Source organism: Xiphophorus maculatus, chromosome 21 (assembly GCF_002775205.1).
Source record: "Xiphophorus maculatus strain JP 163 A chromosome 21, X_maculatus-5.0-male, whole genome shotgun sequence".
Lineage (NCBI taxonomy): Eukaryota > Metazoa > Chordata > Actinopteri > Cyprinodontiformes > Poeciliidae > Xiphophorus > Xiphophorus maculatus.
In genome coordinates this window covers 10,390,056-10,633,144 of record NC_036463.1, presented here as the reverse complement: position 1 = coordinate 10,633,144, position 243,089 = coordinate 10,390,056, and the positions used below count along the sequence as shown (strand labels likewise).

The following is a 243,089-nucleotide window of genomic DNA, read 5'->3' as shown; positions in this document are numbered from 1 at the left end:
TTTTTTGAACATATTATATTGTTACTTAATAGCGCAAAGAGGATTTCAAACTAAATGCTTCTGCAGCAGCGCATTTTATTTTGTTCCTCTTGTAAATTTGCACACAGCTCAGCAGTTTGTGCACACTCCTTATCAGAACCAGAACTGTCTGTAGCGAGTCAATATTACTGCAGGCTATCCAGCCTCTAACAGTCTATCATGTAGGTCAGATGTCTGAGGTTTCCTTGACATTTTGTCAAGAATACCAATTGCTTATCCTGTCGCACAAAGGTTGTAAAAGTGAAATTAATGCCGGGAAAAAAACAATACTTGTTTCCACTAAAACCACAGTTTATAGTATAATTATAAGCTTTTGAATTATTTCACATGAATACCCAGAGGAGGCATTGAGCTAAAACAAAAAAAAACGTTTTCTTTTTTTTTTTGAAAATGTAAGGAGCACAAGAATTGTTTCATTTTAGAATCTAAATGAAAGTTATTTAAAACTAAACATCAATCTTCAGGTTAAATAAAAGGGATTTTTTGAAAAGAGAGATTGTAAGCGTGTACACTCATTCTCATTTTTCAGAGCCGTTTTTAAAATAAAAACCAAACAAAGCCAATGCCTTTTGTCTTTACTTTACCATTTTGCTACATGTGTTTTGGTGTTTTCCACCTTCCAGCTCCCAAAAAGACAACAATCAATTTTTTTTAAAGCCTTAAACTGGTGGTTTTTATTTTATAAAGGTTGCAGTCATTTTAAGACCATATGTGTCGGTTTTATAAAAGGTTACTGAAAAAGGATTAAATGTTGTAGTCTTTCAGGACCAGTTTTATTGTGTACAACACAAGGATGGTATCTGTGGTAAATGTGGTTGCTTTAATGAGGGAACATGTTGCACAGGGAAACAGTGTATCCTCATCATGTTCTAGGTAATTTCCTCAACAAGAGCTATACAGGTATTGGATACAGGTACATCTCAAAATTTACTTCAGAGTTAAAGTAATAGATTTCAAGTCTTCTGTTTCAATCATTTTGTCTGGTAGCCGATGAAAAACCCTAATTCAGTCTTTAAGAAGAATATGCAAGATGAATTATAGATTCTTTACATAGAAATGTGATGGTAAAGCCAATAAGATCATGGGAAAGACTCAAGAGAGATGAAAAAAATGTTGCTAAGCAAAATGGCTGTTATGAGATCTGTCTATGTTAAAGGAATGTTGAGTGGATGGAAAAACTGTCTGAAAGAGGTGAAAAATTTACAGCTTTAAGAGAATTTCTCAGCAAAGAAAAGAAATTCCTTGTATTAAACCACTTCTGAACGCCGTCAGAAACATCTGAGGAGTAAACACACAGGACTGTTTGTCATTGGTCCAAAATTCTCTTTTTAGGTTAATATGAATTCAGCATTTCAGTTGGAAATCAAGATCCCAGAGTCTGCAGGAAGCGTGGAGAGACACAGAATCCTTGTAGCTAAAGTATGACGTTTCTACAGTTAATGGAGCACTGAGTTATCAGCACAGCCAACGTTTAGAGCGCTTCGTGCTTTCCTCTGTTAACCACTTTAATGACAACCTGAAAACCTGATTTTAATTTCCATCAGGAGCCAGCGTGTGCCTGCACTGATAAAAACACCAACCCGTATTAATAACCGCGGAACACCCAGTTTGTTACCGAGCATCATCAAGAGGACAATGAGAAACATCAGACCCAATGACGCACACGAGCTGAAGGCTGGACGTCCTGAACGCCCCAGCAGCCCGAAACAAGCGAGGCATCACCTCCTGCACATTTTATCAATTTATTTTACAAGTTTCACTTTTTAAATGAAATTATTGAATTCATTTTTGATGATGTTCAATTGTATTGTGGTCATATTCAGTAACTTAGAAAAACATTGGAAAGTTTGTTTACTTTTGCAACTCAAGTCCCTCAGTGAGATTAATTAATGACACACAGAAGGACGTTTTCGAGGATTTATTAATGTTACTGATCTTCTGATTACAGCTAATGAAAACACGACATTTAAGATTATTACAACCAACAAAATAGGCATTTTTCTGAACAGAAATGTTTAACGTTTAATATGTAAAAAAAACAAGGTATATGTTTAATACCTGCTTAAAGACTCATAAATATCTATATTCTAATTTATTGCACATTACATTTTTGATTCACAAATTATATCTATAGCGATTTTTTTATTGTTAAGAAAAATTTAAAACACAGAATATATTTCAACCTGATCATGAAAAACTGATTATTATCCAATAATAATTTCATCACTCAAAGATGGGTCAAGTTATAAATTAGAGGGGTTTTTTTCTTGTTCTGTACTGTTGTAATGCAGCCTAACAATGTTAAATCAGATTTGCATGATCGCAGTTTTGTGTGCTGGATCTTTAATGAACTCCATTTTGCTCTAATAAAGGCAGAGAATGTGAAAATTTTGCTCACCGTGTGCAAAAGTCCCTTTCCTCTGCTATATTTTCCTTGCTTAAGATCCTTTAAAACGGGATTCTTATGAATCAAAAATTACCTTATGATCCATGCATGATTTCATTAGAAATATATCATAACTTCTAGGACATATAAACAAAGTAGGTCAGTGAGATATCTTATGTTTTTGTTTTTAAACTGGTTTAGTGTGGGGGGAAAAATTCAGTCTACATAGAAAACTAGGCCAAAGCCATTCTACCAAGATTGTAACCTAGTTTTCTTCTTTATAAAAACCATAACTGTATAATTGTGGATGCCAAAATAGCCTTCATGGTTTCCCATCTTTATATCATTATTCTTATTCATAGTGAATAATTTAATCAAATGTATCCAGCCGTACAGAGAGAAAAAGAGAAAGGAACAAAGGAAAAACTTTTGTCCTCCTTTCAAAATTAAAGAAAAAATATATTTATCGACAGGGACAGAACCATGTGGTTCAAAATGACAGAAAATTGCCAGAGAACAAGAAATCTTTTCAAGCAACTTTGTTCTAAACTTAGCTTTCTCCGAGCATCGGTGACCTTAAAGACGTTGGCTTTCCTTCAACACGCTGATCCTCGTTCACGTAACAGACGTGTGAAGGCTGTAATGACTGAGTGGGTTTTCTCCTGTCTTTGTGAATGTTTGTCACACTGATCTGTCTTACAGCAATCTGCGGCCCGCTACGAAGGAGAAGTTATGTAAGGGCAAACAAGATCAGCAGACAACACACGGCTTTGTCTGCAATTAGTAGTTTTCTTTAGTTAAATTTAAGTTTCCACGGCAATGGGGGCATTTTTTAAGATTCATTTATTCTTGGGAAATAGAGGATTTATGTAATTCTACCAAGTGTAAGAGGGAAATCTTAACATAATGTTACAGTAGTGGTTTAGCACTTTTAAGTTACATTAGCATGAGGATGTAGCTAAAGATATAAACCCATAACGAGCTTTACACACTTAAGCAGAGATGGTCATAAAACTGTTATAGTTCACCCTGGCAGCATTATAGAAGAGAATAATGCTATAAATAGCATATTTATATTTAATAGCAATAGGGAGTAAATAGAAACACTAAATATAAAACTTAATTTTGTCAGTTGTTTCTGTTCATGCTAGCATTAGCACCGCATCACAGCTAGTGTCTCAGTATTAGTTTGTATCATATGATTAGTGGTCATCTTCAAAGACCAGCATCCATTATTGTGTAGCATTATTATAAATAAAAATAACACACTCTTTGTTTTGTATTATATTAAAGTGTGTGTTAGTGCTACAGCACAGCCAGCTTATGGAGGAAGCTAGAAAAGTCACAAATTATTACCACCACGAAACTTTATTAATTTATTAATTGTTAATGACTTGTGACTGGTTTTAGCCGCATGCACATGGCAAATAATTATTATAGTCATTGTATTCAGTAGTCTTTCACACTGACAAGTGGCTTTGATATCAGTGATTTTTAGCTGCCATTCTAAATATTTTTTATAGAAGTATTATTTTGTGTTTTAAGAGGAAGCTAAGCACTAAGAAATGTAAGAAAAACGTTCTTTTCCCTGCCATTGTGGACTCATTTACCTTTTATTAAACTAAATATTCTTTTTGATTTTTTGCAGTTAGCTTTCCGGTTTAGATGGAATCAGACATTGAAGAACGCACGTATCTCACAAAACATTGACTAGTTTGGTCAAAACATTAAAAAACGAGAACCGCCTCAGCTTTCAATGACAAAAAACAGTCAAAGTAATCTTTATAGCTGTATGAATTGACTGAAACTTTACACAGTTCTCATTCAATGTGTGTGCATGAGCAGAAGGGTTCGTTTTCTCATTTTTATGTCATGTGCACCAAACATTAAGACTTCTAAGACGATCTCGGTGGGCATTTGCCTCATCGCCTTTTAAATGAATGCCTGTCCATCGCAGTGTAACACAGGATGCAGCCCAGTGAAGATGCAGTGGCCTCTGCAATAGCTGTGATGGATTAGATGCACTCTGGTTTTTGTATTTTTACAATAGCATAATGAGGATAAAGCCACGGAGCGGCGGACTAGGTTGAAAGTCATTTTTTGAGAGCTGAAGTGCAGATAATATACTCTTTATTTTGCCGTTTATGACATTAGAGGGTAATTGGGATGGCGCCTGTCCAATGAAGAGACGCTGTACATAACTAACCTCCTCATCTGTGCATGTTTCAATCACGAGTAAAGCGAATGACTCATACTTTGCCAGTTTTTTTTTTGGTCTGTTTATCTGGTTGAGCTCAGATGATGGGTGAGAGTCTTCTACTGTAAGCTGAGAAGTATATTTCTCTTCTATAATTGCTTGCGTAGGTGTCATTCTTCCTGCTTTGGTTTGTCTCTGATCCTACATAAGGTGCTAGCAGGCACTGATCGCACAACAGCAGTGGGCCAAAATCAAAGATGAGAAGATTGCACTTGACAAGCAGCAGTCTGAGGCGGATCCCCCCGTTCTTTAACAGAAACCAAGCAAAGCACCATCAAAACTCTAAAGTACTCTAAAGGAATTATTGCCAGGAAACACGATTTACAGCGAAATCAAAATGTGCTTTAAATAATCTTGTGCAACAAATATGTTGTTTTATAAACGTACTGCGGTGCTGAGAGCATTAACTGCATCGGAGCGTCATCGTTGGAGCGCACCTTGTTCTTTGTGATTAATTCAATTGAGTGGCTGTAATTTAAAAGCTTTGAGGGCTCGGCGTCAATCTACTGAACCAGCTGAATAAAACTAATGTAATGAATCAATCATCGGAGATACACACATTAATCTAAGGGTTGTCTCTGTCAGAAACCGTTAAGGGACAGGTTAAGCCCTCCAGGGGATCCGTGGTGTGTGGATGCAGCGAGGGGCCGTGTGATTCGAGGCAGAAAAGAAGCAAAGACATCAAGCTGGTGCAGGAAGTTCATCAGGGGGAAGGGATTGGCTGACTGAGGAGTGACATCGTTTATTGGGATGAGCAGATGCAACTAGCACATATAGGTGATGTGCCAGAAGCTCCAGCATCCTTCACTTCCCCCCCTTCACCCACCTTCATCAAGCAGCGATGAAAGGTCGTCCAAGCATTTAGCAGTACAGCACATCTGATGTGTTTGTAGCACCAGTAAAGTAGACAGAAGGCACAACCTGATGTCGTCAGGAGGCAGAAACGAGCGAGACAAGACCAATTTAAAGGAAAAGGCATTTTAAGCAAATATTTATAAGCATTCTTCACAGCAGATGTTTGAAATTTTGGCATCATCAGGGTCAAATTAGTCATCTCCCTTTTAGGGAATACATTTCCACTTTTACACAATTCCCAGTACGGTACCGTTAAACATTTTCCAATGTGGAAAATAAGTTTATATGTTACAAAAGACATAAATCTGCTGAAAGTCATTTTTTTCTACAAATGAAACCATTTGCAGTTAACTAAGAACAATCTGCTCCCCTCTATTTGTGGGTGCCTTTATGCACTTCTTGTTTATTGTTCACTCCACAAGTCTGGTCTTTATAAGAGGGCTTTTAGGGGAAACATTACTGAACAAAAGCCCAGACATCCTGTTAATAGTCTTCCTCAAGCATAGCATAGCAAGATGTAGAAGAAGGCATTCTTGTTAGATGAGAGGTAAACTGAATTTTTTGACCTACATGCAAAAATATAATGTGTGGCAAAAAAAAAAAAAAAAAAAAGAAAAGCCTAACTAATCACTCGGAAAATTCCCCTCTGTTCAGTGAAACATGGTGGTGGCAGCATCATGCTGAAAGAAAAAGAAAGGTTTGCAGACACATCCCATATTGCAAAGAGACATGGGTAAAAACATCAATCTCTGGTTGTGTAAAGGGATTATTAGAGATGTACAAGTTCTTGCAGCTGTAGTTAGTTCTTATATGAGACCGACTCAGGAAATGAAATGTTTAAAACTTTGCATACTTTCCCTTCGACTACACGTATGTAGCATGAGCTTCTTTGTGCTGGTCTGTGGTTTAATTCCCAATTAAATATACTGGATTTTGCAATGTGAATTTTTCTTCTTTTTTTTGTTATTAAAAAGGTATTCATAATTTTGAAACCTCTTGTAACATGATAACAATCCTGTTGGTCATATGAGAGGACATAAGGCAAAGCTCTTTCATCACGCTACAAAATAAAATGTATCTGCATAAATAAGTGTTTGTGCAGAGCGGCTGCTTTTTAAACTGAGAAATACTGTTACTAAGCCGAAAAAAATTGTCATTTTAAAAGATGTAAAATAAAAATAATAAATTGACATGAAAGCACTGCGAGCTTAAATAACGGTCCTCAGCTTAAGGAAGCTCTTCTCCCCACATCCTGTCTCCACTTCGTCACTCATCTCTGCTTCAGCTGCGTTTGCAGATGCGGTGACGTCATGTTGCTGATGCGCCGATGTTTTTCTGCATACATTAGCTCCTCTGCAGCCCTTTGCTCCACAGGCTGCATCTTTCTGCTAAGTCGGTCTATTTTTATATCTGCTCACCCTACTTTTGGCTTTTCTTGGTCGAGTTTTGCACTTTTGAATCATATGCTGAATAAGTTAAGTAACCACGAATCTCTTCATTTAACAGTTTCACTTAGCTAGCGAACACTGACCTCTGTGTGCGACATAAGCTGCTTAGTGCATCCTGCTTCAACATCTAAATCTGCTTTTTGTTGTAAGATCCAAATTCTACAACATTCCTAAACTTTGAAAACGCCTCTCCGGTTTCTCTGCAGTAAGTTTTCTTTTAACATTTTCTAAAAATTCCTCTCATCAGTAAATCTTTAAGTGTCTTAACTTGTCCAGGGTATTTTCTATTTATATTGATGTCAATCAAATTGCAAAGTAAACTAAGTTTGGTTGCCACTTTTTCCATTTTCATGGCAATTTCTACACTCTTGACAGGCAGAGATGTTGTTTGCCTTATTAGTTCTTTTGAAAATAAAAAATGGAAATAGTATATGTCAGATGGGCTAAAGGTTGCCTTTGTTGTCTCGCCCCGTTGAGACAACAATTTACATTACCTTTCATGAGTCCCTGCAATTAAAATTACAGTGCTGCTTTCAAAAAACTCACTAAGTGCTCGACTACGGGAGATTTTATTTTCTCATGCTAGATCCTCTGATAAAAAAAAACAAAAAAAAAAACATTAAATTAACATTGGGCCATTATATTAGAGTACCTGCTAATTATTGTTCCAACTTACTAATGCTTGGTTAATTATATTTTAAAACTTCTTACATATATATATATATATATGTGTGTGTGTTTTCACAAAATTATTGTTTTAATTGCTACTTCAACTGGTCAAGATGCAACACGCAAACATTCAGTGATCAACAGTAGAAGTTTTTATTTAAAAAAAAAAACAAAAAAAACTTATAATTTGATTACTGAGCTGTTCCCTGACCAGCGTTTTGTAATTAGATTGTATTTTCCCCTCTCAGTCCCTCATGATGTGTTCGGCTCACTGGGCCGTACACATCACTCCCACACAGGCGACGGTCCACTCAGATGGGCTTCCCCAAGCTCCTTGACCCCTTTCAGCATCACAGAGCATGAATTTCATTACCTGCACTTATGTAAATGTTAATTAGTTGGGGGAATTGGAAACTGGCAACACACCGATCTTTTATTCCTCAACAAGCTGGAAGTCATCATCGCCCTCTGTGAGTTTCAAGTTTTGCAAACCGCACAAGAGTTGGGAGGTTTTTTAAGAGGTAAGAAACCTCTTTGATCGAATTCTCGCTGAAAAGTGCATCCCAACTATGCGTTACATGTTAGTCGCATTTTTTTGTTTTTTTTGTTTTGTTTTTCATTAAATATAGAATGCCTTTGGAAAAAGCATACTGCTTTATCCTTCTCACATTTTATCATTCACAACCACAAAGCTCGCTAAATTTTACTGGGATTTTATGTAGCATACCAACACAAAGTGGTTCAAAATTGCAGTGTAGAAAAGAAAATATGTATGCTTATAAACTTTTTTTAAAAACCTGAAAATTGTGGTGTGGATGTATGTTCAGACTTTTTTTCACTCTAATACCTTTTAAATGCCATCAGTTTGCCTTCATCTGACTAATCTGATTAATAAACAGTGCATCTGTATGTAATTTAATCTCAGTATAAACGTATAATTGAGTTACTTTGCAAATATAAATTGGTATAAATTTCACACTCTAGATGTGAAAAGCATGTCCTCAGAGACTTTTCCCTACTTGTAGTATATATGTATATATATATATATATATATATATATATATATATATATATATATATATATATAGAGAGAGAGAGAGACAGAGAGAGAGAGAGAGAGAGAGAGAGACTTTGGTGGGCTGAATGCAAATGCTTTTCAGATTTTCATTTAGAAAATTGTTTCAAAATCATGTATCGTTTCTCTTTTACTTTTGCTGTGCTACTTAGTGTTGGTCTATCACCCAAAAAGCAGAAAAAGAGAATGAAAGCTAACTAAAGATGTAATTCCCAACATGAATTGCACAAAAGTTAGTTTTCTAGGATTTATAGTTGTAGGAATAGATTAAACATAACAACATTCCAAACAAGCAACACAAACAATTTTATCTGTTACACAAAACATTTACATCTAAAGTAAATTCAGCACTGAACAGCAGCATGAAATCCCCTGATGTGAAATTGAAAGCTGTCTTTTCATTTTGTGAGTCAAACTGTTTCCCTCCTGTTCCTTCTGCATTGAAAATAATAACCAAATAGCTTTTTAGAGCATATTGTAAGAGCCAGCCATCTATAATGAAGTCGGTGTGAATTTTGTATGACTAAATGCACCACTGGTGCAGAACAATTTGTTCACATATGCTGCCACCCAGATCATTATTTACACATAACACGTTAGCGTTGCTAAAGAATCCCAGGGTTAAAATATCTCGTCCCATAAAACAGAAATATTCAAACCCTCCCTACACTACCCTGGATACTTTTTAGATCAATATTTCTCCTCCGTCTTGTACAAAGATCTCTTTCTCTGCGAGGGCTTTAACGGCGCCTTCCAATACACAAACAAATCAATACAGCACAAGCAGGAAGCCCTCACATGGACATGCTACGGTCGGTTAAGCAGTCTGGGTTTAAAGATTATCCCAAAACAACTGCTGCTCATGTTTCCTTTGACACCATTTACCAGGTCAGTCATTATCTTTTTCAGCCCAACTTTTTGAAGGAACCAGAGACACAGTCAGTCTTTTTGACAATGTCTTGCAGATGTATTCACAACCCCTGGAACTGGATCACATTTTGCCACGTTACAACCACCAACCTCGGAGTACTTTATTGGGAATCTAAGAGATTTAATGCATGATTGTGAAGTGGAAGGAACCGGAGACATGGTATTCAAAATGAGTACAAATCTGAAAAGTGTGGCATGCTTTTGTATTTACCTCCTGAAGGATCAACATTGCTTAGAGTAAAAGGACAAAAAGGAGTGTCTTTACTCTCTTTTGGTTTCTTTGCTACCAAAAAAAAAACCCAGACTATTTGCTTGATTTTACTGTATATATTTAATTTTAATAATACTTTTGACTTGACAATTTGGCCCAAGTGACAAAAAGTTTGGACACTAAACTGCTCCACTTCATCTCTATGCAAATGTTTGAGGCTGCTTTCCTTCTGGAAGACGAACTGAAGTCCTCTGCAGCCTCTAGCAAGTTTCCATCCACGACTGGAGAAACGCATTCCCACAGCATCATGCTGCCACCACCACGTGTCACTGAGAGGATAGTGCTTTCCCCCACAACTGGTGTCTGGATTGCTGGCCTTATAGCTGAATTGGTGGTTTTATCTGTCCAGATCTTGCAACTCTTCATCAAAAAAATTTTTTTCTGTTTCTTATATCATCCCACAATTTTGTTTTTTCTTTTTGTCGGTTTTATCTCCTAAAATCCAGATAGAATACGTCAAAGTTTGCCGTCACCCAGTAAACAAATTTTAAGTGATATGAATACTTTTTGCAAGGCGATCTGCCTGACTGAGCGTTGCAGCATGACAAACAGCCGCAGGGTGGACAGTGCTCACTTTAACCTGGTTAGGCAATGACTTCCAAACAATGCAGAGGGAGCAGGAGCCCAACCAACCACAAGCAGAGACTGTAGCCTGAGGTGTTTCACACAACTGCATCAGGAAGCTGCTTTGTTGCGCTCCTTCTCCCTGGCTGCAACAAAACGTAAAGAATCATAAAACGATCCGCTGCAAGTTTGAAATCATGTGAAAGTGACTCGTCTTGTTTTATTTTGAAGCCGCCGTGGGTTTTCGCTCCACATAACTCTCTGCAGAGAGGGCAAACGAAACAGAGGTGTAAATTACCCCCCCGCCACCAAATCTGCGCTCTGGAGAGATTCCCCCCCAAAATAACTCGGAGAATTAACACAACCGTTTTGACTTGTGCTTTATTTGTTGAAACGCTTGTTTAAAACAAACCTTGGAGGAACCACCGACTAGATTGTCGGTGCGATCAAAGTCGAGCTTTGTGACTTTTCCTCACTTCTTCCTGGTGAATCCGAAATGGGAGCAGAACAGCAGGAGAGGCACCTTCTGAAACGTCGCGTCTTACCCGGCAGACGCGCACAGGATGAGACCCAATAAAACGGAGAGCGCTTTCTAAAAAACCGATTCAAGCCTTTTTGAGATGCTGTATCAGTTTGAAATTGTGTTATCCGCTGGAAGAAATGCTGCCTTTGAAGGTGGAAGGTGTTGGAAATCTGCTTTGCACGCCGAGATCCAAAGCTCCAGAAGAAAGGGATATTGACAGCCACTGCTTGGAGGGCCGATTTTGAGCTTCTTACGCCTGTTTTCTCTCATTTGTCCACGGCTTTAGAAATGCTTCCTGAAAGGCCTCCTTCCTATACATCGGATCTTTGAGTGTAAGAAGGTCACAACCTGCATTTCTCTTGAGAATGACTGACGGAGGCGCAGGATCCGCTTAGCGATTTCACACAAGTCAGCATATTCGAGGCACACGACCACTTATCTTTAATGGTTTTTCTCCGCTAATGCAACTTATTCATGCAGGTCACTTGCCATTGTGATTTGTTAAGACACCTGGGAGTTGTCTCACACGGCGAAGCAGAGCATAAATCGCAATTTTAACAGCAGAGACGCTTAAACTTAAAGTCTCAACAGGATTTAAAGGAACACTGAGTGTTTTTCACCTGAATTCTTTTATAAGACTCTAGTGCACTCTGGGGAAAAGTGAGGAGATGAGATCTGCACATCAAAGCAGCCACTCTCAGACCCGAGGGCTGCGGCTCAGACAAATGTGACCCATATTATTTATATCGTAGGAACGTCCCCTATGAAATCAAGACGCAGTTCGGCCTCTGTCAAGCTACAAGTGAGAACAAGTGGGGGGGGGGGGGGGGGGGGGGGAACGCTGCTTGCAATTACAAGCTGTTGCGGGGAGTCAAGGCAGCGGGGCAAGCGGTGCGTGAGCAACATTTAATCAGAAACATTGTATGGAGAACAAAGCAAATAGTCTGCCAAAGATCTATTTGAGGGACACATGAAGAAGAGTTCAGATCATCCTCATCGCGGACTCCCTGATCCGTCGCGAATCGGATCGCCCGGGGACGCTTAGCATGCCGGTGACACCAGCGCGCTGCGAGAAACGTGTGACAGTGGCCCTGAGGGTGAGTGGAGCAAGGTGACTTCTGCCCTTTAGCTAATGAGCAGCTTTCGTCTGCCTCGTTCATCCCCGTTGACTGATCTGTGTGAGTTGTTCTGCTGAGTGGCAGGGGAACGAAGTTACTTCCCCCTCATGGATCTCTTCAAAATCTATTCAGGGTGCGTGAAGTGCTCTACATCAGATGGAACACGGCGCTTCAGTGAATGAAAGCCAAACAGTGCAAACGCATTTCCTGCTGGAGACGTAGAAAGACGGCAAGTGTAATAGTGTGTAAGCTATTTTCTCATTTGAGTAATGAAAAATTATATATATATATATATATATATATATATATATATATATATATATATATATATATATATATATATATATATATATATATATATATATATATATATATATATGCTCAAGAAAAAATAAAGGGAACACTTAAACAGGTGTTTAACACTTAAAGTGTTCCCTTTATTTATTTGAGCAGTATATATATATATAGTAATTTGCAGTGTTGTATAAAGTACTGAAATCTCAGAGTCAAGTAAAAGTACAAGTACCTCTCCAAAATATGACTTTGGTAAAAGTCCAAGTCACTGACTGAAATGTTACTTGAGTTAAAGTCTTAAAGTATCTGAAACTTCTTGTACTTAAGTATGGAAATTGCTGTAAAAATGGATGTACTCAAGTAATGTAATGAAAAGTACAAGTAAAAAGTAAAACAAGGCAAATGCAGTTTGAATGACATTTTTTATATTTTGGTAAACTTGTCAAATACACTTAAAATAATGTACCCAACCAAGTGCAGGCAAAATTAAACCTGCTAATAGATATACCTGCAGGCATCATTTAGTTAAGAAAATTAGGTGCTTTACCTATAGCACAAGGTTAACTTAACCTGTTTTACAACTGAACCAGCCTCCAGGACAGAAAATACAAAGTTTTTGTAAGCCTTAAGTTTTCCCTTCAAGTAAGGTCAGTGCTGAAAATGAGAAAAATAAATAGTACAGAAAATGCGGCCAACATGAAGAAAAAGAGCTGTTACGATTACTCTACTTCACAAATCAGTGAATCAGTCAATGCTACAGTCAGTGGTGGACACAACTGGTCATTATGCAAAAGAAAAAAGAATTGGGAGGGAAATGCAGCTTATTGGCATCTGTAAACCTGGTTTTGAACTTGCATGCCTTTCCTATATTCGTTAAATTTAGTCTAAATTGCTATCGCTATGGCTTCTGTCCCCCCTTGAACAGAGGAGTCTAGGTAGCCTGCTACAGTCAACATTAGGCCTCAGCTAAATACACCACGTGTGGAACTGAAACAATACCAAACAAAGTTCATTTATGGTCAACGTTTCACAATACAGTAGTGCCTAGTGACCAAGCTATAGTTACTGAAACAGGAGGATTATAACCATTTCATAAGAAGTTACCTCAATGTGTTTCTTCAAGTTGGACGGGGAGTTTTTGTAAGATAGAATTTCCACATCTTCGGGCAGGAATAACATAAACTGCATGCGGTACGACGAATCTTTAACACCCACGAAAGAGTATATTGTGTTTAAATAAGGCCATGGGCTCTCATCACCAGCTGGTGGTTCCCCTGGAGCCGTGTCCAATGTAGTTGCAGTCGTTGTGGTCTCCGTCTCCTCCTCCATGTGACTGCTGCTGATTGCGAGACTTTCTTTGTGTTTAATGGGAGAAGCGAAACAGGTGTATCCTATTGGTGGTGATGAACAAGCCCAGGCAAGTAGGCTACCGACTTTGTTCGGTAGCCTACTTGCTACTTGCTAATCAGTAGGTGGGATCAAAACACTTGCGTTTCTCTCTCTCGCTTTTTTGTAACGAGTAACTAAACCACACATTGAAAATGTATCGGAGTAAAAGTACGCAATTAAGTTCGGAAATATAGTGAAGTAAAAGTGAAAGTTATCAAAAATTTTCATACTCGAGGAAAGTATGAAGTACTCCAAAATATACTTAAGTAAAGTAGTGAAGTGTTTTTACTACACTGGTAATTTGTACCACCTTTTACTGCAATCAGCTGCAGCAAGTCTTCTGGGATCTGTCTCTTCTACCTCGGCTCATCTGCAAACTTCATTTTTCTTCTTCTTTGCAGAGTAGCTCAAGCTCAGTTTGGTTGTGGATCACCTGTGAATTTTATTTTTATTTTTTATTTTTTTGGCGCAGATTCCCAGCTAAGATTAGGTCTGGATTTTGAGTTCTCCAACAGACTTTGTTCCTCACTGTCCAAATTTTAAAGTTCAAAGTGGATTGTAAATTAAAAAAAACACACAACTAAAGTTATTGTATGTCTTTTGCTTTTACCTGTTCAACAAGTAATGGATACTTTTCAAAGTTCAATAGATAAGTAAATATATATATATTAAGATTTTTGTATTACTTTTTTCCAGATTCCCTGCAGCAATTAGTAAGTTTAATTGATGTCTACAGAGACTAAAAGCCCTCAGTGATAAAACTTGTCACAGATAGCTGATCGAAGCTGCTTTGTTTAAATTAAAATTCTTCACAAGCTCTGATTGGCTCTCAATAAGCTTCAGGTTAAAAACAAAAAAGATTTACCTAATACTAAATAAATCCTTAAGCACATTGTGTTGTTTCCCCTCTCTCAAATATTCTTTAAAGGGAATCCCACATCCTTCCTGAAGGGAAATTTCACTCATGGGATTAGTGACTCTCCACTTTCATTAAGCTGCTGCTTGGTCTCATTACTCACCAATGTGAATCTACAGACTAATTAACAGCAGATCAATAGGGGCCCTGGATGCTCCTCGCACAAGGGGCCCAGTCCTCAGACAAACCAGCCCTCATTACTGGAGGCTTCAAAGAGGATTTCTCAGGATCTACCGGAGGGACCGGATGACACATCAGCCTGCAGGCTTGGCGGAAGTTTGAGAGTTTCCCTGTTCGTCCTGTCTTACTCTCTCTGTGTGCACATGGAGGGCTGATGATTGTATAAGGAAAACAAATATTTATTTCGAGTAAAGTCCTAACAAGATCATGTGCTATTTATGCACTTGCCCTGATACATCTGTTGCAAATGTACCAGTATTTCAGAAAACCACATGACGCCGTCGGTCATCAGGTGGTTGTGCGATGGTCTGGGGCCACATTGTCTCTCCAGAACCTGGATGTCTTGGCATAATTGATTGAACCATTGAATCCTGCTCTCTATCAGGAAATCCTAAAGATGAATGTCCGGCCGTCAGCTCATGACCTCAAGCTAATGTGAACTTGGGTTTTGCAGAAGGACAAGAATCCAAAGCACACAGGAAGCCCATAAAGTGAAAACTTTGGAGTGGCGTAGTCAAAGTTTGGACCTAAATCCAATTAAGCGGTTGTGGTAAAACCCTAAAACATGCAGTCCATGCTTAAAAACCGTCCAGTGTTGCTGAATTACAGCAATAATCAGAAGTAAATGGGACAACATTCCTGCTTACGGATACAAAAGACTCACTGCAACTATCGCAAACACCCAATGGCAACCGTTGCTGCCAAGAGTTGCAGAACTAGTATGACTTTTGTTGCTCACAGAGACAGGCTGGTTTGGAAAACTGTTTCCTGCCACTAAATCAAATCATTGGAAAGCTATTTGAAAGTTTTAAGTTGTTTTTTTTAAATTATGCTGGTAATTTTCGTCAATCAAAATTCCTTTGATCTGTAACATGTAAGTGACGACAAAGGTTTTAGGTCAAACCTGGTATTATTATTGTTATTATTTTGTTTGTATTTGCGTTATTTAAATGCTGAGGCACTAAACTGATGTCTTTATTTATGTTCTGTATGTTCCTGCACTTTGATAATGCCTGCACATCTTTTTTTTTTTATTTCCAGGTTCCGGAGCTGTGATAAACTTTATAACCGGATTGCTGTAGGTGTCGTTATGAGAGATTAAATTCCCTGAATTATTAATATCCCCACCCCCTACCACACATCTTGCATTGTGCATGGGTTTCTCCCAAAGATCCGGCGCCACAATGTCTCTATTTTTAGCCTCGTCTTCTCTAATTTGGAGGAGGAAGGGCAGCGACGTGGGGCGGTGGGGGGGGAGGCTCTACAACAATTGGTCTGCATGGCGACTGGTGGCTCGGAGACGTCGATGTTATTATTTTGGGCTCCAATAATCACATTCATCGCCACTCTTGCCATGTGAATGCTAACACTCTGCCGGACACAGAGATAAGGTCACAACTGATGTTCAGCTTGGAGATGCGAGGAGGAAAAGCGTAATTAGTGGCCCAAAGCCCCGGGTGTGATTAAGTGAGGTCTATAAGGTCCTCAGTGACGCGGACAGATATCGTCTGAAATCACCCAATTTAAACATGGTCCTCTTGTTAGCCAGCCGCCCTCGTCTGGTGGTGTCATCTCTCTCTGGTTTTTTATCCAGGGTGAATTCAGCTAAGCAGGATTAGTTCTCCGTGGTTTTTCTTGTAGGAACGGATGCACGGCAACACCCCGGATGAAGTTTTGTGTGAGCCGTGACCGTAGAGTGAAGATGTTCTCCAGAGCTTTAGAGGATAAGGCTCAGAACGAGTCCCTTTTTATAATATTTTACGGCTTTCCGCAAGCACGTACATGCAGCTGTTAGATTAGTTCGATTCAGCGTGAGGCGTTCAAACCTAAGTTCTTGGTATCATTATTTACTTAAAAGTAGATCATTTGAACTGAAGTCCCATCACCATTTAGGACTGTAAGTCTCAATGTATTTTAATACTACTTTATGTTATATAACATCAAAAAGGAGCATAGCTTTTTAAAGTGGAAGGAAAATGATACATCTTTCAAAACCATTCACAAAAATCTGAGAGGTGCATGTCTATATGTAGACATGTATTGTATTATAGTCTTGAATTGTAGAACCACTTTGCGCTTCTACCGGTACTTTCAGGGTTTGTTTCTACCAAGCTTGCAGATCTCAAGATTTACGTTTTTATCCGTTCTGATTTGCAAAATTGCTCTTTGGGAGTCAGACTGGATTGAGTTTTCCATAGGTTGTCAGTTGTATTCAGACTTTTCTTATATTTCTTAAACCAAATGATTCAGTTGCAGCTCTGGCTGGGTGTTTAGGGTCATTGTCCTACAGGGAGTTGAACCTCCACCCCATTCTCTTTTGCAGTTTCTAACAGGTTTTTTTCCATAATAGTCCTATAACACCTCCTCTCATTCTTTCTAATAACTCTGACCAGCTTCCCTACATCTACCAAAGAGATGCATCCCTACATCACAATGCTGCTTTGAGAGTTTCATGTTCATGGTGATGACTGTGTTTTCCAGACCAGGGAGTTCATTTTTGGTCTTATTTCATCAGAGCTCCTTCCTTTTGTGTCCAGCGCATCGTCCATGACTTGTGGTCAAATTTGTGACACACTGCAAATTGAGCTTCTTTCTTTACCATTTGTGAACTGCATGACTAATAATTGTCCTGTATTCTCCACCTTGGCTGCTTCTCTGAATAATTCTCTCCAATTTTGGTCAGACAACCCTGTCCAGTTATGTTTGGATACTCTTTCCATTTTCAGATGATCGGTTGAAAGTGTCCAAAACATGGGAAACCCTGGTCCAAACGTCTTAACAACTTGACATGTCTGCTGTTTTCCTTGTTCTTTATGTTGTGGTTATTTACTAATGTTCTCTAATAAACCTTCACAGAACAGCATGTACTGTATGTGGACTCTATTTACTAATTAGGTGACATCTGAACGCAGTTAGTTGAATGGAAAAACAGAAATAAAGAGACCGAAAGGAGAAAGGAAACCTGAACAATAAACAGAAATGCTAATTTAATGAAGCGAATCCAAAACACAAACAATCATAATCACTGAACCAACACAAGGAGTAAACTAAAATGGGAAGAAATAAGAAAAAAAAACATTAAAGAAATGATCAAAGGAGACAATAACTCCTTTGACAACATGACTTTTTAACAAAAGATCATGACAAAAACGTGGAAAAGTTCCGTGTGGCTGGCTGCTATGGGCATAAAAGGGGAGAAACTCATGGTGTGGTCACCATCCTCCTCTGACCTCAACCTTATTGAGAACCTTTGGAGTTTTCTCAAGCAGAAGATCTGAATGCAGTTCATATCCAAACAGCAGCTCTGGGAAGGTATTCTGACATCCTGCAAAGAAATTCAAGCAGAAACTTTCCACAAACTCACAAGTTCAATGGATGCAAGAATTGTGCAGGTGATATCAAAGAAGGGCTCCTATGTTAACATGTAACTCAGTCTGTTAAGATGTTTTTGATTGATATAGCTTTTGATTTTAGTACATGTGACCACTTAACACTGCACATTCAAAGAATGACCGTTTGCAGTTCTTTATAATCCATAAAATGTTTAGAAAATCTGCTGTGCATAATAATTTGGAACAGTGCATTTTCAGTTTTTTATTTTTGAAAAAAATACTGTTCTCTTGGGGAGCTCTGTTCAGTAAAATTTGATTTATACTGTAATAGTCCATGACTTGAAAATTATACTGACCATCATTTGCATTGACCATTTAAGAAAATCTGAGAAAAGATTACATGCATAATAATTTGGAACATGGTGTATAAAAGGAAATTGGGAACATATTCTTCGACTGTGGGAGCTTTGGGAACCTTGCATAGTTGATAAGTGTGAGTGTGAGCGTGCATGTGAGGCTGCTGGAAAGCATCGTCTTCACTGACACAGGATGTTCGTTTTAGTTTTGGTATGCTTTTATTTTGAAGACCACTGAATAAAGTTTATTTTGCTGAATATTTAATGTCCCTTTAGGTATGGGTTTTCCTTCTGATTGACTGACAACCTGTCCAGGATGTACCCAGCTAGTGAGGATCTGGCATGCTGCAAGTGAAAAGCAGAATAATTACCAAAGTAATGAATGACAAACAGGACAGGTGTAACGATTAGCAAGCAAGGACCTGCGGCACGGAGGGAGGGGAGCAAAAGACAAAACTAACAGAAAGGAAATCCGGGACCAGAATAAGGAATCAAAAGAAGAACAGAAAAACGGCAGCACTCATCATGAATAATGATTACACGAAAACTTGCAAATAGTTCACAGTTCAACGTCTTTGCCCTGTTTTTGACAGCTCTCAGGCAGATAGTCGTTAGAGACTGCAGAGCTGAAAGGAGCATTAATCTTATTATGTATTTTTCCCTTCAGTTGTCTTTTTTTCTGGATTTTAAATGTCATTTTCCTGTTTTGAAAGAAGCTTAGCATCTTTTAAAAATGTTTAGCCTTAGCCAAATTCATTTATTTACCCCCTTTAGGTCTTGTCTGGGCGCTCATGTTTTGCTTTTCTTGTCTCGTCTGTCACTTCCATGTGTTCACAGCTCAAAAACAGCACCTGTGATATTTATATAAACTCTGACTACAGAATTATAAACGGAGAAGGCATTCACACATCTAAAGATATATCCCTACATGCAGCGAAAGGATAACCTGAAGCAAGGAAATCTAGGAAACAGGACTTGATCGCTATCATCCATCTCCTTTGTGAAAGACTCTCTGCTGTGTAGCAGAATGACTGAGATATAAATAAAGACGGTAAGCCGCTTTGCACATTTATGGTTTTTATGAATGAATACAACTGGTGAATGGTTCACCAAGCAAGGACAAACCCCTAACAGGATCAGTGGTTTGCTATATTCAGAGGGCTGCAGAGCCCATTCCAGCTGCACCTTGTGGCACATACACTACATCAAAAACATCCACAGATAAAACATTACATTACTACATGTAATGTCTTTGATTTAGTTTTGAAGCTACAATGCCTGTTGTTTGCAAGCAAAATGTGAGTAGTTACCGGCAGATAACAGGATTCCCGTTTTACTTGGGTGGAAAAATAAAAGAAATGCAGCCATGCAAAAACTGGCTTGAGGCTTGAAACTTTCTTCCCGTTTCCAAAAGTTGACCTGTTAGCATCAAAGAGGAGCTGAGAGCGCCGCGGGCCCACACACAGAGGAGCAAAATAATCTCATCAGCACCATCCTGGCATAAATCAGACATGATTAGCTGCTGACAGTTTGCTTGTGTATTTTTAGTTGTTCCCTTATTACATAAAATTGTTTGACCTACTTGGCTTGAGGCCAGAGAAAGTATTTTTATGCATTTTGTCAAGAGGAATACATTTCTGTCTCCTGTCTTCACAAACACTTTGTGTTATTGGAAGTTATATATTAGTTAATGTGTCGCAGATGCATAAAGATTGCATAAAATGAACGTTTTACGGACTTTTGAAAGCGTTGTGGGGAAAATGTTTGTAAAACTAGAATTAAATGCCCTGTAGATCTACATTTTAGCAACAACACCTGGCAGCAGGATGAAATTTGCTTTACTTCACCGTCTGCCCGTCTGTCTCATGATAATTTAAGTGGGCGGAGGCATGGATTGTATCAGAGCAGGTAAGTGGGAATGATGGGTGATGGGTGAGAATGCTGTCTAATCTAAAGGAATCTGTAAGATCAATAAATCATTGAAATTGACCTTGTCTGACAACCTAAAACCATGTTTGTGAAAACCACCGGACAACCTGCCCAACATATTTTGATATTGTTCAATGAAAATGATTTATAAACTGGACATTTTGACCGACCTGCTTCTCCTCTAACTTTACAGATACACTAATATTTTTTTATTGTGTCTTATAAATTCTTGCTTCCTAATGTTTTTGATATTTTTCTGAGATGAGTGGGCCAAAATTAATTTACAATGATGTTTAATACTCACTGCCAGTGTTTGCAGAAGTTGTCATTAAGGATGGTGGTTATTAGGTTTAGGGTTCAATTACTGTTTCACATCAGGTCAGGTTGTTTTGTGCAGCTTTGCCCCTTAGTAAATGAAATTAGCCTATTTTCCAGATACACAGTTTGTCTTTGTCTTTCAAGACTAAAGAAAGTGCACACTATAAATAAAATGGGTAAGAAGTCAAATTATTTTTAACAGCACTTTAGATGTATTTCCATGGTAAATATCACAACAAAAGTCAGTTTTGTTCTTCCTGCTTCTGCTTCCTGTTTCCATACCACTCAGTGTCCCATCGTGAACAGAGTTTAGTTGGCTGACAGTTGAGGTCAGAGCCTTTATTGATCTGAAGTTGGGACAGAAATATCATTTGGCAAAGAGCAGCACCTCACAGATACCTGCTGCTTCCACGGTCAGAGAATTAACTTGATCATCCGCTTCGAAGGGAATGCTTGTTAACAATGACTTCTCCTTTCATTAAAACTCAAAAAGAGGCTAAAATGTAAACCTGCATCCCTTGTTGTGAGCAAGTGTTACCCAGTCTTGTGAAGCCAGGAGACAGCAGGGATAATGTTTGCAGATGACTGAGCAAGAAACAGAGCTGTGGTCTCCTAGAAGCGCCGCCCTTCTCCGTCCAGATCAGTCCAGCAACCAAAAACCTGGCCGGCTGCCTGGACCCAGCGTGGCATGGAGAGTCCTTGAGATATCATTCCAACAACATTATGTCCAAGTGTGTGTGTGTGTGTGTGGGTGTGTAGGAGAGAGGGGGTCTGACCATGCAAGCAGAAGCAGAAGCGTTGCGTATGTGTTCGTGCGAGGGTGTGCTGAAGTGGCTCCATGCTGGATGCTGGACGCAGGCAGAGCACGGTCGAGCTTGGTGATGTGGGAAGTTGCAGAGGTCGTCCCTCAGTTTGGTAATCTGCAGCACAGTGGAGGCTTTTTTACATTGATGTCATCACTTACACCCTATGATCTTTTGAGTCACGGTCTCCACCGAGCTGCAGTAGGTCACAATTTTGTCAAAACAAAAAAAAATGATGAGTATATGATTAACAAAGCTTTTATCCTCCTGCTCAGAGTTTCCGCTTGAGGTCCTTTAAGGCCTTACTGATTATGTAAGGTGTAGAGTTAGTATAGAAAGTGGGTGATAAATGGAAGTTGGATTCACGTGACTTCTTTTTCTTTCAAATCCATCATTGCAAATTTGTACCTGTTAAAGGTTTCCACTCTCACATCCAGTAACTTCAAAGTTATTATTAGGATTTTATGAGACAGACGTACATAAATTAGAGTCTATTGTTAAATGGAAAGAAACTTAAAAATTGACCAACGAGCCCAATCAGGAATCAAGGGGGTAGAATAAAATGTTCAGAACAAAACATACAACCAAATTAATTAAAATACCCTAAATAACAAGGGAAATAAACTAGCCCAAAGTGGTTAAGTAAAGGCACTCTAAAAGCTTGGTAAATAGGTATACTGTGGAAATAGTTATGGGTAATTTCACATTGGCCCATAAGATGGTAAGGAATTCCTAAAGTGAGTTATTTGCTTTCCCAGAGTTGTTAGGATAAAATTATCACACAAAAAACAGATATTTCTAAAAGAAAACATTTCTTGAAAAGGTGATAATTGGTGAATAGCAGTCTCGTATCAGAAAGAACTGTGCAAGACAACCTGTTCCAAAAAGAATCACTCCAATAAATCCACTAAATGTGAAGCATCAGAAATGAAAAGGAGTCCATGCTTGTCCAGACATTTACTGGTTCTTATCCAGACCACTCAGGATGGTCTTAGGATCTTTGCAGCTGCTCCAGCTCCTTGGGTGTCTTGGCTTCTTCTCTGATTAATGTTCTCTAGTTTAGGTGGACAATCACGTCTTGCAGTTGATTGGATTGATACTTATTCAAACTACTCTCTCAGGATAAGTGCTGAATTTAAAGTTTATTTTCCAAATCTGGACTAGTAAAGCTATGAAAAAGCTTTTGTATATAAAGACTTTACTCCATAGGAATCTATCCATCTGTCCAGTCACTTCAAGCTTTTGACAAGGCGAAGAATGTTGTGGTGAGTGAAAATATTCATCAGTGCAGACTGAGCATTTGCATAGATTATCAAGAGATAAAGTAACCTGATCATCAGCTCAGTGCTATGATTTTTGAGTAGAATATTAACCAAATCATGTGTAGCAGTAACTTTGTCCAGCAGAGACTGATTCTCTAAGTTAGAAAGCCAGTGTCTCAGAATCTTACAATGTTTTCAAAAATCCTATAGGTTGGCCATTTGAGCTTGGTTCCTACCTTTTATGGAGATCAAATTACATGGGCAACAAAAGCATGAAAAGACTATGCTGGGATATTGCTTACTTAATGCTACACAACACAAATCATCTGTCAAGCTCAGAGATCTACAGTACAACCTTTACAATCTGAAGAGCCATTTTTTTCAGGTTCCATATTCATTGCCTGATCACTGTCGAAATATCTGCCATAAATTCATAATAGAAACATGCATTTATTGTTATGAGCTAAAGAAATGTATTTAACCTTTGGACATTCTTGTTTAGAATATGAAAGATTAAAATCCTGTATTTGGCAACCTTTATGACATTCTGTGCTCTAAGGATGAAAACCCTTTTTTCAGTTTTTCTAAAGTTCCCAACCAAAACCCAACTCTGTCCAATTCAAGTAAATAAATATGCTTGGGTAAGAAAGGTTTATGATTGACCTATAAAAGGGTTGGTCCACACCCAAGCCTTTTGGCTCTAACTATGTCATGTGGTGGCGTGGTATTGGGCTGATTAGGCTCTCAGGATTTCCACAACTCAACACGCTGCCTGAAGACATCCTGTGAAGACGATGCACTGCTGTTGCTGCGCTGCAAAAGTGCTGTACCACCTTCTGTGTTTGCCGTCATTGTGCCACCAAAGTAGATTTTCGCGCCTAATAATAGAACAGTTTTTTCTTCCTCTCTGTTTCATCTTGTTCTTGTTCTTCTTTATTTATTGTGTGGTTGAAATAAAATAATTTTGTGGGTTAATAATCTTCAGACAAAATTAATGACGAATCGCTTCCTTTTTGGATTTCTATCTTTGGAGATGTTAGAAAAATATGGATTGTATTTTTACAAAAATAACCTAGACTACGTTTAAATTCAGAAAAATGTATCTTGTGGTCTAAATAGACTGCTTTCCACTCTTACAACTAGATAAAAATGTTTTTTAAATCTTGCTATGGGCAACAACTGTAAGCTTTCTGATAACATCCCAATGTTTTGTCATTACAAGCATTGCTGCTCTATAATTTACTTCCTACTTCCCAAAGGAGCCAAAACAACCAATTATCTTTAACATAATTAAGATTTGGTCTCAGTTTGAAAACAATACAGTAGAGAGTAAGCTTCAGTCTACACATCAATCGTAGACAATGACTTTCTCCAAACGGCTTTTTTTTTCTGACGATTCTATTTTCCTTCCCTTTTCATCCCTTTCAGCTTAACAGCTTTTGGGAGTTGTCATCTCAAATCACTACTTCAGTGACATCCACAGCCTGATGTGCTGCTCCTCCATATGTTGCCAGTGCTTCAAAAAGCTCCTTGCGTCAACAGACAAAGCCGTGAGAATATAAATGAACTTACACTAGGCAGTGGAGTGGCAAGTATTTTTAAAAGGCTGGTTATGAACGTAGGAATTAGTTATTTTATGCAGCCTGTTTATCGCTCCAGAAAAATTAGCAACACGGTTTATATCAAGAGTTTGAATCACTGAGTTTAAGCCCGTTTCTGAAATAAATGCTGTCACCTTGCAGATGTATTGATACCTGTTTAATTCAGAAAAGTATGTGTTGAAGGTGATATGAAGAAGTAATTCTTTTACATTTTTTGGTTTTACATATAGTCACAAAAGTTTATCTCTAATTTATTTGACCAGAGCAACTTGTTTCATGTGTTCAGTGTGTTTTAAACAGGGCAAGGGGTGAACTTTACAGCGATTCTGATCTCCAGTCTTCAGGTGTGCCGCATCTTTTAGATGTGAATCTGCCTCAACAGGCCCAAATTTAAAAAATTTGGTTATTTCCAACCCCATATCAACTTTTCTCCTTCCATTATTTATTCCTTTATTTGCTCCAATCTTGAGCGAATAAAGACTGGACTTCCGTTGTTTGTTTGTTTCTTCCCTAATTTTTCCCTTCTTTCATCCATCTCTTCTCTCATTCTTTTTCCCTTCTTCATTCCCTCATCCTTCTCTTACTTCCATCCTACCCTCACTCCATTCTTCTCTTGTTCTTTTTCTACTTTCTTTCTTCATTCATTCAGTCATTTCCTTCCTCTCGTTCCTTCCTTCATAACCTTTATTCTTCCCTCACTGTCAGTCTCTTTCCTCCTTTTTTTCCACATTCCTCCAATCCTCTATTCCATCAATAATGAATTTGTTCCCTCTTTCTAAACTCCTTTCCTCCTCTTACTTCCATTCTTTAATATTTTTCCTCTCTCTTTCACTTCTTTCTTCCATTCCCCTTTATATTGTCTTCCTGCAATCCTTTCTTCCCTTTTACATCCTTATATCAATCTTTTTTTCTTAAAAATGTTCATTCTTTTCTTTCATCCTTCCTTCCTAGTCAGTTATTTCCATGTTACATATTCAAAACATGGAAACACTAAAGTCTTGCGTTTAAATGTGCTCAACAGGCCAGAGGACTCTAAAACATTTGATTAAACACTGCCACCTTGTGGTCATAATAGGAAACTCTCCGTTCACACATGAACCGGAAATAAATGCTCGTGTTTTTTCCTGCTCCACACGTGTTCCACTGTGAGCCGACCAACATGGCCGCGTGCAGTGTGGAGGAGCTGTTGGCAAAAGCTGAACAGGAGGAGGCCGAGAAGCTGAAGAGCGTCTCCGTCCAGAAGGAGCTGGACCTGGAGTTTGACGTCGGGAACCTCCTGGCTTGCGACAAAAACCGCATCGAGTCCCGTGACTTCAGGGAGAAGAAGAGAGACGACTTCCTCCGAGCCTTAGCTCGGGACAACACACAGCTTCTCATCAACGAGATATGGAAACTACCCACGGAGAGGGTCGAAGAGGTTATCGTGGCCAAACTACCGGAGCAGACCACCCGGCTGCCCAGAGAGAAGCCCCCGCCGAAGCCCAAAGCCCCGACCAAGTGGGAGCAGTTCGCCAAGCTGAAAGGCATCCAGAAGAAGAAGAAGACTAATTTGGTTTGGGATGAAACTGCCAAGGAGTGGAGGAGGCGCTGGGGCTACAAGCGGGCCAACGATGACACCAAGGACTGGCTGATCGAGGTCCCGGAAACCGCGGACCCCAACGAGGACCAGTTCGCCAAACGGAACAAGGCCAAGAAGGAGCGGGTGGCCAAAAACGAGTTGAACCGCCTGAGAAACATCGCCAGAGCGCAGAAAGTCAAAACCCCCGGAGCGGGACTGCTGCCTAAAGCCCAGCAGTCCAAAGACGAGCTGGTCAAAGCCATGAGCGTGGCCAAGACCTCCACAGCGTCCGTGGGGAGGTTCCAGGACCGTCTGCCCAAAGAGAAACCCCCCAAGAACTCCGGCAAGAAGAGGAAGTTCGAGCCCCTGATCGGGGACTTCTCCAGCGAGAAGCAGAAACAGCTGGAGCTGCTGAAGACCATAGGCAGCAAGACCCCCAAGCTGGACATCACCAAGGCGGTGAACACACAGATGAGGGAGGAGGACAGAGAGGAGGCTGCAGCTCGGCGGAGGAAGGGCGCTGGGGGGAAGGGGCGCAAAGGTAACACTGCAGGGAGAGGCAAGGGGAAGGGGAAGGGGCCGAAAGGAAAAGGAGGAAAAGTTGGAGGAGGGAAGAGAAGAGGAAAACCAGGGAAGCACTGAGGACTTTGATTCCCTGCTTCATCTGGAGTTATTCTGGACGTTTAAGCAGCAGAATGAACTGATTTACTGATGTTGATGAATAAAACTGCAATCTGATCCAAGCATTCTTGGATGCTTGTTGACAAAACATGTAATCTGAATATGATTCTGAATATAAACATACTAAGATACTGCATGGTTCAATTCATATGAACTATTTGTTTTCTTCAGAATGTGCTCAAACCACTGCAGAGGCTTGATGTGAAAACGTTTGTAATATAATAATATTGCAGCTAAATATTTGGATTTATTCATTTCAGGTGTTTGGTTTATTTAGAGAAAGATAATTGTCCTGTGTTGCAAAAGAGGAGGCTACTATCACAACTGATTGTTGACTAAAGGAACATTTGTAATATTGATCTGTGTCACTTTGAAAATACACTTTAAACTGCAGAAATAAAACAGATTCAATACAGCTGGATTATTCAAGTTTCTATACTGTTACACACTGGCTTGAACCACGATGCCACCACTGATTAAATATTTATAATATTAATCTTAGTTGTAGCTCAGCAAAAACAGTAGTTTTTATGATTATTGCATGTAAATTAATCAGTATATCAGATTTTGTAACGTGTGTCAATTTACATTTTCCTTTATGCATTTCATTTTTGTTAAGATCAAGAGTTGAACAAACCAAAAGCACAGATTTTCTTGCTGCTTGACCTGTTCTCTTAATAATCTGTTCATCTGAAGTAATCAGATTACTACTGCCTGTTGTCTGTCCCAGTTTGTAACAGACACTGAGAACTGATGAAATGACACGTTTTTATTAATGCTGTACATCGCTTCAAAAATAACTATTGACTATTGCAGTAAATAACTGGATTTGTGCTTTTTTTTATTCGATAAGTACAGAATTTATTAGCATAACAACAAGGAAAATAGCTGCTATCGCCTATTATGATTATTAAGTCTTATTTGCAGCTACAATGAGTCTCACTTTTGTTTTAGGCAGATGTTTGTTTTTAATTGAACCTATTAAAAATGATCCTTTTGATTCTGGTTTCGGTGAGAACACCAGGCTGTCATCAAAAAGGTAAATAATATTAGCAAATTGAAAATAAAGGTCTCAGGCATGTAAACTAACTAACAGAATACATTTAATTAAAATGGTGAATAAAACTAACATTTTGAAATAAACGAGTTAAAATAAATAAGTTTCTACTATTTAGCATTTTCAACCACTGAGCATGAAAAATCAGTCTTTGGAGTGCCATTTAGTGGTGATCGGTGGCTCCTGCAATGAGACGCAGTAAACGTATCCCGTCATAAATGGGACTGAACGATTATCTAAAACATAATGCAGTGTGAAGGATTCTGTGTTGGTTTGAGGTCTGTGTCAAACTCCTTTCAGGTCTGAAAACTGGCCAAAGCAACAAAACAATGCCCACCAAAAATGCAAGAACCAGACAGGATCCAAAAATTGCAGAGCTCTGAATTATTTTTTTATATATATATATAAATGCACATCTTCTAAAAACACTTTGCTGCAGTTTCACAGCAAGACATGATCTCAACCATCAGCAGAAGAGAGAGTCTCTCCCTGATCAGAGCCACCCAGGTTTTAAATTATTAGCTCATACCAGGTCTAATTAATGGGTGGAGACAGCATTTACTCAATAGAAAATATACATGTGGACTCAACTATATTTCTAGAAAAATCATTTGCATAATTACAATGAACCTTAATAAATTCAAAACAAAAACACAATCTGTGCCCAAACAAAATCCAAAACATCTCTGCTTCCCTCTCAAACAAAGTAGATTTGCCCAGTGAGGTTGATTGAAAACACCAGGTCCTTGTCAGCACTGCTCATGGGCGTGTTTCCATGGCAACACATGACCCGGTGACCTCAAAGAGAAGGAGAGAAAAATTGGAACAAAACAAAAACAATACATCTACCAGTTTAATTAGTTAGGATATAGAACGTACAAAATACAGCACCTGTATTTTGGAAAGAAGGTAGAAATAATCTCACAACCAGAGATTAAGATGTGTGTTGATACCAAAGGGGGGTACAGTACAGTACACAAGCATTGTATACATGTAAGAGTAGCACTACTGTCTGATAGAGACAGACTTGTAAAGATTACAATTGCATCCAAATGTAGTTTTACTTTAAATGCACATCCTGCTTTTTAAAATGTTGAAACCTTTCTCTAATTTCCCTGACATTTCACATTTACACTCCACTCTCTGTCGGTGCATCGGATAAAATCCTAACAAAACACAGGAGAGTTTGTGGTTGTAATGTGACACACGCTCAGCTTAACCACATTTAATGTCAAATTAACTGAGCTTCACAAAGTACCAAAGTTTAAATGACTAAACCGCTTTCTTTTTCCTGGAAGTGATCATCAGGGAGATTTTTCCCATAAAAGGCTTAGCTGCGGTTTTATTTAAAGGCTTGGCCTCGGGTTTAGTGTTTGGATTGGGAACATCATCCTGAATTAGGAGCAGTGAGCATTTGCGGACTACATAAACCAATAAGCAACCCTTGAATGAGAGCAGCGCTGAAGCTTTGTTTTGGTTCGAGGCGCCTTTACTTCACGTATGATCATCTGGCGGAGTGACTGCTCCTGTGTTTGATTGATGGATGGTTTTTAATCGCTGACACAAGCACAGGGGAGGAGGAGGAGGAGGAGGAGGAGGAGGGTTCCCATCACCATCTGTTGAGCAGCCCATCACCAGCCAGCCGCTGCTCTTTGTTCCTGCTCAGCCATGCCACAGGAAAGTGGGACGCCGTCGATAACTCTCAATCAGTTGAGCTGTGATTTGATGAAATGATTCGTGATCGGTCTCAGCTCTGCACCTGCAACGTGACGCTCAAAGAGAAACAAATCCCTAAAGAATAAAATATCATTAAAACCTTCTGGTTAGGATCTGCTGCCCTATATCACTGAGTCCCTTCCTTCCTCCTTCCTTCCTAACTTCCTTGCTTGCTTCCTTCCTTCTCTCTTTCTTTCTTTACTTCCTTCCTTTTTTCTTTCTTTTTTCCTTCCTTCTTTCCATCTTTATTTCTATTGTTTTCTTCTTTCTTTCCTTCCTACTTTGCTCCCATCATCCTTTCTTCCTTCCTTCCATCCTTCCTTCCTTCCATCCTTCCTACTTTCCACCCTTCATTCCTTCCTGTCTTCTCGTCCATCCTTCAATCCTTGTTCGCTTTCATCTTTCCTTTCTCTTTCTCTCTTCCTTCTCTGTGTCCTACCTCCCTTTTGTTACCCCCAAGTTGTTTGTGTCCTTCCTGGTGCCTTTATTTTTTATTTTTATTTTCTTGTATTTGACTTTTCTTTCTTCTGGTGTAGTTTCTGATGAACATTCAAAGCCTGTTCACTGTAGAACTCTATCTAATACCTTCATGTAAAACTTGTTTGTTACATTTAAAAATGGACCTGAAGGAATTAGAACGCTAGAAAAATGAAAAATGCATTTTCACATGAAAAACCCGGTAAGGTCTTAATTGTGCTCTGCATGTTTCAGTGAAACTCACTGCTGGGAAGAAGGAAGAAAAGAAGGAAGGAAGCTCAAGGCGGTGCTGCAGTGGATTAGTCAGCTGCATTTATTTAGAGAGCAGGAGCTTCAGTCGGGGTCAGATCTGCAAGATGCAGCACATCTACATGCAGAGCAATGAACACTTTGAGGTGTTCACCACCGTCCTTGCTCCACAAGGTGAGTGGAAGCATATCTGCACTGAAGTTTGCTTTAGCGTGACATTATTTAGTGTTATTATTATTAGATCAGAGTCGGCTCTCTCATGTCTCTTCTGGCTGACTTGATCAACTGAAGGATGCAGCTGCATGGATGCCTCCACACCTGCATTGATGTGATTTTTGTTATGCATTCTTGATTAAACTACAGTTCTTCTTTCCTTTTTTTTTTGCTGACTCATCTCCACTCTCACTGGAATGCAGGGAGATATAGATGCAAAGCTGAAGCTGAAAAGGCAAGTTTATTATTTTCTTTACACAAACAGCTCTAAATGAAAATGATCACATGTTGATTCAATCAACATCGCTGCATCATATGTATATGAATGTCCCACACTGTGTCGTAACCCCAGATTGAAGGTTTCTATTTTACTGCACAGCAGTTAATCTCCGAGCTTTGACTCTTAATCCTCTCCATTCACACGGTCCTGCCTGTAAACCTGCACGTATTAACGTCACTATCACTCACCGACCACTTTCAGCAGCGAAACCTGATGTTTAATTTATTTGGCGAAAAAAAAAAAAATCCCAAATTTTCTCTCCTATTTAAAAGCGTAGTTCTCTCTGTGTCCGCTAGATGGTGGTGGTGCGCAGCAACAGACCCCACTGGCCAGACGAGCTAGCCCTGTCTCCAGGTGACGTCATCCTGGTTCAGTCCAAGCACGAGGAGGGGAGGTGGTTCGGGCGGCTGCAGCAGGGCCAGTGGGGCTACTTCCCCACCTCGTGCGTGATGGAGCTGAGCCAGGTTGGTGGATGTGTTCAGTAGCGCTGCAAAAGAGAGCTGCTCATGTTGCACACCTCTTGAACATCTTTACAGTTATAGCAACAAACTGGTACTTTCAGCTCCAGAGGGTGAAATATTTGACCAGTGTTCATGATAAAATAGATTAAGTTTAAACAGATTGAATAGACTTTGTGAACATGGATTTTTTTTTTAAGCCTTACTTCAATTGTCTTTATGTCTGGACTTTGACTGGACCATTGTAATTCTATTCTTGAATATGCTTTGATATGGACAGGGTGCCAAACTTTTTTAGATGCAGTCCTTTCTCCAACACATTTGAATCAAATCAATGACTCATTACTAGGCCTCTGTAGAGCTCAATGAGAGCTGGTGAGGGACTGCAAACATTTGATTCAGGTTTGTTGAAGCAAAGATGCAAAGAAAGTTTGCAGGATGGCAGCTCTCGAGGACTGGAGTCGGGCTAAAAGTCATGCTTTATTTCTCTTTCACCTACTTTAGGCTGCATTTTCACATATAACGCTGATCAAATTAACTAAAATATCTGGCTGTGAAATGAGAACATTTTTAAAAAGTTCAAAATGTGGATGATTTTGTGAGAGCAAAAGCATCTAAATAATGCTTTTGCCTGGACTAAATAATTCAGTCTAGGATTATTTAATCCTAGACTGAACAATGTGTGTCCATTTCCGTGTACCTGCAGAAAGAAAATCTTCAGAGCAAAACAAAACAGAGTTTGAACTAAAGCAGAGATTTCTGTGGGGTCCAGATATTAACTTAAAAAAATCAAGAAACATCAAAATATGCCTAAATTTGTCATTCTGCGTTTCTTTTCAGACTGACCTGCCAACTAAGGACTTGCAGAGAAGCTCATCTCTGAGAGTCAACACCGAACGCTGCAGGTAGGGGATGAAAGAATAAACACTTGGAGCAACTGCGTAAACAATTTCACGCATCCCCCACCTTCAGCCAGTCCGCACGCCGCACTTCACGCTCCGTATCCAGCAGATGTTCCCCACATCCCCCCATGTCCAGATCCGATCCCGCTGCTCTCCTCCCAGCGCCCCTGAACAGGTGGCCCCTCTCTCCTCTCATTAGATAACAAAGCGCAGTGATTGCCAAGCCCCCAAACACACACACAACAACAACACACACACTCATACACAGAAGCCAATCTCCTCTTCTTTGAGGAGTGAGAGGGAAATGTTTGAGTGTGGAGGTAATTTTTCTTCTTCGAACCTTTTTTTAAATCATAAATATCAATATATTAAAGGATGAGTAAAAGCTGCTCTGCGCAAACTTTTACAAATCCAGACTCAAGTCCTCTGTTCGGCTCCTTGTAACCTCTTGTCTGCTAGCAGCTTAATTTAGGTCACAGGGAATAAACAGGGCCTTTGTGTTTGTTATTTCCTCTTTGTCCCCCAGTGGACACATTCTGCAGGCGCCGAGAAGGGGGAGCAGCAGAGGAGGTCTGGATGTGAGCCAGGTTAAGCACGACGGCCCCTTCCCGGTGCGGAGGCCCCAAAGTCCTCCGCCTGAGCCCTCCCAACCTCAGCTACACAGATCTCCAAGTTTGCTCCACAGAATCTTGTCCAGTCGCCGGAAAAAGAGTGAATGCCAAGGAGCCACCAATGGGGCCTTCGAGGGTGACTAAGGAAAAACCTTTCTGTGTCCATGGCAACTGAGAGGAGTTGACTTTGTAGGCGGTGTTTTTGAGATTAGATGGGTTTCAGAAATTTTCTTTAAAAAAAAAAAAAAAAAATGTCTGAACCTCATTGTTCTGTGCCTGAAGTCGATTGTTCTTGTCTTTGCTAAATTTCAACAAGCAAGAAGCTGTAATGAATGCTGTCGTCACGCTGCACTTTGTACACGTTGGAGAACTTTGTGGCACAAAGCAGTAACCAAGACAAGAGAAGTCCACTTGGTTACACTACAATATTCATTCCCTTGTTTCTGCCAGCTTTGCACATCTAGCAAATGACTGGACCGTTATTACGCACAAATTTTCATTGATCGAAGCCAAGGCTGCTTCATAACTGAGGATAAGGTGTTGCTGAATATTGTTTATCAATTGAGAGTAATTCACAATTTTCAGAGTTTTTTTCCATTGCCTGTCCTTGGGGAATGCTGACTGAGCAGAGATGTTCTGATATATTTTTGTATAATGTAACTGTAGTTACAGTGGCAGCAATTAAGTGTTTTAGCCGTAAAAGTGTTTTGTTTGAGAACTGCATACCCATCATGCAATGTTTTGTATGTATGCACATATACTCTTTGCTTATTACATAAGCCATTATGAGGACAATAAAAACATATGACGACTCCCTGGTTGAATCTTCATGCAACATTTTTTCACCTCTCTGCTCGTTTTGCTTCAAACGCCGTGAACCTCCATTTTCTTTGCGATTAAAAATAAAACCCAGAAGCAAAGGGAAGTGTGAGCTAGTTTTGCCGAAAGCCTTGCCAGAGGAGCAGGAATGGTGCCCGTTGTCCCGGCAACACAAAAGCAGCTCTCAGAGGCTGCTGCGTGTCTTCTTCTGTGGTGCTTTTCAGAACGCCCCTGCGGCTGTTGATCACACCTCTTTTCAGTGGAAGCAAACTGCAAACTCAACCCCAACCTTGGCCTTGACATCCATGCAGGAAACTCCTCCACCCTTCCCTCTGCGTTGTTGTTTGATCTTCTCTGTTGTATAATCTTTTGTTGTAGGAGGCTGTGGGAGGCAGTCACTCTGTGGACAGAGTGGGGAGGCACGTTTTGCACAGGAAAGGGTGTAAAAGATGCGCAGAGAGACGACTCCTCCGGTCATCTGAAGTCGATCTGAGGGGCTTTCTGTGACTTTTACGTAGCAATGAGAAAATCTTGCGACGCCTTACAAAAGAAGTCATGCTTCTTGATTTCTTTCACATTTTGTCTACAAAACACAAACCTCAAGATGGTGTGAAATTACTAAGTGGAAGGAAATATCGCATTTGTTTTTGGTCAAATCTTGTTACAAGTAAAAATCTGAAAAGTGTGGCTTGCATTTATATGCATCTCAGTCAGTACGTTGACTGAGAGGCAGCTGAAGTTACAGCTGCAGATCTTTTTAGGGGAGGGAGGGGAGAGAAGGCCTCAGCCACTTTTAGACTGTTTTCCTTTGGAAATAGATCAAACTCAGTCAGATTAGATGGGCTTAGTTTGGTTTGAACACCAGTTTTCAGGTCTTCACACAGCTTCTACAAATGTTCGGCCTAAACATGCTCTGATCTGAACCAGTTTATGGTTGTTGTGCTGCAGGAAGATGAACCTTTGCCCCAGTTCCAAGTCTCTTTCTGCCTCTAACAGAGTTTTCTTCCGAGATAGTTTCATCCATATTTACATTAAAACTGAAAATAGTTCTAACGCTGCCAAAACTGCACTTCAAACCTGTTCAATAGTGCATTTTGGAGATGTATACAGCGTTTGCTTCCCACCATGAATGCCGCTTTGCATGTGGACCAAAAATTCAAAAATGGTTTCATCAGACCGGAGCACCTTCTTCCACTCTTGTTGAATCCTATGTGGTTTGTGACTACAAACAGCACATCAACCTAATCTCTGATGTAACTATTAACTGATCAGCTGACTTCTGAAGGCCACTGGATTTTATTTCTGAGAGAGCCTGGATACAAAATCACATCACACTTTTCAGATGTATATTTGTAATAAAAAAAAAACAACCAAAAATAAAAACCATAGAGATTTTAACCTTTAACTTATAAAATAAACTTCTGCCTGGATCTGTCTCACAGGGAGATCGAGCAGACGTACGCGGCAGTGGAAATGGTGACCTAATTTGGCCCGCAAACACCACAGTCCAATTTTAATACATACACTTTGGAGGGGCTGTGGAGTCTCCCGCCTAAAAGGCCGTCCTCTCCCTGCTGCGTTGTGTTGGGTGTCTGCTGGGGGAAGGGGCGGAGGAAGGGGAGCGGGTTGCCTGCCAGATGACTGCGCCGTCATCCTTATAATGGGCTCCCATCTGCTGTCTCGCACACACATAAAGCCAAAGTGTGTTCATGGGAGTTTGTGCACATGCCTACAAGTGTGTGGGGGATATTCCCCTAAGGCTCTGTCATTTCCTCAGTGCAAAAAGCATTTCTAAGTAGGATTTTAAAAAAAAAAGGTTGTGGAGTCATTCACTGATCAAGATTTCAGTCGCATTGAATGTTTCCCTAAAAATAAATCCACCTGTGATTCAGATTGATGTAAAAATGCTTCCCTTTATTTTAAAGCAAGGCTCTATTAAAAATGTACAAAACCAGTCAGGTATCTGCTGCCGGTTAGACTGCTTCTTTAAGTTTGTGTTTAATCAAACCTAAAGAACTCTGAATGATCTCTTTCTAATTCTGCATAAAACTTGAGGCTGAAGGATTGCTGGACATCTCCGGTTAGGGCCAAGGAGGTGTCTGTGTGTCGATTGTTTACATGAACGCATGCTGCTGCTCCTGCAGCACAGAACAGAAAAGGTTGGCATGTTGTCTGGCTCAAGCCATTCGTGGAAGGAAAGGGGGGGGGTGACTGAGTGAATGGGCCTGTAAAACCAACAGCCTTAAGGACAAAGGACCCTGGGGGCATTAAGTCATGGGTGAGTGGGCCCCTTTAGGGCCAGCAGCTGACCCTGTGGAGAGGCGTCTTGTTCTGGTGGAGGGGGCTCGTGTCGCTGGACCTTCAGGCCAAGATGACAACATTCCCAAACATATATTCTTTCTGAAGAGTGAGTCATCTTTAATCACTGTATTTATGCTCATACCCAGTTTCCCCTGAATTAGTCTTTCAGCTCCGATTAGGGAACAATACTTGAATAAATCATGAAAGGAGTTTCACAGTTTCAAATCTCTCCTCTCTTGCTTTTGGCAAAAGCTCCGGATGTTTTCCACCCCTGCTGTGACCATGTCAGAAACCCGAAAGGATCATAACTAATCTTTATTACAAGGGGAACCGCCAAAGAATTTGGACTTGGCAGAGAAAGAAAGACACAAAAGTGATGCAACAAGATGCATTTATTTTTCACAAACAAAGTACAAGGTTACAAAAGAGAGCTGGCAGGACATCTAAGGTAACTTGGTTATGACAGTTACTGAAATTGCTACATTAAACAGCACGTTTTACAAAAGCGATTCATCCAGCATCTTGTGTTTATTGCTCATGCAGAACTACAGTAGTAAACAGAGCTGCTAGCATCTTGTGCTTGTACTTAATTCCCTCAACACCTATAATTTGTATTTGTCAAGAATTGTTAACTTCAAAACAAATGAACTTGGATTTAATGGATGTAATGTACAACAATGAGTCAAACTGACCCGCAGGAACAGATCACACAAATATAAACAGATTAGACACATCTAAGTATAAATCACTTATATAGATGTTAGTCTACCGTCTGTACCAAACTCTCCTGATCTTTCCTCTTGATCTCTCTGACAAGATTTCCTTCTTATTCTCACTCAGAGGTCTAAATGGAGGATAATCCAGATTAGAGGCAATGCTAGATCCACTAAACGCTGACAATACAAGATTCACAGCTGTAGTGCAGATTATAGGAAGTTTCAGTAAGATTACAAATAATCAGGAGTCGGGCTACTAAAATGGAAGACAAGCCGTTCAGCACTTATTAAATGTAATTGGATTTTACTGTAGTGCTCTTACTTACAAACCAGAGTGTATAAAGTGCAGGATCTGTAGTTGTCATTTAGGGGTTTTACAACTGAAATGCTGGTTCGAAAACAATATGCATGATGATCCTTCAGCCACCTGAGCTCGGATCAGTCCCAGCAGTGCTTTTTTTTCCTCATTAAAACAACTTAATTGAAATTTTGTTTTTTAAAAAAATAAAAAAAAATGTAGATTTGAAATCGAATGTGGTATGAAAAAGATTGGGAAATTTTATTTTTAAGCCATATTGCCTAGCATTTGTTATCGTCTTCTACTGATAATAGTTTTCATCATAATTGACTTTTGAAGCAAATACAACCCAGCATGAAACGTAAATAACAATTACAGATCAGCAAAAAACAAAACAAAAAAAAACAAGAGTGTGGAAGTTAGGATTTGATCAGGGAATGTCAGCATCATACAAGGCCACACCGGCTGCTCTACTCAGAACCATCTGCCTACAAAAACAGCTTATTGCAAGGTTTTCTTTTCTTAGTGTAGTTAAAGTACACACTTCTGCAGCCAAACAGGAGAAACAAAAGGTGAAAAATCAAGCAGCAGACTCTTCATGTCAGCATTCATCACAAACTAACCCGCACACCCAAACAAAGAGCTATATCATGATAATTAACAAACAAAAGTCAAAATTTATACATATAAAAAGTGCAGTTTGTCTATGATTAGTTTTCAGAGATAGAGTCCTGCTACCTAATTGCAAAACACATTTGACTTAAAGGGGGAAAAATGTTATCTAAATGTTATAAGGTCATGCCAACATCTATGAAATTATTATTTTCTAGGATCTTACCAAATTATTTCATAGAGGCTTAAAGTCAGGGGCAGTGCATGTTGTTTTTACCTTGGTGATATTAAACTGAATGGCAGCCCAGTCCTGTTTTCTTTTTTTAAATTATTTTTTAAAGAGAAAAGATAATAAAATTCTTCAATAGTTTCTCTTAACGGATTCCTTTTCAAAGAAATAAATAAATTAGTAGACATTAAATAAATAAAAATCTACAGCCTTCACATAAAAACGTGGTCCTTTTCAGCCAAATGTTTGACGTTTGTGATGTGAAACCGTGTCAGTATCAACCTTCACAATGAAACATCTGACAAAGGGGATTTTGTTTTATTTATTTAAACAGTGACATGCTTAGAGCAAATATGATTTTAGGCTGTTATTGTCAGCAAACTAAAAAAAGTAAAGAAGAAAAAAAAAGTGAAAACTTCATGACTTCATGTTTATATTAACATCTAAGTCTCAGAAGAGTCAGAAAATAAATAAAATAATTAGAGATAAACAATAAAAGGTACCCTTCCACGTTTGAGGTTCTTTCACATGTACATTGCAATGAAATACATTCAACTGGTGTCTTCACGGACTCCATGGTCTTGGATTGGAAACTGTGTTGTCAGACAGATACCATCTCAAGTGCTATCCAGTTTGCCCTTTCAAAATAAAATAACATAAAAATAAAACTGAAGAAACACACTGCTCCTTTCTCAGCAGCAAAAATCCTCTCAGTAGTGCAATTTTGACTGACAGTTTCTCATTTTCTTCCTCAAAACCTCACACCAGCTTGGACTAGCATCTCAAATGATTGCTATTACAAAAACACACAGCTGCATTTTGTTGTTTTTGCTTAAAGTAAAGGGAATTTTATTATTGGGGGTCTTGTTAAAAACCTGTAGTGTGATTTTGAAGTTTATGTTGAGCCAGTAAAAAGCTAGACATGTGGGATGTGCGTGATTTTCATCAAATAACAGCAATCAGACTAGGTTAGCAAAATAAGTTGAGGGAGATACACCATGACATGTGTTTCCTGGCATTTAAAATTATATATTAAGAATATATCACTCAGAAGCAGCCACCGCTAGTAATACAGACTATATTTGTATAGTTTCTACTGTAGGCAAAGATGTAGGTAAGTAAAAAAGACTAGGTGACCTAGAAATGTGTTATAAACTGTACCGGCAGTCAGGGCCTCGGCAGTGTTGATCTGTGTCACTAGATTGTCTCCTTCAGGACTCAGTGGACGGATGTAGTGCTGCTTGCTTGGGAGTGGAGGACGGCTTTAAAGCACGAGAGCCCTTGAGGTAGAGCCGGACGACGGGTAGGGAGTCAGATACTGTCGAGCCTGTTCTGTCATAATGAGCTGGTCCTCTGTTTTCCCATAAACCACTGCTTCCCATTCGCTCACCTGCAGGGAGGGGGACCGGTGGTTAGTTTGGCCATCAGCAATCGGTTTCTATGCTCCGCTGATCCGGAACAAACTTCCAGAAAACGCACACTATGCAACCTGTAACACTTTTTCTCCAGAACCTTCAATGTTTGTCAGTTGACATAAATACTGCGGCAGTCCGATCTGTACTACATTGCAAAGCCATCACTTCTAGTAATGAAGTTAGAAAAATTTTTCTTTTACAGTGGTTACATTTTATAATTGTAAATTGCATAATCGCTTTAATTTAAGTAAAGCGAGAATAACCCTACATCTAAATGCACAGTCTGTTTTGTTGATTGATAAAACTAGCTAATATCATTGGTTTAAATCCATAAAAATGGCTTTATTATATTGTTTAGACCACTGAGTGCGCAGATTACTAAGGTAAGTTGATTTTATTAATGTACGTACTTTAATGCAAACAGTGCAATTTACAGCTAAACAAATAAAGAGCTGGAACGGGAATATGTCTGACACAAAATGCAGGAAATATTCAAAAGCAAACTGCATCATGCAGGCAGGTTGGTTTCACATACCTGTGCAGGAGATGATTTTGGTTCTTTGTGTGAGGAGGGTCCGTTTTTCACGTCAGGCCTGGAGAAGCAGTGGGTGTGACAACGGACTCCTAAAAAGGACTTGTCTTTCTCAGAGGCTGACTGCCTACCCTCCTCTTCCTCAGTGATCGGGGTGACCAGCGAAGAGTTTTCCGTCAGGCTTTCTTCTGAAATCTGGAAAATGACGAGAGGTAAATGCTGTTGTTGAAAACAGGGTTTCTCTCAGGGGGTTTTGAAAGAGAACTGTCTCAACCTTCCTTGCAGTCCTCCATTTTGCATGTAAGATAAACCAGGCTCAACATCAAGCCATGTTTCGGCGCAGAAACAGTTGTGGAAAACATTTTAGCTAAAGCTCTAGTTATTATAGCAGCTATTTTTGACTTGCCAGCTTCCATTTCCTAAATGCAGTGTTTCATTATATCCTGATGGTGTCATCCAGGACATGTTATTGCGGAATATCGTCTCTGCTGTTTGGAAATTGAACTGTTAGTGTCTCATGACAGTCATAAATCTTTCATACGGCAACAGTCATCAAGTCAGAATCTTTCCTGCCCACGGCATCATCATCTACGACTCTTTGAAGATTCTTGTATTATATTAAAGATGACAACATTTCATTTCACTTTGGGATAAACAAAGTATTTTTGAACTGACTTTCAAAGCCTTGGCAGAAATCCCATAAAACAGCAGCAAACCGTGGAGTTTTGGGGTGCAGCCACACCTAAGTACTACAAGATGTTTGATGTAAGAGGAATCAGAGGAATCAGGGGCGTGCTGTGGTGGCGCAGGGGGTTAGCACGCCCCACGTTTGGAGGCCTTAGTCCTCGACGCGGACGTCGCGGGTTCGACTCCCGGTCCCGACGACCTTTACCGCATGTCTTCCCCCCTCTCCTCACCCTCCTTCCTGTCTGCCTACTGTCTAAAAAATACAAGCCACTAGCGCCGCAAAAACTCTTCGGAGAAAAAATTTGAGGAAAAAAAAAAAAGAGTAGAGGAATCAAATTATAGGGTGAGATGGAGGCAGGTGATTTGCTCAGAGGGTCGCAGGTGAAAGAAGAAGTCAGACTGACTCACCTGTGCATTGTTGAGCTGCTCTTGGAAGACGTCAAGGCTGTCTTCAACCCAAGGGTCTAATAAAAGAGACTTGCGCACTTTTCTCGCTGGACCATCCATCTAAATGTATAAGTCAAACATCAATTTATCACTTTTTATTAATCAGAGAACATAAAACATTAATTATATAACATTTCCTATAACAAACCAAACAGCTAAAAAGGTCAGAGTCTGACATACGTTATGTTTCCACGCTCTGTGGTCGGACTGGAAGTCTGTTTTGTTGAAGATGTCTCTTCCTGTCTCCTGCTTCAGGACTTCTAGGATGTCCTCTTCTAGGAATGCCAGAGGCTGTGGCTACAAAACACAGCAAGAAGAAGAAAATAAATGACAGCCCTTGGAGAGTAAAATAACAATCAGCCTTATGATCAGTGCCTCACCTCCATCCTCAATGGGCCGTGCATTTTTTCCTGGGCAGCCAAAGCTTTTTTAAATGGGGTTGGGGTTCTTGGGGTTGGGACTGGAGCATTTTTAACTAATTTAGGGGTCCTGGAACTTTAAAAAAAAGATGTCACTACAATATTTTGTCCTGAAAAAATTACATTTTAAAATTTATTCGTCACACTTTATTTACCCATCGTTTTCTTTCTGGTGTTTGGGCGTATTTTCCTTGAGGAGAGGCGTATTGAGGAGGCATCTTTGACCGCACACAGGAGTTGAGGTCAAGGCGGGATCCTCCAGGTTCAGATGCTCCGTCGCTGATATGTTGCAGAACTGACATGACAGACATAGCGTTTAAAACAAAAGCCTAAAGCAACATACCCATATTAACTGTAAGAGGACAAAAAGGCAAAGAGACAAACAACTTACTGCTGACGTGGTGCATGAGTGTGACTTTGTAGGTGTCTTCTTGGGAGAGTTTGACATGTTTCCCAAGAACGAAGAGCAAGTCCTGTCGCACAGAGGCTGTCTTCTGGCTCTCCTTTTCTTCCTCCCGCTGGAATCCTTGCCGGGTTTCAGTGAGTTGATAGGTGTCTGGGAGGCGACGGCGACCAAGCCAAATGGCGGGCAGTTCCCATCGTGGCCTGGTATGGCGGTGTGATTGTTGATGGTGTAGCCTATCGGTTCATAAACTGTCCTCTCCTGCAACAGATTGGTGAAGCCTGCGTGGTTGTGCCTGGGTGGCGTCGCTGCATTCGACACATCAAAACTGGCCACATTGTTCCACGTTCCAGGCTCCTGATGGGAGGAAGAAATATGCTGTAGATAAATCCACTACATCTAATCATAATTATTCTGCTTTTGCTTTTGTAACTCACTGAATCGAGTAGCTCCATGGTTTCTGCAAAATCTGGGATGGTCTGAAGGCTGGAGAGCACAGCGCTAGCCTCTGCGGTCAGGAACTTGCTTGGAGAGACTTGAGGGGGTGGCGCTGGGATGTCTGGCCCTCTCCAGGACGCCCTCTCCGCCTGCTCCTCCAGGCTGCTGCTGGTGGTCATCGAGTCTTCAGACAGACTGTCTGACCAGGCCGGGTACGGCTCCACACTCTGAGGGTCAGGAAAAACAGGAAAGCTATGACAAAGATTTCATGTTGCAGAACAAAGGCGTTAGCAAAAGATTTAAATCGCAAAAACGTGAATCCTTATGCACACCATACTGCAAAAGTATCCATAACACTTGAATTTTTTTTTTCTTTTTCTTGAAATTTTTCATATGTTGTAAGATTACAAACTTAAATCTATATTGAGATTTTATGTGAAGGTGACGTGTAATAAAAAAATCACTTAAAGTTTTTTGAAATTGTTTTCCACACAAAAATCTGAAAAGTGTGGCATGTATTTGTATTCAGGCTGCCGGTGTCAATACTGTTCAGAACCACATTCTGCTGTATTGCACATTTTTTGGAAAGGTTTCTTCCAATTCTCTAGAAAGAGAAATTTGACCCAAGATTTGTTTTATTTTGAGATATTTTAAGAATTTGACTTGGTCACTTTAATACCTAGTGTTGCTGGTGTTGTCCAGCTGGAAGTCCGGCCCAGTCTCAAGCTTTTCCAACAAACTGCCTTTCAGGATTGACCTGCATTTAGCTCCACCCAATAATCCTCCAATAAACTCTAACTGCATCCCCATGGTGTTATGCTGCCTCCACCATGCTTCCATGAGGATGATATGTTCAGGGTCAGTGTTATTTTTCTGAAAGCAATATTTCCTCTTGGATTGCATGTGGGGGTATCATATACATATCACATTTTTACAATTGTTTTGTGTAAAAAATTTGTTGAAGAAATATTAATTCCACTTCACAAATCTATGCTACTTTGTGTTAATCTTTCACATAAAATCCCTTTTTTGTCAGGGAGTTTGAATACTTTTGTGCACATAAATGCTATAAATAGACGCAGAGGTTCAACTTTGACAGACTAAAGGGGCGTAAAAACAAGTGCTTGACAGATGAGGGGAGGATGTAACAGCTTCACAAGTGAGGTGACTACCAAGCACAGCTTCAGCCTAATCCAGAGGAAAATATGAAATGGAATATGTTTTAATATAGCAGGACTACAAGCACGCATAAATGTGCTCAAATCTTGTGCTATACACAGAAAAAAAGCTCATTCAGGAATGTCAACCACTAGAGAGGTGATTTATAAGACTACATAAAAATGATCAATTTTTATATGTCATTGTTCATCAAATTTTTAAGTATTATTTTAAAAGGAGCTTTTCTTCAGCGTATGACAGCTGCAAACCCACACAGGACGCTAGCTAAGTCTGCTAAAACACACACACGGAGTGTGTTCTTACACGTGAACCTCTGCACTGCACATGTCGCTGGACTTCGCTCTCTGCTGACATAAGCAGCAGCTCAAGCTCCTTAATTCTCTGTTCTCTGTCAGGATCATCCAGGCAGGATGGCTGCAGTGTACGAACATCAGGGAGGAGAGTTTGACAAGAAGAGAGGAAGGGGAAAGAGTTAAAAGAGTTAAGATAATCAAAGAAAGGGGACAAAACACAACAAATTCACAAACATTGATTATTTAGGGTTAGGTGAGAAAAAAAACGGGACAGTCAAGTGTTTGATTGGCTTGATTTGTCCAAAGTTAGCAAACAACAAGCAAGTGTAACAATAAAGGTAAGAAAATAAAGAGAAATTGTTTTTTTATGTACATTAACTTAAATACAAAGACTCACTAATACAAAGCTGGAGTTTTCAGGAAGGCCGTCTATAATGTGTCCGTTGGCAGGATCGTAGGAAAAACTCCCCACCTGCAACACACAGCACCAAGCTGAAAGGAGCTCAAGTTAAAGACTTTAGATGAATTGCGAAGCGGAGGCTGAAATGGACCTGGCTGCAAGCCGTCACAGGCAGAGGACTGCGAACGCAGTGCTGGGGGTCCGTCGGAGTCAGAGGACAGGATCTGCTGTTCCGTCTTTTCCCGTTTCCAGAGGAGGTGAAAGACTTGCAGCCATTCTGCAGGTAACCCTCGTGCTCCACTTTCCTCCTCATGGTGGAATTCCAGTGGTTCTTGATGGAGTTGTCTGTACTGTGAGGGAAATGACTGACGGCATTAAACATCCAGATGCTGGCTAGAAGAAGGAACATGTATTTGAGGCAACATTACCGGCCAGGAAGCAGCTTCGAAATCTCTGCCCAGCGGTTGCCGAGCCGCTTGTGGGCTTCATAGATGATCCGATCCTCTTCTTGTGTCCACGACGACTTCTTCACCTCTGGGTTCAGGTGGTTGTGCCAACGCTCACGGCACTGTTTTCCAATCCTCCCTTGCAGGTGCTTTGCGATCACTGACCAGCGCTTTGGGCCATACTTGTGCACCAGATCGATCACCTGCACAAACACCCAAAACACGAAACATCGAGACACTTTATAGAAAAATACAGAAAATGCAAGGAAACTGTATATTGCTATACAGCAGAATCATCATGCTCAAAAGAACAAGAGTTATTCAGGTGTGGGTGAATGTAGCTGCAGCCCATTCTGTCAGAACTAAGCAATGCCGTGATGTCATAGTTGGCAGGCCAAGTTTAAGCAATAGCTCTGATTAGCTGTGGCTGGTTTGTAATGTTTGGATTCAGGCAGGCATGATTCATGATCATTTTTAGCAACAGTAATTTGCAAAGTGATACAAAAAGGTGATAAAGCAAGCGAGCATTGAACTACACAAGTGTAAGAGTGAAAATTGGAGTAAAATCCCATTGATTTCAATGGGATTTTATGTGATTGACCTGCATTAACGTTTGGTTCTAAGACTGTCGCAAAAAGTAATTAATCAATTGATCACATGATAAATTAAAATGGGCTCGATAATTCCCATTCTGATAATGATTAATATTTATTTAAGGGCAATTTTGTTTCATTTACATAATCAATTTAATGTATGGCTTAGATTGCGTGCCGTTATTATTTCCTTTATGTTTATTGTTTTTGGTTACTGTGTTTTATTTTGGATATTTAAAATGTCTTCCACTTCCACTAAGTTTATTTGTCTTTGAGAGGGTGAACTTAAGTTATTATGCCATTAAGATGATATTACTTGAAAATAGTCTCAAAACAATTATATTATTGTGCAGAGGGTAGTTAGACTGAAGATAAATAATAGATTGCACATTGTGGTATTTGTGCTGTGTTCTTTCACACCCTTCCTCTTTCTCCCATATAATCTCCAACAACTCCCAGCTCTACTTACCTTTTGATCCTCTTCTTTTGTCCAGGGTCCTTTTACCAGCTCTGGGTTGAGGACCTTCTGCCAGCGGTGCTGACATTGACCATCTGTCCTCCCCTGTGGCAGCAGACACAGGAAGTTCAAACCCAGCTCATCACTCTGAACCAGCTGCTAAACTGGCCCCTGAAAACTGTAACTCACTAGAACTTTCCAGCCACACTGTGTCCTAATGCAAATTGGTAAACAACTCTGACAGGCAAAACGTGAATAAAATGTTGTTTTGTGATAATACTTACTGGAAAGAAGGTAGCTATTGATTTCCAGGATTCAGTTCCATGCTGCTCCACAAGTTTTTTAAGTTTTTCATCCTTAAAAACATTAGAAGAAAAAAAAATTAAATACCGAACATGTTTTTGCCTCTTACAGTTTTCTTTTGACTTATTTCCCTCTTTCACTTCAGTGTTTTAGATTCTTTAAAAAAAAAAAAAAAGTTAACATTAAACAAAGCATGTATTCAGACCTGCCACTTTTTGTCCACTTTAAAAGAACCAGTTTATTTTCCTGTTGGTCCAGACCATTTGTTCAGGTGCGAATAGACTCAGCCGAACCAAGAGACCCACTTCATGAGGTGGTTTCAGTCCACTTCTAAAGGAGCTCTGGTGTGAACACAGACAGGCCTCGATCTGCACCAACTACAGGAAATATACTGTATGTCTTTTTGGATCTTATGAGCCACCATTGCTGGGCGTTGTGGTAATAATTAGCCTTTCTGTGTTCCTAGTGCTACAACTGCATGGATGCTACAAAGAATAGTCATGTACACTCCAGAAGCCGCGAGGAGACAGTGTATTCGTCCTTGGTATTTGGGCAGAATGCACAAGAACGTTCAGCATGTTTTACAAGAAATGTTTGTTTTCTTTCCGGGTTTGTGCTCTGCCACACGCCACCATTTCTGTCCAATGGAAGCAAAGATCGTTACCCGCTTGGCTTTATTCAAAAATTATTGTCCGCTTGCAAAAAAGCTCAATATGAAATCAAACTGCACCAAATAAAAAAGAATAAAGCCTACTTTAGGTCCAGGCCAAACTACTTTAATAGTGTGAATACACCCAGAGATAATTTGATTAAATAAAAAAATTTAAATGCAAGTGAGTTTGTTCATTTAGGGGGGAAAAGCTATTCAAACCAATCTGCCTGTTCCCATGTGAAAAAGCAATTGCTAAACAAAACCCTTAGAACACTGTGGAGGGATTTGGTCATGTTTCTTTGCAGAACTGTTTTATTTCAACAATGGTGAATGGTTTTTAGTATTGAATGGTTGGTCCAAGCTTACATCACAGCATCTGGATGCCATTTTTTGCCCATTCTCTCTCTTTCTTATAGTTGAGTCATGAACATTGACCATAACTGTTGCAAATGAGATCTGCAAAGCTTTATATGTCGTTCTGGATTATTTTATGACATCCTGGATGAGCCACTCCTGGAAAGGTTCAGAGCTGTTCCAATATTTGTCCATCTGTGGAAAACGTCTCTCTGTGGTTTGCTGGAGACTCAAACCTATAGAGATTACTTTGGTACCCTGATAGATGTCACAGACGTCGTTTCTCATCTGTTCTTAAGCCTTCAGCTGGAGCTTTTTACAATCTTATATATTACTTTAAGTTGCCAAAGAGGCCATATATCTTGATCAGATGGGTCAGGCATTAACTGGGCCTGAAATCAGAAAATTTGTTTACTAACAGTTAATTAATGATTTAACAAAAGGGTGATTACTTTTTCCACACAGTCAGGTTGGTTTTGATTTCAAAACTCCATTTGATATTTACTCTTAATATTTCTGCCCACAATTAAAATCTGTTAGATGACCAGAAACATGCAAAAGGAAGGAACCTATAAGCGGACAAACACAAACTTCACTTTTTAAGCATGCTACAATTTACCACAGGTCACTATACTAACACTATGTAGACTGTTTCAGTTTCAGCCACACCCTACATGCGAACGTCCATCATCCTCTTACCTCATCTCGGGACCATTTCACTTTACACAGCAGCTTTTTGTCTTTGCTCTTCTCTTTACTCTCTGGGTCTGTGGAGTGGAGCTCTTCATCTTCATCAAGGCTAGAAATGCTATAATAACAAAGCAGAAAGATTGTAAAATGGAGACCCCAGAAATAAAAATGACATATAAAAATCCCACCTAACCAGCCAGATCTCTCCTGATTAGTACCACCTTTTGCTTTTCTTGTGGGCGGCTCCCAAGTTCTAATTCTGACAGAGTTTGATTTAGCGACGCATGAAACAGAGGAAAAAAAGCACTACAGTTTTGCAGAATGTGTTAATCTGATTACCAATGAGACTGGAGGTTATTACTGAACAGGTTATAAAGTGGTAGAAAATGACATTATTTCTCGCAAACAAATTTTCAATCAGAGTGGGAGAGTGAGTGGGTGTGTTGATGGAAGCACGATGAAAGGTGCAGTTGTTCAAAAAGCAACAAAAGCAAACATAACCTGGCTCTTAAACCACCGCAACCATTTGTTCAAATCATCAGATTACTCACACTGTACTCACTTGACAGTGTTTTCTTTGCTTTTAATAATCCAAAACAAATTATTATTTTTATTTATCTAGTTTAGGTTTTGGCTTTAACTATATTGAATATTTTAATTTATAAACAAATCCAGCTGTTACTTTCTACATGCCTTCATGTGGACAGCCTTTATTGTTGAAATAAACAAAAAGTTGTGTACAATTAAACACAAGTCTAGTTTGACCTTTCTCATCACATTTTCTAATTAACATCAAAGTAACAAATTGTTACGAATAATATTAGCATGTTAGCTGGAATGACAGCAGGTCAAATACTAGAGAGCTTATTTTGGCAGCGAGTCTTCAAATTGTACAATTTTCAGAGTGTCTAATAGGAAGATTTTATTATTAGTCAAGTTTTAAAATAGATTATTCCCTTTGTTTTGAGTTTAAGAATATTTTTAATTTGATTATGCATTTATTCATTTTAACATAACTCCCAGGAATTTTAGCATTTTACCTTATTGTGTGCTTAAGGGCTGGACTGACTTGTGACTAATTCGCCTGCAGATATCATACAACATATGGCAAATTGTAAGCATTTATAAATTACTATAAAAAGTGCTCTGCTTATCACAGTTATTATGACTTGGCTAGTTATTGTCTATGCTGGTACAAGAGTAACTAAAATATGTCTTTGTGACAAATAGGTTATTACGTAACTATTACTAGTGCTCTTTAACACTAGCCATTTTATGAACCTAAGCCAAAACAAGGTCATTCGTTACAGATATATTTATATATTTATGGGGGATCTGCAATTATTTTATCCACTTTCAACCAGAATCTTAGCTTTTTATCTATTTCTTCTTGTAAATGTATTTGTTTACTATAATTTATGTATGTATCACAAATTATAACTAGTGCTAGGGCTGTTTACTAGCTATTTATTACACTCTAGACCTTCTATGTGCAGGCGCACTTGATAAGTTGACGCCCTCTCCTACTGGACAATGACACGAAACCTATCCACGGCAGATGGCAGGCGAACCAGACAGTGACATGACTCTATTATGGAAACTGATGGCACCTACCTGCGTGTTTTCGCGTTGTCCATGACAGCCGGTGGGACGGTTGAACCTCTTCAAAGACAAACCTGTGTTTGGCAACGCTCTCAAACCCCGCAGTAGTAACTGTCTATCCATATAAATCACTTTCAGTCATCACTGAGAGGTTGTTGCAGCCAGTTGGTAGAGTATGGCTAGCCAGCGAGCTAACTGGAGGCGACGTTACATCAAATTTGCAGGGTAACAAAAAGCGCTGTTCACCTGCGATAACATCGTTGCTATGAAAAATGCGTCACTCTATTTTCTTCTGGTTCTTGTCGCTTAAGATGCGACGTCGCAACGTAAAGAGCTAGTCTGCAGACGGAGGACCTAACAGGGCTTTCCCCGCTTTCATTCAGAGATGTTTCTAGCAGAGTCTCTCCTCCGTCTGTACCTCAGTGTAGCGCTATAATTTTTGTCCATCCCGCCGATTCTCGCGCCCAGCCCTCTGTGCAGGCGGCCTCACCGCTGATTGGACAAAGCCGCCCAGCGCTCTAAACTAACAGGTTACCGTTGTGGAGGTGCTCGTCGCTCATTGGCTGGATCCTCCACAGGCTTTGCTTTCATTGGTTGAGGATTTGAAGAGGCGGGTGTTCAATTAGACCACTGTACTGTCATCTTCTACAGCAGAATGGACCTTTTCATTAAGAGTGTGGGGGCTCAAAGTGGGGTGGGCAGGGGCCCTGTTCAGGGAAGAGGATGTTTGTCAGGGCAGAAAGTTTTTACTACGGTTGATGCATCTCTGTAAATTATAATATTATCGAAAAATTCATTTACTTCAGCAACTGATCTCTAGAAGTGAAACTTTTGAATTGATTCATTATACTGATTGAACTATTTCAGTTGTTTATTTCTGTGAAGTCTACTCGAAATTGCCACGTCTCATTTAGAAATTCTGGGATACTAAAAAAAAGCACATATTTAAAAATATAATTAGCCCTAAATTCTAAACAAAATATGATTGTGTTGATGCATTGATTGTGCATACTTTAGGTAAAGATCTACGTTAGTCTGACTAAAATTCTGAGTTAATAAAAAAAATTTACTTCTGGATTTCAGAGATTCATTTTCTAATACTTAAAAGCCAATGAATTCATTTTGTGTAAAATAGTGCAAAATGTCAGTGTTTTGTTATGGTTGCCATTAAAACATTTTGTTAACAAGGCAGCATGTTGGATTTTCATGTCAGGGTTGGTGAGAAATATCAGTCTTTTCAACTCACAAACAGTGCCCAGGAACCTAAGTTACTTTTCCCAAATTTGAACTCGGTCATTTCAGCGTCTGTGTAAAATGGAGCACATAATTCCAACTGATCCTTCAAACAAGATGTAATTATTTATTCATTTATTGGTATAAATTGTCTGTCAGTTGGGTGGTGCTTGGAAACGTCGTCTTTACTGAGATGGCACATGTTATAAAAAAGTTATAGGACCATTAGTCCCTCAATGAATGTACTGCGCTGTCGCGCTTGCAACTTGTGTTTTGCTGCCATCGTGTGGACACATCCTTAGAGTTTGGATATTCTGAATGTTTGTTTTCTGACAATTTTCTCTCCAAAACACTTTTGGAGTTGTTTTTATATTGTTCAAATGCTAACAGTTTTATAAACAGTTTGAATAATATTAAAAATAGATAACGTATTTGACAAATAGTTAATATAATTTAACAACAACAAAAAGTCAGGTGAACAGTTTGGATGGGCTCTGATTTCGTGTTGTAATGGGCCTAGAGAAAAATTATAATATTGTAAGCGAAGTTCAAATGATATTAACTATTCTATATAAATGTATAATATATTGCATAACTATTTTAGTTCATAGTTCATTAATTAATTTTAATCATCTCTCTTTTTGAAATAAATAGTTAGACATTAAATTCATGTGTCTTAAAATCTCTATGTATGTATGTATGTATGTATGTATGTATGTATGTATGTATGTATGTATGTATGTATGTATGTATGTATGTATTATTATTAGGATTTATTTATTTGTTCACTATTTTACAAAGTTGAGACTTTTATCCTACAGCACATGTTGTGCCACCGTTCCGCCTATAGGTGACACTATTGGTTCCTACAAAACGTCTGCCAATGTTGAGCTTTTTAGAAGTAGAGAGCGGAAATAAAAGTTCCTGTGAGCTGAAAATAAAAGTTCACGTTATTTCGGTCCACAGAGCGCAATCTAAAAAAAGTGCCAAAGTAAGAAACAAGAAGAAGTAAGTCGAAGTGCAAAAGTTATTTGTCATTGAAATCTTATTTAACAAAATAATATGTGAGACAATATACAGTTTTAGCAGAAGTGGAATAACAGCTTTCTCAATTTTTCTGTCACACTGGACCCTCAAGGATCACTGGTCCGAATTCCCCCTTCAACCCACTAAAAAAAGAATATTGTGAAAAAAGAAGCTTGCCTATCACCAAAACTATTCAAGCCTAAAATATCATCTCAATACAAACTATATTGCAGCAAGCACAGACTTTCCCAATGCTAATGTCAGCGTTCACAGTGCACATTTCTATACTACTTATTTCAAAGATTCGGGGTTCCTGAAACAGAAAGCTGAATATGTACCAAAACACTTTGCACCAATCTGATGATTGAATTACCCAAATAACAGATTAAAAACAATAAATATCGTTGTTGTTGAGCTCATATGCCTATTTATTTAATAATTCAACACCAAAAAAAAGTTCTGGTGCTGAATTAGTTTATTATTTTGTCCATATTTAGTTTTTGGTTAAAATGCAATAAATCCTATTACGCCTATTCTTATACCTGTCTAAGTTTGTAAGTAAATTTCTTGAAGCAGGAATACATTTTAACGTAGATATTTAAATATGAAAAATGCACAAAAGTAACTCTGTACATAACTCCTGATTTTATTTTGAAAAACCTCACCGGATGTCCAGTCGCTGCCTGTTTGGTAGTAGCGGTGGGCTGTCGCTGCGCGCTCCCGTGACTAATTTCATTGGAACTTTCTGCTGCAGGAAAAGCCCGATGTTTCCTGCTTCTCTCGTTTGTGAGGCGTTCATGGACAGCCACCAAAACACACCTTTGATTTAAGAGTCCTTCGAGGAGCTTTAGCCTCTCGTCTCACGGACAAATGTCACCTGTTCGGACATTTTAAAGGCTTCAGTTCGAAACGTCACCGTTGAAAAAGAAGAGGAGAAACGGACGCAGTATCAAAAATACTGTAAGGTACGTAATGTTCACGTTCAACAATTACCTTGCTCTAGTTTTTAGAGCGTAGTTTCGGCTTTTGAGGCAACCGAGTTTACTGCTACTTTATGTAATCGTACAGCTTCGAAATATTACATTACATGACAAAACTGTGTATTTTAACGGACTCAAACAATGTAAAAGCGGCTGAATTAGCCGCTTTTCTGCCTAGCTTTGACAGCCCACCGAGGATCATACGAGATTTCTTTCTGAATGGGTTGTTATACACACGAAATCTTACTACAGCCTGTTGAATCTCTCATCTACTGCATGTCTTCATTTTCTCTGTCATTTTCGTTTTGTGTGTGTGTGTGTGTGTGTGTGGTCAGCTCCTCCCTTCACTGGCTCATTTTCCCTCCCCTGATCTCTGCTGGAGAGGCTTTTTCCTCTAACACACGTGATGTGTGTTTAGATTTAAAATTAAGCACCAGGAACAAGTGAAAGATACTAAGACCCTGCCAAACAAGTCTCCTACAGTAAAACTGGAGTAGCTGATCGCTTTTGAAATGTACCACATCCTCTGATTGTGCAGATTATGTTTCAGATGTATAAACCAGCAGCATGGTTCCCTACTAAGATTGTTGATGCAGCTTGGTCACAGCCCTTTTGTTCACCTGTATAACCACAAACCGCAGTACTCTAGATTGGGAAATTACCTTGCAGACCTACACAAAGGTTCATTCAAGCTCAGGTGGAGGGATGACTCCTGCGAACATCCATAATTTGCCTGATAATGATGTGCCCATCATCACATTTCGCTATGCAGAAGGTGTGTGTAGGAAGGTATGCGATGCTGTTTTAGTGAAAGTTCAATTTTTGTGTCACCAGACCACAGCACCTCCCCTTTAAATACTTACAGGTCACATGAAAATACTCTTCCTCTGACTATCTGTCCCTTTACAGCTGCAATTTCTCTGTTGTTTTGTTTTCGTTTACATGGTATTGGAAATCTGCCTCTTTATTTTTCAAGTACTTATGGATCCTCACTGCTTATTCCTTGATTTTTACAGGTGGTTGCAAAACAGGAAGAGCTGCCACAATTTCAATTAATCCAAGTTGACTGATACCTGTCTAATTAGAAGAAAAATAATTAAAAAAAATATTAATGTGACCCAATTCTATCAGTAAATAAAATCAATAACCCCACTATGATTTGCTCTGAGAAAAGTGGATATAGGTATTGATCCATCTCAGAAGTATAAATCAATATTTGAATGAACTCAATTCAATATTTCAACCCAAATGTCTAGATGTAAAAAATATTAGAAAAACAAAACAAAACAAAAACTTGATTAAGGTTTTTTTTTTTAAATCACTATTTGTGAATCTGTTGTTTATAAATCCTATTTGTAGATCTATTAACTATATTGTAAATAAATGAAGAAAAAAAAATAGACACGTGATGTAGTTCCAGATGCCCATTAACAGATACATTTGTACATCTACAACTATTTACTAATTGGCTGCACTATCTTTTATTTAAGTGCATCAGAGTAAAGGGGGCTGAATACTAATACACACCACGCTTTCCCATATTTTTTCTGTAAATTTTGATTTGTCAAATTAATAAAATTCTAGAAGAAAACATAGTAGTTTGTGGTTGAAACCTCACAAATGGGATGAAAAGTTCAAGGCATATGAATAATTTTACACACCGTTAAATAATTACAAAGTAGCTGTGCTGAGGAGAAGTTAAATTATCTCCCTGGAACCTGATTTCTGTTTTATACTTTTGATCGCTGGTGCACAAAGCAAGCCGTCATCACCGGGTGCAGCCTGTCGGTATTTACGTGTCGTCCGAGCCGTAACGTCAGGTTCAGGATCAACGATAATGGAGAGGACGGCTGCTTGCATCATGGTTGACCGAGTTCATGCCAGGCAAGCCGCCCAGCTGCACTTCCTCTAACAGAGATCTGTCTCTGCTGCATTTTAATTAGATTCCAACATGAGAACGTAGTAATAACTGTCATCTATTAAACACAAAGGCTTTTCAAACAAGCTAGTTGGATGTGGATTCTTGTCGATGACAGTTTGAGAAATAAAAACGTTAAACGGTAATTGTTTGTTTATTTTCTGAAACAGGTTTTCATCCTGCTCATGCAACAGGTTCCTCCCACAATTCTGCTCAGCTTGCACGCTCACAGCTTTGTTTATCCGAAGCCACATGCCTCGCCGAGCATTCATGTCAGGCCTCCCACCCTACTGTCTCCTCAGCTTCGGTTTTGTGACTCAAATTCCTCAACATGTGCGATACAGAAAATACCTTTAACGTTTCCGCAGGGTATTCACTGGTGCTATTTCTGATTCTCTGTTGTAGTCGAGCCTCTCTGGAGCCTGTCACCACAACTTAACTCATGTAGAGCTTGAAAAAATTTGGTACAAACAACCTGGTCTATTTCCATTTGTCGTCATTTACCCTCAAAGGATTTGTTTTTAATGGTTTGGGAGTGTTTGTACTGATGGATCAGATTTATATAAGTTACACAAGCACAAGCTCAGGTTATCTGAGACAGTAGGATTTCTGGAATGTTAAAAAGCGGGTCCTACCGATGTGTTCAGAGACATTTCACCATGAAAACAGGAGCAGATGTGAAACAGTCCGGGGAAGTGCCAACCGTTTATTTTATTTATTTATTTTTTTTACACACATTGCGTGTACCAGCCTCTGTTGCATAAACTTAGAGGGTTTCATAACAGAAATCTGCCTCGGCTTGTCCACTTTAGCTGAATCGTTGAACTGTGTAGAAGTTCAGCTTTCAAGGGAAAGATACTTTGAATATCACACATCTATTTCTATACACAAATGTGAGTCAAAGTGAAACTATAAGGCAGGGTTTACCAGCTCTGGATGAAGAGGCCGTGGACTGGGATCGTTTAAAGACATTTACCTTCAGGATGTGTTCAGGAGCGCTCTGAGAGAGAGACAGAACGTAAACACAAAGACTTTCCGTGTGTTCTGAGCAATCAACAGGGAGGGTTTTTTTCTTTGACAAAAACTATTAAACAAACTGGGGCTGACCTCACTGACATCAAACAATGGACAAGTCAGAACCGTTGACAAAAGGCTTTGTTGCGACGTAGACGTTATACAACTCCGAGGATGTTCTTCTCTGGTTAGGTTGCACAGTGCTAAGAGTCTACAGTACGGCTGAAATCTAATTAGACATGTTCTGTCATTATGTGCTGCTGTTTTTCTTCCTGTGTGTTAATTTTTTTCTGGAGGCTAATTATTCATACCACCGCAGAGTTAGCATAATTAGACGTAATATCAATGTTTCGCATCGGCTCATCCCGAGTCGAATCTGATGACGAATCCTCCTTTATGTTGTTTCAGCATTTTTTAGAAAGACGCCCGTATCGTTGAAACAAACTTCTTGGTATGAATAATGTTGGGGGCCTAACTGTATGTATTCAGGACTCAAAGTTTATTACACCTCCACAATGAGCTTTATAGTGCATGGCAAATGTACTGTACTTATACACTTCACATTTTATGTCAGGAGCAAACCTAAACATATTTAAGTTAGATTTTACATGCTACCTGCTGAGCCATGTTAAAATTAGGTATAAATTTGAAGTAGAAATAACTAAAAAACTATTCCTGTTCATCTCCACAGCATAATCCTGCCATTAACATACTAAAAGTGGGGAGAATGTGTTGGGTCTTCAGAGATCCGTGTGTTTTTGACTGCAGTTTCTGTTTAACAAATGGATGGCTACTAATCTCAGTGAGTTGCGCAGGATTTTATTTTACTGGAATCACATTGAAAGGGGTCGTAGTGAGAAACAATATGAAAAAGTTTAAGGGTTCAAAGGGTTTAACAAGGCATTGTATTTAACAGATGAGTATATCAGGGACCACATGTGCGAGAGGGGTGTGGGCGACAGAGTAGGATGAGTGAATGACAGTGGAGGGAGGTTTTCAGAAATTGACTCTAACCTCTCTGCCATATGCAAAGAGGAAAACAGAATAGACTACAATTATACATTAGCAGTGAAAACGTGGAGGGAATTATAGGCTTTAACTGAGGAAGGAGTGGGTTAAACATTTGTCTACCATAACGAGCTCAGCGACTCATTTGTTGCCACCAGTGTGGGCTCATGTTGTTCTTGCTCGAGAAGCTGAAAGGACTGCTGGCCCAGGCTGTTTCTAATACGGGCTAAACTTTAAGCAAGCAGTAGATAAATTGCATTTTCAACAACTGAAAAACTGAAAATGCTAACAATCTGACCTGAAAATATCTCAAACATCTCTCTACCATAATTTCTAAAATGTTTCACTGTATATAATGGTGTAAATGGATTGGGTTTAGTTGTGGAAAATTCAATTCAATTACGCATACATTCCAAGTTATCCAAGTCATCAAATAGTATAACAAGCTCATTTATTATTATTATTATTATTATTATTCAAATTAGCTCAAAGAGTTTCTGCCTAAGGAAAGCCAGCAGATTGCATTGAGTCATTGACTTATGTTTTAACGGCCTAGTTAAAGTCCAGACCTAAATCCTACTCGGAGTCAATGGCAAGACTAGGAAACTGCTGTTTACAAATGTTCACAGTTTTGAATGGAAAAATCTCCAAACGTGTTTTGAAAACAATCTAACCACAGTGCAAGCATGTACATGCACAGGAGGCCTTCAACAGCAGCAGCAGACGATGACTGAATGATAAATCAAACTGATTTCAGTTTTCAAAGTTTTCTTTAGACCAAGTAGGACTCGACAGACACAACATGCTGACATGTATAGAGGTCAGATGAACACCAGTTTCACTTCCTGGATTTCAGAGTGGTCTATTCTCTTTTCTTCTATGCAGCAAAGTCTCAGCATGAGGGTTGGCCACTTGCACACTTGAAGTCTTACCCAGGAGAGCTCATTACTTTACGACTCGGTGCCTCTGAACGCTGACAGACCCCAAGATGGAGGAGCAGTCCAGTTTTCCTAATGTCAGCATTCCCTGCCACAACGAGCAGAGGGACAAGAAGAAGCGCTACACAGTGCGTTGTTTCCATTCCTATATATATGTTTTTATTGGAAATGTCAAAGTGGATCCTTGAGGTTTAGGTTCTCACAGTTTTGAAGCAAACACATGATCAAACTCTACCATTTGTTCATCTGAAAACCTTTTCTGTTTTTTTTTTTTCAGGTTTACAAAGTGATGGTGTCTGTTGGAAGACATGAGTGGTTTGTCTTCAGGCGATACGCAGAGTTTGATAAACTATATAACACAGTGAGTCCAATTTTCTCCACAAATAAATGTGCTACTTAGTAAATTTGAGTCTTTGATTGAATTGTTTGCATTTTATCACAATAGCAGCGGTGCTAACTGTATCCTTTTTACTTTATGTTTTTCTTTCCAACTCAGTTAAGAAAACAGTTTCCATCTATGAACTTGAAAATACCAGCAAAAAGGATATTTGGGGACAATTTTGACCCAGGTCAGTGAGTGCTAATAAATGACAGCTCCTATAATAGTCAAATTGATGCATTTTGTGTCTATTTTGTTGTTTCTGTTCAAACATGCATCCTACTTACAGAATTCATCAAGCAAAGAAGAGCGGGGCTGCATGAATTCATCAAGCGGATTGTCTCAAATCCTCAGCTTTCCAGCCAGTAAGTGCAAATATATTGGAGGAAATAATAATTTGATGACAACATGTTTTTGTTTTTTTTATGGTGGACGTATTGTGATGTGGAGAGATTGGAGTACCAGGCAAAGCTCCAGATCAAACCTAAAATTGAGTTTTACATTTACACATTCTCCTGACCTTTAATTCATGTAAAGTACAAATAGTTTCTTTCATTCCATCTTCTCCGCCAACTTGGACAAGACAAAACACTTGCCAAACAATAGCTACACCTGTGGATGGAAATGCTCAATCTTTTTATTGGAGTCAGGTTGATCATTAGAAAGGAAGTGGATCAACTCAGCTAAGCTGGAGTGCCTTCTTCCTGTCTGTTTTACTTTATTCATTTTTTACTTTTGAAGGCGTTTTCTTTTTTTCTTCATGTTTTCTATTAACATTTGTTGGAATGTTCTTATTTTTTTAATGAAAATAAAAACAAAAATGTTTGCGATCTAGTTGACCAATTAGGAAACATCTTACTGGCTTCCTGCTATTTTTCACAAATATGTATTACACTAAATGATGTGCAAATTAGTTTCTAACATTGTATTGGACTTTTGCTTGATATGATTGCTGCTCATTTAAAATGAATCTACAGTCTACTCAAATGAAATATTTCTTTTTTCCTGTGTACACTGCTAACATTTAAAAGATTTTTTTGGTGATTTAATATATATTGAACCAACATTTAGTATTACAGTATTATTATTCAGTTCTGCGTTGTCTAGAGTTTGTTACTGATGTTTTATTAATTTCTTTGTTCCAAATTAAACATGACAGTCCAGATGTAAGGAGCTTTCTTCTAATGGACAGGAAGCACCAACTTTCAGATGCCTCTGAGGATGAGGATGATAAAGTAAGTAAAGACTCATGTGAACAGCTGCATGAAATGTTTGCTTCTAAAACATCCTGTTTAGCCTAATAGAATCTCAACATGTTTGTTGAAAGTGTGTGGCTTCTGTCGCAGCTCTCCTCGGTTAGTTATGTCCTGGTAGTTAATGTAGATAATGTTTGTCTGGTGTTTAACAGAACAGCTCTACCTCCAGAAACATTAACCTGGGACCCTCTGGAAATCCACAGTAAGTGTCCTTCTTTGGGTAATTTTTGTGTGAAACATTTGTTCCCTTTAGTCCTTCAGGAAGTAGTGACAAACATTAATGTTGTATCTTTGTCTTTCAGGGCAAAGCCTACAGACTTTGACTTTTTAAAAGTTATAGGAAAGGGGAGTTTTGGAAAGGTAGGAGAACCCTGCAATATTGGGAAATATGCAGTCCTTTCAAAAGTGTTCATACACTTTAAACTTTTTTTTTACTTTTTGTCACATTGAAACCAAAACCTTCAGAGAAACGTACCCTACTATTATATATTGAACCCCCTATAAAATCTAGGAATGTGTATTGCCTGAAAAGTTACCTAATTAGTACAGTTTAAATGTGTGTGTAGGGGTGCAGGTGTGCGTGTGTATGTGTGTTAAGGCCTCTTTTAGTCTGATACCTGTTGGTATGATCCAGTGCTAAAAATGCCTCTCATTGTTCAGAGTTATTGAACTGAAGGACCTCTGGAGGCGATGGGTTGAACTGGAGCTTATTTAGAGGTATCAGAGTCAAGGGGGCTGAATGCAAAAGCATGCCACACTTTTTAGATTTATGTTTTATAAGAATATGTCAAAAACAGTTTTCTTTCACTTCACTACTAGACAGTGCTTTGCTTGTTTAGTAGTGATCCCAATAAAATACCCTGAAATGTTAGACAACATGTTGAGTAATAAATAACAAGACATGTTTTTTTAGTAATATTTTGAGGCACCTATGTGTTAAAGTTTATTTAAATGAAAATTGTTTCAGTTTTGTGCTGAGGAACAACTAAGTTTTAGTTCTGCATCTATTGGCCTTTCTGTTCAGGAAGTGAGAATCAGTTTGGGAATTACTATGGTTACCGCTGAGTGCAACATCTAACTTGCTTTGTTTCCTTGCGACACAGGTTTTCCTTGCGAAACGGAGACACGATGGAAAATATTATGCAGTCAAAGTTTTACAGAAAAAAGTCATTCTCAATAGAAAAGAGGTAACTTTTCAAATCCGTGACGATCATGTGAGCGCATTGGTGTTGCTGTGTTGTAACCCTCCCTGTGAATTATTCTTCCAATCAGCAAAAACACATCATGGCAGAGCGCAACGTGCTTCTGAAGAATGTCAAACACCCCTTTCTGGTCGGGCTTCACTATTCCTTTCAGACCACAGACAAGTTGTACTTCGTCTTGGATTTCGTCAATGGAGGAGAAGTGAGTTGTTTCAGTTAGGAGGGAATGAGGCGCACAAGACTGACTCACATGATTCAGCTGTGGAATGAAGTAACACAGGATAGAAGCACTGAGCAGCTTTGATTGAAATAACCTTGGAGCAGTTATTTTCTGGCTCAAACATTTGCATGTTTGAAATTCTTCTCAGAAATTACAGCATTACTCAAAAAATGACTTTTGACTGTAACTTCCTCTGGAGATTGATGTCAAGTGTGATTCACAGTCTTTTTTTAAGTTGCAATTTGTGACTGTGAGAATGACTAATGGCAGCTTGCGTCTCTGTGAACCTGCCTCTTTTGTGCATGCACACAATCTTTTCAGATGTTAAATCACTACATTTTCAATCTGAATGAAAACAAAACCCTGTATGTTGCTGTGTCCCTGGCGAAAATTCACTGCAACGTTCTCGTTTCAGCTTTTTTTTCATCTTCAAAGAGAACGGACATTTCCAGAATCCAGAGCTAAGTTCTACATTGCTGAAATGGCAAGTGCGCTCGGATATCTGCATTCTCTCTACATTGTTTACAGGTATGCCGAAACAGGCTTTGCTTAGGGCTAAGGTTCTTGTGACATATTTTGTAAATGTACTAAAACAATATTGTCAGTTGACTTGTTCAGTTGTTTTGTTGTGAGTTCATGTGAAAGACCAACACGGGTTAATGCATAGCTGAAGAGCAGAAGACATGAAATGGGATTTCCTAATGAAAATATGAAAGGTCTAGCATGCAATGGCATTGAGTCCCTGTTACTTATATGCTTCTAAATAAAATCTAGTCAACCAGCTGACTGTCAGTGTAAATACAGCTATTCTGTGATGCTTTAGAGCTTTTTTTTAGAGAACAAACAGCATCTTAAAGACCAAGAAGGACAAAGATAAAGTCCTGGCTAATCCAAAATGCAAAGGCGTTGACCAACCTACCAAGAACTTGTCGATCTAAACAGTCAGGCTAGAAAAGGAAAGATTTACTTTGAGAAGCAGCCAGGAGCTCCACTTCTGAAGGAGCTGCAGAGAGCCACAGCTCAGGATGGGCAAATCTGTTTACACCAAAACAATTGGTCGTACATTCTTCAAATCTGGCTTTTATGGAAGAGTAGCAAGAATAACTCATTAACCTTAACACAAGGTCATGGTGGCATCATGCTCTGGGGATGCTATTATTCAGCAACAAGGAACCTGATTATGTTTAATTGGAAGAAGCATGAAATTTAAGATGGGGCAGTTCTGGCTAAAGACTGGGACAAAGTTCACTTTTCTGCAGGACAACGACCCTAAACATACAGCCAGGGTACAATAGAATGATTTTATATCGAAATGCATCCATGTTGTTCAGCTAAAGGCCTGATTTAATTGATAATCTGCTGCAAGGCTTAAATGTTGATGTTTGCCAATGCTCTCCATTCGCTGTAACAGACCTTGAGCTACTTTGAGAAGAACGATTCAGTTTCAGACAAACCCAGATGAGCTGAATGTAAAATCAAAAAACGACTTTGTGTTGGTACATTGTGCAAATTCCCAATAAAATGCATTAGTTTGTGTTTGTAACATGATAAAATGCGGAATAGGTCAAGAGGTATGAATACTTTTACTCTAGTTACATTAGAAACTAGTTCTGTTGAATTAATTGGTGTATAGAACTGATTATTTGAATGATAACTCAGTCAGCATAGTGGTTAGTGATAGGGATAGTGGACTCAGTAATCAACTAGTGAGCCCCTTCCTCTTCCAACATGACTGTGTATCATGACTGTGAGTTACAGTTTTCAGGGGCCACTATCCCAATATGAACAGTTTGTAAACGGTTTTCATGTTGACAGGTGACACCGTTCATCTATTAGCATATTTTGTGCATCGTCATGTTGTATGTGGCACATGAAGTTGAGACTAGTTAGTCTATATCTTCTTATTTCTCTTTTGTTCTCACAAATCAGGTATTTTTTAAAAAAAATATATCATGTGTACTCTCTTTATTGTTATCTCAACTCAAAAAGATGCAAAATCAGCTCTCAAATGTAGTTAACAGCCTGACCATTTAGTGCCCAGACAGAAGACAATTAGCGCTCAGTGTTTTTTGAGTCCATATTCCAACTTTAGACCGTGTATAGCAGATCAAGTTTGATCAAAATATATTTACATTTCAAGCAGATATTTGATTTCTAATAAGAATAATTTATTATTATTATTTTTCCTCCAGAGACTTAAAGCCAGAAAATATCCTGCTTGACCAGGAGGTGAGTGTTAATGTTTTAATTTTTCATTTATGCCCTGCATGTGGTCAATTCTGTCGTTCTGTTGGACAGGTTTTTCTTTTGTTTGTGTTTTTTTTTTTACGTGCTCAGAGTTCGTACTCCAGTTTTCTAGGAATTTGTGCACCCATCTTGTAATTTCCAGCTGGAGGTGATGCATGTGATTGGATTAGGTCTTACTGCGTCATGCGAGGAGACGGTGAATGGGACTGACGGGGTTACGTTGCTGGCAGCGTTCCTGGCAACAATAGAGACAGTGTCAGTGTCTGGGGATAATGAGGTGCTTGTTTGGCACGTTATCTAAAAATGTCCATGTCTTATCTTTGAAGGGACATATCGTGCTGACTGACTTTGGATTGTGCAAGGAGGGCATTTCCCAGACAGATACCACCTCTACATTTTGTGGAACTCCTGAGGTAGCGTGAATGTTTGCTACATATCCTGCAACCTTTACAGAAGCTTTGAGTTAAACACATAAGAATGATTTGCTTTAGTTGCATTTTACAGGGAAAATAGATAGCATCCGCACAAACATTGTCAACTAAAACAAAATATCAAATGTCAAATTTATGTTTTTGTTCTTCAGTATTTGGCTCCAGAAGTCCTGAGGAAGCAGCCGTACGATAACACTGTGGACTGGTGGTGTCTAGGATCTGTGCTGTATGAAATGCTCTTTGGTTTAGTGAGTTTCTCTTCAGTTGTTTTGATCATTCAAATGTGAAAATTTATAGTCTTCACAAACTGTTGAATCATCACAATGAGTCAGGCTTGCTAACGCTGTTAATTTTTTTTATGCTCTAGCCTCCATTTTACAGCAGGGACACACATGAGATGTATGACAACATTCTCCACAAACCGCTAGCAATGCGCCCTGGAGCTTCCAGCACAGCCTGGTCTCTCCTTCAGGGTCTGCTGGAGAAAGATCGCACACACAGACTGGGCTCCAGAGACGACTTTGTGAGTGTTAATTCACATTTTCTTTTTACTTAAACTTTTTCAGATTTTCATCCTACGACCACAAACGTCAATGTTTGTGGTCAACATAACATAAAATACCATTGTGTTGTATGGTATTTTATGTGAAAGAACCAACACAAAGTGGTGTATAAATATTAAAAAAGTTTGTTTTTCACAGCTCCCTCTGCTGGCTGATATGGGAACAGAGTTTCTGCACAGTTTAGAAAAGTATATAATTTGATTAAAGTTTTTCCCAGAGTATGGGGGAAAAAAACAAAGTATGGAAATATTTCTATTTCTTTTCCTGTTGTCTAAAAGCTGTCCTTCTATCCATTTTTCAACCTTTCATCCAAATGCTTGCCTTTCTTTTTTGTTCCTTTGTTTTCTTTTTTCAGTCCTCCATTCCTTCCTTTGTTCTCATCTTCCTTCTGTCCTTCAGTTTTTTTGTTCCTTCAATCCTTGCATCCTTCCATCCATCGTCCACCCCTTATAAACCTTCCTATTTATGCAAGAAAAAGAGGCAGGTCTGGAAATGTGAGTTTGGAAAAGTATTAAATATCAACCTCACAAATGTGTAGGAACCCTTTGACAATAGAAAGTCATGATCTTGGTTTATGTCTTTTTTTTTCAGAATGAGATCAAAACCCACAGTTTCTTCTTATCAATAAACTGGAAGGATCTTGAAGAGAAAAAGATCCCCCCTCCATTTACACCTAATGTGGTAAATATATTATTTACATTTGCCTTGACTGTCTTGTCAATTTTATGCAACTTGGCAATCCCATGTAAGGATTATATGTTTATAACAATTTATTTTGTTTTCAATATAGAAGTAATCAATATCATATACTTAGTTAAAATTAGTTGAGCAAAAAATCCAGTTACTATGCTCATGCAGTGTTGTGTATTTCATAACATTCTGTCATTACATTGTGTTTTATGGTGTAATTTAACACATCATTTACCTTATTTTTCAAATGTAATTTAACATCTCTGAGACACTTTTTCCTACTGTCTATCATTACACCTGCTGCATGTATTTTGTTGTTTTGAGCTATGTAATTTCTGAATGTTTTGACAGAGCTGTTCCAGCGATATCGCAAACTTTGATCCCGAGTTCACAGAGGAGATGGTTCCCAACTCCATCTGCTGGACTAAAGAACACTCCATTGTCAACGCCAGTGTCATGGAAGCTGACGATGCCTTTTTGGGCTTCTCCTACGCCCCGCCTTCTGATGATTCATTCCAGTGAAACATCCCCAGCTGGGTTCCTCATTTGCCTTAACAATTGTAACATTTCTTTTGACTAAAGGGAAAAAAGTTAGAACAAAGAGGTTTATTTGTCCTGTGAAGCCAAAGCAACCAACAGAGAATAACCTGCATTTAAAACTGATTTTGATTGGAAGAAAGTCTTTATATTTTACCTGTTTTGTATTTATATAAATATATATATAACAGATGCTATATTTTAGAATTCAGCTAATGTCCTCACTTGGTAATGTGATTTCAGGTCTTTTCTAAAAAATGAGCCTTAAAATGATCCCTGAAATAAAATCAACAAGCAGGCGTTTGAAAACTTGAACAGTTCACTGTACCTACAAAGAAAGATTCTATCGAGTTTGTCCATATTCTTATCATAAAATAATAAACAAATGCTTGTTGTATGTAGGTTCTACTTGGGGAACAAGTGGATTATAAGCATGTTTGGTAAATTTGTCATGCTAGTTCAGTTGCCTAACAGTTTCTTTTTTTTATACTGAAACGTCTGTTTTTGATTTTATTTTCTTCAACACATCTGCTCATATAATTAGAAATTCACAATACTTGTCTTCAGCTGACATGTACTTCTGCAGTAATGATTAAAAAAACCAAAGGCAAAAGTTTACATTGTGTGTTTATTAGTATTTTTAGCAGCTGATGTAATATTATTTAGTGTATATTCATACAAATGTGACTGAAAATAAGACACGGTCGGTTAAAAAGGGGATCCTGAAAAAAATTTGTGAAAAGGAAACAAAAATATTGATACTGAATCAACTCAGATTTTAGAAGTATTTACAGCAGAGTTCAGAAAAATCAGATTTGGGATTCATCAGGGTGCCAACCAGGAGTCCCTCCTAATATCTACATACTTCCACCAGCTCGGGTTGCAACAAATGCTAAGATAAGTAGCAATGCAGGGGACACACAACTCTAGTGCCACCAAGAAACTATCAACCTATTCAAGCAATGAGTACAGGTATGAGTACAAGCATTTCAAACAAGTCAGTTAAAATGGGTACAAAGATATAATTAACATAACTATCCAGCAAGCCATAGTGGCCAAAATGTTGGTTTTATTTATTTTCATTTTTGTTTTTCTTTTTACATCCCTAAACTCAGTATGCTTTCTCATAATTATTATTGCTATTAGGTTAATTTCTGAAGAGACCTTTATGACCCCAAACTTTCATATTTGTGACCCCAGGTGGGTTCCCGAGCCCAACTTTGAACTCAGTGGAAGCCGCGAATCGGAGGCTAACTTCGTCGTCGCGTTGAACAAAAATTTTATCCAGATTATCTTTTTATATTTTAAACAAATGGCTGACATTTTATCATTGAAAGAATCGGTTCTGGTTTATTTGGACAGAAGTGGTGGTCTTCAGAAACTTGCGGACGACTGCAGACCTCTAAACGGTAATAATTTAGCTGTAGGCTACATGAAGCTATTTACCTTCGCTAACTAACTTTTGCTCCCCGTCATCAGACCCCCAGCAGACCGAGGCAGTCTACAGGTTCAGGGTTCTTGTAAATCCTTCAGATTTAATAGAAATGGATCCTAGACTAGGGGACTGTGTTCTGCATGATCCCCTCAGAGCGACCGGTCTGTTTCAGTCAGTAAGTGAAAACTTCAAGATGACCCAGCTAAAATGAGATTAAACCCGTGCAGTAAGGCTAACTTTATACCTTTATTCCTTCATTCAGGTGTGTTTTTTGGCCATAAAAACACTTTCACTTACTGACAAAATACATACAGCGAGTCAGGTATGAAAACAATGTCCTTATGTCTCATTGATAACCAAATTATAATCACCACTACAGCTTATTGGAAATGTATTATTACTATTTTGACTTGTTTTACTTTTTGTCTGATTATAACCACAAATCGTATTGGATTTTTTTTTTTTTTTTTACGATAGGCCAAATGAGACACTGTTTTTACAAATCTGACAATAAGACTGGATATTTAGTCAACCCCTAGTACTCTAATACCGGTAAATGAAATTAAATAATTCAATTAACCTTAGAAGTCTCTCTCTCTGTATCCAATTAATTTAATCTCAGTTCCAAGATAAATTTATTTGAAGGCCTCAGAGGTTTGTTTGAGAGCGTTTGTGGAGAAAAAATATAATGAAGTCCAAGGGATGTTAGTGTATGAAACAATATCCTGCATCAATGTTCTTCTAAGTGAGGACCGCGGCCCCTGGGGGACCACAACGTGACCCTAAGGAGGCCTCAAAAAGTTTAGGGGAAGATGAGAAAAAAATGCTAAATTAAAAATTAAATGTAATACATTTTTTAAATAATAAGTAAAGTTTGTAATTTTTTTATACAATATAATCTGTTTTTCCAGTCATTATTATAAAATATAAGTTACAATTTTAATTGACATGCTTATCTTTCTGATTGGTTAATCGTCAAATTTATCAAGCTGCTTTGAACTTGATAAAGTAATTGACAACTTTCTGTCTAGAAAAAGACAGAAGGAACTATTCAGCATTTAAGCTAAATAATGTAATAATTAATTAAATTCACTGAAACTCTAGAATTTAAGCCAACTAAATATGTCAATGTTCAAGGGATATAAATATTTTAACAAAGTGCTGTGAATAAAGTAAAAGTGCTTAAGTCAGACTTTTATTTCTCTTATTTTCATTCGAGGTGAATGTTTCTCTGAATTTTACACATCTTCCTCCATTTCCTGAGTACACGTTGGACCTTAGTGGTTTTCACCAAGTGTACGGTCCTATGAGGCCCGTCTCCATGGAGGGGGCAGTCATTGCCATAACGAGGGTCATGAAATACACCCAGGGGGCAAGATTCCTTTGTACTGATGATGATTGCCCTGGATCTACAGGTAAACTTCAGAAAGAAATTATGAACACATGCATCTGTGGGTTTCCTTTGTCCTATTTAGTACTTTTAAAAGTTTTAGCCCACTCTTCAGTTTATTTATATTTGGATCCAAATTTGCCAGACTTCTTCTTCTTTATTTTTATTCAAGTTCCTATCATGTTTCCTCTGATGTTTTATGGTTTTCTAATGAACATAAAAAACACAAAATGCCAGAACTAAACCTAAATTCTGTTTACACACAATACCCAAAGAACCAGTTTAACGTCAGTATGAGCAGATTAGATCAGGAGAAAGTTTTAATCAGTTGCCTTTGGCATCTAATAGAGTTCAGGACGTGTGAAAGAAATAATGTGATCATATCACAGCAACTATTGACTCTCAAGCTTCTCTGAGCTGTACAAACTCGCCATAAATTTTGTGTTTTATGGTAAAGCTCACCTCTGAAAAAGGATGTTAATATACTTTTAGTTTGGATACATTGTCTGTGTGCTTTCTTTTAAAGGATTCCACCACATCCGAGTTCACACACCTGGAGCCACTGAGTCAGCCACGGTGAGAAACGACTTCAGCTGCATGATCTGCAGCTCCCAGCTGAGGGAGGATGTGAAGTTTAGAGTGTTAGGAGGTGAGACACTTTCTTACCAGGTCAGACGATTTACAGAATATGTGTTGTGTGTACATGTTTAATCCAATCAGTTTTCTGGAAACAGACAAACAGCTGGTGGAGCTGATCCATGTTGGAGCGTTGGATGTTCTGAGAGGCCGACAGGAGAGCTCTTTCAGATACCAATCTGTCACTCTGTTTCTCAGAGGTAAGTCTTTAGTGACCTTGCTGTTGTCTGAACAATGCATACATCTCTTTACAGAAGTATTCACACTGCTAAATCTGTCCACATTTCATAGTGTTGTTGCCACAGAGAATGTTTTTTCTTTTATTTTGTGAGATAGACCAATAACAAAAAAGTACATAATGTCCTGGAGATAAATATGAAGACTGTGATTCTCATTTGTCAAAGCAATGCAAAGTTCGCATTATATCAAGTCAAGCAGATTTTAGCCAATCAAATTATGTTTCTTTGATCGCTTGTCAAAGAATTTGCTGGTTAGCGCAGCTAGCTGTTAAGAGATACAGCTCTGACCCAGCCCATTGGACTAGTGTCAAATTATCAAGGGACCATAATTTGAATGCCAAAAGGCTGCTCAACACCATCTCCATATACAAGATATTAGCTAAAAACCTAGACGAAATCATTCTGCAGCACAATAGTAGAAAGAGTGAGTTCATGTAAATAGGTTTTTGCGCGGCTAATCGTCCCATGCTGTGATACTAAGTGTTTCTGCCCCTTCTAATAACATCGTCCTGCCAGAACCCATGAGAGCTCAGCAGATCTCAGCAGTAGGATTAACATATTCTGTTGACCCAGTCATGTAGAGGAACCCAATACAGGCGGTTCCGATTACTAAACATATATGTTAATAAGTGCAAGGAACACTCATTAGCCAGCCATGCTGGTTGCTCACAGAGAAATCTTTGTCCTGAACGCCTCACTTTGTTTCTCTTGTTTCTCTGTTATTAGTGTGCGTGTCTTTTTAATGAAAACCCTGTTGAGTGTTACTGCTTTGTTTTCCCTCTCCTCACACAGATGAACTGTGCCACTCGATGACAATCGGTCGACTCTACAGGGTGGTAGGCATCCCTGTGCTTGTGCATCAGTGGCCGAGCATTACCTGGAGCATGGAGGCAAACAGTGTTCAGCCATGGGAGCCACATTGTAAGACAGAAAGAATCTCAAAATTAACCCAGAGTTAAAGCTTAGACCTGTAGATAATAGAGACATAATAAGAGAAATCTTCACACACGTTGAGCAGGATTAACATAAACCTGTTGAACTTTTTGTCATGATTCAAACAGAGGTGGGCAGCAACTATGCTTAACATGAGTTTCTTCTGCCTTATTTAGTGTTTTATTCGCATTAGTTTATATTTTAGTCTTTGAATTTCAAAATTGGCAAACATTTTCTTTTCAGTCTATTTATGTTCATTTTTTGAATGGAAGCTTTTTACTTATACTTTACTTATACTTGTGTAAAACTACAGGTGTGCTATTCTGCCCACCTCTGTGTACAACCCCAACCTCCCACAGAATGTTAAGTTTTTCAAGCCGTTCTTTGTTCCTTACTGTTTGTATTTGAGATTACCTGTGGTTTTCTTCCTGCTGCTCTTCCATGTTTCACAGCTCTCCCTCCAGGCTGCCTTAAAGTGTCCCCCAGATTCCTGGAGCTGTCGGAGTGCGTGGCTTCTTCTCCTTGGAGGTTCCCCGCCATCGTCGCTCACTGCTTTGGACTGGACCTGACTCCTCCTGGCTTGTACAACACACTTAAACTGTGTCTGCTGCTCAGCTTGGTGCAGACCAGAACCGATGCAAACGATCCCAGTTTGGATCTCCTGGTGGTCACAGTTGACACACTCGTATTAGACAGGTAAAACAATGTCGATGAGCAACCGTAATGTCATCAAATATAAACAAAGCTTGACTCCAATGATTCTCCCCTCCTTTTTGTGATAGACTAATGGCATACAGTTTGAGTCTGGCGTGTCGCGGGGTCAGACATCAGGCCTCCGCTGAGATGTTTGCCTCTCTGTCCCGAGATGAACATGGAGCAGGAACCGCCAACATCCACGCTGGCTCTGCACTACTCGCCTCTGGGGGCATTTGCATGCTGGGAGATCTTGGCTTTTACAGAAAGGACAAACTGGACAACATACAGTCAGGTTTGCCCCCTCCTCCTGGTTTGGTAAGAGCAGCATTTTTTGATGAAGGTTTAGGAGTGCATGTCTTTATTTTGTCAGTTCTGGAGAGCCGCTTTGTGTCTGTGTTCATCCCTGGGAAGAAGTACGGAGAGGAAGCTGACCAGCAGCTTTCCTTTCCTGTCCAGTGCAACTTCTGGGCTCTCACTGACTCCTCTCAGCGGTCTGGGAGGGCAGACTCAGCTGTACTGGGAACTGCAGTGAGTGCTGTGACAACATAATGTCATGCAACAAGATGTCTGGACAACATAATTTCTTTAGAGTTTTACTGAATTCAGAGGTTATTTCTATGACATGATGGCATAAAAGGAAACTTGAGCAGCTTAGTTATCTTAAAGAGTGAAGACTGGAAAAATATGGAAACTGCATTTATCATTTTCTAGGTCTGGAAAAAGCTTGAGTTTCATGACTTTATTTCGTTTTCTGTTTAATGAAAGGCAAAACTCAATTTCTAAAACATCACTAGATTTTTTTCCACTGGTTCTTACCGTATATTTAAACTAAATATTTCGCATTTGACACTGTAGTTTAACATTTTATTCATAATCATTTTGTTGTACACTTAATTACTGGGAACTCATACATAAAATGGTCGCTTCACATCTGAATAACTATATTAGAGTTTTAATCCATATATTTGATTCTTACCTTGGGTTTTGCATAAATTCTCACCAAAGATCTGTAAAAAATCTTTTTTTTTTCTTACAAACAGAATAAAAATATTATGATCATCAACATGCTTAAGATACTGATTAGTCTATGTTAATGTATACATCTAAGTGATTAAAAATATAGATTTTTCAATTGAGCTATTCTTATTTGGTACAGATGTACAAAAAGCTATAATATCGCTTTTACTAAACTCATAAATAAGAAGCTGACTTGTTTCATGATTTGTAGAACATGAAAATAATAGAAAATGATGCTTTTTGTTATAAACTTTAAAAAAATAAAAAATTTGAGTCAGAGGAAATGTAATCTTAAAAAGTCTGAAAATTAAGATGTGGAGAAATAAACAAAGTGTGCAAATTTTAGCGTTAAGTTTAAGATATAATGTGTTCGCATATGGATAAATTGTTGGTGATAGTTACGTTTTGACAACAGCACTGTTGAGATCTGATTCCGTTTTATTTTTATTGCGAGCAGGACATGGGTCCTGTGCAAGCCCAGCTAGCAGAAACGTTTGGCCTCGTCATTCAGGGTGGAGACAGGGTGGGAGAGCGGGGCGTAGTCGCCCAGGCTGTCCACACCCTCCAGCAGACTGTGCAACCTGGAAGTCACCCTCATCCATCTTGCTGGGATTTTTCCACTGAAGACTACCAGGAGGTTTCCAAACGAGTTCTGTTGCAATGCTCTTTTCATTGATTTATTGTTTATTTCATTTTCATTTTCTAAGCGTTTGGTTTTTCAGCTCGTGGCTCATTCTCGTGGTTTGGAAGTGGAGCTCAGCCCCGACGCAAAGAAACTGATCCATGGTTACTACATGGCGAGCCGTCGAGCTCGCACTCAGAGTCAGGGAGTCAAGATTTCTTTGGCCTCCATCAAACTGCTGTAAGCACTCTCCTGCAAAATACCAGATGGTGGCATTGTTTTACTCTTGATGTCACATTTTTCCCAAGTAACAATGTTTTCCAGTGTAATTTTCCCACCATCCACTAGATGGCATCCAAGTTCAAACCTTTGCTCCTCCATTTTTCACTGGATTATGACAACTGTTTACAAATCTCTTCCACTGTGGTGACACTTTTATGTGGAGCTAAAACTTATGAAAACAAATCTGTTTTCAGTAAGTAGAAGGAGAAGCAAGCCACACTCTTAATCTGAACATATTTGTTGCTCACACCCTCTATCAACTTTGATTCATTCATTTAAACCCTAAGCTATACACTTTTAATTTTAAAACGTCACCAAGCATAAATGCTGTCATTTAGCAGGTTTCATTCTTTCCTGTTGTTTGGTCACAGGATCTCTTTGGCCGAGGCTCACTGCAAGCTATGCCTCAGGACTAAAGTACTGGAGGAAGACGCAGTGATCGCTGTGCTGCTGTGTGAAAACTCAGTCACTCTCAAGCATGGTAGTAGTTTTTTTATTAGCTCCTCTAAAGTTCGCACATTTGCAGTTTCATATTTACATCATCATGTAGGTCTGAGTTATACCAGTTGATGGATTAGATTCAATGCACACACACTGTTTATTTCTGGTAATTTATATGATTATGGCTTACAGCTAAAAATGAATAAAGTATGACAAAAACACTGATAAAAGTTACATAAACGGATACGTTTAGTCGGGGTTGCTTTAATAGCACCCCTCAGATCTTCAGTATCTTACTTTCGACTGACAAATTGATTTACTGTCAGGCTTAGTTTGCTGGCCAATCAAGCTTATTGATGATTTAAACAATATTAAAAGCATAACCTGCTTTAAAAATTGCTCGGCTAAGTAATCACAGAAACAACACTGAAAACTTCTGACTTGATCTTAAGGAAGATTCTGTGACTCTCCGCTGTTCCTCCATAAACAGAAACCTTGATTTTTCATCTGAAAAAATAAATAAAAGGAAGTTTAATAACATAGCCACTCCCGGTTCAGGAGTGGCATAAGGTATTTGACAGTTGTACCCAAAACGCTGGATACATCTGTGTGTGGTGGCTCATGAAGATCAGTCACCTTGGTAAGGCTCTTAAGGCTTCGGTTTTCCCTGTAGCTTGTGCACCTTTTACCTTTTCCTTAATCTATGACAATCTGCCATGTAGCAAACAAATGTCTCCTGTGGGCTTCTGAGAGCTGAGTCAGAGGGCTCAGAGACAGGAAGAAATGGAAACACAATGGCCTCTGGAATGCTGAACCAATTCCATCATTTTGTTTATTCATCAACATCTTTAATCCTTTAGAAAGACACGTTTTTTTAAATTGTTTAGAATTTGGTTTTGAAATAGAAAGAGGCAAATTACTGAGCCTTGAAAACATCCAGAGTCTTCCTGGCGAGACAATCTTGAGGTTGGGTCCAGTAAAAGTGCAGAGATTCTCAGTCAAGTGAGCCGAGTACCTGTCAGATTAACTGAGAGGTGACAAGATGTCTGATCAGGATGTTTTCAGATATCAGAACCCATTTGGCCTTACTCTGGTGAACTCGTTTTTTTTCTTAATCATCCTCAAAGTTAGGCCGGGTATTTAGAAATCACCATTATGAACAAAAATCTAATTTACATTTTCAGAGACTAGGTGCCATTAAATCTTTCATCAACTAAATAAAGCCTGAACCTTTATTCCCTGAATTGCCTTTAAATATCATGTACTGTATGTTTATCTTTGCAGTTGATAACATTTGTTTAATTACTAACAGTTTATTTTGACTAGATTCAACTTCACCATTTAATTTAAACCATTAATATATATTTTTATGTTTAAAATATACTTCAATCCTTTCAATGTAGGCTCCCTGAAAAATAATCACCCTTCAGATGGATCTTTTTAAAAGATTTGAGACAAAAGTATTTTGAGACTGATGACTTATTGCACCATGATACATTATATTGTATAAAAAGTTAATATTGAACTTGTGGTTCAATGTGTCTCATTTTCTAACTAAACCAGCGATACGTTACAAATGTTTTACTTACGTAAAATGATGCAATAGAAACAGCAAATGAAGCAGACAAAATTATGTTGCTTACGTCACCATGAATATAAAATATACGCTTATTTAACCCAATGGACACATAATGGGTCAGATCAATGTAAATACAGTTTAAGGATCCCAAAAGTATTTACTGAAACGAATTTGAATTTTTTTTACTACACTGCACAAAAAAAAGGGAAAAACATAAAAGGTTAACCGGGTACTTACATGACATCAGATTGGAGAGCAACATCTACACACATTATTAACAGGATTCATTTTATGGTACAGCTGACAGCAGTTCACAATCAATACGGTCCATTTCAGGGTTCTGAAATCCTAATGATATTCTTTCACACTTCTAATACACCCAGTGAATAGAGGTAGCATGGAATATATTAATTGTTTATATCCACCAACTTTCCTCTGGTAATTAACACCGTGATAAACGTTATTACATCATCTGGTATACTTCATATATACATTTAAATATTGTGATTGCATTTCACTGACTTATTGTACATTTAGTCTTTCTCCTGTACTGGTGTCTCCTCCAGGGGCCTCTGCCCTGGTTATCCCCCCTGATGCAGTTTTTCCTTGTGACTTGGGAGATGTGGACGGTCTACAAAGGAGAGACGCCGCTCTGGACGAGCTCCACCAGATCATCTTGCGCTTTGTCTATACGTTCGCACCAGGGGCCGATGCGTATATTACAGAGGAGTAACATCTCTCAAAACTATTCAGTAAGGTAGGAAGAAAAATCAACACAATTCAAAGTCACACATTCTGCAGCAATTTAGATTTATAAAGTTTATTATTTATAACAGAAATGTGACTTGAAAGACAAAAAAAAAACATTTTAGAAATAGAAATATACTTTATTGTCCTGCAGTAGCAAAGTGAAAAGCAAATAGAAGCATGCATTTTCACACAAAGTATAAAATAAGAAATAACATGAACAGATTTGAGTCAAGTATCAATTTAACAGCAGCCTTAAATTAAACTTACAGAATTGTAATACACTATATTGCCAAAACTATTGGCTCACCTGTCTTGACTCACATGAGTTTAAGTGACATCCCACTCTTAATCCATAGGATTCAATGACGGTCCACACTTTGCAGCTAGAACAGCCTCACCTCTTCTGGGAAGGTTTATGAGTGCGTTTATAGGAATTTTTGACCATTACTCCAGAAGCACATTTGGACGAGAAGGTCTGGCACTCAGTCTCTGCTCTAATTCATCCCAAAGGTGTTCTATCGGGTTAAGGTGAGGACTCTGTGCAGGCCAGTCAAGTTCAGACTCTGCCATCCACTGATGCACAGTGATGTTGGAAGAGGAAGGGGTCAGCTCCAAACTGTTCCCACAAAGTTGGGAGTGTGGAATTGTCCAAAATGTCTTGGTATGCTGAAGCATTCAGAGTTCCTTTCACTGGTACTAAGTTTGGAGGTCTGTAGTGATTGACTCTGCAGAAAGTTGGTGACCTCGTCGCACTATGTGTATCGGCATCTGCTGACCCCGCTCCGTCAGTTTACGTGGCCTACCTCTAAGTGGCAGAGTTGTCATTCTCAAACACTTCCATTTTCTTACAACACGGCTGGCAGTTGACTGTGTAACATTTAGGAACGAGGAAATTTCACGACTGGATTTGTTGCACCGGTGACATCCTATCACAGCTCCACGCTGGAATTCACTGAGCTCCCGATAGCGACCCATTCTTTCACAAATGTGCACTCACTCAACTGGTTGCAGACACCTGCCAAAATAATCAGAAAATGAGTTAAAAATGAAAGCAATCATTTAAGTAAAGGTAAGAGCAGTACTAGTTCAGTTTGTCACGTTTTCAGCATTCCGTTTAGGTCTGATGGGTAAACGGCAAAAAGGTGGAACTCACCATTACAACTCGAATGCCTGCTGAATAAATACAATATTGACTTACCAGCATCTTAAAAAGCTGCAACCAATCACCTGCAACAGTTAGAAAATATTTGAAAAAGTAAGCGACAACAATATTTGTCTTCTTCCAAATCAAACACTGAAGGAAGACTACAGATGAAACTGAGGCTGCAGCTGGAAATTCAGTCGTCACCATCTCACCACTCTAAAGTCTGATGGGTAAACGGCGAAAAGGTAAATTCATCACTGTTCCAGCTGAGAATTATACTACTTTTTAAACTTTTCCTACTTTACAAAGCAGACCTCAACATTTCTGACCTAAATACAATGCTTTAAAAGTTAGCCTGGTATATTTAATTAGTACTTGTGTAGTTACATAAGATTACTCACCTCAATCTGGATGGAGATAAATGGCTGCGTCTCTGATCACCAACATGACAAATCTAAATTATTGGGGAAAAATTAAACAGTAATTATCTTTCTTTGTAAATGAAAATGCACTCTCACCAGAAATGGCTTTTTATCCTGGCATTTCAGTTTGTCACATTATCACCATTTTATTGTCTGACGGGTAAACGGCAAAAAGGTGGAACTCATCATTACAGCTTGAAATACAAGCCTGCTGAATACATACAATGTTGACTTACCACCTTTTAGGGATGTTCTTTAAAATAAAAGCTGCAACCCATCACCTGCAGAATTTAGAGAATATTTGAAAAATTAAGAAACAAAATGATTTGTCTTTTTCCAAATAAAACACCGAAGGAAGACTACAGGTGAAACTGAGGCTGGAAATTCAGTCGTCACCATCTCACCACTCTAAAGTCTGATGGGTAAACGGCGAAAAGGTGAATTCATCACTGTTCCAGTTGTGAATTAAATTACTTTTTAAACTTTTCCTACTTTACAAAGCAGACCTCAACATTTCTGACCTCATTACAATGCTTTAAAAGTTAGCCTGGTATATTTAATTAGTACTTGTTACATAAGATTACTCACCTCAATCTGGATGGAGATAAATGGCTGCGTCTCTGATCACCAACATGACGAATCTAAATTATTGGGGGAAAATTAAACAGTAATTATCTTTCTTTGTAAATGAAAATGCACTCTCACCAGAAATTGCTTTTTATCCTGGCATTTCAGTTTGTCACATTATCACCATTTTATTGTCTGACGGGTAAACGGCAAAAAGGTGGAACTCATCATTACAGCTTGAAATATAAGCCTGCTGAATACATACAATGTTGACTTACCAGCATTTAGGGATGTTCTTTAAAAAAAAGCTGCAACCCATCACCTGCAGAATTTAGAGAATATTTGAAAAATTAAGAAACAAAATGATTTGTCTTTTTCCAAATAAAACACTGAAGGAAGACTACAGGTGAAACTGAGGCTGGAAATTCAGTCGTCACCATCTCACCACTCTAAAGTCTGATGGGTAAACGGCGAAAAGGTGAATTCATCACTGTTCCAGTTGTGAATTAAATTACTTTTTAGACTTTTCCTACTTTACAAAGCAGACCTCAACATTTCAGACCTCAATACAATGCTTTAAAAGTTAGCCTGGTATATTTAATGAATATTTGTGTAATTATGAAAGGAAATTGCATAAGATCACTCACCTCAATCTGGATGGAGATAAATGGCTGCGTCTCTGATCACCAACATGACAAATCTAAATTATTGGGGGGAAATTAAACAGTAATTATCTTTCTGTATAAATGAAAATGCACTCTCACCAGAAATTGCTTTTTATTATGCTGGCGTTTCAGTTAGTCACGTTATCACCATTTTATTGTCTGATGGGTAAACGGCAAAAGGTGAACTCATCACTACAGCAACAGTAGTCACTATTGTTTATAACAATAGGGAGCTGTTATAAACTCACTTTATGGCCACATGGTGAAGACTGACAGGATCTGAAAAAAAAAAAAACAGAACGGAGAAGGTTAGTGCACAAAGTTTTCCATTTTGCAAGAGTTACCCTTGTCAGGCGCATCATGTGCTTGGATGAATGAAATCTACTGAATGAGGAGGCACTATAGTGAGGATAGATGACTGATCACCTGAAGGTCAGAGGGTACAGCCAGCCACAGCTTGGGAGCACAGCTAACATGGCTAATCTGAGGACAGGTTCAACAGCAGGTCATAACCTTTAAAATGACCTTACCTCCTCTGTTATGACTTTCTGACCAGTGGATCTCTGCTCTAATTAAGATATGGACAACAGGGGACATGTTTCCTCCTTTCAGGTGTCGAAAAGGATGATTTATTGTTGTCCTTCAGGGAAAGCGCTAGTTCCCTTATCAGGGCGCATGGACACGCTGGGAGGGAGTGGTGGTTAACTTCTCAATGCTACAGGCATACTTGTCAACAAACATATTCACACTTGACTTGATTTTAATGTGCAGGATTATCTGATCCAAAATAGCATTTTTGTTAGTCCACATTCACGTCTTACACAAACCACATGGACTTTGCAATCCACACTTCTAAAAAAAAAAAAAAAAAAATGTAAATCGTACCGAATTACTGAAATAATCCAAGTTATCACCGTCTTGTTTTGGACGGAAACAAGACTTTTTACGTGCAGATGTGCGAGCAAAGAGGAAAGACAGTGCTGCGGTCCCTTAACCACGTGGACGACGTGCTATCTGTGTTAACTACTCATTCAGAGGCTAACAGCCACATGATAAACGACACCAGTTACCACATTTGAAACAAATAAAGGCAGGCACACACATAAACGCACTTCTGCTTACCTAAACGGATCAGCATTAGTACAAATAAACGGCGGTCTGCTGGCAGGAATGCTTTGGTTAAAATCTCGGCGCCGAGTGGGACTTCTTCCGCTTTGTCTGTTCCTTCCTGCGCGTCAGAGCTGCGCGCTGCGTCGAGACGCGCAGCAGAAGGGACCGCCACGGACTGCAAACGCTGCGCATTTAAAGCACCATAATAATACATCAAATGCAGCTGCAGTTCATATCTGGTCAAGCAAGTAAACCCCAAGTTGTGTATTGAAACGGTAAAACGTGTATTTCTGTCATTTTAGCTTAACTTTGTACACATCTGAAAACGTCATTGTGCAAAAAACGGAATTAAACAATGAATCGTGCATGCTTAAAAAAGATTTTGACATCATTATAGTTGATTCTTGTATCAAAAAGTGCCGCAAGAATAATAATTATAATTTAAAAAAATAAAATTCAGACATTTGTTGCAATTATCTCCAAAATTATGGTTTCCAACGTTTTTAAATTGCGACTTCAGAACAAATATATTAGACAGCTTATTCTGTTTGTTAATGTTTTAAACTCCAGCATAATTATTTATGCTCAATATCAAGTGATTATTTTATTAACAGTTTTTCTCTTCTTATCCTTGATATTTAAAGCGATTCAAATGTAGATGTACGGGATAAAATGGTTTTATTTGACATTTTCCTTTAATCTATTTCTGCTATTAATTACTGACGCGAAACATTGTTATACTTACCTAAGGATGGCAGAATATGTTATCTGATATATCACCAAAGCTATAAATTAAATAATGTAATTGCCTATGCTGTAAAAAGAGCATTTGTTTAAAAAAAAGAGAAAGAAAGAAAGATTAATCGTACAAGTCTGCTTTTCTTAAATTCTTCGAAGTCTTTTCTTCTTGCATTCTTTTGTAATTTATTCACAAAAACACACATTTACAACCATGCATGTAAAAAGAAGAAACGCGAGATAAAAAGCCTCCATTGTCGGCCCTCTGACAGACCACTTCACATGACAGATGCTAAGTTATTCACACATGCATTTAGTGCAAATGTCTCAAGTCAAAGTGCACGCTCAAGCATGACGGGCTCCGCGGAATTTCTGCAGAGATCAGACACGGGACATGCGTGGAGCTGCATGGCGCACACACAAACTAACAACAAGAACATGCATGCGTATTTTGTTCGACAGTTATATACAGTAAAATTCACGCAATATATTAATTTACATCGTCTTCGAGCTGCAGTGGGAGGACAGTTTTTCTTTTTTTTTTTCTTTATTTTTATTTTGGAGCTCATGCAAATGTCATGTCGCTTTCATGGCTACATGAAATTCATGTAGGCCTATTAAGAGGAGGAGGACGACGGGCCTTGATTCTCTGAGTCGGAAGGATTGTTCAGGAACTGCCCAGTTGCTCCGACGTACAATCTGGATCGCATTGGCCATTTCTGGAAAAGCAATTTTGATCTAATATAAGTTTCAGTTTTAACAACAAAAATTAAAAATAAATAACTGATATAAAACTGCTCACCAATTTGACAAAAACATGAGAGTTATGTTCCAGCTTTTTTTTTTTGATGATGATGATTAATAACACTGACCTTTACAGGGTGCAGGTAGCCTTCACCTTTCAGTGAGTGTAACGCTTCTGTTTGTTTTGTGCTCTCTCCTTCATCTGCGCCTTCCTCCTGCAGTGTTCGAGTCAAATGGGCAATATAGGTGGTGGCTAGTATCAACACGTCGAGTTTGGACAGCTTGGTATCCGGCGGCACCGACGGTAAAGTCCTCTGGAGCTCCAAGAACGCGTTCCTCAGCGTCTGCACCCGGCTCCTCTCCCGCGCCGCGTTGGCCGCCGCCGGGCGTCCTCTGCCGCCGAGCGCGCCGGCCTGCAGCGCCCTGGGCCGGTGCAGCTCACCGCGACGACGGCCGTCCGGACTGGGGCTGGAGCCGGGACTGGAGACCGGGCTGTCATCCACATCCACCACCGAGCTGGAGCAATTACCACCGTCCATTTGAAGCGCCTCACTTCCAACCATATGGGTATTACAAATCTGTGGATTTAATAGTGGGCAAATAATGGTATTTATTGATGTAAGACACAACTTGGTGTATTTATTCTATCTATTTATTATTTCTCGCGACTGTTAAGTTGAGATTCTGCAATAAACTTAACTTAAAATGGAGTTTACATATTTCTCCGATTTTGTTTGTGCAAATATTAAAGCAAATTAAATGGACAAACCTGAGAAATTAAATAGACACAGACATTTTTACAGACATCCAAATATTCTCTGATTACTTTTTGATCCCCCTTCAGCGTGTTTTTTGACCATATACCTGTATGTCTGTGGGTGGATTTTACCTCTGGTATTTCTCCAAAGCGCTGTTTTGATAAACGTCATGAATACAGTCCGAAATGGCCTTTTGATTGCGCAGTCCTTCCTCAAACTGTATCCTCAATATCCTCAAAATGCGCGCATCCAACTCCTCACCTGTGTGCGTAAAAGTTCCCGGAGCTCCTAATTTATTGGAAACACGCGGCACAGGTTCTCTCCAGCGTAATTAATCACTCTGCCCATCGCCTATAGCACTCCCTCACAGCGGAGAAGCCTGATCTTTGCGGAACTTTTTTCTGTCTGGGGGTCTTGTTTTCACCGCCAGAGGCAGGGTTCTCCTTTGCTTTTTAACTCGGACGGCCGTAACCCTCTGTAATTGGCTGCGAACTTGACGCTGTGGTTTATTTTCTGCTGGAACGGGTGGGGCGGGGGGAGCCTATCAAAAAAGTTACATCGGGAAGAAATTTAGACCGTCATTCCAACGACAAATAAAAAATAATAATAATAAAGAAAAGAAAAAGCTCCTCAGATTTAAATGCAAGTAAATCGCTGTTTGCAACTGTTCGGGAAAACAAACAGACAAGTGTAAGATGATATAAAATAAAGCTGCTTTTTTTTTTTTTTTTTTTGACGAACTGCCAGGCTGCCTTGAGTTGCGAGCTCATTGGAACGACTAATAAATAAAGTCCGGCGCTGCAATCAACAGGCGGGCCTTTAGGAAATTCTTGCGAGACTCATAAATTAATCACTCTGATTTCCAGGGCTCCAAACGGAGATGTCGGCGAATTAATGAAAGGAATTATTCATATTATGTATATTCTCAGACTGGCCTCAATAAACATTGTTTTTATAAGGATGGGGTAACGGCGCTGCTCCGGGCCACTAATTATGAGTTGGACTTTTAAAAGGTTAAGTAAGCTTGTTCCCCTAATTACCCCGCATCTTACAGGGGTTACCCGGCCACGTGGCTCCTAAAACGCCGTTCAGATGACAATAAATACATCCTCATTGTTTCAGATCATTCATCAGACTTGTTTGAATAGAAGCATGTGTTGTTAGCATAGGACTTGTAATAATAGGGCAGGCGAATCATTTAGATTGTGCCACATTTCATCCAATGGTTCACTCATTTAACCAAAAAGCATTTTGAAGAGAAAGGAAAAAAATATATATATACAAGCAACACAAGGAACAGCATGAGCTGCAAATGATTTATTTGTACAGAAACTAAAAATCTAGAAGAAGAAGGGCTACATGTTTTACTCATTACTCTTTCCCAGGTGGTTAATTCAGTCAGCTGGTGAAATCAAATGGATATGCCATGAATTTCATCCACTGCAGCTACAGAATATCTGGCTTAAAGATGAAAGGTGTTTAGACAAAACAGGGTTGGAATGAAGATAGTAGGGATACTCATGACTTCAGACTGATGACCTCAGAAATTGGACTTATAGGCTGACTTTGAACCGGCATAAATGACTGAAGAGGCTCCTGTGGCTCCCCGCTACGCATGTCGTTGGGCCGAAAAGGAAGTGAACTCTGACTGTGCTCTGACTCTGCGACCCCAAAGTCATCTGCAACACAAACAAACTCACATACATTGGAGAAATTCTGACGTGTCCGAACGCATGCAGGATTAAGAAAGTAATGATGACTCAGAGGGTCTGACATGCAGCTTTCATTTGGGTTTCTCTGTTTTCTGAATTGTGAAGAACGTGGACAGTGTGGATTAGGGAGATTGTTTTGGATTGTAGCCACAAAAGAAAAAAAATGACATCAAAAACTGACAAAAAAAAGTCAGACTGATTAAACCCTTAGCCCCCTGGAAATCCAATGATAAGTAAACAATAGTAACTGATTCAATAGGATAAGGAGGGACTCACTTGTGGGAGGACGAGCAACCAGGGGCCAAGTCAACATTGTATTCTTGTTTTTTCTCTTTTTGCTTTCTTTTGCCGCTTTCCAGTTAACAAGGAATTGCCTGGTTATCTCGTTAATGTCTCTACCATCAAGAGTGCCTGTGTAAACACATGTATAATTGAAAAAGAAAGCATTTACTGTTTATTGGATGTATGATTTTTTTTTAAATATATTAGAACAGCTAGAGGAAAAGAATTTAAGTGTATTTCTGTTGCTCAAGAGGAGAAATAATAACATTTACCAAGTTTTTGGCACGCAACTATAAGGCGATCTCTGTACTTTCGTTGTCTACACACAGGATTTCCACTCAAATCCAATATGAGCAGCTTAGACCAGAGCTCGAACACGTCCTCCATCTCCTTCAAAACAGAAAAATATCAAATGAAGGTGCTGTGCTTTAATCACTCCTGATTCAAATGGGAGTATCGGTGTCTTTACTGTGATGCCTGGAAACTAAAGAGGAAATCATTTCAACTTTACTTTGAACAAATGAATGCTTGTCTGCAATAGGATGGCAAATCAGAGACAAACACATGATTAAACGCCAAAGAAGTGGTAAAAGGGAAGGTTAGTGTGAGGTACAAGGGCCAACAGAAAAAGGCATAAACAACACATCAGTCTGTTTTAATAAACAGTGTCGCCGGTGTCATGTAACTCCTAGTTTTCTCCTGGGGGCGATGCAGGGCTGGCTCCTCCAGCGACTTGCCTGCAGTTGTATGTTTATCTAAAGGCACATTAATCCAAGCCTGGAAATATGAATACTCTCTGGACACGCTCTGATTGTTCATTGCCTTCCTGTCTTGGCCAAAGCGCTTCCACTTTTCCAGCCTGAGCTGCAATCAGTTCAGAGGGGACCCCTTGAGCACCGTGCGCTCCCAGGTTTTGATAAATGATCGTGTCAGGGCCGTCACTCAGAAGGTCCTCACTGAAGAGGAGCCCAGCGCCAAATTGCCCCCCAGCGCAGGGGCGTGGGGAGCAACTCAGGCTGGAGACTCGCTAAGCTTGATGGGCCAGTTATGAACCTGCGTTTGACTAGCGCTTCGATTCCTCTGTCCTCTCTGCCCTGCGCGCGGCTAACAGCCTCCGAAGAGGCTCCCCATTTGTCACCCCGGCTGACTGGCTGTCATAATCTATTTTAAAAATCCATAATGTTTCCTCAGGATTTTTCACCAAATGTTGCAGAAAAAGAAATCGATCCTTTGGAGAGCTGTCTTTGCAGGATCAATAGAGGGAGACGGGTTGCATAAATTATAGGAAATATTTGCTGGGAGTGACGTGTACACTAGAATTGCCTACGTCAATGGTCAAAAACAGAAACTTATTTGCATTAAAGACGAATAAGTCAGTTATAAAATGCTTGCAAAGTGCTGTCAGAATTATGGATTTTTTAATCAACCTCTTTGGTTTGCAAATTAATTCTGGGTTTCACCGTATTAGACAAATCTTCATTAAGTGATATTTTCTGAGTTCAGGATATCAAACACTGGATCCTCGGGTTGGGAAGAAAAACAAAATCCAGCCTTTCAAGGAAAGAGAGAAACTTGTGCTTGTTAAAAGCTGTCAGTGAGAAAAGTCTCTTGGGAGCAGCTTGCTGATTTGCTGCATAATTTTGATCCTTTGCGCGTCGAGCAGACTGGGAACCTCTGGTTGGGTTTTTTGCAGGATTTGGTTCCCTACATCCCTGCTCTCCATATCATTTCACACACCACTGCAGAAAGCTGCCGAGCAATAAGAGAGTCAACTTCATCAGCTAATGAATGTGATTTTAATGTACATCGTCTGCATACTTTCCTATCATGTCATGCAAAAGATTTACACCCCAACGTCCTATGGAGATTTTATGTGACAGGCGGTGACGGTTTGCATGAAGGTGGCCCCCTTCCCTCTGATTCCCCTATATAAAATTCAGAGCAAGCACTTGCATTCAAAAGAAAACAGAATCTCCTTGTAGTTAAGATAGTATGAATCCAGCTGCTTTGTGAATACTTGAAGGTTTGAAGCCATTTTTGCAAGAAAGTCATAAGTAGTTGTGTTGAAAGTTTGCCAAATGCTATGTAGAGGATAGAATCTTAAACACACAATCTCCAGAGTGAAACATGGTGTGGGCAGCATCATGCTATGGGGATGTTTTTCTCTAGAAGAAGCAAGGAATCTGGTCAGAGGTTATCTGAAGATGCAAGGAAAAATGAACTGAGGAGATAACTCGGCCATTTGAATCAGCTGGATTGGCAGAGACATTAAAATTAGGATCAGTTTGGGACATTTCCATGGTATGAGTGGATACAGGATATTCGCTTGTTGGAATGACTTAATCAAATCCAATTTATAATCTGTGAGTCTGTGTTCTCCATTCAATTTGGTTTACCTAGAGGTATATTTTTAAAGAAAATTGAGCAAAAATGTCTACAAAGATGTAAAAAAAATAAATCATGAATTTTTCTTACACTTCACATTCACGCCTCTCTCAGTTTTGGCCTATCAGATAATCGCCCAATAGTCAAGGTGACTTACATCAATATGAAGCAATTTGTTCTTAGCAGCAGAAAAATGTTCGAGTTCCTTCAGCACCGACAGGTCTTTGATGTCCTCAATGTTATTGTTATTAATATTCAGCACACAAAGAGATTCCTGCGCAAAGAATTCATGTCAGTGGAGAGAAAGAGTTAAAATTACTGATACATTAAAACATGTTTGAAGTCAAATCATCCTACAGTTATATATAAGACAGACAGAATGAAACAGCAAATTGAAACTGACATGCAATTAAAGCTTTTCTTAAAAGAAACACATTGGAGGGTTATTGTATGTGTTGGAAAATCACATAGATCCATGACAATATGTTTTCTGAAGCATCTAGATTTGTTGCCATTTATATATCTGAACTACTGCCGGTGCTAAATATGCATTTCTGTATTAGCTTCTAGAGTTTGCAGAGACTCACAGTTATTTATTTAAGTTATCTAAACAACCAGGAGTAACAGAAGCCTCTTTGGTATCAATGTTAAAAAAAGACGCTCATTAAAAAAGGAGCAGACTTTGTGGCTATTTCTGCACCGCGCGATGTGAAATGCAGGTCATACAGCAAGAGCGAGGACACTCGTGGGGTCAAAGAGCAACTGGTCCCCTGGCTCCAGCTGTTGATTCTCCAAATGAAGCTCTTTGAGTCCGCGGAGCTCCTCCAAACCCTCCACCACTGAAATTCTGTTCCTACTCAGATACCTGGAAAAATAATACGAGCAGGAAAATCACCCATATGCCTTCAAGCTCAAACGGAGGACACGACACAGAATATAAATCCATTAAAAGCATCTGTGCTCACAGTTTGGTGAGTTTCCTCAGGTTGGAGAGATTATCCATATGAGTGATGTTGTTGTTCTGCAGATACAGATGGGTGAGGTTGGAGGCAAAGTCCAGGCTGCAAATCTTTGTTAAGCGATTCTCAAACAGGTAAAGCACAGTGAGGTTCCCGCACATGGACAGATCTCCCTAAAGATTTCAAATGTGACTTGAAACGAATAGTTGGGGAAACAAACAGAAGCGAAGGATAAGTGATGATGTCGGCTACTCACAATCTCCTCAATGTTCCTGTTGGAAAAGTGGAGATGGGTGAGGGTCTTCAGGTAATGCAGAAGAGAGATGCCCCTTCTCTTTTTGAAGTGTTTTCCAGATTTAGCTATGAGATCTATGGTCAGACAGGCCATGTTGTCTTGGCTTCACAAAGGGTGTTTCTTCAGCCAATCGCAGAGCCCACAGCACTGACCTGGACTGTTTACAAGAAAAACACATAAATTAGCTGAAATAACAAACAAATTCCTCATAAAAAACTGTCTATTAGTTATAAATAGCTTCTATTTACATATTTTTAAAAAATCAGATATCTAAATCTCTATTTTTGATGCAAATTTATAATTAAAAGTAACTTGTGAAAGAAAAAAAAACGTCACCATACTCAAAGAGGTGAACGTTTTCTAAGAGGGCAAATGCTTTGGTGACCTCTCAGTTTGTGTTGTAACCATAGTGACCCCCCTCTATGTGCAGTCTGAGCTGCTTCCTCTGCTTCCTTGTGTTCAGACCCCAAGGGACTTTTTATGAGCTTGACCTTACACCGAGGTATTAAATTTTGCACTTTGATTTTACATTGCTTGTAGAATAGGTTTTACTATATATCACCTCTCCACCTGCTAAATAAACAGCTGTCAGCATGTGTGGCTACTGACAGATTACTACACTGGCCTTTAGGCACACGCCGGAGGGCCCAAAAAGTGCAGGGAGGTCCTGGTGATATGATAGAGACATATGATATACTCTAGAATTGGACCAAAAATCAAATAATTGTAAACAAATATAATTTGATTTAAAAAGGGATATGAAATAGTTTAAATAAATAAAAAAAATTCTTGCGATATAAGGAGAAGTTGCACATAACCCACTATTAGATAACACACAAATTAACAAATGAAAACATAATCGACAATATTAAGAACATTAACACGACACAAAATGCATACTACGGTAATAAATAAGGGACAAAATGAAACCAAATAACATTAAATTCTTGAAAATATATGCAAACATATTTCATCTCAAAAGTCCATGGAATAAGGTTTGGAAATATAAACATTTTTCTGTATACTTTCTCTTTCCATTCTTATCCAGTCCTGGACAAATTCTTAAATCAATAATATATAGCAGCCAGCTAACCAAGTCCCCGAATCGAAAAAAATGCACAGAGAGCCTTTATTTCTCTCTTTTCTCATAAATGACGTGCAAACGTCAAAGCTGCGCCTTTAAATACGTTTTGTGAAGTGAACATTTAATTTAAAGCTGCATTAAAAGCGCACCACGACACGTTTGTATGAATTGAATAACATAACCATTTAACGCAGCGCCTCCTCACAAAAAGGAGCAAAAACGAACAAATTTCTCCTTCCGGTCGAGGTCAGCAAATACCTTAAAATTGATGTAAAGGAAGCCGCTTCGGAGAAGTTAGAAAGCCCGTCGCAAACAAAGTTTGTTTGATACTAGCACGTGGTTGTTATGGAAACAACGCAACAGCAGCAACCAGAATTTACAGAATACGCCGGAAATAGTTGTCTTTGCTTTTTTTTGTTTTGCATTTTAAGTCGGTGTAACTTGAAACGAGCCATTAAACTATTAAATACAGAGCCATATCTCTTTAAACATTTTACATTTTGTTACGTTAACTTATATCATTAAGATCAAAAGACATTCTAGATGAAAAGCTGAAAATTTTGAATTCACCTCCCTGTACTTTGTAAAACGACTTAGCTTCACACAAATAAACACTTGTTTTTACTCATTCTTCTCTGCAAAAAAGCTTAGGCAGATTGATTGGGGTGTCTGTGAATAGCAACTTCTAAGTTATTGATTGCCAATTGGATTCAGGTTTGGACTTTACCTGAGCTATTGATTTCAAATTCTATCTGTATACTTGGGGTCCTACTGGAAACTCCACTCCAGTCTGAAGTGATCTTTGCATCCTCTTACAGGTATTTTTCCAATGAGCCGTTAATACTTATTCAATACTCAATCAATCAAATCTGACCAGCTTCCCTGTCCCTGCTGTGGAAAATCCTCCCACAGCACGATAGCCACACGATGTGGCACATATAATATAGACTTGGTTCACTATCATAGATTTAGATTTTTGCATTGCATTTTGGCTTTATCTAGTAGTTGTCCTATCAGTAAATTCTTCTACCTGAACTGTAAATCTCCAGAGTTAATAAGGGCCTCTCAGATGCCTCACTCCTATTAATGCTCTTCAAGCTTTGCATATTGTTTTATGGCCTAAAACTGCTTTAATATTTCTATATCATTCTCTGACCTGGTCTGTTCACCAAGAAACCTTTGAGGCCTTTTCCAGAGCAGCTAGTTTAAAATAGATTAATTTACACACAGAAAGATTCCCTCCAAGAACTATTAAACTGATTTCCAAAGGCATGTTTTTATTTTTAAAGTTTTATTATTTAGGGGTGTTAAGATAAATAAAGGTTTCACTAAAACAATTACACAACACTTTTTAGATTTTATTTAAAAGGAATAGTTTAAAAAACAAATTTTCTTTTATACTGAATTGTGTGAGGAAAAGCTAAAGTAGAATGGACAAAGTGAGATTACTGATTTTAAATGTGAGTTTAACAACCAATACTTATATTTTTATAATTTACTAACATTATACATAGGCGGAGCTACTTAAAAACGTTTTTTTTTTTTTAAGTATCTCTTTTGCAGTTTACAATTCCCTGTTATTACTACATTACAGAGATAATATTTCAGTAAAACACACCAAGTCAGGAACCCACCACATGCAGTGACCCCTGCATTGTTAATCTACATCATGCCATGACCTGAGCTTCCTGAGGGACCGCCCTCTACTTGCGCAGGAGCACATGGTGGAGAGGAAGTGTTGTACCTCCACATTTTTGGGCTGCGTTCTCCATCTTCACACACATCGCTGCTTAATTCGTCACCGGCCCAAGCTAAACATCTTACCTGGGACATTTGAACTACAGGACCTTCTTTCGGTGTCCGTAATCGATAGCTACTAATCTCATTAATCATCTGCACTCATGGCAGTGTCAAACGTTGAATACATTCACCCTTTGAAGGAATAGAGACGTACTGTGGAGTTAAAATACAAAGAAAACAGAAAGAATATATGGTTAATGGACTTTTGGCTTTTCCTAATGCAATTTTAGTCATGCATGCAAATGTCCATCTGGAGATAATCATTATGTTTACACACTGAACAAGTTCAGTATGTTTCGATGAATCTGAAATAATGAGGAATGGGGAATAAGGGAAAACAATATTAGCCGTGCATATTTTAAATACTTCATCAGCACTGTGACAGACATCCATGCAATTCATTTAAATATCTGGCAAAAGCATGAGCTAATCAGTGGATTTTTACAGAAACCTTATCTAACGAGTTTACATTCATAATTAAATTTAATATAGCAGGGTTCATTTTTCTACCTTGAACCTGAAGACAATTTAGATAATAGCTCAAGAAAATTATTACAAGCAGTTGCGCCGCAGCAAATGTGCATGAGAAACACCAGGCATCTCCTCCACTGCCCCGCCGGGATTCTCTCCTCTGCAACACATGACGTTACAAATACACATTAAACCATTACAATGCCAGAAAAAAACAAGACACGACACGAACGCAAGTCAAAACAGCTGTCAGTGGAAAAAAGAGGCAGACTAGGTGGACGTTCGCCTCGATGAAGAGCAGACACGCCGGGGTGAATGGACTCCTGTGTGCGCGGCTCGTGCCTCTGCGCTGCATCACCGCCTCCACCGCAGCCGGCGGCATCGCCGGCGCGTCTGCTGCCGAGGGCCGAGCAGCGCGCAGCGTGAGAGCCCGCAGGGACGTCCCAGGCAGGGCGGGCGATCCCCGCTGAGCCTGTGCAGGAGCTGGAGTTCGTCATTCGGTTATGTAATGCTGCGACGTGGTGGGAGCCAAATATGAGCGCAGTGGGTTATTTAAATGTTTTGCTGGAGAGGAGATTTGCCCTAAAACGCGTTTCATTTAGAGGCCTAAATATACACTGTGTATTTAGAATATTTGGGCAGTATTGTTTACCTTAACTACATTATTCAAATGATCCACTTTATCAGATGCAATGTGACAGATCACATCAAAATATATTCACGCAAGATGGTGCTTTTAATATTTTATTTTTTTTACGGCAGTTTTGCTCAACAAAAACCCTCTCAAACAGAAATGGTAGTAATCTAAGCAGGAGTACAGCCAGTCATGCACAAGAAATAATTTTGAGATAAAACTGTGTTTTCAGTGTTAATTGGCGGATGTGTTGATTTGATTGAAGAGTTTATCTTTAATGACTTGGGACATCAGGCCGTGAATTGCCTCTATGGTCGTCTTGCAGCTGAAACAAAGCAGAGTGAAAAATGAAGATTAGCAGTCGCAGCGGCAAGAAAAAAAAAAAAAAGGAGGGAGGCAGTACAGAAACGTTACATCTGCATGAGAATCGCTCCATAGACTTCCATAAAAAAATATATTGTTTAGTTTCTTACATACATACACAATTGCAGAACAAATGTATAATGACTATAATCTGTTTAAATATTTTAAAATGTATGGAGTTTAAAATTATTCCATATTATCAAACAACTTGATTTTAAGTTACAGGCCACTTAAAAATATAGTTAGTGTAAGGAAAAGATGCATTGTTTTTGACACTTTACACATAAATATCTGAAAAATGAAGAATGCATTCTCTTTTTCAATTCACTACACTATGATAAATCTAAATGAACCAGAGTGCACCCAGTTGCCTGCAGAAGTCACCTACTTACTATGACAAATTTTAAACTTTTTGACACACATGGAAAACATAAGACTAACATAATGGTGGTGGCAACATAGTACTGTGGGGTTGCATTTTATAGATTTCCAGTAATCTGAAAATAACATTGCTACAGAAGTATTAATTGAAATACTCCAATAACTTTACTATAACTTTCATATTTTTACTTGCAAATAGTTTAGAAACACAATAGAAACAACCTCCATTACTATATAGCTTATGTTACGAGTTTGACTACATTTGCAAGGCAATGTAGGTAATTAAGTCAGACATAAATGATTTAAAGCAAAAGTGTGACGGATTTTTTTAAAATGAAAAGAATTCCACCTGTCTCGCGTTGCTTTGGCCAGCTTATCCTCGGATTTCCGGTCATGCGTGTCGAGGCCGAGCATGAAGCTGCCTCTGCCCAGCTGGGCCTCCGACTGCTCCAGCTTCTCTGACAGGTCGAACACCTGGCCCGTGGTGTAGTCCGAGTTCTGAGCGTCCAGCAAACAAACAGTCACTTACACACAAAGAAACCAACCCATGCATAATTTGCCAACAAAAAGCCCAGATAACAGATTTTTCCACATAAAGAACAGCAACTAATCTGCCCAACAAGCTGCTGAAAACACTTTGCGAGCCGTGGTGAATGGCTGAACGTCGGCGAAACGTTTGCCTAAGGTGAGGTCGTGTTTATAGTAGAGAAGGTAATTAAAACACAATGGCGAGGGGGACAGTGTAGCAACTGACAAAGCCTGTCACCCGCGGAGCAGCTTGTTCTTGACATCTAGTCAATTCATCTTCCTCCATAATGTCAAAAAGGTCCCTGCTTGAATAAGCCTGATGTCTGTTTAAGGTATTTAGAGGAGCGCAGGACAGAGTTACAACAACCAAATGCAAATTGGCATGATGGGTTTTCAATATTCAGACCAAACTGTGGAGGGGGTGAGGGGAGAAGAATCTCATCCAACTTTACTTCTAAACTGTGTTAAAAAGTTCACATACAGCTTATTACTAAAGCCAACAAACACGGGGACTTAGCTAATACGCGGTAATAAATCACAACATCACAAGCTAGCGACCACATGTCCAAATGAGTTATAGTCTAATAATTAACCATAAATCAAAATGCCAAACAATTAGTGCGCATTTTGATTCTTGAAGTTGCTTACATACCGTCAGCAGGCTGGAAGAACTTAAGGTATTGACCCAGTATTTATTCCAGAGGAGTTCCAGGAGCTTTCTATCAAGGGAAGACTTGAAGTAAGTCACCTCCAGGGCGTAATACCTAAATAGGACACGTATGAGGAAAAATATGAGCAGCGAGGGCAAAATCAGAATGCAAGAGCAACATTTTAAATGCAAATGTACTCACTGTTTACAGTGCACACCGAAATCCTCTATCTTATTCAGAGGGATTGTCTGATATTCTGACGGACCCTCATCTGGAGGTTTGTAACCCTGAAAATTCAAGGTTGATTATTTACATTTAAAAAAACTATATAAATAATAAAAAATAAAAAAAATTACTAAAATAAATAAAAATTAAAACATAAAATGAACTGGTTCAGGAAATGTCTTTGCTTTACCTTTGGGTATGTCCTAAAGGCACCGAGGTTGACCTTCCCTGCGGAAATAGTCCGAGTGGGGTCGATCTACAGTAGAAAGGGGGGAAACAAAGTCAGAGGTCGTAAGATCCTCCTGGGACCGCTCAAATCTGGCCCCCAAGAGCCTCCCACTCTGGCTGTCAGTGTGCTGAAAATACACACTTCATTATACGACGCCGCCAGCATTTAAGTGCTGCTGTACCAAATGAGGTGTACAAAGGATACATGTTTGCAACAACAACAAAAAAAATTTACAGAGCAACTTACAAAGCTGCACTGACACATAAATAAATCTTCTCAGTTACACAAGTTGTGTTTTCTTTTTATTTATCAGGGATTCTGAAAGTTTCAGGGACTTAAAGGTTAATACAAAGATAATTGGAATTTAAGACCTGCATAAGTGACTTAAAATCTGTAGCTTATTTAGTAACTTTTTAGTTTATAGATGAGCCACTCCATCATTTAAGTAAGTAAAATACACTTTTCTAAATTGGAAATTTGTGTATTTTGGCAATACCAAACTATTAGAATCAATCTTTTACAGTCAAGTCTTTTTAGATATAAACTTTCTTCTGAAGAAAGAGCTTAAAGTGGAATATATGAAAATGTTGATTTTAATTGCTTAAAATACAATAAAGCAGATTGAGCTGCAGAACGCTTTTGCAGGGAAAGCTGAATGTCTGATGTGAGAGGACTTTTTGCCTTCCTGCATCTTGAGCAGCAAATCATCAAATGTACAAATTTAAGACCGAAGTCAATATATTTCAAGTCCTCTTAATGAAATATTTAAGACCTAAAGTGTAAAATTAAGACAAATAAATGTACAACTTTTCAATAACTTTATGAAAACCATATGCAAGTAAAAGTTTTTTTATGGCTTACCACAACCGCCACAAAAGGTTCCTGAAACTGCTGGTTGAGCATCTGAGTGCTGACGTCTATGCCTGACAGCCAGCATCCGTAGCCTGGGTGACTGTGGTACCAGCCAATAGCATTTTCCAACCGACCGACCTAACACAACAGATTATATGCATAATGTTGAAAAGTTCAACTTACAGCAATACTGATGGCAAGAAAACACTAAAACAATGGTCTTTGATTAAAAATTACGTCAGACAAAAAAGTCTACCTCGGCATAATCATTGTTAGTTTAAGAGTTTATTTTTGTTTTTCATGTAAAGGTAGAATATAGATATCATTGTTTTTCTAACCTACATATTTTTTTTTGATGTGAAAGGCATGTTCCCATGTCATTCCCCTTTTATAGAGTTTCAAATAAAAATTCACCAAAGTTTCGCATTAAAATCTATACGACACAGAGAGACAAGAAGTAATTGATTACCATTCAAAAGTTTTGTGAAATCTATGAGATACAAATCACTGATTTATTTGGGGGGAAAAAATAAAATTGAAAAATATATTCTTATAATTACCAACATCCTGCCGACTGACTAGAAGTACTGAAGTTTACACTTGAATTGTCTTTAATGTTTTTCTTGGAGAGCTTCTTTGAAGCTTTTTATACATCCTTAGATGCCAATAACTGTAATGTACAAGAACATTTTAAAAACACAAACCTTCTGGGACAGATAAAATAGGAATAATTAGCCTGTTAACTAGAAATGCCGCACATGGGAATAGGATAGAGAACTTTAAAATTAAGTTTATGGTATTAAAATATTAACCATTCACAAAGGTTGATGGGTGTGGTAACCCCATCATGTTAGCTTTTCTAAAACACAAGTATAAACTGCTGCACAAAACGTCTGTAAGCTGAAGGGTTTATTAAATTATTAAGGCAAGTTTTACCTTGAAGTGGCTTATTTTATAGTTTGGTTGCTGTTCCATCTAAGACAAAGCGCTCTGATCAAGAAGTTACTCACTAAACTATTCTTGAATCACAATAACAAATCCATTCATTTATAACACAGTATTCAACTGAACAGAAAAATCCACAGAAAGTGTTAGTGCACTACTTTTTTAAACCTGCATTGTTACGGATTTTTCTAACCACGAGGAAGTCAGTTTCTTACCTGTTTGGCATTTTCAATGTAGGCAGCCATGTATTCATAGGCTGCAGCCTGGGCATTGACTCTGGTTTCTGTCCCTTCCACTGGCAGCGCAAAGCTGTCCATAATGATCATGGTTTCTCCGTCCACCTTCCCCAGCATGAGACCCATCACCTCCAGGTTCCCACCGGAGCGGGCGTGCATCACCATCTTCAGCAGCGCCAGAGCTGAGATCTTGCAGTACTTGAAGTAGTGGTGACTGGAAAGACAAATAAGCAATCACAAACAAGCCCTCTATCTATTTAAACTGTTTTTTTTTTACAGTAAATCTGATTTAATGCATCACTTCTGTAAGTCGTACTCTCATTTTATAACCATAATCAAATACTCCTTTAATAGAATTACATACACATTTTGAAGATAAATACAAAAATGCTCGTTCCATGTACAATGTTTTCTGTTCGTTCCAAAAGTGAGATAAATATGATTATGACTCCAGATCTAGGTGACCTCTTGCCTCAGAATATGTTTACTGAAGCCACAACACAAATGTAGACCTTTGTAAACAAACAACCAAGTGCTGCTGCAGTGGACAATTAGCATGTTAGCTTTTAGCTAGCTAGGCTTTAAGCTAACCAGAACTAGCAGAATAAACACCACACAAAGTAGCCCAAACATCGATTTGCATACATGCTCAGCAAAAAACAGACAACACAAGCAAACGTACTCCTTCGTCCATGGCTTCGCGGCGAGGATTTCCTGCTGTTGTTTTTTGTCATATTTGTAAATTTCATCGATGCTCTGCACCTCCTGCATTCTGTTGGAGAGCTCCCATGTTTTCTGAGCCGTGCTGCTCCCGGCCATGGTGAAATTTAGCGGCCAGTCACGCCACCTGATGTGTAAAAAAGCACCAAATTCCTCCTCAAATAAGAGACGAAACCTGGTGTTTCTTCAAAGGTTGTTGGGGCCTAGCATCCACTCGCTCAGGAAGCCATGACAGTTGGACGAAACCAACATGCCAATAATAGAAAATGTTGAGTGACCTTTGGTCTTAGGGCTGCAGAAATCTACAGTTAATTAATCGATGATATAATTTTTATTTAAAAACGTAATATTTATATTCATGTGATTTACTACGAGTTATGATAACTAGTGTATGGATTACTCTTCTTAAATTACAATCATCACCAACAGATGGTATAGTCCATAGAAGACTGCAACTGACTGTTAAGGATACACTGCCATCTAGCGGCGGTTTTGCTCATACCTCGAAAAATAAAAGATGCTCCTCAAATTTGTCAACTATTATCCTTTGAATCCCTTTGAATCTGTCAGCATTTCTTTAATAAACAGCTGTGTCTTTATTGTCACTATGTACATGCATTAATTGAGAAAATATGGCAAGGAGTGTTAATATCTATACTATAGGGTCATAAGAGAAGGGTGAAAATGAACAAAACAACTTACACACACACACCCACTCCTACATATATAAATATAAGAACACATTTTCTCAGTTGTTTTTTAAATAATTTCTAACTGATTAAATAGAGTGTATGCCACTAAGATTCAGAACTAAATGTAAAGAATAAGGAATGTAAAGATAACAATGAAGAGCATCTGTGGCCAAAAGCCCAGTAAGAACCTTTGAGGTGAAGCTGGAACATGTATTAATGTGTCAGGTAGGAATCCAGTGTAGTAACATTTCAATCCAATGGGCTGATCTACAGGAGAAGGTTCTCCTGCTGTCTGTTCTCCATACAGAGTGTTTGTACACATGCAGAGCAAGTCACCTGGCCCTGAGGATTAGAATGCCAACCCATTTACATCCTGCCCACAGCTTTCGAAATGATTCAATTTTGCTAATCTTTGTTTAGCTTTAGAGTACGTAGCTTTGAGGCAGTATGGCATCCTTTTTCAAATGGGCATCCTTTGACTATTTTTGCATATCTACTTTTTTCCCCTTTTTTTCCAGATAAAACTTATGGTCACAGGCTTCGCATTGCACGCAACAGAAAAAAAAAACTAGTTTAGGAGCAATACATGTTTGATAGGTAGACTTTGCCTCCTACTATGTTATCACAGAAACACAGATCCAGGTATTGTATTTAACAGGTCAATTTACTCTTCATTATAAGCCACATAATCTTTCATGCTCAAAAACCAGCGCTACAAAACAAGTTGTAATAACCGCTTATAAGGCTTTTTTTTATTTTTATGTGTTGCTACTTTTAGTTTTTATTTTATTTCAGTCTAATTTTTGTTTTGTTTACGGTTTCTTGCTAGTAACTGCAGTGAGTCTGTCGGGACATCGTGTCATAGTTGCCCGTAGCAACGCGTAACGCTTCGTCCATTGCGCCTCGATAAAGCGGATTTCTCATTTGCGTTTATAAAACGGACCAATAACTCTTTAAAACTAAGACGCTCGTTTCAGCTGGCTATTATCAAGAAAGACTCATTTCTTTTGTATTTATAAACGACATTTCTCGAGTACAATGACGCAGGAACAGACGGACCGCCCAGACAAATAAACCGAGGTATGTCCTTCATAACAACAGCTTTGAAATAGACTCAAGCAGTGTTGAATACTTAGTTTGTGTTTGTCTTATACAGGCAGAGACTGATGTTGCGCAATAAATAAGTCTCCAGCATGCCTCCATCCGCGTCAGCAGCTCAGGAAATAACCCACAATCTTGACACAGGTACTATACAAGTCTCTGAAAGTGTTAAAGCTGTATTAATTGCAGTATTTTACGGTAGCCTAGATGCATACGATGTATTTTCCAGATTCAGGAATAGCTGCTCTGGGAAGAGATTATGAAAAGAAGAAGCAGAAGTTGCTGCTGGAGCTGCAGCTGGAGTACAAAGATTATGCTGCCAAGGTCTGATCATTTTCTCTACTAATTAAATAAGCCTGTCAATATGTTTACAACTCCTTCCCTTTCTTGCTAAGCGTATATGGATTCAAATGACTGTTTTGTTTTGTTCTTCTTTCTTCAGAAAAAGGATTGCAAAAGTCATGTGCATGAGGAGCAGCTGGGTCTCTCCTTACCTATTGAGGAGAAGGTATCAGTAAAGGTGGGTGATTGTTCTGTACATTTTTCTTGTTTTCGCTTGGAAAAAATGTAAAAAGCTTATTTGTCTTTCCTCTACATATTTATTTGCTACTTTATTTTGAAGTATGACATATAAGCACATGTCCAGTACAGAGCAATACATTTAGTAGTTGTAACAACACCAAATTTTAACAAAATTCAGTGGTATGAATACTTTTAAATAAAAGTACTGAGTATGTTTCCTTTCAATTTGTCATAGGAACGACTGAGAGAAGAGAGACAGAGAGAATACAACTTTTTCCTCCAGGAGCAAGCTCAAAACAGAAGGGCAAAGAAGGGAGCACATCCGGTTACCTCTAAGGTATGAGTAGAGAAATACATCCTTAAGTGCCAACCTTAAGAAATGTAACTTCATTTCCACATAATTTATCATTTTCAGCCAGAACATCAAGCATCAGATGCTGTAAGCATAACTAGTCCTGGCTCTGCTTCGTCCTTCATAAGTACCCAGACAAGCACTCCGCCCCATCAGAGGGAGAGTCCCGCATCCGTGAAAAACGCTGCCACTCTGACCGAGGCAGGAGACCACAGAAGAAGCCCAGACACCAGGAGTCCCAGCTCCTGGAGGCGAAGGAGATGGGAAGTACATCAGCCGAGAAGGACGTACAGCTCTGAGGAGGAGCTGAACACAGAGGAAGAGGAGGAGTATGACTTCATACGCCGGAGGAGGCGAGGCAGAAGCACAAATGAGCAGGAGTGCAAAGAGGAATGGGGAACCCCTGACCATGGACAGAGGAGGTACAGCTTTTATTTATTGTCAAAAATGACTTTGAACTTCAACAGGGTTTCATTAGGGATTGGTTCATAGTATCTTGACTCAATTCACTTTGTTTTGCATGGGCTTATGGCAGAGATTTGCGAGACATGAAGGAAATGGAGGCCCTTGCCGTTCGAGACCAAAACAGCAGCGACGGGATCTGGAAGGCAAAGTAAGCAACCTTGACTTCTGTTGACTGCTTGAGGTTAAAGATATTTTACTTTCAAGCAAAATCAGAATCAGAATTCCTTTTATTGTCATTGTTCAAGAAATAAAGCACGACAAAATACAAAAATAGCAATTTATATCATTATAATGATAAGGCAACCACTTCAAGCTGTTGCTGGGTTACGACTTTCTGCTCCTGCAATGCACAGATTAGTTTTCACGACATTGTGGCATCAAAAACACACTTCACAAACTTTCGTAGCCAACAAAGCACTTTCTTAAAAAAAATGGTAAATGCTCAACTGTTTAAGCAAGTCGTAATTCTTTATATCTTTATATCAGCATTAGTCAAACACCGCAGAACCTGAAGACAACAGCAAAATCCACACCTACTGCCAACAAAGTCGAGAAAGAGCTCGCAACTGGACTAATGATCGGTAAGATCCACTGTTATCAGTGCTTCGAGGGATAGCCATTGATGGATGTGTTGTTGATGGATTATCTGTTGTTGTCAATGCAGGGGCAGTCGAGGAACGAAGCGTTATTCAAATGAAGAAGGAGCAGTACAAGCAGGAATTACTGAGACAAATGGCAGAGCAACAGAAAAACAAGAAAAGGTTTTTAATGAGGCAGTTATAATGTAATCCTCTACACCACTCCTAGTAAAAGTGAATTCAATCAAACGCAAGAGATCATCTAAAAAAATGAATTTATATATTGCTTGTGTGCGTCTGTGAGCATTTTAGGGTTAAGTGGATGCATAATGAACTCAGGCTGAGTGTCAACATGTGACGGCTTCTAAATATCTCTTGTCATCAGGAAGAAGAAATCTGTGCTGAAGCTTGGTGCGGCTGAAGCTACAACTCCTGAGAAAGAGGTAGACGAACTGCATTTACAGAAAAAGCTAAAACATTCATTTCAGGTTGACTAATTATTTAGTCACGATGTATTATTTCTCAAACAGGAGATTGGCGCTGCATCTCATCAGCACCAGAGCTTGGAACAGGATGTTTCTGATACCCCGGGGTTTGATTCTAAATGTGACAATTTCTTTGAAAGCTCACAACCCAGAACTCTTGGACACAATCCCCTGATGAACTTTGGTCCAAACTTCAGTCAGCTGCCAGGGAACACATTGCCTGTGTGTGGGATGGGAGCGGTGCAGCAAGTGGTCTCACCGTTTAATTATTACAACACCTTCCCTGGCATGCAAGGGCAGGTGGCCATCCCATGGTAGCTAGCAGTTGCTTTTTTTTCGTTATGTTAAGAGTAAAATGAATACCGAAGTGAACTGGTTGTTCATTGTGTGTGTGTGTGTTTTGCAGGGTCCCTGTTGTTCCTCCTGGATCTCATGTAGTTTCCAACGGTGACGCAAGCCGGTATGAAGGACCCAGAAAGCAGGATCCTTATTCTAACCAATATCTGAGTAAAGTATCACAGTCACATCATTCAGTCATGTATGCGGTGTCGTGTAAGTGCGATTGGTGTGTTTGTCAGGGTATCTTAAAGCCAGTTTTTACAGTATTCAATACTCTAATGGATTGTTACAGCCCAGACCTCGAGGCCCACAGTCCTGCAGCTCTTAGTTGTGTTCATGGTGCAACATATCTGAATCACATAGATATTCACCTCAGTGTCCAGTTCTGTGAATGGCAAAATTATTTGCTTCAGGTGTGTTTGATTAGAGAAACTAACCGTAACAAGACACCGGCCCACTTTGACTGGAGGACAAGATGGCTGCCGATGTGTTCAATTTTCCTGTTTTAATTACAATAACCTGCAAAATTATGCCTCAATCTTGATTTTTTTTTTCCACATTTTGTCACCTTACAACGTATTTTGTTGAGATTTTATGAGATTGACCAACACAATAATAGGTTGTAAAGTTGAACAAAAATTATAGATACTTTCTTTTTTGTTCTGTTGCAAGGAGACTGTGCTTTCAAGGCCCAAGTCTTTTACATGCTCTAACACGTTTTCTTCAGGTATTGCCCTGTATTTAGCTCCATTCATTTTCCCCATCCCTGCGGAGGAACCTCCTCAACATAGCAACATGCTGGCACCACCATGTTTCACCATGGCGATGGTGTGTTAAAAAGCAACAGATCACTTTGAGGAAATGGAAAAACTGTACAAATAAGGCAAGGAGGTAAAACACTTACTGCATTTAAGTTTGGAGCAGTGATGATTATGAATCCTGTAAGAAAGGATAACGCTCCTTTGTGCACCTCGGATGCCACAGAAGGAGCTCTCCAGTTCAGCAACAGCTTCCACAGAACAGGAGACTTTATACTGAGATTAAATTACATGCAGGCAGACTATTTAATAACCTTGTAGCATCTGAAGGCGGGAGTTGCTCTGGGTTTTTAGTTTTATTAGAGGTATCAGGTATCGGGGAAATGCACACCGTACTTTTCAGATTTTTTTATTTTAGATTTAAGGAAAGAATGTTGGAAAACTATACATCCTTTTCTTTCTGCTTTATTATTATTACTATGCACTAGTTTGTGTTGATCTACCACCAAAATCTTTATAAAATACAAATGATTATTTGTAGCATGAAAACATGAAAAAATCAGGGAGTATAAATAGTTTTGCAAGATGCAGGGAGAAATGTTTAAAATGCTCATTTATCTACTGTTATTGACGTAAAACCAGACTGTTCTCTTTTTATAAAGCAGGTTCTGTTTAGAAATATTTTATACTTTTCACCCTTTTCATCTCATATCAAAACAAATCTTGATATTAGAGTAATATTATTAGCAATAACTTAGTAACAACTCACGAAATCGCTATGCTATTTTAGTTAGTCGTATCTTATTTTGAATTATCTTCACAGATGGGACGCCTGGAGGAGCTCAGCAGAAGGAGACATGTGAGACTTCCCAAAGGAGCGAGAGCACCGAGAGCTACAGAGAGGCACCAAGGCCACAGGTCAATAATTACTGTATCTGAAAGAAAAAAAACCCAAGTGTTTACTACACAGCACCGCACCGGTGACTGGGACAGAACATCCGGGCGTTCTCTGTTCAGGTTACAGAAAAAGAAGGATGCACAAGAAGAGAGAAAGAGAAGAAGAGGAGAGAGGCTGCTCAGCTGGAGAGTGAACTGGTGGTGTACGACCCCTGGGGAAAAGGCGGAGGAGGAGCTCCAATTAGAGACAAACACGGAAACCTTGTTAGTAAGTTGACTGGAACCTGAAGCTTTTTGTTTGTTAGATTTAGTCATTCATCATTTGTTTAAATGAATATTTTCTTTCCACAAGTTTTGCTTTATAAAATAGTAAAGAATTTAGTGCATCTGCAGATCCTTAATTTTAATCTAGATAAACTTTGATCTGTGTTGAGATCTATTTTCTTCTTCTCCTTTTCTTGTCTTTCACGTAAACCGTAGCTGAACATTTAGGTGTGGAACTCTTCATTTGTTAATTTTCCATCTCTGTTTCCAGGTGACCTGTATCAAATGCGCAGCTTTAATAATAAGAGGATGACCTCTCTGGGAGCAGAACTAGAGTCTCCAATTTCTCTGCAAGGTCTCTGCTTAATCACTTCTGCCCGCATGTTTGTGTTTTGGCAGTTTTTCCGTTTTTTTTCCACGTTCTCGTGTCTTGTCTAATGTTGTAGAGTCGAGTCATCCGTCGCCTCTGCAGCTGGACAGGTACACAGAGGAACTGAGACAACAGGTAGGTTAGAGAGGCTTACAGGGACTTACTGCATTCTTTAAGCATAGTGGCACAAGCTTTGCAATGTTCCTTTGGAAAACTTTTCATTATGAAAGTTACTGCGTCGGTTTTATTTCGCCAATAAAACCGTCAATTTATTCAAACAGATAGAGGAGAGGAAGAGAAAAAAGGCAGAGGAGCGAGAGCGCGTTCGGATTGCCGAGGAGAACGAGGAGAAGAAGCTGGCGATGGAGAGGGTCCGCATACAGCAGCAGTACGAGGAGGAGAAGAGGCGAGAAAAAGAGATGAGGGTGAGGGCTCACACAATGTCACACCAACTTCATTCTCACGCTGCATTCGTTACAGAGTCACCTTTCTTTCTCTCCGTAGAGCAAAGGCAGACAGAGCAATCAAGCTGAAACTCATGACATCGAGAAGGTTCTCAGCAAAGAGCAGAAAAATCTGAATGCACCCCAGAGTGTCCGTCAAAATGAGGTACCAGATGTTTACAGAAAAAGGAAATCTGTTGATAGATTTGGCACAAATCATCCAAGATTGACTGTTTTTATTTTATTTTTATTTTTACAGAGACGGGAATCTCCTTCCATCCCAATGTTGCACAGGAAGTGTACAAATGCTGTGACAAGTCCTTCATCTGCCGTGGGACCACTTACTCCAAGGACTGTAAGTTAGCAACCGGGAAAGTGTAGTAATTATAAATAATATATATATAATATATAAAAGACGTGAGACTGGGGTGAAGGTTTGATCCTCAGGCGGAAACAACACTAGATGTGGAAATTCTGGGGTTTTATTAAACAGATTGTCAAAGATGGACTGTGTGTTTTTTTCAGTTGTTTTTGCAGAGGGAGCCATCTCCTCCCATCCCAACTTTGCAGAGGAAGCAAACAAGTCTTTCACCAAGTCCATCATCTGATATGAGCTCACCTACTTCAAGAATTGTAAGTCAGTTAGCAATGCACACAAATATTTTCAAAGTCATCAATTTACTGTACGGAACTTGCAAATAAACAATTTTTTTTTTTTTTTTTGCCAGGAGCGTATTGTATCAGCACCAAGCATCCAACCAGTTACTGAGAGGAAGCCTTCAATACCTGGTGAGTCTGATATAAACACCTGGATACAAATATTCAATCCTGTAGAAAATTATTCCACATTTTGTCAGATGTTAATGGATCTTTTGAGGATGTGCCAACAGTTTAAGGGTGTAAAACGTTGTAAATCACACTAGAATTACACACCATCCCTTTTCACGCTCGTGTTTTTAATCCTGAGTTACTGTTCTTCTCCAGCAGGTCAACAGGAAGTGATCAGAGAGCTGTCAACCCTCCGCAAGTTTCTGAGGAGAGAACAGAGACACCTGGAGCTTCAGCTGAAGGAGGAGGCTCACAACCCTCACCTGCACAAGCATTGAAGTACAATCACGTAGGTGATACTAGATATTCAAACCTGCATAATTCTGTCTTGTTAAAACACAGTAATGCTTTTGTTGTCTGAATGGATAAAAGAACTTGACCCAGGCAGCTCATTAGAGCAGTAGATTACCAGTATTGACAAGTTGTAACTTCTAACTTCTTTTGCAACTTTCCTGAAACCATGCATAGTAAGTTTTTCTCCAAATTTATCAAATCTATTTTACTCACATGTAGAAGATGATCCAGAGCCGAGGCTTTCGAATCTGCAAACGTCAAATCTGCTGAAGTATTAACTATGGGTCCATCCCTTGCTCCTGGATTTCCTGAAAAGAAAAACTCATGGGAGTTCAACTTCCTTAGAGGTATTTATATTATATATTTGCAGTCTTAATGCCTAAATTAACATCATATAGAATTAAGGGCAGCAAATCTGAGCCTCGATTTCCTCACACTACCCACTTTCCAGAGCCTTTTCTGTTCGATATGTCCCTTTAGCCAAACACTTGCTTCTCATCTCTACGAGATCCAACAGTTTAACTCTGCAAACTGAGAATAAAATAAAAATGGCTTGGAATAGTACTTATGACCACAAGCTAAGAAATGAAGCTGTTAAAGATGCTATCCATTAGGGTAATTCATTTCAAGGGGAGGGAGTGAATTAGCATTAGATTCTGAAGCAACGTTGTGATTGGTTCAGCATTTTGTGTTTAAGAGTCAGAGCTTGATTCTGACGGCTCCCTGATGCAGACATTGATCGTCTTCAGAACTAACCTGCACTAATCTGGTCACATTCGTCTTAGAATATTTCCACCTGGCCAATTTTGATAGTAATCTTTGCCAAAACAAACAAATGCAGCATTCTGCTTTCACCACCAACAGTGGCACTGACCTGAACAACCTCCATCTTTCTAACCACTCAGCGACGGGGAAACTTTTCTGACTTCCCTCAGTCTGGTGCTCATTTCATCTGCTTGAATCTGCGATGAATAACATACAGATCTTGAAATCACCAGTGTATTTAAGGTCATAAGAGTTACTGTCTCACTAGAGGAAAGAAAGACAAAGCTTTTACCCATTTCATCAGAAAATCCATTCAGATATATTTATTTTCCAAGACACTGGTAGCAGTTCCCCATTAGACAGGGGGGATAAAGGAAGAGCTGCTTCCTGCACCCTCCAGTGCTCTCCTCCAGCAGTTGAAGGGTCAGCTTAGCACTTTGTGTCTTTGCCAGAGAAACGGCAGCCAACAGCAGCTCATGATTCCACTCAGCAGCTGGTGGCGATACAGGGAGTCTGCTGGCCTCATCAGCTGCAGGGTGGAGATAGAGCCAGGCCAGGCAGTAAAAATCTGTCTCTCATTTGTAAAAGTTTTCCTAAACAGATTAATATATATTTTTTTATTTTAAGATTAAATTAGCTGAATCTTTTAATCTGAACGTTCAACTTTCTTTTACTGTGCAGCCCCACAAAACGTGAGCCGGAGAAGTGCATGAACTGCAGCGATAACGTGGAGGATCCGTCTCCGTCTCCGAGGACAGAAACCTGGCTGAAGCCCGGCTCAGAGCCAAGAAAATAAACAAAAACGAAACAAATTAAAAACTCAGGATGCAGGCTGGATGCTTCACCCTGGCAGAAACGCCACATCATCCAGTTCCCCATGAGTGAGACTCCACAGGGAATTTCCATTTACTGTGGCTTTGCAATCTTAATGTTTCCACAGCTGCAGATAAGGAAGCTAATGGGGACATTAAAAAATATATGCAACCAAAGTCTAACTACATAGCAATAGCAAGATAACCTTAAAATGTCTGTATATTCATATTGCACTTTTTTAAAATGTATGCATTAAAATGTACTTTTAAACTAAACCTGAATTGCGACTGATTATTGACCAAGTTAAAACTCACTGATTCTTCATTCAAATCAACCAAGTTCAAAAACTTTATTGACCTAGAACCTGATTAGAATGCCAGATGATGTATCGTACAGAAAGTTGTACATAATCTTTTGCAACATAGAAAACTTTACATTGCTGTATCATATACATTTAGTTTTCTACATCCATGAGCAGGAATGCATCCAATTTACACTTAAAGCACGGCTAACATTTGTAATTTTCTCTATACATATATCCTTTCCCAAACCAAAAAACAAAGAAAAACAAAATCAAGTTTTCTGATTTTTGTACAGTAGAGCGATAACTAAACTCACATGAAAACAGAAATTAGAATAGCGACTTCATAAAGCAGCTAGCATCAGTGTGCTCCCTTGTCTTCCGGCTCCAGAAGCCCAGTTATCGTCTCATCTTTTGTTAAAAACCTAACATATAAAATGGAAATAATTTAACCCTTCACTTTCCGCAGTCTTGTTTAATTACAAATCATACCGTGTTGGACAATCAGGAGGAGGAGGTGGTGCAGTCAAATAAATTATCACAAAAGTAAGATCTCCAGTGCATTCAAAAAAAACAAAACAGAACGAAAACAAGATCAAGTGCAGCAAAAAAAATCCAGGAGAAAAATAAACAAAATCTAGTGTTATTATTATTATAAGATTATTTTACACAGCGGCAGATCTGTACAACTAGTTTCATCCAAGAGACTAACCAACGCTGATGTTAGCCGTCCACAGTGCAGAGAGATCGTCAGCCATGTGTGTGAGATAAATTTCAAAGTTGCTGAGTATTTGCATGTAGCTGAAATCATTCATTCTTCTTCCTTTTTTTTTTTAAAACATACAGTAAGAAGCACACGTGTTGAGATGTAGATCAGAGATATGGGTACATGTCAGTTGCTGATCAGTAGTTTTACCCAGTGGAGGTGCCGCTATACCCGGTGCAAGACATTATTGTTTTTACGATGAAGCGGACGACTCCGTCTGTGAGGGTTCAGAGTGTTGGGTGGGGCTTTCAATCTCCAACTAATCAGGTTAAAGTGTTTGTCATACAACAGGAGGAAGAGAAGGAGAGGAGGTGAGGTGGTGGGGGGGAGGGGCCCTGAGGAGGCGCAGCACAACCGCACATTTCTGTGGTGGGTTGGTTTGTGTAGGCGGAGGAGAGGTGGAGGAGGGTGCAGCATCACTGGGCCTCCTCCCCAGCTTCCTCCCCCACCTCCATGTCCGTTTCTGGCTCTGCACGCCTCGGCTCGGGGTCCGGCTCTGGCTCAGGCAGCTGTGCAATGTTAAAGACGAGGCCGATGCGCAGGTAGAACTTCCTGAGAACGGCCCGCAGTTCAGGGATCAGGTCAAACTGCATGATCTCACACAGGAGGGGGTAGTATCTGGATGCATGAGCCTTGAACTGTCCAGAGGGGGAGGAAGAAAGACACAGAGGTCAGCCTTTAGGACATCCAACAGTATCAATGGCTCTCAAAGTTTCTCTTATTTTGCTACAAAATCTAAACATAAAGAAGGAACATTGGTGTGCAGATTGTGTGTTGTTGTTCTTATAGGCTACTTAGATCAAAATATTCTAACATTGCATGGATCCACATACTCAGGCTTTCTTTTGTGTCAATGTTTTACAATACAATCAAGTTTGTGGCTGACAAAATGTAAAAGATGAAGAAATGTTTAAAATTGTTTTTACATTTTGTATGCGGTTGTTGATCTCGTAAATGCAACATTATCATTAAAAGTCTCACTTTATTTAAATCCAGGGTGTGTTTTGGTTTCCTACCCTTTCGTCGCTGATCTTCAGCACCTTGGTGAGGAAGAGCAGCAGCAGGTTGGTCCAGGCCTCTCTGTGGCTTTCTGAGGTCAGAGCCAGGAAGTACGCCACCGCCTCGCTGCAAACGCTGAACAAAACAGAAACATTTCACAGACTTTAACACAACAGGGAACAAGTAGGATGATGATGATGATAAAGGCTCTTTATTGAAGCTGCTCACTGAGTCGTCTATTAAACCGTTAGGAGAACCTGGACTTCTCCTTCTTCATTTTCCATCTGTATCTGGTGACTGAATCTCCACGTCCTCCTCTAGCTCTGCACCCTGAACTGATCCAGCTCACACACTCAGCCACCATTTATACTAATTTCCTACCTGATACCATCTTCATCTCTCTAAACGTTAATCAGGGAAGCAGGAGAGATAAACCAGTGTTCTGCTTTGGATCACTATCAATATGGGCATCAAAACAGGAGGATGAGTCAGAAGGGAAAAGCAAACAGGATGAGGACTGGCTGTGAGGCTCTGAGTAGCGCTGATGCAATCACAGAAGTGCTGATCACAAGGAGCATTCTGGTTCCTTTGGATCTATAAAGCTTTTCTTTATGAGAACAGTGAAGCAGAGCTCCTGCTGGCTTTGTTATGTTGTTTTTTTTACACTTTTCTACCTAATCCAGAGTAGCTGGCAACATCAAAAACACATTTTAACCAGCAGGACAGATCTCACCTCACTTAGCAGAGCACAAGTAAATAAAATGATCATGTTTCAGCCCATCTAATGGAGGAGAAGCCTCCTGACGTCCTCAAATGAACAGTATTAGGGCTGCAGCTACTGATTATTTAATTATTCTGATTAATTGAAAAATCTAATTTAAAAAATGTCTCATTCTGCATCTTTATCATTTAACCACTTGAGCTTATTTTATACAATATTAGAAATAAATGCTTGCTCATTTGTGCAAAGGATGCATCTGCATCTAGAAATAAACTTTGAGGTTTATAATGTATAAAGCTCAACCGACCAACATTATGAATGTTGGTCGGGTTACTAATTAAATAGTTAAATGTGCGTAATAGGCCGGTTTTTTTTAAACAATGTGAAGCTAAAGCAATGTTACTAGATGAGTTGTGTGGAACATATTTACAGACAAAGAAGGTTTTGTTGTTTTAAATGCAAAATGTATGTTTTTTGTACAGTTTTGGCTCATTTGTTGTCGTATGTTGCTCTTACAACATATAAACTTTTTTGAGTCCAAGCTATAGTTAATGATTCATCAATTTCTAAATTAGCTGATTATTTTAACAATCGATTCATTGCGATGAATCGCTTCGATGCTGATCTGAATGTGGTAAATGTTCAGCAGATGAAGGCGTTCCTCACTTGAGCAGCCGCCTCTGGACCTCCTCCCAGGCGCCCTGTCGGCTCTCGTCCGTGTACATGCGGAACAGGATGCGCAGCCCACACGCCAGGCTGCTGGTCTCCTGCTTCAACAGGTTGGGCTTCGACTTGCCTTTGAAACCTTCAATACGCACACAGTAAAAACTTGTTAGAGATCCACAGCGCCAACCTCGAGTCCCAGATGCAGCCTTCGTTCTCCTACCTGCTTTCCACAGCAGCGTTCTCTGCTCGTTGTTGGAGTTGAAAGCCTTGGCGAAGCGATGCGACTCCAGCAGGCAGTCCAGCAGCTTGAAGAGCTGCTCCGAGGTCAGATAGCGGAACATCCCCTGGTCCTGCGTCTCCACTTGGACGTCCGCAGCACACCCAGCATCCCGCTTCAAATTAAATAGAAGGTTATAAAGCTACTCGCTAATATTTCCACCATGCTGTGGCTCATCGTCATGCGGGTCACTAAAACTTTGTACCTGAGCAGCTGCAAAGTTTTCTGCGTCCTCCTTCTTACTGGTGGCGGGGAAAAACACGATGTTATCGATGGTCTGGATCAGCTCCAGCTGCACGACGCACTTTATGAGCAGGGCAGAGAACAAGCGCTGCTCCTGGATCTCTGCAGGACACGACAGGAAATGGTCATCAGGAAACAAATTGATGAGAAAGGAAACAGAGAGAGATGAGTATTCGTGGAAAATGGCCGACTCACTTGTTGAGGTCCTGCTTCTCGAGCCGTCCTCGAAGACGCCCGACGCCGAGCTGTGCTGACTCTGGCGGCGGCTCTCCATCGCGGCTCTGTCGCCGCTGCTGATGGAGTGCTGGTCGTCAGAGCGGGACTGAATGTCCACAGACTTCTGGGATATGGAGTCCTGAGATCAAAGCAGATTTTAGCTACTGCTATCCAACAAATATAAATAAACCCAAAATAAAAGGAGGGTAGAAAAGAACGACATCTGAATATCCTGGATAAACCGTATGAAAGATTTCCTCACCAGCTGTTTGTCAGTCAGGCTGTGTGTTGCAAAGTGCTCTCCTTCTGCTCCTGCTGGTCGCCACGTCAACAACCTTGAAATCAGAGAAAATTGATAAAAGACATCACATCAGTTTTTGGTGAAAATGTCAAAACTGTCGATAGGAAAAACAAGGTTAAAACTGCTTTAATTACAAAAATATTGATTTAGCTTTAGGTGTATTTTTGGTGCATTTGCAAGCAGAATATCTCAGCCCCTATTATGTTATGTACTGTACATCAGAATAGCCCATTTCTTCTAAGGTGATAAAAAAAAGAAAGTAAAAACAACAGAAAGAAAAAACAAACAAAAAAAGAAACAAAGAGAAAACCAAACAAAGAGAATAACAAAAAAAAGAAATTTAGATACAATATTTTGTTTTTCCATACTTATCCAGACATGGGAAATCATATATTTGAGATTTTATTTAAAAACTCTGTACAGAAGCAAAAGATGAAAGCATTGCCTGAGTTGTAGCAATACTCTGGACAGGCAGAACTAACTGTGAATCACAAATTATTTCCCCCCTTTGCAGACATGCAGACACAAAGCTGCACCAGTGCTTCCAGCCATGGCTATATGGAGCACCAATGATGCTGAAATTTGCGACCACTGTTTTCAGTGATGTTTCCAGTTTGAAACGCCCTGTAGAAGAGGGAGGAGAGTTTTGTTTTCCCTTATATCATTTCATCATTTCTCATTCCAAAAAACAAAAACTTTTCTACTACCCCCACCTCTCTGTGGTCTTCTTCATGTGAAAAAAGTGAGCTTGCCACATAAACATCCTTCAATGTCGTTATTTATCGCTTCACTATATGAAAAAGTTATTCTATTATTCTAAACACCACTACTTTGTAGCACTGCACTTTGATTTTGTTCTACAAACTAATTTTCAAGCAACAAATTCCTGCTGTATTCCTGCTGAGGAAGAAACTCCTTGACAGCGTGTCAGCTTACGAGTGGGGGATGGTGGTCTTGAAGATGTCCAGCATGCAGTTACACGTCTTGTCCCAGGTCTCGGCGGAGAACTTCTCCCCGTTGAGGATGACCACGTTTTCTAGGCAGTTGGTGCCTGAACGAGCCAGCTGCTCATTATCTGCAGATGAAAACGCAGAGACACAGGAAGTGGATTTTATTATTATTTAGTTTATAATAAACGCGATGTGGACTAATTTTGTTTGGAGTACAGGTTCGTAAAACAAACAGTCGAACATTTCCGAAAAAAAATCTTCTTTTTCTGATCTGGTGAAAATGCTAACGCCGCCTGTAAAAGCCCCCCAAACAAATGCACTCACCTTGCTGCACACACCAGTAGAGCTGAGCCAGGATGTCATCCAACAGGAGTCCATTGAGGGACTCAAAGTACTGGGTGAAAACGTCACAGATGGCATAAAGTGCATGGTTGCATGTAGTGGTCATCCACTCTGCTTTCTGAAGGTTTTCACAACAAAAGCTTTAGTGAGCATGCTTCACACGCGAGAACTAAAACGAAGAAGCTGCAGAAAGAAAAGACTTGTCTGTTACCTCGGTCTGCTGCTCCGGTAGCTTCATGTTGTCGAAGATCCTGAAGACGATTCTGAACAGGTCCTGCCACCAGTGTTTCTCGAAGGTATGCCCATAGGTCTTCATCACTTCAAACATCACCGTGAGGCCCCTGCAAGAGCAACACAAACACACTCATCCACTGCACAGGTCTAAAAACACATATGCAAGTTCTTTCTTTTGTTTTATATTAATTACAAACAGTTTTGCATTTAAAATCCCAGTAAGGTGACAAAATTTGGAAAAGTAAAAACGATGAACTTTGTGATTGGAAGGTTAATCCCACCTACCTGGTTCTGACATCCAGTTTGCACCTGTTGATGATGCAGGAGAGCTCAAACAGGATGGGGAACCACCCTCGCACCCACACCCGGTCCTCGGGGGCTACATTCATGTCGTCACTGGTGTAGTCTTTGAAGGCCTGCCGGGGATGAAGAAACAACGAGTTCAAAATTAATCCTTATATTTTCTTATAGGTAGGATTCAGACTTCATCTGGCCGACATTGACCTGGGGTCTCTCTGAGACGTATTTGGCGCAGTGGCGGATGAGGCGGATTGCTTCCATGCTGGTGTCTGGGAAAGAGGCGTTGCAGGCGAACTCCGAGAGACACTTGACGGCGTCCTGGAAGGAGTCGATGGTGGCTGCAAAGTGCTTCTCGAATACATTCGCTGAGGGAGATTTAAACAGCAACACACAAGTGGAGGAGAAGAGAAGTTAAGAAAAACAGACTTTGGTTTAAAGTTCAATCAGATCTTCTGACCAGCTGACAGATTTGTTCAGGTACTTTTTCCAAAGTCTAAGTCTTGTCTAAAATAAGACTTAGACTTAAGTCTTATTTTTATGTGATTACGTATAACTGAACTCTTTTGGAAAACATATACAATTTATTTTATGTATATATTACAAATGTGCATAAAGGATTTAAAACCTATTATTATTGTTTTTCATTAAATCAAACAGGAAATGCTTTTATTTTGAATGACCTGAAGGGTGTTTGTAGACAAAGCCACATCCACAAGACAAGCCTCTTTCATTGAGGGACTGAATATTTATAAACATAACACATTTAAAAAATACATATATATATATATGTAATTATTTAAATATGTAGTTATATATGTGATTAAAATAACATTTATTCATATACAAAAAATAAGAGGAAACATGAATTCTTTTGGACATAAATAGAAGTAGTTATTTTGTTTTCTACCTTACCCATCCAAGTTAGTGGGTGGAGCTAATGCTGCTACAGTCAAAATAATTGGTTCCTAGATGACTTCCTGTTCAATTTAACCAATCAGATGTTAGGGGCTATTAAACTAAAAATACAGCAACTACAAAATAAGTTAATCCCGAAATGGATATAAGCATCTTTAACATATGATGTTGAATTATATCAATGACATTCAAATATTATTGCTTATTTGACAAATTCCTGATGCTTATCATGTTTATTTGTTCAATACTTTCGCCCCCAGTTTCATTTAATCTAAACTGCAGCGAGTCACTCACTTTCATACCTGATTATATGAGAAATAGACTCCAGAGTCAAGTCCCAGATCTTTAGAAAACGAGTCTTAGTCGGGACTAGCGTGTTTTGTCATCTAGTTTTGAAGCTTGAGTTGCCATTTCTGCCGCATGATTGAAGGGACGACATGAAACAAGTTTGGACACAGGAGTGTTGGACTCACTGACGATGTGGCCGGTGGTCTGGAAGGCCAGCTCCACGATGCTCTCGTCCTGGTCAGACGCCGCCAGGTGAAACACTGAGAAGATGTTCTTCCAGCCTGAACGGATGTTGGCAGCCTGGGAGTTCACCATCTGAGCTATGCAGCGCACCACCATGTCTCTGATGGTGGGAGACCTGGGTGGAGGCAAGATCAGATGGAGGGGAAAAAAAGGCAGAGAAAAAGGAAAAAATGGGATGTGAATGTGTTAAATCAACTGAAATTATGTTAATTTGTCTGTTTATTGATGCAGATTAGCTGTAAAAGCGCTTGATAAAATCCCCAGGCTCAGTTTAAGGTAAAGTGGTTATTACAGCTTGACCTCAGCTGGTTTGTTGCAGCAACTGTTTCCATAGAGACAAGCAACTGTACCTGCTCAGAGAGCATGAATGAGAGGAAATCTCTGCCTCTTCTAGCCATCTCTCTCTCTCACACACGCACACACACACACACACACACACACACACACACACACAAACACAAACACACTCTAATGGACTCCACACTCTGCCTGGTTTATATTGCCGCCAGCCGTCTCCTCCCTGCTGCCGTCTGTGAGCGGATTCTTGTTTAAACTCCTGGTTCTTGTCAGAAATGTGTTGCAGTGAAACAGCCTTTAGATTTTCACATGCTGCATGCACACCCCTGCAAAATCACCAACTAAATAAATCTGTCTGGTTTGTAAATGACTGCACTTAAAAACTATCTCAAACCAAACAAGACGGGGGGGGGGGGGGGGGAGCCTTTCATGTGAATTCAGTGGAGAAGTAATGCAAGAAGACTGAAATGGGTCAGCTGAAATGTTGGCAGGAGTCAGAGTGAAAAAACAAATCCACTCATAGCTTCAGGGAGGAAAAGACAGGAAAAATGATGCGACAGAAAAAAAGGCTCGGTGCCGGTGGCTTTGGGTTTGTACCTGTTCTTCTTCATGATGTGCTCGAACGGCCTCAGAAAGTCCTTCTGGAAGCGGAAGTTAGCCAGCTCCCCTTTCTCCAGGAACTTCATGGACAGCTGCCTGAGAGAATCGACGGCAAAAATTGCTACATCTTCATTGGGATTACAGCCAACCTGCAGAGAGAAAAATAACATTTCTCAGATTTAGTGTTACACATTTTCTGTTCAACAAATCATCAGGCTTCCCAGAGCAAACTGGAGGAAAGAAGAGAAACTGTTCAACATGTGGGATGTAAAAAATATTTAGAACAGAAGATGATTATTTAAAAAAAGGGCAACTGAATCATTGGACAAAAAAAAGCAAAATGTCTAATTTGGGTGTGCAAATAAAATAAAATAAAATGTTGATAGCTATTTCAATAGGAAAAAAATCAAATTTGTGTTCTTTATTTTTAAATCAAACAACCAAAGCAGGTACATATTTTTTACCTTTACAAATTTTCTACAGAAGTGCTTTACTGCCAGAGTTAAGAAACAAATTCAGGAGCAGTATCTTGCTTAAACAAGACAACTCTCCTTTTAGTAATATGTATCTCTCATTAAAACCAAAATATACTCTCTTTCATAGAAGAAAGGTAATAATAGCCAAACAACAACACCTCTTGGGAGAGTAACACAAGAACAAAAGGAAGGAAACGAGGAAAGAGAACCTGAGGGGGTCGCTCTGTTACGCACACCCACCTTATTGAAGTGGTCTCCGATCACCTCCCAGATCCTGGACCACTGCAACCTGATGCGGCCCATGTTGTAGTAGGAGATCTCCACGATCTTTTGCAGGCTGAACATGCGTGGATGTGTGGGCGAGGCCAGCTCATCCATGGACACAGCACACAGCCAGCGCACAAAATCCACTGACAGATAAAAATCACCCCAATGAGAAAAAAAAAGTGATTTGAACAGGAAGATGAATCACAACAACACAGGAAATCCAACAGTCCTTGAAGCACAAAAGAGAAAGTCTTGACTCACCTATTGCGTTACCATCCAATCTGGTGGAGCCTGTGAAGATCCTGAAAACATTGGAGAATAAGATGTGAAGTATTGTGTCTACATAAGTGCACAGGAGGAGACCTGGGAGGGAAATGAGTGAAGAAATAACAGATCCATACCTGTCCACAGCCACCACCACGCTCTGAGAGCTCGTCTCACCAATGGACTCCTGAATGCTGGCAATCTGCTTACGGTCTACTGTTCCCCCAACTACAGAGAGAACCACATGGGAGTAGTTCTACTGTCAGATCTATAGCAGTATTCTGTTTGTGACGGACTGAAACGTTTCTACTGACCTAAACCCAGGTACTCGTCGTTGTTCTGCTCCTTGGTGCTGGTGATGAAACCCTCTTTCCCCCGCACCGTCCCTGAGATGTAGCGAGCCTTCACCCCCGTACCAATCAGCTGAGCCAGCTCCAGCTGACTGATGCACTTCATGATCTGAGAAGGAGGAAAAAAAATGGTCATGAAAGGCCCAAGGAAGGAAAACGAACTACTGCGCACTGCTAAACCAATCACACCTCTTATAGACACAAACTCCAACGTATTTTATTGGATAGAACAACACAAGGTATTGCATAACTGCAAAGTGGCTGACAAAAATAAAGACCTCATAGTGTTTTTTTTTTTAAGAGGATTAGAGCATAAACTCTCATGAAGAGGCAAAGAGAGCATCAATCAGAAAAGCAACCAAGAAGCTCGTGGTGATGTTCCATATCAGTGGCAGGTTAGCTGTCCAGACTTGATGGAAAGATAAAGAAACTGCATTAAAGGTTTAGAATGGTCACCTTCGCTGCACGTTCTTCCTTCTCTCTCTCTTTGCCCATTTCCTGTCTAAATACAGCAACTAAATGCCACTAGTGCCACAAAAATCTTTAAAAAAAACCCCACATTATAACGCAAATTTTTGCAGTTATGACTCAAGCTATGTTTGATGACTGATCAATAAAGAACAAATATGAATAGACTACGTTGTTTCTGCTGACAACCAGGATGTTAGGTTGACCTTTGACCTTCTAAACACCTAAAACTTGTCGATTACTGCATGTTGCGTTTACATGAAGCATTGAGAAAGCATTTTAAATGTGTATATGAATAGTTTTGTGTGTTTTCCAGCTGTTTCGCCTGACTGACGCACATACTCTACTGAATGGTTCTGAAAGTTCTCACAAACTGATGCAGACCTCGTGCCAGGAGTTGCCCAGGTAGTTGCCATCCGTGTGTGCCACAGTGATCAGGGTCTTGATGGTGTCGATGTTCTTCTGCTTCATTTCTGCGATGCCGGAGCTGGCCGTCAGCAGGGTGAACCTGGCCAGAGCCTGAACGTAAGCATCCCTCTCCAGCTGTTCAAAAACAAAAACAATGTTTTTATGGCAATTTTTGTAAATTCTGGTCATTTAAATACAAAACATTTACTTGAAATTCCAGAGAGTCATCTAACTAAACAATATCTTTAACATTTTATATGGAACACGTTTCATACTGAGACCAATTATTTTGATGATCATAGCTAGCAGCTAATGAACAACCAAAATCCAGTTTTTCAGCAAATAACACATTACATAACACCAATGAAAGTAATATAGAAATGTGATGCAGATAATCACTGACAGAGAAGGTCATTGCTAAATAAGAAAGCTGTCCACAGAGTGTTGGCAGAAAATTGAATGAAAAGAAAAAATACAAGACAAAGATGCAAACAAGTTACAATTACAAGTTTTATTCTGGAAATTCCCACTAAAAACATCAAAATACATAGAAATAAAAATTGAAATATATATCATTAGTGTTATAAACTAATGTATGACTGTTTTCGATTTGAATTTCTGAAATAAATAAAAACTTTTGTAATGATTCATTATGATGAATCTTAATTCTGGATTAAAGAGAGCTTTGATGCAATTATAAGATGTGAAATTATTCCAATTACATTTGTTGGTGTGTGTTTTCAACATTAAAGCAAAAAAATAAATAAATAAATAAATTTGACACAACCTTAAAATGATTACCTGACAAATGGAAGAGGAAAGCATTAATATAAATGCAACTCAAGATAAAAAAAACACTTTTATTAAAAACATAAGGAATAGAAACTAAAAGATGTTTCCAAAATCAATTTATGCAGACTTGAAAAGTGATCAAATCCAGTTCTATAAATATTCTGCGCAAGAAGCCTGTATTGCAGTGATCCAGGGTGCTGTACCTGTATGGAAAAGATGCATGCTATCCTGATGGCGCAGCGTATTCCTTCGAGACACAGCGAGGCCACTTCAGTGTCGTCACAGTCCTGCAGGCCGACGCTGAAGGCAGCCAGGAAGGGCGTCCACGCCAGCTGAGAAGAGTCACACACAGATGAGGCTTCCACGCCGGATTTAGCCAGCTATATTCCCAGCGGGGTGTGAGGAATCTCAGGTGAAATACCTTGAACATGGGCCTGACGTGCTCCAGATGCGTGGCGCTGGTGAAGGGGGCCTGGACGTGGCTGACGGCCTCCATCAGAGCTTTGGCCGTCTTGGCCATCTGCTCCATTTCCACGTTGTAGAGCAGACGCCTCTGCTTCTCGCTGGCCACACCTGCACACAATTCAGATTCAGACATCAATTCAACCCAGATCAGCAGGGATAACATGTCGTTTGTCGATATGATGTTCAGACTCACTTTGCTTGTTGGACTTCATGGTGAGCTCTTTTGTTTCCTTCATGGCAATCTTCTTCCCTGCGATCTCATCGTATATGGCTGAGAGATACTCCTCAGGCAGGTCTTTGCTGTCATTGATGCCACGGTTCATCTTGATGTACTGTTCTTTTGTCATTTTATTCTTCACCTTTGAAGAATACACCAATAAAAAAAAGTCAAGACTGGCTTATGCTCAGCACACTTCACTGATATTTAAAGGGACAGTTCTTGTCTAAACACCAAAACCCTGCAGCTTCCTTGAGGTGGACGTCTTACCTGCGGGCTGTGGAGGTCTGTTGTCAACATGATGATTGAGTAGGCGAGAACATATGCTGTGTCTGCACTGGCAAAGAGTGTTTGTCTGGAGCAATAAAAACAAAATGAGGATAACGGGTGAGCAGGATAAACGACCTGCAAAGGTAACCACATCCTTGAACTTCTCTGGTTTCCTTTCTGTTTTGTAAAAAAGAAAAAATAAATAAATAAGCGAATTAAACTCACCCCTGATTGCATTCCAGGTATCTTGCTGCAAATTTCTCCATAAGCCGGTCGATCTTCTGGGCCTCGCCGGGGAGCCGGAAGCCCTCCAGGAACATCCTTAGAGCGGAAACAAAGTCTTTGCCCTGGAAGTCCATTTGATCCACGTAGGCGTACATGACCTCTTTATTGAAACGGTCGTTATCGCCGAGGAATTCACCCACCTGAGTCTAAACAGAGCAACGACACAGAGGTCAGGCTTCACTTCGCATTACTTCGCAAATGTGCATTATACCTGCACATTTACACACAGTGCTCAGGTCCGACACTGTGACCCTGCAGAGTGAAACACAAGCTGTCTTAACGATTAGCAAAGAGTAGCAAATCAGGGCAGATTGTTTTTATTTGATGCAGTAATTAATGCAGTTATTAATGCTGCACTAATAAGCTCATCATGGTGCCAAACAAAGGTTTTGCAATAAAAAAATAGTTCAATTACAGTCATTATATTAAATTTAATATAACTTTTAATTCTGATTTACATACATACAATCACAATTTAATTACATCAATTTTAATCTAAGTTTATACATTAACTTTTTTTTTTTTTTAAAGTTTTTTACCTACTGTAGGCAGCATTTGATGTGAGCTTAATTTTGTTTTGTCTAGAATCAAGACGGGTAACTGGAATACTCGCAACATATTTTCATGTAATTTTAGGCAGAAATTAACAATATTCAGCTGAAACGACAAAGTATTTTGTGATTACATTACTGTTACAGCTTTCATTATTAATATAATTGTTGTTGAAATCTGCAGAGTACAAATTTAACTTATACAATTATTTTATTCATACATAAATATATACATTCATGTTATTTTATTTGACTAACTTGTAAGTTTTTACTGCACAAGAAATTGTTCTTGGATTGTTATGATCATTAACAAGCAAAGATGATAATATTACAATCAGAAAAAACTAATTGCCTAATTCTCTATGTCTCAGAGATTTGGTCTGGTTAATAAATTATTTCTGCAACAAATCGTATTATTTTGAAAGTATTCTAGTGTCTACTTATCTTTACTTTCTACTTTTACCTAAAACGAATTGTTTTTTTTACCGAGTCAAGCCTCTCCTCCTGGTGCAAGAACTGTGCAAGATCCTCTGGGGTTGTACCCAGCATGCCTTGCTCTTGAAGGTACTGGATTCCTCTCTTTGGTTTCTTGTTGAACCTGAGGAACACACAAACAAGTAAAGCTAAACTCAGCTACGGTTAACTCGTTCCATGTTCATCGGAATACAGAGTTATAAATTCACTGGACTCACAGGTCAATCCCCTGTTCGATGATCTCCTTCTGCTGCTTGAGAACTTCAAACTGTTCGGGGTTGTCGGTGCCGGACATTTGTGTGCTGTAGCTACCGATGCCAGACGAGGCCGTGGAGTCCAGGGAGTTGATGCTGCCGTAGCGGTTTATGCTCTCTGTGGCCTTGGTCTCTGAGCTGTCCTGCTCTGAAGGTTTCTCCTGGCCTGAAGAGCAAAAATAAAAGGAAATAAAGCCAATAATTTAGAAAACAATAACTATTGTTTTGTTGAGAAATGTCTGAATCTGACCAAGCTTTAGGTCAAAAATCCCCCTCTGACTAACAGAACTGTACAGAGGTTGAAAAAAAAAATGTCAAGGTGAAAATAATTTAAAAAGGTGAGTGGAAGGCTGTTTGAAAGAACAGACAGATTGAGGAAGAACTGAAGAATAAAGTGCTGGATGAAGGAATAGGCAAACATGAGTGAAAAAATGAACTGGTGGGTGGATGGTTGGTCAAATGGACGGACGATCGATTTATCAGATGGACCTCACTAAAATGTAATTATTTATCCATTTTCTATTTTCTTTTTCTGTAAACTACACATTTCCTGTAGGAACCCTGAACACATGACTACAGCCTAATAACTCCCAGAAACGCATACCTACCTAAACAGACACATAAAAGCTGTAATGCAAAGCAGCATTTGTGCTCTGGATGTTCTCTAAAACACTGCAGGCAGTGAAAAAGGGGAAGAAATGTGAGCTGAAGGTCAAGAGAGTTGGTTTATTAATCCATGAGAGAAGACCTCAAGGATACACTGCTGCTGCTGGAACAGGTTCACCCTGTAACCCGGGCTGGATCCAACTGAGGCATCTGATTACCCAACGGAAACTCTTTAAAACATTCAGGACAGCCTCGCAGACATGTTGGCACACCTCCATGTTTGCCATTCTTAAAACACAGACAACACAGCAAAAGAAAAAGAGTATCGGGACGCCAGCCGTCTGTAGCAACTAGATGTGTTTCTATTACATATTTGAATCCATTCAGAGAGTAAAACTATGCCGAATATAACCTGGTTTGGATGTTACTTCAGGTCTCAACAGGTTAAGTCAGACCAAACATGGTTCTGGTTACAGCGTAACCTACACCACTCAAGTTATATAACAGAACCAGACATGGGCTTGTATCTGGTTTCAGAGTTTACCATTGTTTTAAAGAAATTCTCGATTTCAAACAATTACTATTTCTTTTCCTCAAACTGTTCTGGTGTTATGAGACCATGTGAGAGAAATGCTCTCATTTTCTACCAGAGGAAAACTCTCACAGATCCCTGTAACTTACTAAAATAACCAAAAGGAGTTTTAAGGCTGCATAGGAACCCTGTCTTTGGCTCTGTGTTGTGATGTTTGATAGAGTGTATCCCAGTATAGATACACTCTGAGTTATTCTGGAGTGAGGCATGCTGCATGTCATATTGAAAGCCGCTGACAGACTGTTATGCTGAAACAGGCCTTACCGAGACAATGGAAAACTACCTAAATCACAATCACAAAGGGTTTAAATCGGAGCTATTTTAACACACATTCTACTAAACACTCACTACTGTTCCAGTTTACCTGCTCTTGCTTTGAAGTTATTCAGAATGATGAGAGTAAAGACAAGAAACCATTACAAACAAGGACCTGGCATGCTGCTGTAATAGAATTCAGTCTAAAATGTAAAACTTTCTAACCTCTACCAACACTGTCAGCAGAGCAAATTCAGCATGCAGGATTTTAATGTGAGCTGTTGTTTGTATGCTAATGAGCTGTCGTGGGTTTTTGGCAGAGTAATATCCCTGACAGTCAACAAAGCTGCCTCTGCCGCTTGGCTCTGACAGCTTAGCCCCAGGCTGGCCTGTGGATACTTCCAGAGGCTTAAGGGATATCTTTTCAGTCCTTTCTCAGAGTTTCAGCTTCATCTTAGTTCGGGTTCCTCCTTCAGCTAACGACAAATCCTCCTCTGTGCACAAGACCCAGCGGCCCGTCTCGCAGAGAGGATATGCTCCACGTGTCACAGATTGGTGCTTCATCACAGTTCAGTGAAAGGTATTGCTCTTTTTCAGGGTCTGAACTTCCTGGATTAGCCTCTATGTGCTGAAGCATTATCTCCCCGCCTCCTGTGGCTGGAACTGAGCCGATGAGTGCTTGCTTTTCCTCTTCTTTCCTTCTTTCCAGTGGTCAATCCTACAGCTGACTGCAGCTATGCTGAAGGGTACAAGCCTTATCTCAAACTCCTGTTAAGACTCTGAGAGGAACTGAGACCGATCCAGTTAGATTACGGCCAAAATCTGTTTTTAACCTTCCCTGTTTTACAGTCTACTGCAGGAAAGGAAGCAATATGGAGGGCAAAGCTCAATGTGAGAAAACTAGAACATTACAGTGAGAATTGCTTAAGGCTTTATTAAGGTTATAAACAATCAAACTGCGTCTGACAAGTCTAGATTCAGAACCGTATTATGTACCAACTACATATTGTACAGTTACAAGTATCAGCTTTTTTTCACTGTAGCCAAACCTTTAAATCCTCAGGAATTAATAGATTTGCACATCCTTCCATGCATGTATACTGCCACAAAAATACTTAATCCCTTTCCCTGTGCCAATAACTGCAGGCGCAGCACACACGCATCAAACTTCGGTCACTACAGTAGCTTCTCCTCACCTGGAGGAGTTTGGTTCCAGTGTCTGCTAAAAGTATTATGGGAGCTGAAATGCTATAAGCATTTTGGATCCATTGTTAAAACAAAGTGATGGTACATGCAGCTCAGTTTGCCACACATTTGCAATACATTGTGCATAGTGTTCTACAGCAAACTCAGTGTGTATATTTGAAAGACCGTAGATCTTTAACATAGATCACACTCCCATGTCTAGCCTGTCTAGCGTGTTAGAAACAGGATTTCTGACATTACTGAATCTGCAAGCTGATAATTAAAATGATCAAACCAAACAAAAAAAAGTCACAAATTTCCTCGTGCTTTGGGTTTCACTGCAGCCAGTATCACATAAATGACTCACCTAGGCTGGTCTGGGAATTGGGGTTGACGTACTGGTCTTTGCTCCATTCTACCATACATTTTAGGATGGACACTAGACATTCAAGGCCTTTCTTTCTTAGAGTCAGCTCCTGGACAAGAATATAAAAAACATAAACAAATAATCAGTAAAACTTTCCATGCTGTCTTAGTGAGATGGTTTGGGAATAAATTATGGTTCTGCTAAAAGGCTGGAAATAGTTAATATCTTTCCTTGATGTACCTAACTCTGTTTTGTCACTTCATTTAGTGCAAATTCTGATTAGTTGGTCCTGGCGGTTAAAGCCGAATGGCTAGTTTGAGAATGGCTAAAACCTTGAAAACCTCAGTGGGTTTTTGCACAGATTATTTTTCTGGGAAACATGTACTAAGAATCAAACATTTAATCCTTTCCAGTTACTAAATACCAGATAGAAAAAGTAGACAGTGTAAAAATCAGTAACACTGTGTTGACATGGGTATTTGTGATATTTTGGATTTCTACTTTAGTAGTTTAAACTCAGTTGCTCTGAGTTTAAATTGTTTACAAGTTCAGTTCTCAGTCTGTGTTTCAAAGGAAGTCTAAGGGTGGGGCAATGCATCTGACCTACTTTTAACGTCTAAATAACTGTCAACTTCTGTGTAAATAACTTCCAAATTACAGACATGATGAAGTTTTATAGGTTCAGATAAACCATTGTGGCATTTTTGAGATTTATAGATGTCAATTTTGGTCTTGGTCCCTCTCTAACTCATCAGCTTCCCTTTACAGCATCAACTAATCTGGGATTACGATAAACGAAGAGTGTTGTGTATTGTAGGTACAATATTAAGTGTTTATAACCTTTTAACAGTACCTTACTTAATAAATTCTGAACTATGCCTGTAAAGCAGCCACAGAATAGATGAAGTACATCAGAAAAATAAAAATTCACCTGTTGGGGTGTTGTGCCGAGCTCGTGGCCTCCGCGGCCCTGGGCTATTTTTGAGAGGTCGTTGACCAAGCGCTCAAATATATTAGCAGCATTCAAGTCACAGTCGTAGTTCACATAGATGTCCACCACACTTTGGGCATCTGAACAGGACAGAAGGGAGGAGTTTGATTACAATGTTTTTCACAAAGCCTCAGGAAATCATAGAAACTACTTATAAAGTTGCACGCTCGAAGAATTGATTTTGAAACCACAAAAAAAATTAGGATTAAAGTAGAAATTACAAGATTTCTCCTTTGAGAAAACAGCCAGTGTTTTCTCCGGCTGTGTTTTAGTAACGCACTGCTGCTCTGTTGTTCTACATCTTCCCTCAAATGCAGACTATTAAGGTGTGAAAATCTCAAGTTATCATGTACATATAATTCCATAAAAATTTATTGTTTAAAATCTGCAGTTTGCAAGCTACATGTAGCATGTCTGTTCAGCAGCAGTCTACAGGCAGGTACTAGAGGAACAATAAGTAACCACCAGGTAATATTAGTTTATTATACTCCTTATGTAATTATTGGTATAAAAAAGGTTAATATTCTGCTAAGTATGCACTAAAATTTTTTAATACAAGTAAAATAAATTTTTGTTTCTACACGTAAGTACATATCAAAAAAGACATAAAACAACAAATGCTACAAACAACAAATGTTACGCAGTTGTAAAACAGCTTATTTCAATATAGCATCAAAAATAATTGCTTCTTTTCCACTTTAAAGGAAAGAAATTCAATAACATGACTTCTGTGTGAATACAGAGGTGCTTTGGTATTTTTTGTAAGCTAAGAAAACATGATGATCTCACTCAGACTCAGGCCTACTAATGTCTTTCAAAACTACTTAATTTTCAAAAGTTAACTTAATTATATATCAGGTCAATATTATTCCACCTGTAGTGTTGCAGTAGAAAAATAAAGCAAAAAAAGAAAATAGCAGAGCAAACCTGCACATATTCTGGTGAGCGTTTGGATGACCATCCACTTGTGGTCATAAGAGCTTGTGGACGTCTCAAGTATGTACAGGAAAATCTCTTTGAAGAACACCTGCAAAGAGAGAGTTTATTGCATTTCCATTGAGAACCAGGCAAAAGGAGCCATCGCAACTCCGCAACACAAAACAAGAAGAGCCGACAGATCAGAGATCCTGGAAGCAGGAAGGCCGGTTAATTTGGCCGAGATGAAAGAAGAACAGGTAGAACTCCTCACTTCATGTCCTAAATCACTTTAGAAATACTGCTAATTTTGGTTGAGTGTTTTTTTTTTATTATTCATCTTATTAAGTGCTCACTTTTAAGTTTTCCAACAAGGCAAATGAAGAAATGCTTTTCCCCTTTGGGCACTGACTTGTTTTTCAGGCAAGAAAAAAAAAATAGCCGAGACCAAGAGACCAATCGTCTTTTTCTACTGTTTCCAATCAAAATCTTTCTTGATCCTAAGTTAAATTTCAATTAACAAAAACAATCTTAGCATACCAATAATTATGCATCACCCATTTGTAAAGGAGTTGAAAAACAGCCTTATATTTAATAATTCATATTTTGGCCATATGACTTGATTTGACTTTTTAGGTCTTTAGTTAATGCTTCCTTTTGTTGCCTTCAGTTAGGTATTTTATATTTCATGTGAAAATTTGCACATAGAACATCATACAAATGACTAATTTACAACGTTGTCTTTCAAATACTATTGAGTTTGCTTGGAACTTGGTCTCAAGTTTACTATTTGGAGCTCCATAAATTTAAGCTTTGCTTTAGGAAATTTCAACCGTCTCCTGCCAAAGAGAGTGTTTGTTTCTTTCTTTGGCAAATCAATTAACAAAGGACAGTGGAATTTAATTATATACTTTGATTTTTTGGCACTTGTTGCCTTTATTGACAATTACCAGACAAAAAAGAGGGAGAGAGAAAGTGGGGAATACATACAGCAAATGTCTCAAGAGCAAAAAACCGATCTTTTGGCTGAATTTAGGCTTACTCTGTGTACTTATCTTGACAGATTTTTTAAATTTTATTTTACACAGACAATAAGCTTGCTATTTAAGCTGTCAGTAGAGCTTGCAATAAAAAGAAAACTTTACTAAATAGACAAATGCAAACGTTTTACCTCGATTTGCATCTTGAGGTGGGTCTTAAAGTGGGAGAGCAGGGTAAGGAAGATGGAGAGAGAGAGCTCAAAGACTTCAGGCACAGAGGAGACACCGTTCTTGGACAGCGCCACGCACAAATACTGCTTGATGGCGTTTATGAACATCTCGTTGGTCTTGAAGATGGGCCCGGCATTCTGCAGGATGGACAGCAGAAGCTGCAGAGACAACACCTTTGATCGCAGCTCGTGGGACCTGAGGCAGTCACATGAAGACAATTTGTTAGTCTTTATATTAAAGGTTAAACAACTGCTTAGTTTGTAGTAATCTGAGTCAGTTTAACATGTAGGTCAGATGATTCAGCAGCGCTCCATGAGATGTTGCATCAGATGATGTTTTAGAAACATCATTTAAATCTGCTTTAAGATTCTCCACAGCTTCTTTCCCAATGTTTCTACTGTGTTCTTTGGTCTTTATAACGGAAAACAATGTCCTTGAAAGGAATTTACGACTAATTACTTGGAGAGAACTCATGAGGATGTGTGTCTGCAGCAGAGAGTTAAAAATCATCAGCAGGATTAAAAGAAAATGCTCTGGGGGTCACAGTCACAGATCGTCTGCATGCACAACCTCTATCTGTCTGCAAAGCTCTACTGTAGCAAAAGACTCTGGGAAAGAAATAACCAGATTCAGCTAATTTATATGCTGACTTTAAATGCTCCTTTGCAATGCTTTCCTTTCTTTGTCTGCTTTCCATTTCTGGAAAGCAGTAAAAATGGAGGACCTAAGTGCCAAAACAATAACATCCTTTTACTTTTTAAGCAATTTCTTAGATGAAATCCAACTTAAGTTTTATGACTGCAAGCAATTTTATTGCCCAGAAATGCTCTCTATAATTGATTTTTAGTAGAAAATGAATGAAAACATTTAAAAAAGAAGCTCTCTTGTAGAGCAGTAAGGACTGAAATCTTGGAGAGGCTTTTAACAGCATTTATGTTGGTATGTAGTAATGGAAAGCATCTGTAGTGTTTTAAAAAAATAGACGCAACCTTCAGATTCTCGCTATGAATTTAGCTGCCAAACGGCCTTGGAAATGAAAATCCATTTGGACAACAAAGCAGAAAAGCTGAAAAGAAAGAAAAAAAAACAGAATAAGAGTAATTTGGACAAACTCTTAGTGGAAGGTGGGGTGTGGCAGCATTTAGAGGTGAGAACAGAAGATCAGATGCGTCAATGGTGATCGCAGATGCAGATCCAAAGTCATTTGCTCTAGTTAAGCTGTAGACACTTCACATGTTCAGTGTGCATCAAATTGTTCAGGTGTGACGGAGTGAAATATCTGGCAAATAAACCTTTTTAGGAGAGCAAAGATTTCAGTCTGATCCAGACACAGCATGTCAGCCTTTGCGAAGCGCTCCATTATACCAGAACTGTATCCAAAGCCATTCAAAAAGCAGCTTGGATAACATTTCTTTGACACAGATTTGTTGAAATTAAGAATAAATTGGTTGGAAAACAGTAAACAAATAAGAGAGTCAGAATGGAGTTTTAGGTAGAAGCCTGAGGCAGAAAATGCTGATTCCAGAGAAGGTGGAGCTATCAGTACAATCACATTTCCTCTGAGTGAAGCGTGGCCAGGGGAAATATTAAATTGGAGCAAAAAATAAAAAATAAAAATCATTCATTTTGCATTTGTGGTGCTTTGAAAAGTAAAGAGGAAGGATGAAAAGGGCTCCAGTGTTTCATGACACAAGGAAGTGATTCAGAAAATTCTGATTGATGTCTCATTGCCTCCATAACCAATGGAAACCAATGAAAAAACACCACAATCTGAGCGATCCTCATTTTAAACCATGATTCATGATGTCTGTAGTCAGACCTGCAGCTTAGAGGAAGGATTAAAAAAACAACAAGGCATTAAAAGGCCTTTTCATGAAGCCTACGCTAGGAATAAAAATCACAAAAAGTCCAACTCTCAGGTTTTAAGCAATTTAGAGTAAAACTTGGCAATTAGATGTTAAATCCAACAGCTAAATGAACTGGGAGTTTCCATTAGATGCTGATCAATTAATTGGTTACACAAATCAAGAAAGTATAGAAGAGTAAAAGCACATCTAATAAAGAAAACTCTTCTAAGCTGTAGAAAATCCTTACAAGGATTGTTATCCTTAATTACGTAAAAAAACCAACAAAGTCTTACTTTGGATCAGGCGGTCCGTCTGATAGTGGTTTCATCGACAGCTTGCAGAGAGAGCGAAAGACAAGAAAAGCGTCCTTCTGGAGGATGTGGGAGAACTTAGCACCTGGCGGCTGGCCAGCTGTTGCTCCCGATTCCTAAAGGAGCAGAAAAACAAGCAACAAGTTAAAGAAATGTCTGGTTTTAGAGCTTTTATCTTCCAGATTATTTACCATCAACAGTATGTGAATGTTAAAGCAATAAGATTTGTTTGATCGTGATCACACCTCAGTAATTATGCTGACTTGCAGAGGTCATTCAGAGCTGGATGACACAGCAAACACGCGCTACATTTCAAATCTTTAACTTGTTTCATAATTTGCCTCATTAAAGCCACAAACTATTAACAGTGGTTATTTTTGCAACTTTTCAATAAATGCTGAAGTTTAGGTGGATACAGGTCACTGCTGGATTTATACTAGGATTAAATTACAAACAAATTCCCTTTATTAATTAGGCAACCTGGGATGGCAATTGGCTTCACCAAATTATATTTAGGGGCATCAGAGTTTTGGGAAATAGAATAGAATAGAAATGCAAGCCACACTTTTGTAATGACTCTGTAGTTGCTAAAAACTGATATAAACTAAGTTTTCCTGGATTTAACACTTATAATGTCTTAATTTAAAAATGTATTATGACCTTCTACAGGACATGATAAGAAAACCTCAGTCCATTTTAGACAGAAAAAAATCAGGTCGTAAAAGTTCAGCTGCAGTGAAAATGTTTATTTTTAAAGATATTTTGACTAGCAGCTTTTATTCCTTAGTAGCTGCATATGATGCTCCTGCTCCATCTCTTTTTTACTCTATTTTCTTTCATTCATTCAGTAAGAAGGGAGCAGGACGATTATTTATTCATTAAGCAAACGTACCAGATTCCTCTGATCAGCTGCAGGAGAAATTACCGCACACAGCTGTTTGCCAATGTGAAAAAAAAAGTCCAGAGTCCAGCTGTGTCAAACGTGACCTTTGGCTTCACAACAGCTTAAGGAGAAACGCCAGAGGAGATTTCAGACACATTCAGATGTTGCCAGACTGAGGTCAAAGTTTCAGGAAGTGAAATTTACACCCGTCATAGTGTAAATTTAACACTGGTGTGAATTACACAAAGAACTTCAGGTTAACCTAATAACTTACTTCTTTGGTTGATCATCACCTATTTATTAACTAAAGCAGGTAGAGTTTATTTTAAGCCATTTAAGTTTGTGTTTTCCAGCTCTTGCATGTCACTGCAGTATTTTCACAGGTATAGATTACACAGCTTCGACACTTCAAACAGCACACAGTAAGTTCTATTACGACCCGTTTCAAACTACTGACAATCCCTATTCTCAAGGCAGATCTTATGAAATTTACATTTTTATGACAACAAACATCATATTGGATAACTAACAAGAGTGTTTATTTCTATAAAGACAATGACTCGGTTCTGGGAGAAGAACAGTTTAGGCTGAACATCCAGATACATTTCTTCTGACAGAGCGTTCTAGCAGCAAGGGCCAAAGATGACTTAATTCAAGAAATAATTAAAAAGATAAATAATTATTTAAATGCTTCAGATACCATAAATACCACAGCTTAGTACCCTGGACTTTGCTGTTTTGTCAAAAGGGTCAGTGGAGAAGCAATGAATGAACAAATGTACAACTTAAAGAAATTTCAACACCTAGCTCAGTTCATAAGGTCCAACACTCAGTGTCTTTACTTCCTCACCTGAGTGTCGGTGGAGGAGACGGATAATCTGTCGTCAGGCAACGAGGGCGTAAAGCTAGCAGAAATAGGCGTGCCGGGAATGCCGTTTGCATGGACGTGCTCACTGTCGCTCCCAACTGTTCCCTCATCCTCCATCGAGCTCTGGGTGCCTTCAGTCGCTGCCTCGGCCGGCGGGGACTCCTCTGGCTCGCCCTCGCCGGTTGACTCCTTGGTGTCGGAGCAGAGGTTCGCTGGGTCCAGGCAGTGGCCTGTAGACACAATAAGCAGAGGAGGAAATGAATTGATAATCTCATCTTTAAGCATGCTTCAGGAGAAAATAGACTTAGCTAAGCCAGATTGATAATTTCACTTAATATTGAACCACATTGTTTGAAACTATGAATAAAGCATGTCTCACCTCCAGCCACAGTGTTGACCACTTCCTGCAGAATACTCTGGACAATTTCCTGGGCTTTCTCCTCGTAGTTAGGCGCTTCCTCATCCTCTTCTTCACCTGCTCCTTTATGTTGTTTGGATGCTGCATCTGCAGGACACAATAATTAGAATTAGAATGTGATTTAAACACTCTTTTGCAAAAATAAACAAATGCATAAATGAAAATGAAGATAAATTCGATCACTATATTTAACATGGGTACTTTCAGTGAGGAAGCTGAATATTTTTGTAGGTTCATTTTGCTCATTTTTATAAACAAAGTAAATCTCTAAACAAAAGCAAATACATCAAAAATCATGTTTGAGTTACAGAGAAACTAATTTGATAATATCCTTATTGGTCTTTATGTTGAAAAAGATTCTAGATCAATTCTAGATCGATTGAAGTTGTGTTGTTTGACCAAGCATGAGAAGCTATTGGTGTATTTAAGTGTGCTGCACTGGTGCAAAGTTATTATATAAATATAAATATCTGGTGTTAAAAACAGAAACTTTTCAAGTCAATTCAGCGCCATTTTTCTGTATCGGAATGGTTTCAGGTGATACTAAACCTCAGATATTGGATTGGTACATCCCTAGTTTAATTGTACATGTTAAATAACAGGTCAAATGATTTTGTTGTAAACTGTAATAAGAGCCTACTTAGTCCAAATATTTTATTCATTTGGGTTTTTCTTTTCAGATTAAATGTACAGTAAAATTCGGAGCATTATTCTCAGTTTAGCGGGGGACTCCATGGGCAGCAACTCACTTGCTGCGGTGGCTTGGTCTGCCTCTGTCTGCTCGTTCTCAGCCACGCAAAACTCAGAACCATTTTCAGGATCCGGGTTCTCGTCGGGGGCAGGCTGCTCCCCCTGCACCTCCCGCTCCCCAGACGCAGACCTGCTGCTGCTGGACTCCGGGGCCGGCGTGGATGGGGTGGACGGCGTGGAGGGGGTGGCGATGCTGGGGGTCGCAGGGCTGACGGGGCCATTGGCCTCCTGGGTGGGGGTCTTGCTGGGTGGGTGAACGTGAGTCTGGAGCTGGGGGGATTCTGGCTCGGTGTGCTGGGCTACTGGGGATTGCTGTCGGTGCCGCTCTCTCTCCAGCTGTTTGGCTTCCTGCAGCTGACAGAGGGATGGGAGACAGACGCAGGCCAAAAAACAAACACAAATGGAGAAGAAAAATGGTTAATAGAAAGTAGCATGGACTAGAAACATAAGTAAGAAAACACTGGTTACTATCCACCCATCTGCCTTTCCTGTGAGGAAACTGAGCTCACAGCTGGCTATAAGACAATTTGTTCCCCCCCCTAATATATACTTAGTGTGTCAGCTTACATCTGCTGTGTGTCCAAGTGGGAATGCACGTAAATATGCTGAGAGAAAAATGGCATGCTACTCAAACAGCAATGAGACAAACATTGTGAATCACTTCATGCTGGCCGGTGTGTGTCGAGTCCATTTAAGTTTGCTGCTGGCAGAAAGCATTTCTAATGGAAAAGGACTAAAATATACAGCTGTGTCACGCCTGCTTCTTTCAGAGCAGACTGCCTGCTGGACAGGGTAACATTTGGCTTTTTGGACAATTAGTTTTAAACTGGAATCCAGAAAAAGCCTCAGTAGATTTAAGTTTAAAGTAATCTTTACATTTACTAAATTGTTTCTTCTGACTGGAAGTAGTATCAACATTTACTAGGGATACTTTTGGGAAAATGATAAAAATCATGAACAAAGTATTTCAAACAATGAGCGTTTAGGCTGTACTGTGTTATTTTTAAAGCCCCAAGATGACAAATACTGCTCAATAAATAAAATTTACACATCATCAAACAGCCTTCTTCCATAAACCAGTTACATGAAGTAGTGCAATTGTATCTTTAAAAAGAATGTAATATTTTGACATTAATGACTATGTGTTGATATTTAGTGATGCTCTTAATAAACCAAGACCAGAATTAGCTTTTGTGTTTTTCTAATTTGAGCTTTACAGTGTGTTTTCTTGATTATAATAAATTATATCAGGCTTCTCCGTCCCTATTGTAGACTTAAACTGACAAAGAAAATTGTGGAGGGACATACAGATTAGGGTGATGGCAAAGAGGCCTTCCAAACTCATAAACTCAGATCTCATCACCAAAGATAAATTGTCCAAAAACATCAGTGAAAACATAAGATGTTGATCACCAAAAATAATGTTCCACTGATTATTAATAAATAGGTTGAGAACCAATTTTTCAATTGAAGCTATACAATTTAAAACCATTTTTTTCTAATGTTATGAAAATTTTACAGTGCTTTATTTGAGAGAGATGCGTCTCATCACCCATCAGAAACTAACTTCCTTTTTGAATGGCAATAATACTAATGAGAAATCTGCTGGGGGGCTGAATAATATTAGGTTTAATTGTATCTGTGCTGTTAAACATGACACCACATTAGCATAAAAAACACAACTTTCGTTATAGAGAAAAACAACACTAACAAGCAGTGCAGGTTTCCTCAGCCAACCTAAAATACTAGCTTTGAAATCCAAGAGTGTTTGTAGATTTCCAGAGACTAAAAAGTTGAAAAGAAAATCACACATGTAGAGTTGACAGAGTCTGGGGAAAAAAGTGACACTTTCACAAATTCACAGTAAAACGGCATGACTTAAAGCTTCAGTCGGACATTTACATACACTGACCATGGGTATGTCAGGCTTAAGCTCTGTAATTATTTTGGGCTTTGGACAAAATCCTAACTTTCAAAGAATTGAAGGAAAGACCAAACGGTGAGCACAAGCAACGTCAGAAATGTCTTGGGATAATAGTGCAGAGTGACTGCTGCTGTGATAGATGTCTGATTATATTTCTCTCCTACCAAGCCATGAGCACTTCCACAGCGTTTGCTTTTCTCTCTTCTTCTCCGATAACGAGGTTGCAACATTAACCTGATTCTACTCATTGATCCAATGACGTTGCCATCAGATCTTTCCAACATAATTCAGCTGTGGGAACACTTCCACCGTTCAGTGATGGGGGTCGCCATCGACATTTCATATCAAGCTTGCACAGCGTGACATGCTCAAGTCTTGTTAAATATTTGACGCCGTGTGCCGCATGTCGTCTTCATTTTCAGCCCTGAAGGATGTATTTGATCTGTTCTTTTTTAGGGTGGGATGAGATAATAAAACTTTAGAGTATTAATTGCACTTACATTATAGTGCAGCATAGCATTAGGAAACCCTGAAATGTTGTAGCTGAACGTTACCATTGGTAATCAAGACATCTCCACAGCTTCCCTTGGTTTTATTCACCTTTGTCACTAAGATCTAGATCTGATGTTGACATAGATCAATTCATCCAAGTGGCCAAATATGTTAGCAAAAAGCTAACATATTGAATGCATGGCACTAAAGTCAAATGTTCTACCAAATATTGCCATGAAATTATTTTTGCAATATAAACAAAATAAAATTGCAAATGCAATCATTTTTAAAGTTTCAATGGTCTATACATTTCTGTTTCCTGGAAACCAATTAAGTCAATATTTGTCCAATATAAATTTAAAGGCCTAAGTCATTCATGCCCATTATGAGTGTATGCAGAGATCTGACCAGAAGTTTACCTTATGAAAAATTGAAATAAGAGGAAATATCTGGTGGGAAAACAGAGACTGGGGACACATACGGATTTTTCATTTAGTGATTTACAACAAAAATCTCAAAAAAGCTCCTCACACAATCTAATTTTAATTGGGCTAATGCTTTGTAAGTTTGAACACCACACCTCTAGGTGCTCCATCCTAATTAAACAGAACTGTCGCTATTGTCACATCAAAACCTCACTAAATTAATTCAACGACGCAGCCTTTCTAAATAAGCGATTAGCATCGAACGAGAGCAGACAAACGTACCGCAGGGGACAAACGAGGCAGTGCAAACAAACTAAGCTCATTATTTAAATGCCACCTCAGTCGGATAGTGAAGGCTGTGCGAGACCAATGCTGCGTGTGTGTTTGTGTGTGTGTGGGCGTGAACACACCATGCTGAGCTGCAGCCAGTGGGATGCATCTACACACAAATACAGAAAGTTGATCTCCTGTGCTGCACTACAGGGGCAGAGACAATACTTGTAGTCTACCTCGTCTCTCCATCACCGCTTTTACTACTCTGTGTCTGACTCATTACCAGTCACATATGCTACACATAAAAAAAATAAGTTCACCACTTCCTGGTGCTATTAAAAACCAATATGTTGTGGAGAAGCAAGATGAGCGAGAGAGACCACAGCAAGCATTAATGTGGAAAGAGTGTGCAGCATTCGTGTGCAGTGTTGGAGCAAAGGAAGAGAACGAATGAGTGCACGGGTGGATAAGGGAAGGGGAAAAAAAAGGGAAGCTGAATGCGCAAACACAAATGCACAGGAAAGAGTTGAAAGAGTTCTGATCAGGCAATGTCACGGGCAGTCCTGCACGCTTTTACCTGGCGGTCACGCTTTCTGGAGGCCAGAGACCAAGATAGCTTGTGATTTGTAAGCTATGTGTCCAAAAAGGGGGGAGGGAGGCAGGTGAGGAGGGGAGAAGTGTCATTCAAAAAGAAAAAGATGAGATTAGAGTAAGCTTTTTTTTTTTTTTGCTAATATGATAATACAGGTGCATCTCAAAAAATCTGAATATGATTGAAAAGTAAGTTAATTTCAATAATTAAAAAGAAGCCTAGATTATTATATAGCTGTAAATAATTACATTTATTTATGTCAATGCTGATGATTATGGTTTAAATCCAATGAAACTCAAAATTCAGACCAATAAACATATTTCTAAAAAACGGCCATGCATTTTACAGTATATGCACTCAATACCTGGTCGGGGCTGTTTCTGCACAGATTACGGCATCAACACGGCGCGGCATGGATGTGTTTAACCTGTGGTTCCCTGATCAACATTTCCATCCTTTTTCTCCTTTGCCCAATTAAGACACTTCTAACTTTGTGTCAGGAGTGGCCTAACACAAGGAGTGTGACAGCGGTAGCCCATGTTCTGTATGGGTGTGTGTGTGGGGGGGTGGGCAGGTGTGTCTGTGTGTGTGAAGCTCTGACTCCCGCCACAGACCACAACATGAGAATCTCCCCTAAATTCTTCAAAATCCTTGCATGACTTCAGTTTTCTTTGTTGCTAGTGCAACTTTTTCTGACATACTTTTTCCTTCCACTCAACTTTCCATCAATATTCTTCCATACAGCACTCTGAGCAGCCAGCTTCTTAAAAAAAAAAAAGCCATTTTGTGGCACATCTTCAATGTGTAAGATACAAATGAAAGTCGGCTAGACAACTGTTAAGTCTCCAACATTTAATTAATTATGTGTAATTAATTTATGAGGTTTACTTTAATGCAATTACTGAAATAAATTTGCTTTGGAATGATACTCTAATTTACAGAGATGCACCTGTATTATAATCCAAACTTACTTAAATCCTTATACAGCATGGTGTCTACCTATGAATAAACTTCTTTAACTCATTTCAACTTAAAACTAGCTTCCACTAGAGCAATTTTCAGAGACTGTGATTCAAGAGAGATGCTGTGTGTTTACATAAACACAACAATAAGGTGATTTAGTGTTTCTAGAGCATTTGAACGTACTGCTTGGTTCTCCATGCGTGCGAAGATGACGTTGAGCATCTGCGTGAGCGTGGCCTTCGCCGTGGTCTGGTTGATGAGGTTCTTGCTCGCCAGGTAGATGTTGTAACAGGTGCGGACAGCTTGCAGCACGGTGCCTTCGTGGATTTCTATGTGCTGGGAGGTGACTGCTGTCAGCAGAGCCTACAGTGGAGAAGGAAAGACAGGAAGTGTGAGCTGAACTGAAATCTTTGATAGCCTCTCTGATACATTTCCATATGGTTGTGTGTTCAGTATTCTGCAGCGTGTAAAGCAACATTAAGAGTGGCATAGTGGAAACATCAAACTGCAGATGTGACACATACGCTTTCAAAAGTCAAATGATAAAAACAAAAGCAAAAAATATTGAAGCATTCAGATCTATTCTGTTTGCTTAGCCACACCAACCTAAAACCACGTCTTCATATAAGCAAATTTGAGACTTTCACAAAAGTTAAAATCAAAGCAGTTCTAAAAAAGGTCCTGGAACAGAGCAGCTACATTAACGATTGTCATTTCACATTCCTATTTTCAGAAAATCTGGTGGCATTTGGTTTTTAAGCACTGATAATTGCTGGTTTATTTTCCGAAAGTAGAAAGTCTCCTGTCCAATTTAGTCATTAAGCACATTTTAAACACCAAGTTCATAAAAAGATCTGCACATAAAAAAGAATAATAAACACCAAAAATAACAAAATAAAAGGCATATAACCAAACCACATAATAAATTCTCATAAAATACAGACATTAAATTGAGAACGTCAACTCACACTGGGCGAAAGGCCATCAGGAAAAGACATGTTTTTTTAAAAGAGAAGCTGCCTCTAATATTTAAAGGCAATATGACAGATTAAATATATTTGATATCCAAAGTAACTGTGAGATGTGCTGAGTCATCCAAACATAAATCTTAAATGCAATAGTCTAGGTACTTTTGGGTGAAAACATGCATCATGTCCTCCAGGTCGCGCATTGACAAAACTAGCTTAAGTTTTGCTGTTTACTTTGAGTGGACGAAACTCAGTTTGCACAATCTGAATAGCTCAACTCTATTCACGAGTTTGAGTGTCTGCGCAATGAACAGAAACGATGGAGAGTAAAACGATGGAACCTTAATAATCTGTAGCTGCACGCCCTCGTCAGTCTGAGGTCCCTGAAAACACGCGCAGATGGTCTCGATGATCCTGTCGATGAGCTTCTTTCCTGGCGCTGTGCTGTCCGGAGCACTGCCCGTCAGGTGGCCGTACGCTATCAGCTTCTGCAAGTCAAGGAAACACACCGACATGTAAAAACATTAGCAGCATAGTTTGATAAATCTCAAAGCAGGCCTCGACGATCCTCACTGTTTTGACATCTACTGCAAGGAATAAAAAATAAATAATACCTGCTGGCCAGAAGTTTGCATATTCTTATCATTAATTTGGGGCTTTTAACAAGGCATTCTTTGTTTCACTATAAAGTGATAAACGAGAAAACAAGAATTCGGTGCACAAGTTTTTTTTTTATATATAATATATGTCAAATATATCATAGGAGGTTTGACTGTAATATTCAGTCAAATCTTCTCAGCAGGTGTGGAATTATATGTTGTCGTTTATTACAATATGGGATTACATTTATTCTTTTATTACAATAAAATGTTAAAAATGTTAGACAGCAGGTATTGAAGCTTGTATTAATTAGCTGAGCATGATTTGCTATAATATTATCATACCACGACTCTGTGGCTTCTTAAATATCATGTGCACACATTCCTGCGCTGGTCAAATCGACTGAACCAGAGATAGTGTGGCTCCACGTTTTGCACCTGGAACTGCAGGATCATGGAAATAACAACTCCTTATTAGGAAGTGTGACTCATAAAACCGAAACTGTTAAAAGTAACCCAAATCATTAGTTATGTGAGCAGGCAACGCGGTGATATTCCGGAAGCAGTTTTGTTACTCAGCTTAAGGTGTGGCTTAAATTGATAAAACTGCGGGTAATCAGAATATTTACCACATCTGACTGAATCTTTGTATGCATTTTTCTCTGTCTGATCTCCAAAAGATACCTTTTGCATTTTATTAAAGTTTTGTTGATTTTATCTGCTGATCTGTCACATCACAAACCTGGGGGAAGACATGTGTTAATCTTTAACACAGGTCAAAGCCATATCACACAACTTTGATAGCAATCAATGAGTTATTATATCCAGTAGTCTGTTATTATATCCACTTTATGCATTAAACCATAGTGTATTCTTGTCTGTGAATGCCTGCATTGCTTAGTGGTACCTTAGTTATTCTTTAACATCCTACTGTAATTATTTTAATTGACAAAATTGGGTGTCTTACTCAAAAAATGATCAGTAAGCACATTAAAACTGGTTTTGGCAGCTTTGAAACAGGCTAATAACAAGCCTCTGGATGGGGCCAGCTATCAACCCTGCTGAAAATTTATGGATGGTCTTGAAAAGTAGAGATATTTAGCCTCAGCACTTCTTCCATATCCTTCTGCACAGTGTGCCAAAAATGGTTAATTGAAGGCCAGTCATAAATATGACAGTGAGCAGTGTTACTTGCTGAACAGTCTCCCACATTTAGCATCACGGTAAATTAATTGGCCAAATTTTCTTCCCAGGTAATTATCTATTTTTTAACATTACTTTCTCACCCAATCTTTTGATAATTTCACTGTTTATCCCACATGGCTTTAATATGCATTATTTAATTATCTTTAAAACTTTCTTTTCCCCACATACTTCTTTCAGATCAGCTTCTAACTGCAGTTTGTTTTATATTCAGGTCTAGATAAACGCCTCAGGTTCCCTATTTTGTAATTTGCTCCATTAAGGCCTCATCCAAAGGTAGCTATTAAAATCCTAGTTTAGCAAACCTTATTGGTCCTTCAGTTGGTTCTAACTCTTTATTTCTTTCCTACTCGGCAACTCCAATGGCATGTTTGAGTCCATTCCAAGACATAAACCTTCTGTCTGTTTTGCTTGTCAGAAAGACTAATCCTATGCTACCCATTGCAAGATTCTGTGTGAAACAACAAGGTTTTATTTTGCAACTAATTCAAGCAAACACAAAAGGCAAATACCCAATTGGGGATTTTTATCTTTTTCCGAGTGAAATCCTAGATAACTATAATGGTTTAGAAGACCTCCTAGCACTGACCTGTAAACAGTCGAGTGAGGTGATGACGATGCGAGGACATTTGGATTGACATGCTAGCTCGAACGGCAAGAAGTACTTGTCAGCCTCGATGAAATTTGTCTTGGATTTGATGGGCGGTAATGTGCTGGAGCCAGATTTGCCGTCTCCACTTGGTGGACTAGGAGAGGAAAGAAAAGAGTAAATACAAGGGGGAAAAAAACACAGATACTCAGTTCAGTCTGTCAAGTTGAGACAAGAAGAAGGGTTCAAAATCAGTCTGACACACTCGCACTTCTCTTGACATCCACGCATGGCTAACAGAGCATGAAAAATTAAGTGCCAGAGATGTTCTGTTTCACCATACAGAAGAACTGCTTTCTGTTTCAAAGCAGGAGCAGGATGTTAAGCATGGCCTTTTGGTAATTTGGATTTAGATTGACACCATGTGTTTAAGATGCCAAATATTTTGCTTCTGAAATTTCAAAGAGCAGCAGCACAGAGATAAAGACAAGGGCTGCTGGTTTCCCAGACACTGCTGCCACACCCACTGCACAAGCTGGAGTAAGAGGAAAAACAGACAACGGGTGAGCACCACAGAGGGAGGCTGGGATGGAGGCAGACTGATAAAAAAAAGGGAGGAGGTTGCATTGTTTATGTCTTGGCAATGAAAAGAGGTGACTTCAGCCCGATTCAGAGGGACGACCTCACCGGGTGCAGCAGGGCACAATCATGGGGGGCAGGAAAATAAGAGGGGAGAGAAAGAATCGAGCATGAGAGCAGGATGAAATTACAATAGGAAAGATTCAGAGTGGAGAATGAATTAGAAAGCTGTGGAAAGAGGAGAAGCTGGACACTTTAACAGCCAAGGAGGCAAAGGATACAAGGGAGTTTACACACGCTTTCTTTCTTTCATTTTAAGAGTGTCAATACATATTGTCAGTTTTAATAGTTACCAGTAAGAAGGGAATGGATTGATTAGAGGTAAAAAGTGGGTGATATGTCGATGGGCTGCCGCAAAAAGATCATCTATGAGTGACATTCTGTGCAATGCAGTTCTTCTAAGCACTAAAAGATGTTTATCGTTTCTGGATCCTTGGAGTGAATAGTACAACAATCAATGTGTCTGATGTTTTCCCAATCATTCCTCTTAGATGTCAGGGTGTTTCTGTACCTGGCCAACATATATAACAGCTATGGTGTTAGCAGCACACAGCTGCTAACACCACAGCTACCAAGACCTTAAAAAGTTCACAGTCTGCATCAATGATACATCCTGTTGATTAATACTTTTCCTCGCTGTGGCTTGGTGAATATTTTGCCATCTTCAGATAAAGCTGATGTTCAAGTTTCAATTCTTTGTGCCAGCCTAAGATCCCTGGCTGCTGACTGTGCATTTTCCTTTGCTTACCCAGCTTATTTTAAGTGAATAAATGCTAGAAATCCTCCAGTTTGGGACTTTAAGAGTCACTAGAGGAAAAGTGTAAAATAAACTTCAATTGTGATTCTAGCGATCTGAGAGGAAATCTCCTTGCTGAACTATTTTCACATTTCAGAACACACATCATCTGTGTGTGACATAGACACACGAGACATAGATTATTTAACATATTGTGAGGTATAACAGCAGGTAATAAGAAAGCATCTAGAAGCACAATAAGCTGTTAAGCAATATATTTTTAAGAAAGAGAAGGAATACAGTTCAGGGTAAGTCGATTTTAGCCACTGGAGGGACATTATAGAAAACAGAATAAGAATTAGTCTTCCTGTGATACCAATGCAACTTCAATGGAAATAAAGTTGGTTTTGGTTTGTGAATAAATGTTTTTAGATTTTTCAATGAAATTACTGTGTAGATCATGTAACAGTTGTTCCTCTAAATTTAACAATTTTAGTGAAGGGTTTTGCATATATTTTTTGCTTTGCAACTGGATTTGTTTACTTTTTGGACTGAAAACCATCTGGTCTGTTGCATCATCTGGTTTCACAATAGACTGGCAAAAAATACCTCAATTTGGGGGAAAAAATAAATAAATAAAAAGATAACTCATGTATTGAAAACTCAAGGGTGAGTTTCAGTGCTGTCTTATTGCCAAAATATTTTTCTTAAAACCAGGCGACTTATTTTTTTCTGTCAAAAACAAGAACAGTCATGCATTCAAAAAGGGCTATTAGCAAAAAGGGCCATGCTGGGAAACCGGAGGACTGCAGCCTAGCGAGACGAGCAGATAGCCCGACAAATTAACCAGCTAATATGACCTTGTTGTACTTGGTTCCCTCAATAAAATAAGATAAGATAAGATAAGATTTATTTGTCATTGTCATCAACAGATTACAATGAGATTGAGATTTGCTCAATGAAGAGCAGAATATAAATAATATTCTACACTAAGCATTTAAAAAATTTCACAAAATTCAGTAGCTCTTTATTCTATATTTTGTCCTAAATTATATAAGTTAGTTTACATTTTTAACTATCCTGCAAAACATTAATTTTGCAGGATTGGATATAATTATTGCTTTTGCTTTTTAAAGCAAATCCTTATTAATATTACATATTTTAGTTTTACATTTTTGTGTAAAGACAGTTATATTATGAAAACATTATATTTTTACTTTTATTTGTAACCAATAACATGTATTAATTGACACTTCTTTATTCAACTGAAATGGGAAGATTGAGGATATTAAACAAATGAAATTTAATTCGGTACCCAACACTTCCTTATTGAAGGTCTGAGATATGATGTTGATGTTTTGAACCTTTTAATGAAAAATTCAATGGAAGAAAAAAGTGTGGTAAAAACAGTGCACAAGCAAAAGCAATAACAGAAACTTTATTTTGATTTTTAGCCCAAATAATCAATAATTCATAAAAATACACATGTAATTTGTCCTCCTGTACCGAAACTATATATATACCAGAGTTTTCCTTTTTAAATTGAATTACTTTGAATTACCTTGATTTGGTATTCTAATTTATTTAGATCCAATTCTATGCATCAAGAAAAATACACTTGAACCAGCTGGACTGAGGCCAAAAGCAGCAGCTTTTCTGCAAACGGGGTGAGGCCCTCCACATGTTTATTCCATCCGACTTTAACTGTGAAAATTTGGTGAAACCTGGAGGATTAGTGAATGACACGGAGCGTATTGGGGAGAAAATCAAGGGAGAGATGGTGAAAAAAAAAACTTGGCAGGGAGAGCAGAAGATGTGGGGGCTACATTACGTTCCAGGGTCGATGTTACTTAGCAATTCCTTTCAGGAGCAAAGCACAAATAAATACAAGCCAAAAAAACCCATCAGCAATAGGCAGGGGTTCATAAAGGAAACTAATAATGACCAAACAAATGGGTTGTTGGGGAAAAAAGCCCAGAGAAAAGAACCAAATCAGTGGGGGCAGAGCAACAAATGCCTGGTCACACACACAGAGCATTATGATCCCCTTTACAAGCCTAAACAATGAAGAACAGCAACAGAGAGGCCTGCAAATGAGCCCCAAATGCAGCACCTAATCAAGCACAAATAAACAGAAAATCCATCAAATGACCAATGGCTTACCTTAATTTCTCTGATTCTTCCTTAATTTCCTCTGAAAGAGAAGAAAAGAAAAAGTAGAACTAAATACTTTTGCAACATTTAACTAAAAGGTAGCATTTTTGTAAAAACAGAAACTTCCTCTGAGGTAAAACAATAGAAAAACCACATTGTGATTCACACATTAAAGTTAGCAAACGCCATTTAGCTGTCAAGATGTCTCATTTACAACACCACGACACACAGAACCCATTCTCCCCCCAGAACCTTGATAATATATCGCCTCAGTAGCTGCACAGTGCCAAAAATACAATCATTATTTACTCTGCATCATGTCTGAGAGATGGGCCAACATTGTGTTTATTTCACAGATCTTCAGGTAGCAAAGCAATTGAATGAAGTCACTGAAAACTGTGAAAACAGATATAAAAGAGCAGAAAGCCACACAAGGGGAAGGATGAGAGAGAGGGAAAGAGACAAAAATAGAAAGCTGATTGGTACTAGACATTAAAGGGGCCTTCAGCGATAGAGTGTTTAAAAGCACAGATACAATTGGCTGCGTTCTCACAGAATTGCACCTGCCTGTGATTGCTGGGAAAACCTCGGTCACAATTATTTCACTGCTGCAAGGCTAAGAGTCTTTTCAGAGGACTCAATTTAGAGACGATATTTTAGTTTTTAACATTTTGTGGAAATAAATTAAAGCTGGTTTCAAACATTTTTTACAGCAATTAACTTTGTGTTTGTGGGTCAGCCACAAATAGAAGAGGTTGGGATCTGGAGCTGTGCCAAATTCATTACATACAGTCATAACGTGGACCAGCACATGGACTGAATCGGACAGACTCTTGGGTCTGATTTCTCCATTTTTTGTTTTGCATTGTTAAGTATGTTCCCTGCAATATCCAAAACAATATAAATTAAATCAGTATAGTGTCTAAATAATCCATCTGGATCTCAGATTGTGACCTAGGGATGAAATTTCATAAAAAATATATTCATATTCATAAATAAGCAGAATGTTTGTGCATATAAACTTCTTAAAGGAGGCCTTCACCTTTAAGAAAATCTGTCTAAATCGTTTTATACGAGTCATTCTCTTATGGAGGCGATAAATAATGAAACGGATAAATGTATATTTATGGGATTTAAAACATTTGACTGCTCAATCTGAGAATATTTTACCCTGAACATTTACTGCTGCTGAAGTAAAAGGAAGCATTGGAACCAAAATGAATGACTTCCTCTAGCTGACAGACTAATCAAGTCAGTGTTTACGAGGCTTAATGGAGACAAACAAGAACAGTGAGATGAGAGATACAAAATGTGCAGATGAAGAGATTTAAAAGCGGATGTGCTAAATCCTAACAGGAACAACAAAAACAACCATTTTTGGACTTCATAATGTTCTTTCCTGTTGAACATTTGCTCAGGCTAAATATACAGATGAAGTCAGAAGTGTCAGGTAAAAGGCTCAAGGTACCCGTAGCATTTGATTGTCCAGTGGTCTAAGAAAGCTGATGAAGCATGGAGTGAAACTAAAATACACGCCAAGTTACAATTATGAGTAGAGTAAAAAAAAAAGAAGATTGTAACCGTTTTTTGGCCCTCAAGACTTGTTTGCTTATTTTCCGTAAGCAAACAACTTTTAATTTGTTCCCTTCAGTGTTTCAAGTACTGCATGTAACATTGATTTTCGATGGACTTTTGCATTTGCGGCTTGTAAAATAAACATGTTTCCATCGCATCTTACTACTGTTGATGTGAGGAGTGGCAATATTGAAAAGCGAAGTTCATCCTACAGGTCGTAACTGGGGGTAGATGGAGTTGCTCCCAGTGGGAAAATAAGAAATCTGGCGCAATTTCCGTTCATTTTTCTGAGTGGGAAAATGGGAGTTCTCAGTTTCTAACACAGCATTTGAAGAAAACCACATTCCCATGATGTTGTATCGATGCACTTTTATGGATACAGGTACAAGTGCACACACGGTATCTGACAGATACCTGATGCCTTATGCCATCTTTCTTACTTAGGTCGAGTGCCACTTCAACAGAAAAACTTTTAGAGCTCCATGAGGAATGAGTAAAGCCATTAAACCTTGAATCTTCTCATTAGTTTGCTGCTTTCCCATTTCACCCTGACTTTGACCCAGATTAAAACATTAGATGATGGTGATACATTAAATGAGTACAAAAGTCAGCAGGGCAAACGCCTTTTTCCTAGGGAGTAATTTTAGGCTTTCCCTCGATCATCGGGGGGCGACTACATGTAGAGAGCTCCCTTTCCCGAGCTGCACTGCAACTTCAAAAGACAGGGCTTGTATTAAGCAGCTGTATCCACGCAATCCTCACTGACCACAGTTAATCCGGACACTTCAGCCCATATGCCTTTAGGTTGTCATCTAAATACAGCACTAAATCTCCCTCATGCTGTCTCCGCGGTGTTGTTCAGTGAATGCAATTTCAAGGCGAGGGAAGGGTAGTGAAGGGGGAGAAAAGAAGAGATGGTAATTGCTGGGGAAACTAGAAAATGATCACATATTTCAGTCCAGCCTAGAGTATTAACAGTCCGCCGATGGGGAAAGAAAACGCTTCCTGATTTTCAGAAATGAGTCATTTCAATCAGCAAGACTGGCATGGAAACCTTTTCCACTACTAGCCACATATATAACTGAATCTGTTTATTATATTATAACCTGAGTGGCAGATGTATTAAAGCCAACATACCAGCAAGCTTCCCTCAGAAACTAAACAAAGTCTGATATACGAGCCTGAGACTTCAGGAGGGTCGGTGAAAAATACATGAGATGATTTGCACCTCAGCCTGGAGTCGGCTTGGACTAAATATCCAATTGCCAGGATTACAGAGGACAGCTGTAATATACTGTAGCATTTAACTGGAAGAGAAGGAATGAAAAACGCAAGATAAGAAGATTATCAGTTGCATGCCTTTGTTAAGATGAGTGAAACCCTATTAGATGGCTAACAATACTGAGTAATAAAGGCACAACAACTGCCAAGCTTAAACAGACAACTGGGATGCGAGTATAGAGCCTTGGCATCTCATACAGAGAGGGACAAAACCCAGCAACATCACACTCTTCCTCTCAACCTGGTGGGTTTCTACCCTGCCCTGTCTAATATGTGTTTCAACAGGGGCTCATGAATGATCCCCCTTAACCAAGCTTACTGTGAGCTACAAACAAAAGCTGATCAGGGTCTTAGATATCAGCAGCACAAACACACAGTCAGCCTCTTGGCATGCAAATACACACCTGTAATAGATAAAGGTGATGAACTAGCAGTAAAATTGAGCCAAAGGTTAGAAGCTGGATTGTAGGAGAATCAGTGGTTAAACTCTAAAGGCAAACATCGGTTAAGACTAGTATATGAACTTCTGCTCCTGGATTCACATTTTGAACCATTCATACTTGCTTGTTTGTGCCAGTGAGTGTATGCAAACAAGATTTGTAGAAATGGTGGGCATTAATATTCATGGAGTCTTTCTCAAACAAGTAAACACACTTCTAAAACACACAGCAGAAGGCAAATATTTTGTTACATTACAACCATAAATTTCCATTCATTTCAAATTTTTTGAAGAAAGGCCAAAACAATGTTACATTTAAAAGAAACTGTTGTCCTGTCTGTCTCAAGCTAAAGGCTAATACACAGACTGCTGGGTTTTTGTATTTTATTAGTGAGCAACAGATAAGGGCTGAACGACTTCAGAAAATATGCAATTCTCGTACCGTTGTTGAACATTTTTCTGTTGATTCTGGTCAGTTTACATTTTTCAGACTCTTTATTCACCATAAGAGAGTGGTAAGAAAGCCCCTTGTTGTTAGCTTTAGCATCTCAGTCACTAGAGATCTACTGTACATCAGGTATGGGCAAATATGGCACTGATATGTAGAGCGAGAATGCATAAAACTTTTAATATTGTAAACATCCAAATATTGCATCCTAATATTTCTTTGTGTGCTTTGATATTACAGCAGAAATTATGATTTATAATATTGTGTGGCTCTAGAATAGCCCAAAACTGCAGTTTTAAATTGTGGATTGGAAGCTAAATAATGTTCTTCTATGACCCTGATGCATGCATTCATTTATATTCAACCACGTTACCCCTAAATAAAGTCTAATGCCACTATATAAAGATTATGCCTTTACATAAGAAAGCATCATCTTCTTACATAAAGATGATGATTCCCTGATGAGATGAGACTCAAATTGAACTTTTTGGAAGATGTGCAAAACATTGTGTGCTCAAAACAATGACAATGCACAACAGCCTCAACCTGGCAAACTGGTAAGAGTTAACAGGAGCTGATGCTTCAAGAAAATGTAACAGAGGCTGGAAAACTTGAGACTCAGGTTGAGTATTCAAGTTTGATGAGACAAGACATTACATACACAGCCAGAGCTACAATACTGTGGTTTAGATAAACGGATTTTCTTTTGATCTTTTACATAAAATCTCACTAAAACTGAAGTTACAGAAGTTTCTAGTTGCAAATATGACAATGTGAAAGGTTACACAGTTATTAATACTTTTGCAAAGAATTGTAAGAGTACATCATTTGTACAAATGGTTTTGGTTACACCTTTTGTTAAGCAACGCCACTTCCAATACAAGAAGAAAGGCAGACAGCTTTCATCATGTATCACATCAAAGTGCTCAGAGTGTCCTGCTGCAGCCGAGAGGAGTTTAAAGACTTACTCTGGTCTCCCTGCTCTGAAGCCCCACCCTGCCAGAGCGCTGTGACAAAGCATTCTTCAGCCCTCAGCAGCAAAGAAACCTGCAGGGAGTGTCTGCCATGGTTACAACTCCACACAACCACTGATGCTTGACCTACTGGTACTAGACACTCCTCAGGCGTGCTTGGGTTCATGGAATGTGTTGTGCAACATCAGATTATTCAAATGTAATCCCATCTGTCATTTCAGATGACTGCATGCAGCATCCAGGTTCTGTTTGTATAAAAACAGATGGAAATGGAAGTTTAAACTTAAATTGGTTTGTGAAGTTTGGAGCCAAGATGTGAGGTTTTAAAAACTGTTCCAAGACTAATAATAATCAATTGCTGGAGAATGGAGATGTCAGCAGGTGGTGCGAAATGAAAAAGTGAAGAAACACAAAATTACAAAAAATATCCTGTTTGAAGTAGAGAACTGAACCAGGAGCTGGCTCAGCTTGATGTCATGCAAATTTAAAGTTCGCCATCTTTTCTCCTGTAAACAAATCTATAGCTATGACCCTAATCTCCTGTTAACAAATCTAAAAGGTCTTAGACGTTCTTGCTGGTTTAATAGCTATGAAAAACATTTTTGAAGATGCTACGAATTATATTTTAAAGCTACACATTTTACTACAGACACAAGCAGAAGGCTGTGAATATTTCAGCCAACAAACAGCACCACACATTGGATGTGCCTGTACTAAGACTTTACAACTACACAGCATAGAATTTTGAAAGAAGTTTTTATCTTTACTTGCAAAACAAAACAACAAGAATAGCTCCCTGTGGCTAACACAGAGTAAGTTAATGTTTAACTGGACATTTTGGGTTCTCAGACTGGTCTGGTTTGTCTTTACTTGTTGCTATCTATAAGACATTTTGATCAATGGGCAATGTAGCTTAGGGTCTATTCATATGACAGGTCAACCAGAATAACAATACAAGTAGCTGAACTGAGAAAAAAAATATCTCAGTCTTAAAAATAAAAGTCTTAAAGAAAACATGATATGCTTTGAATTTCCTCACTATGGCCCTAAAAGCAAAGCAGTTTAAATGCGAGGTGTAGTGTGTGTTCAGGCTGCGGGACATTTGAAGAGGACATTTGTCAAAACACAGAAGCTGTGTGTCCATTTGCTTCTGTGTCATAATGCAAGAAAAATGAAATATGCATGGGGTGATTTGAGGTTCTGAGCCATGGGCTCCATTGCTCACCCTTTATCTGGTTGTGCAGAACACACTCAATCCCACAACATACAAACAATGGCTTTCTGTGGATAACCCAAAGCCATTCACTTAACGAGCTTTAATGTTCTTTGTGTGTGGTTTGGAAGAGGAAGCTGAAGAATCATGAAAGTATTGGATAAAAATGAGAGACTCACAGATCACAGATTTTGTAAAGCTCCACTTGTCTGCACCAATTATATAGATTGTTCTAAAATGTTAGAATACCTTTAAAGGTACACTTTAACATTTTGTTTTCTTTAATTGATAACATAGGTTTATTGAAAAAATAGATATATTTATGAAAACCATCTCAAAATTTTCATTGCCTGAAAGTCTGCAAATTCAGCAAGATGATCTAGGTTCAGAGACAGGGGTCTATTAATAAAACCTGACTGCAAATTATCTCTCACTTATTCCTTTATAAAGCCAATTATAGCTCACTGACTTTCAGCGTATAACCATCATGTATAACCAGATTATTAATTGTCTGACCATCCTTGCATAGAGCATTATAACATATTTCCCAGATGGTCAGTTGATATTTTTATGTAAAAAAAAAAACAAGACTGTGACATTATGGACCCAGTCATAAGCAAAAAAACTGAATTTCATAACAATGACTTAAGCATAACATTCAGAGGAAAGCATGTTAAAAGCAATGTATACTTTAAAGACGAAATCTAATTTATTTCTACATATTTTAGACCCCCCAAAAATGTTTTTTTTAATACAGCAGCGTATATGGCAAGATAGGAGACATTGTGACAGCAGCTTTACAATTAGAACAAGAAGCAGTTGCTAAAACCAGAGTAGAGCTAAATAAATGTTTCTCATAGGAGTAGTTTGTGGGTCTGAGCATGTACTTGCACGGATTTTCAACCATTTTAAACAGGAAATTGAGTCCTTCTTAACAATGTTGACACCTTCCTATAAAGCAATGATGAGTTGACAAATTTCTACATTTTCATCCTGGAACAAATGTCAAAAGCTCTCATGTCTGTCAGTAATTTATTTTTTTTAAAAAGGACACAGGCAATAAGTTTTGTATCAAGTCACAGTTCAAGCCTGTCCTCCTTCCACAAAACTGCTGTAAACTCAAAGACAAATCAGATTTTTTTTTTATGCCCGAATATGATTTTTGATCCACAATTTATAAAAAACTAACTGTGTGTACAGCATGTACAGCCGTGCAATGACAAGCCACATTCACCAGGACATAGAGTCTTGCTGCCTTTAGCTGTTGGATGAACACTAACTCAGTAACCAGATGTTGTGATAACATATCCATCACACTGCATCACTGCCACAACGCACATACTGCAAGAGCACAAATTCAAGAAGCTCTCCTGAGAGCTTTACCATTTCATCACTTACGATACAACTGAGGGTGCATGGGGATGTTTAGCTGGCAGGAGGCAGCCAGATAAACAGACTCCTCCCTGGAGATGCTCTTCAACACATAACAGCTCGCAGAGAGAGGACGACGAGTTCAGACAGAGTGAGGACAGTAAAAGGGAGATGGAGATAAGCCGCAGGCTGCCCTCCAAAAAAAAAAAAAAAAAACTTGGTTATGTACCTGTCCTATTACTCTGATCTTTACTCATGAGAAAAACAAGCCTGCCTTCCCATTTTTCAAAACATGCAGCCGAATGTCTTGCTTGGTCAAAGTATAGTGATTCATGTTCAGTTTTTCTAACCCTGGGAAGTCAGTTTAGTATAAAATATTGTTTATTGTTTCAAACAGAAATGCTACAAAAGAAAAAAAAAGTGTATTTCCATCTATGACACATAATGTGGTCAATACTTTGTTGAGGCCACTTGCATGAAGTAATACATCAACACAGCATGGTATGTAAGCTTCCTGTAGCTCTGCTGAGGTTTTGAGGAACAATTTGCAGCGTTAAAGTTAATGTCCAAGGTGTCTATATAGCTTTTCAATTAGGCTTTGGTAAGTGGAGTTTCCTGGCTAATGAAGTGCACCGATACCAGAGTCAAAGTAGGTATTGGTTCTTATAGCAGCGCGGGAAGGTGCCAAAGTCCTGCTGGAAAATTTATTTAACATCTCCATTAAGCTTGTCAATAGATGGTGGATGGTTGTGCCAACTTTGGACTTAATAAAACTCAAACTTCACACTGGACCTCAAGAAGAAACTTGGATTTACAATCCTCTCAAAGCTGTGCATCTTCCTTACATCAGAAAGATAGTCAAGCAAAAGACAACAATTGTAAAGGGGGCAAAATAAGTAAGTAATAAGGACTGAGTTTTTTCTCAATAATATATTGAATATAAAATGTCTACTAGATATCAGAAACAACCCAAGTAATTCACTAATAGAGAGAAATCAAACAAATTATTTAAAAAAATCAAGACATAGGTAAAAAGTCAAATGTTATTATTAAACATTTGAAGACAAGGACGTAAAAAAGTTGTAGAGAGTCAACAAGCTGAAATCTGTTAGTATTAAAAAAGCTTTCCTGCTAAGACGGTTTCCCATTTCCAAAGTATTGTTGTGGTACAATTGGTGGAAACAAAGAGAGCTTCACAAAAAAGCCTTACTGCTGAAAACATACCAACAGAAGAGATTACAGCTAAGTATGCAAGATACATTGGCACCAACATCGCCACCGATCGATATCAATCGTTTTTGACATATGGGTGTCAATTCAAAAAATAAATCAGGGCCGATATAAACCGATATTTATTTTCAACTTGTTACACATTGGCATGTTCAATACTTATTTTACAAGCTGTCGATGTGATATGAATAACTAACAAAATTATATTCTTAAGAGTCAAAAAGCAAAGATTTATGTCCTGCTACATATCATTTAAATAAACTTAAAAATGTTTTCATCGGCCAAGAGCTTTTGAAAACATTTAACCATGATGTACACAGATACGCTAATAAAGACCACACCGAGCCTCTTCATTTAGCTTTTCTGAAGAAGCGCTCCAGGGTGCATCCACCTCCACTCTAACATATAAATATACAGCAGCTGCAATTACAGAGAGCTTGATTAAAATCCGACCCGAGACTTTTCCATTGTCCGGGATGAAAGGAAAGGTTGCACAACTCTAATTAAATTTGGTGTGGAAGAAGGAAGTGGTGTCAAAAGGTTGTCTGGGCTGACTAATCGCTTGTGCACTAGTGTATGTGTGTATATCTGAATCTTTGTGCATGTGTGTGTCCCACCAATCCACCGCCCTCACTCACGCTTGTATAAGCCTCCGTCTAATCACTAGTCTCACTCCTGTGGCTGTATCAAGGCTTTCATTTTGAAGCCAAAAAGTCCCAAAGCACTTTGCCTCCACATGGCCTTGATTACTCAGCTGTTGGTTTTGTTACTGAAATCAATTCAGTTTAATGATTTCATTCTGGTCAAATAATTTAGCCCTTTCTGCTCAAATGTTACAATCTACCCTTTCAGCCCTATGAAAGAGAGCTATTACACTTGCTGCACCGGCTGGAGACAAATAGCCAATGAAATGAAAATAAAAACAGTGTTTGTTGTTAAATACGCCCTCCTTGACTTCAGCCAAAATAACCTTGTTTAATCTAACAGCTCCTAAACTCCCATAATTTGGATCATCTCTGGTAAGACAAATATACACAAAATTTACATAGACTGTATAGAAAGATGCAAATCTATTTTCTCTTGTCTGACAATAAATCCTGTTGTTATTTTTTTTATTCCAATTAGGATTAAAATATTTTCTATCTAATAAATGGCAGCGTAAAAGTCTGGCAGAATAGTTTGCTGGAATTCCGGCCCATTCCTCCTGACAGAACTGGTGTAACTGGGACAGATCTGATTTCTTGCAGTCTTTTCAGCTCTGCCCACAAAGTTTCTATCAGAAACTTCTGTTTGGAAGAACCATTTGTTACCAAGCTTCAACTTCCTGGCTGATGTATTTTCTTCAATAATTAAACTTTGTGTTTTCACAAGTAGACTAAAAGTTTTGCATATAAAACACCATGTTATACAGGATGTGTAAGCAGTGCTGAATTTTTTGATTCAAGTTGCCTAGTCTACATTTTACAGTTTTCATGCCTGACCAGTTCAATAACACTGCAAATCAGGAGTTCAAATAAGCACCTACCACTGGCCAAACACCTCAATCTACAATTTTAGTTCAATTTTAAACACTCAAGTTCCACTGTCTGCTTTCTAGTTGGCCTTCCTTCCACATCTCAATGCGGCATTGCAAGTTTGTTTCAAAACAAATATTCTGAGATGAGTACAAGTTATGAATACAAATATTTTTAAAAATCTAAATAACAATTAGAAAATGCACAAACACTAAACTGGCACAGAAAGGCAAAACAAACCAGAGAAGGGGATTTCTCTTCATCTGATGTGCTGGCTGCAGTATATTTAATTCATCACCGTTGGAAATCTGCATCAGTGCAGAGAAATAATGCATTATGTACAGAGGTATCGCATAATGTAATATAAAATATATTGTCATCGCAATATCAGTGTGTTCCATACAGCGGACTCCTTGGTACATGTGCACATGGATAAAATCTGCAAATACTTGAGACCCCCTTTAATAGTTCAAGCACCAGATATATGGTTCCGATTTTCTTAATTTTGACTGATCGTGATCCGGCGATACATGTGGAGCTGATCTTTTCTACTTTTCTTATCTCCTTTCACAGAGATCTAAATATGAGCCACTGTCCCCTTTTGCTCTGCCATCAGGGTTGAGTGACTGACCTGTCCATCAAGCCTGTCCACACTGTTGCAAGCTTAGTACAGTAGTGTATTACCCTTTTTTTTGTCTGAAAAGTTGCTTTATATAGCAATATGAAGCAACTTGTATAAGAAAAAAAAGAAAGAAAAACAATTGGAATCTCCCGAAACCAGAACCTGCAGGTCACACTTTATAAAGATCCAATGAAAACTACTGCAGAAGCTAAACTCTACCGTCTTCCTTATTTCTGCTCTTGGGTGTACAGCCAATCAGAGGCAAGAAAATGACAGGCGCTGCTAGATTTGTTGCTTTGCACATGTCAGCCAATAGCATCTCAAGTAATGCTGCACCACTGTATTTCAGCATTTTCTTTAAAATATTATATTACCAAAAAAAATAACTAAATCTGTGAATAGGTGGCATTTACCTGAATAATTTGGGGTCAAGTACCACAGAAAAATCTGTTAAAGGAGCAAATCAACAGCAAATACTGAACTGTGAATAGGTGGAGTCCACTGTATTCATATCACAAAGAAAAATGCTCAGAATGCAATAATTGTTTCCAAGTATTTACCAAAAGCGGTATTGTCATTGTAATCTCTATCAATGTTATCACCACTGTATGAATCTACTGGCCAGGGATTGAAATGTGCAAATTTTCCCTTGACCTGCTCAGATTTATACTGAAATGTACTAAAAAATATTTTCCCACTTTTATTAAATACATCAAAAATGTATTCCAACTATTCCAACTCTAAAAAAATCCATATACAGTGCATTAGGGAAAAAACAACAACAAAAACTTAATTGTAGGAATCAGCATGTCAGACTTCTAAGGAAACCACAAATCAATATTGACCAGGAAAAGTTTTATCAGTACATCTCTAATAAACAAAAAAGAAATAAAAAAACAGTTTAGAGTGAGATCTCGTCATTGTTAATTTCTTATGTTCATTAAGTGATGTGAACTGCACATAGCTTACTTAAGCTATGAAACAGCTCCTCTAATACTTGAGTCTCACAGCAGTCTAGCAATATAAAGGAACATAAAAATGTCACTAACGATTACATTTTTCTCCTTTTAACTACCAGCTTCTTGCAAACCTTTCTTCCTGTCAGGAATAAGATGCACATTTAAGTGAGGTTGTTGCTTGCATAAGTCAGTGAACAATTTTATTCTGTTTGTGCTCAAACGTCCAAGGCTTGTTCCAGACAGCAGCCTTTAATTCCTGTGTTTCCCCTTTTAGAAGGGTTGTGTTTGGTCTTTGGAAAGTCATGGTCAAAAGCTCAATTAACGACAGGATCATTTATTACCCGGTGCTTATCGTGGTTGAACAGACGCCGGCCATAGGGAGGCGAAGAGCTTGCTATCACCATTCTTAACGATCAGAGGTGCATTTGTTGTACTGGCCTCCCTGCCAACTACAAGGATGAGACAGTGGCCTTGTGTTTAGTGCAAAACCACAGCTTGCAAGCTCTTGCTGATTTTGTATTTGCTTACAGCTCTAATTCAGGGTTCTTTTGACCATGGATAGGGAAATATTTCCCAACAGAACAGAAATACAGTAGTGCAATGAAAACCTTCGCAGAAATGTGAGGTGGGCTTATTTTTCCTAACAGAGATCATGCAGCATAGCACAATATAATTTACAAAAGAAGCAACTTATTGTTCATCAAAATGACAACAATGGTAAAGAGTCAACTTCTCCACAACTACACTAGATATTTGATTATTAGTATGTCAAAAACACTGAACAGTTACTAAACACAAAATAAAAAAATGCATTATAATCTATTGGATAAAATAAAAAAAGTAAAACAAAGAAGTTAGGTTAAACAGAAACTAACAGGAACACTTGTTTCTATATTAAAAGACTAGCAGTAATGCAATTCTTGTTTCCACTACTTTATTCAAAGACTACCGATGCCTTAGAAGTGGTGTGTCAATCTTGGTTCTCAAGTCTCACTGCTCTGTATTATTTTGATGTCTTCCTGCTCCAACACATCAGCGTTAATGACCTGCTAAGCAGGCCATCAAGTCCACCAGACACCTGGTAATGACCCTTCAGTTTAAATCAGGTTTGTTGAAGCAGGTAAGCACTTAAAGTAGAGCATTGGGACTCTGAAACTGAAGCAGAAGTAAGAAATGCAGTTTTGCAGTAGTTCTCCTGACCTCTCCCAAAAAAAGGAGTTTTTATTTGCTTTGCAAATAAAAGTGAAAATGAAAAACGTACTGGAAGAAATAAGCCAGGAAGGAAATGTACATAAGATAAAAGGGGTTACCAAGATAACATCAAAATGTTACTGAGCAGCCCATTAGTCAGGGACTATGCTGGTATGATATTCCAATTTATAAGTCTGATGGTAAGAGCTTGAAAAGAGCAACTTCAATCTAAAGCATCAACAAAACCTTAGGCATTGCAAAATATGTATGGTCATTTATTGAAATATTTAGTTCCCTCCAAATTATTAGCACTCTTGTGAAAAATGCATTAAAATAAGAGAAATGAGTGCCTGCATTTTGTCATGTTTATACACAATTTTCCAATTTATAGGAAAACAAAAACTTATATATATCTAATTGAAAGTTCCCAGACACTCTGATCAGCTTTGAAAGTAAAATAGGATAGTCTGGTATATCATAGGGTGGAGCAGACAAGTGATGTGATTTGGCTCCATATCCCAGCTTAAATCTCTAAACTCAACTGTAAGCTTATAGGATTGCACTAATATTCAAATTTCTATTTCAATGAGAAACATACTTGATCCCGCAGCAACATTTTTTTTTCCAAGAGGGTTCTTTCTAGTAAAGAACAAAAAATATGATTAATAATACCACCATTTTTTTCTCCTTTGGTAAGGGCAAAAGTAATAAGTAGAAAATTCAGTCCTTTATATATAATTTCACATATCAAGTTGGGCGTTTTACATCATTGAGTGGTGGTCAATTTTTAGGGTGTTTTCACACTTGATAGTCCAGTAGACTCAACTGGAGTCCAAAACGACAACATTTGTTACATTTCCAGCTGATGTTGTTCGCATTCACACTTCAATGTGTCAAACGAACTAAACCCTTACAAAAACCTTTTTACCCCATCACTTGTGGTGGCGCTGCACCAAGAACCACTGGCACCATGACACCATTTTACTCATTTTATCATCCCATCTCAGCCCAGGCATAACCTGGAAGGAAGTACTCTACCCTTTTAGCATGTTCAGCAAATCTGATTTATAAATCCAACCCGTCCTTTAGAGTTTGAGTTTAGAAACAGTGGAATAATCCACAGCTGTAAACATGTGAAAGCATAATTGTGAAATGACAAGGAAGCAAAGTTTGAATCTGCTTAAAAAAAACAAAGAAGTGATGATCAAATACAGCCAGGGGGCCTTTGATATTTTGAGCTAACTGTCAGTCTTACTCCATTTCTGTTCTCTCCTATCAGACTGTTCCGTGCTGAGGAGCTGGCTGACTGATCCGAAGATAAAAGGACCTCCCGTTACTGCTGCAGCTCAGAGAGTGTGAGAAACAAAGATAATATACTCCTTGTGAAACGGCGGAGTGACATTTTGATAATCAAGGAGAAAGGTCAGTCTGGGTGCCTGACTGTCTAGCAAAGGTAAAACTTCTCAGATCAATCCCCTTGTTTTGGGAGTAAGAACTATCACACAAAACCCAGTTTTCGCACGGAGGCAATCTCCAACTGGAAGACTTTTAGACAGCAAAGATGAGACTGACAAAGACAGTCTCTTTGAAATGTCTCAGGGAGCAGGAGCGGATTATGTAAGTCACTCACTATACTGGGTCACCCAGTTGTTTTTGATGTGCACTATTACTATGCTACTGCTACACTCGGTGCAGAGCTTCTCATTTTCCACAATCTGAGTGCATCTAAAATGTTTTTTCTTACTTCCGATTGCTGGATATGCTTTTAATAGAAGTTTGCTGCAACAAATGTGCACATTTTGAGTAAAATAGATGCAATAAATGAATTTTTCATGCAGCACGCAAAGAAAAATTGCATAGTGATGTCAATTGTGATGTTTAATCTCAGAAAAGGACTGGCAGGTCACAAATCAGACGTGCAGCACTATGCCAATCCTACACTTTAAGCACAAGTTAAACACAAACAACTCTTGTGGACTCGGCCTTTCTTTCTGTAGCTGCATGGACGGTGAGGAGTTGTGATGAATGTATGTTTGTGTGGGTGGGTCGGTGCAGCAAAACAGAGCAAGTCTTAGCTAACATAAATGGAGCATTTAACCTTCCAGGCCATTACAAATCTTTGCGCTGCTGAGCATGAGAATAATGGCAGCACTGTCAGGACAGGTAGGATGTTTGGTAGCTCCATAACATGGGCGCTTTGTTTCTCTGACAGTGTCATGTTACTACCAAGGCTGAAACCAAAAACAAAAAGGGAAGCACAGGCTGCTTCTGCACAGCAGAGCAGATACAAAGACTCTGAGATTTAGGTGTTGGGCAAACTCTAGAATATACCGTATGTTATTCCACCTAAAGTGAAAAGGGAAGTTTAGTATGGTATCGTAGTAACTTTCACACTATTTGCATATTTTTCTCAAAGGTCTTTAAGACATTTGGAGGCAAAAGGAAGTGTCTGGTTTACAATGTTGACTTAAATTTGCAGCTTCCCCCTTTAAAATGTGAACAGAGATGTTAAAGTATGAAGATTTTGTATTTGGTCAAGTCCAAATGTAGAAACAAACAACTTGAAATAGTAGTCACACAGTTTGAAACCTTTCTACATTTCGTCATGCAGAAAGGCATTTTAAAGAAGTTGATAACTGTTAAGCCGAAGAAAAATAAAGCAAAGAGAGTGGCTGCTTTTGTATTTAACCCGTGCGATGACATAAGATAATGGTTTGATGTAATGAATTTAATTGTTGAACTTGCTGTGGGCTTATAGTTATCATCTTGCTAGAAGATGAACCTTCATTCAAACAAATTTTCTTCTGATTTTACAATGCATTTAGCTCCATCCAGTTTCCTGTTAAATTTTCCTGTATGTTTCCCCGTGCCTAATTTTTTAAAAAATGCACACCGCATAGCATTATTCTGGTTATTCTTATTTCTGGATTTTGAAAACTAATCATTATTTTCCCTCTGTTTTGATCGATCACATAACAATCCAATCAAATACAAGTCTGTTTTTGCTAGACACTGTACACCAGTTATGAGCCATATTGCTAGGACTGATCTTAAACAGGTATTTAGATTTTAATTTTGCTAATGTTTTAAAAAACAAATCTATTAATCGCACAAAATCCGTCTTTGATACTCTGCAAATAATGTGCTAAATACACAAGCTAACAAATGAAGCTAGAAAATGCAGTTGCTATCAAAACGAAAGTACAAGGAAATCCCTTCAAAATAAAAGCGGGACTTAGGAATAAACATACCATTTTTGGTATTTTCAAAAATACATACACTATATATACTTTGTGAACATTTATCTCCTGTGTGTCAAACATTATACACACAACGAGCTAGTTTGTTCTACCTCTTGTTTTTTTTTATTTAATTTGTTATTGTGGATAACACAGGAAATTCAACTATGATTTCACAGACTTGACAGGGCACTGAAATAAAAAATGGTGCTGCTGTCAACTGAATATTGCTTCACGCTTCTAACTAATTACACACCACGTAGCAACACATCAGAGACTGGGGAGAGCCCTGGGTAATCAGTGATTAAACTGGTAAATCAATAATAGGTGTAGTGAAGGACAAAGACACTTGCTCGCTGTGTTCCAGGAAGAGATGGAGATATCTCACCTTTAGGGACTTAAGTACAATTAATTTGTGTTGTTTTAATAGAAATGTGTCTCTGTAAATTACGTTAGTGTTTAGAGGGGTTACAGTTTGTATCAACTTTGTTTCAAAACGATGTTTGGCCTGTTCTCGCCTCGCATGCATCGGCTCGACCAGCGTTGCAAACACCCACCCGTCCTGCTGCAGCATTTCCGTGTTTCGTACGGAATCGTTTTCACGGAGTCCACGCCACGTCAGAAAATAACCCTTATTTTCCTCCCCCAAATGGTTCCAACATCATAACACCTCTCTCTGGGAGTAGCGGGCTATTAACGTGGAGGGGAAAACACGCCGATGCCGAGGGGGAACACTGCGACATTGTTCCAGGATAAATAATAAGTGAAAGGCTGCATGACGCGTCTAAATCAATGGGGTCCAAGTCGGGATCATAGAGATGCTACAGCAGCAGAACTTACCCAGTGCCACCTCGCAGGCTTTACGCAGCTGTGAGTGATGAGCCTTCTTCACCTCCTTGTCGGCCAGGATCTTCTCCAAAGCTCGTGTGAGGAACATGTTTTTCGTCTTTTTGCCCTCATACATGTCGCACCGGAATCTGGAGCGAGGTGTGCCTGGTCCCAAGGAGACGGGGAGGGAAGAGAGGGTGAAGGTGGAGGCCTGCAGCCGCCTCGAAAGGAGATGCGTTCCGTCGCAAATGTCAGCCACGGGAGCCCCTTAACAGACACACATGAATAAATACAGAAGGTTGGGGCAAATCCCTCAGAATGCAGTTAACGACCTGCCTCCTGCGCCATGTTGGGAGAGAGGAAACGACGTCACGTAGCGTCCGAGAGCGGCCGCGGTGAGGCAGCACGGAGCGAGTTCTGGTTTAGGGACCTGATAAAAGAAAGTTTGGCCCTGTGTTCACCTGAAACACAAACAACAAACTTGTAAATGCTAAGTTCTCCGTTTTTATTTTGATGTGAGTTGAAACATGTTTTGCTCATTTAATGTTCTCATCAGAGACAATTAATGAAAAACAACAAAAAAGCGGCTATTATACTTAGTTTTAAATGCAACATATTCTAACTTGTTGCATTTTGAATGCAACATTGTGGTCAAAAACCTTGGCATGATATCCCTGTTATATTCATAATACTATAAAAGAAAACATTAATTAGTAAAGAGAACAAAAAATGTCACTATTTTCTAATATTTTGACTCCCTGGAAACAGTTTATTTCTTAATTTGATTAGTTATTTTATTGAGAGATTTCTGGTGGGTCTCTGCAGTTCCACCGGAGTTACAGAGTTATTACTTGAGGCTCCTGCGAAGAGCACATCTCCTGATTGTGCTCTCCTTGTTTACATCCCATCTGTGGTCTATTAATAGCATATTTTGGGGAATAAATGTAAAGTAGGCTTACTCATTGCCATTCCAAATATAGCAGAACTTAATTTCATGTTATTTTAGGCCACTGCAAAATCACAGTTTGCAGAGTTCTAGTTCAACAAATATTATAATTCTTATTGCTATAATAATTATGCTTACAAGTGATTTAAACTGGGGGTAGGCAATGCAACCACTCATTGGAAATTGAATTTTTTCACATTCTATCCAATATAAATTTGAATATGAGTGATAGTGTACTGGTAATATTTTACATATACCTCTAAAACAGTGAGAACTCTGACTTAGTTCTTTGGTGTTTCATGTCTTTACCCAGACAATTGAAAATATTTTTTTAAAGAAATGTATTCTATCACAGTTATCTAGTCAAAAGTTGGATCATTTTTGATGCAATAAAATCAAGAACTGTAACTTTATTCTAGACATGACATCTGCCAACAAAACCAAAGCAATTTTTTTTTAGAAAAAAAGAGGATACATTTCTTTATCTCAATAAACGTAATTCCTTTTTCACTCTATTGAGTGGTTAAATTTTATTTGGTTAAATTAGTTTGTGTTTGTTAAAAGCACTGTCCAAGGTGTACCTTGCACAACTCCCACCACCCCAGTCACCCCATTAGACCTTTACTGTACAGATAAGCAAGTATTGTTTTAGTTATTAAATCATATTACTTACTTTGCATGCTGTGGATATGTTTAACAGCAGATCCTTCTTGCAGCCTTCTGTAACTTTTATCGGAGTCCAACAGGAGATACATGTGGAAAATCTGGAAGTTTGACAACACAGATTTGGTCATCGTAGGCGGCATATAGTTTGTTTACACTTAGGACTGTTTTATGAGTCAGCTCCATTTTTTCTGTAGCTATAAATAAGAGATGAGCTGAAGAAGCTTTAGTCTCGATAGAAGTTTTCGTTCTAGGGTTCAGACGTGAAAAACGTAGGACACCCTACTCAGTATTGAATTCTTTATTAATAAACAGGAACATATTGATGTCTACACATTTTATTTATTTCTATATAAGATGATGTAGTTGCAGGTTAAACAGAAAAATAAACTTTGTATTACCCATTGAATAATGTATATTTAAAAATATGCATATTGTGAGGAAAATGTTTGGCTGAAATCTTCAGCTAGCTGCTTTATGTACCCATCTAGTCTCTTTTATGGGTCTAAGGAAAGTTTTTCCCAGTGTCCAGTGATGATTTCTCTTTATGTTTGTTTTTTTTGTTTGTTTCTTGTGGCGCTTGTTTGAAGTAAACCTATGGCAATTCATTGGTGGTTTCCATAACCATCTATTTCTCAGTTTTGAGCCAGTCCTTGGTATATTTACTAGTAATGCAAAACATTAGCTTGCAATGTTTCACTGTTCAGTTCAGTTTCACATTTTCTTCAAGCACTCTCTAATACACTCAAATTCTTCTGAGACCTCTTTAATTCCCTCACAAAACTCATAAGTACAATCTTGTCTGCTGAGTAATGATGCTCTACTCTTATCTGTTACACCTGTGTGTAGATTTTGTAACTGGAAACAAATGTGGAGATGTAATTCATTTTTCACTACAAATAGCTTTTAAAATTAGATAGCAGATAATGTGTTAAAATATATTTTCTTCTGTTTTCATACTTTTGCTAAATTCTTATATTTTGATATACTGTTGAATTTAATGTTAAATATGATAAAATGTTAAGACTCCTTTCCTATTGTAGTTTTTGTAATTGTTTTTAAAATACAGTGAAAGTAAAATTAGAAAGATTCGGTCTATGTGATGCTTATTAAAAATGTCACTCGCCTCCAGTAATGTTTACTATCAAACACAACTTTGTGTTAAAAACATTAATGACACACAACTACGGGCTCCTCCTTCACACAAAAAACATTTAACTTTTTCCTTTAAATTTGGATAATTTAAGCAAGAAAACTGTTGAAACACACAATTTGGTATTGTAATAAGTTTCGTAATTAAAATATATATTTAATTGGGTTATAATAAAAATAACCAGCCAAGAAAGATGACTTATGATAACAATTTCTACTGATATAAAACTGTTAAACTTCATTATTACACATCTATTAAAATATCATGTTAAGCTCACATAAAAAATCTTGACAATGTTGATGAAAGTTATTCTGGACAAAATATATGTTTTCCTATAAAAATATGTATATTTAAAAATGATCAGGCTATGCAATATTATTTAATATTTTGAAAGGCATAAATAATTTGTTTTACTTATTCAAAAAGTGTTTATGTCTGGAATCAAGTCCTAGCATCACTTTTGTAAAAAAAAAAAAAAAAAAAAAAACATTTGTTGAAAGCACTCTGAACTCTCTGCAATCATTTCTTATCAGAAATGAGAAATAACAAAACAAACCTTGAGAAAATAATGCATTTCATTTCTCACTTATTCACCTGATAGCATCTAAGAGAAATATTAAATTTAACAACCGTAAGAAGCTGCTCATATATATGGAAATCATTTCCTGTTCATGTTGCACTTCTGCAGACCCAACAAGATGGTTATCACAACTCTCATGGTCCTAGAGCAGTTGTGCAAGATTAGTGGTTCAAGCAGGAAGAAACCAAAGATCTGTGAACCTAAACTCAAATTCAACATTCCTGTAAGACCACTCAACGGAGCTGTAAGAAATTACAACCTAAAATGTATAAAATAGCTTTAAAGTTCAACAAATTATCATATTTTATGAAATACAAATGAAAACCAATTTAAAACACACTGTTTGAAAGAAAATGAATGCTTGGAGGTTCAGCTCCCTATAAAGAATAGAAATAGCCTTTATTGACCCACAGAGGGGAAATTCATGTGTAACAGCAGCATCAAGATATATAGGTTCACACAAAAGATCAAACTGTGTTAATATATATATATATATATATATATATATATATAAATTTATTGTCATCTACTAAAAACTAAAATCGATTATGAAACGATTATAAACTTTGCTTTAAGTGAAGGAAAAACCCAAGTCTGATGAACTAGGACAAATTATATATCAGTCACTTCCCTTGGAATTACGTTTAGGACCATATAAGTTCGACTTGTAGAGTTCCTGGGTATTGCAGACAGTGTTCTCAGAATAATATTTGACCCACTGCATTACTGTACTACAGGTCAACCCTCATAAGTAAAACACAGACTGATTAAGTGAGACTTAATCACAGCAACTGTGCTTCCATTCACAGTTGCTGTATACCATTGTCAATACTCACTGAAATAAATATTCTGGCAAGAGTTGTAGCAACACAATGGACAGCTAATGTGTATCTAAGTAACCCATGCCAGTCTGAACTGGAGCAGAGTAGACATTTACCAGACAGCTGTCAGAATTTTAGTTTTTGAATTACAAAGTTTGCCACCTGTGGTTACAACAGAGGCCTTTTAAATTTCTGGATACTGTGCCGGCCTGTGAGGTCTCCAAGTCGCTACTTTCTGATAGCATTTTTTCCAACTTGCACCTCCTTCCTTCACAAATCAATATAGAAATGTTTACATTATAATTTTTTCTATCACAATTCTTTCACCAAACTTTGAGCAGCTCCATATGTGCAAGTGACTCCAGCAAACAAAAACTTTCAGGATGTGAAAATAAGTCATGATCTATAAGATGGTGCTAAAGTTAATGTATTGTGAGGCACAGATGAAGGAGCATTTGCACATAGACATGGTTAGAAATAGACACTTCTGTGCTTGAACACGAACTTGGCAATGACTTTGACGTCTGGCTCCGGTTCCAGGAAGGGTTATGGTAGACGTCACCAAATGTGTCAGAATAGCTCAGGAAAAATGAAACAATTCATAGATATTCCATGTATCCTAAAACCATTTCATCCACACCAGCCGAAAAAGTGCAGGTTTACAATTACAGAGAAACACTAGACAGAAACAAAAGTCAACAATGACATTACATAGCTTAATTTCCACAATGTTCCATGAGGTTCTGCCTTTTAAATAACTTCACACAGAAGAAATTTTAATTCGTAATTAAATATTTTCAGTAGTGACTGTTTGGTTGTTAGAAGAAATACAGCGTAACAACCATCCTGTGATTTTCATGTTGAATTTCTCCCAAGTCCCCCCCTCAAATTTATACATTTAACATTTCAAACAGTACACATTGTTGTGATGCAATACAAAATTAACATTATTAATCCAAAATAATTCCAGACAAGTCATATCAAGTTTTTTTTTTTAGCTTTGCAGAGTGTTACTCCATCACTGGTAAGCAGAACTAACCAAGTTGCCAAACAGGAACAGAAGTAAAAAGTGTCCATTATTGTGTTCTGTAAAAACTGAACAATGAAGTTCAGAACCTCAATAAGTTAGTAGCTAAAACACACCTTTTTTTTTAGTAATCTTTTTCTCTTTTAAAATGTTTTCATTATTAACCAGAGAAAAAATACAGAAAAGTAAGTGAGTAAGTCAGATGATGAATGCAAAAAAATGCAGTTCAGCTAAATCTATCAATAAGAAATAAAAGGAACATGGCACATTCATCCTCACAAAATGACTGTGCAAGATGGAAACTAGAGAAAGGGAAAACAGCAGGTCACCTGTGACTGTGTTGAAAGTGTTTCAAGCTTCAGCAGCTGAGATTTGTCTGCGTTCTTCACCGGTCAAAGCTTTATGACAATGAGAGACCCACTCATAACAAGATTCAGCTAGAGGGAGTGAATACTTTTTTTTTTGCCACTGTATATTCAGTTCCCATTTACACTTTGTTTATTTCAGATTCTGTGCTACATCAAACAAGAGTCATGACACCTGAATGGCAGGATTGGAAAATTTGCCAGCAAGTCAAAGGATTGCGAAAATTCGTATCTTTTAACCACTCCCTCCTAGAAAGCACAGGGTGACTATGAAGAGAAACATCCAGTAGAAGCAGGCTTAGGGTGGACAGCCTTCTGCCTCAATCAGCCAAGAGATGAGAGGATGGGGAAAGAGGCATTATCGACTCTACTTTCACCCCCACTTATAAAATATAATAAATAATCACGTTACAGCTGAAGAAATAGCCACTAAACGACATGGCAGAACATGATGGAGAAGTCAAGCTGGCTGAATTGTCATTTTATCATGGTGTAATACTTGAATTAGCTAGGGACATGAAATTATCCAGCAGAATAATTATGAGTTAATTTTAAATATGTGTTGTGTTATAAATGTAAACTAGAAGACATGTACAGCTCATTTATATACAGCCTACTTAATGAGGATTGGAATTAGGTAATTAGAAGGCTAATACTAGTTACACTTCCTTGTTAGTCAAACACAGGCCACGGTTAATATTCAAGTTTAAACAAAGGGCACACTGACCTCTACTGGTCTCACCTTCTTACTACATCATTATTACTTCTCTTTACTAAATTATGGCAATAATGACAGTGCATGTCACAAAATAATTTACTAAAATGTTCAAAATCAGAAATTTACATATATTTTCTCAATATTTAGGCACAGTTGTAATGGTGTTGCCCTATTTACTCCAAATGTAAAAATGTACTTCTTGTTGCTGCAGTTATAGCTGCAAGAAGCCCATTTTGTGGTGTATTTCTATCAACTGTGCACATCTAAAGAGTAAAGTCTTTAGATGTCTTTCTTTGCAATGTTTGGTCAGCAGAGGCAATGTTTGAAAAAGGCCATATGGGCAGTTGCTCAGACATTCATTATAAGAGGGGCTCGTTGGGAGTAAGAGAAAGAAGGGCTCTTTCAGAGTACCAGATTGGCAAGAACCATGTTGGAAATAATTTTATTAAAATGTTGTGCAGCATCGTCTGTTTGAAGAGCCACACGGGTAATTTAAGTTACTTCCTAATGGAGTGGTATGTAAAATACATACCGAATTACTTGATAACATTTGAAACATTTATTTCTAAATAGTATGATATATCATTGCAGTGTGTTCTGAAGAACAGCACCATTCTATCCATTTCTGCATGTAAATATCTAAAGAAATAAAGAATTTAATCTTTAATCTCCTATACTTATCTGGCTATTTTGTTTTTGAAAATCAAAGGCACAATTCAAACTCGCTTTCATACATCTATCTTTACCCTAATTGGTTCTAAATAAAAAACAAAATCAGAATTTTATTCACTTTCACTTGGTATGTGGAGGAAGCTGAAATCTTGAGTTCCCTGTAGGCAAACGCTTTAAATTCTTTCAAATTCCTGCTGGTCATTTCCTCTACTTTTGTCTTCACCTGTGTAAAAATGAAACAAGTTAGACTTAAACAAAGAACAGAAATGTCATAATTTGTCCATGAAAAAAAGGGAAGTTGTCTGCTGTCAGTCTGAACTGCTCAACATTTGTTGAGTTGGAAAATTTTAACATACAAGGTACTGATAAAGACTGGTAAGATGGTCAATTTCAGAACAGGAAGACAACCTGCATTTTATTTTGGTTGAAGTTCACTCTACAGCATTTCTTTCTTAATCTTAATGTAGAAAAGAACACGGAAAGATCACGCCTATATTGATGTGTGTTTTTGGTGAATTAATATGGTGTTTATTTGCTACAAAAAGTTTCTGGACCAGCGATTGGGGGATGGGGAGATGTGGGGATGGATTGGATTTGGGGGGTGGTCGGAGTAGTTACCCCTCTCTTGCCCCCCCTAGATCCACCTTTGAAATAAAAGTGGCTAACCCCGGACACTGATGTTTGTGTGGGCTGAAGAGAGACAAGAATCTCCCAGTTGGCCTCTAGGGGGCATTGTAACTGCACAAAACGCTTACTTCACACCCAGTAAACCTGGACTACATAAAAGTAATTATCATTTATTCCATCTTCAGAATAAATGACTGAGCCTTAGAGTTAGTTTCATTTTGTCGCAAAACAATTTGTTTTTCAGTTTTGCTTTTCAGGAACTAATTTAAGAATATACAACTTTACTGACTTCAGAAGTGGAAAACTTTCATTTATTTGTATAGTTGTAAAGCTTTAAAACCTAACAAATTTTTTATTCAACTTCTTTTGGTGTTAGTTTTAAATAAATTTGTGTATCCGTTTCTAATAAGTCAATATTTCTTATTGTCAAAAAAAGGGAAGTTCTCATAAATAAGCATCCTCAAGTTGCTGATAGTATTAATTTTTGTAAGTGGATATAAAGGTTAATTATTAGAATTTAAATCTGCAAACATTTTCACTTTAAAACACTTCCATTACCTGTCAAATTCTTTTGTTCTGGGCTGAATTTGTGTTATTAATTCAAACATCTTCCATCTACATAATCTTCAGATGTGAAATATTTGTAGACACATCTTCCAGTCCCCTGGAAATGGATTTTACTGGTTTCTATCAATAGATTATCTATCATGTGGTATCATGTTAGATCCTGTTCACTCAACAATAAAGCATTGATTATCCACAGTATCATTGCTGACAGGAACATTGCATTTATATTTGGAGAATATTTATACAGAAAGTTCTCTGGATAAAGACTGGGAGGAGGATTCATGTCAGAACAGGACAACCCATATTTTTGTGGTTAAAGTTCACTCTACAACATTTCTGTCATCACCTTTCTTACTATAAAATAATTTGATTATGTCTTTAACAACAGTATGTAAATCTTTCTTATAAGAGGTTAAAATAAAAAAAAATGCATATGTAAAAAAAAATATTTCTTGTTAAAATCAATTTTTTTTTTTTTAATCTTCATGAGGTTCCCATAAACAATTGAGCATAACATTACAGATTCCCTTACGTCTGAAACTACGTCTGCAGTACAGTACACTCTTTATTCCTCTGGTAATCAGCGGCGCCGGATTCATTTTTGAGGTGGGGGGTCCATGGGGTGTTTCATCACCTATGTTACGCACTTTGAATGTCAGGCGCGCACCTGTCAATCAATTCAGTGGGTTTGCAGCAATTTGTCCCGAAATAAACAGTAAACAACCCTTACCTGGAGGACAACGTTTTTGGGTCTACCATGCCCGAAAGAACGACATCGCAGATACAAGCGGCCAAAATGGGTTTTCTCCGTAGGGTGTCTGGGCTTTTCCTTAGAGATTGGGTGAGTAGCTCGGTCATCCGGGAGGGACTCAGCGTAGAGCCGCTGCTCCTTCACGTCGAGAGGAGCCAGTTGAGATGGCTCCTGGATGCCTCTCTGCTGAGGTCCCACCGGGAGGAGGCCCGGGGAAGACCCAGGACACGCTGGAGGGACAATGTCTCTCGGCTGGCCTGGGAACGCCTTGGGGTTCCCCCAGAGGAGCTGGAACAAGTGGCCGGGGAGAGGGAAGTCTGGGCCTCCCTTCTGAAGCTGCTACCCCCGCGACCCGACCCCGGATAAAGCGGAAGAAAATGGATGGATGGACAATGTGAACAAACAGATATTATGTCGCTGCTGTTACTTGATGTGATTTTGGAGGGATCGTTTCTTGTCAGTTCTTGGAGATCATCCGATTTGTTAGCCAACGATCTTTCTGTGTTAGGAAAATCTCTCATTCGCCACTACGGCAAGGCAAGGCAAGGCAACTTTATTTATATAGCACCTTTCAGCCAAAGACAATTCAAAGTGCTTGTACAAAGAAGTTAAAAACAACATACAACAGAATAAGAATAAACAAAATAAACATTACAAATTTGAATATAGTTAAAAAAATAAATAAATAAAAAAATAATAATAATAAATACAAATTTAAGAATAGGCAATGTCAAATAAGAAGGTTTTTAACCTTGTTTTAAATAAACTCAAGGTAGGGGCAGTCTTACAGTGAGCAGGAAGCTTATTCCAGAGTGTTGGAGCATAAAAACTAAAAGCTGCTTCACCGTGTTTAGTTCTGACTCTTGGAATGGACATGCTAGGGGACAGCATGTCACCATTATTTCTTCAACGTTAACCTTCAACGTGTGTATTTAATGTTACCAACTCACAGCTGAAGAGCGACACAGAGAAAAAGTGGACCAAACAGAGCTGAAATATTAAAGGCCATTGAATACAGGGCATCAATGGCCCTGTATTGAATACGGGGCCATTGTATTCAATACAAGATCCATTGAATACCATGTATTCAATTTCCAGTGGCAGTTCCTGCCACAACCAGTGGCCAAAAGTTAAATTTTAACAGGAAGCCACACCCAGCAGAAGCAGGCTCAGGGTGGATAGCCTTCTGCATCAATCAGGAAGTACCTTCTAGTCTGTTTGCACAACACCTACAGTATAAATAAGCTTAGAAACTAACTGATGTTCAGCTTTTGAGCCTGATAGCAGCAGATACGTTTCTTCTCTGTTAAAAGCAGTAATGAGTAAAGGAATATTGGTTGGAGGTTGGGAAGACCCCAGGCCCGCTGATGGGGAAATTTCTATGCTTTCTAGTTGGGTGAGTTTCTTCAATGTTTAAAAGAATGCAAGAATTCTGTTCTAACATTTCTTTTTATGTGATTTTCACACAGATGTGGAACATTTCAGAGGCAACAACCAACAGAAAGTTTAATGAATTCAAAGCAGTTGAATACCGGACACAAGTTGTGGCAGGTGTAAACTATGTCATCAAGGTAATAAGCAATGATTTCTATTATACTATATTATTTAAAACCATGCAATATGAACAAACAAATATTATGCAGCTGCCATTTCTTGATAGTGTAAAACATAATATGTTTATCTGTGGTTTATTTTATTTTTGTTGGTTATTTGTTTATACAGCAACTTTACTGTACAGTATTAAGAAGACTCAATGTATTCAAAGAGGAAACTTTTTCCAAGATGTTTTATGATAATCAAATACATTTACTGTACCTTCAGTTGACTACAAGTAGTAATTACCTTCAGTTAATTACTACTTAATTAAATGTGCCACTTTTTAATTAAGTGGCACATTAATACATTTAATGTGCCACTTAAATGAATTAAGATATTTTGGATTAAAACTAGACCAAAACAAATAACACAACATCAAAATATGTGCATCAAATAAACAGAAAGAAGGAAAATGTTGATAAGAAAAGTATCTTCACTGTAAGAAACAGACTGAAAGCTTTATTGTAAGATAAAATTTTTAAATAATGAGGATGAAAACGTGATCCAAATAAAATTTAGCTGGAAACTTGCAACAATACAGCCTCTGTCCTGTTAAGAAAATAATTTCCTCTCTGTTCTCTCTGTAGGTTCAGGTGGGAGAAAACAATTTCATCCACCTGCAGATCTTCCAAAGCCCTCTGATGGGGAACACAATTGAAATCAAATTTGAGGGAGCACAGGACGGCTACAAACGAGATGATCCTCTCGAACCGTTCACGCCCTTCGTCTAAAGTGAAAACACTACCTGATCCAGCTTCCTCCAGACGGCTGCTTCAAAGGAAAATGTCTTTGTATTGTTATAAGCGAGATTACTACAACAATACTTGGTTATAATACAGGACGAGTCAAATGTCTGTATCACTTGGGGATGTCAAATCAATCAATCAATCAATCAATCAATCAAATTTTATTTGTATAGCACATTTCAGCATCAAGGCATTTCAAAGTGCTTTACATCAAATGTCATAAAATGGCTCAATAAACAAAATGTATGCATCATATTTGTCTCTGGTGTTTGAATTCAAATTTAGTTCAAATTAAAAACAAATTTTATGATCTGAAAGGGAAATTAAATGTTGTATCTCATATTAAGTCAGGTTCTTCAAAAAAAATTTCTGTATTACAAGAAATCTTGTTAAACACATATCCCAAGAAAAACAATCTACAATACAGTTAAATTTATAACAATTAATAAATGAAACAGTGAAAAAGGAAATATTAAATGAAAATGAGAACCACTGTGTTAACATATATTATCAGATACTTGTATGTATCTGTCAACCATCCAATTCAGACATTTCCCTTCATTTTGTTGCTTCAATGTGATTGTAGTTTTGAACTTTCTAGATAAATAGTCTAAATCTTGAGCCCTTGAATTTTGTCCTAACATATGTTTTAATCTTCTGAGCTTCTTGTGAAGCAGCACAGTTTATTTAATTTTTTCATCTTTTCCGTCTGGGTTCTGGTCAGTTTGTGCCTTGGTGAAAGCCAGGATCTACAGTATAAGTGCTACGAAATCAGAAAGAATTGTTAATCCTACTGTTTTCTGTCTTCCTAATCATAATATTAAAATAATTCATGAGATGAAGTTTCTACTAATAATAACGGTTTGACCATGATGCACAGCAAATTTGACTGTGACTGTGACTGTGTTGAAAGTGTTTCAAGCTTCAGCAGCTGAGATTTGTCTGAGTTCTTCACCTGTCAAAGCTTTATGACAATGAGAGACCCACTCATAACAAGGTTCAGCTAGAGGGAGTGAATACTTTTTTTTGCCACTGTATATTCAGTTCCCATTTACACTTTGTTTATTTCAGATTCTGTGCTACATCAAACAAGAGTCATGACACCTGAATGGCAGGATTGGAAAATTTGCCAGCAAGCCAAAGGATTGCGAAAATTCTTATCTTTTAACCCTTCTGAGAAAGCACAGGGTGATGATGAAGAGAAACATCCAGCAGAAGCAGGCTTAGGGTGGACAGCCTTCTGCCTCAATCAGCCAAGAGATGAGAGGATGGGGAAAGAGGCATTATCGACTCTACTTTCACCCCCACTTATAAAATATAATAAATAATCACGTTACAGCTGAAGAAAATAGCCACTAAACGACATGGCAGAACATGATGGAGAAGTCAAGCTGGCTGAATTGTCATTTTATCATGGTGTAATACTTGAATTAGCTAGGGACATGAAATTATCCAGCAGAATAATTATGAGTTAATATTAAATATGTGTTGTGTTATAAATGTAAACTAGAAGACATGTACAGCTCATTTATATACAGCCTACTAATGAGGATTGGAATTAGGTGATTAGAAGGCTAATACTAGTTACACAGAATGTTAGTCAAACACAGGCCAAGGTTAATATTCAAGTTTAAACAAAGGGCACACTGACCTCTACTGGTCTCTTACTACATCATTATTACTTCTCTTTACTAAATTATGGCAATAATGACAGAGCATGTTACAAAATGCTTTGATCATGCTACACAGCAAATTTGACAGTGCAGATTTAAAACTATCAAAGTTAAAATCAACACAAATGCAGAGTTTATATTGTAACCACAGATGCGGTGTTAAATTAATACTTTTGAAAGAGTCAAAATACTCACTCCATTAGTGTTAAAAACTACTTGTTTGTGGTGTGTGTTTAGGAAAATGTTTTCGTTCTGGGTGAAAGAGATACACTGAATCAATCAGAGAAATGCACATTTCTCTTTAGATATTTTTATTTAGAAAATTAGAGTAAGTATCAGTGTGTGAGAAAAGAAAAGCAAGAGAGAAGAAGGAAGAAGAAGAAGAAGAAGTGAAACTTAACACATAAAATTCTCTTTTTATATCTTTTCAGTCACGTACATGGTGCCTTCCACCCATCTCTCTCTTGCAGTGAGTTTCTCTCAGTCTCTTCGTCCCTACATCAAACCTGGTTCAAAGGAGTTTCAGTAGGAAAAAGAAGAAAAAACATCTTCACTGAAACCTCCGTTATCAGTTCGATGAGTATAACATTTGCTCAGAAACCTTCATTATCAGTTAATTCTTCCCAATAAATAAGAGAAAGTTTTATTTTCCAAGACAACTCCTCCCTTTTGATTCATTGAGAATCACCTTAAAAAACTTTGCCCAGGGCGTGGTGTGGTGGCGCAGGGGGTTAGTCCTCGTTGCGGACGTCGCGGGTTCGACTCCCGGTCCCGACGACCTTTGCCGCATGTCTTCCCCCTCTCCTCACCCTCCTCCCTGTCTGCCTACTGTCGAAAAAATACGAGCCACTAGCGCCGCAAAAACTCTTCGGAGAAAAAAAAAAAACCAAAACAAAAAAAACTTTGCCCTAGACAAAACAAATACATAACTGTGAACATAAGCAAGAAAAACGTGTTACATAAAATTTCACAGTAACAGCACCTTAGGTAAACAAAAATCTTAAAATGCACACAAAAACTTGAAACAGAGTTAATGAAAAATAAAAAGGGATAAAAATTATTAATGCAATACAGGTAAAATAAATGAAACATAACAATAAAAAGAATTTGATGAAAAGATCATCTTTTAGAATTGTTCATACTAAAGTGCTACATTTCAGTTCTCTGGTTCAAAATTCAACATATGGGATCTATCTTGGTGGGAGCATCAAAAGTCAAGCGTCAGGTCAAGAACTGGGCCATAACTATGAACCCTACAAGAAAAAAAAAGTATGTCAGTTCATTCAAGTCAAGACGTAATATAAATAATAAATAATTTTCCGTGTCAGTTTTTAACATGTCAATATTTCTCATCTTCAAAGGATAAATTGGAAGTCGTCATAAACAAATATTAACAAGTTGCTGATATTATATTTTGCAAATTAATTATTATGATTTTGATTTACATTTTAACTTTAAAAACCCCCGTCACTTTCCAAATAATTTTGTTCTAGGCTGAAGTTGAGTTATTAATTCAATCACCTGTTATCTACCTAATCTACAAATGTGAAATATTTGTAGACACTCCTTTCAGTTCACTGGAAATGTGTTTTACTGGTTTCTGTCATCAGTTAATCTTTCATGTGGTTAAATACCTGTTCACTCAAGAAATAAATCATTAATGATCCACAGTATCATTGCTGGCAGGAACATTGATTTCCGTTGCAGAAATCTCCTTATTCAGTCAAGCCGCACCTCTCGGCTCAGGGTCGTTTGTTTGTTTTCGGGTATAACATTTTTAACTGACATATTACAATTGTAACGGTAATTTCAATACTAATCTCACCGGATGCATGCCCTTGAGAGTGCATTTTATTAAAGATGACCAAAATATGGTAGAGGGACAGCATTTTTCTGTCAGGAAGAAGCGCTAACTTACAATGTCCTTCACGATAACCACGTTTGACCTCATGAAATCCCTTAGAACAATAGAGACACTTGGAAAACTTCAACAGGCTGAGTTGGTTGATATGACTGTGAAGTCTCTCAAGTCTATGTTCTTTAGACCAAAGGTTTCTTCCTTTTTTCTTAGGGATAACGTTGGCTGTGGAGTTGATGAAGTTCTCTGTTCACAACCCTCACAAACATCTGATGTTAGAGGTCAAATTACTGTCACTTTAATTAAAAAAGGGTGATACAGATAAAATTGAATTGTAGCTATTTGAATTATAAAGTTTTTGTAAAGTACATGAACAAAATCTTTTGACCAAATCTAAAACAGAGAATTAACAATAACTACTTAAAACATAGATTAATTCTAAAAACTACAGGACTGGCAGAGATACTTGGTAAAGAAAAAAAAATCACATTAAACAGAAGTCAGTGATTCCCATAGAAATTCACTGATAATTCAAAGTGCTTCACACTAGAGGCCAGAAAAAGGTTAAGAAACTTCTCAGCTTTTAGAACTTACAAGCCTTATAACATTACATAACTAACCAGCTTTAATATTCACTGGCTTGTATAGAAGATTCAACATGGCTCAGATTTAAGCAGAGAACACAAAGAGGAGACAGGTCTAGCTGCAACAGGAACACAATAATGGGCTTGATTTGGTGTATATATTAATATTCATGAGCTTTTTGAAATCAAGTTTTGATCTATTTCCCCCTAGAAGATAGAGGTTTGACAAACCAAATAAAGCTTAAACACCATTCACCAGGTAAACTCCTGCAAGCTTTTCTTAACTGAAGTCACAATTTGAAAAGCATCAACCTGAGGTCTTCATTAAGTTAACATCCTAGGACAGAGAAGTACCCAGGCCTGTTGCTGGTGGTGGTCAGGAAATCCACCACCACTTGTCTGCCGGTCACAGCTTCACTTTAGTCATACTGTCCATGGCAGTCCAGTAGCTTGCCACCATCAGCCTCAAGAATTAATCAATATAATGTGAAGTGCTCTGGAGTCCTCTGGACTTGGTAAAGCATTATGCAAGTACAGTCCATTTGTCATTTGTATTCAATCTTGCTAAGTCAATAATTTGCACAACTACCTTTTCCTGAAAATACAGCTTCAACTATTTGGGGTGCTGACATCCAATGATACATCTAGAGATTGAAATCTTTCACTGTTTATTGTGAAACAGATCAAGATCAATCAGCAGCGGCAGTTGTTTATATGGGCCTTGTGGGAAGTTGCCAAGGGCAGCATCATAAAAGTGGTGTTGATTGAGGAGTGATGAACTTGTTCTCCTGTCTGGTCAAAGTGTTTTCAAACTCAGTTCTGGTGAAACAGTCTAAATTTCTCATTGAAAGATGCTGCAGTTTCAGAGAAATAGTCAGTTTAGCATTAAGTTATTCAGAATGTTGAGATTGCCTGCATATATTGGCAGGTCATCTGTCAGTCAGAGTGATTTTTTTTTCACAACCAACAAAAGGCTCAACAGCTGCCAGAGGATTCAAAAGCCATGTGTTAACATAGAGCAGAACCCCTTATATTGTACACATAGATTATATAAATATTTTTTTTTCTTCATTTCAGGTTCATGTTGGTTTAGACAAACTGGTGGGTTTGTTCTTCTTCAAACTTTTGCCTGTGAACACTCCTGACGAATCAAGGAAGGTTGTGGTTGTACTGACAGGAGTCAAAGAAAACATGAAATTTGATGATCTTCTAGAAGTCTTCAAAGGCTTCAACTAATGCAAACAGGCAACCTGATTCAGCATATTGGAGATGGCTGCCTCCACAAATAAGCCACTATAATGTGTGGGCAGCCCACACAGAGCTCCACCCATCATGCAGTAGCCCCACCTACATATCTGTGTGCAGAGTAGCTACAGCATAAATAAGTTTGAAGATCATCTGGAGTTAGGTATACAAGACAGGTGACAACATACACTTTACTTCTCTGGCAAAAACAGCAAACATCATCAACATGGCTGAGAATAATGGAGAATGGTCAGAGACAAAGCGTGTTACTACAGAAATTGCACTGATTGCTTGTATGGTAAGATTTATTCTGTCTTTATTCTCAAAATTCAAACTCTGTGTTTTGTTGAAGAATTTTAGTTTAGATAATTTATGTACAGGTGCAGAATAAAATCTGCGAAATTACCAAGAAGACCTATTCAATGTTCCTTCCAACTGAATACAGGGAAATTGCCAATTCACTGCCATGGCCCTTATATATAAAGGTAATTACAGACTTTTCTAAATTACAAAATTTATATTAATGTAAAGTTTTAAAGTAGTTTTTTTTCTCTCCTCCTTGCAGGTCCAAGTGGAACTAGACGAGTTCATCTATGTGAGGATTCGCCTTATGTACGTCAGTATACTCTATCCCCTGAACATCGTAGTTGATGGAGTGCAAGAAAACAAAAAATGCAACGACCCTCTTGAAGCATTTATTCCAAACAACTAATGTGAAGCCAAAAATTGTCTCTTCCTCTATGCAGCTGTTTTACTGGAAAATATTCTGTTTTCTAGTTTAAGGAGAATAGTATTCATTTACTGTAATTGCTGTGTTAACTGTAAACAGTTGTTAATAGAGACTTCATTAAATGCATTGGATGTTGCAAATCTATAATTTTTTTTGTTCTTGATTCAAATTATTTGTTCAAAAATACCAACTTATTTATCAGATGTCTGTGGGTGTGTGTGTGTGTGTGGGTGTGTCTGTGCGCGCGCGCGCGTGTGTTAATTTCTGATGCACTTGAACGTAATTTTTGCTTTGCGCTCCCGAGGATGTTGTTTATTGGTTGCTATGGCAACGAGTCTGCGTGTGACGTTAAGCTGACACACTGAGGAAAAAAATACAATCACCCGTTTTTTTACATTTTTCCCAGGACAAATTGCATCATTTGTTCATAGAACATGGCAATATTCAGAGTAATCATCAAATAGGATGAAATATTTCATAAAGCATAAAGAGCCAAAGTTTGTTAAATTTTAAATCATGGCTCCTACTAAGTAAAATTAAATTATGGGCCATTATAAAGAGAAATTCGCTTTGTTCTCTCTTGTTTCTAGAACAACAGAAAACAAACTATAGATTTATTAGCAGAGAGAATATATATTTTGCATATTCAAACATCAGCATCTCAGCTTTAAGCCACATTTTATAGAATCCAGTAATAACTCTATTCACCAACTACTCCAACCAGACCCCAAAAAAGGTTTTGCGTCTTTAATATTTGCTATATTAAAGAGACATTATATCTCATCTGCTATGTGTAATTCAGCAGGACAAGGGTTTTACCAACCTACTGAGGGACAGCTGTGGAGTCAGAATCACGTAATTGAAAAATACAAAGTTTGTACTGACAAGGATTCATTTGGTTACACAGAAGTTACTTATTCTGTTTTTGAAATGTTTAATAACATTTTGATTGTTATAGAATCTCAGGTTGATGTTTTTAGCACTTGATAAAATCAGACAATAAAACGCAACTATGTGATAATTCTTCACAAAAAATGTTACTAAATTGTAGGTAAGCATTCAGCAAATACAGGCTGATTCCATAAATTAGAATATGATTGAAAAGTTCCTTTGTCAGCAGTTCCATCACCAAATGAAAGATGTTATGTCGATTAATTAGATTACGTATGTTTTAACATGTTTATATTTCGTAGTATGTTTAATACTTGCTAAAAGATTATTTTCCAAATGTGCTATTAGTCTGACAAGCCTGATCGGGATGTATATCCTAATTTATTGAATAAGACTGTATGGCATTCATATGTAAGTTTTGGCATTATTCTTAGCACCAGAAAAGAAAAGACCTCCCAGTAACTGTGGGTGCATCATCACCCTCCATCCCCTGCTCATCTTCGTCCCCACCAACTTGCAACACAAAGTTACACCCTTGGTTATACTTACAATTTGTGTAAGTACAACTACACAAATTGTATTCTTATTTTCATGTCTGAAAAGTGGCAGCCCTTCTTCATGGTAACATGTCCTGGAGGACACCTTTTATTGTTAAGCACTGCTACGTCATTTCCTTTTCTTCTCAATCCGATGGAGAATCAGAGGAGGTGGGCTACGAAGTAAGGAAAGTGGAGGGCTGTGGTTAGAGCGGTGCGGGAAAAACTAAAACATATAATCATATCGCATTTGGAAAAGGCAGATTTGAGCATAAACAGGCATGTGAATGGTTCGGATAGAAATGGAGATAGGGAATGAGGAAGACATGGATTTTGAAGGGTGGATGCCAGTGGGGAGAGGAAGTGGAAGAAATAAAATAGATGAAGGAAAGGGAATTGGTGATACTCAAGGCAGTAAACGGGAACTGGAAGGAAGTTGTTCAGAAGAAGAAAGGATAGTTAGGAGGAAAGTTGTGAGGGAGGAATTTAAAATAATATTAAAACTTAAGAATGAGGAAGAACAAGATAACATCAGCCCCATTGTGGTGTCAAAAGAAATGGTAGACACCATTCCAAATGGTAGAGATGTTGAAATGGTAAAGATTTTGAGAGATGGAAACCTATTGGTAGTTTGTAAAAATGAAGAACAAAAGAATAAGGCTTTAAATGTGGATAATATCTGTAAAAAACTGTGTTGGAGAAAAAAAAATCATGGGAGAAAAGAAAAAAATTAGATAAACAATAAATGGAGAAAAAGTAGGAAGTTTGTCAATTCTCATTGAATTTGAAGAAAAAGCGTTGCCACAAAATATCAAAATAGGTTATCTCAGTGTTCAGGTCAGACCTTATATCCCTCCACCACTTTGTTGTTTCAAATGTCAAAGGTACGGATACATAGCAGCAGTTTGTAAAGGGAAGCAGAGATGTCCAAAATGTGGTGAGGATCACAAATTAGAAGAATGTAAAGAAGAAGCACAAGAAAAATGTTATAACTGTGGAGGGAAACATAGAGTTACATATGGAGGATGTAAAGTAAGGAAGAAGGCAAAAGAAATCATACAAATTTAGAACAACATTAGATTTTGTGATTAAAGGATATGATAGTGTAAGAAGAAATCGACAGGGGGGAGATGGAGGAGGATGTGGAATATTTATAAAGCAAGGGATACAATATTAGGTATTAGGGAAAGAACTTGACTACATAGTAATTGAGATATGGGAACAAGAAGGTAAATTTAAAATAATAAATTTTTATAATCCATGTAAAACATTATCAATTGAAATAATGGAGGAGTTAACTGAATATTTGGAAGGGAAAGTAATTTGGTGTGGGGATTTTAATGCAATACAACAAAACATTGTTTTGTTTTTTAAGATTATTCGGCTAAGTACATTGTTGGGTAAATGTAATGATAAAAACGGACAAGTCATAGAAGAGTTAATGGAAATGAAAGACCTTGTATGTATTAATGATGGGAGGGGAGCAAGAATCAATGTAAGAACAGGGATGGAATCAGTTATTGATTTGACAATTGTCTCAAATGTTTTAGCTGGTATTTATGAGTGGTTCATTGATAAAAATCCAACAACAGGGAGTGATCATTATCCCATAACAATAAGAGTAGGATTAAATTTAAATAATAAGAATATAAAAGTCAATAAAAAACTGAATTTTAATAAGGCAGATTGGATTAAATTTAGACATTTGAGTCAAATAAACTTATGATTTTAGGAAAAGCAGATATGAGAATGGATATAAATGATGTAAATTTACATATTTGTAAGATAATCATGGAGGCAGCAGATCATACAATTAAAAAGGAGGGTGTAAAAATGATAACAAAATGTTGCCATGGTGGACAAATGAATGTAAAGAAGCAATAAAGTTAAGAAATAAAGCATTTAACGTTCTAAAAGGTAATCCAATTTATAAGAATTTAATTATAAACGAAAGCAAGCAACGGTAAGGAGAACTATTAAGAATGCAAAAAGAGAATATTGGAGAAATTTTTGTAGCATAATAATGCTGGTCCCAGTGATTTTGGAGGGAAACCCCCTGATTCATCACTAGAGGGCAGCACGTTACCTTTATTTCTTCAACGTTAAACTTCAACGTGGTCTGGTCTTTGCGAAACTGAAAGTTTAAAATAAAATTAAAGCAAAGAAAGAGCAATGACCGTCTCTGTCAGTGACTTTGTCTCAATCTTTTCTTTATGTCACGTTTATCCTATGTTATCTAGATTTTGGTGGTTAATTCCTCATTTTAAATAGTTTCTTTCACTAAAAGGTGAGGGTTTCACTCATAGCTCCACCTGTTATGTAGGAGAACCACATTCCAATCTTTACCCACAGTAAATACGATAAACACATACTGAAAAACTTCCTTCTTAATCATTTTGAGTTGACAGCAACAGGCATTTGACTTCACCAGAAATCACCAGCATGGCAGGAAGGATCGGAAAATGGACAGAGATAAAACCTGCCACGGAAGAAACTCAGAAGATCTGTGACATGGTGAGCTCCAGTCATTCTTTATAATGTCTACATGCAGCTTCGCAGCTCAGATTTCAATCTCTATTTAATGTTACCAACTCACAGCTGAAGAGCGACACAGAGAAAAAGTGGACCAAACAGAGCTATGAAATATTTAAGGCCATTGAATACAGGGTGCAACCAGTGGCAGGAACAAACTTTCTCATCAAGGTGATAGCTGCAGATTTTCTTTGACATCATATTATATTACTGTCAAATAGTCTGTGTTCCGAGATGTAAATGTGTTTATATTAACAATTCCAATGAAACAAAAATGCCTTTCTGCTGTCTCCTCCCTTTAGGTTCATGCAGGAGGAAGTGAATACCTCCATATTTATGCCTACCAAAGCTCTCTAAAAAGGGGAGAGATTAAAACTTTACTGAAGAGGGTAGAAAAACACAATGAAGGAGATCCTCTGGAGCCCATCAGACCTTTGGACTGATGAGAAAACACAACTTCACCCCGGCAGCCTTACAGCAAAATGCACTGCTATGTTGTATAAAAGAGCATGTTGGGATGGCTTAAGTTTGACCTTTTCTATCAGTATGATATTAGTGGTTGTTTGAAATAGCTATTTTGCAGTGTGACTACCTTACTGATTGCATTAATATGTGGAAAATGTACTAATATATAATAAATATAGCTAAAACTGCCCAAAAGACTTTTTATTTTATAAAAAAGACCTCAGGTCTAAACTTAACATAAGAAAAAGGACAAAGACAAACTAAAAACAAGTAGCAGTGTCTTCACTATGTAGGTATATTTTAAGAATATCTTGATCCAATCCCAAAAAGCAGTCCAAGGTCCTGATCAAAGCTTTTTAAAAATAACTTATATCAGATTAAACTCTACTCCTGAAAATTGGTGGAATCTGATTTAGGTCAACTGTAGCAACCCTATTTTGCAGCCTCTCACAACAACAACAACAACAACAAATAACTCTCCAAGACTTGTCTTGGTGCCTCAAGACAGTTTAGGCAACATCTTGAAATTATTGGAATCAGAAATTATGCTCTCTACCAGAAAGTCTTGAAGGATCGTGTCTGACCAGCAGTTTGAAACTGAAGCAAGTTATGCAGCAAGACAATGATTCAAAACACAACAGCATGCTCATCTTTGAACTTTAAAAAAAATGAAGGTTTTGCTAAACTTGGACTAAGTCAAGGCTTAAATCTAATTGCCTTTCTGTGGCATGACCTTAAAAATACAATGTAAAAGACTAATTGCCCTTATTTGTTGAATCTTTATGGCAATTATTGCTACCAAGGGTGCCTCAACTGTTTATTAGGTTTAGTGGGAAATTACGTTTCACACAGGGCCAGGTTGATATGACTAAAAAGTGTGACAAAAAAGAAAAGACACCTATAAGGGGGCAAATACTTTTTTGCAGCACCAAATATTAGAGATAAGCTTTGTAATAAATCAGAATAAACTTTTAACCTTATTTGGGGTTGTTGTGATGTTCACTTTGAAAGAGCTGTAATGTCAGTATAAAATATCTAAATATACTAATTAATCTCATGTTGTCGAGCACCAACAATAAAGAGGTCTAATGAACAAGACAAGAAAACAGGTCCAGCTCAGCTCATTGCCTGTCAGAAGCACCGGGTCTATGCTAAAGATTTAAAACACGGACAACAGAAGTCGCTTGAAAACAGTTCATTGTGTTTTTGTTTTTTTTTTAAAAAAAGCTTTTGTACAATAACCCCTTGTGAAGAACAAAGATGATTTTTACAGCATTCATTCTGCTATACCATAATGACACTGAGAACAAGTAAAGTGGAGAGGAGCTCCGATTGGTCTGGAGGACGAGCGTCGCCTGCTGAGCCGTCGGTGCTCAGCAGAGGCACACACACGCTCAGCTCCAGTCTGGGTTTAAACGCAGAGCGAAGAGGCTCTTTTTCCTCAGAGGGATCTTCGCTACACCTTCGGAGGCAGGTAGTGGATTCTGCATCGTTCAAAGAAAACCTGAGGAAAGAAAAACACAAGTAGCGTGCATGTTTTACATTTTTTAAGGATGAATAAAGGAATGATAGGAATGTGTTTGTACCTTCAGGCTTCTGTCATTGACAACTTCTTCAACGTTCAGCTCTGACTGCATGAGCTTCAACTGGAGGCAGGATAACACAAGACAAAAAGTAACAATCAGGGTTTTTTTTCTACAAGATAATTTGCTTTGGGATTTACTGCTTATGTATTTGTGTGAGCATAGCTAAGTTTAAAAAATACATTGAAGTTGTCACATACGACCATTATAGAATATTAATATCCACAAATTCATTTAAATTTGCTCTTGCTTACGTTGGTCTGCTCCTTTCGAAGCTGTTTGACCAGTTTCAGATTGTCGCTGTCTTTTTCTCGTTCTTCCCGCAGCTGCACCACCACCTCTGATTTCTGAGCTATGCAAGCCTTGATGGCTTTGTCTCTACTCAGGTGGGCTTTCATCAACTGTGAGATGCAGACAAGAGATGTGGAGACACAAGTTACAACTGTGCAGAAACCTGCAGAGTTCACATTTAGTTTTTTTCAGACACTCACCGACTCATAAAGCTCTTTGCAGGTCTGTGTGGCGTCCACTTTTCCTGAGAAGGACACTGTGGGCACAGTAGTGTTCAGGGCGTGGACGATGCGGTCGTCTATAGTGCGCATCACCTTCAGCCCCTCCTGGAAAAAAGACACTTTTATTTATGGCTTAAAGGACCTGTTTTAGCCCAGGATACTCATGAACACAAGCCGTAGATGGAACTGCTCACCAAAATCTGAACATAGAGGAAAATAATGGTTCATGGTGCAGTGTGCATTCAAATTAAGTATATTCTTTTTTACGTGTTTTTCACAAATATACATTTATAAAAATATGTTGTGCATCTATAAACAGCCACCATGAGTCAATAGTTAGTCTTTCTGGGGTTTAGTTTCTAAGTCAGTTTTGGAAATGTAGACAAAAACGTTTGCCTGTTCTTTGCAAAAAATGCCCAGTTAAATCAGATATGATAAAGAGGATATGAACATAATCTCCAAGTTAAGTCAAATATTCCCATATTAACATCTGGACTTTGACTAGGTCATTCCAAAACATGAGCATGCTCCTCTTGCTGTATATTTAGAGTCTTGCTAAAGTGAGCCTTCATCTGATGCCAGTGATTTCTACACCCACTAATAGGTTTTCTTCCATGCTTGTTCTGTATTTAGCTCCATCTGCTCAGACCGGCTTCTCTGTCTTCTCTGATACCGCCACCACAATGTTTCACTGTGCATTTATTGTTTTTTTGAGGTGATGTGAAAGTTTCGCTTTCTGCTACACAGAGTTTTGGGTGTAGGACAAATTTTTCTGTCATACAACCGCCTCCTTACACTGCTGGTAAACTGTAAGTGGGAGTTTTTATGGCTTTCCTGTCCAGATTTACAAAGCATGAAGCTAAAAGTTGTCAGGTCAGCAGATTATCCCATCTGAGCTGTGAGTCTCTAAAGCTCCTTCCGAGTTACCATGAGCCTCTTGGCTGTTTCTAAAACTAATACTCTCCTTGTCCAGCCTGTTAAGTGGACAGTCAAGTCTTAAGAGGATTGTTGTTTGTGACCCTGATTTAAACTTCTCCACAGCATCTTCCATGAGCTGTTGTGCTATCAGATCTAAAGAGGCGTTCGCAGAAAATCTGAATATACGCTGTGATTACATTACTCACTAGCTGTTTACTAATTAGGTGGCAATTTATTGCACTGGAGTTATTTTGGGGTATTAAAAGGAGATTGATTACAAATGACACACTTTACAGTTTTTTATTTGTACAATTATTTAAAAAAGGTATTTTTCTACAACTTTACAATTATACACAACTACCCATTAAATAAAACTCCAATAAAAAAAAAAGTTCTAGGGTATAAAAATCTTAGCAAAATCCTGCTTGGGAAAAAGTCTGCCATTCAAAAACAGTTGATATATAATTTGCTTTTGCACAATTCTAATAATTCATGGTTCATTTTAGGAACTATGTAATTTCTCAAGTAATTTGACCTGAATACAAACTGTGAGCTTTATAGTCAAGGATTGAACACTCTGATAAAGCACTGATCAAGTAGACCAGGATCAGCTGATGGGGACTCTTTGTGATGCTAACTCCAAGCACACATGCTTCTAGTTTCCAGTTCTGTAATCCAGTCTGGATCCTTGAAGGATCAGGAGGGTCATAATTCAGAGAAAACAAAGAACCGATCATGCCAACTTCTGAGGACCAAGGACTCCGGCCGATCTCTCACTCTGCAGCGTTTGTGCAAAAACAATGAATCCTTTTCGTTTAAATTACCTGAAACATGGAAAAGTCCTCACAGTTTAAAGTCCCATCGGGCGCCGCCATAGTAGACTGCAGGGTCCTTCACAACACCAGCACAAGATGGCTGTTCAAGACGGTGCCTGAACGGAAACTTACTTAACTCTCTTCAGGAATGCCTGGTTTTCATCAGGCATTCAGTCTGGAACCCTGCAGCAACTCCATCATGCAAGAGGCAAAAATAAATTAGGTTTTACAAATAAGAAACAACATTTTATTAATTTCAGATACAAAAGAGAACAAGTGAAAATAAGAGTTTAAATTACCTTAATTCACCTCTGAATTATATACCCAGACAAACTGTCTTTCCTGCATGTGTTTATTTAAGGTCTTTCTTTTACTAAAAAAATGAATAAAAGAAATAACAACCATGATATTTTATTTTATTTATTTATTTATTCACTTTCCAGCTGATGTGCTGCTAATTCCTCACATTGGACCATGCATTCTGATGTTTGTGAATACACAATAACGTCATTTCAGAGAACATATCTAGAATAAAATTAGAATAAATTATTGCTATACATTTCTGAATAACAGGCAAACTGTCTTATATGGAACCTGCAGTTTTCAGAGGTTTGTGTCACTGTTCTGATTCAGTACAGTTCACAGGAGGAACTGGTGTCACGCTGAGCTGGGAGCTGTCAAATTGGCTGTCTGGAACAGCACAGGAACTGTTTGCACATGGCCCTGCCAATCACACAGAACAACCTGCATGTCACCATCATTACAGGAACTGAATCTTGGAGAATGATGTAGATCATTTTCAGTTATTACATTTTGTTAGATTTGGCTTAAACTGTTGGCGTAATATGTGAAGAACTATATTTAAAACAATGTCAAATGTTGTGTCCATAGTTATGGGAAGTCATTTGCATTTACAGTTCACAAACTGTGCAATAAGTATGTAAAACCTTATTTATGTAAAACCTTTCAGGACACAAAGTGCTTCAAGATTAACAGAAAGATTTTAATGTTAATGTAATACAAGGGTTTCAATTAACCCTTACATATAATGTAAGAAATACCTTTGAAAACAAGGAAAAGGTAAACACAGACTCTTAAAAATGTGAATGTCACATTTAAACTTAATGGCAAAAGCAAACAAAATTACAGTATGTAATTAAATATTTTTGTGTTAGTTTCTGAAGTTTCCAGACCTGTTTGAACTCATCATAAAACACATTCAAAAAAGAACAAAAAATAACACGGAGGCCACATTAAATATGTTTTTTCCCCCGGAGAATGAATACATTTCAACAACTTGAACTAGACCTTTTTAAGGCCAGTTTTCCATGCGACCTCTGTGTTTACTCCCCGCTGATTCCAAAAGTGCCTATCACAACATGGCGGCCACGTTTACGTACAATCCTAATATAATGCGGCGTCGTCTACGTCAGCGCCGTGGAGGGCCTTCTTTTTATAAAGCTAGTTGACTTTCAGTAGCTGAAAGGGAAATGTCAACCCGCTTTTTGCTGCACGGTTTTTGGACACACCGGCTGTCGGTAACCCATACAGACATGAATTTCGTCAGATCTCGCCTATCTGTGGGTTGCCTCTTCGGTTCGTATGATTTGCTTTTTTAAAAATTTTTTTAGTTAACATGGATCTCAAGAATCAAACGAGCAAACTCCACCTTCTTCATAACTTGTTGTTATTGGCTTTTCTAAAACTATGTTTGTAGTTGGCATTTTTGTCATTCTTTGTGAAGGTTATTTGATCGCTAAAATAACCCGCTAGAGTCATATTTGCTCGGTGTAGTGATGCTAAAATGAATGTTGACACTTGTCAGGACTTAATAGTCTGGTTTTCCTGGTCATGTTATTGTATGTTGCATGAGTAAAAAGTATTATAAAAAAACAAGTCTGTTCTAATATACATTTAGACATGCATTTGACCTTTGATATTTTTAGATTATAGTAAAATCTTTTATTTTATCATTTTTATATTCTTCTCTATTTGATTGCAGTCCACTTTCCACATTTTGATGTTCTTAATTCATTTTAGTTTTTTTTTAACTTTTACTTTATTTTTATTTGTAGGCTTAGCAATTTACATTTATTCATTTTCGTTTGGATTAACATGGGTCATTATTATTCATTTATTTTCTATTCAACAGGTTTTATGTTATCGATTCTTTTGAAAAAGCAGTTTGATTTACTTGAAATCTGGCTTTAAGTTTAACATTGATCTTTTGAAGTTTTTATTAAATTTACTTGGCTTGTCCAGAAAAAAAAATAGAAAAAAAACCTCACTGCCTAGCATTAAAGCAAGGTAGCTGTTTCAACAACTATGTTTTAATATGCATCCAATTTCTGAGTAATATGTTACAATTTAACATTTTCACACTTACATAGGTCAAGCGAAGAAAACATTAGAGGAGATTGCTCAAAAATTGAAGTTGGTCCAATGCATGATTAAAAACTGGAAGGATGGTGAAGGAATGTCATTTTTGTAGAAGAAATGTGGTCAGAAAAACAGTCTTGAATGGTTAGGTTTTCTTGTAATGTAATGTATTTCATCTCAGTTCTTCTGCTTCAGCCAGTATTTTGAATTATTTTCTAATAATCTTTAAGTGTGTTTTTTTTAATATAATATTTATCAACCTATTGTCATCAATTGTATGAAGTGGCCTAAAATCAATAAACAGCAGCTTAATTGAATAAGCTATTATTGTTGTTGACTTACTCTATGTAAAGTTAGTTAAAGATTCATTTTGTATTTTTTGTTGGTCTAATATTTTGCGATTTGAATCTAGACAAGAAAATCATCTCAAAACTAGAAAATGTGTGAATAGTTGAAATATACAGAGCATCTGTTTAATTTCTGTCCAGGTCAGAGGGTACGAGGGATGTGCAATAAACTTCCAGAGGTCAAGCCAGAGTCCTCCCCAGCAGCTCCAGCACAAGGTGGGGTGTTTGATTACAGGCAAACTCCCTTTTTCTTTTATTTTGCTCTTGGTCTCTACATGCCCATCCCTGCAGTGCAACTTGATCCACTTGTCATCTGTTGATCTCACCGGCGCTATAGAAAGGTGTTACACGTCAGATAGCATTTATGAGAAAGTTTAAATAAAAGCTGCCCTGTCATGAAAAGTGCTGACGACAAGTTGTCATTTTAAACGCTTTAAAGCATCCTGGACTTTTCCCCTGTAGATCTTGAGCATCACGCTCGTTAGGTTTGTTTGTTTGTCGTCCCAAGAGACCAAGAGGAGCACAGGAAATGGGGCCACAATCTCTGGGCGATGGAGCAAATCCCTGATTTGAGTCGAGTAAATGGATACTAATGGCCACTTCTTTTTGCCCCTCTTTCCTCTGAACAGAACCGCGTCCCTCATTCAGACCCCCCGGCTGCACACCCTCCAACTTGGACAAGAAGATGTTAGTGTGGGCAGGCCGCTTCAAGTCCGCAGAACAGATCCCAGAGACTGTGTCGTGAGTAGCCATTTCCTGTTTATGCCAGACCTCCCCTACCCTAGCGCACTGCCATCCGATTGCCTCCACATCACAAGAACAGAGCTGGCTAAGTGGATGAGCGGCCGTGCGGCGTGTAGCTGGTCCCTCTGAGACGTCCTTTGTTCAAACAAGGCGTCTGTTTGTGCCTGGAGGTAATTAACGTGGCTCCTGACATCAGGGTGGAGATCACATCTGATCTGCTGCTGTGATTAGAAAAAGATGTGCTTGTCATGCTTACGAGGTAAATTCAGCCCACCTGTAAGTGTCGACACGGAAGCTCTGCGTCCAAAACAAACTACAGCAGCAGAGCAGCTCAGGAGCGTGTTGAAAGATCTGATAGTCCTGATTACAAACATTTGTATATCATGTGGAGATTAGCTTGAAAATCCAGCAATTATTGTTTCCTTAACTGCTATGACATAAAGGAACACATGTCAGCCTTTGTGTGTCGAAATAGCCTAAAGAAAATCAGCACAATTACTGAGTCTTTTTTGTTGTTTCCCGCCTATTCTGAACCAACTATATTTCCACAGCTATGAGACGATTGACAATGCCAGGAACAAAATCAGAGTGAAAGCTGCCTATGCGATGATGGCGTTGACAATAGGAGCCTGTGTGGTGATGGTGATTATGGGCAAAAAGGTGAGTGAAAAAGCAGAAATTCATCGCATGCACGCGTGGCTCTGATCCGGTAGCTCTGTGTTCTAGGATTACAGTGATGCGGAAGAATAGGAATTTGTTCATGTCTGTGCTAGTCAGTTCTGCCGAGTCATCATGAATAGGCTAACAGTGAAGTCGTCACGTGTCTTTGTTTTGACTGAACGTCCCAAAACAGTGCCGTGGCGTTGTTTTATGACTGGAAAGCTACAGTCATAAAGCATGTTATAAACCTGAATGGAGTTGAATGTTGGGATTATAAATATGCAGGTAAACTGTTCAATATTTTCAGGTAGGGATGAGAATACCACATGGAACTTCAGTGATTTATTTATTTTTTAAATTTTTGTAAAACAAGAGATGCTTAAGTGTAAACATCTGGTAGATTTCACAATTCCACACCAAATGGCAAATTATACTGAGATGCTCAAGTACATACAGTGCTTTGCAAAAGTAATACAACTAAAAGACCTTTCATTTGAGTTTTCTTATAGGTCAGCATAGCAGAGTGAATAATTGGAAAGAACATGCTGCATGGTTTAACAATGTATTTTGCAAACAAAAGCCTGAAAAGTGTGGCATCTGTTTCCCCCCTGACTCAGCACTTTGTAAAACCACATTTAGCTACAATTATAGTTTCTAGATGTTTTGAGGTTTTTACAAGCTTCCTATGCACAGAGATGGAGAATTTTGCCTGTTTCTCTTCACAAAAACGTTCACGTTAGTCAAATTTGATTGAATAGGCTTATGTAGTATTTGCAGTAATTCTTACCTCTTGACAAAAATTCTTGATTGGATATAAGTCTGGACCTTCAAAAGGCCATTTGTAGGCATAAATATATATCAAGATTTATCAGAACATTTTTAATTTCAGTCCTACCTGAATTTGAAAAAAATCACATTAAAGTTTTTGCAATAAATTCGTGTATTTTGTAGCATTTCGGCCACCTCAAATTAACCATTAAACCTCAGAATAATGAAATGCATAAAAAAATGGGCGAGTAGAAACTTCTGGCTTGGACTTTAAATTGTTCATGGTTATAAAAACGGTCTTATCCAGATTCCATTCTGATTCGTTTGCAGGCTGCTGGCAGAAATGAGTCCCTGACTGCATACAACTTGGAGAAGAAAGCCAAATGGAGGGAGGAAATTGACAAAGAGAAGACCCAGTGATGGAGGACAGCTCTGCTTATTAGTCATAATACAGTTGCAACCAGATATTTACATACAAAATAAAAAAAATGCTCAACTTTTTTTCCCTCCTTATTGTATGAATCAGACTAAACCTCTCCTGTCTTCAGTGAGTTAGGTTAGTTATATATCAATGCACATAATATTGCAGTCATAAAGGACTGCCTTGACAAAATTTTCAATAGAACACTATACATCTCATTCTGCAAATCATTCTCTTAATGACCACACTTGATGTATAATTTTAGCAGCTAAAATACTAACGCTTCCAGAGAATCTTTTCTCCTTCCTTTGCAGTTTTGCTCGATTCTCATCTCCCCTTTCTGCTCCGTCTATTCTTTCTCCCATTGAAGTTGATTCCTCCAGTAGGAATTCAACCGGGCCAATCAGCGAACAGAAGAAGTTGCGAACGTCTTCTGATCTGTTTTAAGAATCGCAGTCTGCCTGTAGTTTTAGCAATGGCAGAGGAGGAAGCCAACGATGCAGTTCAGTCTGTGTTGGCCACAAATATTCAATTAACAGTCGCCTTGTTCAGCTTGACACTTCTCTCTTTGCAGTGGAGGATGGTTGTTTACAGCGCAGGCAGTTTCTGGTAAGCTAAGTGGTGCACTGCATACGTCACAGCTAAGCGTTAGCGATTGGGTGAAATTTAAATACTTCAACAGAGTCCACGCCTCCAGGAAGCAATCGTTTCTCAATAGCCGAGAGTCCAGACCATCTGTACGTAGCGAAGCGTAGAGCAAGGTTTTTACAAGGCTGCAGTCATTATGGCAAAAACTTCAAGGTCTTTGTTCCCGCGTACATGTCGGCACGAGTTCAGCTGGCATCTTCACAACGTCTTTCGCTTTTCTTCTGAGGCTGGTTCACATATTTCACACAGAATAGGTCCATCTCTGGGACACAGTCTCCTTTCTAAAAGTTCAGCTGGACGATCCCGTTCTGATAACAGCTGACACTTGTGTACCTGGTAACTGTAGGTGACACTGAACCAGACCTTTAGACATCCGCAGTAATTTCCCCGGTATCTTAGGTTTATTTTAAATTTTTTGATGTCATTACATAAGAAAGCAGCTTTCGGCATTAATTTAAAATACATCCACAATTTTGCCTCACTTTGACTTGTAAGCCATTAAATCATCATCATCATCATCTGGCCTTACCAAATAGAAATAGTCTGATGCATTGTCAGTGAGGAAAAAAAAACCTGGACAGGTTGTTGTCTTTTTAGTTTTTTCTTTTTACTCCATGGATGTAAACACCTGGTCTCGACTGTATTTTCGCCTAACTTGTGTTTGTACCAGAGCTCTCAACGTATGGAGGAGTTTTCAGAGCGAGATCTCTGAACTCAGTGGGACTTTTTGCCAACCGGCCGATAAGCCTCACATTGCAGATCTAATTGTAGAAAAAAAGCCCAAACAAATTTAAGGAGTGACCGTTTTCCAAGCGGTTGGAGTTCTCAGAGGAAAAGAGAAATCTGTAGCGGCACCAAGCCTAGAGCTGCAGTGAGAAATTGAATGAAAGGAGAATAAAGCATTTCTGACTGTATAAGTGCTAAATTTACTGTTTCCTTTGTTTATACATACCTGTGTTTAGTTTGAAAATAATAGAGACAGTGGATCCAGTGTAACTGGGTTCTTTATCTTGTTCGTATGTTGGTATGATGAAGCCTGCCAATAGCTATTGTGGCATGTCTGTTTATAGAAATAAAAGAATTAGTTTAATAAAGTAATTGTTCTTTGGTTATGTTCTGTTAATTAATGAACTTACCTGGGAGGTTTTACTCATACCGAACATGAATTTTATGATTTCGATGTCAGACTATTTGAAAGAACACGAGATTATACTCCCTCTGTTACAATTTCAAACATGCATTTATGAGAAAATTACTGAATAAAACCGAAATTAACATTTTCTACCTTGGCAAAACACGCAGTAATCACATGCAGCAATGAAACTGATCCACGTGCCACTGTTTGGAGATTCTGAAATGACTTTTATGCAAATGGCAGAACAGAACAGATGCACAAACTCAGTACAACAAACAGTAATGAACACGAAGAGCTGGTCATCTCTTAGAGAGATTTTTTTGACAAAATTAAGCAACATGAGAAGAGTACTTGGTAAACAAACATTCAGTTGTGCTAACTACAATGATCATGAGGATTTTCAAGTTTAATCTGGATGTTTTTTTTCCTTTTTTTCTGTTGATGTTTTACGGAAAGATTTCCATATATTAGGGATTATGGCACCAACAACTAAAGATGCTAACTCCCAATTAAAAAAAAAAAGACCAACCTTGATTCTTCAGTCTGATACATGTCTTGATTTGGCATAATCAAACAGCAAACATTTATCTGGATTCGTGTTAGACTGCTTATAGATTAAAACTGCCAATTCACCAAATGCAGAGCTGTTTTAGCTTTGCTGAGGGAAACAAAAATTCCCAGTTTTTGACAAGAGTTTGCTGACAATTTCAGTCCACAATCTGCTCGAATTCCCCTTAGGTAGAAGGGTAAACAGTGTAATTGTCATACCAGGAGTGAGGGCCTGGACTCTTTACATCTCACTTCCTGAGGAGGGAAGAGCTGTATCATCAACCAACTTAAATAGCAAACATAAAGACTATTGTCGATGAACAGGCAAAAGTCCAGAACTAAAGTGCTGCAAATAAAATGAAACAATGGTTTAATAAATGAAAAAAAAAATAAAATAAAAATCCCGCTGGCTTGCTGCTGGACAGAATCCAGGGTTATATAGTCTGTTTTGTTTCGTCCAAGTCCAATTGTCTCAGTGCGAGGGAAGACTCCAATTCCCATGGTTCCATGGGGTTTTTAAATCAGATGCGGCAGTTTAAACTCTTGAAGGTGGAGCCAGTGCATGTGGAAAAGTCCCAATACTGGTAAGAAGGAATGATATGAGATCAGGGTGGGAATGCGAGCAATCCACCGCGTAGCGACACAGTCAAGTTTCTAATTAAGTCTATGTGTGGATTCTGAGAAAAGTTGAGGAAATTAATCCTCCATTTTTTTTTCCAAGTTAAGTGCCTTTCTAAGTCAGTCCAAGTGATGCACTCAAACATAAGGTCAATGTCTTGGGATCAGTCCAGTGTTTAGGTTGGATCTTTCTCTGTGTAGGAGGACAAATTAAGGGGAACCGGGTCAATATTTGTCCATCTTCCAAGTCATTAATGCTTCAGACAAGCAGGGCAGTCCAAATTCTCCCATTGGCTGACAGAGTGCTTGCCAACTCTATGGCAACAAGGTGAAGGACGTTCTTCTTTCCGATGAGAAGTATGGGAATGGTCTGACAGGAGATGTTGGAGCTCTGGCCAGGAAGTCGGCACAAAACAGAAAAATAAAGTGAACCTTGATGAACTGGCTGACAAGACTTGACCCATGTTGGATGTATGCACAAATATGTGCTTCTTTACTGTTACGTAGTATTATAATGACCAAGATGATGATTGAATCCATCTCTCTGGGAAAGGGGATTAGCAGGGCTGTTTGTCACTCTGGGTCTTGGCTGTGGGCAGCGACTTAGAGACGTGAGCGTAGATGAAGATGAAGCTGGAGCTTGGGGGGGATTTTTAGCATTATAGCTGGAAGCCCTCCATCGGAGCCTCGCACTGCTGGAAGAGGAACTGCTGCTGCTGCAGGTCGACGGCCGGAGCCAGCGAAGGGTCCTCGTCTTCGGTGTTGAAGTAGCGCTCGATCAGGTCGAAGGCTTTCTGGTAGATTTCCTGGTTCTCGTGACCCTGCAGGAACTCCAGTTTGTCCAGGCCTGAGAGAAAACAGAGGAAGTCAGAGCTGGAAATAGTTGTCTTTATTTTACCAGGGAAACATAAACATCATGGCTTCTGCACATTTTTCTTCTCAAAATTCCAGAGTGAGGTTTCATCAAAATTGGAATATATAGCAGATTTAATGGCAAAAAACAGAAAATGGAAGCTGCAAAAAGAAAGGATGTATGATTGGACAAACAGATTAATAGATGAGAGAATAGATAGAAAACTGGATGGGTGGATGGACGGACTAACCATAGGCCTCTTCGATGAGAGCACAGTATGGGTTAATGCCTCCTCCTCTCTTGGCCTCCAGCTCTCCCAGTCGCAGGATGTTTTCTAGACCATTTAGAGCCACTTGGACTATTTTGGAATCCATCAGTGTGAGAAGGTCACACAGAGGTTTTATACAACCGAGTTCCACTAGATGCCTGCAGGGGGCAGTACAGACACAGTAAAAGTGAGACACTTAACCATAATAAAAGGGGTTGTCTTTGGAATAAGATTTCTGTCAAAGCTACTTAAAACTTATAAAAATTAAATTCATACATGAAGTCTTAGGATGAAGTAAAGATGGTTAGATTAAATCTTAAGATATTAAACATAATAAAGACAAAGTTTATTTACTATTGTTTGGTGTATGCTATATTTTTGTTTTAAGGCTTTCACAGATTTATAAAAAATACAAAGAAGAAAGTTCATGGTCTTAAAGGACACATAACCTTTTGCAACAAATCTACACAAAAATTAAGTCAAATTTATTATGTAATTTTTTTTCTTAAATAGCGCTCGAGTTTCACCTTATTTGCTCTGCAGAGCCGCCGGAGGTGGCGTTGGTAATAGCCCACGCTGCCTCCTTCCTTGTGCGAAACTCAGCTACTTGCAGAATACTGATGAGAGGAGGCATCAGACCCGCATCTATCACCATCTGCGAACAAGGGAAGGAACTCATCAGGTCTTCTAATTACTTTTAAAGTTAAAATAAAAGAGAAAGTGTAAACGCACCTGTATTTGTGCTCGATTCCCTGCAGTGATGTTGGAGATTGTCCAACAAGCTTCCTTCTTAATAGACTCCTTGGGGCTGCTCAGCAGGTGAAGTAAAGACTGCAGTGCTGAACAGTTCAGAATCACCTGAAATGATATAAATTTGACACAGTCAGAACATTCACAGTTCTCCAGACATTAATACTCAGTTGTAGTAGATGTTGCCTTTACTTGTGTCTGCAGATCATCTCCAGTGACTATGTTTCCAACGGCTCTCAGTGCAGGAGACACAACCTTATAATCAGAGTGCCTGAAGGAGAGCAGAATCACAGATTGCCATCGTTGTCGTTTATTTTTCAATTCAGTAAAATAGAAAAGTGCATCTTCATGAATTCTAATGTCATTAAAACATTCATTTATTTCAGTAATAGATCAGCTTGTGGCTTCAGGAAGCCCAGGCCTTGTGAATCTCCCAAAACTCTGGAAGGGGTTTTACGTTAAAATCCTCTAAATGTTTTATGCATATATTTATTTATTAAGAGGCAGCTGCATTTGTAACAGTACACTCAAAGCAGTTGAAATGATGTGCACAGGCGAGACTCTGTGAATATTTTAGCAAATTATAATAAGTGTGCAATTCTGTTTGTTTGTTTGCCCATAAACAAGTCATATTTTCCGTCAGCATATTAGTAAAATGGTATGCATAGTTTCGCTGTGCGTGTTTAATGACTTACATCAGCAGTTCGACCAGCCTTCGACAGACTCCTGAGTCGATAACTGCCTGGATCTTGTCATTGGGGCCATCAGAAAGGTAAGAGAGCGCCCAGCATGCATCAGCAAGGATGTCTGTGTCGTTAACAAACAGCAGCCAGGAAAGCACGCTGAGACACGGGGACACCTGAAAGAGAAAACATTGTGTTCAAGTCCAGTTAGGAAAAAGCTTGTGCAATTAAGATATGAGAGATAACAGGCTTGTGACCTTGAAAGGCAAGCAATGCTGTACCAAGATGTGGGCAGTTGCCATAGTGATGCTTTGTCCTGGCAAATTACCTTAGCAAAGTCTGGAGGTGGGTTCTTTCCTCTGCACAGGTTGGATAGCGCCCACACTGCGTTCCTCATCATTGTTAGACGATTTTGTTTGGCCAATAATCTGCAAAGAGAATTTTGCAGATCCAGCTTGTGAAACTGCATTTGAATTGTATGAGTAGTATCGAAAAGATAAGGAAACTGAGAAGCTACTTACTGCAGCAGGGAGGGAAGAATGTTACAGTCTATGACGAAGTCTCTGCATTCTGTGCTGTCACCTGCTATGTTTCCCAAGGCCCACACTGCCTGAGGAGAAAAGCAGCCATTTAAGCTCAACTGTAAACGCAACAAAAGTTCTAATAATTGAACTGAAAAGGAAAGTTAGCTGAGAGAAGTCAACGATGACAAGAAAGTTCAGGAAATCTTTCTTACCTGTTCCTGTACGTCCTCAAAGTCCGAGGTGAGCATCTCTATGAATATGGGCACGGCCCCTGCCTGGATTACAACGCGCGTTTGATGGGATGTACCTGAAGCAATGTTGGTCAAGACCCACGCAGCCTCAAACTAAAACAAAACACAGAACATGATAAGTGTACAGTAACATTAGGTTTAATGGTAACCCTTAAACATGAGGAAAATATATAGGATGCTAGATAGAAGGAACGCAAGGTGTTAAGAGAATTTTTTTAAGCATAAATGCAAAAGTTTGCAATTAATGTATAGCAGATATTTCTACAGACTTAAGACTTTAAATGTGGAACCTAACCAAACTGAAATCCTATATTTTTGATTTTCCACACTTGTACTATTGAGCAGAATCAGTATGTAAATGTACCTGCAGTGTGCAGTTTTCTCTCCTCTTCAGAAATTCAACAAAACGCTCCACAACCCCTGGAGTAGCAATAACTTCATCAATGGGTGGGTTTGGTTCTGTGTGACAAATACAGAAGAAGAAGGGAAAAGAACAAGTCCAAATTAAATACTGGAGAGCTGGAGAAGTTTTACCTAAATTATAATTAAAATCATGCATAGGCAGTAGAATTGCTCACAATGACAGATTTTGATAATCCTTGCATTTTGAGCAATATCACTGTTTCATAGGTTCAGATCATTTAACGACAAGCAGAACATGTTGTGTTTAAGAGAATAAAGTCCACAGCCACTCATGCACACATGAGTGAAACTTGCAGCTGTACCTTTAGAAAGGAGTTTCCTAAAGCGCTGAGTGCCTATTAGCTGCTGCTCTGGAGAACTGGAGAAGATCATCTGAATCATGTCTTCAGAGATGACCCCACCCTGCAACGCAATTTGTTTACATCTCGTTTTATTGAAGGGTTGCTTTTTTTTTTTTTTTAATTTATGGAGAACCAAGAACTTATTTAAATGTTTACTCACCATGAGTGGGTCCAGGTTGTTTGCCTGTGATTCCAGGTAGCCGCTGTCGGCCATTCCATCATCCTCCAGGGCTCCATCGTCCTCCACAGTGGCAACATTTCTCCTTTTAAAAAGCTGCAATACAATTAGAACATGTAAGTATAATTTTTGTCTCATTTATCTTGATGTTACATGAGTATGAAGAGCACAAGTAAGAAGATGCATACAGTGCCTTGCAGTGGAATGAATATCACTTCAACTTGAAGTTGGAATGTTGTTTTAAAGCCTGGCTCCATTTTTACCTACTCGTTTGCTCACCACTGTTGGCTAATAAAACTCTCAAAAAACAGCTGTTTTTATACCGAATTTGACTGAATACAGTGGTTTAATAATTTTGTAAATTCTGAAGGCAATTGACTGGATTTTATTTAAGGATATCAAAGAAAATGGAGCTGAATAGAAATACACAAAGCACATCCCTTAATTTGTAGAATATTTTGAAAATGATGCATCATTTTTCTCCATTTTGTAATGTGTGATGGTTTGTGTCGGGAGATCACAAGCATTGCATGATACCAGGAAGTATTTTATTGTAACAACTGATGAAAGCTAATATGTTTATTCTTCATTTGCCATTCCACAATATCCAACCAGTCTGTGAGTTTTAGCCTTTCAGGCACTATATATATATATATATATATATATATATATATATATATATATATATGTATGAGGTATCAGTCCCTTGTAATTACAATACAGCAAGTACTGTACATCAGCTGTGTTACTTCAGTTTGATTTTACACCATAAATTACTTACTTGTTCATCCTTCTTCTGTTTGCGGAGCTGCAGACCTTCCTCTTCCCTCCTCCTCCTCATCTCATCTGTGTTGAGAGACTTGTTCTTGTAGCTCTTGAGTCTTGCATTGTCCTTAGCCTGACTCATGGTGCACCCTGACAAAATACAAGCATCTATTATTAGCAAAGGATTCTCAAAATCATTTCCACTACTGTTCCAACGGCCCCACACACAAATCCACGGTAATCTCGCCTCGTGCAATTTTGTGTACAACTTTTAGATTATGAAATGGTGCAGCCTGCAGCTTCACTCCAGCAAAATCTAAATTGATACATTATGGTTCAAATACAGCGCTACAAAATGGTACATTTAAAGTACAAAACTGAAAGAAAAGGAACAAAATGGCAACATGTGGCTACAAAAAGCACAAAGATGCAAACTCAAAGTCATCTTGCACATGTAACAACTCATAATTCATAATTGTAAATTATGTACATTACAGGATAATGATTTAACTGGACTATTCATATTTAATTCAACTATAAGCACAGTTAAGCTCAGAATTATTCATACTCATTGGGGAATAAGATTTAAAGTTATTTTTGTTTAACCAAAACTTGTTTAAATTTTAAGACACAGATGGTTGATGATTAAAAAATTGATAAAAAAAACAAATACATATTAACAAAAGAAAGGAACACTGAAAAACTGTTCAACCATAATGAATAATGAGCAGAAAAGCCTTTATTGGTAGAAGTCAAATGCTTCTTATGATTCCTGAATTTGTTCTTCACAAATGTATTTGATCCTTCAGCTTTTGCAATGAACTTCGCGTCTTTGAAGCTGGAAGGCCCCCTTACCGTCACCCTAATCTTTCGTTCCTGTCAAATTTTGTTTATCTTAACAGCTGGATCGGAGCCCTTCATAAAAACATGCCTGCATCAGTACTTGCATGCATGCTCCGAGATGACCTAATGTGACAGCTGTCAGTATTAGCAGAAGCCTCGGCTGCTTTTAATTTTAGACAGTTAATAAGTAGATCATTCCCCTAAACAAACATTGCCTAACAACAACTCACAACATTTCAAGATACACTGCTAGCAGCAGGGTTAGCTTTCCGTGGCTTTACACAGCCGAACTACCAGCAAACCAAACTTAATTTGGTATCGTAAGCATGTCCTTTACATATTCACGCATATTGAAAAGCACCGGTATAAGGTAGAATGATGTCCCCAATCGGTCAAGTTGGTTATGTCACAGCCAGTGTTGGCCGCATTCAACACCCAAGCTAACAGCCGAAGAGCGGCTAACTGGACGTTAGCTTAGCGCGAAACCCACCTGAGCACACTGGACAACCAAATATTTCCAAACGCTTTTGACTGGAATTAAACTATTTTCTCCAAATTAATTAGTGGAAAACACTATGAATCTCAAAATGCAGATATTTGTAATAGTCTGACCTGTCAGATTGGGCTCGTAATCCCCTGTATTCGCTAGGCCACCGTCGAACTGCCGTCGCCGGTATGTCAACCAATGCGCATGCGTAATACTGAGACTTCGCTTATGCGTAATAGCTCCGCCCACAAGATGCGTTTTACTTCGTAAACAAAGCGGTTGTCTATTGCTGCAGTCAAAACACTGTCCTAAAAAATAGTAAAACATGTTTCATACAGTTTCAGAGTTTGCATCTCTAAACATTTAGCTATTTTTCTATTAATATTAATATCTATACGTTGTTTTTTTCAAGAATTTAAAGAACGTTTTTAACTTCAAAGCAAGTTCCATGCAAAGGTCCCTCCTCTGACGCTTAATTGTTCAGGTGTTACCTTCTATTGCTTTGTATTTTTTGAAGTGGACTAGACGAGACACGTCAGCGTCGATGGCCATCTTATGGCTTGAGATGAATCGTGAGTCATCCATCACCCATCACCTCCAAAACAAAACACTGCGCACAGTCTGCAAAGTTTGAAAAGAACATTTTCTATAATGTTTCATAGATTATTTTGATTGAGAGCCTCATAATATTTTTCATACAATAATTTAATCGGACTTATTGTCAATCACAGTACAGATATTAAAATTCATACATCTTATTCACGATAGAGTTTAATTAGATAGGTTGACTTATTGGACAAAGTCTGTTACATCTTCCATAGTGATAAGTGAAAACAATAAAAAATATCGCTTCTCTTCAAAAGATGAGTTTAAGATAAAAGGTGACTCCGTCAAACTGAGTAGTTAAGCACCTGCCGCACATCACAGGACCCAAACATTGTTGCAGTCTGAAGCTATGGCAACGCGTCTATAAGTATGCCATAAGTGTGCCAAAGTCAAACTCCGACAATCCTTGTTTTTCAAAAATGACCACAAAGCAAACAAGAGTGGATTTCCAGAGCTTCGATATGTGGCACGACTACATGAACCTGAACACGCTCCTGGTGCGCAACCGGCAGCCGATGGAGCTTGGAGACACACATGAGCCCAGGAAGGAGCCCGTCCAGCAGACGCGCAACATCCAGGCTTCACTCGATGGAAAGAAATGGAAAACGTCCTCAGAGACTAGGTCAGTCAGCAGCAGCAGTCTGTCGGACACGAGCAGCTGCAGCAGGACCTCGGAGGACCTTTGCCGCTTCTGCAGGCAGAACGGGGAGTCTCCTCGCGTGTATCGGTCCCACGCACTTAGATCAGACGACGGGAAGGTGACCTGCCCCATCCTGTGGAGTTACACCTGCCCCATCTGCGGGGCCAGCGGGGACCACGCTCACACACGCAGGTACTGTCCGCAGAGGGAAAAGAGGATGGAGGCGGAGGCGGAGACGGAGCTACAGGTTTTCAAGTTCTGGTAACTTGAGAGACTCGGGTGACAATAACAAAAACTGTACATAATTACAAAAAAAATAAGAAAGTTCTGGACATGTGTTCAGTTTTACCCCCAAAGCTGTGACTAAGTTACTTAGACTAAGTTACTTTGTTGTAACGATCAAAAATGATTTTCTTGAAGCTTGTTTATGATTTTTTGTCAAAATATGTTTGAGTCCAAGTCTGATGCAGGCAGTTTGAAGAGTTCAGCCTGTCACTGTAAGAAAAAAAAAAAGTTCATTAAAGAAAAGCTTCAGTTATGCACGAGGATGACTGATATAGTAATACTTCACGTGCCAAAAGTCTATTTTGTGTTTGTTTACTAACAGCAATGGACACACGCGACTTGTTCTGAAAGCTTTATCAAAACAAAAATAAAGTTTCCCGTAGAGTAACTTTTGTGAATGTGCTTTATTTGTGTATGAAAACATATGTATCACTATGTGCACAGTTTTGTAATATTCCTAGTTAATCATTAATCGCAGGATGTCCGCTTTAAAAGCTGGAGCTAGAAGGGTTACATAGTAATCTAGTTTCATAATTCCTGTCCTGCGATTTCATAAGATCAGATCGAAACTCGTTTTTGTAACTAAATGCAATAAACTAGTCCTCTGTTTTATAAACTCTTAATCAGATGACACCAGCATAGAGTTGTAGTAACTATGATGTAATGCTATTAGCAAAAATGGCTGAATTATGGCAATATAATATTAGTATTAAGTAAAGACACAGATAATGTAGTTTTCAAATAGTGTAAATTAAATAAATTTAAAAGTGGATGGCTCAATTAAATTCTTCACTGAGCAACATATTAAACAATCTGCATTTCTGTGAAAAACTAACATGTATATATATATATATATATATATATATATATATATATATATATATATATATATATATATATATATATATATATATATATATATTTGTGTGTTTCAATTGGCTGTGAGTCCTGTATTTAAGCAACTCTGTCTGTTTTCTTACTATTATAATCCAACAGAAAACAAACTTAAACCTTTGTCTTTTAAAAGTTTCCATTTCCTCATAACACAGGACTTTATTCTACATCGTACATCACAAGAATGTATGAGGTGAGGGATTTATTTTATTTTATTTTTATTATTATTATTATTCAAAAATGAGACCAGAAATCCTGGCTGGATTATAAATATAAATTTGCTTTTGACAGGAGAGAAACAAGGGAGCCACAAAGTGAGACTTAAAAAACAAACAAACAACCAAATAAATCATATTTCTAATCACAAATGACAGTTTTTACCAGTTTTTTCATAGAATAACTCCACAATTTCCACAACAGAACGATGTTAGAAGTACTATTTGTTTAGACCTATTTGTTTTGTGAGTAGGTTGGAAACGACGTGCATTTCTTTTAACGTCATTTTCCACAGATATCAATATCCCATAGAATAAAGCACATAGATTCTCCTTTAGAATCCTTTCCACTCTTGAGCCTCTCTGATCTCATATGTGTGTTACTTTCGTAGTTTTTTTGTAGATTTACATATAGTTATGGGTTTTTCAGAACACCAAGCCAAAAGTTCAAGAAATCCATTATCGAAAGGTATATTTGCCAAAACATTCCTTGCAGTAAGCACGGCAGCAGTGCACACACCACATCTGATATAAGAAGGAATGACTTATTTGTTAAATGATGTCATCTGATAGAACAAAAACTACAAGCACAGTTTCAAATATCTGTTTGCTTGGTTTGTCTGTTAATCATAAACCAAAGATTAATAATAAAAAAGCGCCATAATTTTAATAAAAGAGGAATGTGCTATATATATAAGCTCATCATCTTGAAATAAGTGGACCCTCTGTACCAAGCCGAAAGTGCCTGTAAGATAAATGCACGTTTATGACCCTCAGGTGGGTCATAAACGTTTTCCTTACCTAACTTTAAACTTCTATATAACAGGCTGATCCCCCTCGGCGCTTTGCATTTACTCATTCTCTTCACACCAGCGACTTGGTGGACATCAGAAGGAGCAAACAAGGTACGCTATAGCCTATGTATATGTTTTCTGTCTCGTTGCCAGTTTTTTATTGACTTGCATAAAATGGAGCTGACATCACAACACGTAAATGTATATGTAATGTTATACAAGTTGTTTCAAAGCCTAAATGTAAATCTCTGTTTATTATCAATTTTTTTTAAAAAGTGCTAGTGTTTTTTTTCTAACACTGTTTTCATACTTTAAAACCGTATTTTTCTCTATTTGTCAATAGTGTAATTGCAGCAGACCACAATGGGAAAGCACAACTATGGGCGACTTGCTGCCATAATAATATCTGTTGCCGTCTATGCAGTAAGTCTGGTGTTCAACGGGCTTTCTGTGGTTGGAGTTGGTGAGTTGATTCATATATTCTATCTCTTCTGTTAAGATTATTTCTCTGTAAGTCTTAAATTCTTACTACAGGATAATAAACACAAATATCAGTTGAATATGGATGTTTCTCTTGCGTTTGAATCAGCAGTTGCATCTTACCTCTCTTACGCAGGTCCCTATACTACGACTACAGCCAATGTGTCGGCTGTGTACGACACAGAGCTCACTCCTTCAGGGTGGACTTTCAACATCTGGACCGTCATCTACATCTGGCTGTCTGCAATGATCGTTTACATTGTTTCTGGTCTTTGCAGAAGGTAGGAGGAACATTCTGTGTTTATTTTTGCTTTTAAAGATGAAGTAATGAGTTTAAACAACGGCTCTGCAATGCTAACAAAAGTAAAAGGGATTTAAAGATCGTCCCCTTTGTTTTGTTCTGCAGGAATGGTTATGGATATATCTACTGCAGCCCCGCAGTGTTGCCCTATGGATTCTTCATCAGCTGGTGTCTCAATCAAGGATTCAACATTTCTTGGCTTCTTGTTTGGGACAGAGGGTAGGAGTTTTCTCTAAAAGCTTCAGCTTGTTTTTGTAACAATCTCAACTAAGTCACAAAGCAAGCAGTTTGAGAGTTTCAATTTGTGTTTTCTGTTTTAAGACTGATGATTTCTGCGCTCATTTTCCTCATCATGCTTATTTGTACAAACTACTCCATGGTTGGCTTCATCTGTCACGGGCTTCACGTTTATGGACCCTGGCTCAATAAGTACAGCAAAGTAGATCTGTGGCTCATTCGCATGTTGGTAAGTGCTAAAACAGCCAGCCCAAGAAAGAAGCAAACTAAGCAAGTGCTTAAGGTTCCAAATAGAACTACAGTATCACTAAAATAAGGTTTAACATTCAAGAAACACACAAAATGAAAGAAGCATTATGTTTGACCTTACTCAAAAACTATATATGCAGCCTCTGCTAAGTTAGCTTAAACATAAGCTGGGAAATTAAATGAAAAAAAAAAAACCCATATTGTTTATACCATATATTTATATATGCTGTGTTCTATATTTTCCCTGAGATTAAATAATTCATTACATTTAATGTTTAGGAAGATTAGCATTAGCTAAACTCCAAAATATTGAGTTAAATTTTATACTAGAGTTTCTTTTAACAAGTTTACTTACATTTCTATCTGGCTTCTTACTCGCTGAGTCAACTTTCAGCCATTATCAGAACATGATTCACATAACTGTGGGTAATGACCCTCGATTACCAGGCAGTATCGCCATAACTTTGGTTGATACAAATATTTTGCACCAAAACATGCATAGCTCTGCATCACTGAACCTTTTTTCCTTAGGCAGGTCATTCCCCTAATGTTTTTTCTATTGTTTAAGGCTTTTGAAAATCTGACCTAAGGGTGAACCAGACTTGTGCAATTTTTTTAAGTCATAGAAATCAGTGTATGAAAGCTACAAAATCTGGAAAAATGTAATGTACTATATTATTTGTGACGTTATAACGCAAAAACATTCAAGCAATGATTATAAATAATATCAGCTGAGCTGCAGTTAACAATGGCAATTAGAGGGTGCCACAAATGTCAATTTATTAATGGCCCAAACCAAGCCTGGGTAGGCATGATTGGATTTCATTTTACAGAAATGAATAACAAAAACAAGGCAAAAAAAAAACCCTTACATTTTCAAACTCATTAAATCTTTATCCGCAGGTTCTCAATGGTGTGATGATATACACAACATGGACGACCATTGCAACGCTCCTCAACCTGACTATCGTGCTGAAATATGAGGCCAACATGTCCACAGCAGACTCTGCCACCCTATCATACTCTCTGTTGTCTGCGGTGCTGCTTGTGTGGTGAGTGGTATTTCATTGAATAATGTACATCTTGGGAAGGAAAATTATAACATAAGCTTTATAATCAATGCCTTTGCAGGTTCGTTGTGGAAAACTTTGTGCTGGACAAACATATGCGGTATGTTTTCATTCCTTACATTGTTGTGATCTGGGCTCTGTCTGGAAACATGGACAAGAATTATGATGCCTCCTCACCCAGCCGCAACGGCATCTTCATTGGTAAGAAAAATGGAACTTTAGATGTTTTATATGTAAATAATATGAGAATGTCAGTAATACTAAATTGCCTAAAGCAAATGTGGTATAAGAAATATTTTTTTAGACTACCGGTTTTTGATATGGGCCAGGAACAGCTTCCAAGAATACTATACCATGGGAAAAAGGAGGAGTGGGGAAGGGAAAGAACAAAAGAAGGAAGGAGGTGCAGGGGGGATGGGTAGACATCCAGAAAGAAAAATAAACTTATCAGTTAGTTTCATCCTGATTATGTTTTCGTTTGCCTCTGCCGTCAGTATGCGGTTGGCCCCCTCCCCGCTTTTGTGTTGAGTAATCACACCCTACTTGCTGCTGAGAATGAGGACACTATGTCCTTTGAGAGGGACAGTGCAGTTTTTTTATCCCACCACAGAATCTCTCACTTCACAAAAGCTAAATATAAACCTAGAACAAAACACACTGAATGAACTAAGATCTAAGTGAAGAAGCAATCAAAACAGAAACCAAAATGATTCCCAAAGTTGAACACTGCCCAATAGATGATTGTCTTCTTGCAGCTGTCCTGCTGGCTGTATCCTGTGTGCTGTTTGTCACCCGGATTGTTTTAGTAACTTGGAGACACATCAAGCACCCACTGTATGAAGATGCAGATCCCAAAGCCTTGGAGCTGTCCGAAATAGCTGAGAAGCAGAAAAAAATATTTCGTTGAGAATTTTGTGTATAGCAAGCAAACAAAGCATGTCTTTTCTATTTAAACTACTTATTTTTGTGTATATTTTGACACATTAACTTTCACTGCAGTATAATTTTGTTACTATGCTTTTGACTGCCTGATCTATAAAACTCTTATGGTTATTGCCTCAAATTTAGATAAAACTTTGATAGAAACACTGTGATTACATTATAATTACAGCAGTTCAAATCAGAAATGGGTTGTAATTAAATTTCTTTTCAACATTTGTATATTTAAATGTATAAATTATTTTCTGTATTGCTTTTTGTTTTGTGTTTAAATAAAACCTATATTTCAAACTCAGGTGTTATCTTTGCGCATTTACATTGTTTCATACTTTAAATATTTTGTTGAAAGAATTTAAATTGAAGTGTGAAAAAAGGAATCTCTCAACAAAAATAAAATGTAATTGCTTTGTGCTTTTAGGTCAATTAACATAATTTCAGGAGTTTTATGGTATATTGCATAGTTTTCAATGCAGAACTAAACTCCTGGAATAAAAGATAGGTTTATATCTTTTATTATTATATTAATTAAGTCTTTGCTAAAATAAAAAAGGCTAAATCTTTTCTTTTGTAGGTCTTTTGCAAACTTTGGAAGATAAACATAAAATGAAACGTATTAATCCAGGTTCTGGGTCATGTATGAGTTATTAGACCTTAAAGCGAATGAAAATGACAACCGGAAGTAAACATTACATGCAAACTATTGCTTTTTATTTACATTTTTCTGCACAATTAAATTTTTTAGTCATGTATTCAATGAAACGAACACGCAAAGTGCAAGGGATTTTAGATATTCATATGTAAAATGCACACCAGGAACAATAAAACATACATCAAGAATGCAGTAAAAACTCAAGTAATAAGATAAAAGGTTTGGACCTGGACATTTCTTGAAATTGTCGTTTATTCTTAGTATGCATAGTGTTTTGTAACCCATAACAAATACGGAAATGTAGCGAAAACGATTACTCCTTCCACACAAATGACAAACTGCTGTGTACCATATCAATCAACAGGGGGCAGTAAGTCAGACAATCGATGTGTAGTAGAAGAAGAACATTTTGTCTGTGTTGTAAACCCTGAACAACGTCTTCCAGGTTACAAATCTCACAAATGTGAGACGTAGATATTTTCAAAGTATAGAAATAAGTTCTGAAAGTTTATAAGTAAGTTTAGCAGCTAAGACGTTCCTAACGTATAATCTGAGAGGATAAACTGGATGTTAAAGTGAATAGAATTTCAAACACTGTTACCTGTAAGACTAAATGCAGGACAAAGAAGTGTCGGGTTTCTGCGCGGGGTATTTACAAATATTCAACAGCGCCATTTTTTCTGGGACTGTTTATTAGAGTGAAAAACTTGATAAAATACGTCTTTCACTTACTTATATTAATCTAATAGATTGCCGTTTGAGTGGCTCATTAGAACATACTTGGTAAGTTAAATAAAAAAAATAACAGTTGGACTTGAAATGAAAGCTGCCGTTAGCTGTTAACTTGAGCATCGACTGATGTAGGAAACGTCGTCGCAGTTCAAAACACTAACAACTGGCAGACAAAAATGGAGTCCAAGTATTCGACTTTGGTGAGTTATGGCTTGTTTTCTTGCTCTTTTTGTGTCTTCATCGCCTATCTGCAGAAGGAGGGCTCCAAGCTATCGTGGGCCTGCTCTAACCCCAGCTGTGAGTAGTTAACGAGTGTAATATTAGGAATTTCCAGTACCTCTCTGTGACTATTTGGTTAAAACAGCAAAACTATAATAATTTCATTCTAAATCCACCCGATGTGGAACCAGGTTGATCCTGTCATAGTCAATGATCCAACTACTTTCATTGATATTTCAGTGATGCTGAGAGCTCTCATACTATGTATGTTTTCTTTAAATATGTTTGTGGGTGTAGTAATGATAATCAAGGCTCAACGCGGTAAAGTAATCTGCAGAAGTAGGATATTTTGAGTACAGGTTGCTGTGTTAAATAAAATAAAACACTTTTCAGGTTTTTGTTTGTTAAAAGTGCAACCGAAAAGCATGCATCATTCTTATTCCACAGAAAAATTGTACTCCACCTCCTTTAGCTATGTGTGATTTAAATGTAATGAAATACATTGAGGTTTGTGGTTGTGTTGTGATTTCTAAAGTCGGTGTAAATATTTTCTCCAGTGTTCACGGGGTTAAATGATTGGATTCATTTTTGGGATTATTTATTACTTGACTGGTATAAGTGGTATATTATTTGCTGGTCTTATAACCTTTTTTGTAAATAAACAGCTTTGCAGTAGTTATTGTTGAAAACTGATGGACTTTTTCTGTTCTCAGAGGAGACCCAGGAGGAAACTGTGTTACATTACAGAGAAGAAAAGGTATGCTTCTGGTTATTTAGTAGACTAATTGTGGAATTTGTTCTTAAAGGTCTCTTGATCATTTTAGTCTCATGTAACTAACCAACATTTACATTCAGGAAGCGTTGATCACATCTGACTTATCTGTTCAGGTTAGACTTTTTCACATTATGAATTGGATTCTGTCTCTGTGGATTTTTCAGGATAACTTTATTGAATGTAATTTCACAAGCTGTGATTAAAAATAGATATGTGACATGTTTTCCTCTGTAAAAGTTTAGCTGTGTATCACCACTTAAACTTGTTATATTAAATGTATCAAAAGATTTTATACAACGACAAATGCAACAAAGACGTAGCTACATGTATGCATGAACAGAGATATTGTTGAAAATCTTTACTTTTACTGCTTGGAGGAATGAATGAATTTCATTGGATATTTGTTTGTTGAAAGTAAAAGAAACTTCAATCAAGCACATTTATTGGCAACATTTATTGTAAATACTTGTTTGGACATATAATTTTTAACTTTTCCCTGAACTTTCTGTTTCAGTTTGTCCAATCAGTGGGTAGAATCATTCACATACGAGGACGTTGACAAGATGTTTGATGACATAGGTGACTGCTCACCTTTTTATACTTTTGTCATTGTGTTGAGATGTTTAAGCCTGTGCAATAATTAGCTTTTTCTTTTTTTTCACAGATGTGTGTGTACCTGAACCACACCCACCATCTGTTTTGTTTCAGAGTTCTGGCTCTGGGACAAACTACAGTGAAGCATCCATGTCTCCAGTCTCACGAGAAAAACATCCAGCTGAAGAACTTGCAGAATACCAAATCTCCTTGTACCAGGTTAGTACAGTGATGATTTTAGAGGGTGTAGAGCAAGGGTGGGCAATCCTGGTCCTTGCGACCTGGTGTCTTGCAACTCTTAGATGTCGCCCTGGTCCAACATACTTGAATCCAACAGCTGAATCACCTCCCAAGTGCAGTCAAGTTTTTCAGAGTCCTGCTAATGACCTCATTATTTGACTCAGGTGTGTTGAAGTAGAGATACATCTAAAAGTTGCACAAGACTGGCCCTTGAGGCCTGGAGTTGCCCACTTCTGGTGTAGAGTATAATATAATAGTTTCTGATGCTTTAGTCCAGGGGTGTCAAACTCCAGTCCTCAAGGGCCGGCGTCCTGCAACTTTTAGATGTGACTCTGCTGCACCACAGCTGAATAGAATAATTAGGTCATTAAGGCTCTGGAGAACTGATCTACACAAGGAGGAGGTCATTAAGCCATTTTATGCCACTGTTTTGTACCTGTGGCACATCTGAAAACTGCAGGACAACGACCCTCGAGGCCTGGAGTTTGAGACCCCTGGTCTATAGTCTCGGCACCTGGATGTTTGTTTAGGTTTCATGTACTTTACTTGAATTTGACACCATTTAGCTTAATTTTTTTTATTTCCATTTAGGCTCCCAATGGACATGTTGAGGTTCCTGCAAGCTCACCAATACTTAATCTGGACACTGGTAAGATGTTCATCTAGTAAAGTGTAAAGCACATATAAAACAACAATAGGTGGCAGGAGTGATTCATAATTACACCAAAAATCATAAACTAGTATTAAATGGAAGACATTAAATGTTTATAAAGTCTTTGTTTATGTTTTATCATCATGTTTTTTTTTTTTTAAAATAATGTAGAGCTCTTTTGTTTCGTTTGCAGATCCGGGTTTCCCGCTTGAAGCACACACGCCGATTAAGACGTCTAGTCCCATAGAACATAATCCAGGGAAAAAGACCACAGAGAATCTGGAGGAGGATGATGATGGTGTGACCCAGATTCCATTTAACCGTGAAGAGAAAACAGAAGAACCTGAAGCGGACCCCGTTCCCATCCAGAAGCCTCAGTGCAATGGACAAGTAGCTGAGGAGTAGGAGCTTTTTTTTAATTTTCTTCTAGAAAACCCCTTTGAGATAAATTAAGAGTTTTTATTTGTTACTTTTTTGTGTTTTTTCATTTGTTTTAATTATTTTTATGTATAGGACTGATGATTGGATACTGGAGTCACCTTCAACCAGGATTGTCCTGACCAAATTGTCCAGTCACAGAGCAGTGGTCCAAAATCCAAGGTAAGCTTTTTTTTCTTAATACTTAACTATTTCCCAAATAATTTAGTAATTACATGCTGCTAGATGTTAACTATCTATATAGCACTGACATGGCTATATTTTGGTTTATCTTTTTCCCACAGTACGAGTTAAAAAGTAATTCTACATTTCTGGAAACAGGATATTGTGTCATCATTAATCATTTTTGTGAACCGATTGAGTATTTTCTGTTTTGTGTGTTCAACAGCAAAGATGAAAACATCAAGGATTCAGTTCAGAAAGTGAGAATAGAGCCCGAAGTTGCTTCTTCTACCAAAAAGTCCAGCTTAGATTCCACTCAGCCGCCTGCAGAACCGTCTTCACGTGTGAAAAGGGACATGATTGGTTTCCTGAAGAAGATCCAGCTGGCGAGAAAATCCCTACCATCATGGTAAACTGAGATAAAAGGACATCTTAATAATCTATTTTAGTGGATTAATGTTACAAACAAATCTTTAGGGTTATTTAAATGTATTGTATTGTTTTTCATTTTACAAATAAATGACACTTGTGTGCTTTTTAAGTTCCAAGAAAACTCCAGTCAAAGCACAGCCTTGTCCTCCTGACCCTCCGGAGCCAGAGGATGATTTCCTGATCCTAGAAGATAATTCACCGCTTTGGTTTTCCATTCCAAGCAAAAGTGGCTTGAGTAAGAAAGAGAGGCTGAGGAAGAAATCCAGCGCTGATGATAAAAAGAGCTCAACAGACAAGGGGACAAATGAGGGTCCCATCGAGGTTTCACGGAAACAAAAGAAAGGCGAAATGGCCAACAGCAAACTGGACAGTCAGGCTGTCAATCAAAGAACAAAGAAGAAAAAAGGGAAAGAGAAAAACCGTGAGATGGCGGAGTCTAATGACAACAAGGGAGATTTCCTCAGTCTTCTAGATCTTCCTGCAGGCGACTTTGTTGAGCAAGAAAAACCAAACAAGAAAAAACGACAAAAGAAAGTTCCTTCAGAACAGACAAACGAGTCAGAACATCAACCCAAAGGAAAAACAAATGTGGAACCGGAAAAAGAAGCTGCCCAGAATTTAAAAGGTTCGACAAACTCATTAAATGAGCAGAAAAGCCAGACAGAAAGATCTGAAGATGTGCAGGAGACAGGGCCTGATGATGTTTTTAGAGAAGAACATCAGGAGCAAATTGTTCAGGAGACAGCAGAAACGGGTAAGGGCATCATCTCAGCTGGCGTTGAATTTTCTGAAACTTACTGTTTGGTTAGTTTTTCTGTTTGTTTATGCTTTACTCATTTTAAATATTACATTATTTTGCTAAACTTTAATATTATTACTTGATCTAGGCTATTGTGCGTTTAGAATGCGTCATTCTAAACCCTTTTGTCTTGTAACTCAAGCAGCATGTGTATGACTACATGTCTTGGTGTTGTTGACGTTTCTTTGCTACCTTGCAGACAAAGACATAAAGTCTGAAGCAAACAAAGAGGTCAAGCAAGACAAGAAGTCAGCTGCATCCTCAAGCAGTTCGTCTGTAGAGGCCCAGCTTTCTCGAAAGAGAAAAAGGAGGCCGCCTGGAGATTGGTGGGTGAGCTCCCCTGCGAACCCAGAGCAAGCAGAAGCCCCCCAACCTCTCAAAAAGTCCAAACTGAAGAGAAAAGAGCCCAGCACAGCTGTACGTTCGACTGTTAAGAACAAGAAAGACAAAGCGCCGGCAAGGAGAAACTCTAAAGAGCCCACAAAGTCAGCCAGTGTAGACACCAAAGAAGTTAAGGAGAGTAAAAGGAAAACGCCTAAAAGGAGAAACGCAAGAGATGTGAAGAATAAAGAAACAGCAGAAAAACCCCGTAGACTTGTGGCAGAGTTGGAGGAGCAGCAGATCTCCGATCAAGAGTTGGATGAGCTTTCAAGCCCCTTGGTCTTTTCAAAGAGAGACCACAGCCTCAACTCACGTAAGATCACAAGAGCTGGAAAGTCCTCAGATCCTTAACATGAACAACTGCTATAAATACTGACTGATAGGCTGATTCTAAATTTCTACTATTTCCACTGCTACACTAGAAGCCAACTTTGCATTGTGTTGTTTCATCACTTGTAAAAGCTGGGGTAATTTATGTTCTAACTTAATTCAAAAGCTGCCAGAAATATCAAAGTTCTATATTTGAAAATCCACTCAGCTTTATCCTGTTCAGTTTACGGCATGCTAGTTTGACTTTGGAAGTAGCCTAAATTGGAAACAGTAGTGGCATTCAAGTGTCCTAAAACTGGAAATAACTGTTGAATGTACTTTTGTTGTAGGAGGTGAGTTTCAAAAAGTCTATCGTCACACCTCCACCCCTGCATCTCAGACATGCCAGCAAAAGGAGCAGCTGAGGGAAACCCAACCAACAAAACGTAGGAGGAAGCCACCGGGTGACTGGTGGGCAGCTCCCAAGGCCGATGATTTGGAAGCCATCGACTCGCAGCCTCCCCGAAACGACCCCAAACCTCAACAGAAGGGGGAGAAACGGCCAAAGCAGGCACCATTCAGACTCGGCGCTCCCAAAAACTGCAATGGTGCTTCAAAAACACAAGGGGGAGCTCCAAAGGCTCCTGTGAAGCCTCTGTCTGCTCCAAAGATTGTCAGACGCTCTCTTGCAACATTTAAAGACCCTTCAGTCGTGGAGACCCGGGGTCTCGCGGTCACCAACAGACAGTTGCAACATTGTAAAATGCGTAACGTCACGTCCCAGCCTTCAGAGGAGAGCGCTGATACTGGCCCTACAACAGGCAGCAGGCCTGATGCAGACATGCACAGTGGGGCGGATGTGGATGAATGCACACAGCCGGACCAGGAGGTCTCACTGTTCAGACAGTGTCAGGCTGAGGACACGTAAGGAAGAACCTAAATTACTCAATCTGTCTTTACTGTCACCCCGGGTTTGTTGTGACTGGTTTTTTTTTTCCTTTTGCAGGTTAAGAGTCCTCAAAAGTGGACCGTCCTCCATGATTAACCTGGAAAAGTATGACGATGACGCGAGTACGTTTAAGTCTTGTAACAGTTTTCACTTCTCTATGTTTCTTTTCTCTGCTGGTTTTCAATTAGCCCAAAGAATGACATGTTTACAAGTTTCAACAGAGCTGCATTGATAAATATAAAGGAAAGACAATTTTAATGGTTTCTCAAGTCTTCATTGCTAACTTTTGAACAGAATTCCATCACAATCTGTTTTCATTGCACTGCTTATTAGGAACTGAAAGGACATGTAATCCACAGATATGTGAGAACGATAATGTTTCACAAAACTGTTTCCAAAACAGCTGGAAATGTTTTGAGACTGTATCGACAACAATTGTTTTTGCAACAAACATAACTTCTTGTTTGGTTTTTAAACAGTTTTGTGAAATATTTAGATATCATAAAAAGTCAAACTATCAAATATTGTCACCCAATGACTTTATATTTTCTTTTTACTCCTCAAAGTACACGCATCTGGTATGGTACTTCTGGTAAAAATGTTTAAAAAGTTTTTATCTCACTGTGTAATTATTAAGAAAAATATTTTGAAAAATCCAACGTTTACATTTATTCAATGAAGGAACACAAAATCCAATGTTTAGATGTTTGTTATTTCCCCTAATTATTTCTAATTTAAAAAATGCAACCAACAAATTTCTTGAACTTTTAACTTTTGATTTTAAGTTGAGCAGAGTTTCAAGAAACCTGCACTTTGTAATTCATGAGTCTTGTTTCTCTGAGGTATAAATATGATACAACACAGAGACCCATTTTTTTAGCAACTCCACAACAATAGAAAAACAATGGAGCGTTTAAAGGATGAAAATGCGTGGAAAAAACCCACCGATTTTCTCCTAAAGTACAGTGGAGAATCTAAGATGCTGCAGGACTGTTTTCTTTTCGAATGCCTTGGCAATCTTGTCAAAATATGAGGTATTATGAACTCTTTATAAAATCTGCTGATCTCTGATAAAACATATATGCCCCAATCATCTCAGAAATGATTAAACGGGCTGAAAAATAGCATTTTATGGACGTAGATATCGTAGAAAACTCATTGAGTGAGCTTCAGAGAGGAGGACACAGGACTCTGAGCAACTAAAGATGGGATTTTTCTCAATATTTTCAGAAACGCTATCCGTATTAATTATAGAGTCATTTATTTTAATTCTTTCTGCACATATCTAATTGTGGTGGGATGTTGAATGTAACACAAATGGCATGAAATGAGATCTCCAGAATTTTACAATCTTTTACGGGTCCTTAGAGTGAAAACTAGAGACAGAGGTATTTATGAAAACATAAATTATTTAATTCTTACAAAAAAAAAAAATCCTTTGTCTGATTGACCTGTGCCAGAAATATCAGGATTTCAGCAGGAATTATGGGGAAAATTATCTGGTGAAAGAATGCAAAAATACTCGACCTTTAATTCAGATTCAGCGAAACCTTTTTGGTCCACATCTCAGGTTGTACCTCTCTGCTGCAGAGATTGGGAAGATTACTTTCTCCGCTGGCTCAGTGGAAAAGCAGTGGTTTGGCGTTGAATTAATCAGACGACTTCACCACATTTCACTGTCGCTCTTGTCGGGCTAAAAATGTGGGCGTCCACACTGCAATATTTACACAGAGTCCCTGCAGCTCCTTAGGGGAATTAAAAATGCAGGACCTGGGGTTTTGACTCCGGGGTGTGTTGCTCACATCGACAAGTTTTACCACTAATGTTCTTCCATTAACCTCACTTCCATCGAATGTCACGGCTTCCGAAAAGACGTTTTTCTGACTAATTGCCATCTGTGTTTCAAATGTTTTTCTTATATCTCTCATTGTGTGTTCCAGATCTGCTGTCATCCAGGGTCCACGCCGTGCTGTCTGTGTCAGATTTTTGTGCCTACCCTCTCAAGCCCCTGATCTTACACTCAAATGACAAGGAAAACATCACTGAATGGTTCCAGAGCCTCTGGACTGTGGAGGCTGATGGTAAGAACACCTTGTGACGTAACGGTTACTGTTTAGGAATTAAATACAGGTTTCATTCATACTCTATCATGTGTTAGAACAAAATTTGAGACATCGGGTCATGTGTATTCCTGCTGCAGGTGACACTGCAATCACTCCTGACCTGTTCCAGTGGTACTCCTACCAAAGCTATGCCTTGGGTATCCAGGAGGATTTCACCAGTAGCTCCTTCTGCGCTGGAAAACTGCTGATGGGCTCCTACACGAAGAAACCCCTCTGGGTGGATCACAGTGCAACAACTGTCAGTGCACTTTCTCCTAACCCTTTGAAAATATCAGGCCCCTTATTTCTAATTTCTTTTTTCTTTTTTTATCTTTTAAAGATTTTTAACTTACTAACAAGCTCGGTGAAGGTCACCGTCGACGGCAGCGTTTCTCACTACAGCCCTGGCCAAGCTTTTGTGGTGAAGTGTGGTAAGAATAACTATATTGTCACTTTTGCAAATACAAAATAAAGTCCTTCTTTTATTAACCGTGTAATCAAATTAGGACATTGTGTTTTTGGACATTAAAAATATTCAAATTTAATTTTAGGAATACTGAGAGATGGGAAGAAAAACTGCTTCAGGTTTTCTGTAAATGTTAAAAATCTAAATGTTTTGATGACTAAATGAAGACACACCCACTTTTTTCTCTTGTTAGTATGGGTAAAACGACTAAGACAATATCAGCAAGATGCTAAATCTCCAAAAACCCTAAAATGTCACCATAGAACCTAAAACTGGCTGTTGCTATTGTTGACATGAAACTTTACAGTCTGAATAATCAGAAAGAGTGCACAAGTTTAAGGGAAACCTTTGCTCTCTCAGAAAAACATGAGGATCAGACTAAGGTTTGCCAGAAAGATCATAGACAAATACCAGAATGTCTGGAATAATGTTCATTTAACAAATTAGTCTAAAATTCAATTATTTGGACAACAAGACAGAGGAGATGTGACATAAACCAAATACAACATTCCAAGAAAATAACTTACCACTTGATTAGGATGGAGGCGGACAGCTGCAGGAAGCATCTTTCTGAAGATATTTCAACCAAACGGAAATTACACTAATTGCTAAAGATAACATTACACATTATCTTTTTATTCAATCAGTAAAACGAGACTCATTGCAGCGTTTACCTGAAGTTAAATTACTTGCATAATTAATTATAGATAAAAATCAAATTAGGTATCAATATATTAACATTTCTATGTAAAATAAATATTTAATAGTTTTCTTGTTTATTCACCTTCCTATATAGCTTTATTCAGTTTTTTAGCTAATATTTTTGCGCAACTTATTCTTGCAGGACAGGCCTACAGCATCCAAAACGTCAACGCACAGCCGTCTGTTCTGTACTTCACCAGGATGTTGGCAGAGAGTTTGGACTGAAGATGTTCCAGTGATACAGTTTAAATGAAGACTCCAAATGTCTGCCTCCAAAAAGCTTGATGATCTGATTTAATTTAATTTCAAAATGTGAGCTGTAAATACCAATTTTGTTAAAAAACATTTCCTGAACAATTGAGGCAAGACTTTTTTTTTTAAACATGTAGCAGTTTGTTAGATTCTGCTTAAGCAAAAAAAAAAAAAAATAAAGAAATTGTAAATAAAGTAGTGTTCACTTTGTATTACTTTGCCAATTATTTTTTCATTTTTTATGGTTTTACATATGCCTCCTTTAGTTAAATGTGATATAGAACTGCAAGGTTTTTACACGTTATTAATTGAAACAATTGATTCATGGGGATGTATTTTTTATTATGAGTTTTGTATTTTCACTAAGAGTAATAATGCCAACTCCATGTTATTTTCTTTAATTTTGCATTTTCTTACCATTTTTAGTGACAGAAACTAACTCTGTACAAAAAAGGGAAAATAATTAAAGAAATGGCTATGAAACTATTATGGTTGAAAAATATTTGTACATATTACAATATGTTGAAGAAACATTTGCTTCCATTTGGAATCCAATTTTTATAAATGTATCAATTTAATATTCTATTATCTGTCTTCCGTTAACCACTTATATTCCTCTTTAAATTACTTTCCCACCCTTAGCTTACTTCATATAACAAAAGGAATGTCTGGCTGGATTCATCATTAATTATTCAAAGATCTTTGAAATGTAACATTTATGCTACATAAAGAAAAAAATTGTAGTCAGTTTGCGGAAGTTGAAAAAAAAATCCTATAGTAACAAAGCAACAAAAATGTATTCCAGCTAACGTTGCCAAGATAGAATTTAATTGATCTCTTTAAATTAAATGAATTTATTTAGAAAGTGATGAAATACATTAAGTTAAATGTGAGTTAGTTGACAGCTTAGTTTACATCCTGTGCCAACATTGGAAAAAAAAAAGACCATCCAGTAAAGAAATAAAATCAACTCAATAGTTAAATATAAAAGGAATAAATACAGGCATACACAACAAACATTTGATTATTCAAGTATGAGACAAAAATATCTAATAATGATGGATCTAAGGTGATGGAGATGAAGATTAAATGGGAGATTGCGTTACAAAAAACCACTGACTCGAAGTTTTAAAAGAAAAAAAATGTCATAAATCCTCCATAAAGTTTTATTTGTCATCATTGAGAATCTTTTATGTAGTCTTAGCTTGTGGATGCTTCCAGAGTTGCTCGTCTACTGACTTTACGGTACTCTGTGCTGCTTGGGAGTCTTTTAACAGGCCCTCCTTGTCATCTCTGGGCCTAATCCCAGTAACATCTGTCCTCATTTTTGTCCAGCCCTTCTCATAAAGAATTCTAACAAGTACAGCTGGCAAACACCATGTCAGCTTATATGTGGTTGATTATTTCTTTGTTGCTACAGTTCTTCTTGGAAATACATATAGCAATGCCTGTTTGTTTATTTTTGAAAATGGCTGCATTTGTAAGGAGAATGTGCTTGGGAGTTTCACTCATCAAACATGCCATATCCTCTCTGCCAAGGCTAAACACCTTATTCTGTTATTGACTCTTGTTTATTGGATTAGATGATTACAGTTTCAAGAAACGAACCTGTTGGCAATTAAATTGTTTTTTCATTTAGCAAACGGACAGCTCCGAAATGAGCAGGTTTTTCATGGACGCAGCTTACATACTCAACTCTGCTGCTCAACCCATGTGTTTTCCTTTCAAATATGGCACCATTTAAGGACAAGTAAGCAATTTGTTTTCTCCAGGGGAATAACATTTACCGCCAGGAAATGCTAAAACAAAGATAAATGGTCAACCAAACATAGTGTTATCTTTTGCACAAATTATTTTCAGATGGATCGCAGATGCTACAAAGTCACTCAACATTGGGTTCAAAAAGCTCTTTTCTGTTGCAAGTCACTGCAGGAATGCAGCTAATGCTCAGTAAAAACAGGGGAACTTATCATCTTACAGTTTAACTTTGAGCCAGCAAATTCTTTAACCCCATTAGGAGCTGCACACATCGCTGCCCCACGTTCTATCTTCACCATCTTAAAAGATATTATTTACAAAGAGACTTTTTTCAGCTATATTTTTCCATTTCAGCTATTAGTTAATTTACTTCGGGGAGGTAAACTGCGTTTCTGATAGCGAATTTGACATTTTCTACCATTAAGCTGTTAAATATTTGAACACAGCAAAGAGCGCTTAGCTGCACACATTTAGCTTAGCTTCTGTCTGATCAAACTAGAACATAATGTTACTCATTAAAAATCTTTTTAATTTATTGTATAATTCATCTAACCATGCTTGGTTTCTCTGCAGGCACTAGAGGTCCAATTGTCAGCTAAGCAAATCAACATGCATGACTCAACTACAGAGTAAAGAAAGGAGGATTCTCTGCAGGGAAAGTCTCACAGTTTGATCGTTTTTCGTGTTGTCTGATTTCCCTGCTCAGCTCTGGGTGGAGCTCCGGCGGCTCGAGTCGCCACAGGGCAGGATTTCATTCCACGAATCAAAATCTGCTTTAACCACTGGAGAATTTTAATGATATCCCAAATCTATTGTACATCTCTACATCCAAATATCCTGTCTGTGTTACAGCATTGGTGCAGAGAAATTGAGAAATGCGAATGTAATGTAGGGTTGACTGAATCACTGGTGAAGGATTTTGTTTTCATTTTAACATAAGATGTTGGGCTCTCTCTACAGCTTGAACTTGTTTCATCTTGAGATGTGGTATTTTATTCAGGAAGCAGTGTAAAAGCATGTTGAGATAGGCAGCCTGCAGTCTGAGTTAAGAAAACACCTGGACACAAGTTAAATACCTCAGGTGAAACCAGGATCGCGGTAGAAGAAATACAGATTCCGAAAAAAGAAACAAGAAAACAGCATTATTGGCCTCTTCACAGACGACATGGTTGGGTGGACAAATCAATTTCTGTAGCATCACATATCTGGAAAAATGGTGGAAACAATCCCAACTCATCTGTTGTTGTTCACAAAGAGATTTATAATTATATTAATTAGATCATATGACAGGTTTTGCTCTTCTCATTCTGCCTCTAATCGGCACAAGCTCCAAACAGGCAACAGTTTTTCACTGGACTTTCAAACTTGTATTTGTAAAACAAACAACATATATATATACACAGTCCTCTAAAATGTAATCTTATTTGCTGATGTTTGTTTGCGGTTTGTTTTTTACACTTCTAATTAGACCACCTTGGTTACTGTTGAGGATAGGAAGACTATTGTACCTGCCTTGTCCAGGACTGCATTTTATTCCTTCCCATGATGGCAATAATTTTCTGTATTTTGATTGGTTGGTGAGGAGGATGAAGGTGAAGCTGGCATTCAAGGAACAGCCGCCATTGCTTAGAGATTTTAGAATGAATAAAGGATGAGCTTTTCTCGGCTAAGGACCTTTTTTAAAAGCTTACCAATACGAGGAGGGGAGGAAGCTCATGTCTTTTGTCTTGGCTGCTTTTACAAGCTGCACGTTTGCATTTAGAGAAAAGCGGTCACAGACTAATGAATCTCAGAAAACCACCCCAAAACAGAGTATAATTACAGCCCTCCCAGCATGCATTGCTATTTCCACTGCCGTCATATAATGAATCTGACACAAGACTATCTAAAAGCATAAGTACTTTTCTTATCCCCAGATACACTGCAGCAAGGTCAGGTTTCTCTTGGGAGTTTATCTTCATGAAAATGAAAACATAATTTTGTTTCAGAGTGCAGTGACATCACTCTTGAATTATGAATAATCCTCTTTTAGCATTTGAATGAAGATGTAATGAAAGGTGAAAAGCACATGTATTTAATGAAAATTAGATACAAAACAGACAAGCCTGTTGAAGAGAGCCACAATAACCTGTTGTAATGTTTTGACAAAGGTAGACAAACCCTTAATTTGATGATTTACCTTATAAATAACTTATTTTGCATTGTTGCGCTGCACTGAGGCAGCCAAGGAAAATGCCAGAGAGAATCCTGGCTGCCAGTGGGCGTATTTCACATTCACTGGGTAAGAAACCTGAACGTAATTGTCAGCTCTGAGCTTTCATCAATCCAAACAAAGACTAAACATGTTTCTGTGTGCACAGAGTTCCAGGATGAAGTATAATTTCCTTCCCTTATTGTGGCTTTGAGTGTTTGTTTCCACCAGGCGATTATGATAAAATTATTGTGTAGCTCTATCATACGCTTACAATCTAGGGTTTTCTTTCAGGTTCAGGCAAATCGCAGGAAAGTATATTTTAATGTGTTCATTTGAGTGTTTTGTTGCACACTCGAGGAGGCAGGACGATTAAAGGCTTTTTGGCAAAAGAAGGTATTTGTTTACAAAAATGTGCAACAATTGAAAATGCTGCCTGCCAGAGACTAACGCCTTCGATCTCTGACCTCCTCCTGCACTTACAGCAGGGCCGGCCAAAGGCATAAGCAAACTTAGCAGCCGCTTAGGGCCCCAGGGCCACTAAGGAGACCCTCAGTGGAGCTGATTTTTTTTTTTTTAGTAATAATTTCTATGTCATTATAATATCAAAAACACACAATTTCACTATAAAGTGATTTGTTTTTACAATAATATATATTTGATAATGTATGTAGAAATTATTTTATTGATAAAAAGAAAACAAATAAATTGCTATTGGGCTCCCCTGGCGGCCGCGGTAGGTACCGCGCGCTTCGCCGATAACATGAGCTGCTGTGCAGAGCATCCATATGTCCAAAGCTCCGGTCAAAAGTTGAGTAAGCAAAACAATGTCTCAAAAAAGGACTTATCCTTCAGGGAGGGAGAAAAGAGAGAGGAAGAATAGAAAAAAGCCAAGATAAAGGTTTTGTCTTAATGTGCATTGGTAATGTAATGTAAAAGATTTGTAAAGCTGCCAATAGAAAATGAGCTTGATAGCGATCTGGAATGGTCCAGTTCAAAAAGGCCAAACATTTATGCTGGGGTCTTTGTGCTTGTGTGAAACTGAGTTTAAACTTTAAATGGGTTGATTCTCATGGTTGGCTCTGTATATTTCTGAGGTATTTTTGGCTTCAAAACGCCGTGTTTGATAACGTTTGATAGCAATAATTAAAACTTCTCAATGTTTGACATTGTCTAGCAAAATGCTTTTATGTCAGGCTACATAGCTGCTACTTCAATGAGCTGCTCTATGCTGTAAGTTGGGGATATGTTGTTTGCTGCTGAGCATAATCATTTTGTGGCTAAAGCAAACATTATTTTTACATCAACTTCTAAGTTATGTGAAACTTCTGTTAAAATCTTTTGAAGGCTCAGAATCAGTCCAGTACCAATCCAAATTCTCAGGGGAGAAAGACTCACCTGGTATAACAAGAGAAATTTATTTACCGTAATCAAAGAATGTCATGAATGTGTGTGTAGAGCTGCACCGATTGCAGTTTTCCGGCCGATCCCTGGTTACCGATCTTTAAAAAGCCTGATCTGCCGATTTTGATTTTAGTTGATATGAATTTTTTTTTTTGTCTGAAATGTCGCTAAATATAGCAAGAAAGTCACTGAGTTGGCAACAGTGGGGTGAATATTGTTACCTGCAAACGTTCAGACATGACCTGGTGGGCCGGTCTGTCAGTCAAACTTCTCACTGCACAGCAGAAGAGGACAGAGGCTGATTTTTAAACCTTTGCTGATGAAGATAAGATTAGTGGATAAGATGGGATTCACATGTAAGTATCGGCCAATCACGATCCCCCAAAATTAAGGAAATTGGTGCCTAGAAATCAACTGGTCGATAAATCAGTTGGCCAATAAATGTATCCTATTATACATGTATATAATGTAAACAGCACTGCCAGAGATGCAATAAGTTTATAGCAGGTGTGTGAATTATCTAATGATCGGGCTGCTGATTGCAACCAGTCCACATTGTTAGCAGAACTAAGGGGCCCCAAAACCACATTTCTCTTAGGGCCCCATGGAGGCTTGGGCCTTACAGACTTGGGTTGTGTTTGTTCTGCATGCAGCCATGTTGAAAGGAGATGTTTATGAAACATTCACTTGCTATTTATAAATGGAAAGCACACAAGGATTTCATCTACTGTTCTGTAAACACTTATGCAAAAGCAATGTGGAAGGACGCCGCACATTACATTGCAGAATCTTTGGTTCGCAACAACTTTGGAACATTTATTTTGCAAAATTAGATCCTTATTTATTTGTTTAGTTTCAGAATCTGCTCTGCTCATGATGGCAGTTTTACAAATATATATTTTCTAAATCCTGTTGGATCTTTCTATAATCTGATTCCACTGTTATCAGACTACTTAGGAAATGTTACATTGCTTTTCCAGCAAAGACGTACGTAGTTTACTCCCAATTCTCTCAGTCAATTTCCAGCCATTCATTGTCTACACCCACTTATCCCAGCAAGGTCGGGTAGCGGTGTTGCCTTTAGCGGGTCAGAGACACTGTCCACCCTTATACAGGTTGCCAGTCAATTATAGTTATTGTAAACACTTTTTATACCCTAAAAGTTCTAGCTGAAGAAAGTGTTGGCTTACCGAAGTGCCAGGGTGGATCATCCTCTTTTGCCTCAAGCAGAAAGGCATGGACAGAGTTCCAGTGACCCGAGGGATAAGCAAACGGTAGAGCTGTCTGCCTTATTCTCCTGGGCAGCCCTGTTTTCTCCTTTTTCAAATCCCCATATTTTCAGGTGGATTTTGGCAAACTACTTTTGGCCCACATAGTATTTGCTACATCTTAAATGGTAAAAAAGAAACAACAAAAAAACAATCCATCCTCCAGCGGTTGCAGGGTTTTTATCTGGCTCTGAAAGTTCACAGTGCCAATAGAAAAACAGACACCAACATTTCAAATATGTCATCATTTATTAATTAAGGATAATGTCAATATGATGTGAAAAACTAAGTGCACACGAACCCCTGTAATGTTCAGCTGGTAACAGTAGTGGTGATTCAACATGACAACACCCAAGGTATACTCAGTGTACATTTCATCATATTAATGTTTTATTAATTAACATTTGATCAAATTAATGCTTTGTCCAATTCACATTTTAAGCTTGAATGAATTTTTATCCACTCAGACAATAGAAACCAATCCCACCTGACAAGATGTGAAATCTCAGCATGTATGCAGATGTAAATTAAGGCTGAAAGTGAATGTATGTCTTGTTTTCTATTATTAGATTTTAAAGTGCAATACTTCTGAATAAATAAGTCATGTCTTGTCATTTCTATAGCGTTTTAACATTTCAACAATGGTCCAAATCAGTCGTCTTTTTTTAGTCAAACACTTGAAACCAAAAGACATTAACTACCACTGTTTGTTGTTTGCCACCTCTAGTAGATGACTGTGGGTGTCAAAGGTTTCCAGATGTTACCTAGGTGTGTGAATCTTTCTACGTGTCACTGGCACCTTAATACTCATGGCTTTGTTACTGCAGTGGCTGTTTGTATTAGAGAAAATCTTTATAGCAATCAATAGTGAACACAGCTACAGTAATAATTGGCCAAATGGTATTTACACGGGTGCATGACAGCGCTGTTAGTAGAACTGTTGCCTTGCATCAAGAGGGTCCTGGGTTGGAACGGTGGTCTTGGGTCTTTCTGCATGCATGGGTTCATGCATGGAGTCCAAAAACCTCGATTGCTGGTTCAATGTGTGTGTGTGCTTCTTTATTCTATGTCTCAGTGTTGCTCAGTGGTAAAAGTTGAAGCCAGATTGTTAATAAAAAGTGGACAAATCTTTTTTAAACTCCCCTTCAAGCATTATCTAACAAATCTTTCTGCTGCCTGAAGAGGTTCTCAGTTTCCATAGATACTGCACTCACTCAGTTTGTCTCACCACTTTCAATTAAAAGTCTTGCTAACAGGAGCGGATCTTTTTACCTCATTCTCGCTCTTCATTCTCGGATGAAGCAGATGTCACATGGCGGATTCCTCTGCAGCATTGTAACTGGTTCCAATCACACCTGAAAACCACCTTCTGCTTTTTTATCTTTTTAGTAGATTAGAATAGGTCACATGTGTTCACCTACTCAAATATTTCTTTTCAAGGACAGGAAGAGAAATAGTAAACAGTGTTGTGGAAGGAGGAGATGTTTAGCCTGTGCACATTTTTCCGAGAAAATAGCTTGGCAGTAGAAAAAAAACATAATTATTTCTGACTGAAAAAAAGGACCTTCAGGAAGTGCCAGCGTGTTTTATTTGAGCACACAGAAAAAAAACGAGAATGGCCGGACCTGAACTATTCATTGTTGGCCGTGTTACAAAGACTGCAGTGCAATGAATGGAGAGGTTAATTCAGTGAATGACAAATTAACTTGCAGTTCAAACTATATTTGTAAACAGGCAAAAACTAAAGAAAACAGAGGAAAATTATTGCAGCAGAAGAACAATGACACAAAGTGTTTGATACATTAATTTGTTTTCTACAAGAACAAAAAACACAATAATTTTCCATTACATTTGTGCAAATTAGGCAGCAAAACAATAAGGCAATTAAACATTTCTAAGATCCCATGAAAGGGATTTAGGATTCAAACATATAATCTGAAATTACAATCGCAAGTGTATTTTGTATTCTGAAGCTTAAAGGGAGTATTTTTGTTTTTGTATAAGGAAAAAGCTTCAAAACCTTTTCTGCTGAAGGTTTAATTATGCACTGCTTTGTGCTGATCTATCAGATTAAATCCCTACATATACAGTCAAGTCTGTGACTAAATAGGAATTTGCTTATGGGAGTGAAGTTGTTTCTGTTAAAAACTCTATCTGCTCACAACTCAAAAGCCAGTGTGCACTGTAAGTATAAATATATACCTGATAAATATGCAACAGAAACAATTCTCATTAAAAAACACAACCTCTTTCCGAGTGATTTTATTTCTCTAATAATGGAGAGATCACAGGGACATAATAATTTCTGCCTCAACTCTTCAGCGTAACAATTTCCTTCTTTCTCTCTCCTCAGCACTCAAGAAAATCATACCCAGACTCCATCTTCTATAATAACTGAGTCTTGGTCCCTTTTCTCCTCTGTCACAGTTATGATTGTCTTCAAAAGTGACTCTCAAGCGGTTCGAAGCTGGAACCGGATTTCTCTTGTGAATAAAATACAATTAGAGACACAAAGTATTATTGAAAATGGTGTTCAGTTCTATAGGAGTGGAGAATAAAAAACATCTTAAATTGACAGCAATTATCTTTTGACATCAAGTTTTGTTGCTTAACTATGGTAGTTTTTAAAAAGAAATCAATACAACCAACAATTTCTTCTCTCCGTATAATGATTGAAATTCTTCCTCGCTCAGTGATGTTTCATCACTCCCTCAAGCAGAGGGGTCATCCTGGGCTTTGTAACCTTGTATCTTCTTCCACTGAACACTTAAAGAGCTGCAAATGGCTGATGAAAGCTTCATCTTCAGATTGAGCCACCCAGGGGACTTGGAGTCACTGACCTCTTAGATTTGCACTGAAAGGTTGAAAGAAGAATCAAATAAAGCTGGATCATAGGGATACTGTCCTGCAAAATGAAAATCTGTTATTTAAAACTAAACTGAACAAATGTCTTTCTTAAATAGTAAACGTAACAGGAGCAAGTGTAAAAAATGTGAAAAATGTGTGGTGTCTTTAAGAAAAAAAGGTACAGATAATAGTTTTTTAGTTGAATTGCACAAGATATATGTCACAAAAAAGTTTGAAAACAAATTATGAATGGGTCTTTTTTTTTTTTTACATCATAAAAACTTGGTGTTGGTGTAGCCTTTGTATCCGCTGTTTCCCGTTTGGTGATGACTGGAAAAAGGTTAAAGACTGACAGCGAACATGAATCAGAGTAAATCCTGACCTGCTGCCTCTGACATGCTAAACATCACCCCTTTCAGTTCCTTTATTTCATGCTGTTCTGAATTAAATTGGTGTCAAATTTGGTTTCATCTGAGTCTCAACCTTTTACTCTTTTGATCCACATTAATCCAAGATAAGGCACATGCTGCCTTGTTAAAATTAATTGGTTGATTTCCATCAGCATTTTCTGTATGTCTGCCTCTTCTGTGAAACCATTATCAGACTGGTGTTTCTCTGGTGGATTCACTGGGGCTCAAAGTCTCCCAGTGTGTCTTTAGAGAGTGACAACATTACCGCCGGATTAATTGGTATTTTCTGCCGCAGGGGTTGTCAGGTGTGTGATTCTGGTATTTGTGGTTTAAATCCGGCAATCTCAGCTCACTGAGTCTCTAATGGCCGAGAAGAAGTGCTGTCTGTATCTGAAGGATGTTTCTCTCTCTTTTTTTTTACATTCAACCAATTAAAGCGACATTTTCAGGCAGCAAGCAGCTGTCACATCTGCAGTTCAGACCATCTTCAGAGCAAGCCTTTTAATCATTTTCTCCTTGGTTTCTTGATCCACCAAATCAGAAATGGTCTAAAGTAAACATTTAAACAAGTTTCCTTCTGCTTGTTTAGACTGTCAAGCTTTACATCTCCACGATTAAATCAGCAACCACACATTTATGCTTCCAGCTAAAGAGGCAATTTGACTGTTGGATTGCATTCTGTCAATCAGTGTCCCAGTTGTGGCTGTTTCTGCTTGACTAAAAGAAGTAAAAACAATAATTTTCACCTGATATGCAGTCATTATTGTGCCATCCAATGTAATATTGATATTACATTGTACAATAAATGTACAATTTAATGTAAAACTATTAACAGAATGGCAGAGAAGAACAGATTTAATCGATGGTAATTGTGAAGATCTGTATACTCTGACTGTTGTGTTAAAGTGTGAATAATAATAACGTCTCTCCAAACCTTTTTATTTTGTTAGTACATTTTTTTTTGTTTTTGAGTTAATTGTGAAGAAACTCTGCAGCACAGGAACACTCGTTCTGCTGTCAGTCTTTATTTTTCTTTGAGATAATTTGTATTGCAATTTGCGACACCTAAAGATAATTAATAAAGATTTTTATGTCAATAACCAAGATTTCCATTGGTAAACCTTGGGATTTTGTTGCATATCTCGTAGTGTGCGCATTTCATTAAGGTCACATTCAAATAGCGACTGGGCTGGTTAGAAGCAAATATTATTTTATTTGCTCATTCAGAGAGAAAACGTCGGGCAAGTTGTTGTACACAGAGGAAGCAGTGACAGGTTGGAGAGAGGTTCACATCACACAGAAACAAACATCACAAAGTGACACTGTTGAAAAGAAACCTGATTGTAAATGTGCAGAGAGTGTGTGCTGAGAGATGGCAGAAGGATTTAAATCACCACAGAATCCAGGTGGGAAATGAAGAGAGGAAACAAAACAAATTACACCACAATTTCAGAAATCCAATAACTTGATGGACCTGCAAGAAATCCAAAGTATCACTGAGCCCAAAGACCAACAAACAAAGGAAAAACCTGTCATGCATAAATAATATCTACGGTATGTTTGGGAATTTGTGATATGATCTTAGAAATCCTACTATTCAAAAGTCACTGTCATTTTAAAGTCGGATCTGGCATCTTTACCACAGAGCAAATTCAGAGGTTTAAATCGAAAGAAACACATTTATTGTGCAAATAATGACACATCTTTTGTTTGCACAACAAATGTGTTTCTTTCCAAAATGAATAACATGTGTTTGTGTTTCTGTGTTAATATAGTGATAAATATTCAGTACCTCACATAATAACATTCATCTATTGATGCAACAGATACCTTCGCCATATTAAAATACACAACATAACATAAGGCATGGTGACTGAAGCTCATGTGCATAATGTAATATTCTGATCTTCACTGCTTGAACTCATTGCTTCTCATTTCTGTGAGGTCCCTGCTACTCATGCATGAAGAGTTTAAAACTGACAGTGTTACTCCTGGGTGATTTACTGAATAATCATAGTGATCTCTCATGCGGCCTCCTTCTGCATCTTATCCCTCATCCTACACTGCATTGGACCAGAGATGTTATTAAATTCAAGCAGGGTAGTGGAATGAAATATCAGACCAGACAGCAGGTCCAGGCAGAACGAGGCACCAAACCTGTTTGACAATAAATCCAGAAATACAATCGTTCATGTTATGTGATTCAACATTTTCAAAGATAGCCGTGAAAAATATTTCTGAGGGGAAAACAGCACTAACAAGACAGGACTTGAGGGGTAAAATATAAAGTATTTCACTGCAAAAGTTTTTCAGGCTTTAAACAGCCATTTTCTATTTTGTGAAAGTGGAAAAAAAAATAACAGCTTTAACTTCTGATCTTCTTGAAGACAACATTTAAAAGAATAAGGCCATCCTATATACAATATTTTAAATTATATAAAAATTGCAAATCTTTTTTTATGCATTTATTTCTAATTCTTTCTTTAAAATATCCATCATAGTGAACAATTTCTCTTAGGTGAACCTCAGCTTTCACTGATGATACTATTTGCTGTTATTCACAGATTTACCCAAAGGGTTTGTGGTAAATACGTCTGGTCTTTGCTTTAGTACAATGTTGTGAATAAATTGAAACTGCAAAGAGCATATGCAGTAAAAATGTAAAACAAAGCCCAAGTATTCCAGGTCTGGTACTTATTTACCTCACTTACCGTAACTGTAGGTTTAAATGGATTTGCCAAGACGTTTTGACTTTTTTGCATTGGAAAACAGAATAAAATGTCAAAATGAAAACATAAAGTCATCTTGTTCATAAACTGGTGTTAGGACATTTCATTTTGCTGACTCTGTCTTTGGTATAAATACTTATTATTGAGGAATGAACTATCCATTACAAGTGACAGACTTTTCGGGAAATCAACTAGGTTTTGCAGTTTGTACTGTTTTGAGTCAGGCGCTAACTGGTGTGTAAATATTAATGATGGTGTGAGAAACATACCAATGTGTTTGAGAAGCTTGCATGCACTCTGGCTAATTACAACTTAAGCAAAAACAAAAAACAAAACTGAGCTTCAGAAAAAAATGAAGGACAAAAATATGCTTAATTTTAAGTTCCACTGAATCAATAATACATAACTTGCTATCAGTAAGTTATTTAAAGAAAAGTGGAAAAGGCAGATAAGCTACATTTTTACCTTCCTCTTAATTGCTATAGGGCCCCATTTTTTCTGTGACATTTCTAGTCTTGCCTTTGATAAGTGCTTGCAGACAGGATGTTCGCCGCTGGAAATAAAGGACACAGTAGAAATGACCAGGGTTATTTCTAGCCCTGTGGAGGGACTTGGCATCAGTTAGCTCATCAATGGCCGTTAAAGGAGGAGGACCCGCTCGCTCCGTGTCACTCTCTTAAAACTACCAATTAGGGTAAAAGCTCTGTGGTTCTCCCCGCTTTCACCTTGAGAATGTGATGCTTGGAGACAGATATAATGGCGTTGAACAGCAGCCAACTGCCATTGAGAAGCGTCTGTCACCGAAGGAAATAAAATTAGTAAATGGGAAACATCTACATGGCCCTTCTAATGTCTTTTAAGCAAACTAATTCAAGAGGCAGCTATAACAACTGTGGATTTTGTCAAGAACTGTTTGCATAAGAGCATAACAACATGGCTCTCCTTGTTAACTGCAGACGACAGAGACACAAAGTTTGACCAATAACATTTAAATCAAACATCAGAGCTTTGCCCACGCTGTTCCCTATCAGTCTGTATTAGTACATTCAGTTCTTTTATTGTAGCGTCTTGCAATTTACTCTCACTCGACAGGTAGTAATTTATTTCATTTTAGCACAATTACTTTGGACAACCTCCAATATAGTACTCACTGCTGCTTGTCAGCGATGTAGCTCAGTAGGTGAGTAAAAGGAGATTTTACACTTTATAGTTGCTCTCTTTAAAATCTCAAGATGACTGCGACTCACTGCAGAGTTTTAGTTGTATTTTTGCCTTTTAAATTTTAAAAGTATGACATAATACTTGGGACAAACTGATAAGTTTATTAATAGAAGGTAAATTAACAACCAGGAATCAAGAGGATGTTGGAGTACCAAAAGAAAACCACCACACAGGGTATTTGCAGGTTTCAGCAAGTCAAATTTAGGACTTTTAAAAACTCTTTTAAAGCTACCTGTAGTGAAATTGTCGACAAAAAAACCTACGTACAGGAGATGGTAGGGAGCTGTATTACAATCAAGAATAGCAAAACCTGACATTTCTGTGGTCTGTTTGTGGCTCTCAACAGTGGCTTTGTTTTTCTTATGACTCTCTTTGCACAAACGTTGAGCTCTGTTAACACACTAAAAATGTGTGGAATATTCTTAAAAGTCAAATCATGTGTATTTTCTGGAAACAAGCCAGCTCAGCTTATTCTACAAAGAGTGAAATATCCAGCCAGGATTATACAAAAACCTGCAGATGGCGACAAAAAGCACGTGATTGATGTGTAACTTATAACTGAGGCCTTATGTATGAGTTTAACCGTTTGTGCATCACAGAAATCAAACACTGATTCTTATATTGAAAATGCACAGAAGTTGTTTTCTTGTGTTAATATTTAGTATAATAATTAAAAGCATGAAAGTCGACATGATCCCTATGATTAGAACATCGGAAAATCTGACTGTAACTGTATAGCTTTTATCCAGTATATTGGCTGTTCTTATGATCTGGATGCATTTTTTGATTAAGAGAGAACATTTCTTTCTGAAACTGGTATAATACTATTTGATTTATGTGAATCTTTTAAACCACAAAATGGTATTGGCGCTCCAAATTGAATTTAAAGTGAGAATTTCCTGTGGTTCATATTGGTACAGTACATTTCAGATGAAATGTGATTTTGTCTTGAAGTGGCTTCGATCCTTGTGTGTGTGTTTAGTCCATGTTATGACTGTCTCTGTTGTTGTATGTAGTTGTATGGATAGTTTCTCTCCTGGGTGCTATAAGAAAAGTAACATATAGGAACACGCCTGCAGCTCTTATTGTGGCTGTGTGCTGTGAAGCACGGCCGGAGGTAAGTGGACAAATTCGTCCTGATATTGGAAATCCTTCCTCTCATCAAAGCTGCCAGTTGATCTTTCACACCTTGAAGAACTAGCCGTGATAAAAATAAAATAAAATTAGACTCTATTACATTTTATTTTATCCTCCTACATCAATGTAGGGGGATAAACAAAAAGCTTTTTCCCACAAGATGTGATTTAGTATTTTTAAGAAATAAGAAAGACTTCTGATCCTGACGTCATGTTTTCAAGTCTTGTTTTCTTTTCCAGGAATCCACTGACATAGCATTTCCATAAAAAATCATTTTTACTGTTTCACTGAACAGTAAAAAGTAGGCCTCGCCTATTTTATTAGGCAAGGCACATAAAAGCACATAAAAAATGTTAATTTCTAAAGTAATGGAGCCAACAGTTTCCACACATCTCAGGTTTTTTTAGGGAGATGATTGAGGGACGTGGAAATGTACAAACAGGGAGTCAGAAATCTGGGACAAACTTACAGAAAACTGCAAAACAGCTGAAACACTGAGTGACTTTAAATCTAGACTAAAACCTCAGCTGTTCAGAGTTGCTTTTGAAAGCAAAAGAAATGTGAAGGTTTGAGTTTGAACCACCAGTAACATTTTTTTTTCCTATTAATACACTGAGCAGTTGTTTGGGCTCATTGCACTGTAAGTGACATTGGGAACGATCAGAACAGACACTGCCAGCTTTTGTTTTGAGTTACTGGCTGTGATTAATGGTTTATTACATCTCAAACCTTCAGAGAGAGACAAGGATTGGAGTGAAGGTTATCATTATAAAAGGTTATAAAATTGTAAAGCTTAAAGATCTTTTTATCATGTTAAGTTGTTATATTTTGAGAAATCAAGTCACAGATATTTTATTAAGAACTTCAGAAAATATTATTTTTTTTCGTTTGTTTTAAAGTAGAAATTTTCTAGTTATAAATAAAACAGGTCGACCCTCACTGTGGCACTCCATTCTTCCTTTTGCTTCTGATAGGCAGGAGTCATTATTCACACAAGTACAGGAAAGGACAGAAAAATTCAAAGCTGTCATCCTTGATCAGACAAAAATGATTAAGCGGAGAGACTTTCCACTCTGACAGCCTGAACTGGCATCAGTCCTCACAGGTTCCAACCTTCCTTACCCAGACATTCGAAACACCGAGTACCGACTGGAAGCACCATGTATACCATGTTCAGGCATTAGGTCAACATACACACTGATCCAGAAGCCGGGTGCCTCAACTTCAGAAAGTGCAAATCTGCCCGTGCGACCACAATCAAGATGACAGGTAGCTCAAGCGATATCCTGCAGGGCTGGGGGTGTGGGGGCTTTGGGGAGAACGGGTGAAAAGGCTGATGGATGATGGGTGAAGACTGGCAGGTGTGTGCGTGCTAAATTTAGCAGCTAGGCATATGAGTGGAAACAGGAAATGTCCACTTTTAATATTAGTTTCCTTTTTTTCAGCAAACACCTGTTGCAAGCAGTTTCTAGAAACATGTTTAGTTACATTTTATTCATCTAACCTCAAGGTTTAGCATGAAATTCTTCCTCCGTGTGTTTTGAATGGTATTCTCATAAATGTACTGTTACTGACGTTTGACTCATGCTGTCGTAGTGGTGCATTTTAGAAGGAATAGCACATCAAAATTAACCAATTTTAACACTTTAACGAAATAAAATGGTCGGCCAGGACAAATAAAGATGGACGTATCAAGAGACTCCTACAGTGTGACTTGAATCTTTTTTCCATCACAAAAATACATTTTGACCCTGTGATATGAAAAAAAAAACATTTAGAAAGAAACAGAAGACGGAATCATGTTATCTATTTAATAAGCTACATTTTCAAAGCTTTACATGAAATAGTTGAAATTTGAGATGGAGAACGCTTCAACTTATAAATAAGTTTAAGAATCCTAATGTAATGGAGATAGCTTTATTTGGTTAAAATGTTAATAAATCCACCATAAAACTGCAGACCTTTGTGATGTAAAACAGGAAATTATGTTGAAAAGAAATTCTAATATTTGTTCAGCGTTAATGTGGCATATATCCTTTACAACTCAGCTGAAAGTAAACCAATTTTATGCCTTTTTACCTTCAAGAAGAAACTGATGAACTGAAGAAAACTGCTAAAACTGAATCAAAAGGAACTTCACCAAAGTACTAATTTAAAGGTGTGCACCTATGAAGATTTTATTATTTTTCCTTTTTTTATTCTCTGTATGTTTTAGAATAAGGCGGGTAAATTATATATCAGATAACCGAAGCAGCCGCTTCCTGTGAGCAACACTAATTATTGCTCACCATCACAAGGTGCAAACAAAAGCAAAAGTTCATCTGTAGTTCAGAGAATACAAGCATCTCTGTGTAAATCTGTTCACTGAGCTTTTGGCTTGCAGCAGCTGCCTGTGCTTGAGGCTCAACCTACCCGCGGTTAAAGTTTTTATTTTTTATTCCACACACAGCAGGGCTATGACTCTGTCCTTCGCCCAGCAGTGATGTAATTCCATGAGACAATTTCACAAGCATATTGTTTTCTCTCCTGTAAAGCCAGGAAGAAAAAAAACAACAAAAAACCCCCAAAACATTCGCGTACAAAATTATGTAATAACTTCAGAGGACATGTACTATTCACGACGCCCTGCAGGAGCTTAGCTGGTTAGACTATGAGGATTCAGAGTCCTCTCCGTCCTGAATCATTGTAATTTGTTTCATCTGAAGACATAAATTTGAGGTAAGATTTCCATCCTAAACCTGTTGAAAGAGAAAAACATTTAAAAATATTTTGGTTCCCCAAAAATTGATGGAAAAAGATTTGCGCACCTTCAATTAGTATATGATGAATAAGATTATGTTAATAGCAGCCCAATGCATAAAACGGAAATGTCTTTTATTTGAAGAATATTAAACTGTTTGTATTTGATATAATAGGCTACGGGAAAAAAATTAAAATCCAAGTGTCAGTGTTTTAGAGCTGTGTGCGTGTCACTCTGAGTGTGGCAGAGATGATTTGTTTAAATTGAACTTTCTGTCACCCAAATCTTATTATTTATTTTCTTTTGTTACTTGTTACTTGTAGACACCTCCCAGTTGATAGAGAAGGTTGGCAAGGTGGTGCACAAAAGTAGCAATAACTGTCTTCCATGTGAATTTACTGTGATTAACCATATTTTAAATCCAGTTTTGGTTGTCACACTCGGACCTGATTAGACTTGTAGAAAAATAAATTACTTAAACAGAACCTGTATGACAACATGAAGTAGCAAAAAAAAAAAAAAAAAAAAAACAGAAAGCAAGACATTAAAACGTTAATCCAAAGGTTTTTGAGAACATAAGAGAAACAAAGTAAGTGGCATGCATCAGTCAGGAAATCAGCTGGTTACAAAGCAAGTTTTAAGTTTTTAGGACTCCAGACAACAAATTGTGAGTCATTAACTTTAGCTAGATTGAGATGCTGCACAATAACTTTAAAGAGGCTGCTGTTGCTTAGAACTCCACTAATGTTCCTGCAAAACAAATCTTTAATTAATACTGAGGTAAAAGTCTTCCGATTCCCAGTTGTTTCAACACTTTATGGTAGTTTTTGCCACCTTGAAGGATTCATTAGGTTTCAGGAACAATTACGCTTTCACTCAGACCCAGGTTGGTTTAGATTAGATTTTTTGTTGCAAATGTTTAAGCTTCAGTATGATTGTATGGACATATGAATAATACAACAAAACACATAAAACCTTACAAATTTTACAAAGAAAATATATTTTTTCTCATGCTAGAAAGCTTTGACTGAAACCTACAGATTTGATCATTTCTAATATGAAACTAATTTAAACTAAAACTAGTTACTTTCAGTACCAACAGATCTGTATATAAATATGCAAATGAGTAAACCTTACTTAAAGCTTTTGGGTTTTAGCTCTGAAACTAATCAGTTAATTACAGCTGGTGCATAAATACAAAGTAAATATTTTGAAAAGGATTACGTCTGAGTTTTAAAACAGCGGTGAAGAGCATGTTTTTTTGTGAAAAGCTCTCAGCACAGTAGAATTCACAACTGTAAGCCATTATGACCAAAATGGCTGAACCATTTTATTATCTGAAAAGCTATGGGAAGTACTGTATAATGTTAATGCTTCTGGGTAGTGGGAGACTCACTGGCGGATGTTATAGCATGACATGACATAACTGCACTTTGGCAGTGATGTTAAGTTTTTAATTGTCACTGCTGTTACTTTGATAAAAAAAAAAAAAAAATACTTCCAGGAACATGACTCAGAGTTTCTGTCGGGTATAAATGGATGGGTTTCATCTGGAGTTGTCCTTGTGAAATGAGCTGAATGCACTAGTCCCTCTCCTCACCTTGAGGCACATTAAATTGCACCTGAATAATACATTGGTAGGTTATTGAAACAGAGAGAAAACGTAAAGGTAATCTGACTTGTCTTGCTTTGACAGGTGTCGGTAGCTTGAAAAGCAAGATTTGAACTTTTTCTGAAATGCACCTGTTCCAGTTTTTGTCCTGGTCTTCATAACAATCCACTTCTGTAATTGCTGCTCCTATTGAAAGCTACAACACAGTTAGTGGATATAACAGAGCCAAAATGCTCCAATTAGTGTGATGTGGCCCAGCTTTACATCTCTTCAGCTGGTTGGTAGCCTGAGCATCTGAATGAGAAGATGAGAAGCATGATTCCAGTCACAAATCATTAAGAAGAGACTTACAGGTGGGATTATTTGTCCCCAAACACCTTTTTTTTGGAGTTGACTTCCAAATAGAGAAGGCAGCAAGAATAGTGTGCAAAGATTAATGCAAACATGTTTGGATTAACTTTTAAAACTGACAATTGTTTTATATTTGTTCATATTAGTAGACCCAGAGCTGCAGTTTAACAGGTCAGGATTGAAATGAAGCTAGTCTCATTCAAAAAAGATATGTTAACATTCTTTTTTTTACCATTAATATTTTAATCCTCAGGCATAAAAATGCTTAACTGGACGAATCTGAGCATTAGCGCTATAAATTTTAATGTTAAAAGCCCTTTTATAGAGTAGCTGCAAGAAATGTAATGGCATATTATCTGAACTCAGGTTTTAAAATTCTTCTCCATATGACTGTGTCTCAGACCATCACATCTTTCAAATAACATGTTTGATGGCTCTAACCATTTCACACTGCAGGAAACGTATTACTTTAGGATCAAAGGTGACATCTCTGAGTGAAATGGCGTTGTGCTAAGCTAATTTCTCCTCTCTACGGGGAGGAGGAGCGGCTCTCTGTCACAGATGGACACGGCTTTTTCTCTGCAGCAGCTCTGACACTCCTGCCGTACCTTCAAGGCTTTGACGAGTCTCAGTGGAGGAGGCTACCGTGACACTGACTCTGGTGCAGTCACATCGCTCCTGCTGTGTGGACATCATTTGAAAGTCTTTCAGCCAAGTGGCAGATTCTGTCATCTTATCAGAACGTTAAGCATTCAGAACTTATTGTGCTGACTGCAGCTCATCTCAGGCTCTACTATTCACTCGCTACTTTTGTAAGCTGCACCTGATGGATTAAAAGCAATTTCCTCTCAGCAGAATAACCACTTACTTTATTTTAATGCTTTTGTGATTGAAGTTTGCGAGATGATGCTACAGATTTTTTTGTTTTCTCCTTAAAGTCAGCTCTAAATAACATTTACCAATGAAAATAGCCCACCCAATTGTCTCAAGGATTTTTATGAGCATTTAAACGGCCTTCTGGAATATTAAAAAACCTGATTTAATTTTAAAGTCAAGTGTTATCCTTGTATGCTTTCAGTGCATACACGTAAATTCAATAAATTAGAATATGCATTATGATGAGCCTCTTTTGTGGGATTAAAAGCATCTTTTGAAAATGTCGACTTTTTGTGTAGGTAATAAACAGGCTTTTCACTAAGCCCACATTTCTGAATTAAAGATATACTTTGACATTTTTGGTGAAATATGTTTTCATTAGCTGGAGGCAGAAGATCACCCTAAAGGCTTGAAAACATCGTTCTGTGTGCAATTAATCTTTAAAATGTGTTTCAATTAGTGAAATGAGTTGCAAAAATAAATGAGCTTTTCAATAATATTCTAATTTATTGTACATGAATTGTAACTTTGTTGTTCAAAATGTGGGCAACACAAGAACGAAAAACAAAAATCAAACAAAAAAAGTCTCTATGAAGAACTCATTATTCACAGAAAACAAGTCCTGTACAAATATGGACAGAAAGGCCTCTTAGAGAGGAAGAAGGCATTATTTCAACAGCAACATTGAAACTCAAATAGTTTGCAAAAACACACACGCCTGCGCACCCGCCCAACACACCCCCACACGCACACAACACCCAAGCCAGACTCCATCTTTAACTGAGCTGTAAGTGCATCTTACCAGAAATGAAACCTGTTTCAACTAAGTATGGAGGTTTTCTTCCACCATAGAGGAAAACAGGAAGTACAAACAACCTCTTCAAGTAACGGTGAAGTCTTATCTAAGCTCGTTCTAAAACAAGCACAAAACTATCAATAATGTTAAGCTGTGACAGAATGCAGTAGATACTATTCTGTGTCGAATAATTGTCACCCTCCAGCAATAAATGGATTTTTTTGCCACATAAATGACTGTGTTAATCTTTCCTGAAGCTACAGGAAGGCTACAGATTACCTTCCTCTGGCCTCGTTCGGTTTTGTTTAGGAGCAGGTTTGCAGTATGTAGGGGAGAGAGATGTAATTTTTCATCAGGTTAATCTTTATCTAGAATAATTACAAAACCATAAACAGGAGCTTGAATCTATATAAAAAGTCCCAGAAGAATAGTGATTGAATTTAATGTTTGCTGGCTTGTATTTTCTTTGCATCAGCCAGGCTAACCACCCTGCACCTCCCTTGCAACTCTCTCGAAGATCGACTTGTCACAACAAGACTTCTCAAAGGATTTTGTTTATATAAGGAGTTGCTGGTAATATAGCACATGTAGACTGAGTTTATTTGCGTCTGGAAGTAGTTACATAATTAAAGAAATGGACTAAGAAAATGTCCAGCTATATTACATCTTGCATAGATTTAAGTGTAAAAGGATCAGAGGGAAGTGCATCAAGAACCGTCAGATGCGGCTGAGAGTATGTAGTTGCTGTGTTTGAAAGATGACAGCTGACTGGCTGCGCCACAGCTGGCACTCTGGTCTTCCTGACCTGAAAGACAGAAAATCAGGTTGGCTGTCAATATGATTGCTGTCAACGCGATGTACCTCCATTATGTTGCTCTATGTGTGTCATGTTCTACCTCTCGCTTCTGCCAGCCGCCTGCAGCAGCGTTTACCAACACCTTCGCTGCACACGAGAACACTGCCATACCGAAGCTAAAGTAATCTTCAGGAAATGGGAATTCCTGGAAGGAAGTGTATCCTGACCTGCTAGAGCATCTGGACTGGTGCAAATGGAAATGTGGAAACTGCTTGCATGTCTATAAAAAAGAATACAACTGGTAGATAAGAAAATAGGCCTTGTTTGTTAGTAATTTGATTTGGTATGGATTTAAAGAAATATTTTAACTTTTTTTTTTTTTTTACATCTGTTACTCGTGGATCATTTATGTGGGAAACCCGTTCATAATAGACTTTGAGCTGTGAAAATTATAACTATAGTTTCCTCTGAAGAGTTTAATCTGTAAGATTAATATGGTTGCATGAGAATCTGAGATGAATTTCTTAAATTGGCCCACAAATTGCAGAGAATAAATTTGTACAAAACATTTTTTTTTTTTTTTTTGAAAAATATGTCATTCTTTTCAAAGACTTCAGCAAATACTCTGAAATGTTCCCTTGAACAAAACTTTATGTACCCAGATGTACAGATACCCTGATATCGGTAGGTGTCAGGTCTGTTTTTCTTAATTGCCTCATAAAAACGTTTTAAATATCGGGCTTTCTTGAATATTGCTACCAAAACTAATTGCATGCTTCCTATTAAAGTTTCATTATTATTTCAGCTTTAGATTCCCACATCAACTTCAGCTGAATCAGCCAGGTCATAATTATTGTTTCTCTCATTCACGAACAACAAAGAGTTGCTTTTAGTGATAAAGTATTGCAGTTTTTTTTTATAATCCATTCCCAATTTCCTCTTGCTTTGTTAGCTCTAACCAGGCTCGGCTGGCTAAAGTCCTGAATTACACACCTGAATTACAAGCTGACAACGGCGACTCACACACTAATGCTCTCACCTTCACCTCCAGTCGCATTTTTTTTTTTAAAATGGAGAGAACGCTCGGTGCATGGATGAACGGCAGCCATGGCAGTGGGAGGACTAATGGAAAAACACATTGTGTGGTCACAAGAGAATGTTTTATAATGATAGTTTTATTATTTCTGTTTAATTGTCTTGCAGTATTGTTATAAATGAGAAAAAAGAGATGCGTGCTTGCTGTAGGGTTAAAATATTTTTCTCCACATTAATGATTTTAGTCAAAGGTCCATGCTAACTTATTGTTAACAGTTTTCTGAAGATAACAAGTTGTCCTATAGTAGAAGAAATCAACAACAAAAAAATGTTCTTGTAAAGATTAATGTATGTGCACATAAATAAAAATGAATCACATTTCATTAGAGATTCTTTCAGTGTAACTATTACATTTTATGTGGCAGAAAAGTGAAGGTATCAGCCAAAGGGAATAAAAGACCTTTCATGGTGATTATAGATGTCTTTTTTTTATTATGAAATTTATGTTTTCTGAGTGTTTTCAGAGAACATGTCAGCTTTCACACTTGAGGCAGGTGTGTGTTAAGATGTGTAACCTCACAAAGAGCAGGTAACAAATAAAAAACACGTCCGGGTTTCTGTTTGTATTTTTCTGTAGCACTGCTCTGCCTTCTCCATCCATATTCATGAATGAGCTCCTTCTGAGAGACGACAGCTAGAGTGAAGTCAGTCACAGAGACAGAGAAGGAAGCTGTGAGGTCCTGTCATCTGTGAGTGGCGGCCAATCAGGTGGGACGGACACGCAGGCGCTGGACTGGAAGCTCAACAGGATGAACATCCGACGTGGCAGTCAGGACGGATGAAGGCTGCATCCGTGTGACTGCAGGGGGTGTTTGACAGAGGACAGGTGGATTTAAAGATGCTCAAACACCTTGGAGATAAAACTGTCTTCCACAGTTTGATGCATCTCTTCTGCACCTACCTTTTCATGACTTTCCTTGAGCTGTAGTGACAAAATAGTGATGAAAGGTGCTACGATGACTCTAAATTTCTTTTTGTACGTATGGTTATTCTGGACACATCTTTTTGCATCAGCAGTAAATGCACTACTCCAGCATTATGGATGGCAGACTTTATTCATGCAATTGTTCAGCAGATGTGTCTTTATTTATTTAAGGGACCATGTGTCACAATTGGCTGCTTCTTTCTACCATTATGATAATGAGATGCTGGACGCCTCCTGTAGACATCTTTTGTTTCCTCGGTCTGGATGGTCACTGTGTCCCATTCTGCCTAAATCCACCGCTAATGGAAATTTCAAGAGATCACGCTGTTTTAGGATTTTCCCACACTTTTTTTTAGTTATAAAATTTGCAGGAGCTTTACTTCAAGGCTGTAGATATTAACACTCAAAGCACAGTGAGGTGTATGACAACATAGTGACATATACATAAGGAAATAATAGATAAGGAAGAAGAAAATGTGCTTTTTATGAACACTAAAATAGATCAGCAGCATTTAGTTCAATATGAAGCATACCACTTCAGTGTTTTTAAAATATACTGTGGATTTTCTCTAATCAACATTGGCTCAAATACAGTAACTTCCCACTAATATGTCAGGAAATATTAGTCAGCCTCATATGAAAGAAGATTGGTTAAACTGGTCAGGAAAAATTAACCAACTTAAAGAGAAACTTTGTACAAGAAGTGACAAACAGACTCTACTTTTTGAGAAAGTTTGGGTTCTTCAGTGTTTTCAGCAAGATACTATTAGGTTGTTGTGGAGAGTACAATATCTTTTCTGTTGTCAACATTGTAAGCATAAAAAATATATTGGTGCTGCATAATGTGACTTAAGGATTCACAATTAAATTAAATTAAATGGTTATTTTGGGGGTTTTGGGTTCTGGGCAGAATTTGATCATCTGTAGTAAAAATCATAAATATGTAAACGTTTGAGATAACAACTGGAATATTCGTCATTGAACAGACATTCTTAAAAACAAAATTTGCAACTCATTAAAATGTTATTTGCCTTCAAAAGAGTGTTTTCTTAGACTTGGCACCACCTTAGAAGTTAGATCACACTAGGGCTTCTCAGTGTACCAAATAAATATTATCAGATCATATCTAATTGAGTTACTTGTATTGTTTTGTTTTCTGTCTGGATCAGGTAATATCAGTCCAGTGTAGTTAATAATGACATTAAAAGTTGTTGGATTGGGTTTCATTTCTTCTTTGAAAGGCTCACCCAATGCCCTGTTCATGCTTGAATTACCACTTTTTCATTCGTTCATGTCACTCTGTTCAAAATTTGAACAGCTACTCTTGGAGCAGAGGTCAAAATCATTGTGTGGCTCAAAATGGAGGCATATGAAGTTTAACCAGTCTCTTCTGCAACCCAATAAACTGGGTCACATTTTTCACCTAATGTCTGGTTAAAACTACTCAACATTTGCCCCAACATTTTCAAACTACCAAATAGGATCATTTTTATTTTTTCATATGCTTCTCTTCCACTTATGGTTTCATTTGACTTCTACAAGTATTTTATTGAATACACTAGGCATTTTCAGTTGTATTGCTGGTAATTAAGTGATTTCTTGCCGAGTTAATACTAATAAATCAGATATATTTTCTATGCGTTTTAGGGTATACTCATAAAGACATTTAGAAAGGTTTACCAGTATGTGTACACTCTGTTTTAACTTGGCCATACCAACGCTCCTGATAAAATCATCTTTCAGCGTGCCTGTCAGACTGCGTTCCGCCTCTGTTTATTTGAAGAAGATTAAA

The 243,089-nt window shown here is 38.3% G+C and overlaps 17 protein-coding genes and 1 long non-coding RNA gene across 25 annotated transcripts; 10 read left to right on the top strand and 8 right to left on the bottom strand.

Annotated features, from left to right (window-relative positions):
• The first annotated feature begins 25,644 nt into the window (after window positions 1-25,644).
• On the top strand, window positions 25,645-27,169 carry rrs1 (ribosome biogenesis regulator homolog). Its single transcript, XM_005814691.3, has one exon. The coding sequence runs from the start codon at window positions 25,675-25,677 to the stop codon at window positions 26,713-26,715; it is 1,041 nt and encodes a 346-aa protein (XP_005814748.1). The 5' UTR covers window positions 25,645-25,674; the 3' UTR covers window positions 26,716-27,169.
• A 9,042-nt stretch (window positions 27,170-36,211) lies between these two features.
• mybl1 (MYB proto-oncogene like 1) lies at window positions 36,212-49,403 on the bottom strand. 2 transcript variants are annotated; one of them, XM_014474795.2, is made up of 16 exons: window positions 49,015-49,403; window positions 47,410-47,518; window positions 45,686-45,757; window positions 45,414-45,506; window positions 44,334-44,554; window positions 44,057-44,255; window positions 43,903-43,977; window positions 43,516-43,626; window positions 42,033-42,260; window positions 41,584-41,952; window positions 41,348-41,487; window positions 41,154-41,268; window positions 40,954-41,070; window positions 40,735-40,833; window positions 39,643-39,834; window positions 36,212-39,082 (listed from the first exon to the last, which is right to left on the bottom strand). In XM_014474795.2, the coding sequence occupies exons 1-16, from the start codon at window positions 49,035-49,037 to the stop codon at window positions 38,957-38,959; spliced, it is 2,289 nt and encodes a 762-aa protein (XP_014330281.1). In that variant the 5' UTR covers window positions 49,038-49,403; the 3' UTR covers window positions 36,212-38,956. The 2 variants fall into 2 exon arrangements, with proteins under 2 accessions (XP_014330281.1, XP_023181722.1); XM_023325954.1 differs by lacking the exon at window positions 43,516-43,626.
• Window positions 49,404-51,991: 2,588 nt separating this feature from the next.
• sgk3 (serum/glucocorticoid regulated kinase family member 3) lies at window positions 51,992-65,262 on the top strand. Of its 2 annotated transcripts, none has more exons than XM_014474793.2 (17): window positions 51,992-52,226; window positions 57,067-57,247; window positions 57,397-57,480; window positions 57,616-57,688; window positions 57,788-57,863; window positions 58,658-58,733; window positions 58,907-58,956; window positions 59,057-59,114; window positions 59,858-59,941; window positions 60,027-60,158; window positions 60,592-60,704; window positions 62,369-62,405; window positions 62,750-62,836; window positions 63,007-63,102; window positions 63,222-63,377; window positions 64,009-64,098; window positions 64,459-65,262. In XM_014474793.2, the coding sequence occupies exons 2-17, from the start codon at window positions 57,170-57,172 to the stop codon at window positions 64,627-64,629; spliced, it is 1,461 nt and encodes a 486-aa protein (XP_014330279.1). In that variant the 5' UTR covers window positions 51,992-52,226; window positions 57,067-57,169; the 3' UTR covers window positions 64,630-65,262. The 2 variants fall into 2 exon arrangements, with proteins under 2 accessions (XP_014330279.1, XP_023182620.1); XM_023326852.1 differs by having other exon boundaries at window positions 57,067-57,251.
• A 694-nt stretch (window positions 65,263-65,956) lies between these two features.
• Window positions 65,957-80,360, top strand: mcmdc2 (minichromosome maintenance domain containing 2). The gene is made up of 15 exons (XM_023325834.1): window positions 65,957-66,053; window positions 66,124-66,254; window positions 66,342-66,401; window positions 67,299-67,494; window positions 67,996-68,118; window positions 68,204-68,305; window positions 69,137-69,265; window positions 69,730-69,973; window positions 70,060-70,265; window positions 70,344-70,501; window positions 71,448-71,627; window positions 71,713-71,852; window positions 72,266-72,375; window positions 74,481-74,671; window positions 80,276-80,360. The coding sequence occupies exons 1-14, from the start codon at window positions 65,957-65,959 to the stop codon at window positions 74,645-74,647; spliced, it is 2,043 nt and encodes a 680-aa protein (XP_023181602.1). The 3' UTR covers window positions 74,648-74,671; window positions 80,276-80,360.
• On the bottom strand, window positions 74,735-78,730 carry LOC111606138. 3 transcript variants are annotated; one of them, XR_002751920.1, is made up of 8 exons: window positions 78,585-78,730; window positions 77,711-77,741; window positions 77,445-77,497; window positions 77,076-77,119; window positions 76,467-76,871; window positions 76,210-76,262; window positions 75,863-75,891; window positions 74,736-75,679 (listed from the first exon to the last, which is right to left on the bottom strand). It is a non-coding gene; the product is annotated as an uncharacterized LOC111606138 (long non-coding RNA). The 3 variants fall into 3 exon arrangements; XR_002751921.1 differs by having other exon boundaries at window positions 76,210-76,511; window positions 76,819-76,871; window positions 78,585-78,728; XR_002751919.1 differs by having other exon boundaries at window positions 74,735-75,679; window positions 76,210-76,871; window positions 78,585-78,729.
• Window positions 79,385-81,208, bottom strand: tcf24 (transcription factor 24). The gene is given in 4 exon segments (XM_023325835.1): window positions 79,385-80,029; window positions 80,183-80,632; window positions 80,919-80,941; window positions 80,944-81,208. Coding segments are annotated over 4 exon segments (615 nt in total). The 5' UTR covers window positions 80,984-81,208; the 3' UTR covers window positions 79,385-79,927.
• Window positions 81,209-82,114: 906 nt separating this feature from the next.
• Window positions 82,115-87,898, bottom strand: ppp1r42 (protein phosphatase 1 regulatory subunit 42). Its single transcript, XM_005797891.2, has 8 exons — window positions 87,788-87,898; window positions 86,407-86,602; window positions 86,157-86,323; window positions 85,918-86,056; window positions 85,349-85,465; window positions 83,079-83,196; window positions 82,801-82,935; window positions 82,115-82,491 (listed from the first exon to the last, which is right to left on the bottom strand). Exons 2-8 carry the CDS (start codon window positions 86,536-86,538, stop codon window positions 82,331-82,333), a joined length of 969 nt encoding a protein of 322 aa, XP_005797948.1. The 5' UTR covers window positions 86,539-86,602; window positions 87,788-87,898; the 3' UTR covers window positions 82,115-82,330.
• A 2,630-nt stretch (window positions 87,899-90,528) lies between these two features.
• cops5 (COP9 signalosome subunit 5) lies at window positions 90,529-95,816 on the bottom strand. Its single transcript, XM_005797841.3, has 8 exons — window positions 95,526-95,816; window positions 94,823-95,057; window positions 93,672-93,800; window positions 92,772-92,837; window positions 92,558-92,643; window positions 92,359-92,470; window positions 91,528-91,676; window positions 90,529-90,759 (listed from the first exon to the last, which is right to left on the bottom strand). Exons 1-8 carry the CDS (start codon window positions 95,660-95,662, stop codon window positions 90,669-90,671), a joined length of 1,005 nt encoding a protein of 334 aa, XP_005797898.1. The 5' UTR covers window positions 95,663-95,816; the 3' UTR covers window positions 90,529-90,668.
• Window positions 95,817-97,172: 1,356 nt separating this feature from the next.
• Window positions 97,173-105,767, top strand: LOC102229657 (centrosome and spindle pole-associated protein 1). Its single transcript, XM_023326046.1, has 24 exons — window positions 97,173-97,335; window positions 97,412-97,500; window positions 97,586-97,680; window positions 97,799-97,876; window positions 98,114-98,215; window positions 98,294-98,652; window positions 98,766-98,843; window positions 99,182-99,276; window positions 99,360-99,456; window positions 99,659-99,716; window positions 99,804-100,072; window positions 100,165-100,265; window positions 101,679-101,773; window positions 101,873-102,020; window positions 102,288-102,371; window positions 102,463-102,521; window positions 102,668-102,811; window positions 102,891-102,995; window positions 103,089-103,184; window positions 103,355-103,462; window positions 103,558-103,618; window positions 103,814-103,946; window positions 104,171-104,298; window positions 105,398-105,767. Exons 2-22 carry the CDS (start codon window positions 97,449-97,451, stop codon window positions 103,933-103,935), a joined length of 2,406 nt encoding a protein of 801 aa, XP_023181814.1. The 5' UTR covers window positions 97,173-97,335; window positions 97,412-97,448; the 3' UTR covers window positions 103,936-103,946; window positions 104,171-104,298; window positions 105,398-105,767.
• Window positions 105,768-105,853: 86 nt separating this feature from the next.
• On the bottom strand, window positions 105,854-161,920 carry arfgef1 (ADP ribosylation factor guanine nucleotide exchange factor 1). 2 transcript variants are annotated; one of them, XM_023326244.1, is made up of 40 exons: window positions 159,382-161,920; window positions 142,495-142,525; window positions 138,957-139,113; window positions 136,907-137,053; window positions 135,781-135,960; window positions 134,620-134,673; window positions 130,928-131,282; window positions 130,140-130,265; window positions 129,743-129,990; window positions 127,992-128,125; window positions 125,812-126,046; window positions 124,653-124,752; window positions 123,666-123,805; window positions 122,735-122,843; window positions 119,694-119,895; window positions 119,488-119,599; window positions 118,391-118,596; window positions 118,166-118,250; window positions 117,872-118,037; window positions 117,635-117,786; window positions 117,417-117,545; window positions 116,398-116,556; window positions 115,510-115,654; window positions 115,333-115,423; window positions 115,193-115,233; window positions 114,905-115,074; window positions 114,186-114,337; window positions 113,234-113,406; window positions 112,050-112,210; window positions 111,831-111,961; window positions 111,523-111,652; window positions 111,294-111,429; window positions 110,956-111,094; window positions 109,981-110,053; window positions 109,698-109,857; window positions 109,465-109,604; window positions 109,203-109,374; window positions 108,983-109,121; window positions 107,613-107,730; window positions 105,854-107,234 (listed from the first exon to the last, which is right to left on the bottom strand). In XM_023326244.1, the coding sequence occupies exons 1-40, from the start codon at window positions 159,503-159,505 to the stop codon at window positions 107,013-107,015; spliced, it is 5,844 nt and encodes a 1,947-aa protein (XP_023182012.1). In that variant the 5' UTR covers window positions 159,506-161,920; the 3' UTR covers window positions 105,854-107,012. The 2 variants fall into 2 exon arrangements, with proteins under 2 accessions (XP_023182012.1, XP_023182014.1); XM_023326246.1 differs by lacking the exon at window positions 134,620-134,673 and having other exon boundaries at window positions 159,382-161,918.
• On the top strand, window positions 156,881-170,796 carry LOC102216564 (cystatin-A-like). Of its 2 annotated transcripts, none has more exons than XM_023326247.1 (3): window positions 156,881-156,919; window positions 169,729-169,830; window positions 170,443-170,796. In XM_023326247.1, exons 1-3 carry the CDS (start codon window positions 156,893-156,895, stop codon window positions 170,584-170,586), a joined length of 273 nt encoding a protein of 90 aa, XP_023182015.1. In that variant the 5' UTR covers window positions 156,881-156,892; the 3' UTR covers window positions 170,587-170,796. The 2 variants fall into 2 exon arrangements, with proteins under 2 accessions (XP_023182015.1, XP_005797896.1); XM_005797839.2 differs by lacking the exon at window positions 156,881-156,919 and adding an exon at window positions 169,475-169,655.
• A 9,507-nt stretch (window positions 170,797-180,303) lies between these two features.
• On the top strand, window positions 180,304-181,318 carry LOC102238374 (cystatin-A5-like). 2 transcript variants are annotated; one of them, XM_023326047.1, is made up of 4 exons: window positions 180,304-180,405; window positions 180,520-180,632; window positions 180,717-180,821; window positions 180,953-181,318. In XM_023326047.1, the coding sequence occupies exons 2-4, from the start codon at window positions 180,561-180,563 to the stop codon at window positions 181,091-181,093; spliced, it is 318 nt and encodes a 105-aa protein (XP_023181815.1). In that variant the 5' UTR covers window positions 180,304-180,405; window positions 180,520-180,560; the 3' UTR covers window positions 181,094-181,318. The 2 variants fall into 2 exon arrangements, with proteins under 2 accessions (XP_023181815.1, XP_005797895.1); XM_005797838.2 differs by lacking the exon at window positions 180,304-180,405 and having other exon boundaries at window positions 180,474-180,632.
• Window positions 181,319-182,295: 977 nt separating this feature from the next.
• Window positions 182,296-185,037, bottom strand: ccdc58 (coiled-coil domain containing 58). The gene is made up of 5 exons (XM_005797837.3): window positions 184,953-185,037; window positions 183,190-183,315; window positions 182,953-183,099; window positions 182,702-182,761; window positions 182,296-182,619 (listed from the first exon to the last, which is right to left on the bottom strand). Exons 1-5 carry the CDS (start codon window positions 185,001-185,003, stop codon window positions 182,572-182,574), a joined length of 432 nt encoding a protein of 143 aa, XP_005797894.1. The 5' UTR covers window positions 185,004-185,037; the 3' UTR covers window positions 182,296-182,571.
• Window positions 185,038-186,382: 1,345 nt separating this feature from the next.
• On the top strand, window positions 186,383-190,342 carry LOC102237851 (protein FAM162B-like). The gene is made up of 5 exons (XM_005797836.3): window positions 186,383-186,539; window positions 187,811-187,885; window positions 188,299-188,410; window positions 188,965-189,073; window positions 190,172-190,342. Exons 1-5 carry the CDS (start codon window positions 186,434-186,436, stop codon window positions 190,259-190,261), a joined length of 492 nt encoding a protein of 163 aa, XP_005797893.1. The 5' UTR covers window positions 186,383-186,433; the 3' UTR covers window positions 190,262-190,342.
• A 1,909-nt stretch (window positions 190,343-192,251) lies between these two features.
• Window positions 192,252-199,774, bottom strand: kpna1 (karyopherin subunit alpha 1). The gene is made up of 14 exons (XM_014468366.2): window positions 199,704-199,774; window positions 198,265-198,398; window positions 197,466-197,579; window positions 197,267-197,366; window positions 196,906-197,000; window positions 196,503-196,634; window positions 196,288-196,376; window positions 196,095-196,194; window positions 195,779-195,942; window positions 195,276-195,354; window positions 195,066-195,191; window positions 194,861-194,988; window positions 194,316-194,491; window positions 192,252-194,059 (listed from the first exon to the last, which is right to left on the bottom strand). Exons 2-14 carry the CDS (start codon window positions 198,388-198,390, stop codon window positions 193,872-193,874), a joined length of 1,617 nt encoding a protein of 538 aa, XP_014323852.1. The 5' UTR covers window positions 198,391-198,398; window positions 199,704-199,774; the 3' UTR covers window positions 192,252-193,871.
• A 234-nt stretch (window positions 199,775-200,008) lies between these two features.
• LOC102229395 (nanos homolog 1-like) lies at window positions 200,009-201,294 on the top strand. Its single transcript, XM_005797889.3, has one exon. The coding sequence runs from the start codon at window positions 200,604-200,606 to the stop codon at window positions 201,087-201,089; it is 486 nt and encodes a 161-aa protein (XP_005797946.2). The 5' UTR covers window positions 200,009-200,603; the 3' UTR covers window positions 201,090-201,294.
• A 1,714-nt stretch (window positions 201,295-203,008) lies between these two features.
• Window positions 203,009-206,468, top strand: LOC111606270. The gene is made up of 8 exons (XM_023326695.1): window positions 203,009-203,123; window positions 203,356-203,475; window positions 203,629-203,773; window positions 203,899-204,012; window positions 204,115-204,259; window positions 205,183-205,331; window positions 205,411-205,550; window positions 206,105-206,468. Exons 2-8 carry the CDS (start codon window positions 203,376-203,378, stop codon window positions 206,254-206,256), a joined length of 945 nt encoding a protein of 314 aa, XP_023182463.1. The 5' UTR covers window positions 203,009-203,123; window positions 203,356-203,375; the 3' UTR covers window positions 206,257-206,468.
• A 924-nt stretch (window positions 206,469-207,392) lies between these two features.
• On the top strand, window positions 207,393-217,350 carry LOC102229137 (muscle M-line assembly protein unc-89-like). The gene is made up of 17 exons (XM_023325833.1): window positions 207,393-207,720; window positions 207,802-207,869; window positions 208,602-208,645; window positions 209,178-209,242; window positions 209,328-209,476; window positions 210,089-210,146; window positions 210,343-210,550; window positions 210,663-210,749; window positions 210,976-211,158; window positions 211,292-211,935; window positions 212,180-212,674; window positions 213,021-213,594; window positions 213,677-213,741; window positions 215,560-215,700; window positions 215,820-215,980; window positions 216,062-216,152; window positions 217,032-217,350. Exons 2-17 carry the CDS (start codon window positions 207,846-207,848, stop codon window positions 217,112-217,114), a joined length of 3,072 nt encoding a protein of 1,023 aa, XP_023181601.1. The 5' UTR covers window positions 207,393-207,720; window positions 207,802-207,845; the 3' UTR covers window positions 217,115-217,350.
• Window positions 217,351-243,089: the final 25,739 nt, after the last annotated feature.

Excerpts from the sequence above, each read along its gene's own strand:
- rrs1 (XM_005814691.3), top strand. The coding sequence starts at position 25,675 with ATGGCCGCGTGCAGTGTGGAGGAGCTGTTGGCAAAAGCTGAACAGGAG.
- mybl1 (XM_014474795.2), bottom strand. The coding sequence starts at position 49,037 with ATGGACAACGCGAAAACACGCAG. Across the intron at positions 41,953-42,032 it reads CCATGGAGCTACTCGATTCA|GAGCCTGGAACGTGGAACAA; the intron begins GTGAGTTACAAA and ends TCCTCCCATCAG. Across the intron at positions 39,835-40,734 it reads AGCAGCTCAACAATGCACAG|ATTTCAGAAGAAAGCCTGAC; the intron begins GTGAGTCAGTCT and ends GTCATTTTCCAG.
- sgk3 (XM_014474793.2), top strand. The coding sequence starts at position 57,170 with ATGGAGGAGCAGTCCAGTTTTCCTAATGTCAGCATTCCCTGCCACAAC. Across the intron at positions 57,689-57,787 it reads TGGGGACAATTTTGACCCAG|AATTCATCAAGCAAAGAAGA; the intron begins GTCAGTGAGTGC and ends TCCTACTTACAG. Across the intron at positions 62,837-63,006 it reads CATTTTGTGGAACTCCTGAG|TATTTGGCTCCAGAAGTCCT; the intron begins GTAGCGTGAATG and ends TTTGTTCTTCAG.
- mcmdc2 (XM_023325834.1), top strand. The coding sequence starts at position 65,957 with ATGGCTGACATTTTATCATTGAAAGAATCGGTTCTGGTTTATTTGGAC. Across the intron at positions 66,402-67,298 it reads AAATACATACAGCGAGTCAG|GTGAATGTTTCTCTGAATTT; the intron begins GTATGAAAACAA and ends TTTTCATTCGAG. Across the intron at positions 67,495-67,995 it reads TGATTGCCCTGGATCTACAG|GATTCCACCACATCCGAGTT; the intron begins GTAAACTTCAGA and ends TTTCTTTTAAAG.
- ppp1r42 (XM_005797891.2), bottom strand. The coding sequence starts at position 86,538 with ATGGCCTGTCTGACCATAGATCTCATAGCTAAATCTGGAAAACACTTC. Across the intron at positions 82,936-83,078 it reads AGTTGCGTGCCAAAAACTTG|GCACTCTTGATGGTAGAGAC; the intron begins GTAAATGTTATT and ends GTGTTTACACAG. Across the intron at positions 82,492-82,800 it reads GGTTGCTCGTCCTCCCACAA|ATGACTTTGGGGTCGCAGAG; the intron begins GTGAGTCCCTCC and ends TTTGTGTTGCAG.
- cops5 (XM_005797841.3), bottom strand. The coding sequence starts at position 95,662 with ATGGCCGGGAGCAGCACGGCTCAGAAAACATGGGAGCTCTCCAACAGA. Across the intron at positions 92,644-92,771 it reads CCTTTAGGACATACCCAAAG|GGTTACAAACCTCCAGATGA; the intron begins GTAAAGCAAAGA and ends TTGAATTTTCAG. Across the intron at positions 90,760-91,527 it reads GCCAAAGCAACGCGAGACAG|CTGCAAGACGACCATAGAGG; the intron begins GTGGAATTCTTT and ends GCTTTGTTTCAG.
- LOC102229657 (XM_023326046.1), top strand. The coding sequence starts at position 97,449 with ATGCCTCCATCCGCGTCAGCAGCTCAGGAAATAACCCACAATCTTGAC. Across the intron at positions 98,216-98,293 it reads CACATCCGGTTACCTCTAAG|CCAGAACATCAAGCATCAGA; the intron begins GTATGAGTAGAG and ends TATCATTTTCAG. Across the intron at positions 99,277-99,359 it reads CGCAACTGGACTAATGATCG|GGGCAGTCGAGGAACGAAGC; the intron begins GTAAGATCCACT and ends TTGTCAATGCAG.
- arfgef1 (XM_023326244.1), bottom strand. The coding sequence starts at position 159,505 with ATGTATGAGGGCAAAAAGACGAAAAACATGTTCCTCACACGAGCTTTG. Across the intron at positions 142,526-159,381 it reads AGCCTGCGAGGTGGCACTGG|AGGAAATTAAGGAAGAATCA; the intron begins GTAAGTTCTGCT and ends CTTCTCTTTCAG. Across the intron at positions 134,674-135,780 it reads CACGCATGGAGAACCAAGCA|CTTACAAATCACAAGCTATC; the intron begins GTACGTTCAAAT and ends TTGGACACATAG.
- LOC102216564 (XM_005797839.2), top strand. The coding sequence starts at position 169,578 with ATGAGTAAAGGAATATTGGTTGGAGGTTGGGAAGACCCCAGGCCCGCT. Across the intron at positions 169,656-169,728 it reads TTTCTATGCTTTCTAGTTGG|ATGTGGAACATTTCAGAGGC; the intron begins GTGAGTTTCTTC and ends ATTTTCACACAG. Across the intron at positions 169,831-170,442 it reads GTGTAAACTATGTCATCAAG|GTTCAGGTGGGAGAAAACAA; the intron begins GTAATAAGCAAT and ends TTCTCTCTGTAG.
- LOC102238374 (XM_023326047.1), top strand. The coding sequence starts at position 180,561 with ATGGCAGGAAGGATCGGAAAATGGACAGAGATAAAACCTGCCACGGAA. Across the intron at positions 180,633-180,716 it reads CTCAGAAGATCTGTGACATG|CTGAAGAGCGACACAGAGAA; the intron begins GTGAGCTCCAGT and ends ACCAACTCACAG. Across the intron at positions 180,822-180,952 it reads GAACAAACTTTCTCATCAAG|GTTCATGCAGGAGGAAGTGA; the intron begins GTGATAGCTGCA and ends TCCTCCCTTTAG.
- ccdc58 (XM_005797837.3), bottom strand. The coding sequence starts at position 185,003 with ATGGCGGCGCCCGATGGGACTTTAAACTGTGAGGACTTTTCCATGTTT. Across the intron at positions 183,100-183,189 it reads GCAAAGAGCTTTATGAGTCG|TTGATGAAAGCCCACCTGAG; the intron begins GTGAGTGTCTGA and ends TGCATCTCACAG. Across the intron at positions 182,620-182,701 it reads TCAATGACAGAAGCCTGAAG|GTTTTCTTTGAACGATGCAG; the intron begins GTACAAACACAT and ends TTCTTTCCTCAG.
- LOC102237851 (XM_005797836.3), top strand. The coding sequence starts at position 186,434 with ATGTCAACCCGCTTTTTGCTGCACGGTTTTTGGACACACCGGCTGTCG. Across the intron at positions 188,411-188,964 it reads CAGATCCCAGAGACTGTGTC|CTATGAGACGATTGACAATG; the intron begins GTGAGTAGCCAT and ends ATATTTCCACAG. Across the intron at positions 189,074-190,171 it reads TGGTGATTATGGGCAAAAAG|GCTGCTGGCAGAAATGAGTC; the intron begins GTGAGTGAAAAA and ends ATTCGTTTGCAG.
- kpna1 (XM_014468366.2), bottom strand. The coding sequence starts at position 198,390 with ATGAGTCAGGCTAAGGACAATGCAAGACTCAAGAGCTACAAGAACAAG. Across the intron at positions 196,195-196,287 it reads ATTCTTCCCTCCCTGCTGCA|ATTATTGGCCAAACAAAATC; the intron begins GTAAGTAGCTTC and ends TTCTCTTTGCAG. Across the intron at positions 194,492-194,860 it reads GGCTCTGCAGAGCAAATAAG|GCATCTAGTGGAACTCGGTT; the intron begins GTGAAACTCGAG and ends TGCCCCCTGCAG.
- LOC102229395 (XM_005797889.3), top strand. The coding sequence starts at position 200,604 with ATGACCACAAAGCAAACAAGAGTGGATTTCCAGAGCTTCGATATGTGG.
- LOC111606270 (XM_023326695.1), top strand. The coding sequence starts at position 203,376 with ATGGGAAAGCACAACTATGGGCGACTTGCTGCCATAATAATATCTGTT. Across the intron at positions 203,476-203,628 it reads GCTTTCTGTGGTTGGAGTTG|GTCCCTATACTACGACTACA; the intron begins GTGAGTTGATTC and ends TCTCTTACGCAG. Across the intron at positions 203,774-203,898 it reads GTTTCTGGTCTTTGCAGAAG|GAATGGTTATGGATATATCT; the intron begins GTAGGAGGAACA and ends TTTGTTCTGCAG.
- LOC102229137 (XM_023325833.1), top strand. The coding sequence starts at position 207,846 with ATGGAGTCCAAGTATTCGACTTTG. Across the intron at positions 207,870-208,601 it reads AGTCCAAGTATTCGACTTTG|AGGAGACCCAGGAGGAAACT; the intron begins GTGAGTTATGGC and ends TTCTGTTCTCAG. Across the intron at positions 209,243-209,327 it reads CAAGATGTTTGATGACATAG|ATGTGTGTGTACCTGAACCA; the intron begins GTGACTGCTCAC and ends TTTTTTTCACAG.